Source organism: Lepisosteus oculatus, chromosome 13 (genome assembly GCF_040954835.1).
Source record: "Lepisosteus oculatus isolate fLepOcu1 chromosome 13, fLepOcu1.hap2, whole genome shotgun sequence".
NCBI lineage: Eukaryota > Metazoa > Chordata > Actinopteri > Semionotiformes > Lepisosteidae > Lepisosteus > Lepisosteus oculatus.
In genome coordinates, this window is record NC_090708.1 from 33,807,697 (window position 1) to 34,096,054 (window position 288,358).

Here is a 288,358-nt window from a genome sequence, read left to right on the forward strand (position 1 = left end):
TGTCCAGGGGTACACAATAACCTAGTCACTCCACAAAGGAGACAGAAAATTGAAAATAACATCACAAAGTCTGCCCGATTACGCTAGGAGCTAGTTTAGGAAATGTGCAGGGTCGCTACAATTTAAAAGCCACGGTTAAATGAAAGCATAATTTTTACGTTACCCGATTTCAGATGTAGTGATGAGGTGTGCTTTAGGAGTTCCTGCAAGCTCACAGGAAAACTTTATTGCACTTTGTTTTACAATGGGCATGTTAATCATGAGAGGTATGACCAGGAGAGTGGAGAAAAAGAGAGACAAATTAACAAGAGGGTAAAGAACTCCATTTTATAGTTTGGTGGGCGGGGGGCATCTAAGGAGAAAGTTGAAGAGACACTGCAGCTGGCAATTCCGGTGGAATGGAATGCTTATTAATTTGCGGAATGAGGATAAATATAAATCATATATAAATATATTTTAAAAACATTTTAATGTATTTCCAGAGTCTGTGAATAAATAAAATATTAGTTTATTTATTATCAAATAACAATCGTGTGTAATGGTTAGGTGTATAATAAGAAATAGGTACTGTATACTCTTACAAAAGTACGTATCATGTAACGTAACACTTCGGGGTTCAGGCGGGTGCCCTTGCCGCTGCCGTATCAGGTCAACCCCCCACCGTCGGGGACTCGAACCCGGGCCTCCGTTGTCATTCAGCATAGACGCAGCTTTTTGAGCTAAGGAGAGATCTCTCTGCAGCCCCTCCTATCCACAGGGGAGGGCGGTGACATCACCGCTCTGGTAAACCGGCTCTTACACACTGAATGGTGGCCGTATGCGTTCCAATATACAATCTATACTACATGTATCCTGACTTTACGTCATGGAATAAAGTCTGTCCGAACATACGTTTCGTTTCACAGAAATTCTGTGCTCTGAGCTGTCCCCACAGGTACAGTAGCTTCTTTCGCGTGCATGGGAATTAAATTCAGAGCCTGTTAAACAGCCACTACCGCAGCTAACTACAATAGTTTCACTTCAGACCTATTCGTACTTGAAAGCGCTCATTCGCGGAAACCACAACTAACACTTGAAACGTTAAGGTAGGTAAATTAAAAACATTTTCTGATCTCGCCAGTTTTTTATTTAAACGGTGTTCCTTACATTTTTATTATTCTATACTTCGGATGTTATGAAATTTGTCTTGCGTCTCACAAAATCGAAGTAGATTTAAACAAGAGGTTTTAGAAATGGATCGGGCAAACTGGACCGGGACTTTACGTTTTTTAAATAAGTCGTAATGGAACTACCACTTTCTTCACGATGCATTACGTCTATATTTAAGGGAATTACTTAAAAATAATTTAAATAGGTTTTTCGGAAAAAAACGTATGCAGAAATGATGAATTTATCATACATTGTACTGCGTAGTGATACACATTCGAAATTACTGCTTTGTGTTAATGCTAGACATTTTGGAAAACTTGTTTTATTAATCATCCTATGTAGTTTCCGATTACATAAATGAATAAGTCCTTTTTGGTAAAGAATGAATTTAAATACAGTTTTGCTAGAACCTCTCTACAGTGGTTAAAACTGTCCATTCATATCATTTAATTCTTATGATAAGCCTGGCGTCAACAAATCATTATGTGCATGACATAATAACAAGACTTAGAAACATTTTCGTGTTTTATATATTTTTTAAAAAATTACTCACCTTCCACAGCAAGTTTGTGATATGAAAATGAAGAATGACAGGTATGAACCGATTAAGTAATATGGTAAATGTAGCAGTGTAACTGGCAATAAAGAAATGTAATACGGCTTAAAAACTGTAAGCAAACATAAATTAATTGAATCAATCTTGAGTCTGTTGTAGATGTAAAGCAGAGCAGTGCAGATGAAGATCTGTAGGTTTGAAGCTAGATAAGATGAAGGTGTAATCTCAGGAGATGAGTTTTGAGAGGGGAAATCTAGTCGATATTGTGAGATGCTAAAGGAGAGAGGGCTGACACAAGAAATAAAAGATTGAAGAGAAGGTATAGCATAGCAGAAGAAAGAGTGACAATCAGGAATCCCTTAAAGTGGAACTGCAGTCTCAATTTCTCAGACCGGTAATTAAATCTCAGTAGCAAAATACATTTATTGACATTATAGAACATTTTTATGAATTTCAAATTGTAAACCTTGCGAAAGTATGGTACGTCACCATGTTTGTGGAAACCATGAATTGTGACATGATGCAGCCCTTCCTGTACACTAGTCACTGTATTGACTAATGTAATGCGATATACGAGCGAATAAGTACAGGTTATGCAGCAGAAATTTCACCACAGGAATGTTCCAACGTGATCTGCATGCACAGTTCACAAGTAAATGGTATTTGTCAGCAAAACTCTCAAAATCGAGAGCAATACTTCTATTGGATTAAAAGAAATGTTTTTACAAGCCTGATTGTTTACAATGTAATAAGGCCGCATCACGCCACTGGAAGTTTTGTTGCCTCATTCTGAAATTTTCTGATGTAAATTGAAGGTTTTACAAGTTACTGTGTACATTTTACTTTAATTGTGGTTTGAAATGCACTCATCAATGCTGATTCTTTATAACCTCGAAATATAAAAACAGCATTACAGGTCCCCTTTAAAATAAGTGTTTAAATTTAGAAAAGTTTCCTACATACTGTACAGCTTGATTTACTCTCATTATTTCACTAAATGTACTATATCCTGATAGTTATTAATCTGATTTACATTATACAAGTAATCACCTTTAATTTTGCATATCCTAATATTTTACATGTTTAAGCAAGGACCCTTCCTTTTGATCTATGAAGGCAACAGTGCCCTTAGGGTTTTGCTTTACCATGAATACATACTATAACTGTGTAATTAAATTTGTAGTTCATTTAATTACTCCTTATGATAGATTACTCGATTACTGCATCTTTTTGAAGATGATAGATTAATTTGTCCTATGCGGTTTGCAGTAAATTAATTAATTTTGCTTTGATAATGTTCAGATAGAAAGAAAACTGTTGCACAAACAGATGAACATACAGTACAGACTCCACACAAATAGCACCTGGTCCAGAATTGCAGCCAGGGCCCCACTGCTTCAAGGCAGCAATGCTAATTACTGTTTTGCCCCCTTTTTGTCCAATTTTTAATTTAAATGTTTACTATTGACCTATTATAAACAAAATAAAACTAAAAAATGCAAAAACATCTAGTTATGCTTGATTCTGTGAAGAACCAATCTCTGCAAATGAATATAATCAAGTACAATTGAAAGATACCTCATTCTCTGCCCAGTCTTGCAAAATAAACTTTTTTGGCCATGAACAATTGATATCGAACAGTATAGGTCAGGGATTGGATACTGTCCACCTGGACTGGCTGTGGAGCAGGGCCCCTGGCACATGCACTTACTACAGCTCTAGCACAGAACAGTCCCATAATATGAACTCTAGATAGGTACTACAGTATGTATACTCTGAGTGCATTGTGAGTGAAATAAACCCAAGCTCTGTTTTTATCTTTTTTTAAATGCAAAGCACCGTAGTAAAATTTGTACATTTTTTTTCCAAATAAAGTAAATTGGACGGAACCTGAACATATTAAATAAGATTTCTGACTGCATCACCTGAGCAAAAACAGAGCTAGTAATATACTTGTTAAGCAGGACACTTGGTTGAGAAAGAAATGTATTATTAATGTAAACAGGATCAACCTTTGGCCAAAACAGCAGATTGTATGAAAAGTAGGATGAAACTGAAAATACCTGAAAAGTCCTTTAGCTTTCAGTTTAGAAACTGTCATGCAATATGACGTAGTACTGTAACATTTCTTTGTGAAAGATCTTCTAACCATACTGTTTTATATACTGTACATATTTTGTAGATTAACACAATTTTGTGTTTGCTAACATATATTCTTATAAATATTATTGACATATTTCTCATTTTTTAAGGCATTTGTCACAAAACATGAAGATAATATTCCAGATCTTGATTGTGCTGTTTGCAGCTTTTAAAGGTAACTAAATTCATTTATCTGGTTTGTCATAATTTTATTGTGTTCGAATGTGATTACCAGGACCATTTTGGGGGTGCAGCATCTGTTTTATTGGAGTATCCCAAGGTGACTTTCAGGAGTCTAATTGCCAGTGTCCCAAGCATTTTAAATTAGGTATATCAGCTATCCAATGGAATTAAAGAATTTTTGTTCTTTTGTATTTTTATATTATGAAAATCAATTTTAGATTTCTCCTAAATGTGCAAACTCCTCTTGGATGCATGAATTTGTTTTTTTTTACTATGCCTGACTCCTTCCCACTTACATAGCTCACAGTACTTAGTTTCCTTGATGTCCTTTGCACTTCCATGACTTGTCTGAGTATGTTTATAGCACAATGAAACAGTGAAACAAGGAAAGAAACCCTTGTTTACATTAGAAAAGGCTTCATACATACAGTACATTGGTGCAAAATTGCTGAGTTGCTATGTTTACTGAACATCAGACATGCAATGTTGGTAGACCACAGGCATGAAAGTTGTAGGGAGTAGCAGATCTGAAATAAAGAGATTACACTAGATAGATTGCACTATCACATGGCTTAGTTATTATTGCAGTTAAACCCCATTGAACTGTCCAGAATATTAAGTATTAACATCATTATCATTACTGTAGTTCAAGGCGGAAAGGGCTTTATATTGGCTCCCAGTCACTTGCTGAAGGTGATGTAGTTAGCTGTAGTTAGAAGCTAGTCTAAAGTATTTGTATTCCCACATGTACTGTACAGTTCCTGAAAAAACAGATATGTAAAATGTGTGCAGGAGCACAGATGGGTTGAATTTCCATTGTGGGGAAGCTACAGAGTGAGCCACTGTCACCAACAGTGGAAAACAAGAACCTGAATTTTAACAGGAGATTATGCCCCTGCATTTAAACTTAAAGATTCCACAACAGATTGCAGCCTACTGTATATTAGCAGTGAATCATTTGATTTAATTTGCTGTTTCTTACAGAGAGAGTACATTGTTGTTCCCCCAGCTCCAAGAGTGAAGTGTTTGCTCATGAAGGAGAGCTGGCTGTTCTGAAATGCACTTCCTCTGTGAAATGTGATGACAGTAGTTTGAGATCTGACTGGATTGTCAGCTCCTCAGGAGGCTTTATGAAGCTAACTTCAGGTGTCAGAGATTCATTAATTATAAAGAGGAAGTGGCTCATTATCTTGGGCGTCACATTAAATGACACTGGACTGTATCAATGCACCCAGCGGTATGTATGGTTTATCATTATTTAGTGATCATCAGTGTGTCAGTTTATATATATATTTACATTCTCTGAATCTATATAGTATCAGGACCCTTGTTAGTGTTGTATCAGAGAACAGTTATTGAGGAATTTATTCTAAATCACACAGTTGCATAGAGAATATTTAATTCAATAGTGACTCGTTCATAGATTTAAGGACTGCCATCATCAGTTTGTGAAATGTACTGAGTTTTATATACAATAGAAGAGCACATTGAAGTTGAATACATTCATTGTCCTTTAAGGCACAGGTAAAGGTTTTATTCAATGTTGAAAAGAAAAGAGTCAATGTTTTGGGGAGTCTTCAGGAGTGAGGTAGAGAGGAAAACTTCACTACTTGAGTGTTGATATTCATTCTCCCCCTCCTCTCAACTGCTGTTTTTTGTTCTCACATGCTTTATCACCAGCCAGTTTTACTCTCTCCCTCACACCAGCAAGACAAGGATATCCTTTTAAAGATAAGAAATTATACTTTTGAGAGTACCCACATTCTTCAACATAGTTAAATATACACCTGTGTGAATATACAATTCCTGGCATTGAAATATTAAACCAAGACCAACAGTTTTAATCAGCTCGTGTGGAAACCTGTTTAGCCAACTAAAATCAAACTTGATTTTTATTATTTTGGGATTAATGCAATTAAAAATTTGCAAAAATTATGTTCTTAATGTAAACCAAGATGGCTTCTGCATTGCACCTTTATGCTGAAAATGCAGCATGCCTTTTTAAAAACAGTGTACTGTAGTTAGTAATCTCAAAATTTCATAGGCATCATCAGGCAAATTAGGGTTCACTTTTGCAAACTATCTGTTCCTGCATAACACCTGACTGCATTCAAATTGATTCAAATATGATATAAACTTGAAACTGCTGCCACTGAAAAACTATTTAGTCACCTCCACATTTGGTAGATATAATCACAAGACAGTACATTTAATTTTTTTTATAGCAAATATCAAAATGATTACTTACTATCCATCTTGTTTACTATCTCTTTTTCACAGCATCACTTGCTTATCAGAAAGTTTTGGTTTGCAGTTTTCTCCATAAAGTTAATAGTTTTACCACAAAGTGTTAGATTAAATTCATATGTGTAAACCTTAACCAACTCAGAATTACAACTCTGGGGTCATGTCCCCGTGCTCTGCTGTGAAGCAGCAGCACCACATCTTTTCTTTGGGAAACTGAACACATGTGCCATAAGGTAACACAGTAGTTCAGTTTTGCAAAGGGGTATTTTAATGGAAGAGGGAGGGGGAGCTGTGGAATCCCAAGTTCACTTCTGTGCTCATGGGCTATGCCTGTCTGTAAGGAGTGGGCTTGTTATTTACATGCCTACAAGGGTTTCCTGCCCTATGCCAGAAACATGACTATTAGGTTACTGGTCATTAGTTAATGGGAGAGCATGAGCTTATTTGAAAGACATGACAAAATTACAATCCATTTAATATAACCAAGTGTACTAATTTCACCCAGTAGCAAATTAAAAATTTGCTTACGCATCAGTTGAATGCAGAGACAGTAAATTAAATTTGAAAGCAGAGCTACACTTTTTTTATTTTTGTTAAAATTATAATGGGTTTGCCTGCAAGTATATACTGCCAATCAATTGTCTCATGCACACTCAAAATTCACAGTGCACTTGAAGTCAGGCTGTCCAACATATTTTGTAGTGGTTGTCTTTCTCTAACCAAGGTTTATGTGGGCACCTCCTACCCAACCATAGCCCTGACCTTCCCCTAGTTGAACATGGTGCAATGCAATGTATGGGTGCACTGGCTTTGGTGGAGTCCAAATGCATAAAGGAACAGATAAATCCTCAGTTTTATACCTTTAAAAAAAATACAATTTTAAACATGGCTTCTATTGCACAGTGGAAATATTGTTGTTTCACTTAATCAGTATATTAGGGCTATGAACAGAATTATTACCATGTGTCTTTATTGCCCTCTTGTGGTTTTTTATTATTATTCATTTGAAATCAAATAGGTATTTACACTCTTACATTATGACTAACATTCATAACAGTCTTACCTCATCACTGCTTTACGGTTCATATTTCATTACATTAGAACTTGCTGTAAAGCTGCCAAATGTACTAGTAGCTCATTTACGTACTGTATAACTTTTAAACATACTATTGTAGTATCCTCTCATGAGGCACCAGTAATGTAGGGGTTGTGCATTTACTGGGACAATTCTTAATTGTAGCAGTAAGTCACAAAATGATTCTTTTGATGGTATTAGAATTCAACCTTGTGGGATAACTCAAACAATGCACACACACACGGGTACTAATACACGATAATACATTGCTGGAAGCGGTGTTAGTGGGGCCAGCAGGGGGCGCTCACCCTGTGGTCTATGTGGGTCTTAATGCCCCAGTATAGTGACAGAGACATTACTGTAAGAGGGCACCGTCCTTCTGATGAGATTTAAAACCGAGGTCCTGACTCTCTGTCTCGGTCATAAAAAATCCCAGGGCGTTTCTCAAAAACAGTAGGGATGTAACCCCGGCGTCCTGGCCAAATTTTTCATTGGCCTTTACCAATCATGGACTCGTAATAATCCCCATCTATGAATTGGCTTCATTACTCTGTTCCCCTCCCCACTGATAGCTGATGTGTGGTGAGCGTTCTGGCGCACTATGGCTGTTGTCCCATCATCCATGTGGATGCAGCAAATTGGTGGTGGTGGGGATCCCCATTACCCGTCAAATGCTTTGAATGGAGTGTCCAGAAAAGCGCTATATAAGTGTAAGCAATTATTATTATTAAACACTAAAATTGTGTGCTTATGCATTTACTGTGCTATAATTCACTTTGATAGTAATGGCCTCCAGTGTTGTTTATTTTTAAAAATACTCTAAACGCTGGGCATGTGACAAGAGTAACAGAGACCTTAATCTTAATCTGGGTCTTTAAGAATGTGATACAACCGGACCTATCAAGATGCAATTGTTTGTTTTACTCAACATTAGTGATTTTTTTTAGTCTCAATAACTAAAAAAGATAAAACAAATTGATAATTATTAATTAACTTAAGCCATTTTCTTTTCCTGTCTTTTTCAAAATCAGTCTGCACCTGAATGCAATTTTTCACATGTAAAACATGGTATAATATGTGCTTTCAGCTGCAGCAATGGAACTGATATTATCTCATCCAATAAGTATAACCTCACAGTGTATGGTGGAAAATGCTTCACAGAGGAAGACCTATATCGAATAAAGAAAAATACTGGAAACTCTTTTACACTGTCCTGTGAAGATAAGGACATTCCTCTCTCAATATCTCATATTACATGGCTGAAGGTATTCGAAGTGCTCCTGTTTCTAATATTTTGCTATTATTATAATATTATGATTTTGTTTTTTTTATTAAAACATTTTATTTGTATTTTTGTTTCCCTGACAATTTTAAGATTAAAAGCTGAAAAGAAACAGATTAAGGTTCATTACATGCTGAAAGGAAAAGAAACACTACATTACTACTAATACTTGAAGAAGGTCCCACATTCATATTGTAGAGTTTTTTTTCTTTACCTTAGAGGATGGAATTAACCTTTGTCTGTTTCTTTGCATCCTGCACATTCTTGGTTGACAGTATGGCAACTGCATAATGCAGTAGTATTGTAAAATATGCTGTTTTCCCAAAATTGTAAATCATAATAACAGAGGAGATATAATTAACTGATATAGGAATGAGTAATGGTTAATTCTACACAGAAAAGTTAAAAAGAAATGTAACTCTTACCTCTATCCTTCAGTAATCAACTAATTTATTTCTAAATCTCTTGATTTATTTATATTGTAACGCATACAGCCACCATTGTGAGATGTTAGAGCCGGCTTACCAGAGCGGTGACGTCACCGCCCTTCCTTATGAACAGCAGGGACCGTAGCCACCAGGCTGATGGGAGATTTCCCTTTGGCTCAAGTGGCTGGGTCCCTGTTGAGTGATGCCGAAGACCTGGGTTCAAGTCCCTGATGGTGAGGGGCTGACCTGAGGTGGCAGTGGTGAGGGTGCCTGCCAATGTGAACCCTGTAGTGTTACAATATATTTGTTTTCCAAGTGTCCCCTGGAGTTCATCTATAGATTTCTTATCCACCCAAACCCCCCACCATTCTCATAATGTTTTTCTTTTGCTCTTTAGTCTTTTACCTTTAAATTCTGCATTTACCATCATTCCTCTACATACAGTGCCCAAGGAGAGCTTCACAGCTGAAATGTATTTTTTTCTTTTTAGTCTTCCCCAAATGTACTTGCTCATACATTTATTACATTGTTCATACTCTAATTTAAATATGCACAGAAATATAAAAAAAATGTATTTTTTGAGCTATTGGAGAATCAGTGTCAGTCAAAGGTGCTTTTCAGAATTTCTGTTAGAAGAAGAATGACATTTCATTTCATGACAAAGGAGTTTCTTTCTGTATTGGCTTCAGAAAATACATTTATTTACACAATAAAATAAAGTAAATACTCTGTACACTTCATCGTGTGTGAACATTTTTGGCAGCTTAAGATATATTTAATTTCTTTTTGTTTTTAATTTTCTTCTAGGACTGTAACCAAGTATATAACTCTGAACAAGTGATAAATATCGCCAGTCTTATGAAAAGCCATGCTGGAAAATATACTATTATATATTCATATACATATGGCAATAGACATTACAATTTGTCAGAAACAACAGAGTTGGTTGTAAAAGGTAATGTGCCTTTATTTTACTTTTGAATGGAGAATGGTAGTCTAAGGCATGTACAGTGGACTCCAGAATTATTGGCACCCCTTGATAAATATGAAGAAAAAAATCATAATGAAATAAACCACATAGATAATAACAGATATGTTCCTATGTTAGGGGACCTTTTTATCTAAAACATTTTTTTTTTCATTTTAAGGTTCAATTGTTGTTACGACCCCAAGTGTCTAGGGGAAAAGGGGTGTAACATTTAGGATAATTATTTTGGAAGCAGGGGGGGGTTTTGGTGAGGGACTAGGAAGCGTGATAAGGGTAAGGAACTAGAGTGGTGCCAAAGAAAAGAAAATAACAAACAAAATGGAGCTGGCTAGGACAGTGAGGGAAAGCTAATCTGACTACAAAAGAAAACCCGAAACACGGTCTTCGGCGTCTTCAACACCCTAGCTAACCTGCACTGACTACCCAAAACCATACAAGACAAATGGCACTCACCCGTACTAAACTAGTGTACTAATACAAAATCAACTAAGTGTGTAAGTGTACCCAACAACCTAAGCTAACCTTATATACAAAAGTTCACACAAAAACACAAGTGAACAAGGAATACAAATAAGGGAAAACAAGAGTAATCAACAGGAGCAGGGTACAAAAGAACACAAACGTTGAACATGTAACACTGGGGCAAGGTAATGGCAAAACAAGGATGAACACACAAACAAACGAAAGTACAAAGAAACTAACAAAAAACCAACAAAACTACAAAGCTGAAATTATACGAAAATAAACACACACAAAGCAAAACAAATCAACAAACGAAGCTGAAGCAATAACAAGAAGCGAAGCGAAAACGAAAACCAAACGGGACCAAAGTCAAACGAAAGGCCTCTCCTTGCTGAAAACCTCAGCAATGTTATATGCTGAATAAGATGTGTTCTGATTGGCTGAGGTCTGATTGATGATGACATCATATTGAAACAGTGGTGTGATGGTTGGCCAATGGGGACGGGAGAACAATCAAGGGTCAACAGTGTGGAACATAGAAAAAACACACACAGAACACACACTGGGACGTAACAATTGTAAAAAAGTAATGCTGTTTTACCTGAAAAATATAAGTGCCAAAATTATTGGCACCCTTAGAGATCCCAATCAGACATCTGAAAAAATAATATATTTATACTTGTTTGACTTCAATTTTGTCTTTAGGAACTAATGTGTGTACTTTAGTGACTTCCTCTTTCCCTAGGGTATAAAATGACAAAACATAACCAGAAAAATCTTTTCTCATCCATTAGCATGGGGAAGGTCAAATAATTAACAACAGAAATGAGGCAAACCATTGTTGATCTTCACAAAGCAAATAATGGGTACAAAAAATATTTAAAACCTTAAAAATACCAATATCAACTCTCAGAGCAATAATTTAAAAATTCAACACCACTGGGACAGTAGTTAATTTGCTAGGAAGAGGATGTAAGCTCATCTTGTCCTCACGAACAGTGAGAAGGATGGTGAGGGTGGCAAAGAAAAATCACAAGGTATCAGTTAAAGACATACAAGGATTGGTTGCATCTTGCGGTCATCCCGTCTCAAAAATGACTATTAGACAACGCCTTTATGCCAACAAGCTATTTGGAAGGGTTGCCAGAAGAAAGGCCCTACTGTTGCAGAGGAAAAAATTGAAGTGCCTGGAGTTTGCCAAACGCTATTGGCACTTTGACTGGGAGAGTCTTCACAGGTATGTCTGGCATAAGAAGTGGGATACATATACCAAAAAGAGTACCATACCTACTGTAAAATATGGTGGAAGATCTTTGTTGCTCTGGGGCTGCTTTGCTGCCAGTGGTCCTGGGGCCCTTGTTAAGATCAGTTCTCAAAAGTACCGGGATATTGTGGCGAAAACCTGGATGCCTCTGCCAGGAGGCTGTGACTTGGCCGAAGATAGATCTTTCAACATGACAAAACGCACTTCAGAATCAACAAAGAAATGGTTGACAGAAAATAAAATGTTGTCAAGTCAGCATTTTGTCATGGCCATTTCAGTCCCCTGACTTGAACCCTATTGAAAACCTGTGGTTTGAGCTGATGAGGGCTATCCATAAGCGCACACCTACAAACCCCAAGGATCTGGAAAGGTTCGGCATGAAGGAATGGTCTACAATCCCTCTCAACGTGTTCACCAACTTGATAAAGCATTATAGGAAAAGACTTACTGCCATTATCTTACAAAGGGAGGCTCCACCAAGTACTAAAAATAGGGGAGCCAATAACTGTGTTTCTTTTATTTTGGGGAAAATAATTTATAATGTAATATTTTGTTTTGTCTTGGCTGATTCCATTGAATCAATTCAGGATAATTGATTCCTTATGTTGGAAATATACAGTATTTCAGTGCTTAATGAACTCATTGTTTTATACTTCTTTTTCCTTCATATTTATCAAGGGGTGCCAATAATTCTGCAGTGCAGTAATGGTAATACAAATGTTACAAATTTTATACTATTTGCATATCATATACCCCTTTTTCTTAATTGAGTTAATCAAATTATAAAAACTGTTGTTTATTTAATGCACCTTTGAGTGGTCAGTTAGCATGCAAATGTCTCAACTGTTACCCCATAAAGCAGTCATACCAATTGGCCAGGGTCTCCGATCTCAAAGATCACTTTAAAATAATGTTTGGTTTATGACAAGTCTTCCTTCAACAGCAACAATAATGATAGTACGTTGATAGATTGTTTAAAATATAAATGTCTAATATATATATAAAAGAAGAATACATGTCTTAATTCCAGCCAGTTTCCTTTATTTGATATCTATTTGCCTGCAGGGTTAAATTGTAAGAAATGCAAATGCCTTGCAAAATCACCCTGGCAGTCAGGATCCATGACATCAACCAGTCAGTGCTATCATGAAATATTGTAGTGTAGCAGTAATGATAGGAATTAGCGAAATTGTAAATTATAATTGTATACCAAAATGTACATTTCTCGATCTATTGCAATTTCAGTTACAAACATGAAACAGCTCTTTTAATTTTAGATTCTTCAGACCTCCTAGATCCCAAGATAATTCACCCTGCAGAAAACAAGACAATAGAAGTTGAAATAGGTAAGTGCCAATAACTTGAATAAATCTGTAATACACAGATGAATACACATGTGAATTTTGTTGAAACTGTTTAGATGGAATTGTAGAAATTCTGTCACTTGTCCCAGACTGATCCATTTTTACAGCACAACACAAAAATAAAATAACATAACGGAAATGCCTTCTATTGGTAAAATATGAAAGGTTATGTTATATACATGTTAATGCTTTAAAACCACTCATAAGCCCATAATTAAAATGTTTCATTATTATTAGCAGAAGTAATAATAGGTGAAGTTGTTGCTTAAGTACTGTATAACTTTTTTCCATGTTGAATCCAGTGCTTTGTTCTTATATAAACTCACAAAAAACATGCAAGCACCTAGCACCTAGCTGAGTTCTCTATTGCACCGGGCAGCTACCCTTTGAAAAAGTAAAAACAAATCTCAAACACAAAGGGAAACTTCTCCAGACTCACAAGCTTTATGTCCTCGCCAGGTTTGTGTTCCATTCTGCATCCTTCTCTGGTCCTCAAACTTAATCCAGTCCATATTCAGTTTTGCAGTTTAAGGTTCCTTTTTTCACTCTGTGGATTCCTTATTTAAATTCTTCAATTCTTCTGTTTTTAAACCTTCCTCTTATATTGTTCTCTTCAATGCCTTGCGTCTAGCCAAAGATTATATCATTCACATTCAGCCTCACGTCTTACTATGTTTGTTTTCTTTTGTTTCCAGTCTGCCAATGTCTTACTTACTGATAATTAACATATTCAGATTGTGTGTCAAAACTAATTTCCTCCATGCCGGATATTGTCCAAAGAATCTTCACTGCCCACAAATTATTGATAGGTGGCACTTGTTGTGTGTTAGATGTTAGTGAAAATATTAGCTTTATTTAATCTGTTGTCCTAATAAATCCACTTAATATGTAATATTAATATGGAATCATGTAACTTAAAGGACATTTTTCATTGAATTTTGCAAGCATGAATATATATTTGCAGATTTGCACAATTTAGCTTTAACAACATTTAACCAAGATTGATAGCTCTGTATGGCAGCGTACTGGTGCCACAAGTGCATATGTACTGTAGGACTTTTTTCTTGATTGCAGAACATCTCAAATGATTTTTATAGCAACTATCGACAAGGACATTTGTTTTCTGAATTTTATCAATTAGTACATAGTGTTTCACATAGACGTGATAATCTTCCTTTCAAACATGCTGTTCTGCATGTCCTGCTGAGGCCTTATTATATATTTTGACTCTTAGATATGACATGAGGGGACAAAGACAAACAACAAATATTTACAATACTTCAGGATTTTATGAATTGTATTTATTAATTTTACATTTCTAAAATATTTGTTATTTTTTAAAGGGAACAAGAATTGTATGCCTCACCACGCACCCAATAGTTTTTATTTAGATGCATGAGCCAAATGCATTGACATATGAACTACATTTTTGATACCCCATACATGTAACGTTACTATTTACGACATTATTCAGTTTAATTTAGATCAAGCTAAGTAATGTTAAAATGAGTAAGGAGAGTTACCAAGTTAAAGAAATCCATTAAGTAATATCCATACTCCTGTCCCGGTGACGTTCCAATAGGTCCACCCAGTGCTAGTGGTTTGCTAGTAGCTTGATGTCACCTGTGTCTGTGCAGAAGGAATTCACACAGAACCCCTTTTTAAAATTTTATTTTCTAAAAAAAAATTTAGGAGGTTATCTAGAAGTATTCACAGGTCCGAATTACTGCAAGCCAGCTTATGCATCTCCAGACTCATCAAATCATCATTTGGTTACAAATGCACCTTTTAATATGGGTAAAATTCATTCAAATGACGGCTAATGTTTTTTTAAATATTTTTAATCCGGTGTCTCTTTTGTTTCTTTACGGTAGATGTTCCAAATGGTTGGATTGTGATTTCTATTTAAGGGCATCTTTAAATTCCTTTATTCTCAGGTGGTCACATAATTGGTATAACTAGTTTTAGTTCAATTTCTAGGGGTGCTATCTACATCGAGTTCGCTAGTGTGCCGTCCAGGATGTATCCCACCATTGCTTTCATGGATAGGCTCTGGCTCCACCTTTCTGGATAAAGAAAATGTGTGGGTGGATGTTCAGTATAAGTGTAAAAACATTCCTATTCAAATACAATATGGAAGATATTCCCTTCAAAATTTGTTTAGGTAAAAAAAATATTTTTAAATATTACTAAAGTCTGTGTAATACGGTAGCGTTTCCAATTTTGTTTTGCAGACTTGTTATGAACTACTAATGTCAACTTAGTACATTGTGCTGAAAAGAAACTTTTTTAAAAAATTGAAGGAAATTTAAATATATTAATTAATTCATTTAAGTAGGTAGCTACGTCAGCATGCATAGGCTGCAATGGAAAAGGTAAAGGGTTTATTCCATGCTGAAAAGAAAAGAAAGGAAACACAACATTTCGGCTGTGGAGCATTCTTCAGGTGTGAGAAAGACCGGGTAGACAGCAAAGATTAAATAGCACAGAAGAACAAAAGCTGGAAAATAGGGAGAGGGGAGAGGCAAAGAAGCCACTCAGGAAGTACAATGTGGAGAGGGGTGGAGAAAGGTGTGAAGTCAAAACCTGCACGAGAACAGAGAAGATTACATGAAAATAAGTGTTTAATTGAGAGAAGGGGAAAGGTGTGAACCTAGTTTCAGGATGAGTTTAGTTTCTGTTGTCTTTCTGCTGTGGGAGTTGATAAACCCTTTGAGAACAGAGGCAGAGAGATCAGTGTGATCATGGCTGGCTGAGGTGAAATGAGAAACTATTGGCTTGGAGAAATCTTTAATCTTCACAGCTCTAACATGTTCTCTGAAGCCGTTTCCTAGTCTCCTTCCAGTTTCCCCAACGTAGGGAGGATGGATGAGAGTTGGTGAATTGATGCAGGAAGTGCTCTAGCTGGTCATTAGAGCATGTAGCAGCACCAACACAGTCATCAATGTATTACCTGTAGAGGTCAGGGACAAAGTCCGTATAGGAAGCAAAGAAGCATTCTTCTACCCAGCCGACAAAAATATTGGCATAGCTAGGTCCCATCCTGGTGTCTATGACGACTCCACTAACCTGCTGATAAAAAAGGTTAATAAATGAGAATGCATTGAGTATGAGAACCAATTCCACAAGACGCACTACAGTGTGGGTGGGTGCATCAAGCACTGTGTGTTTTTCTAGCATGTGCTTGAGGGCTGTAAGACTGTTATTGTGGGGAATGATGGTGTAGAGAGACATGATATCCATGGTATAAATTCAGCATTCTGGACCCTGAAATTGGAAATTATTGAAAAGTTGGAGGGCATGGTTAGTATCCTTGATATATGAGGGAAGCATTTCAACCAGCGGTCTTATAAGGCTGTCAAAAAAAGCAGAGATATATATCTTATAATATATATTAATTATAATGTATGAATATGTATTATAATATTTATTCATTATACATTGTTTCTATATATTATATATTAAAAAGTAGCCTATTTATTTAAAGCAATGAATTTAAAACTTTTTAAAGAAAAGTTTATTCTCACATGATTACCCAAAATGAAAGGTGCTATATCTCAAGATAACAGCACAAACTGGAACAAACCTGGCACTAACAAATGAGAGTGGTTCAGTTCTAATACACTTCAAACTAATTGCTTGGAAAAACATTGTACAGTATGATACAGTACAATAATACTTTATTATCTGATATCTCAGATTTTTTTCTTGCATAAAAGCAGCTATAGAAAGCACATAGAAACTTACAAAGCAATACAAGTGGAAATGATATAACATAACATGCATTTACCTGTACCGTACGATTCATTTTACATTACTGCTATAGGAATTTACACAACTACACCAGAACCCTGTACATTTACTCCCCCCACAACTACACTAAGCCCATATAATTATACATTACCACTTCACTGTTGCATATCATCCACTGATGCATTTGCCCATAAACCATTACTATGATTTACACATGCCTAATCTAAAACACACTAAATACTAGCAGAAGCAGATTTTACTTAAATATGATATTCTGAACAAATTGTTATTCTCATTCAGTCACATTTGGAAGTGACCATAATTCCAAGTTTATTTTGACGCTCAGGAAAGTGTTGTTCTTAATAAGTTTAGAAAAAGAACTTTTTAAAACCAATTGTACTACAGTCTTTGGCAGTAGCTATTGTAGTGTAATACTCTAACACTTAGAAAGTAGTGACTTACTGTAAAAAACATAGTCCTTTTAAACATTGTCCGTTGATTTTGATATTGAGATACAGTGTTGGTTGAGATATTGAGATCTGGAATCAAGTGCTAAAAATTTATTTATTTATTTATTTATTATTATTTATTTATTTGATTTAATAAGTCTCACTTGCCTTTTTTTAGGGAAAGAGATTGTAATAAATTGCACAGCTGTCATTTATAGAAAACCTAAGTTGAAAACGTTGTACTGGCTGAAAAATAAAGAGTTTGTTGAAGTCTGTGATGGCAACAAAAGTGTCTGCTGCAAAGAGTCAAGGTAAGAAGGATTTCTAGGTTTCTAATTTAATATATTTTGATTATAACTCCTATCCCTTCTATGTACTGAATATAAAGGTTGAATATTTAGTAATGACCTTAGTAAGATGCATCAGTATAATTTTATATTCAGAATGATATCATTTCAACATTAATTTCTCAACTGAGAATTATGAATATTTTAGTATTTAAAACTGTGAATAATTTTCTTCTTCTGATATTCTATTTGCAGTGAACATAAACCTCATAATAAATATCACATGGTCTCCTCTCTGGTATTTAAAAGTGTTACCAAGGAATGTCTAAATATTCTATACACTTGTAAATTAGATAGTGCACAAAAAAATAGAAAAGTCTTTATAACATTGCAACTGAAAGGTAAGTATCATAATACATTTTTTTATTTTGATTACTAATGTATTAAATATATAAATTCAAGATACACAGTTTCTGAAGAAATCTTAAGAGTTCTTTATCCATTTGTAGTATGTGAGACTGGATTAATCTCAGGTGCATCACAGATCACCCAAGATACAACATACTTAATGTATTACATTTAAGTAGCTTCTTGAGACCAGAACATTTGCAGTTAGTTAAAAAGACTGAAAAAGCAGATACAGATGCAGCCATTCCGATTGTGTGTTAAACTGCCAAAATAATCTTAACTGGCCACATGGCCAGAGAAGAACTCATCATTCATTAATGAAAACATTAGCTTAATTTAATCCATTGTCCTACTTCTTTAAACCCACTTAACATGAAATATCAATATGGAATCTTAACTAAAGTGAAATATTTGTATCTCAAAATAAAAATTTTACACTTAACACTATAAATTTAAGAATAAAAAATAGGATATATTTACTGTTTATACTGTAGCTTGTAGAGGTAGCTGAAAAAATAAGATAAACAACGTTTACAATTCTCTCAGTCATGTGTTGTACTGTAGTTGTTTTGGAAAAGTTTTGACATGATGGTTTTAGCTACATTTTGCTGTCAGTGTTGTAATGGAAAATGAAATGCTTGTGGTTTTTAATTTAGCTTGTCCAAGTAGAGTGATGCTTTGGTTGAGTAGTATGATTCACACCTATCACGTGAATGATCTGGGTTTGATTCCGGGCCAGTGTAGAAGTTTTACTTTTAACAAATAAAGACTTTTTGTTTAAGAATAAAATATAGTAAGTTAAGTTTAGGTAGTTAAATTAAGTCTCTGAAGCTGTTTTACTCAAATTTGTAAAAATCTTTTGTTGGGTAGTATATAGTAACAATGTAATAAAAAAATAAGTATACAATTTATTATATAAATAATAATGAATCCTATCATTTCCTTGTTCCCCCTGCTTAAAATGTAGCCAGAAGTGTCTTTATCATGTAAATCAACCCAGAAACAGGTTATGCTAATGGCCCATTTTCTTTACATCTTTAGAAATATTAATGGCCGTCTGGATTCTCATATTATAGTATCTGCTATCAGGTGGGAATTTACCAAGATTCATAATCAAGAATCAAGTTCTCAATCAAAAATCAAAGCCAATGAATGCATTACAACCATTTTCTTTGTGGGTTTGTACAGAAACAAAAATAAAAAAACAAACAAACCCTAAATGAATACAGCACTTGCTTATTTTTTATTGGGAAAATTCTAATGTGTTTAGTAATTTAGTAAAAATGTTTATATTTAGGAATAATCAGATTCAACAGACTTTGCTAAAATTGGTATCCTTAGTATTTGAACATTAAAGCGAGATTTAATTTTTTGAGTAGGCCTCATCAGAAATCTAGAGATCACTATCCAATACATATATACATTTTACATACTTTAAATCTTACTGTAGCATAGCACTTTATAATCAATACATTTCAAGGATTGTAAAATTATTTATAAATTAAAACTCTCACATAAACTTTTAAAAGGTCACTTTTCAATAATTATAAGAATATTGTTTTTTAGAAGACTAAGCATTGATCTACCTTGTCACCCTCAGGAACCTTTATTAATTTCTGACATTTTAAAAGAGTGGCTTTGACCAGTATTTTCTTTGTCACACATTGATTCAAGTTATGAAGGGAATCGTTCCATAAAAAAATAATAATAAAGGCACACACCAATCATATGGTGCTGCATGTTTCATTTATCACTTTATCAAATATACGTTTTTTTCTTTTTTTACCTGTCTGCACTGATCGACATCTGCTCGAGGCATTTTTTGGAAAGCGCTAATGCAGCCCCAAATTGTTTGAGGGCTGATAGCATTGCAGAGTCATTGTTCAGATTTTTGAACTGCACATTAAGTGCTTTATAATCTGTGACACATATTCAATTACGTAACCCTCCAGGAACCAATACATAGAAGTTATCCCTTCAGTTAAGTTATTTGGGACAGACTGAGAAAGCAAACTGCAGGCATTGTTATTCATTAACAGAGTTTGTTACTAATATTAAAGAACAAAAGGTCAGTCTCAGAAAGAAATGTGTATAAATATTTTACTTTATAATTATGAAAAGTATGTTACACATATTAATAATATGAATAGTATAAAGTAATATAAATGTAAGTGTATTAGATAATGTTGTATTATTAGAGACAGAGTATCCCCAACGGGCCCGCACTGAACCCAGGCATTTCATGGGGAAGCAAGAATTTCTTCAATTGGATCACTAATGCTTCACATTGAAGTGGTTACAGTACACAACCATAAATCATTCAAAAGCTACTGACCTATTATTTTACCTTTTTAATTTAACAGAATGTATTTTCTAATTACTATTTATATACAAATACTAATAATTCTGTATACTGTATGCAATTAAAAAATGAAAACGTCTGTTAGTTACACTGTATAGTATGGTTAGTGCAGGAAAGCATTAATGCATTAATAAACATTTCATTTTTATAATTAAAATAAGAATTGCGTGACAGTCACACGCCCTTGCGGTATATTAAGGATTTATTACACCACTGGGCAGTTTTATAGATTAGTGCAGTCCTGCATCAGATTATTTGAAAAAAAAAAAGCTGTTTCGTGGTACTGTTCACCATCCCACAGCAGTTCTTGTGCTATGCCATATGAAACCTTGTGCACTTTAAATGGCTGCATCTGTATATCATGTAACACTAAACACTCTCTTTTTCCTTCTCACAGCAATTTGCTTGAAAATTCCACAGCCTTTCTTGACAGAAAACATGTTGTGTTTTTACTTTCTGTACAAACTTAAGGGGATTGATGTCCATAAAATTCCTACAACTGTTAAATCCATAAGTACAGACCTTGCATTACACAATCTTAGAACAAGCAAAACCAAAAAAACATCAACAGTGATTCCCGTACAGCTGGCTCATTTCTAAATTTTCATTCTTACAATGAGTAATAAAATTTGAAGTTTCTGGAGTTTTAACAGTTTGCACTGAGTAAATTGTATACATTATTTAACATTTTTCAATTTATTTATGTTTCCCCTCTTTGTTGTTATTATTTGGTGTTAGGTTATATCACCCAGAATAATTTTGTAAAGCTGTTAGATTGTACTTAATGCCTTGAACGTTTTTGTAATACATATTTTTCAGAGACTAATCAACAAGGTGTCAGCACAGTTTATCTCTGGCTTGGAATATTAGGTTGTTTTGCCCTTTCTGCTAGCACTTTCACAGCTATCTATATACAGTTTAAAATTGAAATTGCCCTGCTCTATAGAAATATTACAGGCAAAGATGACACTGTTGGAGGTAAGAGTTTTTACATTTATATTGTGTAATATAAAATGTATATTTTACATTTATATTGTGTATTTATATTGTGTATTTCTTTAGATTATACTGTCCACTTTTAGAGCAGGACTCTAAACATATCTGAGCTTGGTGCATAAAATGTCTGAATGTCCCTTCATCTCACTAGACTGTTTCCACTTGATTACCAACATAATGTCTTCTGTCCTAAACCCTGTCTGTAGTTTGCTATCACTTGTTGTTTATATCATCTGTTGCAGCTGTTGAAATCCTTTTTGGTATTTCTTACCCTGCTTATAGTTATATTTTAGGGAGTTAGGGAATTGAGGCTACACAGTTATCTCTGCATGTCAGTGTTTATATTATAAATGCAGCAAAGTAATATTTGTGCATATTATAAAAAAATATAGTTAGTTTCTGGATCCTTAAACAAAATTAAGCTGAAATAATAACTACAATTCTTTTTTTTATAGATAAAAAGGTAGAGAGCTTTGAGTACTTGAGAGCTGCATACTTGTTTGTGGATCATCAGTACAGCATGGCCATTACATTACAGTTGCCTGTTACTAAACAATGTACAGTAGTTACTGTACAATTATATATGCATTTGAAAACAGTGTAATTCATTACAGTAAGGGCTAACCAATTATATTTATAATCCTGCTCTAAATCCAGCTAAGATTTTTTTTGTGTGAAAAACAAATTGTTAAACTTGTTAAATGCAATAATTAAAAATGCTTTTCCAAGCCTTTGTTGCAGCCATTTTCACTTCCTGCCTATTATTGGGGAGTTCTGACTTTATTAATGGGAAAAGAACTGGATATTAACTTGGCCATCTGTTTTCTTGAATGAATAGAAGTATAGAATTATTTCCGTTTACATAAGCAGAAGAAAAGAGGAAATGTTTTTGTTAACCATAGAATTAACTCTATAGCTGCCATTATTAGTTACAAAACCAATAAAAATGAGTAAGCCAGGTAAATTAAAGCAAATATTACAATACTTTCTTTATTGAGGAAAAATAATTTAAAGTGTTCACTATTATAACTATAGCTCAAGATCCATGGCACATTAATTGTTTATTAATGCTTTGGATATGATGAATGGATACCTTTCAGATGGTAAAACATATGATGCCTATGTCACCTACTACAAGATCAAAAGTTCAAAATCATTTTTTGAAAAAGAAAGGAAGTCCTTATTAGAGGTTCTGGAGGAACACTATGGTTACCAGCTTTGCATATATGAACGTGATGTCCTTCCTGGAGGGGGTAAGTCCCTATATTATGCAACTTTATAAATTAGGTTGTATCATTTTAAATATTAGGCTTGATTTTAACTGTGTGGAAGCTGAAGAAATCAGGAGCTTAAATTTAAAATACTATATTGTACTCTGAAAGTGCTATCAAAGCACAAGTAACCTGTCCAAAACATCCATTAAGCAGCTGAAGAAGGAATTTTCTATTTCTATTTTATAAATTTTATTTATGTATTTATTTATTATTTATTTATTAAATTGATATAACAGTTGAGTATGGTTTGAGAATTAAACAACTACAGCAGTTTAAACTTCAGTAAAAATATAAAGATGTTTTAAAATCCTGTGTACAAACATCTTCCATTTGTTTTTCAGTCATTTATTTTTTCGCCTACTCTAAAAACTGTTAAAATAATCTACATTTTAACTCTTCCACTATGAAGTCAAGGATGTAATTTTGGATGTTCCAGCTTTTGCAGACACATTTCTGGAATATATTGACAATGACATTGAGACATTGAAATTCCCTTAGTCTAAAGAAGTACCTTTTGCTCTTAGTTTTAAATGCACAAATGCATTTGGGAATTACACACCAGTAAATATTCTTACTATTTAGAGAGCATGGTCCAAATGCTAACTTTTTATCACAATTTCACATCCTGGTTTTTCAGCTTTTGCGGACACCATTCTGGAATACATTGACAAGAGCAGAAGGTTGATAATGATACCGAGTGCGGATGACCCAGCACATGAAAGTCAATATGAGTTAGTAACTGGTCTGTATAATGCTCTGGTTGATAAGAAAATACAGATCATCATAATTCAGTGTGAACCAAAGGCAGACCTGGACTCTTTTCCGGAGCCTTTGAGGCTTCTTTTGAAGTCTAATGGAGCAGTTAGATGGAAAGACAGAAAGTCGAAAGAGCTGGACTCAGTGTTCTGGAGGAAACTGCGGTACATGATGCCAGCAAAGAAGCATGCTGTGCCCTTACCAGAACAAATCAAAATGCTGTGAATAAATAGTATTGTACACTGCTAAATGTATGAATGTTAAAATGAAAAATCAGTGTTTTAATATTGAAAAATACCTGTGTGCAAAAGCTGTGTTTTTGTTTTTTGTTCTTTGGGACATTTCAAACAGCCAGCAATGAAATGTGCACACACACAATTCAGAATTATTAATATTAATTAAAACAGTTTAATAGCAAATGAAGATTGCCAAATTCTGGTCCTATGTGTTTTCAGGACTCCCCCAGATTTTAGAACTGAAAATACCATACTGTAGATCCTTTTCTTTATAATGGAAAAAAATTAAAGTCTAACTGAAGTGAAAAATAAATTCATATTAATATCATGGATAATTCCTTATACTCAATTGCAGCAAGCTTAGTTATAAAGTTTAAGGACATTTTGCAGCTAGAAAAGTTCCCAGCTAGACTTAATCTTAGATTGTTCTACAACATTATGCATTATGTCTCGAAAACAGCCACCATCTGAAATATTTATTTGACTAGATCCACATCATCTCTGCCCACATGGACATAATACATACAGTATGTCATTTATTTTTAAAGTTCAACTCATTTTTTAGATGTATAGTAGCTGGTTCTTATGAAAATTATGATGTTTAGGTTTTGATGTTTAGGTTGTGTTTTTATGAGGCTATCACAAACTCACAATTGTTGCTTGTTTTTACAATATATTATTATTATTATTATTATTATTATTATTATTATTATTATTATTTGATGGTGTTGTTGTTGTTTGTTTGTTTGTTTGTTTTTGTTTTACTATCTTATCAACATTGTAAGAATAATTTTACTCATTTCTAATGAAGACAGAGGCCCAAGCCAGTACCAGTAAAACATTCTAAATTAAACTTTGTAATTATACAAAAAGAAAGTTTAATTACTGCAAACTATGAAGTTTCATATGACACAGAATGTGCTAAAAAAACATTTAGCATCTTTTTTAGCAATGATTACAACAGCTCCACCATGAATTCTGATACAAATCTTTCATGTTTAATTATGTACTTATGTTCACAATTACTGGAACTGGTGTGAGGATGTCTTTTGGAAGTAATGTTTTCTTAAAGTTGATGAAGTCTAAGTCTGTTCCTTGGTCCTGGTGGAGTCAACGGATATTCAAATTCATTGGACAAGGTAATGGGATGTGCCACTATAGGCTTTATACAGTTTTGATGTGTGCAATTTTCTATTTTTATACTTCCAGTTTTTCCAACAGTAATAACCTCAATCATTAAGCAAATGTTAGCAATATTGACAAAGTTGCCACTATGAGAAGCATTCTGTGTATTTATAGGATGAGACAAATATAAGTCAAATATAATCACTGTTTCAAATGGTTTAACCAATTGCTTACAAGTAGTATCAGGAACAGGTGTACCACAGATTTTTCCAAACATGCACTGGAAACCTGCTAATGTAAACATGCTTTCACAACAACCAGTCAGGATGAAAGTTTCTCCAGGATACCTACATGTCACTTCTGCATGGTCAGCATCAATAGGGAACCATGTTAAGAGTAGAACGTATAATAAAGGTCTTCAAGGTGATTTACCTAAAGAACAAGAGTAGTAACAGTTACTTAACAATTTTTGTTTCAATTGTATGGAACCATCTATGTACAGTATAGTTTTTCCTTACTCTTGAATTTTAACCTTGTTAATTGCAGTATTCACTTTATCAACAATGGGGAAGCGACTTTGCTAGTTTGTCTATAGTTAATGTTCCTGTTTGCTGTTCCTTTTCCCTAATGTCAGTATTAAAATAATGTTTTAATCTGTCCATGTTTGTGTCCTGATTAGCTACAAAGCATTGCATTTGATTAACATCATTCCTAAAAAAGACTGTGATGTCACCAGGGAGGAAATGTTAGGATAATGCATTGTTCTGAATAATGCCATGCAAAAAACTGTCTAGTTGCATAATTTGTACATTTGTCAGCCTACGAATTTTCAGAATGGCATCCAGAATGGGTTCGTGGCTGGAAGTGGAAGGGGAATAGTTTTTACCTTAGATTTGACAAGTATAACTTCTGTGGAGAAATTAGGTGGCTTAGAGAGAAGCTCACCGATTCCACCTAGGATTAATTTGAAACACATTGCATTTCTAGAAAACAAAAGTCAAGGACCTGATAACATCATTAGGCAGTTATAAAGCTCATGTGCTTAGCACCTCAGTACTACAGTATATTTAGCTATTTTGAAACTGAAATCTCTGAATCAGCAGAAGGTGCCCAAAATTTGAAAACACATGATAACCGTACCAGTTGCAGAACACAAAAAAGACAATAAATTATCTCAGAACAGTGAGATACCAGTTAGATGTCTTTTTATTGTCTTTTTTGGGCATTGTGTTCTGCAACTGGTACGGTTATCATGTGTTTTCAAATTTTGGGCACCTTCTGCTGATTCAGAGATTTCAGTTTCAAAATAGCTAAATATACTGTAGTACTGAGGTGCTAAGCACATGAGCTCTATAACTGCCTAATGATGTTATCAGGTCCTTGACTTTTGTTTTCTAGAAATGCAATGTGTTTCAAATTAATCCTAGGTGGAATCGGTGAGCTTCTCTCTTACATAATTTCTTTAGAAATTATGTAATTTGAGAAAATTGTTAAAAAGCATATGCTTTACCAGGTAGAGCACCTACTAGATCTAATGCAATGTGCCTACAGGGCTAAAAGAGGACTTGAGGATGATACCGTCACATTATTAAATTTCTTATATACATAACTAGATAGTCCCAAGAAACATACCAGGCTTTTATTTATAGATGACTCTTTAAATAAATCAGCTTTTAACATCATTCAACCATACCTCGTGGAGAGAGTTCTCTCAAATTTTAATCTAGTTTTATTGTAGGCTAGATTTATTGTTGGGAAAACGGCTATTATTTCATTTAGAATCATTCAGAGTAAGACAATCAGTCAGAAAAGTGTTAAACATTGCTTATGCTAATAAAAAAGAACTTTGATTTGATAATTAGAAGGATGAAACAAAAACAAACAACAGATTTGAGGTACTTACCCTAATTTAGTATCCTGTTTGTGATGCCAATGTAAAACAATGAATAACACTTCTTGGAAATTTAAAATGGATTGAAGATGTAAAAAACATGATTTTGATAATAATATTTTTTGTGAATTTCTGTAATATTATCATAAGCATATGCTATTCACACAATATCCTTATAAAATGTGAAAGCTATCATAGTCTTTTAAGAACTTTTATTACATACCCACCCAATTTCAGACTACTGTTTTAAAACTTGTTTCTCTGGCAATTACTTCTGAACTTGTTTGGGAGAGAATAAGAAATGTGGACATCCACACCTACAGAGCCATTTAACACGTTTTAAGCTCCACAACACCAGACAGGAGAATAAATATACTGTAGAATTGTGGTGTCTCACTATCTAAAAGCCTCCAAGAACCTAGAAAGTCACAGGAGTGGCTGTATGATGGAGAGATTAGAGAGTCCTGCCTGACTAATACCAAGCTTACTTTGGCAGCCTACGGAGCCATTTTTGGGCCATTGCCTGGGAGAAGCTAGGCAATGTCAGCTAGGCACATGACCAAGAGTAGGCAATAGAGATCAACCAATCAACCACTTTTGTTGGTTAAGCCACCCAGGAATCCCAATGAATCCTTCTCAATATGTTAATTCAAAATGTATTGGTTATGGTAGAAGAGGTGCTAATGGTGAATACCTGAGCAACAGAATTCAGAACATTCCCCAGATGTAGAGCTTATACAAAAGCATCCTGTTCCCAGTACTTTGAATAGTATTTGTTTTCTTTCTGCCACTCTGTTTAGTCAACTTGTGAGTGTACATTACAATTGCATTGCCAAAAGGTGGCGTAATTGTATTTAATCAATGCTTGTAAAGTATTTGCCTTTGTAAAGTGTAAAAAAATGGTATTGCATCATCCTATCATAAAACTTCCTAATTTCAAGTACTGGTCAGCACAAAACTGAAATGTTCTATGTGTCCAATGTGCTGAGCTAGGAGAAAAAGATTAAAAAAATATTTTGGTAGAACATCCTTACTAATCAAAATGCCTTACAAAGCCAACTCATCATAAGGATGTGAGATCAAGAGACATCACAAGTATATTGGCCTCTGCTCTCTAGGTACAGTAGATTTTAACTTGGGGTACCACCTTACCATTCAAATTACTGAGATGTTATAGTCCCAGTGAACCTGGTGTGAAGCCATAAGTGATAGCACAAAAATAACTAAGGAAGCAAGCCTCATTGTTTTTGTGCTCTCACTTATGGCTTCACACCAGCTTCAATGGGGCTGAGGGGTTCGTTCAAAATGAGGCAATGGGTTCGTTCAGACAAAAAGGATAGCAAACCATAGCAAAAGATCATTACCTGCATCCCCAATAAAATGACATATCAAAGTGGTCAGGAGACTCTAGATCACTAGTCTGCTTCCACCTTAGCAAATGTGATTTTTGGTTCTGTAGTTACTGTAGCTAAAGCATTATTCATATACAGTCTCAATGATGATAGCTTTGCACATCCATTTGCATGTATTCCTGTATTTTCTGTAAGTAGTGATTGAGTGTGTTGGGGTGATCTTGATTTGGGGGTTATTGTTTGAAGGTGAAAAGGAATTGCAATTAGTACTTACAAAAGTGTTACAGTAAATGTTTTATTATGTGATTTGGTATTGTAAAAAAGCACTTTTCCATCAAAAAAGGTTTATTTTATAAGTGCTGTTGAAGATGTGTAAAAACATTTTTCTGTGAAGCTGTATTCAGCGTCTTTTTTCTCATGCATGTGCACTAATAGCACGCATGAGCAATTCACAAGGAACACTGTAATTCCACTTCCCCAAGTTCCCACTGCTGAATTTGTGAGTGGGTGTCCAAATCGCACTAAAAAACTAAGAGCCATGCAGAAGATTTTTTAATAATACAGAATTCTTATTCCCTGATTTTACTTTGAACTACGTTAGCAGTGACTTCATTTTTGTAATTTCCAATAATATTTAACATATTTGAAGACCACACAAAGAAAACGAAAGGATGGTTTCCCCTTTTTGTTTTCATTTTTTAACGTTTGTTCTCCACGATTAGAAACTTCAGACGTATTCAGATCAGAACAAGTTCTGAGAACAGAAACGCCAGTTTCACTTGGTACAAGAAAAATATCACTCCGGCATTTTAATTGTCAGCGTATTCTTCTGAGAGTGAAGCGGCGGTGTGGAGGTACAGTATGAATTTAGGACTCTTTATCGAATTTGTTCAGTGTGCTTTTCCTGCCATGTGAAGTCAAGGGACCACACATGGTTTGTTCTTTCGTTCATTTTACATGAAATGTTTTTGGTTGTCATTGTGAGAACAGGTTACACATTCTTTCACTTTATGTTGGTATTTCTGTACATAATGCAGAAAGTTTTGTTTTGTTTTTTTTAATTCGCGGCAGTGCGGTAGTAAATTTAACTTTGAAATGTATCCTTTTCTTTTCGGTCCTACTGTTGTAACTAGAAAGGCTTGATCAAGGTTCACAGAAACGCTACTAATTAAAATAAGTATTTTAAATGTTATGAGAGAGGGAGGATTATGCCTATTTAAAGTAAAACGAATGTGTAAATTACTAATCAGATAACCCTTACCCGGGACCCTCACCATAAAATAATTCTTAAACTTTGTGTGCGTCTTAAGCTTCTTAATTTAGACAGAGTTAGAATCATCATAGGCAGAGCAGAGAAGCTTAAAGGAAGATTTTCCAATTAAGGTGTTTTTAGGTTTTTTAAAACTTAGTTTTTTCAAGCTGGAATTTATAAACAAATAATAATTCTAACATTATACAATTATTTTCTAAAGACCCTTTTGTGAAACAAACTAAATAAAATGAACCCAAGCAGTGTAAACTAAAGGGAAGTCCTTGGAAAATCTTACAAAATGTGTTAATATACAATATTCATAAGGAATATATTCTGTATATAGCGTATATCTTGAATCTGTTGGTATATTTATAGGAATGCCTTTGAAAAGATTCTGAATTCCCAGTTTAATATTTTTGATGTTTTAGTTATTACTGTTTATTGTAATTCATGTTTTTAATTTGACCTGAAATTTAATTTGCAGCATCTACTGTAGAAAGAAAATGTCCAATATAGTCAGATTGATGAGATCTGATGCTTCAAATACAGTCCAGATGTTTCACATTTGGCTGATAGCCTGGTCACTATTACAGTTCAATTTCATTCTAGGAGCAGCTGCAGAAATTTGTGAGAAATTAGATATGGATGCATGGGCAGATGTCCAGGATATTGTATCGTTCTCACCCAATGGCAAAATGGAAAGGAGGTGTAACTAAATAAGCCACTACAATTAAAAAATGTTCCGACACACAGTATTTTACATTTTACTCTATTCAGCCGAACAGTGAACGGGTGCAAGCACTTTAATTAAAGTATTGTAACGCAACGGGGGCTCAGGCGGGCGCCCTTGCCGCATTAGGTCGGCCCCTGCACCGTCCGGGGCTCGAACCCGGGACTTCCGCGTCTCTCTGCAGCGACCCAGCCCCGTGAGCTAAAGAGAGATCTCTCCACAGCCCAGTAGCTGTGGTCCTGCTATCACAGGGAAGGGCGGTGACGTCACCCGCTCTGGTACGCCGGCTCTTACACACAGTGCTTGTCGGCCGTAAGCGTTACAGTATGGTCTCAGAGCTCCCTGGGACTCAGGTCTCCTCTCAGAACTGACCATAAATTCAGGTGGGCTACTTCACATGAAGTGACCTTCTAATATGAACCTAATGACACTTTTGATTGATTTTTCTCTTCCAAGGCATTGACTGCTGAACATGCAGACAAAGGTCCTCTTGTCAATGTTGCTGTTGGCAGTATTGAAAGGTAAAAAAATGTATTTTGCTCATTCTTGGTAAAAATGTATTTTGCTTTGATTGTAAATCACTAAGTAATGTATTAGCCTGCAGTTTATAATTTTATAAAATGAGATCATTATGTTCACCTGACAGCACCAATGGACTTTGCAACTATGGCTAAATTGTGACTTAACTGAAAAGTTTATGCTGTGTTAGTTTACAAGCCATTATTTAAACATTTTATATACAGTATATGCCTGTTTTCTATTCTTTTCACCAAACTACTGTACAGTCATTTTCATCAAACCACTGTAGAGTTGCAATTTGGCAGGTAAGAAAAGCACATGCCACTTAAAGAACAGACTTAATTCATGTCAGCTGACAATTATTAATTTAAGATTTTGTTTCCATCTGTTCATTTTCTGTAAAGTGAATATTCCTGGTAAGGACAAAATAAAGTATCCTGGAAGTACAAGGTCCAAGGCAGGACTGCGTACAGAACTGAAGTTCTCCTTCACACAGAGAAAATCTAGAGATACCAATTAACGCATCAGACAGGACTTCTTGCATTGGAAGGAAAGGAAAACTTGTGTACCCTGAGAACACCTACAGAGAAATGAAGAGATGCAATATCCACATTGAAAGCACCCTAATCTGAATCCACAACAGTAGCAGTTTTGACTACAATGCTACCTGATTCTGTTTTCTTAACAATAATGTCAGTATTTGAACAGCCAATATAGCTAAGTGGTATAAAAATCGAATATCTTTTCATAGTTTCAATATTTCAACTAGTTCTAAAGTACAGTAAGATGTTAACAGTTACATGTATTCGGTACAGAGAACTCTTGCAAATAGCCAAATTCACATACCGTAAGTCCACCCCTGTACCATTGCATGATGTTCTATAGTATATACAGTAGTATGTAGAAAGACATACATACAGTAAGCCTCCCTTATATGGTAATTATGGTGCTAATCCATTGGTTTTAAGTTAATTACAATAACATTGATTAATTAAAATGAGAGTAATCACAAAATTATTGTTAACAACTAAGATAAACAACATTAATTCCTCCTCTATTTCCAGGAGATGCCTGCACTTTCATTCTCTAGCTTCCCAGCTGTTCCCCTGATTCGTGATTAGCATGCCCCAATAATTAAAAGGGCAATAAAATAGTCAGTGTGCCTGTAAAGTTGTCTTCAGCGTGTCATTCCCCATGCTGCTGATACAAAATCAACAGTGTTCTTTATCATACAAAAACAAGACCATGCTGAAATTGCACAGGGGACAAGGAGAGGCTCACTCACTACTAGATACATCTCACAACCCTAGTCTGCTGCACAGATCATTTGAAAAATTGTGCAAAAAAATTAATCCCAGTGCAAATAAGAGAATTTGCTAATGTTAAATTGCAGATGTTGCATGGTAGATTTTCTTGTACCACTATGCAGCAACTAGTTTTTTATATTTTAAATGTTTCACACATTTCACACAAATGTTTCACGGTAATTCATTGAATGTCAAAATAAAAAATTCCAGGTCCAGGATATCCTAAGCAGCAGCGCACAAATGGCTGAGTGCCATTAAGGATAAGGATGGATTAGTCAACCACACTTCTCACCCCTGTAGACTCTTGGATACCTGTATGTACAGTATGTTTTGCTGTTTGAGGGGAAGTGCCTTTCAATAGGCGCTAAATGGGTATAGGCTGTATTTCTATTGTATGTTGCAAGAAATACTTCAAAGGTGGGTGATCAGTCCATCTTGCTGCTTTCGCATTCTCCCTTGTCTGCAGTCATGGTGTTCGTAGCTATGAGCCAAAACTTGATAAATACACAAATGGCTATCCTAAATTGTGTGGCTAGAACTAAATTAATTAGTAATTCTCAATTGAAAAAAAAATGAAAACACTTTTAACTATATATTATGTGTTTTTTTTTTCAGAGAATGTGTGTAGCTACTCTCCCTGTTCCATAAAGAATATGTTTGTTCCTGAAGGTGAACTTGCAATTCTGACATGCAGTTCTACTGTGAAATGGAATGGTAATAGCTCTAAACAAGACTGGAGTCTCAGCTCCTCAAGTGGTTTTATGGAGCTGAAACCAGAGCAGAGAGAATCAATGATCTTTTCTGGGACAAATCTCATATTGTTGGGTGTCATGTTAAACAACAGCGGGATCTACCAATGTACCCTGCGGTATGTAATAAATGGTGATGTTAACAATATCTTGTTCATAATCAGTATTAACCCATATTTATTCACATATTTCACCAAAGCCTTTACCCAAGATTAACTATAGTAAATAATAAAATTACATTTTACAGATTTATTTTTTAGCATTCTGTCTTTGATGTTAATTTTAATTGTCATTTACCAAATTAATTTATGTTTCATGAGCTCAGAAGAGGTATTGCTGAAATATAAGTTGACCAAAAAACATTTATAATTCTTAATAAATAGTTTTGTGCTTGAGTCAGTGTGTGGTGGGAGTGGGGTGGATAATACTTACTTTATGTCTGTAAGTGTCTATAATGGAATGAATTATATCAAATTCTAGATAAGTATAAAATGTTAAGCAGTGTAATTATACATCGGTACAATGATAAGTAGAACAGTCTAATAAACTGTGTATAGCGTATAAACATCACATAGTGAAGCAGAAATTACAAATCCAGATGCTTTAAGCAGAAGCAGAATTAGTTTGTAGTAGAATAATAACTTTGACAAGAGATACTTATCATTGTGTGTGGTTAAGTTAGACAACAAGTACCATTCTGAGCCAGAGAGATGGATGATTGGATTTGTGGTTATAGTCTGAGTAGACTCAAGAGAAGCAAAACACATTGTTGTAGATAAACCATAGGGTTACATATCTATACATAAATTATTATCCCAGGAATTCAAACAGACTAATATTTTTCCAGTTTCAAAGTTCATAACAACAAAATGTCATGTTGAGTATTGAAACAATTACTGACTATACTCAAAATATAGAGTATTGAACTTAAAATAGCTACCATGACACTAGTCACAAAGTGTTTTATGTTCATCTTATATTTAATTGCATTGTAATCTTAAAATAAAAGAATCAAATAAAGACAACAAGATTGTATGTCAAAATCTAGAGATCGGTGCTGGCTAAAAGAACAGGTGAAAAGTTTTAAAATAATTAAGATCCAAATTTGTTCCTTCAAGATCTCAATGCAATAATATTGGCATATAGGTAGCTTTCACATGTTTCTTTTTAATTGTATATGTACAGTATGTGAAAGTATGTTCTCATGTGTGTTTAACACTGCAGAAATGAAACCAGTGTCATCGCATCCAATCAGTATAATCTAACAGTATACAGAGGAAAGTGCTTCATGGAGGAGTACTTAAATCCAGTAAATGGCTTAGTTGAGAATTCAGTCACTCTGCCTTGTAAAAAGAAGAAGGATATTCCTCTCCGTAACCCATGGATTACATGGCTGAAGGTACTGTATTTTAACTGCCACAGGATTAAAATCTCTAGCAAAAGCTTCTGCAATGAAAACTGGTACAGATCTGTAGAATTAGTTTTGGAAGTAATTTAATTACTGAATAAAATGTTTTTAGCAAGTAATCAGTCATTTCACAGTGTAACTAAAACTTAAGTTTAATAACATTCCATATTTTTTCAGACTGTGGTTTATGAAAACAAATAGAAGGAGCAGCTTCTGTGGTTCCTTCTGCTTGCATAGAAGGCTCGCAATGTGTCAGGGGGCCTGTTGCATGAGCATGTCTACTTGTCCTGTTCTCTCCTGAGCATTACAGGAGTGCTTATATATTTTTAACTAATAGTAAAAAACTATCAAATTTTGTACATTAGTATATAAATGAATATGAATGTTGTGTATTAGTACAATTTATCTTATTTTCAAATATACAATATACATATGTTGCTGAGAAGTGTGAAGTAGAAGCCAAATGAATAATTAAGAATCAATTCATGTGGAATAAGTGAACCCCTAGTTTATTTGGCACAATTAACATGGTAATTTGAACCAGATGATCAAATAATTGGATAACAGTAAACAAGGGCTGAGTTTTTCCAACATTTTGAGTTTTGTGTTCACTATACAGGTTAGTGGAAACAAGCCATACCACAATCACATGAGCTTTCAAAGATTTCCTCTGTAAAAGAGTAGTTGAGAGTTCATTGTCAAACAGTCAACAAATGGAAAAGACCATAGTGACGCTACATAGTCATCCTGCCATCCTGCCCAAATTTCATAAAGAGCAAACCTGGAAAATATTCCTGTTCATACCTCAACCATCAGTAATAGACAGAATGGAACTGGTTTTCATGGGAGGATAGCTAGAGATAAATAATTTTGTTCTAAAAAAACATTGTCACATGTCTGAAGTTTGCCAAAGAGTACTCTTAACTAATGGATGAGTGTTCTCTGGTCAAATGAGTCAAAAGCTGAACTTGAACCATGAATCTAGCATTATATCAGCAAATTCTGGAGGAGAAGTTCCAGAATGGCTGGAGAGTAAGAAGTTTGGGTTGTTCATGCAATGAAACCCTCAAATGTCACTAACTTGAAGCAATTCTATGAGGAATAGTTCCTAAAAAATGGAAATTCCTAAAAGCGAGAATGATAAACAGTTACAGGAAACTTCTAAGGGAAGTCATTCTTGCTCAATCAGATGCCATCAGTTGCTGAATGTGAGGTTTCACATATTTATTCACACAAGAATATTTACTGTTGGGTCATTTTGATAATTACATAGTCCAAATGTATAGTATATTTTTTGTTACATTTTAATGGCCTTTTATACATACTTTCATTATGATCGATGCTTAAAGTCTAAAACAGCTTAAAGTCTTAAAACGTCTTCTCGGTACAGTATGCATTCTCTGTAGTAGTATTTTACTCTGAAGGAGTATTTTCTCCTTCAATGATGTATCAAAACATTACTTAATTTAGCACATTATTACATTTATACAAGTATTTTATTGTTCTTTTCTTCTTTCTTAGGATTGTGAGAAGAAAATTATCTCTTCAAATGAGATACATTTTTCCAGTCTAACACAAAGTGATGCAGGAATATACACCTGCATTCAAACTTATGAGTATGGAGGCAAACAATACAATTTCTCAGAATTCACAAAGCTGATTGTAAATGGTAATGTACATTTTAGTATTTGATTTATTTTAGCACTACAGTTCTGTTCTGTAAGTATGGATTTAAACTGTATTATAATGTGATCAATATCTATGAGGAACTAAAAAATCTGTGTATAGACAATGAATCTTCAAACTACTGTACACTTGAAAGAGCAAACACAGTAATTCAACAGTCACTATTACCAATATAACCAATTTGTGATTAATGGGATTTCGGTGCAAAATAGAACTAATAGCAATGTTAAAATCAATGATATCCATACGTGGACCCATCAGTCTGAAGCCTTATTCTGATTCATACTGTATATGAATATTCATACTGTATATTAAGCAAATTGAGAGTGTGTGATTCCCCCGGATAAAATGCTAATCGATCACAGGGTTACTACCAGTATAGCTTCTGCAAATCTATAAACAGTAACTGGCAAAACTAGAACAGTCTACTTTATGGTGCAACTGCTAAACAAGACAAAACTATTTCTGAACTGTCTGTATTCCTCCAGTACTCACATGACAACCAAGACTTAGCCTGCAATCAGGCACTACATTGCATAGAAATTGTATTGTTTAATTCAGCAAAGGTGTAATTCAAATCATAGTGTTTAATTATTTTAAATAAATAATTCTAATTGGTATCATTTTAATTTAGAGATTTCTGACACTCTGGAACCCCAGATTATTTACCCCAGAGAAAATGATGCAATTGAAGTTGAATTGGGTAAGTTGCTAGCAATCAATGTAATTCACACACATGTTCAATATGATATGATAAATTATTTTTTGGTTTTGGTTGTGCCATAATTTAATGACTTGTGAGCAAGATTCACATGGGGATTTCATGATTTAAAGTCATGTGTGGTGTTGATCACATACAGTACAGCACCTGCCACTGGTGTGTACACCATTATCTTGAACTCCAGCATACAAATGTCTGGGCACAGGTTGACAGACATATTCCTTATGGTGCACAACATGTTATTTTAATTAATCTTTTAGCAACCCCAAGATTAATAATGTTTTTAGTTGTGTGTGATGTTAACTAGTACAATATGAATCTACCACACCCGTAAAAACGTTGGTCCCTTAAACAACAGAAAATGTTTCAGCATTTCTCCTGAATTCAATTTTCAGCCAAGAAGGCTGAATATTCTAAACTGCTGTAATTCATGTAAGCACAAAATCCTTTCTGAGACTTGGAAGTGTGATCCACGCAAAAAAAACTGCAGCTTTTTTAAAGCTAGCTCACAGTTCAGGGACTTATTATATGGTGGGATGGTGATGCAGTGCTTAGCATTGCTGCCTCTCAGCATTGGGGCCCTGGGTACAAGTCCAGACCTGTGGTGCTGTCTCTGTGGAATTTCTGTGTTTTTCCCATGTTTGCATGAGATTTGCCAAGAGCTTCAGTTTCCTTCCACAGTCCAAAGACATTCTGGGAGGTAAATTGGCTTCTAGGGAAATTGACCCTGATATGTGTGTCTTTGATTGTGTCTGTGTACAGTATATGCTTTATGCTGGTTGCTTGCCAGGAGAGGCTCTGGCTCCCCTGCGACCTCCAAGTGGATGAAACAGTCCAGAAAATGGGTGGATTATATTGAACACCAAGGGGAAGAAAAACAGGAACAATAAAACAAATGGAATAAGACCTAAGAAACAGGAGGTGTTTCATAATGCTTCATAAGCAATAACAACTCGGCAAGTTTTGGGAGTTGTAATAAGTTGTGCAAAGTGCAAAGGAGGGCTTAACCACCAAAATCAGGCATGTTAAGTGGCTGTGCTCTTAGCTGTGTGGGAAAGTGTGAGAGTGTGGTAAGGGATGTTATCATTCTTAGCTGTAAAAAGTATCCATAAAGCTGTTAAATTAAGTGAAGTAATGTGATAGGCCAGTTAGAACTTGCAGTATATGCAGCAAAGTACTTCTTACATGACTAATGATGTAATGTTCACTCAAACCAAAAATGTATCACCTGGCTCCAGTTTATTTAAAACTACCTTCACAGAGTAGACCTTATCAGCATACTGTGGTGAATGGCAAATACTGGAGAGAGACCATATTATTTAAAGGCCACCAGGTATCAAGACTATGCATTAAGATGCTTCTGAATATCTGTGCCTGATGTTCCATAGTGTCATGGACAGAAATTCACCAAATTCACCTAAAATGGCAATCCTTATTTCAGAAGATAATAAATTCAATGAAAACCATAGCCTGAGAGAATTTTAAAATCAAATACTCAAATGGTGTATATTATGGTATACAGTAGAAATTGATTTTAAATAGAAGATGAGGTCATACAACACAATAAAATCACCTCCATCACCAATTTCCATGGCCAGTGGGGCAATAGATCTTAACCAAAACCCAGGTGGTACAATCTAATTAAATAGTAGACCGTCATTTTGTGATACATTTAAGCTAAATTTCAGTTCAAAACGTTGGCTATTTTCTATCACTGACAAAGTATTTGGGGAGTATTAAACAAGGACAGTTGTTATTTATTCTATAAGGCTATCTAAGCCCCTTGAGTTCGTTTTATTTTCGCGGGGGGAAGCGGTGAATCATATATATACTTGCTTTCCAGGAGACATGCTTTCCAGTTGGCCAGTGTACTGTACATTTCTAAGCAAATGCGACCCTAACAAACCTAGGCCTGTATGGAGTTGCATCCACCATACACAACCTGATGCCAGCCCTGTATGCATGCAGTACATCACAGTTTATTCAGTGAACTAAAAACATTGAAATTATATAAATTTCAGATTCCAAGTCAGTCTCCAAAAACACAATAAAAACATTTTTTTGTCTTTAATATATTGACAATTGATTTCATTTTATTTTTAGGTATATCACAAGTAATCACCTGCAAAGCAGTTTATAAAGATAATGATTTTATCGTTTTGTACTGGTTAAATGACACAGATCCTGTAGAACAGTGCAATAATGGAGTACGTGTCTGTACTAATGGCTCCAGGTAAGAACTTACTCTTTATGTTTTAGTTTCTAAAATCTACAGTTCCCCTTCACTTGAGATTTGATCATGTGCATACAGTTTTATTTAAATTTTCATAGACTGGTTTTCTAATAAGAATGTTAAATGTCTGTTATTGGTTACTAAGTGAAACATGTATGAAAAACAGTGAAACTGTCTACTAGAAACAAGTATGAAAATCGAATACATTGAATTGCTATTCATTATTGATGTTTCATTTTGTAATTTCTTCCATATTATTAAATATTGTAAGGATTTTGTACTGTCTTATTATTATTATTATTATTATTATTATTATTATTATTATTATTACAACTAATTAATTCAGGGATAAACTTTTTTTCCAACCAACTTAAGCTGAAACCCATTCCTACAGCCTTGTATATTACCAAAGTAATGTCAAGAGATCTTGCTTAAAGGGGACACTGGGGATTTGAATCCACTATATCATACCACTGCCTGTTGCTTACTGGTAGCAGTAATGGCTCACCCCATTACTTAAAACACATCCAGGAAGCAAAAGGCGTTTCAAATAACAGGTCATAAATTAAATAGACCAACCAGTAACAGCAAGAGACAAGCAATATCAGGGAATGAAAGATGAAAGAATTTAAGATTATGTATCACAAAAGAGATGGGTGTCATTGATTTTTTATGAAGAGCAAACAATTCTCTCCCCTTCACTTTTTTATATACACACTAGGATTTATACATTTCCTGATTTTCTCTACAGCTAAACTTTGAGAAAATGTAAAAATTCATAAGACATGGTTCTAGTACTGTACAAGAAGAATGAGGACCTGTGTACGTACAGTACCCATGTGTCATAAGCATCTGTCATATGTCATACTTGAGATGGGGTGGCAAATGGTGAAGCTGTATGTAGTAGAGAGAACCAGCTGTTTGAGCATCTCTGCTTGGGTGTTGGCTAATGATATAGGCCAAAGTTGAACTCCAGTCTAAGCAAAGGCCTTTTCTTTTTTACTTGTTGAGTTTCACACTGCTGTTACTGCTGTAACATGTTCATTCTCTGTGCTGGGTGCCACATGAACCTGCCAACTTGAGAGCTCAAGTCTCAGTGCTGCTAATGGCTTGCATCCTGGCCATTTTGCAGAGAACTAACTTAATACTTAAGAAAAATGTAGAGTTAGCACAAAGATAACTAAATTCAAAGGTTCCTGATGTTTCCAAACAAGTTAGAATTATAAAATAAATACACACAAGTGCACAGAACCCTACAGAACAAAGTTCATATCAGGAGGATATGAGAGGTAGAAAAGTGACAATTGATCTAATAAAGATAAAAGATAATCCAGATTGAATAAGAATGTTTAAATTTGGATTTGATAAAGTTGTGGAGGAGGGGCTTACTCAGCTGGTGCTACATGCATATTCACATTAAAAACAACATACCTGTTTTATATTGGCTATTTTAAAGTACTGAATGCTCTGGTACTGTTTGCAGCGAACACATAATTGATGGGAAAACTCAACTGATTTCATCTTTAGTGATTAAATATTTTACTGAAGAGGACATGATGAATAAATATGTCTGCAAACTAGATGGTGGATTAAAAAACAAAAATGTATCTATAACCTTTAAACTAAAAGGTAAGACTTGAATTGTAAACATTTTTTCTTTAAATACAGGTTGGGCTGTACTGTAATATTAAGTTTATGTATAAAATACAGAAGTGGGTTATGGGAGTATGGATTGCGCTATAGGAGTATTTAATAAGCTGTGCATCCATGTAATTGAATTTGATACCCTGGCTTCTTTCAATAAACAGCTGGATGAGATCCTTAAATCAACTAGCTACTATTACGTGGATAAGATGGGCCCATTATTATTAGCTTTTCTGTTATATATGGCACTTTAAACTTATCATACCAATGTCATTATACCTGCCAACAATTCCAAGAGTATATTTTTTGGGAGCCATTGTAAATTAGGTATTATAAAATTATTATTAAAATGTTTATGTGGTGTTTTTATCATAAAGGTAACTGAAAAATAAGGAGGTAAATGAACAAAAAGCTACCTCTTTACATTGTACTTTATGATCTTGAAATTATTGTTTATAACAGTTAATAATTGCTTGCATTTATATAAAACTTTTCATCCTTAGGAATCCTGATGTAGGAGTGTACTTTTATGTAACTCTGAAGTGCATCTACCTGTAACCTTTAGCAGCCTCTATAACCTAGAAACATGAATAAATGACACTTTAGGTGGAGAAATAAGAATATAAGGGTGAAATTTAGCGAGAAAAAAAGTGTCAGCCCATGGTGGACTTTAGGTTAATACTGGAATTAACACCTCTGCACTTATGAACAGTGCCATGGGCTCTTAATGACAAATCAGTGAACACTTGGTGTGAGCAACTTTGATGTCCTGCTCTACAATGCGCCCTGATCACCAACCTGAAGACTTGGTTTGGGCATTTTAGTCCAGAGGGAAGACTGCCACCTACTGGTCTACTAATTTTTCTTACAACAATGACCTTGTTTTCTTTAGAGGTAGAGCTACTGTTGTTTCTATGAGGGGTACTGAAGCAGCAGTCCTCTGTTTAGCAAAGGTGTATTGCTTAGAATTTTGAAGTTATTCACAAACCCATGCTGCATATGGAGTTATCACCCTACCGTTAGTACCTCAAGACAAGCAATAGTCTTAAATAGTCAAATAATCTTTCTTTGTGCTCGTAGTACTTAGTTTATGATTTTGTTACAGTCCTCCCAAAAGCAATCCTCAGTAAATAAAACCACTTTGAAAGTTACAACTGAAGAATGTAAGAAATGTTACAAACAAAAGGAAACCGATTTAAGCCACCTACCTTAATTCACTGTAACATATTCATAAACAGTCACTTCTTCAAGAGGCACAAATTGTGAAGCTTGACTACTAGGCAGGTTATTTCTTGTGTACCCCAGCAATTCAATGTTTGAAGAAGTGCCTCCTGTTTTTATCCTTCTTAATTTTATTTTACTTGCCTTTGTTTCTCTGCTGAATTTCAAGAAATCCCTTGTGTTATCTTTGCCAGTAATTTTGAGGATTTTGAATGCACTTACCCTTACTGTCTAATTTGTTGAAGACTTAGGATTCAGTTCCTTTTTTCATTCACCAATCCTTATCTTAAGAGGCCTGGTCATACAAACAGAACTCTTCAGAAAAGCACCAATTCTATTCTTACCTATGTTTTTTTTTTGTAGAAGAGATTTTTTAAGCAAGATAAATAGTTGGGCACAGGAATAAAACAGTTTTTTATGAATGTATTGGCTGTTATTGATTATCATAATTGTTGATTATCATTAAATATAATCTAGTTTATTATTTTGTCACATTATAGACATCTAAAACAAATTCATGCTTTTATATGTTGTTGTCCTTCATGTTTTCTAGAGAGTAATCTTCAAGGAACACAATCTATTTTTCTGTGGTCTGGAGTATTGGGAGTGTTTTCAGTTACAATAGTTACTGTTACAGTTCTGTATGTCAAGCTTAAGATCTACATTGCCCTGGTCTTCAGAGATTTTACTGGTAAAGATGACACACTTGGAGGTAAGACAGTTCTGTGTTATTTTTTTTCAGTTATGTGGTTTCTTCACATTTTCTGTTCTTCTTTTGTTCTGTTCTGTTTTTCTAGAACTACTGTATGACAGCTGATAATGTAGCCAAATGGAATAAAAATATGATTTTACAGTAAGACTCCCATACTGATCCATTTATACTTTATACCCCTTTATACATTTAGAATGTCTTTTAATTACATTTCGCATACTTTTTAAAATATTGTTTGGTGTTTTTACCAGATGGAACTAGGACTCCTAATTGGCAATTATTGTCTACTATTTTAATTTTTCCAGCATCACTGATGCCCTTGTTGCATATGTAGGCTTCCATACATGCATATGTATATCCATTCACTTAGTTCGGGGAAGCCTTTGTCTTTGGCTTTTGATCTAGCTGAGGATTCTTGTATGTTGATGTCTCTGTTGAGCTTAGCATTGCATTCTCTCAAAATAGTTTCTTGTATCCTGGCTAATGTGTAGTCATCTCATTAATTTAACAATAAGATGTTGATTTGCCTTCCATAGGTTGGGCAACAAGTTCAGTCTGATATGATAGAAAATATATAAGTTTATGAAAGTTTCTGGTTTTCTGAAATCTTCTTCTGTTTCAGATGGCAAGGAATATGATGCCTATATCACATACTATAAGACTAGTAGTTCAAAATCATTTATTCCAAAAGAAAGAAATAATTTATTAGAGATTCTGGAGCATCACTTTGGCTACCGGCTTTGCATTTATGAACGTGATGTTCTTCCTGGAGGAGGTAAGACCCTTTGTAAAACAACTAAATCAGGTAATTTAACATTGTAATGACTAGGCCTGACTTTTCTGGATATGGATAAAAGTTGGTGAATTGCTCATCTGTATCATCTACTCTGGAGTGGTATAGCTTGTTAGAAATTCCCTTAGTGTAGAGAAATGCCTCTTGCTCTTAGTTTTAAATGCACAAATGCATTTGGGAATTGCACACCAGTATATCTTCTTACTATTTAGAGAGCATGGTCCAAGTACTAACTTTTTATCACCATTTCACATCCTGATTTTTCAGCTTTTGCGGACACCATTCTGGAATACATTGACAAGAGCAGAAGGTTGATAATGATACCGAGTGCGGATGACCCAGCACATGAAAGTCAATATGAGTTAGTAACTGGTCTGCATAATGCTCTGGTTGATAAGAAAATACAGATCATCATAATTCAGTGTGAACCAAAGGCAGACCTGGACTCTTTTCCGGAGCCTTTGAGGCTTCTTGTGAAGTCTAATGGAGCAGTTAGATGGAAAGACAGAAAGTCGAAAGAGCTGGAATCAGTGTTTTGGAAGAAATTGCGGTATTTGATGCCAGCAAAGAAGCGGACTGTGTCCAGTCCAGAAGAAGTAAATATGGTGTGAACAAAGCAGGAAAATATAGAACGGTTTGAAAACATTTATTTCCCCCTGGAATTATTGCTCAAATACCATTATGAACTGTACTGTCTTATAGTCTATGAGGTTTATTAATATGCACAATATTATAACACACTTCTGGCTGTATCTTTAAATTTGCTTCAAGTTTAAAGTACTGGAAATAATTATGGAAACAGGGAAACGTGGATTTATAATAAAATCTACACCATATAAAATTATAGCTTTCATGTGAAAATAAAATGTTACCTCATTATGTGTTACAATAACATGCTACATGTTACGAGTTCGGTAATAGGGACCGAACGAGTGAGTGAACCCACTTGCAGGAGCAAACAAAGCCAAGTCGTAATCCGAAAGCAAACCGTAATCGTAGGAACGAGCCGAGAGTCCAGGGGAAGCAAGATATCCTAAGGGAACGTGTACCGAAGCCGAAGAGTAATCCAAAGTCATAGTCCGTAGAGCAATCCGAGAATCCAGAGGTAGCCAGTAATCCAAAACAGAGCGAAAGTACCAATCCAAGCCGAGATCCGAAAAGCCGAAGTCCAAAGGGAAAAACCGTAAGCCGAAATCCAAGACAAACACAGAGTAGAAGAAGCGCAACTAGGAAGCTCGATAGGGAAAACCAATACTGAGCAACGAGGTAGGGAAGGACAGGTGTTTAAGTAGGATGAGACGGGGGTGTGGTGGTGAATGGGAAAACTGATAGGTGAACTGACAGATAGGGGCTACGCCTACTTCTGCCTCCTCCGTTGCCGGGAGGCAGGGTTCGTAACATTACCCCCCCCTCTACGGGCGGCTCCTGACGCCCTAAAGGGACGATCCGGGAAGTTAAGGTGGAAGTCTTGGATGAGGTTGGGGTCCAGAATATCCTTCTCCGAGACCCACGAGCGCTCCTCCGGACCGTAGCCTTCCCAATCGACGAGATATTGTAGGACTCCACGAGACCATCGGGAATCCAGGATTTTATTGACCGTGTAAGCAGGGAGTCCATCAATCACTCGAGGCGGTGGGGTTTTTTTTTGCGGTTTAGACAGGGTGGATCTGTGAAAGGGTTTAAGGAGGGAAACATGGAAAGTAGGGTGGATCCGAAGGGTAGGAGGCAAGGCCAGTCGGTAAGTCACAGGGGTGATCTTGGCGAGGACACGAAAAGGACCAATGTACCTGGGAGCAAGCTTGCCAGAAGGTTGCTTAAGAGGAAGGTTACGAGTAGATAACCAAACAAACTGACCGCGTCGAAGTCTGGGTGGGATACGACGGCGCCGATCAGTCACCTTCTTCCGCTGAGCTGAGGTGCGAAGAAGGGTGGCTTTGGCCTTCCTCCAGAAGGTCTTCAGTTTAGAGATGTAGTCCTGAACCGAAGGTACCTCTGTGTTGGGGTGGGAGTCAGGGATAAGAGGAGGCAGATAACCTAAAGCACACTTAAAGGGAGACATGCCGGTAGCTGTGGTATACAGAGAATTGTGTGCATACTCTGCCCATGGGAGCAAAGACACCCAATTGTCATGGGTAGAGGAGATATAAGTCCGTAAATAGGTCAGCAGTTCCTGATTCATTCGTTCAGTCTGACCGTTGGCCTGAGGGTGATAAGCTGAGGTAAGTGAGACTGAGGCGCCCAGCGACTTACAGAAGGCCCTCCAAAATCGGGAGACAAACTGGGGGCCCCTATCAGAAACAATATCCTTAGGGATACCATGCAGTCGGAAGATATGTTGTACAAACAATTCTGCTAGTTCTCGAGCTGTCGGTAAGGATGGTAGGGGAATAAATGGGCAGACTTGGAAAAACGGTCTACCACCACCATAATAGTTGTGTGTCCATGGCTGGGTGGAAGGTCAGTAATAAAATCTACTGAGAGGTGCGTCCAAGGACGGTCCGGGATGGGTAGGGGTTGAAGAAGGCCCGCTGCCCTCATCCGGGAAGACTTCATTTGGGAGCAGATAGAGCAGGCCTGGACATATTCCTTGACATCCTTGGCCATAGATGGCCACCAGAAGTCTCTGGAGATGAAATCCAAGGTACGGTGGAATCCAGGGTGTCCGGCGAAGCGGGAGTCGTGTCCCCATTGTAAAACTGCCGATCTGACGGAATTAGAGACAAATAACTTGTCCTGAGGGCACTTAGGAGGTACCGTCTGTCCTACCAAGGCTCGTCGAACAATTACCTCAATGTCCCACCTTACAGCTGCCAGGAACTTACCAGACGGGATGATGGGTTCTGGAATCAATTCGGCCTCAGGGGGGTCGTGGATCCGTGAAAGGGCGTCTGCCTTCACGTTCTTGGAACCTGGAGTGTAGGTGATCAAGAAATTAAATCTGGAAAAAAAAAAGGGACCACCTAGCCTGGCGAGGACAAAGACGTTTGGCCGACTGCAGATACTCCAGGTTTTTATGATCAGTGTAAATTAAAAAAGGGTGATGAGCACCCTCTAACCAGTGCCTCCATTCCTCCAATGCCAGCTTAATGGCCAAGAGCTCACGGTTACCGACGTCGTAGTTCATTTGGGCAGGTGATAGCTTCTTAGAGAAGAAGGCACAGGGATGAAGAATCTGTTTTTCTCCATGACGTTGGGAGAGAACAGCACCCACACCATGGCCAGAAGCATCCACTTCGACCACAAAGGGCAAAGTTGGATCAGGGTGTTTTAGGATGGGGGCTGTAGTGAACAGGTGTTTCAGACGCTGAAATGCTTCTTCGGCTTGAGGGGTCCATTTGCCTTGTTTAGGTCCTTTACGGGTCAAAGAGGTTATGGGAGTGACCACCGAGCTGAAATTTCGAATAAACTTCCTGTAAAAGTTAGCAAAGCCGAGAAATCGTTGAATGTGTTTTAGATTCTTGGGAGTGGGCCAATCAGTAATCGCCGAGACTTTACTCGAATCCATTTCCACCCCCTCCGGCGAGATGACGTACCCTAAAAAGTGAATCCTCGAAGCATGGAAGGTACACTTCTCTAGTTTGACATATAGCTTATTCTTAATGAGCCGGGAGAGTACTTCTCTGACATGGAGAACATGATCCTGGAAGGAATCAGAAAAAAATAATATGTCATCTAGATAAACCAATACAAATCTTTGTAGGAGATCCTGAAAGATGTCATTAATAAAAGATTGAAACACTGCTGGAGCATTAACCAAACCAAAGGGCATGACCAAATATTCATAATGTCCATGGGTTGTCATAAATGCCGTCTTCCATTCATCCCCCTCCTGAATGCGGATTAGGTTATAGGCCCCTCGTAAATCCAGTTTAGTAAAGATCTTGGCTCCATGCACCGACTCAAGTGCTGCTGGAATTAAAGGCAAAGGGTACCGATTCTTGATGGTGATCTCATTGAGGCCACGATAGTCGATGCAGGGACGGAGCCCACCATCCTTCTTTTCCACAAAAAAAAAAACTGGCACATGCTGGTGAAGTGGATGGACGTATAAGCCCAGCCTTCAGAGAATCTTGTATATAGACTTTCAGGGCCTCAGACTCAGAATTGGAGAGTGGAAAAATACGACCTTTGGGAGGGATAGTACCAGGCAGAAGGTCAATGGCGCAATCGTATGGTCGATGAGGGAGGAGGGTCAAGGCCTCCTGCTCATTAAAGGCTTCCTGAAGATCAGAGTATTGAGGGGGTATGGTAGGAACCCCTGAAGGGGACGTCGCCATGAGTGCTATCTTCACTGGTAGGTGACAGCATTTTCTAATACATCTGGGTCCCCAAGCTACAATCTCTTTAAGGGACCAAGAAATGTGTGGGTCATGCTGCTGTAGCCAAGGAAATCCTAGTACCAGAGGATGAGGAAATCCTAGTACCAGGAGATAAAACCAGATGTCTTCGACATGGGTGGCGCCTATCTGCAGGCTTATAATTTCCGTTTGCCACCTAATAAGTCCTGGAGATACGGGGGAGCCATCAATAGACTGGACACGAAGAGGGGTGGACACCAGGGTCAAGGGTAATTTCCAAGCTCGAGCGACGGAGGCGTCTATAAAGTTTCCTGCCGCCCCCGAGTCTATAAAAGCAAGAAGAGGTCTCCTTTCATTATCCCAGAATAGGGTAGAACAAATAAAAAATCATGAGGAAAACTGAGGGAATTGAGTACTCTCACTCACCTTAGGATTCCGAGAAGGTGGGCGGCGCCTCAAGGACGAGTATGCAGCAGGGCAGGCCGCTTTAAAGTGTCCAAGTTTCCCACAGTACAGGCAGCGACCCTCTCGTTGGCGCCTCTCACGTTCTTCAGGGGTTAACCGGGTGCGGGCTATTTCCATAGGTTGTTCCGAGTCAGCAGATCTGAAAGGTGATAGCCGAGGAGCCTCTAGTATAGAGGACCGGGATCTCTCAGCACTCCTATGACGAATTCTGAGTTCTAATTGCAAAACATGTGAAATAACTTCCTCCAATTGCTCAATTGAGGCATATTTACCAGATGATTTCTTCACTGAGTCCTTGACGGAAAAGAAAAATAAGGACCTCATCGGCAGGGTCGTAACACTACAATGTCATTGGATGTCAGACCACCTATCAGAAAGTCACATCTCTTCAAGGCCAATATACTGTATATATTAGGCAATATATAGGCAATGATGCCATAGTAGAGATGTAAATATATCATAAACACCATGGCTATGAAAAGGAAATTTCACTTGATAAGAGTATAGTCAGATTAAAGTCTGTGTTTTAGCTAATGAATGCTACTTCCACTGACAACTTGCTGCTCGAATATATGTTTCACTCTGTGCTTTTTGTAAGACTCAGAGGGCTTGTTAAGAATCTGGTACTTAACAACACAATAGAGATCTTGGAAATAAACCCTGCTGCAAGAAAGTGTATTACAATTTCTTCAGAAATGATAAAATTCATATTTGCATTAGATGTTCTCAGCGAGTGTGTTGTTCAGAAACGTTCCTCATCCTGTTTTTGTTATTTCCTGTTCTCAACAAAGTACACATACTGTATACCATCCAGGACCACCAAAATAACAAATTAGCAACATTAACTCTACAGGTTTTAGTTAGACTTTAGTACTTCATGTTTTCATACTCTCATAGCTCATAGATTTGTGGGGTGGTGTGCACCTTTTATTTAGTGTGATTTTAAATTGTTTTTATCTGTCCAACCATTTTGTTACTGCTTTATCCAATACAGGGCTGTGGGGGAGTCAGGGCCTATCCCACAAAGCAATGGATGCAAGGCAGGGTACACAGAGACCCAAACTCACACAGGAGCCAACATTTTTGTCAGAAGGCAATTATCCTACCAATATCTATTTGAGCCGTGGGAGGAAACCAGAACATACAAGAAAATGATACACCACAGACAGGTGGAAAAAAGCCCCATTTTGAGTAATGAAGGGATCCATATTCGTAGTACAGGCTGGTTTATTGAAAAGATGCAATAATACAAGGAGCAAAGGGCTGATGTAGTTGAAAGAATTATGTCTGACGGAAACACCCAAAGCTTCCCACACAAGGGCTGACAGAAGACTGAGGCAGAACAAGACAGGAGCAGCTGAAGGGATGCAGGCAGGTGACCGTGCAGAGATGCAAGACTGGACTAGATAACCAGTAAGCAACACCAGACTGGAAAACAGAAACAGGACTGCACAGGATTACCACAAAGCACTGAAACAGACTGAACTGATTAAAACAGAACTCTCAGGTAAGGACAGAGGCTAACTAAGAGTGACTTGATAACCAAGCCCTGAGCATTAGTGTTGCAGGACTTAAACACTGTGTTAATCATGGTTAATGGGTTGTATGTGGCTGGGACAGCCTGATGAATCTGGTGAGTGTAGCACTGGGCAGGGCTGAGCGCCTCCTGCGAATGTGATCAGCCTCCAAGTAACAGGGAAACCCACTAAAACATGGAGAGATTGTACAAACTCGGGCCCCAGCAATGCAAAGCAGCTACACTAAACACTGACTCAATGTACCACCCTCAATAGTCTTTAGCCAGGGATAAGACATTAGTGCAGTAGTTATCATACTACAAGGTAAGTAACTTGTGCTCATGCCTTATATTATTAATAGATCTAATGAGAGGCAAAGTTACCTCCAAAGCATGAAAAATTAAAAATATCCAACATATCATGACACACGAAAGAACAAGATGTAGTGCCAATAAGCCAGTGCTTTAGTTATATTACCTTTATTAGAACATAATTTGGCATTTTTTATTTGCAGCTGGTCAGACAGTATGAGCTTCTGAAGGTTGCTCAGATCAGAGGTTTTCAGTCGTCTGAAGCATTACCACTTTTAACATGGGAAAGCAGGTTGAACAAATTCATTTTTTGCAGAAGGTCCTACTTAGACAATTTAAGCTTTTGACATATGTTATCACAGACACAACTCTCAGAAGGAGAGGAATGTACAAGTTAATGTACAAGGTTAGTGGGAAGCACAGATGGCAAAAAGGCCTGCTGTTGATAGTACTGTATGTGCAGAGTACCAGTATAGTTACATGTACTACAAATTGAAAAACACTGTCAGGAATGCCTCAAGACTGTAAGTCTGAATACAGTAAGACTGCTGATGCAAGTGATTCTTGAGAGTTCAATTTAGTGCACAATTATTGAAAGAATAGAATAATGACAGCCACTCTATAAACTGACATTAATGTTTTTTTCTAAAAAAAACACTTCTTTGTAAATAATTCAAAACGTGTATGTTGAGCGTAACATTTTTCAAGAAATATAGATAATGAGAACAGAAACGGAGACTTTAATGGAACAGTAATCTATTTTCTTTGTGCAGGCATTTGATCTTTGAGAAAAACTTTTCACTCCTATTTCAAAGAAAATACAATGGGGTGCTCGACTAACAATCCAGTAATATTTTGCAGAATGTATGAAGGTTTTGTGATCGGTGTTACAGCCACACAGTATTCTGAAGAAATAATCACATTTTACAGTACATAGCATTTTATTACATTTTCTTTCAAATATCACCTGTTTCATGGGAAGCACTCACTCGCCTGAAAACCACATTGTGATGAGTCAAAATTCAATGTAAAATTACAGGGTAGGAGTTACCCAATAGTACTTTCAAGTAGTGAACATTTTAAAAATTGCATTACAATAACAAAACCACAGATAAAGAACGTCACACAGAGTCCTTTAAAGATCAAGCATCAAGCACCAAGTACTTCTGAAAGTACAGAAGTTCAAAATTTCCACATTTCTGGTCATAATAAAGTTTTAACTTTATAGAGAAGTCAGAAATAATGAGAAAGAAGGAGAACATGAATGGTGACTTGCAAAAGTATTCAGACCTACTGTATACTCATACAGATATTAGATATTTTTAACATATCTTCCATAAAATGTACCAAATGTTCCAAAAGTTGGTACTAGTTCAAAACCTTGAGATGTTAATCATGTTTAGAGTAAAAGGCCCTCGTACATATTTATGGCCATAATTTTTTTTGCTTAAAAATGTTTTAATACTGCAGTTATATGAGCTCTAACAGGGCCCCCTACAGTGTGTTTTATCATGTTTTAATGTTTGTCATGAACTGTGCATGTCTGCACTGTTCTTTAAATCACAACTGCATCTTTTAAAACTTTTGGAAGAAATTGTGTAATATCGATGATGTCTTGTTGAGACAAGACTTTAACTAAATGAAATATGTGAAATATTTAAACTGGAACAGATACAGTAACTACAGAAATGTGCAGCTCTACAGGACCTGAGTTTTCCAGCTTTATTTTTAGATTAATCAGTTTATAGTTTAAAACAATAAAAAATGTTTTCAACAAGCATTGTTTCACAATGTTTAAATTGCGTTAGTGTTTACTTAGAAAGCATTTTGCTTTCTTATGCCAATACCCATTTCTAAAGTGAATAAAACAAGACCCAAGCTACACATAAATAACATCCTTCATCATCTGCAGACATTTTACAGCATTCTACTTAAGTGTTAATTTTCGCACCTAGATTCATTTTTCCTTAAAAGTAACCTCTATGTGAAGTGAAGCAAAACCAAGCGATTTGCTATCTTGTGTAATGGAAGGTTACTGAGAAAAAGTGTTTTATCCTAAAAACGTTGTTTATGGACAGAGGTGTGCTGCAGAAGCAGCTGGATACTTAGAACAAAGTGTGATAGCACCCAACTTGTCAAGGACACGGGATAATTTAATAAAGTTTATCTCTGCTGTTTGAAGAAGGGAGTATGAGAAACTATTTGAATAACTGCTTTTCTTCGCTTAAAGCAAAAACCTATAAGGAATGGAAAATTACTACTTTGCCTGTCCCTGAAGTGTTGCATCAACTTAAAAAAGATATAAAACAAGGGCTCTCCCTGCTTGCTTTTGAATCAGCTTTCACTTCTCTGCACAGACAGGTGATGACTTTTTCCCAGATTGCAATATGAATAAAGACCTTACTAAGTAATCAAGAATACTTTCTGTGGCTCCTTTATTCTAACCATAAAAGTTTCCATGACACTTGCTATCTTGTTTAAGTGTACATTTCACATACACACATGCTATTATTGGTACCTCTCAAAACATTCAGCTTTCTGGTAAAACCTGCAAAACCATTTCCTGTGGAACATCTAATGGCTTCCTAAATTAGGTCAGCATACTGGGTACTATAAAGCAATAGAAACAGATCACATTTCACAATTTATAACAATTATATATACAGTATATATTAAAAAATTATACAAGACATCTGTTCCACATTGCTGCTCAATGTGTGTGCGTTTATAAGTATGTTTATAAGCACTTATATGGTATTTTTGGATTGCTGCAGGGGGTGGCAGAGGTATACAAAAGCATACAAGTGCAGATCTGTTTTTTGAGTCATTAATTTAGGCACAACTTACTCTTCAGGGGACACACCTTGAGTAACTACTGGGCATCTGGTTTTCAACAGCTATAGAGACATTACTGAAGATGACTGTGGAACGAACAGTTCTTTCCAGACCCTATGCGGACGACACAATCCGAAATAGTGAGGAAACACTGGGGAAAAAGTCATACAAGAATATGGTGATGAAAACGGGGGGGGCGTGTCCATGCAGTGCTGGTGATCCGGGGAGGTGTGGCCGAGGCAAACAATCCAACGAATAAGCCCGGGGGAGAATCCAAAAAACAAGCAAGAGTCCATGGCCGGGTAATCCATCAGAAACAAGGGACTAAAAACAGGTGACGGGTCGGGACCAGCAGGAGCGGGAGCAGGAGCAGGAGCAGGAGGCTAAAACCATAATGGAGCCAGGAGCAACCAGGTCCTGAGCTCGCACGATGTGGAAATCAGATGCAGAGCCATGATTGGCAACTGTGTCTGGCTTTTAAAGGGACAGGAAGGAGACTGGAACAAGGGGCAGGTGCGGGGAATAATACAAAAAAGGAAGAGCCGGAGTGCCCTTAAGGAGGAGGGACTACAATCGTGACAGTCTGTCCTGTTGGAAGATAAAACAAAATAAATTTCATTTCTTTTTCAAGAGACTAGTGTTAATCCAGTCACATTTACCTGAAGGGTAATTTGTTAAAAATGAATTTCTTAAATAATAATATTAAGAGTCTCATAAATGCATTTCAGTTCCTGAATTTCAAAAGATTCCTAATACAGGACTTTGGACTGGAAGTTAAAGGAGTTTCTAGTTCTAGTATTTAGTCCTGTACTACTGGCTCAGAAAGATCTGACACTTTTCTGAAGGTGTTAGATGGGACAGTAAAAGTGAAGCAGTGAAAAAAGCTGTGAAAAAACTGCACCCAGGGTTTCAATAGGATGAACCTAGATTCCCTAGCTGAAGGATTGCTCTCTCTCTCCTGGTTGATCATTTTATTAGGCAAGTGTATTAGTTTATTGGCCTTATGGGTGCACTAGTGAAGATTCACTACAAGACAGAATAATTACAATCTGCCTCCATGATGGTCACTCTTGCATTCAGTTTGGGGATTGATGTACTGTACCAGGGAGGCTGCTGCATGATCCCATTTTTCATAGGAAATTCTGTTTCCTCTTAAACAACCCTTATCTAAGAAAAACACTTAAAATTATCTTAAATTTAAAGTACTTGGGTGCTTAAACACGTTTTGCCTCTTATGAGGATTTAAAACAGTTGAGCCTGTTTTAATCAACCTATTTATCCACCCATATGTACGATGTATATATTCATCTGTTTGTCTTCTATAAAACATTTTATATGAGCATATCTGGTATGGAATTTTTATTTAAAATATTGAATATATGAAGCACATTTTTTGCTTGCTTTGATGCTAAAACTAAATCAGTGGGTTTTTTTTTCTTCACGGGTGATTCAAATTAGAATATGTCACAAAAATCAATGATATGTAAGCATGATGTCAATGATATGTGACATCATGCTTACAAAATCAATGATATGTACTGACACAATAATACATATTGTCTGCTAAGAAAATGTGCTTTCATATAATTCTTTTTAAAAATAAGAAATTTCAGAGGTAAAAAATTAAAATGAGTAATTTGAGCATATGAAGTAATATACTTTTGAAAAAGGGTGACACTGAGGCTGACGGTACTATAAGCTTGAATATTAATCTATATTAGTCACAAGGCTGAGTCATCTCCTCTGTGCTGAATTTACTGTAGCTTTTGACATCAAAATGTGGTAACATGTTAAAGACTACACCAAAATTACTGTGTGTAAAATGTGAGGCCAAACTGGGGAAACCAAGTGGTGTTCTAACAGCTTAAACCTCAGTGTTGTGACAGCATGTACTATGTGTGGTAACAGTGAATACTCAGTTTATTATTACAGGAAGGCTCTAGGAAGCAAAAAGTGCCATAGATAAATTCTCATGGAGACAGGGAGAATTATGTTGACAGTTAAACTTAACAGAAATGTAAGTAATGGTCCATAATTAATTTGAAATAATTTATTTTTCAATATTTAATTGTTTGAAACAAATGGAACATTCCAAGCATTTATTAAAACTGCACTATTGAATATTTAGCTTTTAGATGAAATTACTCTATGTAGGAGATTTTCAGAGCTGTCTCTTGTGGGCTGCTGTCTTTTTTTATCTGTTAGATGACTGAATGTTAATAAATGTAGTTGTCACACTTTCACAACACTTGGAGGCAGAATCATCCAAATTTTTAATTCTTCTTTTGATTAATGCAATTAATGAAATTGCACTTTTAATTATAAAAATTAGTAGCTATGGGCAAGTGTTTCACACTTATCAAGATTCATCAGTGACTCAGGGCTAATTATGACAAGTAAAAAGTGTTTTTATAAACAAAACCAAGCATATGCTATTTATCAATAATCAATAATCACAATTTGTTCAGCTGTCAAACTGGAAAGTAGTACAGCTGTCAGTATATAACAACTGTATTAAGTCATGGACTGGATCTGCATACAACTGCACATTTGAACACAACTGTGATGCCAGGGACTTACACAAAATAATGTATCCTGACTGTCAATAGATATAGATTTCACCATGCTATTCCCCTTATCTCACTGGTTTATTATTGTCATGTTGAGATTAATTTTTCAACATGACAATAATGACATACATGCAACGAACAAAGTGAAAATCTATTTGGAAAAAGAAGCATTGAAAACAAGATGTAAAGCTATATATATATAGCTATATATATCCATATGCTGAACAATCCGGTATATTTATTTGTTTTTGGTTATCTTCTGCACTAATGAATTGTGCTTATGTTTGTGCTCTTAGCTAATATACTTTTCATTACATATCCACTTTCTCCTCAGTTTCCATATTTATTTCAAATGCTGTAACTACATGACTGCAGTGCATTACTTTAGAATCCACTCCAAAAATGTACTTCTCTTATCAGTCATTCATTTATTAGTAAAAATGCTAAAAGTGTTAATTACAACTGATTCATTTTGCAATTGCAGTCATGCAAATGCAAAATTCAAAAACTAAGATAAAATATGTAGAAACTATTGATAAAATGCCTATCTGTAAGGCTACTAAATGAAAATAAAATAACTAATACCTTTACATGAATGAGTAAAGATTATAATGTCTCAGTTTCTGTTCTAACATGCATTTGTGCTCAAAGGACAGTTTCTCAAAAGATGGAAACTGAAATGTTAGAGACCGGAATCTGGTCTGCTGCCAAGTACCACAAAAAAAAGGTAAAAAAAAGTGTAACAGTACAAAATGTAACATTATTTATGTTTTCTGAGTAGGGTCTTGAATAGTGCAATAAGAAATGAAATACAGATGTTATGGATTTTATAGCCGACACCTAGATTGATTGATTGATTGATTTGTTGATTTTTCTTCTTCTTCTTCTTATTATTATTATTAAATGCTGCATTCAAAACAATGAACAGTAAACAAATACTGCCAAAATATGACAATGATAGATTGTATATAAAGAAGTCACAATGATTTAAAAATTAACCAAATACAGTATAATAACACACAAAATGATTAAATTTTATAAATCTAAATTAAACATTCGAATTTATTAAGATGATAGTTGATTTGGTTCTTTGAATGTTGTTGTAAAAGTTGGAGAGGAGATCAAAGCATGCCTACTGTACTGTGCCTATGGCTATCAAACTTCTTGCTCACTTGCTTGTACCTTTCACTATTGCCAGGGCCAGCCCTAATTTTTTGGGGTCCCTAGACAAGATTTCAAAAAAGAGCCCCCCAGACTACGATGTGCACGTATACTCCTATGATATCAGCTCCCACTTCAAACTTATCTTACTATTTAGAACAATTAAATAAATTAATTATATAACTAGAAGACTTTTATTAACCAGTGTTGAAGAACACATAATAACTTATAAACAAGAACATGAAGCACACATTTCATAAAGATAATGTATTTCAACATTGAAAGGTATAAAAGGGAACATTCTTAGCAATACATAAAGATAAACAAAACCTACAGTATGTTACTTCAAAATCAGCGAATAACTAGAGCTCTGAAAAGCTCCTTTGCTCTGCTCGCTAATTCTACCACTGTCACTGGGAGATTGACTGCAAACCGAAGGGCTAAAGGTTGAGTTCACAATACCCCCATTTACTGAGAACATGAATGAGTTAACTTATAGTAAAACACCTCAAATAGCCTACATATCTAGCTTGAAATTGTGTCATTTCTATCATACATGGATCTGACAGACCAATAAAGTCTAAAAAGAAAGTGTTCAAGCAAGACATGTATGTTACACTGCATTCAGTTTTTATGACAACAAGAGGAAACTTAATCTCATTGCCACACCTCAGGAAGCGTGTGTTGTGAAACTGAGACCGAAAACTCTGGTACACTTTTGGACTGCGTTCTCTACACACTGCTCACTAAGAAACTTTGCCAACATTATTATTTTTTATTTTTCAATTTGTGATTTGTTAAGCTTTCAAATTACAAAAAATGGCAGACTTTGTTCTGTAGATTTGAGGGACTCAAGAGACATTGTTAGTATAGAAAATGTCAGACTTTGAAAAATCAGAATGGTACAACTCACAAAGGAGTCTTCAAAAAGTTTTTTATTGTGACTGTATCAGGAAGGCCCTGGAAAGCTTTCTTCCTTCCTATTGTATCATTGTATTCATTCCAACAAAAACACAGGATTTCACGAGATCAACGTACATTCTGAGAATCAAGGATGGAAGAAACAATGACAGATGATCATGTTCTTGAAAGGAAATGGAACAGTTTTTTTTAGGGTTTATTTAAGACTAAATTAGAAGCCCCAAATGACTTAAACTTCCGGATGCCTGGATACATTTTAATTTTTAAATTTTTATTTATATGTATTCATTTTTAATTATACCTGTAGTACCTTGCCTAACATTTGTTTTGCAGAAAACTTTGGTGTACGTACTACAGTATTTGGGGAGGAATTCTCTCAGGTTAATAGAAAACAGCTGCAAACTGAAGAAAATGTGTAAAGGATTGAGCAAGGCCCTGCAAAGCATTTTAATAACGTTACTTATTTTTCAGCAATTTTTTACCTCATTCCAAGGAATTTCATCCCAAGGTAATTTCCTTATTATTTACAGTATATTATTGAGACATACTGGCTTTCTCTGAGTGCATTTGTAAAATGTTCTGTCAGTACAAATTGATTATCAGTGTCTTCCTATCGACAATTAAAAAACGTTAACCCCAAAATGACATTTCTTCAAAAAAACATGTAACCATGGATAGATATAGATTAAATATGTTAGTAAAACTGATTTGTTGGTACTAATCATTAGTGAAATGGGTTTCAGTAAAGTAGAAGTAGAAAGGAAAATGGTTTGGGAACATGTGTATACCAATAAAAGAAGAAATATCTTCGCAAACTGTTGAACACAAGAAAGGCTTAGGCTTTGGTGTTGCTAGGTCACTTGGTAGGTAGGTAATTAGTATGGTATCAAATAAAAAATTACATTTTGTCGTCCATTCAAGGCAAGACTATTGCTAGAAACTTTAATAGAATCTTGAACTGTAGGTCACATATCGCTGTGCACTTAATAACCCAAACCACCTTAAACATTTAGTATTTCATAGTGAATTAACTTTTGAGTTATCATGTCATGTGTCCATTAAAAGAAATACAGTTGGAATAAATTGATAAATTTCATTTATTTCTTTTAGGTTAAACTTTTATTTACATTAATTTATCAATTCATGCTCACAACAGATGGCACAAACACAAATAAGAATGTATAAAAATGTGATATTACTTCAGAGTAAATAAAATATTACACAATATAATGTTAGAATAATAGAACATGTCCTGTCCACATATGAATATGAAATAATATTACAAACAGTAGGAGGCCATTTTGCCCATTTACTATGTTTGGTTACTTAATCAGGATATTGATCAGCCATTTCTTAATGGAAAAAGGCTATCAGCTTCTTCCAGAATCCCACAACCTTTAATGTCAAGAAGTTTTCAGTTTTTAATGCACTTTTCCTTTGTTTCAAAGGTTTCAAAGAAATACACTGGGATACCATTGTCAATACTTTAAAAGATTTTTTTAATGAATACTTCATTTAGTCCTATAGTTATTAAACTGAATATGACTACATTTTAGAACAGTGGCAAATTGGATAGCATTGTTGCCGTGCAACATTGGAGCCCTGGGTTCAATTCCTGGGGTGCTATTTGCATGGAGTTTGTCTGTTCTTCCTTTGTTTGAGTGGGTTTCCTGTGGGTGCTCTGGTTTTCTCCCACAGACAAGTCCAAAAACATAGTGGTAGGATAAATGGGTTCTAGGAAAATTGGCCCTGATGTGAATGAAGTGTGTGTGTTTGTGTGAGCCCTGTAATAGACTGGCGTCCCATCCAGGGTGTATCCTGCTTTACACATGTTGCTTGCCAGGATAGGCTCCAAAATATGTTTGTTGTTCATTAATGAAATAAATAACATTTCAACCTGTTATATTAAACAGTGGTATAAAAGTGCTTTTTTTTAGCCATGGTAGCTCAGACTGCAATGTAGTCTGTCTCCTGACTGGAAGGTCCTAGGTTCAATCCTAGGTAGAGGCAAGTGATGTAGCTAGCTCTAATTCCTTCCAAATGGCTCCCAGGTCCACTCAGCCTGCTTTCAAAATGAGTACCGGAGGTTAATCCTTCCATGGGTAATAGGCTAGCCTACATCACCTCCACTTCCAGTGTTGGATGGTCAAGAAAAATGTTAGTCCTTGCCCCCCATTCCCCCATGGGCCTTTATGGCCTGAAAAGGGGTCCTACCTACCTATGAAAATACTTTTACTATATATACATTACTTGATCTTGCCAAGTATATATTTAATCTAGATTTATCAAACAATTATGGTGCTATTAAAAAGATAGAATTAAAAATTAACACTTGATACATTATATGGCCCTTTCTATAGTGCTAAGTATGTGAAATTGTTATACAAAAGTTGTTTAAATTATTAGAGCATCCCCAAATTTTGGAACAACATATCAGTTGTTCAAATTGTTTAGTTGTTCACATATCAAATTACTGCTTATTATTATAAGGTAATTTTACAGTATATTGATTATGTTGCTAGATTAAAAAAAATCAGGGATTTAAAAATGTTCAAAATATACAATTCAGAATATAAAAATGTTATTAGAGATGTCCATAATTCTGGATTTGTCCACTTTTGTAAAACTTACAGCTATGGTAAATGTCATTGGCAGGTCTTTCTACTGGCTTCAAAGCATATGGATATAAAGCTTTAGCTGGAGAGCCATTTGTAATGCAATGTGATTCACCTTATCAAGGCTTTCTATACAACAATTCGGAAAAAGATGTTCATTGGTTCAAATACCCTCAGAATGGAAGTGATGCTCAGCACATCATCAATGGAAAGAATAACATTATAAAGGAGGGAAATTCCCTGTGGTTTACAGACATAGAAGACAGACATTCTGGCATATATTCTTGTAAATCAAGGTAGGTCACAGAATGCACTTCAAACATTCCATTGTTTAGTTGTGCATTTTTATATCAAAAGATAAATGGTACTTGCACAAAATGACTCTTTTCATTCATAGTAAATAATATACAATATCATAATTAATATTTACTATACAAAAGAGGTTAAATAAAACAAATGACTAAACATCCATTACCTACAGTACATTGTTTCACTTTAATATTTTTACCTTGTGATCTAAAGTAAATAAAAAGTTAGATTTTTAAAAACTAAAAGCAATTCTATAATATATTTGTAAAAGTAAATGCCAGAAAAAATAAAATGTAATGCAAACTAAATATATTTTTGATGCTGAACTACAGAGAGCACAGATTCTTCTTCTTCTTGGAGGTGAAACAGAGAAATGAAACTATCTGCCAAGATTATGGAGAAAACAGAAAGTTTTTGCTGATGGGCAGAGGTGAAGAGATAAAATGCCCTGGAGTGAGCTGTTACATTACACCAACAAATGTGTCTATCAGATGGTATAAGGTAAGCAACAATTGACATATCCTGTAAACTTCATGGAAAACAAATACATAGCCATAGCAATAGGAGGAACAGGATGATTACAATTATTATTATTAGTTTACCTATAGTGAAGAGAACAGGTAAGCACTAATTTCTAGCCATACAACAAACATTAACACATGAACATACATGGTAATAAAAAAGGACTTAATTTAAAAAATATATTATTTAAAAGTTATTTTGTTATTATTATTATTAAGACTGTTTAAGTGTGGCTTGCTTTTAATAATATTTGTATTCTGCATTTTTCAGAATGCAAAATCTGCCATGAATAAAAACAGAGGGATGAGAATTGAACAAGACAAGCTTGTCTTATACACCATCTACATAGAGGACAGTGCCAACTTCACCTGTGACTATGATTATGTTGACAAAATTAATTGGACAGTGCGAAGGGTAGTGAAAACCAAAGTCATCCGTAAGGGCTGTTATTTTTGCAGAATTTCTGTCAACTTTTTCACCCTTCTCTTCTGCTCAGTTTTAAACAGCAAAAACAGTCTTTCAGATCAAGAAAAGTCATTGTTGTCAGGGAACCTATACGTGGAATAGGAGGATCCTTATGCGTGACCGGAATCCCACAGGACACAGAGTAGCAAAGGGACAATCCAAAAGACAAAATCCAAAGGCTGGGTCGATAAGGGAGGCAGAGGGTCCGGTAACAAGAGATATTCAAAAACAATTCAAAAGGCAAAATCCAGAAGGCGAGGTCAAGAGGCGGAAGCAGAAGATTCATAACGGGAGATCAGTCAAAAGGTTTAGAAATGCACACTGGAGAATACTATAAAAGGCTTCTCAATAGTGAGAATGGGAAGGTGTGCGAAGGGGGTTTAAATACTGAAAGGAAAGGGGTGTGATTGGATGATTGGTTAGGGAGTGAGAATTTGAGGAATATAATGCATGTGAGAATGTGATGGGTTCAATGAGGGATGAGATTGGGAAGCAGAGGTTCCGGAAATGTAGCGTCGTTTGTGAGGGAGAGTGTGGGGCGTGACAATTGTAACAGGTTAGGAGGTGGAAAGAAGGTAGAGCCACCATGGGCAGGCAATGAGGTTAAAAAAGGTTAGTGTGGAGGTTAAAACAAGGAGGGTAGAGAAACCTCCGGCAAGATTAAGATATATCCTTCAGGATTTATAAGAAGGAGTGCACAAGAAACAGAATATTGGCATTATGCCTGTGGAAAATAGGGTCACATACTGTATCCATTACTTGTAGTGTTACTCATGCATGGGATCTCACAGCACACCTGGAGGTAGAGGTGCATGTTAACCCAATAACTGCAGTATTTGAGACTACAGCGAAGGTTAATGGTATGGTGATGCAGACTTGTCAACTTGGGTAGTGATTTAACCTTATTTACTTTTGCAGTAATAGATCAAAAACAAATCCCATCTATCTTGAGATAAGGAATCACATGGGTACGCAGAGATGTAAGATATTTTGCCATTGCAACTGCACCTGTGCACATCACCATTCTTATAATGTACTGGCTGTAGTCGTGCACTAGTTAACAAACTCCATGATTAAAGGGAGAGGTTTTCCAGGGTTTTCTGATCTATTGCAAGGGAAAATCCTAAAAAAAATGCAAAGTCAGATGAGGTTGCAGATGTGTATCGTTTTGTGGATGACCAATATGAGCTTTGTGGACAGTCAATAAAAAGAGGGGGATATCATAGCATGAGTACATTTTAGTTATTGTGGACTACACCACTCACTATCCAGTGGTATTAGAAAAGTTATTTATCTCTTGTTGTCTGTGGGACTTACTAAATACAGTATATGGAAAGAAAGGAAATAGGAAGTGCCCGGTACACTAGTGGTTATTTTTTGTATACACAATGAGCAAACTGTAGACCTACATGCAACTCTGTTTAGTGTCCTTCATGATCGGACTTGGTACATAGAAATTAAATTCTTATCATTATTGGTGTAGTAGCCAGAGAAATACTGTATGGAGTCTCCTCGGCCAAGAAGAGAGAGATAATTAAATAATTGAGAAAAGCTGCAGCCCTTGATCTAGTCCCATTGTGTTAATCACAAAACTTGACAGGACATGGCAAATGACTTTCAGAAATTGAATTGCATGTTGAAATTCTACTCATACCCGCTGCCCCATGTGGATGAGCTTATTGAGAAGCAGAGTAAGCAAAATACCTTACCACTTAGATTTAACCAAGGGGTATTGGCAGATATCTTTTGAAGAAATGTCTAAAGAAAAAAAAAAGAGTAAACAGTAGAGTTTATTCCATGCTGAAAAAAAGAAGAAAGAGAACACAACGTTTCGGCCGTGGAGCCTTCTTCAGGTGTGAGAGAGACAAGGCAGTAGGCAAAAGAAATTTAGCGGGAGAACAAAGGCTGGGAGGGAGGAGGAGTGAGAGGCGGGAGCAGGGGACAGAAAGAGAGGCCAATCAAGAGGTGTGAAGTCAGAATGGGTGTAGAGAGGTGTGAAATGAAACTTCCAATGAATAGAGAAAATTTAAAAGAACAGTAGTCTGTCGTAAAGAGAAGGGAGAATGTGTGATCCTAGCTGCAGAATAATTTTGGTTTCGGTAGTCTTTCTGATGTATGAGTTCGGAAAACCGTCTTTGAGAACACAGATGGAGAGATTAGAGTGGTCGTGGCCGTCAGAGGTGAAATGAGAAACAATGGGCTTGGAGAGACCAAAGGAATGCGGTTGTTACGGTGGGAGTTTCGTTTCGGGTTGATGGTCCGGGGGGTGTTTTTGGCTCAGGCAAGGGCCCTGTCAATCACAGTGCTGGGGTATCCTCTGTAGGAGCTCCGCAGCTACCCACCTGAATCATTATACTGTGCTTCCTTTTGGTTTACACGGTATTCCTGCAAACAGAATCCTGAGAGCTCACATTTCATATACCCTGCGTATTTTGATGACGTAATTATTTTTAGCGAGGGCAGGGAATCACATCTGGAGCATTGTAAGCCTGTAATGGACAATATAGGAGACGCAGGATTATTGATAAATCCAAATAAGAGTCACATGGCCTTTACAACCATTAAATACTTGGGGTATCTAGTTGGAGGGGGTCTGGTACAACCCCTTCTGAATAAAATGGCAGCTATAAAGAACTAGCCTAAGCCCCAAAAGAAGGAGCAAGTGTGAACATTTTGGGGGTTGGGTGGGATACTACCATCGCTTCATCCCCAGGGTTGCTGAGAGTTGCTGAGATTTTACTACTACTAGACTATGTCCCTGAAAGAGTCATGACATTAGTCTTATGACTTTCCACCAAAGTATTTTTGGAAGTAAGCTCCCAATGTTTGAATGTACAGTACAGTATAATTTTCAAACCTTTAGTATTATCCAAAATTACAATAATATAATAGAAAATAGACATAAGTTAACAGAATGCATACTGTATACAATGAAACAATTTCTTATATAAATCTTATATAAGACATGGGAAAAAATATACTAACATGGGAAAAAAATATTCAGACAGACAACCAAACACAAATAGATAACATAAATAGAAATGTAGAACAAAAATGGCGGTACTAAAAACACTATAATAAAATAAAGACTAAGTGGCCTTTGGTACATTGGTTACGTTAATCTGACAGGTTCTAGATAGGAGGTTGTTTGGTCAATCATGATGGTGTATCTCAGCAATAGCATGAGTAACATGGGGATAAAGAATGCAGTGGTATGGCAACAATAAATACAGTATATAATAGATGGTCGAATAAGAATCAGTTAAATAATGTTTGTAGTTTTATTTCAACTTAACTGGTCTAACCTGAGGCACAGACAGACATCATGACTTTTTTCAAAACTTGAAGAAAACTAATAAACAGGGATTTTCAGCTACTTCTTCTAGACAGACCTCTTAACAAGGACCCAATGTATTAAACTTGAAAGGTAATAGAAATGATCAAATATTAAAGGCATAGGTGCATGTTCAAAGATTTGCATAGGTTTTGGTACAAAACATCCATTGAAACAGAAAAAGCATCCAAGTACCACCTACAAGTCATCTTCTCATAGGAGCCCCAGAAAATCTCAATGACCAACATGAGTGCACGTGTGGGCACACACACTCACTCACACACATATAATAAATATTATAATAATAAACTTTATTTGATATAACGCCTTCAAATTGGCTTCTCAAAGCGCTTTACAGAAAAAAAACAGGAACAACAACAAATAAAAATAAACAATAAAAAAGCACCATTTCAGTGAGAGGGGTGAGCCTGTTTAGTCGAGCAAAGCAGATGTGAATTCGTGTTTCGAGCCTTAATACATTTCACAACAGAGACTAACAGATTTTAAACCGTCAGGCATTTTCTTGACGGCAAAGGTCTCACGGTGGATGTTGCAATGCGTCCATTCATTTCTGGAGCAACCTCTCTAATTCGTGCAACTACACCGATGTGACGGCTTGTTATTGCTCTAGCACCATCTGTACAAACACTGATGCATTTTATCCAGTCGATGCCATTCTCTTCGATAAATTCATTCAGAAGTTGAAATATGTGCTTTCCTGTAGTTCCTGTTGGTAGCGGTTTACAGAACAGAAAGTCCTCTATACCGTACCCTCAAAGTCGTATCGAACGTACACGAGCAAATTGGCCAAATCGACTACTCATCTAATTGCAGTGAAAAGCATCTGCTCATCTTAACGCTCTCTATCAGCGTACTTTTGATATAATCCGCCATTTCAACAATTCTATAAGTGACTGTGTCTTTCAGAGGTGGCAGCAGTTCGTGCTGTTGAGCAGCTTTTTCTCCACACATAATACGTGTCAGCTCTTTTGCCAATGGTAAATAAGGTTGTTCAAAAATAGCGTGGGGCTTACCTGTTTTAGCAATCCGCAATCTTGCATTTTTCCCCGATTTCGTTTCAGGAGAAATGAAATTTGCTCTTGAAGCTAAACAAGCATATTCATGTGAGGGATAAAATAGAACTGAAATTAATATAAACCTAAAAGACATGAAACGGAAACCAGTTACTTCCTTTGGTATTTATTGTGTGTAAAAGATGAAAATGAAAGAATACATATTAATTTGGAAGAACTGCACCTTGAGTTTATTTGTTGTCATTGTTAATTTTCTAGAATTAAAACACACAAACAGTATACAGAACAGCAACAAAAAACACTTGACCAGCAATTCTTATTTACCTACATTCTTAAATGTGTAGGGGCACTGAATCAGCATGACGTTGCAAAATAATGGCAACTTCACTTGCACAAGCTTCTGCTTTTGTTGTTGCAGCTGCTTGTGCTGTTATTTGGTAATGTTTGTGAGAAACTTCTGCCACATTTCCTCATAATCTGTAATTAACTGGGAAAGTACAACAAAACTGATGGAAGTGATCTTCTATTCTATTCTATTCTTCTATTTATATAACTATTTATTGAGTTAATGTATGTGACTCATTTAAAAAAATACAATAAATACAAAATGTTTTTTTCAGAGAATATCTGTTTCATATTAAGGTATTTTATTTGTTATTGCTGATGTCTTTATCCAAGAATACTTACAAAAGTAACAAGAAAAAAACATGCAATTATTTAGAAGGTACTGTACAAGTAAAATGATCACATTTCATAGGTTTATAGGTTCTATATTGTAGCAAGGGAGTCTACACATTGTTATAAGCAAAACTTAAATACAATCAATTGTGTGAAATGTGCACACAACACAGCATATGAGCAGTGCTGGTGCAAAAGCCAAAATGAAGCCCAAATAATAGCAATAGGTGAAAATTAACTCAGTTCTAATTGTTCAAAAAAACATTAACTGGTGGGTTATTGCAGGGAATTACTACATTGCAGTTTTATTCAGATTATTAAAATGTATTGGAAGAACTTGCATTCAGTAAAATATACTATTCCCAAACTTGTCATGATAATTATGTTGTGACAATAGTTGTGTTCTGGTAAACATTTCATGAAAACCAAATGGTGATGACTAATGCCATGTTTTTATTCATCTGTCATGTAAAATCTCTGGCTTGAGATGTCTTGATGTCTTGCATAATGAAGAAGTGCTACTCTTCCATTACCCTTCTTACATCTTTCATTATTTACAGCTTTGCACCACTAACAATATTCTATTTGCTATTAAAAATAAAGGTCTACATATTCAACTCTCAATGTTAGTTTAAAAAAAAAATGGTGTCAATTTTGCAGAAAAGGATACAGAGAGACCGCCACAGATTCTTAATCCTTACAGAAGCATGACTGTTGAAGTGGAATTAGGTAGGTAGGAATTAGGTTTGTTATCATTGCATATTATTGGTATAACAGTTTTTTTTAAATAACTGCATAATTATTAACTCTCAGTTCAATTCAAGTTGAATCAGTTTGCTTAACAGTATACAGTTAACATTTGTAAAAAGACTTAATACTTAATATTCATAATCTAGTTTTATAACACCATAATTTAAACATAATCTAATGATTCTAAAACAATGTACAGTTTTTAATTTTCCAATAATTGGAGCATGAGAACTATAAATTGTAATCTCAATGTCTGAACAGGTGGGCTAGTTTGGACTTTGTCTACAGGAAGTATTTATTTACAAAGTGAAGACTTTGAACACATTTACATTTACAGAGGTCTTTTGAACACATTTACATTCTGCATCATCTCCTGTAATTGAAAACTCAATGTATAAAAATCCCAGGTGCCGAATGACTTTTCTAAATACTTTTATTCCAAGATTAAATGCTTCAGATGTTTGTCGAATCATGTGAGCTCTTCAGGCTGTGCTTACAGTACTCACTGTGAAATGTGAATGCTTTAATATATTGTGCTTCAGAAAATCTTGTGTGTAATTTCTTCATCTGTTCTTGGGTGGAGAGGTACAGGTGTTGTGGTAGTAAATCAGTCAGGTTGGATAGTTTTTGGTTCTTCTGAATTGTTAGTTAATTGGTAATTCCTAAAATTATTTGAATAAAATAATGTTAAAACTGCCTCCTGAAATGACTTTGTTTATTATTATAACAGGGAAACCATTTACTCTTCATTGCAAAGTGCAATTTGGCTTTGAAAGAAACTTCACTCCAGTGATTAAATGGATGATGCATTACAATGAAAATTCCACAAGTATTTTACTTGAAATGGACAGGCCACGGTAAGTGATGATGCTGCTACAATGAGTTACCATACTTATTTCTCATATACTTTTGGAAGTAATAAAAAATAATTTTATATTACATGTCTGCATACATACACAGAAAATGTTATGCTATTAGTTCAGAAAGTTTATGAAATTCTTTTTTCAATATAATAAACCTCAAACACACCAACAAACCAACTTAAAAAGAGCAAGGTAAAAAATTAGACATAGAATCAATATTCTATTATTTGTCAGAAAAAGTGTCTGAAACACAGAAGACCTCAGTTTTACAATAAATCCAAGAACTTTAATTAATTGGGTATTCAATTAAATCTGTATTCATTTATTTAAACTTTTGTGGCGATTTCACAGAACTGTGGAACAGACCATAGGTGAAGAAATAATTATTCAGAGTGCTCAGCTGAAGGAAGTGACTGAGCAACATCTTGAGGCCACATTCATATGTTTTGCACAGAACTCTAAAGGCAATGAAACCAGCATATTGAAGCTAAAGAAGAAACCAGAAGGTAACCAGAATCACTACAAACTATAAAGGAATAATATTGTCCTGCCTATTGGTGTCATAAACACTTGAGAATTGGAGACAGGTATATGTGTATGAATTATATACTGTACTAGTACCTAACAAGTTATTGATAAACTCCTACATAGAAGATTATTGGGTACATAATTGCTCTCACAACCAATGGTGGCCATATGCGTTACAATAATTTACTAATAAGGCATAGGTATTTACTAGCACCCAATAAATTGTTTAAATTAGTAATGCTTTCCTTAAATATGTAAATTAGTAATGCCTGCCTTAAAGGTGTATCCTATTCTGAAGTCTGATATCTGAAGTGTTAATAGTGCTTTAGGTCCTAATTTGTCAAAATAATTAGAGTACAAAACATATTTTATTTCCATTTCATTTTTTATTTTATTACTGCCTTCAGACTTTTGAAAAATACAAAGTATGCTGCTCACTAAAATGTTCTAAACAAAAAACATCTTATACAGTTTATGTAAGTTAAGAGTATCAATAACTTACTCAAAACCTCTGTTGGTATTTTCAAGCATTAGACAACTTTAATTTTTAATAATATATTTTAATTTATTTTATAAATGAAATATTTCATTAATTCATATTTATTAGGTGCTTCAGAAAAATGTTAGGAATCCCTGGTGGGAAGATACACGGATCCAGAGCAGACGCAGGCACGGGTGATAGATGAGGCAGGCGAACAAACCAAAACGAGAGGCAAGGTCGTAGTCAAAGGCGAAAGGCAAGTCGTAATCCAGGAAGTTCTCCGGTAGCAGATAGTCCGAGGCGAGAGGCGTGGTGCAAAGTCGAAAAGGCAGAAGGGGAATCCAAAATCCAGAATAAACGAGGTACGGGGAAAAACGCCAGGTAGAGCTCTCAAGGAGTAGACTCAGTACCGAGTACCTATAAAAGTTGGCAAAACCTAGAAAACGTTGAATTTGCTTTAAGTTACGAGGGGCTGGCCAGTCATTGATGGCCGCCACCTTAGCAGAGTCCATCTCTACACCAAATGAGGAAATGATGTAACCCAGAAAGTGAATTTTAGAGGTGTGGAAAACGCACTTCTCAAGCTTGGCATAGAGTTTGTTATTAATGAGTCTAGTCAGGACCTCCTGGACGTGGTGGACATGATCCCTAGGGTTGGCAGAAAAGATGAGGATATCATCCAGGTAAACCAAAACAAAATTCCCAATAATGTCCCTAAAGATGTCATTCATGAATGACTGGAAGACAGCCGGGGCATTAACAAGACCAAAAGGCATCACCTGATATTCATAATGTCCATGGGTGGTCATAAAGGCCGTCTTCCACTCATCCCCTTCACGTATCCTGATTAGGTTGTAAACCCCTCGTAGATCTAACTTCGAGAAGATGGAGGCTCCCCGTACGGACTCCAAAGCGGCTGGAATTAAAGGCAGGGGGTAACGATGTTTAACCGTAATGGAGTTCAGTCCTCTGTAATCAATACACGGCCGCAAGGAGCCGTCCTTCTTCCCAATAAAGAAAAAACCCGCACAGGCTGGAGAAGAGGAGGGACGAATGAATCCTGACTCCAGAGCCTCCTTAATATAGTCTTGCAAAGCCTGATTCTCTGCCTGAGTGAGAGTGTAGATCCGTCCTTTGGGTGGAAGGGTTCCCGGGAGCAACTCTATAGCACAGTCACAGGTACGGTGAGGTGGAAGCGAAAGAGCCTTCCGCTTATCAAAGGCTTGTTTCAGATGCCTGTATTGGGGCGGGATGGTAGAGTGCTCCTCCATAGAGGTTACTGCAGCAGCAACCTTAACCGGCTGACAACAACAGTTTACATGACAAGAGTGGCTCCAGGCAATGAGCTCGTTCTTGTCCCAGGAGATGTGGGGATCGTGCTTCTTGAGCCAGGGAAGACCTAGGATTACCGGGTAGGCAGGGGAGTCCAGGAGAAGGAGTGAAATTTCCTCAACATGAGTAGCACCAACTGTTAGAGAGAGGGACGGTCTGCCATGTAATCCGTCCAGGTGCAATGGGGGATCCATCCAGAGCTTGAATACAGATCGGGGGTGAGACCGGAGCCAGGGGAATATCCCACTTCTTAGCAAAAGTGACGTCTATAAAGTTCCCCGCTGCCCCTGAGTCAACAAAAACCAAAAGGGGAAGTTGTGCGTCAGCCCAAGAAATTTCAGCTGGGAATAAAGGGCCTGATGAGTTTTGAGAAAAAACAGTACTACTGACTCTAACAGTAGGCTGCGGAAGGGTTCGAGAGGGATAAGGGGGTCTCAAGGGACAAGCAGGGAGAAGGTGATCAGGTGCAGAGCAATAGAGACACAGTCCCTCCCGACGGCGCCTTTCCTTTTCCTCCGAGGAAAGGGGTGCATGATGCCGAGTGGGCACCGTGGGGGTAGTACCTTCAGGACGGCCAGGACTGCTTCCATCATGACTCTCTGCCCTCCGCAGCCGAATGCGGGTCTCCAGTTCAACCACCTGAGCGATTGCTGATTCGAGAGAGCGGTTGTGAAGTGGCGAGAGCACCAGGTGGTCCTTTAGATCTTCAGAGAGACCCTTATAAAAAAGGCAAATCAGGGCTTCAGGGTTCCAGTCAGACTCTGTGGCGAGGGCTTGGAAGTCAGCCACATAATCATTCAGAGATCCATCACCCTGACAAAGCGAGGCGAGCCGGAGATGAGTCAGGTCCGGGTTGACTGGAGAAAAACGTGCCTGGAGCTGGTCAGCAAAAAGCTGGAAATCAGCAAACTGAAAGTCTCCCCTAGCAAGCAACACAGCTGCCCAGTCCAGAGCCTTGCCAGTGAGCAAGGAAAGGGCGAAACCGATCTGCTCCCGGGGAGAAAAAAAATGCTCAGGATGCAACTGGAAAGTCAAGGAGCATTGCGCAATAAAACCCCTACAGCCCGCGGTGTTGCCGTCATATCTTTCCGGGAGAACAAACGGTGAGGCTACGGGAGAGGTGGGCGGGGTTACAGGGATTGGAGCAGTGGTCTGTGCTGGAGGCGAAGGGACAGGGGAGGGCGGAAGGCTAGCAACGTGATTGGAGAGAATGTGAAGCGAAGCTTGAAGCTGGGTGAGAGCTTGGGAATGGCGATTGAAAAGTGAGCAAAAAGCTTGTGCGTCCGCGGGATCCATCTTTTGGCTCGGTATTCTGTTAGGAATCCCTGGTGGGAAGATACACGGATCCAGAGCAGACGCAGGCACGGGTGATAGATGAGGCAGGCGAACAAACCAAAACGAGAGGCAAGGTCGTAGTCAAAGGCCAAAAGGCAAGTCGTAATCCAGGAAGTTCTCCGGTAGCAGATAGTCCGAGGCGAGAGGCGTGGTGCAAAGTCGAAAAGGCAGCAGGGGAATCCAGAATAAACGAGGTACGGGGAAAAACGCCAGGTAGAGCTCTCAAGGAGTAGACTCAGTACCAAGCAGTGGGAAGCAGGTGAAGATGGTTTAAATAGCAGTGCGCACCGCACAGTGAGTGTGCGCAGGTGGTTTAACTCGTGGGGCGGCGTTTGTTAATAATCACCCGCTGCTGGGGCTGATTAGCTCGCTTACGATTTGGTCTTGACTGCCTGGTGGTCGTGACAGAAAATGACAACAACTGTACTAATGTAAACTATATTGTGTTACCGATTATAGAGTAGTGTTGGTCAGTCTTCACCTACAGCCGGGCAGTACAAGGCTTGGTGTAGTCCACCAAGAGACGTGCAAGGAACCGAATGCTTTTCATGAGGGGGTCTCCTCCAGAGACCAGGCCAAGCACAGGCTGTCAGGGTGGACTAGGGAAACTTGCTAGGGACTGGACCGATCAATGTGCTCAATGAGGACCAGGTCCATTGTGGAGCCCCAGGACAGGGGCAGGACAGGACAAGTGTCAGATTGGCTGGCAGGGTTAAACAGAGTCTAGTGGAAGACTCTGGTCAGGGGCTGTAGACAGGGCTGGAAACAGGGTTTGAGTGCAGGTAGGGGAGGACTACCGGAGCTCGCAGCTCTACAGAGCTTCCAGGTACAGGGCTGAGCTGTCACAGCCCATGTGGACTCCGAGGCCGGTACAGCAACAATCCTCACCACCAAAGCACACACCAAAGATGGAAGTGCCACGTCCACTGCAGGGAAAATGCAGTGTCATGTGGCACCAGGGAACTAAGACCATCTAATGCCCACTGCGGGACAATTCCAGTGAGACGTGAGTGCCAGGACAACAGAAATGTGCGTGCTGACACCAGGAAGCCAGCACACCAAACCCACAGCCACACGTGGTACTGCTAAACTTCCCAAGAATTGGGTGTCTGTAGTTTACAGCAGGCTGGATCAGTGGAGGAAAGCACAGCAAAGTGTGTGTTCCCCAAGAGGAGTCCGTGTGGATCAGGATATTGGCAAGCAACAGGAAAGGCAGGCAGAAAAACAGGAGCAGATGGAAAAGTGGAGGAAAGCAAGCAGAACCCCACTGATAAACCGTTGGCTAGTGATCCGAGAGGGACTGACAACACAATGCCAGATTTCTGTGGAGTAATCGAACTGGGCTTAAATAACCCGCAACACTTGAGAAAGAATTATTTCACATTATTAGGTGCTGCAAGTATTTTGTCTACTCAGCAACCAGTGCTGGGCAGGCAGGAGAGAGGAGGCTCTTGTCCACTACAGCAGCACACGCCGCCACAGCTTCATAGTAGGGCAGAAATAACATACTGTACAGGAGCAGTGAATATGTATTCCATCCATCCAACAATTTCTATTAACCGCTTAGTCCAAAACAAGGTCATGGCAAGCCTGAGCCTAACCTGGCAGAAAATAGATGCAAGGCACAATGCTAATTGGATAAGATGGCCATTCAATTACAATACACACTAGGGTGACATTTCAAAGACATTTCAATTAACCTAGACAGGATATTGTTGGAATGTGGGAGGATGAAAACACAAACCTTGGCCCTTAGAAATAAGAAGCACTTGGTGTCCTTGGAATAACTGTGGTAAATCTCTTGCAATAACAAAATTTAACTTTAAGCAGTCGTATACCATCTCTCTGTGGATCTTGTTTAATCTCCTGGTTTTATCTTTTGGCCCTCTTAAATATCTCTTGGTTTGAAAATTTCAACCAGAATGGTGTTAATAGATTTCCTGAATGCATTCCTTTTTGCATGTTGCCAAAAGGAGGAAGCTATGCTGAAAAGTAGCTTTATTCGTATTCATATAAATAATACCTGTCCATTCATTTTTTAAGTTTTGTAAATATATACATGGTATTTAAACTTCATCTATGGATTTTCTTCTTTACAGTTCCTGGACTTTTGTACATAATAATTGGACCTATTGTGACAGTTGTCACCATCTCTGTGTTCAGTGTTGTGGTGTATTATTATTGGATTGAAATACTTCTTATATACAGAAACTACTTTACATTTAATGAAGCAAGAGGAGGTAAGTGTGTTTTAATGTGCTTTATGTAGGATTGGTGTTGTAGAAATCTAGCATTTGTCATTGTTTTATATACATCTTCACACCAGCAGCATGAAGATGTAAATGTTTATTATTTGAAAAACAAGCAATTTTCAAACAGTACTTGAAACTATGTGTAACTAGTAATATTTCTTAGCAATAGTATTACTGTTCAAGAAATCATTATTGTTTTATGTTTGCCTTAATTATATGTTAAATAACAATCAGAGATCCCAGCATTACAGGCGTGGGATCATCATAGCTATAAAACCATAAGGAGGGGATAATATCAGATTGCATGTGTTCATGTTCCCTCATTTTTTAAAATAAAGGAATGGCTCAGTGATTAGTCCTCTATTCCATTCTCCTGGTGGTCATCTCCTGATGACCCTCATAGTCATTTCAATGTCTTTGGAAACCTGCTGAGCTGCTTGGTAAGGAGAATTAGGGATACCACTGTAAGGCCAATGATGACTTTGATGAGCTACAGAGTTTGGCTGAGAAAATGTATAATCTAAATATAAATTTATTTTTTTAAATATTTTTTTAAATATTATTTTTATAAGAAAGTGTATAAATGGTTTGTAATTCAACAAAATAAGACATAATTGAAAGGGGTGAATACTTTGCAAGTCACTTTATCTTATATATTCACTTGTGCAATGATATTGATTTGATAGCTGTGTGTGGAGAAAACTACATAGGGCATGTACAGTAGTCATGTGATAAAAAATGCATCTATTTTTTTCAGGGCTTTTCCCAGCTTTGTGTAATTTTATCAGTCTAGTTTAAAAAAAAACATGTGCCCCAACTGTACATGAAAGAAATACAATGTAGTACAATTAAACTCTTTTGACCACAACTGGGACAGCCAGTCAAAAACAAGAGCTGTGGTTAAACCTGTAAAACTTACTAAAAAACCTAGCAATGAACTACAGTGGTAACATTTATGGTGGTTTTGCTCTACAAGGGTGATAAGGATTTATTGTGCTTTGGGCTATCTATAACTAAACAGAACTGAAACCAAATAGTCTAACTATTTTTAAAGAGTTCCAATGTAAATTTGTGATTACTTTTTAGAATTCTTAAACCAATACTTAGAGATTCTCATGGCAGTAGCATGATTTTTTTAAAGAGCTGATATGGTACGTAACAGGTTAGGAGGAAATTGGGTTACAATATATGATTATAAATGCATTCATCATCCAGAGTTAAAGTAAAAACAAAATAAATTAGAGGATTTCTTTTAATCCAGTGAAGAAGTTAATAATCTCCAAGATTACTGTATACAAAACAAGCACTATACTTAATTTTCTTAAATTATGGATTCACAACATACTTTTGAATGTTCATTTTTGAACAGTTGTGTCCTAGGAATCTCTAGAAAAACAATACTAGAGTAAAGGAACAAGTAATAGGTTTATTCATTTTTTTTATTTGCATTTTATCTATCTAGTTTGTTTGGTTTCTAGTAGATGAAGGATCATAAAATCCAATCCAGATGTTTTTTTTTTGACTAAATGAATGAATAACTTGTTCAACACTCCTACAACAGTATGTGTAAAGAAATGAATCCAGTTCTTAGTTTAAAATTCACTTTTCCTGAATTTACACCTGAATCTTGTGGTACATGTTTCACTCCTGAACTTATTAAGCCTATTATAGGCTCAAAATATAAACTGTAAAATCCAGACAAGACTATAACCTTGATAGCAATGGTAAATATGTATTAAACTATGAATGTATAAATGTTCACTGTAAACAGTGTGTTAAACTTTTTAAACATTAAACTTGTGCGCGAAATGCATGAGCAAATCATGGATCAGATGTGCTTCTGCATATATTCACATTAGACTTTCACAGTGTCATCTGTTTTCTGCCAAAGCATCAAATTTTTAACTTCTTTACATAATTTTACAGGGCACAAACTGGTGTTATTTCTAAGGAGTTATATACCTGTAATAGAACAGTTAAATTCAACAGGTCAAATTATTTTCAAATAACAACAACTGTTTTGTCAAATTTCCTTGTGCTTGCATTAAGTTTTGAAGAGCTTTTATTTTTAGGAGGCGATCATTGAATAGGTTAAAAAGTGCCACAGGATTAATTATGAGAAGAAACACCTTAAAATTCTGACAGAAAAGTTAACCCACTACAGAAGTTTATTTACTAGCAGGTTATACAGTACATACAGATTGGTAGGAATATGAAAATATAATTGATGTGCCACAACTGATAATACTCCTGATTTTAGAATCATACTTTTAAACACATTAACAATCAACACTTCCATTATGATACTATATTTGTCATTTATCTGTCCCAACAGTACCTTCTGTATACAATATTTACAGCACTACACAAATGTATGGATGGTTTTAATCATAGTTTAGTACTTTGACAATATAGTTTTTGTTTATGTACATATGTTTTAATTATTATCTTGCAACAGGAAAAGAATATGATGCCTTTGTATCATTTGCAAGCAACTCTTCCTCTGAAGAAGCAATTGGTGTGACCGAGGAAACATTTGCCCTCCACCACCTTCCTGAGGTTCTGGAGCAGCAGTGTGGATACAGGCTGTGTCTTCTGGAGAGAGATGTATTACCAGGCGGAGGTGAGAGAGTGTTACATCCGAACAATATGAAGTAAACCATTTGATACAATGTTACCTGAGGTGGTCATAAAGTGATGCTTGCATTAGAAGGCAATGTAAAGAGGACAGAACTCTATGCTTTTTGAACTCCTAAATTAGAGGGCAAATGGGTGGTCACAAATCAGTTTTAAGGGCCTCATGACACCACAGATGAAAAAAGTAGGTAAAAGATCAGAGTGTATTGTTGAGGCTTAAATCCATTTATGGATGCAGTTCTGATAAATGTGCTGCAGATGGTTTTGGGCACCATTGGCTGTGTTTTATTTTTAAAAGCATAATCTTGTAAACTAGCATTTCTCTTGTTTATCTTTTGATTATCTTGTTTATCTTTACTTTCCTGGATAGTAGTGAAAGATTCCTATTCCCCAAAATTATTATGTAGATGTTGTACTGTATATCACTGTAGGAGGTGACAATTCTAGTATAATGACATGTAATCGTACAGGATTGTTTGCTTACACTGTGTATTATTTGAATTCTTTACTCGATTAGACTCTTTTCTAACTAGACAATAGTTAACATTAACTCTGTTAAAAGATTATGAAACATCTTTCAAAAACAAAGTGTTTGAAATTTTAGAAATGGGCACAATTATGAAGGAGGACTATAAGTGTTCATAGATCACATGTAATTTCTACCTATGTCAGCACATCATTATGTGGCAAGAACAGCTGCAGAGGAACAAAAGCCAGAACTATTTTAACTATTTTTTTAAGCCTTACATACCTAAAGCAAGATAGTTTAAAATCCAATGGAATGAGTGCAGATACCATTTCAAAAGAAAAAGAAGAAAAAGGACAAGTAAACATGCAAAAGATAGATAGAGATAGAAACTCTGCTTTAAATGAAGAGAACAACCACTAAATGAAAATCAGAGTGTGGTAAATGAAAAGGAGAAAAAGTTTTATAATTGCCATGACTGAAATGTACTGTACATTTAATCCTTGGAGCAAGTGGTTTTTTTTAACAGTTTATTATATTTTATTTAAAAAAATATATTTTTTCAATGTCCTTTTACAATATGTTTTTATTTTAAACTTTGATATATATATATATTTGAGGTTTGATTTTAACACAAATCAAATTAGTTTTTTTAAAATTAATTCATTATAGTGTATTTGGGCATCATGAACTCTATAGGTGTAACAGTTCAACACAGAAAATTAATTGTTTTTTGGTTTTTTTTTCAGCCTACACCGAAGACATAGTTTCGTGTATCCAGAGAAGTAGAAGAGCAATTTGTATCTTAACTCCATTTTACTTCCTAAGCCCTTGCCTCTTTGAACTGGAGTCAGCACTCAAAACTTTGCTGAAGGACAATCAATTCAAAGTTATTTTTATTAAGTTTAAGTCTCTCCATGAAATAGAGACTCTTCCACCCCTTGTCAGGAAGGCTCTCAAGGTCTTTCCTGCATTAGAATGGAACCCTGTGGAGTCCTTCCATTCCGATTCAAAATTTTGGAGGGATCTTAAGTCAGCCATGTCAGTTAAAAAAATCAGTTTTTCCCATAAAGGTGTCCAGCTCCATGATGCATCACGTACAGTAGGTAAACTGTACTGATCTACAAATTGATGGGTTAGGACGTTTTTGTTTACATGGTGCCGTCTGTATGACAGATGGCACATATTTACAGTATGTTACTCAGGTATAATATGGCTTGCCAAGTGTCTGTTCCACCCCTCCAGTTTCAAAGCTAAAGTAATATCTGACCTCCTGTTTGAAACTAAAACTGTCAGTAATATTAAAGAGAATTTTACCAAGCCTGGTTTTGGCAGCACTAGACATATACAGTTTGAAAAATGAAGGAATTATTTTATATGTACTGTACCTCATCAAACTCAGTATACTCAAAGTTAAATGTGAAGCATCTTCATTTTTTTCACTGATCATTTTTTTTTTATTCAGCCTCTAAGAAAACGTACATTTGGAGTCCCATCTCATATACTGAATACACCCAAAAAAACAACAGCATTTTTTACAAAAATACAGAAAGAAAAAGTGAATATTCTTAGCTTCTAAATTGTCCTCCATATTAACTAGCCTTCAGAAAGATTCAGAAAGATAGTTTAATCTGTTTGTTAAATGAAGTATATTTTATCTATGATATAATGCCATGTTTTATAAAGACCAAATGAAAAGCATAAAAAGACAATGTAAAGCCTGGTACATTTTATTGATCTGAACGTTTTCACAGAAAATAATGAGGTTTGACATTGAGATTTGGTTATCTTTCCTGTAGCCCAAATAATGAATTAAATGTGTCAGCTGACAGCTGACCAAAATAACTGGAATTGATATTTAACTGCTAATTATTAAACACCACGTACTTTGTTATTACTTAGGAACAGAGCATAATATATGAAGGAAAACAGTCAAAATAATAGTCTGTTGCAGAAGCCTTTTGTTTCAGTATAATTTGAACAAAAGTTGTAGAATGGTGAATTCAGACAGGCAATTAGAAACCTGTTTATGTGTAAGCTTCAGTACTGTGTTCCCATTACCTGCTTGTTGCAGTGCTTGTGTTTATTTCAGAAAACATGATGAGACAGAACAGATTCCATTTCCATTCCATTTTGATCCAGCTGAATTCTGTAAACTTCATATATAAAATAAGATAGTTATAATTTAGGTCATTTCTATTTCACCTGTCTTTCTAAACAGATTCAATTATAAGTTAACAAATTTAAAAACATCCCTCAGTGAAACAAAATTAAAGATTGCCATTTGTGACACCAGAAATGAATCAAACGGCTATGGAATTGAGACTTCATCTGTTAGTCTGAAATGAGTATGGGAATATAATTGTATTAAAAATAAAGGGTAGAGTTTAATATTTATTTAATATAGGAAAGGCATCTCTTGGAATTTTTGTGTTGGACTGTTTTTTGTGTTATATATATATACAGTATTATATATATTTTTAAAAATTGCATATAAAAAAATAGAAATGAAAAATGACTTCAAATTTCAGGGAAATACATTGTGAAGGCTGTAAAATTATACATTTACCTCAGTTAATAACAGTACTTTCACTTTGAGCACATATATTTCACTGTTGCTTATGGAAAAAATATAGCTATTTATTATTAGCAGTTTGACCATGTAAGAGTTCATTTCATGCTTAAAGGCAAAAAAAGAAACACAATGTTTTGGCTATGGAGCCTTCTTCAGGTGTGAGTGATTGAGACAAAGTAGCAGCTAAATAAGGCAAAGGAGAACAAACGACAGCATAGGTAAGAAGGGTCAGGGAGCAGTGGGGAAATGTGATATGTGTTTCTTTTCCTTACCTATGGAAGGAACTTTTAGAATTAACTGTTTCTTTTGCTGCTTACACATGCTGATGCAGCTATTTGAATGTCTTATTAGCAATTTATTGTCTATAGTATATACTGTAATTATTTAAATCTTTGTAAAGAAATGTATATGTGAATAAAGGAACAGTGTTAAGACAAAATTGTGACTCACACATGATTGCTGTAAAAAGCAAAATTTGTGATGCAAGTAATCATTTCAGTAGTTTCTCAAGATGTTTCAGGAAGTAGTATCTAGCAAAGCACCATCGCTCTAGACCAGAGTGCACACCCCTGCCTTAAGAAAAATGTCTAGGCCAGGGTGCTTCACTACTACAGTGTTTGTAGTTAAACACTATAACAATTGTGAGGACAACACCTTGTTCAAAGATACAGTACTGTCACACTTAGGATTTAAACCTTCTAATCACAATTCCAGACCAATAACTACTGTTCCACACTTACATCCAGGAACTATAGTAGTTTTATCCCATTTGAGGTCACAGCTACAGACAAATGACTGCAGCAAGTCTGAGGCCAGTCTATTAGATGGCAATGGGTAAAGTTACAATTTATAATTGCCAGTGCATTTCCTGCCCAAAGGCCCAAATTTCCCAAAGGCCCTCTTAACACAGATGCTGGGCAATTACCACACAATTCAGGGGTAACATGGGATTTTAAATATTTGACTGGACCTGTGATTAAGAGGGGCGGTGTGGTGGCTCTGTGGCTAAGGATCTATGCTTATGGCTGGAAGGTCGCCGGCTCGAATCCGGAGGCTGGAAGAGGAATCCTGCTTTGTTGGGCCCCTGAGGAAGGCCCTTAACCCCAGCTGCTCCAGGAGTGCTGTATAAATGGCTGACCCTGTGCTCTGACCCCAAGCTTCTCTCCCTGTCTGTGTGTCTCATGGAGAGGAAGTTGGGGTATGTGAAAAGAAATTGTATATGGCCAATAAAGTGATCTTACTTTATCTTTAAGAAAAGTGAAGAAATTAGAGCACCTAGAGAAAACCACCTGAAAATGCAAACCCACAGTGTCAGGGATGGTACAATGGCATGGTGGTTAGCACTACTGCTTAATAGCAACTCAATTCAACCCTTGGTGTTTTTAAAGGATTTTTGCCTGATAGTGAAGGTCTCTGGTTTCTTCCCATTTCCTAAAGACATACAAGTTATATTTCATTGACAGTTCTAAATTGTCCTGTTCGTGAGTAGTATGTTGTAGAAGGGCAGTTAATGCTTAAGGTTTTTTTCCTAGTACCTGTATGTGTTTCAGATATCTGAAATCAGTATTTAATTTAGAATTACCGTGTAGAACTGTTTTAATGATTATTAAAAACATCTCAGGGGATTCTGTCAAGCAAACACAGAAGTACATATTTAACTTAAAATGAAAAGTTGAATAGGATAAAGAACACTCTAAATAAATGGGCTTAGTGAACTAAGCAAGTCACAGACGTAAAGTCACTCTCCTCAGAGCTCTTGTACAAAAATATGCCACAGTAGAAAATATGGTTTTCTGATATGGTGGAGTTATCAGGGGAGTGGGACTGTGCATGCTTCAAGCCACATACTGTACAACCAGAATTAAATCCTGGCCAGGGTTAGGGTGAGGTGCATTTTTTACTACTGTACTGTATATGACTACTGGCTACAAGTCTTAACCATTATCTGTAAAAATATATACACAGTATTTAATTTCCTTAAAAAAATATAAGCCATATTTAATATTCTTACTCTAGATCAATGAAGAAGTAAAAACTGAAAATACACAATGGTTGAGCATAAGACATCAATAATTCAGACAAAACAGTCTTTGATTATTACCTAAAATGCAAATACAGTAAAATTGTTTATTTTTATAATTAGAATTATTTTTCTTCAATTAATTATTGCTATTTGGCTGAAACTTTTTCAAAGCAACTTATATTCATAACCATTCAGATGGCAATTTTATCAAAGCAAAAGCAAAGTGTTACAAACAGTACCTTATTCAGGATTTGTCCCTACTACCTTCACATTATAAGCACCAACCATTACTCTAAGTTGATATAAAAAATGATCTAATATTTCAAATATCTACTGTTTCATATTAATTGGATTTTGCATGTATAACAAACTAGGATCCTAAACATAAAATGATCTCGAACATTTTTGTGCATTGCTACAGTTACTCTTTATTCATAAACTGCCATCCAAGAGCTTCAGGGGGAAAAAAAAACTTAACAATGGTTCTCTTCATTTGAACAGCAAGCATTCACTCTAATATAACGGTATATACTGTATGTTTAGTTTAAAACCAATAATTGTTAGAAATGAAAGGCGGCAATTCGTCCCCTTTAACTGCTGAGGAAAATACTGCAGACGTTAACTGGCCTTTCCCTAGTCGGTTCCATTTAATTACGTATTCCCATATATCCTTTCCAAAGCCCACCCAAACTAGCTCTAAAGTTTGGTTAGAGCGGCTGTTCTCGCGTATTGTCCAATCCCAGAAATCCATGTGGTGACGAATCATGGCGTTTGTTTTTGTCAGTCTTGCAAGCAGTAATTACATACATTTCAACTAGTTTTGAAATGATAATATGTATGTTTGTAGCATATCAATACATTCGCCATCGACGTTAAAATGTCAGAATTATTTAAAAAATAGAAAAGAAGTTACACGTAACTGTAACAGATGCAGTTTCAAATATACAGAGGACGGACTTTTTTTCCAAGTGTATGGTTTACATCTTTTCCTTCTGGTGCCACATGCTCTAATTCCAGACGAAATACTGAACTGGTACGGTACGGAAATGCTACCTTAAGGAAGTGATTGAATTTGTCTGAAAACATTTTGATAGATTCTCACACTAACCCACGAAATATGGTGATGTGGAAACAGTGTTTTGTGCACATACTTCTTCTACCTATCCTATCAGCGATCTCCAAAGGGACTTCACCCAGTGCTGCAAAAACTTCGGTATGGGGTCCCGGATTGGAGCCAGACGTTGTACTCCCAGCTCGATTCTTCTATATTCAAACTGCAGATAGTACCGGGACAAAGTGAGTATATGTGCAAAGCACGGTTGAAATAGCATTTTTTCTAGATTTTTCGATGCAGCTGCGGATAAGGTAATCATCTGTTAATGTGTGCTTCGGTTGGCTTCATCCTTGATCATGCGTTTATCAGAGTTGCAAGTACACCGGTAATTGCAAATGATGTTCACACCGTGGCTTAGTTCCCGATGAAGCCAAGCAAACCTTTGTGTGAAAACGTTACTTGGCTTTGGTAGTCGTTACCTTGTTAATGTTGTTTCATTTAATCTTACTAGAGGTGCCGAAAAACAAAACATATTTTTCAGTGGATCCTAGTGAGAGTACAATTGCTGTGTAGTTAGCTTTAGATTCTTATACAAATGAATATTGAAAGGTTTTATAGAGTTTGAATAAATTCATGTTGAACAGATTTCTTTAGCATAGTTTGTAAGAGGTATTGGAGTCTTTAAATGAAGAAATAGATCAGACAGCTCTAAAATGGAGCTTTGTCTGTTTCCTTATAAAAAAAAGGAATTGGATTCTGGAGTGGGTAAGCTTTTTTTTCAGTATCATACTGCAGATTTTGTTACAGATTTCATTTTAATACAACTCAATGTTTCATCTGCTCTGTGTGAAACAGAATAAATGTATTAATTACTTTTATTTACATCACATTTTAGTTTTACCTCTTCACCTGGTGAGAGCACATTCCAAGTTAAAATAACAGCACCAGGAGAAATGTTTTCAAGGATCTGGGTACAGGTTTTGGATCGGAAAGATGGCTCCTTTTTGGTTAGGTACAGGATGTATGCAAGCTACTCTGCACTCCAGATTGAAGTTCTCCACAATGGTAGCCATGTGGCAAATTCTCCATACATTCTGAGAGGTAAGACAATGTCATATGTCATACTACTGCAAAAGATATACAGTACAGTATATTCCTTTTTGTTTTCTTTCCTGTTTTGTGTAAGGCATGAAGTTTTGAAGGACATACAGTGATGTGAAAAAGAAAGTACACCCCCTTACGATATTATGGTTTTACATATTAAGATATACCTGACCTTTATCTAGTTCTCACAAAGTGAAAAAGTAAGTGATTTAGTAACACATGGAACCGCTTTTATCAGCAGTAACTTGGAAGTAAACATTTTCTGTAAGATGTTATCAGTCTCTCACATCACCTGGGAGGAATTCTGACCTACTCCTGCTTACAGAACTGCTTCAGCTCAGTGATATTTGGGGACTTTAGTTTATGCACAGGTCTCTTTAGGTCCTGCCACAGCATCAATGGGGTAGGAGTCTGGACTTTGACTTGCCATTCCAAAATCATCATTCTTTTCTTTTTCATCCATTCAGTCATAAATTTACTTGTATGTGTTGGATCATTGTCCTGTTGCATGATTTACTTTCATATAAGTTTCAGCTGTAGGATAGTCTGACATTTTCCTCTAGAAAGAACTGATATTGAGAGGAATTCATGGTGGACTCAATGATTGTTAGGTTTCCAGATCCTGTGGCTGCAAAGCAGGCCAAAATTACCCCCCCCCACTCCCCACCCGCTGGCGTCATGCTTAACGGTTGGTATGAGGTTGTTATGGTAATATGTAGTATTAGGTTTTTTACCAAACAAATTGTTTTGCTTAAAGGCCAAACAGCTCTACTTTGGTCTCATCTGTCCAGAGGACCTTGTTCCAGAAGCCTTGGGGTTTATTCAGGTGCTGTTTTGCAAACCTAACCTGTGTAGCATTATGTTTTGTGGGAGAGAAGACGTTTTGTCCTTGCTGCCATTCCACGAAACCCATCCTTGTTCAGTCTTTTCCTAATGGTAGAATCATGAATGTTTAACGTATTGACAGAGACCCGTAGACTCCTGGATGTAGTTTTGGGGTTATTTGCAATCTCTAGGAGCATCATATGGTCTGATCTTGGTGTGAATTTGCTGGGATATCCACTCCTGGGTAGATTGGCAACCATTTTGAACTTTCTCCATTTGTAAATTATCTTTCTCATTGTGGGCTTACAGACTTCATATTGTTTAGAAATGGCTTTATAACCCTATTGCAGACTGATAAGCCCAAACGATTCTTTCTCTTAGACCATCACAGATATGTTTTGACCTACAACAAACCTGAATTCTCGAGAGGAATCTGACAAAGTTTTCAATTTTATTTATAGGTCAAAGCACTTGATGACAAGCTAATCATGTGCACTTGTTTAGCAGCACCTGATTCTAATTACCTTCTTAATCGATATGGAAACTTCTGAATGTTAGCTTTTATGTTTAGTAAATAATGGCAAAGTAAAAGTTGTGTGTGTTATTTGTCACATGAGGTTAGATTTATCTACTGTCGGTGAAGGGCATATATGTCTTAATATGTAAAACCATCGAATCTTAAGAAGGTGTACTGTCTTTTTCATATTGTTGTAAGTGATATTTTAATTGGTTATTGAAGGAGTATGTTAATAAACACAAAGTATGAGTAAAAGTACACTTTACATGTATTTTAAGGACCCTTATGGAAAGCATTCCCAATCAAATTGAAGGGGCATGAGAGCATACGGTATACAGTGCCTTCAGAAAGTATTCACCCCTTTGAATTTTTTCACATTTTGTTCCTGTTACACCTCCAAATTTTCACACATTTAAATATTTTTCTCCCTTCAATAACACAATAAATTCAACATTTTTCAATGCAAATTTGCTCCAACTCTGTCAAATTAGATGGGGAGCGTCGGTGGACAGCACTTTTCAGGCAAAGATTTTCAGTTGGATTCAAGTCTGGGCTCTGGCTGGGCCATTCCAGAATACTAACCTTCTTTTTTTCAAGTCATTCCTTGATAGTTTTTGCCATTTGCTTTGGGTCATTGTCCTGCTAGAAATGAATCTTTGCCCTAAACGTAGATCTATGGCTGACTGAAACAAGTTCTCCTCAATAATGTGCCTGTATTTGGCTCCATCCATGTTGCCTTTGATGGCAACAAGCTTTCCAGTTCCTCCAACTGAAAAACAACCCCAGAGCATGATGCTGCCACCACCGTGCTTGACGATAGGGATGGTGTTACCTGGGTGTTGGGCTGTATTTGGTTTCCGCCAAACATAGCGCTTTGCTTTCAGGCCAAAGAGCTCAACTTTAGTCTGATGTCACTATGTTTTCTTCCAAAAAGTTTCAGGTTGTGTCATATGGCTATTAGCAAACTCCGGGCATGACTTAATGTTGGCATTTCTCATGAGTGGCTTCCTTCTAGCCACTCTCCCAATTAGGCCAAATCTTTGAAGTGCTGAAGAGATTGTTGATGTCTGGACAGTCTCTCCCATTTCAGCCAAAGAGCAACTCTGTCATTGTTGTTGCTAGCCTCATGGCCACTTCTCCGGAAATTGCCCTTCTTGTCCGGTTGCTCAATTTAATAGGATGACCTAATCTTAGTAGTATCTGACTTGTGCCATGTTTTTTTCCATTTTGTTACCACGGGCTTCACGGTGCTCCTAGGAAGGTTCAAAGCTTTGCCAATCTTTTTATAACCTTCTCCAGGTTTTGTCCTCCTTACAACTTCATCTCGAAGTTTCATGGGTAGCTCCTTGGTCTTCATGACAGCAGGACTGATCTAATCTGCTGCTTAAGTTGTGAGACCTCACAGAGTCAGTGATATTTATTGTGCAATCAAGCAATTGAACACAGGTGGATTCGAAATGAACACAAGTACCTTGTTAATGTATTTAGTGCGATATCTCTCAAGATAACTGAATACCTCACCCAATTTAGGTTGGGGGTGAATATTTATCAATTAAGTAATTTTAAGATTTTTATTTTTAAGACATCTAAATACTTTATTTCATTTTAACATTCTAGAGAATTATTTCTAGAGGAGTGGAAAAAAATCCCATTTAAATATGCTTTAATTTGACTTTGCAACACCAGAACAATAAATAATCAGTGAGGGGTGAATACTTTCTGAAGGCATTGTACTACCCATCCATCCATTTCCTAACTGTTTCTTCCAATTCAGGGTCACGGGGGAACCACAGCCTATCCCGGCAAACAGCAGATGCAAGGCAGCAAAAAACTCTGGATGGGATTCCTATCCATTGCAGGGCAGACACAGACATGCAAACGTTTGCACTAGGGCCCATTTTTCCAGTAGCCAATTAACCTCCCAATATTTTTGACTCTGGGAGGAAACCGCAACATCCGGGAAAAACCCACGCAAATATGGGGAGAACATACAAACTCCTCACAGAAAACCTCCTAGGTCTAGAATTGAGCTGAGGGACCTGAGCTGTGAGGCAGCAATACTAACCACCGTGCTAACCACATATATTACCATTTTCTTTCTATTTCTTCTTACAAGTTGTACATCATCTATAAACCACATATTTATGGCTTACAGGATAATTTGTTGATATTTTGGCTAAGAAGGGTCTTAATTTTCTTTTTAAAACAGGAGAGCTTCCCACAATCTTAGAGTAATTGTACAAGGGAAGAAGCTTTCTGTAAACAGTTCTGCTTCTGTTTTGCAGCATATTTCAGTGACATACGTTTCAATATAGTTTTCCTGAAATAATCTTTCTGGGTACTGTGCACAGAAATGTGCTCAGTTTTTAACTTGGTTTAAATGCACACATCTATTATACACAGCAATAATATATGATTTTTATTAATTAGAATGAAAAATTAAATAGCTGACAGACCGACCTACTGTAATTATGCCTGTGCATTGAATGTTTATTTCATTTGCACCTAGTCATTACTTTGGTATATTGACTAAGCCATTTTGGAACAGCTGTAATCTGAATTTTAATTTTTGTTCACTTATGGTTAATACCTCTTATTCAGCAGAGACTTCAGATGCTAGAATTGGGTTGAAAATAGCATACATAATTTCTAGTGGAGGTAACAATTGTACCTCTTGAAATTTTATAATCACCTTGTGAGGTGTTTGCCTTTCACAGGTACAAATAGCTGAAAATTGAAAAGGGCAAAACTTTGAGCTAGGGAGAAATCTTCAGAGGTTCAAAGCATAGTCTGTTTATGGCACTGATTTTCACATATCATCCTGGAAGGCTGCAGTCCACCATATTTTATAGACCTTATATTTAATGAGTAAAAACTTGGACCCTAGACCAAGATCCTAGTAATATAGTGCAATTGAGTTAAATAAACTGATTAGCTGTCTAGGATTGACTAAAAACTAGAAGCATGGTGACACTGGTGTACCAGATGTAAATATCAGAAGTGTTATTGGTTGAACTGTTATTGTATGGTCTTGTATTGTCACTTTTGTTTATTTTTCTGATATTGGTATTGGTGGATATTGAAGAGATCGTTTCCTTTACAAAGGAAAAATCCAGCTGGAGGTGAAAATGTGTCTCACAAAGAATAAGCTTCTTCAAAAATGGCATTAAAAAAAACTTTCACTACTTGTGCTGCCAAGTTGCCAAGCAGAGTGCCTTTTTAAAGAACTGTTAGGTAAAAAAATAATCTAGCGACTTCTGTAAGCATTTTCCCAAATTCATGCTTCTGGAATAAGGGCAATTGACACTTATTTTATACTGCTTTTGTAATTCTGTCTTGCATAGGGCCAGTGTATCATGAGAACTGTCACTGTCCTGAAGTCAGTGCAGCCAAATGGATGGAGAACATGCATTGCCCAAAGGCAATATTACAGATTCTGCGGGATCTTGCATATTTTCCAACCGTCGATCCTGACAAAAATGCCGAAGAAATTCCGAAGCGGTTTGGGCAGAGGCAAAGCCTGTGTCATTACACCATCAAAAACAACAAGGTAATGTCTTTCTTCTTTTTGTAGTTTTCATTTTTTGACTGTTTTGCTAGACAACTGTGCTTTTTTATGTATTATGTCATTGGTCTTCAATCTCTCTATCCAGCAGAGTAAAGTGCAGCAGTTACAACACATTTAATGCCAATTTAAATATATCATCCCATGTTTACAATTCTACAGTGTTATATACTGTATAGTTTTTCATTTTGATTGCCTTTTTAATTTCTTTCCCACATTGTCTAAAAGATGTAAATGATATGTCAACATAAACACCCAAGTATTCAGAAGTAGTCTTCTCTAGCTCAGTGTTTCCAATTTTGTATTTATATTTGCTACCTGCAAAACCCTGCACGTGTGTTCATTAAATGTCATCTGCCATTTGTTTTGGTATTATCTGCAAACTTGACTAGTTCACTAACAATACCAGAATATAGATCACTGACAAAAAATAAGAAGAGTAGTAGTCCTGGTGGTACTCCACTAATTGCATCACCCTGAATTGAGTATTTAACCCTTACCATAAAATCTTTGTTTTCTAAAGACAATTTCTTAATCCAAACACTTGCATTTCTCTGTCAACCATCCACAATTTGAGAATTTAATTTATGATGGTCTTTATAAGTTGCCTTCTAGCAATTTGCAGGTCTATAATTATTCGGGTCAGTTTTCTAACACTTTATATACATGGATTCTACATTACCAGTTATCCAGTCCCTTGTAACTATCCTTGTCTTAAGCAACTGTTGAAGTTGTTGTGTTTCTGATGTTTAAATAACATTTCCTTGATTACGGTTGGTAAGATACCACCAGGCCTTGGGGATTTATTAATCTTAGAGTACCAGTGACTTCTATACCAAAAACAAAACATTTAGTACAGCAGCCATTTCCCTTTCATTGACTAGACATTTCTAATTTTTGACACAGATGTGTTTTACTTCATCATTCATGGTTCTTATATTGTTATAATACTGACAGAACTTCATTTTAGCCTCCTTTGCAATATTTCTGTACTTGTGCCTGCAGTTCATTTTAAATTTTAACTGAACCCTGCTACTCATAGTCATTTTAGAAAAGTACCTTCTAAATTTTTACATGTTGCCATATCAGTATTGTTTGGCAGTTCAAATATTTTTCTTAACCTGGAAAATAAAGTCACTGATTTTTCACTTTGTGATTCAATGTTTCATCTGGATCCAGACTTCATTGTTTGGAAAGGGTTTAGAAGGTTAAGATTAAAATGTGTTCAAACTAGTAACTCTTAGAAACATTCCAAAGTCACATTTTGAAATAGCAGTGTAATGGTAAAGACTAAGAGCCAAAAATATACTGTATGAAACATATGCACTGCTGATTTTGTATTCAGTTCTTTTTGTTTTTCCCTGTTTCTTGAAGTCATTACTTTAGACAGCATGTTATCAGTTTTATCCACTACTGGCACATAAAAAGAGCATGAAATATAACTTAGGTTTATCTGCTTACAAATATGTATCTGTACATTAAAGAAAGCCTAAGTTTATTTTCTGTTTGCTTAGCAGTGTTACTAGACTGTCTTATTCTTTTGCACTTTACAGTGTCTCTTACTATTTTAATTTCAGGGTGACAAATATCATCTTGGTTGGCAACTATTATATTCTAATTATGGAATTGCACATGTAACCCATACCTGGTTCAGTTTTAAACTGAAGGGCCCCTTCAGTGTAAACCAGAGACCTTTTTAATTTGGCACTAAGCTGGTTCAGTTTCAAATTTCTGATGTAAGCAGACCATTTGTTTCATTAGTTCTAGCAATGGGGACACATTTTATTCTAGAATTTTTATAATATTGCAATGAAATAGAGTACTGGGGACATGAACAAAACACTTTTTTGTTGTGATTCTGTCCTGACCTCTGTGTATGTTGAGATAGGAGCAGGTGGGCGTAGTCACTGTGTAATATTGTTAGAACAAGAAGGCTAAAGATGTGGGCATGCAGGATTCATATAGTACCCACAGAAGGAGCGAAGATATGAATAGAGTGACTTCCGTTGGGCTAATGGACCTGTAAGGAAAGGAAATCTCTCCTACACCTGGCATCCTCTATATCACCGATGGGCAAACTACGGCCCGTGGGCTGCATCCGGCACGCCAGCCAGTTTTAACTGGCCCTTGAGGTAAAAAAATAAATGAGTCAATATTCGCCATATTCCGCTTTGTTTGGTGCTATTTTTTTCTTGCATTTCATTATTCTTGCCGTTAGATGGCGCATGAATGCTTTACCACAGTGGTTCTAAACTGTGCATCGCACCGCCTTGGGGAAGGGCCATTGTCGGTCAGGGGTGTTGCAGGTATCGCCAGTCAAAGAAAAATTTTCTTGCAAGCAAAACCCGCGGTTCATGCACTCAGAATGTACGAGTCGCATGCTACCTAACTAGATTGTGTCACATGACACTAGGCAAGAGAGGCGGCAGTCTATAAGCAGTGTACCAGTTGACTGTGGCTTCTGTGTTTCATGTTTGTATGAGTGGTTATTTTGTGAGTTTTTTGTTACACAATCGAAATGGAGAGGTTTTTAAATATGAATAAAAAACATGAAGGACATGGAGCCTAGTTCTAAAGAGAAACGGAAACCAAATACAGAAAGTATGATGACAGTTTCTTGAATTTCTGTTTCACATGCACAATTGTGGACACTGAAGAATGTCCTCAGTGTGTTGTCTGCCCTAAAGTGTTTTCTGCTTAGAGCATGCTCCCCAATAATTTGAAACGTAATTTGGAAACTGTTCACAGAAGTTCGATTAGTAAGCCTCGTGAGTATTTTTAGCACACGTTGAATGAACAGAAAGCTGCTTTTTCTAACCAAGCTACAGTCCCCAGCAGAGTTCTTCGTTCATAATACAAAGTTGTGTACCGAGTAGCACAATGCAAAAAACCTTATACTATTAGAGTACCATGGAATAAGCAACAGATCCCTGTAAAATTCTTCTGCCGTGCCATTTTTCTCCCAAACATGCTAACCATCTGTCACGCGAGGAGCGGGCTAATAGAGCTTCCAGACTAGCCACTAGTTTACAGGCTCAGCAAAATGTGATTTTCCAACCTTCTGCTATCCAATAGGCCAGCACAAAGACAAGCTACCTGCTTGCATATAGAATTGCCAAACAAAGCAAGCCATTCTCTGAAGGAGAGGTTTTGAAGGAGTGTATTATAGAAACTGCAGGTATTCTTTGTCCAGAGAGCAAGAGGAGATTTGAGAAAATAGGTTTATCATGCAGAACAGTTACCTGTCGGGTCGAGGTAGTCGGTGAAGGCTTGGCTTTTGAGTTGAACGTCAAATTTTATTCTGTTTTTATTTTTTTATATTTCTTTCTCTCAGGTTATCATTAACCTTGAACAAATAAGCCTATGTTGGATTTTAAACTTACTGTATATAGGGCATAGACTATCTGTAACAGCAGCCTGAAGTGGCCCTCTGTACAGTTTCAATCTTGTATGTGGCCCTTGGGCCAAAAAAGTTTGCCCACCCCTGCTCTATGTTTTAAGATACAAGACTATTGGAGGCTGTCAACAACATCCTTAGGAATAACTGGTTTTCATATTGTACCACTTTTAACAAGCTTTTCAATTACTTATCTGTTTTTGTAGTGAAATCATGGTGGACTAAAAGAAAAGTGTGTTCTTGTCTCCTTCTTTTCCCAGTTGTTTTTATTTAGTTTTTGTTCAGTTTTGTTAAATGACAAGTCATATTCATGCAAAATTTTAAAAAATTTTGAATTAGATTGAATTTTGAAATTGAAAAAGAATAAGTGATGGACAGTAAACACAACATTAGTTGGTATGCCCTTTAAGAATATTACTGTGGCTCTGTGAACTTTTAGAAGATTGAAAACTGCACTGTTGTTCAGCAGATGACTATGATGGATTTTTAGAAAATTTAAATGGACCAATTGAGGTTGGCATTTCTTATGGTAATTTGAGTGCCTCCGCAAAACTTTGAAAAGCCTAATTTCCTGTATGTCGCTCCTAAGTAACCCTGTTTACTGTAATCAGAACTGCTCACCAGCAAAAATAAATATGGGGGAATTACCAGAACTTAATAGCTGACAAAAACCATGTGCGCTTAACAGTGGTTGAGGTGATGCAGCTAGCAAGGATATAGGGAGTTGTTCTGCCCACAGATTATCTTTGTGGTCTGCTGTACTTTTGTAACCGCTTTTGTTTAAGAAGTGTGAAAACAAGGGGAAAGATGTTCATATTCACTCCAACTCTTAACTTAAAATTCTTAAAAGTCTTCTCATCCAATTCCCTCATTTTAAGTTAATTTGTTTTGGAATCCATGTTTACTATTAATACTATTTTCAGATTTGTTCTCAAATGCATTTCTATGAAAATAAGTATTAACTTTGAGGTGTATTCAACTCATATACTCAAAATACTTATATAAAAAGTTGTTTAACTGTGTGTGTTGCCACTTACCCATTCCTATAGTCTGTCACAACACCTTTTTTACATCACCACAGCATCTTTCAAAGTTGTATATTATTGGACAGAAGGTGAACAGCTTTGTAATTGATTTTACAACTGTCAGACATATTTGCTTTTGTATTAAGTCATAAAGGTTTTCACAGAGTAGATTTTAATGTTTTGTGTAACTGTAAGTCAACATTTAAACAGTTTATTAAGAGGGGTGTGCTCCTTGCTAAAATTATGTGAGATTGTGGGGTAAATTGTGTGGGGAAAAAACAACCAGATTAAGAAAAATGCAGTATTATAAAGAACACGCGTAACATTGCTTCATCCATTTAAGTTATGTGACATTTTTCTTTTAATTCCAAAAATATTTAATTTCCAAATGCAGTGTCCAAGCCACCTGAATTTCAAGATTCAGTAGAGCAAGTGCTTGTTTTTTAGACTTCTATATGTCTGATTTTACTCTACCTAGCCAATTCATAAATGTGGATTAGGATTAGGAGGCCATGATTGGTAAAGGCCGGTGGGAAATTTGGCCAGAAAACTAGAGTTACTCCCCTACTCTTTTCGAGAAACACCCTGGGAGCAGCAGCAGCCATTAATAACATTTTCCAGTATTTATTTCTCTATGTACATATTACCTTTCCACAGGCTCAAATTGGTATTGCTGTTCACCACACTCATTTGCAATAGGCCTCACTATCCAATTTATTGAAGCTCGCTCTATGTTTGCAATAACTATGCATATATGTTAGGGTCCTAAACATCACCATTATAACCTCTCCCAAAATCCTCAAGAATAATTTTAATATTGAATTATTATTTAATATTGAATATAAAGATTTTCATGGTTTTATTAAAATTTGACATTGCTTTCTTTGACAGGTTTACGTAAAAACTCATGGACAACATGTGGGCTTTCGAATCTTCATGGATGCCATTCTGCTTTCCCTCGCCAGAAAAGTGCGGTCTTTTTTCTTTTTTTGTGAACACAGTGCTTGTATTCAGTCACTTTTTAAGACATGATTTAAGGCATCCTAGGTTTAAGTAGTCTGATCCACTCAAAATTTAAACAATACAAGTTTATACATTAGATAGCTCTAGGTTTGGAATTCTCCAAGCTTGTCACTTTATTTGAAATAACTTTGCATATCCATACAAGAGAAGTAAAAATAATGTGGAGGATTCTTATTGCTACTCCTGAGATTTTAAATACCTCAACCCACAGTCTTTATCTGTTTTAAAAAAAATACTTAAAATATATAAAACAGAATTACTACAACAACAGCAACAATACACTGTGTGACCAAATTTGTCTGATTCATTTGTTCTGAATGGGTATAACTTCAATTTAGGGAACCATCATAGTAAATATACAGTGGCTCAGAAAAGCCAAACAATAGTTCACCTAGTTTGTAAAATCAGCACTGACTCAGTACCATAGAAGCATTACTTATGACTGGAAATCCCATGGTTAAAAAAAAAAAAACTTTAATCTGTTTATCTGCAGTTCTTTTGTTGTTCATATAATAATTATGCATTTTACTACCTGATTTTCCAAAACCTGGTCCTTTTTGCAATTGGCAATTTTGGCAGTAATTGATAGTCCTAAAGGCAGTTGTGAAGCAGTAAGCAACTTTGTTTCTTTTGCACTCAAAAACTAGAGAATCAATCTGGAAAAAGTTTTTTTTTTGGAAGAACATGTCACATTGTGACTGTAGTGACAAATCATGCTACTGTATGTTAGTAGTACTTCATGAAAAGCTTTACTTTGAAAAGCAGTCTTTCATTGAGAATCAAGTTAACGTCATAAAGTTTCTTTCTGAATGATGAATTGTGATGTAAAACAATATACTGTATAGACACAAGATGGCGCTTTCCAATCAGGAATTGTATAATTTTACTGTTCATTGTATTTGAATTATCTTTTGAAGGGTGGTAGTGTGTACATTAGCTGTTTATTTTACTCTATATACAGTACCTTATCTGTCAGTAGTTTTTGCGGTAACAGAAGACAAAGTAATTTTGTAAGGTATGACATTAATAATTTAGAACAACTGAAATAAAAAGTAAAATAAAATTAGAAGTAATTAAATTTTCAGTTGTGTTTGGGAATGTATGTAATTGATAAACTTGGATCCCATGAAAATACCCATCTGTACAATTACTTTTAAATAGGAATTTCTGACTCTTCATGCTTTATAGTTGTACACCATTCAAAACTGCAATTAAATCTTTTGCCATTTGGACATTTGTTCTGCTCTTAAGATGTAAAAAAAGTTGCAAGGGATTATTAATGTGGAGTCGCATTAAGACATTTGAGTATCCACTGCTGGCAGTCTGTTATTCAGAATTTATTGACCGAGCACTGTGACAGTTTACAGTCCTTCACTTTGAAAATAGTGAAATATTAGTACTGAAATGAAGAAAGCAAAAGTAATTTAACATAAATTTACAGCTTCTGCTGTGATTTCATTTGGTCTCCACTTAAAATAGTTTTGTCTTTCATTGTGATGACTTATCCTTGGAATACTGTAAGTCCTACTGTATATCTCATGACCTGGTCATGAGATATACATGACCAGGTCATGTATATTTTTTTTTCATGGTTTCTCATGACCAGGTCATGAAAAAAGTTGTTTTTTTCTGAGTAATTTGTATTTTATGGATCATTCTCTCACAGTAATGTGGCTGTGTATTTAAAAGAGCCTCTTTATTTTGTTACATTGTAATTGTACTGATATATCGTCTTATGTTAGGATTCTTTGCTGAATCCTACACACAAAATAGTACTTACCAGTAGGGCTGGGCGATACGACCTCAAATCAATATCGTGATCATTTCCCACATTTACCTCAATAACGATAAATCAACAATATTTTTTTTTGAAACCCTTGAAATTATATGATTACATGATATGATGAAAGATCATGTTTTAAATATGCGAAACTATTAAACCTAGTTAATGTCAGGCACCACAGTTTGAGAAAAATATTTTCTTGAGGGCACAACGTATCTCTTGTCAAGGGCTTGAATGTGTCTTTTGAAACCACTATGCTCCATTGTAGCTATGGGAACCATTTCCTTCGCTATGTAGTATGTTATGGCGTTAGTTGTCTCATTACATCTGCGTAAGTGTTTTGCATGTTGAGTAGCATTAGTAAATGTTTGTGTTAGCGACAGCTTGGGGGAATCACTTCAGCCATGAGTGCATTTGTCAGTCTCTCTCTTTTTTTTGGCCATACACTCTACATATTCCACGACGTGGTTGTGAAACAAGTTGCTTATGTTACTTTAGGGCGCAGAAATGGTTTTCCGACAGAGTTTAAATCTGACTTCTCTTTGTTTAGTATCTGGTTTGCTGAAGCCAAAATATGACCAAATGATCGACACTGCATCTTTTTTAGATACCAGCTCGTCTTCATTTGTACTTGAGTCATCACTGCCTGACTGTGGTCCAGCATAAGCGCTTGTGTTGTCTCATACCCGGCACGCTTCTTTGTGTTTTGAATGAAGAACGAAGCTTGGACGAGGCAGAAGCATGTGGCTGGGTATGATGACTGGGTGTGTAGTTTTAAGTGGATCGCTCATGAAAACACACAGTGGGGAAAGCTTTTACCGAACATAATGACGTAAGCAAAATAAGGTTTGTGAGAGATTCTTAACATCAGTATCAATCAATTTTTGATATATCGCCCAGCCCTGCTTACCAAACAAGAATTGGTTGTCCAGTTTCACACAAAAGAATGTAATCCAGAACAGAGGCCCAAATATAGCAAAAGTACTGCAGGTAGAATGAGCTACATAATTTTCTTGCTGTATATTGTATTTGCTTTCAGGGAATGGGGTGTACATTTATTCTTCATTTTATGATCTTCTATGTCTTCTATAAATCTTACATTGATTGAAAAGGTATTTTAGTGAGAGTCATGTAGAAACTTTTAATCTTTAATTACATCTTTAAAGAACATTGAACTCAGTCCTGTATCTAATGGCCTTGCTAGACGCGTATATTGTGTATCATTCTCCTTCTGTATTGCTGCTGGTTTCTAACATAACATGCAATACCAAATGTTTTGAGATCACCAAGAATAAAAGGCTTGATAATGACATTGCAGTGGAATGCAAATGAGATCAAGAATAGTTCATCTGACTAAATGAAAAAATAAACTATGGTGTGCTGAATTAATTTATTCTGCCTAAAGTTATTATGCTGTTCTTATGTCAATTTTATATCTATATCTTTTTTATTTGTGATTTAAGTTTTGCTACAGAAGTGAATGGAATGTGAGTCTGCCAGTTAGAACTGACTTAGTGAAGCAGAGTATCTTATGCAATTACAGTATATGCAAATAATCTATATCATATGTTCTAATATAGTTCATCTGAAGATACTAATTGCACTAGTAAAAGGAGTGACTTAACATTCAATTATGTAGTGAATATTTCTTTGTGTAGATTGAAAAAAAGTAATTAAATTATAACTAATTTTACTTCGTGATTTTATTCAGGTCAAATTACCGGATGTGGAGTTCTTTGTCAATCTTGGGGACTGGCCTTTAGAGAAGAGGAAACCAACAGAGAAGATTCATCCGATCTTCTCGTGGTGTGGTTCCAATGATACTAGAGATATTGTCATGCCAACATATGACTTAACAGAGTCTGCCTTGGAGACTATGGGCCGGTAAAGGTTATCTCCATATTTTGGGGACTATTTTATAAGTAAAGGCCCAGTTCTCGGTTTTTAAAGTACAATTTTGGCTGCTAATACTGAATGTCTATTGACACTCCTTTTAGGACAGACTCTCTCTGTATCCTGCACTGTTAAGAAAATTTGGGCCATTCTAAGTTTTTTTTTTACTTTGAATGATGCACATTTGAAAGGTAGAAGAGGTGCTTTAGACACATTAATTGTAGAAAATGTTTTAATCAAAGTCCTCATTGCAGTGCAAGATAATCTAAAAGAAAAGTTTGGAGAGACAGTCTTTTGTACATATACACATCAAAATTGTACCTCGGGGCATAAACAATGGCAAATTAAAAGGTTCTTCAAATTCGAGAATTTGTATGCAAATAGAAAATAGGAAACCTGTGAGAGAAGGTTCAGAATAAGAACATTTATATTTTGAGAGATGAATATAATTTCATTAATTGATTTGTAAGTTATATTAAGACAAGATATATAATATTAGAAAGGGTCGATTCTTCAATTAAATTATCTTTATTTCACATCTAAACACTAAATAAATGTTTACTTCTTGGATCTATAGTGATGCATCACATTTGTGTTACTGTTTGTGTACATCGGGAACTCTTTCCTTGTCCAGGGTGAGTCTGGATATTATGTCGGTCCAAGCCAACACAGGCCCTGCTTGGGAAGACAAGAACAAAACAGCCTTCTGGAGGGGGAGAGACAGTCGAAAAGAGAGGCTGGAGCTTGTCAAACTGGGACGCAAACATCCAACTCTCATTGATGCTGCTTTTACAAACTTTTTCTTCTTCACCCACAACGAGAGTCTCTATGGCCCCCTGGTGAAACACGTTTCCTTTTTTGACTTCTTTAAGGTAGGTAATCATGTCTCATCTTGTTTGTCCCTGTTTCAATGTGACAGATTTTACATTAAGCCAGTCATCTTTTGAAACTGAAAGCTCTGCAGCAAAACCAATAAACTGCACTTTTACTTGTTGAAGTGGCACTTTAAATGAGGAGAACAGCTGCCATGTATTTACAGGAGCAATAACTTGAAAAAAAAAGTTCCCCAGTACAGAGCAAACCCATCATAATGAAGGTCAGGTTCATAAGAGATATTACCTGAATTGAGTTGTAATGACATTTATATTTTTGTTCCTTATGGTTTACAATGCTCACAAGCCATGTTAATAGACCCTATGCAGCAGAATTTATATTCGAAGAGTTTTGATTTTTTCAATTAAATTCTACATTTTTAGAATAAATGCTAGAAACAACATGCAGTGCAATCAGGGGAGGTATATAGCAGGTGCCAATATTAGTTTAAACAAAAAGGAATTTTACTTTACATTTATGTATCGAAATGCATTCAACATAAACTACAACATATGGCACTTGTAAAGCCCCTGCACAAATGGTCAGAAAACCTCTCAGTGTAAAAATAACTAATATATTTTTATTGCATTACTCATAAATGTAATGCTTTACATTTTAATTTAGTCAAAGCGGCATAGGCTTCTTTGGGAAATGGAGAGGGTGAGGAGATTGAAAACTCACATTTTCTAAAAATATGTAATTTGTATTATATTATATTGTTTATTTGAAAACATGAATGTTTTAAATTGCTTAAAAAACCCTTTAGACTAAGAAGTGAGTTTGTTGCTAAAATATGGTGTGTCCTGAAAAAACATGTGTGTCCAAATGGGAGAAAGCCTCTTTATAACACTTTGTAATTTGTAACACCAGTTTATTCATGACGTAAAGTGCATTAAATTTATCCAGGTACTAATTTTAACTGTTTTTGCATGTACAATACAACATAAAGTACCTTTTTAAAAAGGTATCTGCAAACAATTCTTAATTTTCATGAACAGTGGATTTACTTCCACTTACTGCATAGAGAAATCCACTAAATGCTTCTTCTGAAAGTGTTATAGCTATTCTTAAAGCTACATTTTGGATCAGCTCCAAAATGTATTAAAATTTTCTACAAAGCAGGATTTTGAATAACAGGATACTACATTTTTATATATTCAGCCATTTCTTTCTTATCAAATGAGAGCATTAATGTTAACTTAACATATCAATTCAACTTTGTAATCAGTGTATTACATTTGAATTTGCCACATAAGTCATTGATCACATTAGGTCAAAAGGATATTTCAGTTGCTACCAGAGAAACTGGATCGTCAAAATGATATTCCAGCATGAAGTTTGCTTGTCAGAGGTCGAGACCTACAGGTCGGAGCACGTGTTTGATGGTATTCTTCAGAGACCTCTGGTTGGAATGTGAGCCAAGATTCTAAAAGGGGTGAGGCACTCTAAATGGAAAGAACAGCTGCCCTGTTTTTACAGGAGCAATATCTGTTTGTCTTGGGTTTGGGTAGGTTCAGTGTCATCCAGGATTTCTGTGATCCATCAGACTGACTGGAAGCAAACAGCATTACCAATATGAATTGCTTCAGTTGTCTGCAGTTTGCATTTGGTGCTTCTACTGTAAGAAGACGGTTCTTCTTCACATGTATCCGAGAACACGTACATGTTCTTTTCTAACTTATGCTGATTCAAAGGTTGATGTAGAGAATGTAGTTTATTAACAAATTTGGGCCAATAATAAAACTGGTTTTCCTAGGACTTTAACCGATATACCAAGATGTTAGTGGCTGTGAAATTAAAATATTTATACAGTCTCACTTTAAATGCAAGTGCAACTTCTTTTTAAATCAAACAACACACTTTTATAGTTACATGAGGGTAAAGGTAAATTAAAAATATATGTACTGTTGAAAGGCAATGTTAAGCAGTATATGTATCTTTCTTCCTTGATCTTTTTTATTATTTGAATAGGGGTTTGACACTTTTACCTAAGCATAGTCATAAGAACTGTGAAATGTGATCAACAGTGACAAATAAAATGTGGTAAATATGTCATGGTATTAGCACGCATTAAGCTGAACCTAAAGTGTAAACTTGAAAAGTAAAAGCTTTGTATTTTTGTATGGTTATTGACCTGCATGGATAAATTTAGTTTTATGAGCATTACACTTGAGAAAGTAATAAAATGAGGGTCATTTCTCCTGGTAATAAAATGTTTTGCGTGTAATTTCTCATTTCTACAATGAAAATCTGACCTTGCTAAGATAACGCTCACATAAAATTATAAGTGTAGCTGTAAATCAGTTCATTAGATTTGTGCTTATCTATGTGATAATCTGTGTAATCTTAAATAAATTATTTGGTTTAGTAGACATTCTCATATTTTTATGACAATATTTTTTTTCTAATTTTGTAGACATAGTAGACATTCTCATATTTTTAGTTATTCTAGGAGCTATTATTGATTTTTTAATTAAAGTAATAAACCACTTGTACTGAGTATATAGAGCCTTGCAATTACTTAAAGATTATTTTTTAAAAAGTATTAATCTTTTCTTTTCTGGAAATTTACTGGAAGTTACTTAACCCTTAGAACTCTTCGGTTTCAGCATTCAGGTTTAGAATAAAATAAAGTTTACAAATCTGCATACATCTTGTTATTTCACATAATGAAACACCATGGGAAGTGTCTGAATTCTTTTGTAAGGCACTGTATGTGTAGTCACTCCAAATAGCATATCACCCTGGAACTCACAACTGGCAGCCCACTGAAGCTAAGCAGGTGTGAGCCTGGTCAGTACCTGGATGGGAGACCTCCTGGGAAAAACTAAGGTTGCTGCTGGAAGAGGTGTTAGTGGTGTTAGCTCACCCTGCGGTCTATGTGGGTCATAATGCCTCAGTATAGTGACGGGGACACTATACTGTAAATAGGCGCCGTCCTTCGAATGAGATGTAAAACCGAGGTCCTGACTCTTTGTGGTCATTAAAAATCCAAGGGCGTTTCTCGAAAAGAGTAGGTGTTACCCTGGTGTCCTGGCCAAATTTCCCATTGGCTCTTACCTGTTATGGCGTCCTAATAATCCCCCTCTATGAATTGGCTTCATTACTCTGCTCTCCTCCCCACTAATAGCTGATGTGTGGTAAGTGTCTGCACTATGGCTGCCGTCGCATCATCCAGGTGGATGCTGCATATTGGTGGTGGAGGAGGGCTTAGAGTGGAGTTTCCAGAAAAGCGTTATATAAGTGTAAGCAATATTAGTTATATGTTTCTGAACCAGAACATACCATGTGGGTGGAAGGTTTTATTCTCATATTCCACCAATATGTGGGAATGTGGGCCCAACCTATCTACTATTTGAGATTGTTTTAATGTATACCTTTTAATGTTGAAACATACAAACAGATTATGTATGATTTCTGACAATTTAATAAAATATTCAATATAGAAGTTAAATAGAGTTCTACACTTTTTTATAAGCTTGCTTTTTAATTTTTTTTTACAAACATGATTTTCTGTGTGCTTGAAGTGCGGGTATGTGCGTCCAATATAAATCTACGCAACTGGATAAATTCCACATAAGGAATTTGATTAAACTCAGCTTATACAATTTTGTAGTGGGAAGCTTACAATTCTTTGATTTTCAAATAGTAAATCTTAAATTACAAGCATTTATTAAATACTTTGACCTCATGGGGTTCATAAATTAATTTTTTCTATTAAAAACTGAAATAATGATTAAGGTTTTTATGCTGTTTTTTGCAGTACAAATATCAAATAAACATTGATGGCACAGTTGCAGCATACCGACTGCCTTATCTGCTTGCGGGAAACAGTGTTGTGCTGAAACAAGACTCTATCTACTATGAACACTTCTACAATGATCTGAAACCATGGAAGCACTACATTCCTTTTAAGAGTGACCTTAGTGACCTTCTAAAAAAAATTAAGTGGGCAAAAGATCATGATGAAGAGGTATGTTGATGAGGTTTGTCATTTGTTTTTGTCATTGTTGTAGAATATTAGTTCTTTTATGTTAACCATACAGATGCAGCCATTCAAAATGGGTGAGGTATTTCGCGGCATACCCCGGTGGGCGTGTTGCGGTATCACGCAGTGTCACGTGGTTAATCGCGCGTCATTTGACGCTCTGCCGGAAACTATCCGGCGTCGCCTTGTAAAACCGCCAGGGGGAGCTTAACCTCTCATGTACAGCATTTGAGCCTTTAATTTTGAACTGTGTATTACAGCATGTTAATCATCAGTCATTAAAATGTTGGTATATTTTATGAAAGCAAGATTGCTCAGTTGGACAAAAGTACACAACCTACCTTTATCAGAAATATTTATGCATCAAAGCCTTTACTGAAGATATTACTAATAGTATTAATAATGGATGACTTTGGACAAGCTGTATACTCAAAGTATAATTTCTTTAGCACATTTGTACAAGCACTTGGAATCTGTCCAAGCCATACTTTGTCAGGCATTTTGTTTTACTTCAACGGGCATAAAAACTTCCTTGCTTTGAACAGGGCGTTTCATAATTTCTAACTATGAAAGTGATTTAAAATGCGACACTTATCATTCAACTAGAGCTTAAAATATCACAAGGATCCTCAAGAGCACAGCAAAGAGTGTATTAAAAGACACTTGTATTTATCAACGCTTTCTTTTCCGTATACCAGATTTTATGGAACCACTTCAGAGGGGTGTCAGCCAGTCAGATTCCAGGAATCGGCACTTTAAAGGAAAAATACACACCGGTATTCCATTTATCCTTAACGATTTTAAGCATCGAAGTATTTAACTAGCATGTGAAACAGCGTGTGAAAAAGTGGTAGTTTTAAGCTTTTCTGCTAATATAATATGGAATCGTGTATCTAAAGAATTTAATAACGGTATGATTATATTCGTGTTCTGCGACAGGGCTGTGTAGGGCTGTTTCGCCTGCCTGTTCATGCGAGCTGTCTTGTAGCCTACTGGTCTACGTGTGTGACTTACAACTGGCAGGTTGTGTGTTCGAATCCAGCTGGTGCTGCACTTTTCTTTTAACAAACATTTCTTCGAAAAAATAGAATAGCGATATTATGGACAATCAATTGACTTTTATATTTCAAAATATCGCAACATGATCGAGTCATTCTAAGTCATTTTTGATAACAATGAATAGTCACCTTCTTCCCTTTAAAAGCTAGCAAGACAGGTTTCGATTCACATTAGCTGGCAAGCCTTGTTAAAAAAACTAATGATAATGTAACATTCATGAACAAAGTTATACTGAGATTTCCTTAGATACGCGATTAAAAAATAAATAAATCAAAATTTGAATCTCCTGCGGAATACTTTCAATAAGAATCGACGGTTTTACAGTATATATCGCCTTTAAATGTGGCTTCTCAAAACGCTTTACGGGATAAAAACAACCAGAACAGCAGCAACAACAATATTGTATTTCATTGCACTTTAAAAACCAAGTAATAACTTAACTATACAGTACGTGCAAACGTTTCGTATGTTGCTGTCGTGAATGCCTGCGTACCCATAAGTATCTTATTTGCCTTGAGTCCTGTCTACAGTACATCTGTCCCCCTACACCCCTCTCTCCCTCAATTCAATTCAATTCAAGGTGTTTTATTTGCATGACAGATGGGTACAATTCTTGTTGGGAATGTGTACTTTGATATTTACACCCGGCGAAAGTTTCGGCTTTGTGTAAGGATGGTGAGAAAGCTGTGCTCAATGTATTTAAGGGACTTAAAAGTAAAAGGAGATGCTTCATATTGCTTGACTAATTTTAAAAACTAAGTTATAAATGCAGACGCTCCCTCGGTGCGCTGCTCTGGTATGCCGGCTCTTACACAGTGCCTGTCAGCAGTAAACGTTACAATATACATACCCAACACTGCTTGTACCCATCTGTCATGCAAATAAAACACCTTGAATTGAATTGAATTCACACGCGTTGCAGTATGCTCCTATTCTTTTTATGCTCAGCTACTAAGATTTCCCTTCAGTGGTAAAATTAGATATGAATATTCAATACTTAAACGGGCACAGTTAAGACATTAAATATACATATACATACTGTATACAGTACAGTTTGCATACGGTAATATGTTTATGTTCCTAAATAAATCTCTTTTATGAGCATGTGAAAGGCATGGTGAATCACTGTACTTTGCATGATTGGAAACAAATGCATGATTGCGAAATGCTGTGGTGTTACTTTTACAAAGACGGTGAATGAAAAAAAGAATGTTGACCAGGGCAATACTTTGAGTTTACACTTACAGCTTGTCCAAGGTCATTCATTATTAATACTATTAGTAATATGAAGACAGTACGTACAGTTATAATTCAAACGGAATTAAAAACTACACATCCCAGTTACCACGGTGGTGCTTGTGATCATTGCGTTTAACCAACGAAACAGGGCGAAAAATCAGTCACATGACTTTGGGGCAGAGTTTCGAAAGCTTAACCTATCAGCAACAAAGCGAAATTTACACGATAGGCTACCTCAAACTGTCAGTTACACGACTTTTAAGTCCCTTAAATACATTGAGCACAGCTTTCTCACCACTTAAGATTGCTTTTGATACCATCCTTACAAGGGAAACACACTCCATAGGAATCAGCGCTTTTATACAGTATATCGCCTTTAAACACATATATTTAAACACGCGTTTACGATTTAAATCAAAACGCGATTCAAATCAATATAAATGTATATTTTGTAACGCATAGGTGACTATTCATTGTTATTAAAAAGACTTAAATTCGATCATGTCGTGATATTTAGAAATATACATTTGTTTGGTGCGAGTGAGGTTTTATTTAATCTCTGACCAAGGGAAACGTTTCATTTTTTCAAAGAAATGTTTGTTAAAAAATAAAGTCATAGTTCCATGGGATTCAATCACAGACCATGTGACATGGGAGTCAGGAAACTAACACACAGCGCCACCGGATTTAATAACGCAATAAAAACGCTATAAAATAATGTGACTAGGCACAGAAAAAGTTTACAGCACAGTACAATAATAAATGCTGACCATGACTTTAGAAGCATAAATTACCTTACACTCAATTTAAACACCTCTAAGCTGGTTCATACAGAAAATGTAGAAATGCATTAGCCTGATTATGATTAAAAAACACATAATTAAACACGTGTTTGCGATTTAAATCAGAACACGATTTAAATCAATATAAATGTTTATAGTGTAACGCATACTGTCCAGCCTCCATTTCTCTATAAATGCACACACACACACACAATAGAAGCAGGAACCGCTGTCAGTAAGGAAGAAGGTGACTATTCATTGTTATCAAAAATGACTTAGAATCGATCATGTTGCGATATTTTGAAATATAAAAGTCAATTGATTGTCCATAATATCGCTATTCTATTTTTTTGAAGAAATGTTTGTTAAAAGAAAAGTCCAGCACCAGCTGGATTCGAACACACAACCTGTGCGTTGTTAGTCACGCACCTAGACCAGTAGGCTACAAGACAACTCGCATTCACAGGGAGGCGAAACAGCCCTACACAGCCCTGTCGCAGTACACGAATATAATCATACCGTTAATAAAAACTTTAGATACGCGATTCCATATTATATTCCCTTTTAATCAAATTCTAAAAGTATGCTTGTTGACTCCGGTATCACGTTAGTTAAAGACTTCGAAGCTTAAAATGTTTAGGGAGAAATGGAATACTGGTGTGTATTTTTTTCTTTAAAGTACCAAGACCAGCTATATACTGTATGTTCCAAAATTAATATCGTTTATGGCCTTCACACACGTTACTGTATGCTCCTATTCTTTTTATGCTCAGCTACCAAGATTTTCCTTCAGTGGTAAAATTCAATATCTACAACGGGCACAGTAAAGACGTTTACAGTAAGTCTTTCTACGACAGACCAACGGACCACGAGTGCCCCTGTCGGTCAACCAATCACGAACTGCGTCATAATGCGTCATGATACGCGATACCGCAGCCAATTACCTGCGGTACGTGTCTGTACCGCGCACTTTGAATGGCTGCATCTGTAGGTAATCATTTTACAGAAAGGAATGGCAATCTCATATTTTTGGACATACAGATGCAGCCACTCATAACTCAGAATTGCTGCATTAAAGTGGTTGCAACATACCACAGTGCATTTCAAGTGTGTGATTCACTGGCCAAAGATGATCAATGGGTGGCACTTCTAGTCTGTTTGATGTTAGTAAATAAATAATGCTTCATTCGATCTGTTTTCCTTACTGTATTTCTTTAAATCCAAATTAAATGGAATATTAATATGAAATTATGTAACTAAATATATACTTTGGTAGCTGAAAATAAAAATCAAAGTATATTAACGTCTCTTAAAGTCATTAAAAATATTCATTCATTAATATATTATACATGTTGTATACACAGTGGATATAAAAAATATTCACCCCCTTGGATTTTTTTTACATTTTATTGTGTTACAAAATGGAATCAAATTGTAGTTTTTGCTATTGACTGACAGGAAACAATTTTGTTGACATTGTCAAAACAATGTCAAAGTGAAAACAAAATTCTACAGATCCTCCTAAATTTTAAATGGAAGTATTCACCTCCTTTCAAACAATATGTGGTAGAGGCACCTTTGGCGGAAATTACAGCCATACAGTATAATTAATAATAATAATTGCTTACACTTATATAGCGCTTTTCTGGACACTCCCCTCAAAGCGCTTTAAAGGTAATGGGGACTCCCTGCCTCCACCACCATTGTGCAGCATCCACCTGGATGATCCACAGTAGGTCTTCTTCAATAAGTTTTTACCAGATTCTCACATTTGGACTCTGTGATTTTTGCCCCTTCTTGTTTGCAAACTTGTTCAAAATGTCTCAGGTTAGCCGCACACCTTTTTTCAAGTTCAAGTTCAAGTTTCAAGTTTATTGTTATTACACTCATATACATGGTATATGGTATAACGGAATGCTATTTAGCTAGCTCTTGGGCATAAGTAGTACAAAGAGAAAAAAAAACAACAACAACAATACAATTGTGTAGCAAAAGAAAGACAGAGACAACAGGCAGTGTGCAAAACAACAAAAAGGTAACAGGTTATGTGCAAAAATATGCATCAGCAGAATAAAATAAAGGGATAGAAATTATGGGGAGTGAGCTTTTGACATGTATGGTAGAGGTAGATTTTCAATGTGTGTTTGGGTTTTTGGTAAGAAAGAAAGGAAGAAGGCACTGTGAGGTTCAGATCATAGGTGAGAGGTGAGGTGAGAGTGAGGGAGGCTGGGAATTTAACAGTTTGATAGTGCAGGGGTAAAAACTGTCTTTGAGTCTGGTAGTCCAGGCCTGAATGCTCCGGTACCGTTTTCCAGATGGTAGCAGATCATAAAGTCTGTAGCTGGGGTGTGTGGGGTCTTTGATTATGCTTAGAGCTTTCCTCAAGCACCGTCTGTCATAAATGTCCTTGATAGATGGGAGGGTAACCCCAGTGATGGACTGGGCAGTTTTCACCACCCGCTGTAGGGCTTTGCGGTCAGCAGCACTGCAGTTGCCATACCACACTGTGATGCAGCCTATCAGTGTGCTTTCTGTAGTGCATCTGTAAAAGTTAGTGAGGATCTTGGGACATATCTTAGCCTTCTTCAACCGTCTTAGGAAGTACAGGAACTGTTGCGCTTTCTTGATCAGACAGGTGGTGTTGAGAGACCATGTGAGGTCCTCAGTGATATGGACACCAAGGAATTTAAAGTTACTGACCCTTTCCACTTCAGTCCCGTTGATGTGGATAGGGGCATGTCCGGTTTGCAGTTTCCTGAAATCAATGATCAGCTCCTTGGTTTTGCTTACATTGAGGGTGAGGTTGTTGTCATCACACCATGTTGTAAGGAGATTGACCTCCTCCCTGTAGGCCCTCTCATCATTGTCTGTGATCAGACCTACAACTGTGGTGTCATCGGCAAACTTGATGATGGAGTTGGTGTTGTGTTTGGCCTTACAGTCGTGGGTATAGAGGGAGTAGAGCTGTGGACTAAGCACACACCCCTGGGGGACCCCAGTGTTCAGAGTTAGTGTGCTGAAGGTGTGGTTTCCAAGCCTGACAGCCTGAGGTCTGCCTGTCAGAAAGTCCCGAATCCAGTTGCAGAGGGTGGTGTTGATTTATTGCCTGATTTGAATGCTGCATCCCTTGATTTGATTAGGGTCCGAACCTCACTGTTCATCCATGGTTTCTGGTTAGGAAAGGTTCTTATTTCTTTTGTGAGTGTGACATCGTCAGCACATTTCCTGATGTAGCTAGTGACTGATGATGCATATTCCTGTATGTCGGTGTATGATCCCTGTGTGGCTGCCTCTTTAAACACATTCCAGTCAGTGCATTCAAAACAGTCCTGCAGGACCGATTCAGCTCCTTCAGGCCACACTTTCACTGTCCGGAGCGCTGATTTCACGTGCCTGTGCAGCTGTCTGTATGCCGGGAGGAGAGGAAGAGTGATGTGGTCTGAGTTTCCACAGTAGGCGAGGGGTACTACCGTTCTGAATCTTGGTGTAAACATGGTCCAGAGTGTTTTCTCCTCTCGTTGGGAAGGAGACATGCTGATGGTATTTTGGGAAAACGGATTTGAGATTTGTTTGATTGAAGTCACCTGCTATGATAAAGGTTGCGTTGGGATGTACGGATTCCTGTTTGTTTATTGCAGTTTGCAGTACCTCTAGCGCCTCTTTGCCATTAGCATCAGGGGGGATGTAGACGGCGGTGATAATAACAGTTGTAAATTCCCTCGGCAGATAGAAGGGGCGGCACTTGATCATTAAAAATTCCAGAGCAGGTGAGCAGTGTTTCGTGATGGTAGATACATTGTTGCACCACACGTTGTTAATAAAAATGCACACGCCCCCACCCTTGGTTTTACCGGATTCTGTAGTTCTGTCCACGCGGAAGGCAGAAAATCCGTCTGGGTGTATTGCCGTGTCCGTAATACTGTCTGTTAGCCATGTTTCAGTAAATATAAAAGCGCAGCATTCTTTAATTTTTTGTTGTGTGGAGAGTATCAGTCTGAGATCATCGAGTTTGTTGTCGAGGAATCGGACATTGGCGAGTAAAATGGTTGGTAAAGGATGTTTGTTCTGTTCGGTCTTTAGTCTTGTTTGTAGCCCAGCTCGCTTACCGCGTTTCCGTTTTCGTTCACATCGTTTGCGACACTTCCTGGCTTGGTGACCTTGTTCAGGTGATATCGTGGGTTCCAGGCCTTGTCGGAGACGTCCGTGTGAGCTGATGCAGTCCAGATCTTCCAAACTAAGTGATAGTCCTGCGGATCTTGTTCCAATGTCTAAAAGTGTTTGTGGATCATAAGTTATGTACGTGAACATTGTGGAGAGAGAAACTGAAGACTAAGAACAGTAACAAAAGAAAGAACGAAGAAAAAAAAACAATGATAAAGATCCATTTAAGAGAGCTAGCTGGGCTGCTGCCTGCGTGGGCGGCGCCATTTTAAAAAAAAAATGTAAATTGCCGCACAGCAAACAGAATTTGTTGGTGCAGAAAAAGTGACTGTGACTGTGAATTTTCCTGTTAATGTTGACCTGTGTATTTAAGGTTGTGGTTCTAGACTTACTTATTTACTGTCTTTGACATAAGTTAACACACTATATTATGGTTTTGTCATTTCCTGTTTATAATGTGTATCGTTATTGTGAGGCGTTGCGTAGAGAGACAATTGTATAATATTTGAACTGCCACCTTTCTTGCATCAAGCACAGATTGCGAACGCGGATTCAGTCTGATGAACATTATAAAAACAAAGTCTCGAAACCAGCTGGAAGAGTTATATTTAGACATGCTAATGAGAATTAAATTGTACCAAAACAATGAACAGAATATTAATCTCGACAAGTTGTACATGCGATGGTTGTCATTGAAAGATAGCCAGAAATGATATCTGAACAATATGGTTGTGTACAGCACGAGTTAGATTTAAACTTCTGTTGGTAGGATTGAAGTGAAGACTTCTATAATTTTCAGTGACATACAGTAGTAACTTGATATTTTTTATAGTGATTAGTGAACTGTTAAACTTGACTGTCGAAGTTAAAGATATGCAATGCATGATTTGCATTATAGTTGCAATGTCGTGAATAAAAAAAGTCCATGGTAAAACTGTTTGCATTAGCGTGCACAATACTAAGTACGTAAGTAAGCGGTTTATTGCAATTCACATCAATCAACTGTTGAACAAACATCAAACAGAATATCAGAAAATAAACATTTGTATGTTGTAAATGGAAGTTTCATAAAAGTTTTTCAGGAGGTGCGATTCATGCATAATTTATGACATTACTGAACAGCAAACAATCAGTCAAAAATTCAGATAATGTGGCAAAACAAATAGGCCTTCATGGGTGTCATTAAATAACAAAATGTTGCAATTAAATATGGTCAACTCAATAGGTAGTACTTGAAAACGTCTCTTAAAACTACATATTGTAGGTTCTTCTTTTAGTTTAGGTGGCAAAAGTTTTACAAAATCATCAGCAGCAATACATGTCATTATGCCCCTTGAGCCTTGCTTTTGGTCTTTTCGGTCAATCACTGAGTTCTAACATAGGACCGTTTGAAGCCCTGTTCATCCTGCACTACAGCTTTTTTACGCCACTCCGATTATTAGGTCATCTGCTCAGCAGAAAAAAAAATTAGACAGAACATTGGTGGGAACCGTTGGTGAACAGCAATTTTCAGTTCCTGCCACAGATTGGATTGAAGTCCGTGCTTTGACTGTGCACACTCACAAACATTGACATTTTTGTCTTTTTAAACTACTCCAATGTTGCTTTGGCTATACGTTTTGGGTCATTGTCCTACTGGAAGATTAATCTTGCAGACTGCTGCAGGTTTTCTTCCAGGATTTCTTTGTACTTTGCCGCATCCGTTTTTCCTTCTATCTTCACACCTCTTCTAGGCCCTGATGCAGCGAAGCATCCCCATAGCATGCTACTGCCACCACCATGCTTCATAGTAGGGATAGTGTTCTTAGGATGATGTTCACTGTTAACTGCGCCAAATATAGTGCTTACTGTTGATGCCAAAAGGGTCAATTTTAGCCTCATTTGCGACAGCTTTAAATTCTGTCGCAAATGAAGTCTAGCAGTCATACCCTAAGTTACAGTCCCCAGAACTGGAAGAGGTCCAAAATTGAAGGGGCAGTAGACCAAACAGTTCCTTATCTCAGGGTTGTGAAGCTGGATATAATGTTCCTTGGGAGAATGACCATGGGGTTCTGGTGTTTGTGTGCCAACCATCCCATACAGAAAGGCAGTTTCTGGGGACAAATGTAATCATAGCCAGTTAGGAACCTGGATAAGGAAGTGGGGTTAAGAGTTTAGGAGCAGACTACAAGAGTAGCCACTGGCTTGGCTTGAGGCGAATCAGTGTCAGTCTCCAGCCAAGACCCCTTGTCTGCTGGGGTTTGCCCACTACGTGGTACATAAAGAAGTGGTCATTGGGCCACACCAACAAGTGGGTGTGCCAATTATAGGGCTTTGGCCCAAAGGAGCAGGTAGTCCCACAGGAGTAGGTCAATTCTGAAGCAGGTAGTGTAAGTGAAAGTCCCCGGGCCAGATGCTACGTGAGGATGCAGCAATCCTGAAAGTAACATTTCAGAGATAGCATTGCAATATAAGCAGCAGAAGAGAATGTTGGAAGAGCTGCTTGGATCTTGAGTACACTTCCACCATTCAACATGAAAAACTGCTTATTTACACTAAGCCACCGAATACCACCAGCTGAAGATTGTACAGTACATCTGCATGGAAGTGGCTGAAGCCAGTTGACCGGCAAAAGTCCATAGGCCTCCCCAGTGGTCCTAATACAGAAGAAAGATGGGTCTCTCCATCAATGCATCAACTACTGACAGTTGAATACCATAAGGATTCCTTTCCACTTCTCACATATTGAGGTGGTTCTGGATGCTTTGGATGGAGCCACATTTCTTACCACCTTAGACTTGACTGTCAGCTAGTGCTAGGTCAAGGAAGGAGGTCTATGGCCTCTTTGAATATAAAAAGGTGCCATTTGGTTAAAGGAGACCCCAGCCTTCCAAAGTCGAATGACAAGCTGATTCAGAGATGAAAAGTTTCTCTAACCCCCTGCTGTATCTGGATGACTATTGTTTTCAGCTACACATCGACATTTAAGCCCAAGAAATGCAGTTTCCCAAAGACCCATGTTAGTTACCTTGGCCACCTAGCATCAGAAGAGAGGACGGTGATGGAGATAACATACCTTGCCCACAAGGGTGAATTCCTTGCTCTCAAATGGGCAATGGTAGAGTTACGATTTCATTGGTACCAGTTCAACCACCAGTTCAAAGTCTTGAGACGTCGTGACTGCTCTATATGGCCAGCACAGCAATATATATATAAATATTTTTATTATGCATAAATATTTTATGTATCAAAGTCTTTAACTTGGTAATTTACATGGGTTCTAGCTTTAACGTGCTTGTTCTAACATTATTAAGCTTATATTCTGTACATCTTAACGTTTTATCCTTTTCTAAGAATACATAATAAGTACACCACTTGCTGTTATTGTAAAAAGATAAATGGTGTAGTGATTTAACATCACTCAATAGTTATATGAATATGGAATTGTGTAACTAAGCAGCTAAAATATCACAGGCGGACATTTTGGAAACATTTTGATATCCGTTTCTTTTTTAAAATAATGTATTGTCCTTGTAGTGGTAATGGACCAAGTGCTGCACCCAATGGTTCAAAGCGCGATCAGAGTATTAGTTTCGGTTTGTTTATGTATGTGAATACATAAAAATGGTCCACTATTATAACTTGTTGTTGGATCTGGTGTGAATTTATGTATCTTGCTAAATTAAGTGATAGTTTTGTGATTAAGGATTTCTTCGCAAAAATCTTTTAAGTTAAACAAAGGAGGGAAGAAGGGTCATTTTTACAATTGACACTCCGAGATTCTGACTGATTTAGTTTCCCTCATTTAGCTGAAACAGATAACGAAATCATGCAGTAGCTATATGTATTGGAAGGCGCTCTGTTATATTAACAGACACTCCGACTCAAACCTGTGTTATATAGTGATATAGACGTGGGTAATGTCATCTCCATTAAACAATGTGCTTATCCCACAAATCCTGCTAAACTAGAAGCATTGTAGAAGCTGATAAACTGTACATATTTACTGAAGCACAGTTGCGTTCAAAGAAGGATGTCTGTGAAGACCTGGATAAAGTTAGCTTGAAGTTCAAAAATGATTTTGGCATGCCTGTAGAGTTTTCAAGAAACTTCCTAAAGTTACGAAAACACTTGCTGTGTGTACAAAGTGAATGTTTTCATAGGCTTCACTATGTTGTTTTTACGCCATTTTTTTACCACGCAAAAATATTCTTATGTCTATATCTTTGCAAGGGAAATACAGAAAGCCTTCAAACCAAACACATTTTAAAGATCTCTACTTGTGAAAATTTTCACAGCCTCTACACAAAACTATCAGTGAGCTAATTTTCTTTTTGTAAACCTCCGGTTTTTCATCGAACCCTGGGGACCGATGTGTGCACAAGTTCACAATGCGAGAAATACTGCTCAATTCGGTTTCGTGTGGAAAAACCCGTATATCACCACAGGAAGAAGAACAGCGCAGTCTCCAATTACCAAGACTGTAAGCACGGGAATAAAGCTTGATTTCTGAAACCCTTTCTTTATGTCCTGTTTTCATTCACGTAAAGGTTAACTATATACACAATACTGCTGATAGCAGGAAAATTCCTATTTTTTACTCAGTAGCTTATTAAAAACAGCACCCATGATGTTCAAACCAATTTTTTACACAGAAGACTGACACAGCTTTGCGTTGTGAATCTCTTTTTCTCGTGCTTTTATTCAATGTGGCACTATGCACTGGGATGGGGTATGCTGTTCACAAGCCAATAGCATTTAAACCACAGCACCCACAATCAAAATCAAAATCAAATCAAAGTTTATTTATCAAATGCACAACAATACGGCGTGCAGCAGTAGTTGCTGGCAATGAAATGTCTTTTTCTGTGAGTTCACAAAAATCACAAAATTCAGAAAAACACAAAAATGACAAGATTGATGTTACATTTTTTAAAATTGAATAAAACTCAATATGAGTAGAGCTGTTATGTGTCCATGGTGTATGCAATATATACATGTAGTGCAGTTATGCTGAATACAGTGAAAACTTTGTGTCCATGTAGCCATTACAGGTGATTTGCTAAAGGAGCTGCAGGTTGGCTATTTAGCAGTCTTATTGCCTTGAGGTAGAAGCTGTTCCCTAGTCATTTGGACTTGGACTGAATGTTTTGGTACCATTTACCGAATGGTAGGAGGAAAACAGTTTGTGAGTGGGATGACTGGGGTCCTTGAGAATGGACCTGGCCTTCTTCAGACATCTAGCTGAGTAGATCTCCTGGATGCTTGGTAGCTCACAGCTGGTTATAAGCTGCGCTGACTTCACCACACTCTGCAATACTTTGTGATCCCGGGCGAAGCAGTTCCCATACCAGGCAGTGATGCAACCAGTCAGGATGCTCTCCATAGTGCACCTGTAGAAGTTGGCCTGGATATGTGACAGCATGCTGTACTTCTTAAGCCTGCGGAGAAAGAACAGGCGCTGCGTGCTGTCTTGACCATGATGTTGGTGTGGTGGGTCCAGGTTAAGTCCTCTGAAATGTTAACTCCCAGGAACTTAAAACTGCTGACCCTCTCCACTGCAGTCCCGTTGATGTAAATAGGTATGTGGTCTCCTCCCTGATGTTTCCTATAGTCCACAATCATCACCTTAGTCTTACTGATGTTCAGAGAGAGGTTGTTCTCCTGGCACCATGCTGCCAGGGTTTCAACCTCCTCCCTGTATGCAGACTCCTCACCATCTGTGATCAGGCCAATTACTGTTGTTTCGTCCGCAAACTTAATGCTGGAGTTTGAGTTATGCCTGGTGACATAGTCATGGGTAAATAAGGAGTAGAGGACAGGACTAAGCACACAGCCCTGGGGGGCTCCAGTGTTTAGAGTCAGCGAAGAGGATATGTTGGTGCCCACCTTCACCACCTACTGACGTTCCGTCAAGAAGTCCAGGATCCAATTACAGAGGGAGGTGTTCAATCCCAGGTCCTGGAGCTTGATGACAAGCTTTGAGGGCACTATGGTATTGAATGCTGAGCTGTAATCAACAAACAGCATTCTCACATATGTTCCTTTCTTATCCAGGTGTGAGAGGGCAGTATGGAAGGCAGTGGCAATAGCATCTTCTGTTGACCTGTTCTGGTGATACGCAAATTGCGGTGGGTCTAGGGTGTCAGGCAGTGAGGAGGTGATGTATGCTTTGACCAACCACTCGAAGCACTTCATGATAACTGATCTGAGTGCAACAGGGTGGTAGTCATTTAGGCAGATGACTCTGGGTTTTTTAGGAACAGGAACGATGGTGGTTTTCTTAAAGCAGGAAGGAACTATAGACTAAGCTAGAGAGAGATTGAAAATGTCAGAGAAGACATCTGCCAGCTGGTCTGCACATGCCTTCAGATCATGGCCAGGGATAGCATCAGGGCCAGGAGCCTTGCGTGGATTGGTCTTTTTAAAAACTTTACACACATCCGCTCTGAATATGATCAGTGGGTTTCCATCTTGGATTTCTGGAATCTTCCTGACTGGATCTGCGTTGCTGACCTCAAACTGAGCATAGAATGAATTTAGCTCATCAGGAAGAGAGGCAGACTGTTGTGCGATATAGCTGGGTTGCGTTTTGTAGTCTGTAATGGTGCGTATACCACTCCATATGGTCCGTGTGTTGCAGCCGTGATAATATGACTAATTTAACTCTGTAGTTGTATTTAGCTATTTTAGCTTTCCTGAGGTCATATCTGGATTTTTTGTATTTATCCATATCGCCCAAATTGAAAGCAGCTGTCCTATCTTTCAGTTTGGCGCGTACAGTATCTCACCATTTATCCACAGTTTCTGATTTGGATATGTGCGAACACTAATCATGGGAACCACGTCTTTAATACATTTACTGATGTAGCCAGTAACATAGTCCGTATACAGATTGATATTATTTTCGACAGCTTCGCGGAAGATCTGCCAGTCAGTGATAGCAAAACAGTTATTTAGTATAAAATCCGATTCATCCGACCAACGTTGAATGGTTCTTAACGCTGGCCTCTCCCGTTTAAGCTTCTGCTTGTAAACGGGAAGTAGCAGAATGGAGGCGTGATCGGATTTGCCGAAAGGTGGTCGGGGGAGGGCTTTGTAACCATCCCGGAAGAGAGTGTAAACATTGTCCAGCATGTTTGTTCCGTGCGTTGGGCAGTCAATACTGCAAGTGTGAGTGAGGACCTTATCCTGCTTTTTTTAAAGAAGCCCAAGTAAAATGATCAAAAACACAGTTGTACAGTTGTTGAAGTTGACCCACAACTGGCTAAAGAACTGCCCCTTGCTGTCTGTATTAAACCTAGTTCACTCAGTAGTTTAAACTAAGTGTAAAGTGCTATGAGAAGGAATGCATGAAGTTACACTCACATTGTATTGAAAGCCAAAGTTTTTTTAAATCCTTTAAATAATGGGTGCTCCTACAGTTGAGAGGTCTGCATAAAGGACCCAAAGAATCTAAAAGCTTCACAGCTCAAGGGCAAAGTATCCATAGATTTTGCCAAAGCTGTCTCTATAACAGACGTTTAATGAAGGTTGTGAAAACAGTGATAATGACAACAGAGCATGCTACTGAAAATTCCCCCAGAACTGTCTATTCTACATAACATTACACAGCGGGGTGTTAACACTCCTAGCCTTTGTGAGAAGTATGGAGCTGCATTACATAAAGTAAAAGTTAATTCTAAGCTGGAAAGAAAATGTTAAGTTTACAGACCATCCAATGTCATTTATTATCAATAATATCTTCCGTATCGCATTAAAATTGGAACGTTTTTTACAAGTGTAAATCTATCTATTTTCTAACCGCTTTATCCAGGACAGGTAACAGTTCCACCGCCCAACCCCCCCGTTCCCTCTGCCTGCCTGCCTGACCTGTTCCATTTGTAACCATTCTGCGAATCACAGAGGGTGAGATAAACTAGGGAGAAACCCTGTTTTTTTGATAGTCAAATGTAACATATGTTTGAACACATCTGGAACACTTTACAAGATCTGGAAGTGTAACAATTTATCACAGTGTGAATTTTAATACTAATTATTGATTAAAATTACAAATTAAACAAAACATGTTTACAAAGAAAGAGGATTACAGTAATACTACCAGCTATATAAATACATATATTTAGATCCTTAAATTAATATCGTTATTAATTTCTTTAGATAATCGATTCCATATTATATTCTCTATTTAGCAGATTCTAAAAATTATTTCTGTGTTTCTGCGAATACCCTTTTAGAGCATACTTTGAACTGGTGTTTTTTAAAAGTATACTTTTAGAATTTGATTAACAGGGAATATAATATGGAATCGCGTATCTAAAGAGCATGCTTGCCGGCACGGTGACGTCACTGCCTTTCCCTCTGGATTGCTAGCAGGGACCTCAGCCTCAAATAATAGGCAGTGAAAACATTTGTCTGTCTGTCCGTTGGGGTAAGGGGGACTGTCTTTCGTTGGGAGGTTCGCCTATTCTACTCTGAGAATGTAGGGGGGAGGAACAGTGCCCACGGTCTTTTTTTCACTGACTGACAAAGTTGTGTTCACAAAAACTACACTATGCTTTAGAGCTGTTAAACCGGTTCTATTTAATGTTCTATTTATTTTTCGGCACAGCCAGCTGGCCCGAACCACACAGACACCAGCTAGCCTGCTAGAGCACACCACTCACACTCAACCACATCAGAGATCAGCCCCAGTGTGTGAGATATTACTGTTTGATCTGTGTTTGATCTTTGATCTGAGCTTTAATAGAGAGCTTATCTCTATTAATATAACTATCAAGTTGTATTAAATAAATACAACATTTTTGTATAGATGACACTTTTCTAAAATGTATTTAAAAAATAAAAACAATTACAATCTAATCTTTCCACGTTTGATCCCACAAGGAAGTACAATGCGTTCCTGCTTTGTTTAACGATGGTATGAAAAATAAATCTAAATGGTGAGAAAGCTATGCTTATTAATTAAAGGACTTAGAAGACAAAGATAACAATTTACATTGCATTGTCAGATTGTGAATCAATAAAGGCATTTAATTAAACATGCGTTTGAGATTTTAATCAAAATGGGGGTAATGGGGTTAGACCATTAGACATGCAATACACTTCCCCGTGATCATCTTAGAATCTTTGTGTAAGCTGTAAGTTTTTTTTTTACATTTTAATTCTACATTTTAAATACTTTAATTTTGTAAAGGCAACACACATTCCGCACAGATACAGTGCAATCACATTCTCCTGTCTTCCCGTGGTGTAAAATGAATTAGCAGGTGATTGAGATAGCAATCCATTGCCCACTGAGTGGAATGTTTTTTTTACAAGTGTAAAAAGAGGTGATGCGTGTCTCCTCTATAACTCTTCAGTTAACAGAGAAATTCCGCCAGACCCTGACAATATTGTCCAATAATAATCTTCTTGTGTCTAATTTTTAGTTTAGCAGGATTTGCACAATAAGCACATTGTTTAATGGGGATGACATTACCCACGTCTATTATAGCTGTACAACACTACTTAATGTGGGTATCCATGTCAGCTTGTGTAGTCTGCAAAGGAATAAGTAGTAGGTTTATTCCATGCTGAAGAGAGAACAGAGAAAACACAACGTTTTGGCTTTGAAGCCATCTTCAGGTGTGAGAGTCTTCAACTCAAAATGAAACGCTTGGAGTTTGTAATGTAGGGCATTCTGAACTAACTTTGATGCAGGAAAAATGTATTTCCCAGAAACTATACTGACTCTGATGCAGTGCATCCGCTGGTCAGGTGACTGAGGGCTTGTCAGCGCGGTGACGTCACTGCCTTTCATATGGAAAGAAGGGACCTGGTCCATCAGGGTTAAAGGCACATCTCACTGTAGCTCGACTGCCTGCTTCCCTGTTGGGTGACTCTGGAGCTGGTAGGGCACATTCCCACGTGAGCCTGAAAGTGCTATATTATTAATACTATCTTCCATGTCGCATTAACTACTTCTTTAGTTTATTCCGCCAGACAGTATATGAATTTAATTATATAGTTATTATTTCTTTACATATGCCCTTGAAATTATTCGTTGTTATTAATAAATGACTTAGCTCCGAACACATTGTGATATTTAGAAATATAAAAAATGTCAATATGGTGTCCATAATATTTGCTAATTTAGTTTTTCAAAGAAATATTTATTTCTTAAAAGAAAACTCATGGCGACAGCTGGGCTGAAACCTCTGACCTCAGGCATATAAAGCACATGCTTAAGCCGTCACACCACAGATGTAATCACGTGTAAAGGAGTGAAACTCGATAGATATGAAATAGACATATCCAAAGACAGTGTACTACTGTGATCATTTGAGCTACTGTACATGAATATAATTATATCGTTATTAATTTCTTTAGATACGCAATTCCATTTTATATTCCCTATTAATCAAATTCTAAAAGTATGTTTTTGTTTACTGTGATAACAAGCATATTTGCAGAAAAGATTAAAACATTATAACTTTTTACAAAGTATATAAACTTAATATAGGTGGGTAGCTGCGTCAGCATGCGTAGGCTGCAAAGGAACAAGTAATAGGTTTATTCCATGCTGAAAAAAAGAAGAAAGAGAACACAACGTGTCGGCCGTGGAGCCTTCATCAGGTGTGAGGTTTAAACGTAATATAGTCAGAAGAAGCACGTAAAAATGTTTCCAAAATAACCACATATAAGACTTTGATGCCTAAAATATTTAGGAAAAAAGTGGAATACTGGTATTTTTTTATTTAAACTACCGATACCAGCCATAGACAGTTTACATAATATGTTTATGCTCCTAAATTAATATTGTTTATGATCATCAGACGCGTTATGCTCCTCTTCTTTTTGTGCTCAGCTACTATAATTTCACTTTAGTTGTAAAATTCCATATAAATATTCAATACTAAGCGGATTAAAACATTCACAGTAAAGATTAAATTATTAAATATTTTCACTACTGACTAATGCACCACGAGTCAGTCATTTTGGCCAGCCAATCACGTACCGCGGTATGACGTAGGTGGTTACATGTGGTACGGGTTTGTACCATGCAATTTGAATGGCTGCATCTGTATGAAAGTTTTTAAATGGAAAAATATAACATGTACAAGGCTGGGAGTTTGTTCCCTGTTACAAGCTGTCGTTTGCTATCTTGGCATGGTAATTGGTAACCTGCCATGGTAATTTCTCATTTTATAAAAAATAAATCTTCACATAAGAGATGCAGCAAGTTAATGTAAATGTTAATGTACACAGTGTAGAGAACCCATGTATACTGACTTTTCTCCTGAGCTAATCTGTCATCTAATGAGGCTTGTAGCAGTGATCAGAGTTGTATAAAACACAGTTACATTCCAATGACTGTTCAGATGCCAATTAAAAACATTAATAAGTGTTTCTTAAACTGCTTTTATACTGAAATTTACTTACAAAATAAGAGAGACAAAAAAGCACAAGCACAGAATACTGCAAGACGTACTGGTAATAATCTGAAGTCGCGTTCCTCCCCATGTGTGTGATAGGAATTGGTTTAAATTGGTTTAAATAAATTGGTAGTTACCTGTGGGGTTTCTTAACTGTGAGGACATATTTGTAAATGTATAAGTCATTGATGTTTTCCAGCACTCAGCAGCAGTATAATGTGAACAAACACAATACAGACCTCTTTATTCATATAAGTACTAGGTGTGCGTTTAGTAGGTATAAATCTCAATAAACCTTGTCTGCACATAAATTAATGCCTTTTTTCTCTTCCCAATTAGGCAAAGAAAATTGCAAAAACTGGCCAGGACTTTGCCCGGACAAATCTGATGGGGGATAATATATTTTGTTATTATTTCAAACTCTTCATGGTAAACTTAAATTTTTAATGTGAAATAGATTTCCAAACATTTTTATTTAATAATGGGTATTTCTTTTCTAAGTCAACTTTAGCCTAAAAACAATTATTCTACACCGTGGAGTGTTAAATCTTAGTTTCTAAGATAACACATTTCAAAGCCTGGATAGAAGAAGAAGTTTTATTTTTTCCACTTAAATAATTAAACCTTAGAGGTGGGTGGTGTCTTGGAACAAATGTTTGAAGACCTTATAAACCCCCCAGTAATTGAGTTCACAACACACATCTGTGCAAACCTTGCAAAAGAGATGTCAAATGCAAGTAAAAATGAAACCCTTATTTTTTTTCTGAAGTTTCAATTAAGCTGTCTCTCTAAATCAAACATTTGAATATATAAGAAATATACAAACATTGGGATTTTCTCTTTCTCTAAATATATTTATTTGTGTATACAGTATATCAATATATGTATGGATCTGTTTAAGTGCTTAAATATTTATATGCCTATCTATGTACATAACCTCAACCATTTATCAATCCAACCGTGAGTATATTTGTCTTTCTATGAGTTTGACCAAGTGCTACCATTCAACGATTTCTAGAATCTTGAAGCAGTCACTTTGTACAAAAGAGACAGTGATTTTGTAATATAATTGTGCAAAAAGCATAAACCCCAGATTATCTCATTTGTGTTTAACTAATGTCTTTTTTTTCTCTTGCAAAAAAAAACAAAACCATTGAAGGAGAGACCTCTTTCAGGATACTAGTTTGAGATTTATTTTTTAAATTATTTTTACTTTCAAAAAGTGAGTTTTCTGTCTCCAAAATGAATGCTGTGTAATAGTTCTATGAATACGGCTGCAAGCAACTTTTTATTCTTAGCAGAAGTTTGCCCTTGTCCTCAGTTTTATAAATCTGGCCTTGAAAAGAGTCATTTTCCTTTATTAGTGCACTGTCTTGTGCTGGGTGAACTGCTGTATTGCTGTAAAACAGTCTTTCAATGCCCTTCACATAATCTGATGACAACAGCAAGGAAGAACCTCTGCCTTTGGAATAGTTGTAAATGGTTTCTTTTTCGTGAGATCAGACACTGAATTACTTTTCTTTTCCTTCTATTTTTTTTTCAAAGCAGTTCAGCAACTCCTTTGTCCTGAACTTTATTAAAACAAGTGTTATTACACTGGAACCACACATAAGCAGCATACATAATGAGATTCCTGCATATGTTGATTTACAGAAACAGGCAATTTTCATATTTCTGAAGTTGATTTGCACATTACTGTACACGTTTGCATTGTGTGCCTTCATGTAGTTATAATATTATTGCATCGTGTTGAAGTAATCTTTCCCTTGAAATTGATCTGCATGTTACAGATGCAGTCCAAAATAAATTGACTTGGGTGGGATCATACCTGTGTCATTAAAAATGATCCAAAAGCAAATCCCTTGCAGAAATAATGCTCATATTCATAATTCCATACTGAATATCACTTAGAAATATAATCTTTCTTACAAAGTAAATATCCACAATCTTATTGGTGTGCATAACTGATGTCAGAAGTAATTCTGCTCTCTTTAGAATCTACTCTCTGACTTGATTATTATTTTTTAACTTATAGTTTAAAAAATACATTTAAAAATTCTGTATTTCAGTTTGATATTATCATTCTGTGCTATAAATGTATATGGCTATTTCTAAGAAGCCTTTTAAACCTGGTATTATTCTTCTAAAAAAACTTACAGTACCTCATGAAAGCACAAAGCAAACATACACAAACCTATTGTATCTCCAGCCTCTCCAATAAGATAAAATTACTTTATGACCTAATTTTTTCAATCTTTTCTGTTTATTGGGCTAGATTGTAACTTTCTGTGAGATCAAAAATATTAGTAAAATAATAGTAAAATGCTACTTTAATATATTGCCACGTTTTGCAGATGTCAAGTGTTTTGCAGTAATGTAAAAAAGAAAATTATCTCTGCATAAACCAACCACTGCTAGGTGGTTTAAATCATGGGGTGGAATGCAAATATTTATGAAGTATGTAGCTGTTTGTTTATTAAAATCATCCAACTTTTGTTTTCTTTAAGTTTGCCTTTTCATACAGTTTCTATGGTTTATTTTTTATGTATTTATATTTTTTTCTTTGCTGTTTACCAATTTGGAAATGCAAGTCTTTGTCAACTAAAATCATTATTTGTAAATGTGCACAGAATTTAAAAAGATAATATACACAGTTGTCACTAAGGGGATATTAAATTGATAAATTCTAGAACTTCTCAAACAAGTATATGAACGATGTTGTTTGCAAGAGTTGAGAGCTTTGTTGCTGATGTCACAAGTATTGCAGCACATTTTTTTTTGCAGAGGTCCAGAAATACCTACTAAAATTACAGATTTTTAAAATTTTAATGTAATGACAACTTTTTTTTACCACTTTGTATCCTGATCTCGTAAGATTTCAGGATTTAATTACATAAACATTATAAACAAGGTTACTGCTGTTAGTGGTGTTGGTAGAGCAGTATGTGGCAATCTGGAATGTAATTTGATTAAGAACACTGTGCTGTAAGAAGTGCCATCCTTAAATTGAGACATTAAAAAGAGGTTGCACAATGTGGATATCCTGACATTACCATTTAATTCTATTGGTAAATTAATTTTTCCACTTCTTCACCTGAACTTCTTTATAATGTGTTTGGAGGATGAAGTGGGCTCTCCTATACAGTATAGTTATTATAGTCCAGACGGCGGTAGAGGTTACCATGTAATAATGTAATTAACCAACTAACCAACTAAAGAGACTGAAACAGTTACATTTTGCTTGTGATTTAGGAATATGCCAGCCTGCAAATAAACGAACCAAAAGTTAGAGATGGAATGGAACTAGTGGGCCAACCAAAGGATGACCTCTTTCCATGTACCTGTCATAGGAAAAAGGTAAAATGAGAACTTGTAAAATTCTGCAGAACTATATCCAGATATTTCTTCTTGACATATTAATTACAACATTAATATGTTAGTCAACAATACAAGCTGCTGCTGTAAAACATGTTGTATTTTTCATCACATAGATCCTGTTCCTTTTCTAAAACAAATTATGATTAATCAAGTTGTCTTTCTGGGCTGCTGCTGATATATTGAACAGAAGCTGTCACATGGTCAATTTCTCAAATTGTACTGTTACAGTTTCATGGCTTCTCAGATGTAAAGCCATGTAACTGTAATGATTTTAGATGTAGAACCTTACAATCCTTAGTTTTTTAATAGGATTGCACCTCCACATGTCCTCCAAAATTTAAATTGGCCAACTCCTAGATAGGATATTCTGCATTTCTGAGCCACTGGGGAATTTAAACTGTACAATGGGGAACTAAGGGAGTTTTCAAACGTCATGATAATTGTTTTTCTTCTAAATAGGAGATGGTTTAATATCAATAGATCTTATCATAATTTTTAGATCCATTAAGCTGTTCTGTAAACCCAAATTGAACTAGAAATACATTTTCATCGCCAGCTGCTGGTTCTCTGAGATTGTACAGTCACATATAGCCACATCAAATACATAAAAATATAACCTTAACCATAATTATGAATGAACATGTGCTCTCTCTTTTCTGAAATACAGGAATACTAACTTTAACTCTTTGCAAGGAAACGTGGGCCAATTCCTCCCAGGTGATGTGACAGACTGATTACAGGAAATTTAATTAAGTTATTGCTGCTAAAGCGGGTGCCAAAAGTTACTGAATCACTTACTTTTTCACACAGAGATATTGAATGCAGGGTGATTTTTAAAAATACATAATGAAATTAATTTTAGGACTCGGTAAGGACTGGACGAACATAAATTATGTCTAAATATGTTAAAGTATAAAATCTTAAAGGGATTTGCTTACTTTTTCACCACACTGTATAGGAAGGACAGACTTTAAAATAATAATCTTCTGTAGAGGAAGAATATGCCTCCATTTGCATAAATGATGTTCAGCTAAAATAGTTACTGTATTGCAAAATTGGAGGAAGGTTGCACAACATGCAGGTCTTAAATAAAGGTTGCATTTAAGGCTTGTTTTAGGTGGAGCTCTTTTACAATGACTCATTAAAACAGGAGAATAATATGATAGCGATATTGTAAAAGATAATGGCCTTGGTTTTTCAACGTAGACAGAAAATGGGAAATTACCTGTTCTTTCACATTTATAGGCAGTTTGAGGTTAATTTTTAAATGTTTTTTATCTTAGTGACTATCTGTAAATGGTAATCATAGCCAAGTAGTATACCTTTGTTAATTTTTGTGAGCTCATAAAGTTGGTACATGCAAGAACATTTTCCTGAATCATAAACCTGTGGCCTTGGGAAAACCTTGAGATTATAGTTTCTCAAGAATGGCACTTGATTTTCTGTACTGCTCACATTTTAATTTAATATTTTCTGTACTTTTGTCCTTTTTGTATCAAAATGTTCTTATAGGTGTTCTCAGTCCCTTATTCATTGTGATCTATAGAGATTGAAAAGCAAAGTCTAACATACCAATACCCATGTTTGCTTTATACAGTTTATTCTTTTGAAGACTAATCTTTGTTTTCCTCTGTCTTTCATTTTGCAGGAAAAGGATGAACTTTGAAAGTCAGATATGGCTGGATTGGAACATTAAATGGTGTTCTTAGCTTTTTTTTAATAACTATTGAGACCCATGAACACAATATTTGGTGAAAGCGCCTTTGGAAGCAATTAGCCAGTGCAGTTTTGGCTTTGTGCTTAGGCCCATTTTCCGGCTGAAAGGTGAATTTTTGTCCCAGTTTTAGTTCTGAAACAGTTTTCTTTCTAAGACTTTGCATTACTTTACTCCATCTATATAGTAGGGTATTGACTAGGGCAGGGTTCTTAACCCCCCCCACACACACACAGATTTAAAAGTCGTCATATTGTATAAATTGTAACCCTACTCACTACTCACTTTATATAGGACCTTTCATACAATATTTGCAACTCAAAGTGCTTTTTACAAAAAATAAAGTTAGAAAAAACTTTAAGCAACTTAAAATAATTATAGCTTATTAAAAAATAGGTTTTGAGCTGCCGTTTAAAAATATCCACAGAGCCAGCCTTTCTAATATTTTTAGGAATATTATTCCACTGTTTGGGTGTGTAGTAACAAAAGGCTGCCTCTCCAGTCATCCTATGCTTAATTTTTGGAATAATCTTTAAAAGTTGTGCGCCTGTTGCACTGGCCTTGATCGATTTTACAGTATGAACAGCTTCATCCGTTACTTGTTTGAGTTCGGGGGGCATTTTCTTAGCCAGGAGGGCTTGTCTATGATCATACAATGCGTCCAAAAAGCAAACAGAGCAATGGCCTATAATTTCGTGACTAACCCACTGTGTTTGCCAGTCATAGCTCGTGCACCGTCTGAGCAGATTCCCATACACTTGTTCCAGTTGATTTCATGCTCACATACATATGTGTCCAGCAAAACGAAAAGTTGATGTCCAGTGGCACGATCGGGGAGAGGTACACAGAACAAAAAATCCTCATTGATTTCTCCCTCTTTAACAAATCTGGCGTTAAGGTGCATTTGTGAATTGCCGGAGATCAGTGGTCTTGTTAAGTTTTAAAGAAAAATACGCACTAGATTTTATCTTAGCGATCACCTACTCTTCCACATCTCTTGCCATAGCCCAGTGCAGTTAGACACAGTATCATTTGATACTGGTATCAATGCTAGTTGCTCTGCAGTGCTTTTCCCACACATGATTGAAACCGTTTCCTTAGCGCACTGTAAGAAAAAAGTCTCACCTAACGTGTGTGCCTTCTCAGTTTTGGCAATCCAGTTAGCTATGACGAAAGATGCCTGAAGTGCCTCCTGGTTCACAGTGGTGGCTTAATTTTGGCCTCTTAGCTCCTGTAGCTTTCCTTAAAAAAATGAGTCGTATTTTCTTCTTTTTTTTCTGTTCGGAGTTTTCTGCTATGTGTTTCTCCACATTATTTTTAGCTCTCACTCTACAAGTGCCACCTATTACAAATGTTCCATTGCTAGACTAATCACGACTACCTTGTGCGAAGAAAAAAAGTGCTACAAATATAAATGCAGTCATGGCCCATCCAATAGGAATTAATGTAGCACCCTCGCCGGACGCACCACAGAGCAGGCTGGGAGTTGTAGCCGGGGAATGATCTTTGGGCTCGCAGAGTGACCACTAAGTCACCCTGCTAATGTAAATACTGTAGTGTTAACCATGCAGGTGTAACCACCCTGAATCTGTGTATGTGTCCTGTTTACCACCTGTTTTGGTTGATTCTGTCTCTGTTACCTACTGAGCGACCCCCCTGGGAATACGGGGTCATGACCCCCAGGTGAAGAACCCCAGGACTAGGGTATTGGTATTGAGTGGTATAAGACGGGGCAAGGGAGATGCACTGGAAGGAGTGACAAGAGTGTTCGAAAAAAAGAGTAAAGACAGTTATGGCTGGGCTCGAAGAAAATGTGTTCCGGCAGTTGCGAGCTGCACAGGGACATGACATGGGACATGAGAGTGTGACCACGAGATCAGAGAGGTAGTGTGGTGTTCATGACAGTATTGAGTCTCAGTGTGTGACTGAAGCACTGGAGCCTTAGATGAGTGTTGTGTGTGTGAACCCAGCCTGGTGGTCAGGTGGTAACGTCAGCAGTTGGAAGTGGACTTACAGTAGAAGTTCAAGGATTCAAGGGAAATAACCCATACCCTTTGTGGAGTTTGTGACAGCTGAGGAGCTGGAGTTCCAGATTTCGAGTGAAGAAGCAGGAGGCTCCAAATTTCAAGTGAGGGAGTAGGAGATTCCGTGTGTGTGAGCAGGATTGTCTTTTGTATTTGTATTTTCCAAGACTGTTTCTGACATTAAAATTGACTCTTAAATTACAATAAATAAATAAATTGACATAGATCAGATTTTATTGTTTTTTAAGCACAGTAAACATCACATTTAATTTCTTCATAAAAATAATAATTTTCATAAATATCCTCCTGGGGCAGCACGGTGGCGCAGTGATTAATATTGCTGCCGCACAATGCTGGAGCTCTGGGTTGAATTCTAGGCATGTGTACATAGTTTGTATATTCTTTCCGTGTTCACGTGGGTTTCTTCTGGGTGCTCCAGTTTCCTCCCTGTTACAACTCCAAGTGTCTAGGGGTAAAGGGGTGTAACATTTAGGATGGGTTTGGATGCAGGGGGGTTTCTCGTGAGGGACTTAGGAAGCGTGACAACAGGTTTGGTGCAAAAGGGATTTGTTTTAATGTGAATAAGTGACTGGTACGTATAAGGACACAAAAACAGACAGGGAAAGGCAACTAGAGCGGTGCCAAAGAAAAGAAAATAACAAACAAAAAAGAGCTGTCTAATAAAGTGAGGGAAAGCTGACCTATCTACCAAAACAAACCCGAAACACTCGGTATTAGGCATCTTCTAACGCCCTGGCTAATCTTTACTAACTACCCAAAACCATACAAGACAAAAGGCACTCACCCATCCTAAACTAGTGTTTCTAATACGCAGACCAACTACATGTGCAGAATGTACCCGTAAACCTAAACTAACCCTTTACACAAAAGTTCACACAAATACACAAGTGAACTACGAATACAAACAAGGGAAAATGAGAGTAGACTAGGAATAGGGTACAAAAGAACACAGAGGTTGATATAATATGTTTGGGCAAGGTAATGGCGAAGTAAAGATAATACAAACAAACAAAGGTACATGGAAACTAACACAAACCAACAAAGCCGAAGCTATACGGAAACACACACGAAGCAGAATGAACTAAAATGGAGAGAAACAAAGCCATAGCAAAACAAAGCTGAGCTGAGCAGAACTGAAGTCAAGCGAAAGGCCCCTTCGTTCTGAAAACCTACAAGTTAAATACTAAATATGCTGAGTTCTGATAGGTTGAGAAGCTGATTACGTATGATGGCAAAGTGGATAAATTAACGGACCAATGGGGAAGGAGAACAACCAAAATCAGGAACTGTGGAAGATGGCATCAAAACAAAAAAACATGGACCACACCGGGACATACTGTAACACTCCCACACTCCAAAGACATACTGGTGGGTTTCTGGGAAAACTGGCCCTGGTGTGAGTGGGTGTATGTTTCTGTCTGTATGTGCCCTGAAATAGACTGGTGTCCCATCTAGGGCATATCCTGCCTTGCACCCGTTGCATTCCAGGATAGTCCGTGGCTCCCCCATGACCAGGTACATGATAAAGCGAATAGAAAATAGAAAATAGATGGATCCTATATAGATATCCTCTCAATGGTGTCCTTTGCAAATTGTACCTTATAGTCATGAATTACGGACTGTGGCTGGATTTGTCCTTAACCTTGTCCAATGTTTAAAGGTAGTAGTAATGATAGTAGTAGTAGTAGTAATAACTGATGATACTTTTGTATAACTCTTTTCATTCCCTGCAATCCCAAAGCACTTTACATATAGGCAATAAACATGTTGTTCATGCACAGCTCCCCCAATACACTTTGGTGAAGAAGTGAGCAGTTGTTTAACCGGTTGAATTAAATGGATGGTGTAAGAAGAAATACTGTAAATGTGCAAAAAGGAACTGGAATTCAGGTTTTGGGGAGAATAAAACAAGCTTCTTATCTGGCAATGTTATGATTACATGCACTCAAGATAGGTTATAAACAGCCCATATGATGTGTTACAGTAGCTAATCCATCACATTTACCAGTACAATCTCATTGATTCCTTGTTAGGTGTTTCTCATCTTAAACAATCATTCCTCTCTGTATATCCATACAAAGCTAAATGATACTTTTTGAAAAGCGTTTTGGACATTGTCTCCAAAACTGTAAATTTGTCTGTCACTATTGTATTCACATGGGCAGCAGTGTGCTTTTTAAGATGCATTAATCAGTTCTTAATCCTTATTTCCTTTAAAGCCTCCAACAATCTGAAAATTCATTTTTAATCATAGATAATGTTACAAGAAAATCATAATTTATTTTTATTTGTGTTAAGTATGTATGTGTCTTGAGCAAAATAAATTGTGTAAAATTAGTACTGTACATTTTGAATTGCAATTTTCAAATGCATACTAAGCAATTGGAAAAGTTAATATCAAGACTATCATTGAATCTTACCACAACTGCTCCAGGGGCGCCGTACAATGGCAGACCCTGCGCTCTGACCCCAGGCTCTTTCCCTATCTGTGTGTCTGTGTGTCTCATGGAGAGCAAGCTGGGGTATGCGAAAAGATCATTCCTAATGCAAGAAATTGTTAAGGGTTAATAAAGTGATATATTAAAAACAGCTTTATAGGTGTTGACTCTGTAGACAAGGTTAAGATTCACACATAACCCAGAAGCAAAGTACCATTGGAAGTCAGAGAAGTTGCCAGGTCAACCAGATAATGAAAGTTCATGTCTCCTCCAGCACCATAGATGATGATATCTCTTGTCAATTGACAGTAATCCTCTGCAGCGGTTGTCAAAATCCCATGTATATTTTTAGCTAGAAAAAAGTAAAACCTTATTATGCATATTTGTTTTCTAAAAATGTACAGACAGAAAACATTTTTTCAATGGATTGTTTGGATGCCATATTACAGAACTTAACATTTCTACTGTATTTTCACATCACCACATATTTCTTCATGTGACAGAAATATTACTGCAATAACAAATGGACATATCTCTTTTGTAATGATGCTAAGGAATGTTGGAGCTAATAAATACTGGAATGGACGTTTTAAGGTTGCTGTTGTAAAAGTTTCTTGATGGACCAGAGGCACTTTTTCTTCTGAACCAGCATCTAAACATAATGGTTTTAAGGAACAAATAATAGGTTTATTCCATGCTGAAAATGGAAGAAAGAAAACACAAATTATCGGCCATGGAGCCTTCTTCAGGTGTGAGACAGACAGATCAGTAAGCATAGGAGAACAAAAGCTCAGAGGAAGGGCTGGAGGTGGGAGCGGGGGATAGAAAGAGTGGCCAGTCAGGTAGTGTGAAGTCAGGATAGGTGTGAAGAAAGGTGTGAAATGAAACCTACAATGAAATGACGCAGCTACCCACCTGAACTACTATAATGGTTTTAAACTGTATTGGTTAAATTTCACTCTTGGCTTAATAAATCTTGCCAACATGAAGTTTCCCCTCAGTTTAACTGGTGAAGCAATTTATTGCTTCTTTCTTGGATCTGCTGTATTGTAGGGCTGCAACTGCATCATGGCTATCATTCTAGTGTGTGCTTTGTTGTGGATGAAGTGCATCACCAGCTTTAAGTGGATAAGAGTGTCTTCTAAGCAAATAAAATGTATTCACTATGGTATTACTTTATATACAGTATACTTGTATGCTAAACCTCTCTAAACTTGTGTCTTTGATCTTCAAAGATTTGTTGAAGATTAAGTGACTACCCCAAATATCACTGCCATCCCTGCTTACAGGGTCTCAGGTGATCTCAGTAGTTTGCAGAAATAAGTGAAGTGCTCATTATGGTATTAAAAGTTCGAGTGAAGTCAACGATGTTGTAACAAAATAAAATCAAGCTCCATGTGTTTATCACATTAATACAAAAAACATTAACAATGTATAGATACGTTTTTTTAACGAATCAGAGTAAAGGTTCATGTACTTTTTGTATGTTCTATGTGTGTACATATAGTATGTGCTTATGAAAGTCTTTTCACTAACATTAAATAAAGTTACGGTCGTTTGTACACTTCAAATCGAAGTTATCTGTTTAAATACATGCAGCGAGAATGTCGGTTCTATACAGTCTATACAGAAAAAAAAATGTAAAAAACGGTTCTTGTAAATTCTGACCACACAATACAGCCGCTTTAAAAATGCAAGAGAGTAGTCAGATGTTTAATCAGTTTCACCAAACGTGAGACAACAGCCAGCTATAGACCTTTAGTAATCCGTAATAAGAACAATACCACTCCTTGACGCGAGAGGGACCTTTGGTAAAATTTAAATCCAAAGTACAGAGAAACGTTTCCTGGAAAACAAATGACGAAGTGGAATGGCTGAATGCACTGTGCATACTGTGCAAATGAAAGTAAAGGCTGATATGACGTTTTACGAGGTAAGATTTAATGTCTTTCAAAAAGAAGATCTTGAGTTTTCTTTGCTTTCAGTCCTTTATAAATAAGACAAATTTAACATCGTTAATATTCAGAAAAATAATACTGTGCATGCATTTTTCTATTCTTTTGAAGTCACAATGTTAATATTTAGTAAATTACTCAAACTGTTAATTGTGAAATCATGCAGCATGATTAGCTTTAGTAAAATGGTATTTTATAGGGTACGAATACTTGTTTCAGGTATTAAAAATCATATAATTAGCAACGCGATTTCTAATGCATTTCATGCAAAATAATGCGCAATAAAAAGCAATTTTCTACTGCTAGTTTAATATAATGGATATATGCTTCTAAAATAATTTGTAAATCGTAACCGGGATGTGTTTTTAGAAATGGGTGTAAGTAAGCCTGTGTATTATTTTCTTCGGTTTTAAAATATTAGATCTTGTTTCTTTGTGGAACATATAGGTCCTCTTCATAAAAGTTGTTTTAGTCTACACTTTACACCGGGGTAGTTAGCTTGAAGTTCTTGAATACATTGTGAATGCTTTCTCAGCCTTCACTTTTTCATTTTTATGACATTTGTTTTGACCAAGCACTTATATTCTTTTGTCCATATCTTCGCAATGGAAGCACAGAACGCCTTCAAACCAAATGCATTTTAAAGACCACGACTTGTGGATATTTCCACAGCCTCTACATCAAACTATCAGTGAGCTAATTATCTTTTTTATCGTTTTTCATCAATGCGTTATTACACACTGGAACACGGGGGACCGCTGTATACACAAGTTCACAACGCGAGAAATACTGTTCAATACGGCTTCGTGCGAAAAACCCGTATATGACCATAGGCAACAGAATAGCGCAGTCTCCAATTACTCAGACTGTAAGCACTGGAATAAAGCTTTGTTTGGTTTCTGAAACCCTTCCCTTACGTCCTGTTTTCATTCAGGTAAGGGTCAACTATATTCACAATACTACTGGTAGCAGGAAGATTAAAATATTCTTTACTCGGCAGCTTATTAAAAACAGCTCCCATGACGTTCAAACCGACTTTTTACACAGAACACTGACACAGCTTTGTGTTCTGAATCTCTTTTTCTCCTGCTTTTATTGAATGTGGCACAATGCACTGGGATAGGGGTATTCTGTTCACAAACCAATAGCATTTAAACCACAGCACCCACAATGCTGCAAGTAAGTGTTTTGCACACTAAGCAGGTCCTCTGACTTTTCCCAGCTTTGTTTTGGGTTTTGGAACCTTTATTTTTTGAAGATAACACTACAGGTGTCACGTAGCAGTTCCTTCCGGGCCCTATGCATACGACGCGATCCAGAATAGTGAAGATACACTAGGGAAAAAGTCATGCGGGAGAGGGTCTGGAGACGGTGGGTCATGTCCATGCAGTGCTGGTGTCCAGGGGGGAGTGAATCCGGGGCGAACAAACAAGGCGAAATCCAAAAGATTAATCCGAGACAAAGGGTAGAGACCAAGGCCAGGGGATCCATCCACGGAGTTAAAACATGAACCGGGTCGGGACTGGTGAAGGAAGGGGAATCGGGAACAGAAGATTAAAACCATAACGGTGCCAGACGCAGCAGGACCCCGAGCTCTCATGATGCAGAAATCAATGAGGAACCAGGAGTGAGGTCCGAGTCTGGCTTTTAAGGGGGAGTGGGAATAGGGAACAGGTGCAGACAAGGGAAGGGAACAAGGCAGGGCTAGAGTACCCTTAAGAGGAGGGGTTAGCGATCGTGACAACAGGTAATACACTGGGATAGGTGGGTCTTCTTCATGACTCAATAGCATTTCAAGTACAACAGACACACTGCTGAAACCAACTGTTTTACACACCAGACCTAACCTTATACAACCTTACTGTGGCTGTGGCCCCTTTATTTATTTATTTTTTATGATTTTTTAAGATAACACTACAGGTAACACACTGGGATAGGTGGGTCTTCTTCATGGCTCAGTAGCATTTCAAATACAACAGCCGCACTGCTGAAACCAAGTTTTTACATTCTGGTTTTGGTAAGCTAAAGGACAATGAGCTTCACGATACCAGGGGGACAGTGGGTCGTCAAATCTCCCCTAAACAATGTCTCTTGTCAGATTATGATGTCAGTGCACTAATAATGTTGTTGAACTCTCTTTAGCCCAAATACAGAGGAGCCCAGACCCAGAATGTTACACATACTGACAGAGAGTGATCTCATTATGTGTGTTTGGATTTTAACAACTATTATTATTGTTTGCTAGAACCAAAACAATCTATTTTAGACATTTTCATCTTCAGCCAAAAAATACAAACTTGTGTATGTAGTGTGGTGCAGGTTCTCGTCCCATCCTGCTCTTTGTCCAGGTTGGAGGGTTGCACCGATTCTGAGTCTTGTTAGCTGGTATGGATGGGTTTGGGGGTGTTGATACCAGAGTGGTCCAGGAGGGGGTGCAGGTGTCTCGGTGGCATTCTTGTTTTTCTATGAGTCCAGATTGATTCTGTTGGTTCTGTCACGAATTTCCCTCAGGCAGGCAAGCGCTCCCACATTCCCACGAGCTCTCCCCATACCAAACGTGCACGCGTCAATCAGTCCTCTACTTAAACCCTCATCTGTCCCCCGGTCATTGCTCACGATAGAGATTCTCTCCCGGAGCTTACCTTCTAACTACGCCTTTGCCGTACTGTGACTTCTCCCCTGGACCTCGACCCCGCTTTTCCAACTACTGCTTTAGCCACTCGATTTTGTACCTTGGCCTGTTTTACGCTTTCTCAGATCCTGACCCCAGCCTGTCTCTTCGTTTACTGCCTTCTGAATCCACACCGACGCAACTACGCCTTCCCGGACTCCGACCCTTGCCAGTCCCTCGACTACGCCTTCGCCTGTCGATTCTGTGCCTACGCCTGTACTATGCCTTCCCAGACTCGAACCCCTGCCTGTTTACTCTGACTTGGATCCCTATCCTCAGCAGTCAGCCCCTGCGTGACAGGTTCTGAGTGTCTTGGTTACATCCGTTTGTGTGTATAGATGAAAAAGCTATTGAAGAGCACCCCCACACCCCACACCCATCTCGGTGGAAGTTGCCATGTTCAAAAAATCCTAAAAAAAGAATTAAAGTTTCACACAACAAAGCATGACTGTGAAAGGTCAGGAGGCCTGCCTAGTGAGCACAACACTTGATTACAGTAAAAAAATCATAAAAAAATAAAGAAATGTTCCACAACTCAAAGCAAGGTTGTATAAGGTTAGGGGAGCTGTCTGGTGTGTAAAACACCTGGTTGCAGCACTGTGGTTGGTGTGCTTGAAGAGCTATTGACTCGTGAATAGCACCCCCCTATCCCCATGTACCGCCTGTCTGATGGTGCCATATTGAAAAAATCATTAAAAAATAAATAAAGGGGCCACAGCCACAGCAAGGTTGTATAAGGTCAGGGGGCCTGTCTGGTGTGTAAAACAGTTGGTTATAGCAGTGTGGCTGATGTGCCTGAAATGCTATTGAGCCATGAAGAAGACCCACCTATCCCACTGTGTTACCTGTAGTGTTATCTTAAAAAAATCATGAAAATAAATAAAGGGGCCACAGCCACAGCAAGGTTGTATAAAGTTAGGGGGACAGTCTGGTGTGTAAAACACTTGGTTTCAGCAGTGTGGCTGTTGTATTTGAAATGCTATTAAGCCATGAAGACAACCCACCTATCCCAGTGTATAACCTGTAGTGTTATCTTCAAAAAATCATAAAAAAATAAAGGTTCCACAACCCAAAACAAAGCTGGGAAAAGTCAGAGGACCTGCTTAGAGTGCAAAACACTTACTTGCAGCATTGTGGGTGCTGTGGTTTAAATGCTATTGGTTTGTGAACAGAATACCCCTATCCCAGTGCATTGTGCCACATTAAATAAAAGCACATAAAAAGAGATTCAGAACACAAAGTTTGAACATCATGGGAGCTGTTTTTAATAAGCTGCTGAGTAAAGAATATTTTAATCTTCCTGCTGTCAGTAGTATTGTCAGTATAGTTGACCCTTACCTGAATGAAAACAGGATGTACAGGAAGGGTTTCAGAAATGAAACAAAGCTTTAATCCCGTGCTTACAGTCTGGGTAATTGGAGACTGCGCTGTTCTGCTTCCTATGGTCATATACGGGTTTTTCGCACGAAGCTGTATTGAACAGTATTTCTCACGTTGTGAACGTGTGCACATAGTGGTCCCTCGGGTTCCAGTTAGTGCGTAATTACGCATCGATGAAAAACCGGAGGTTTAAAAAAAGATAATTAGCTCACTGATAGTTTGATATAGAGGCTGTGGAAATATCCACAAGTCGTGGTCTTTACAATGCATTTGGTTTGAAGGCGTTCTGTGCTTCCATTGCGAAGATATGGACAAAAGAATATTCGTGCTTGGTCAAAACAAATGTCATAAAAATGAAAAAGTGAAGGCTGAGAAAGCATTCACAATGTATTTTATACACAAAGCAAGTGTTTTTGTAACTAAGAGATTTCGCGAAAGCGGTACAGGCGTGCCAAAATCGTTTTCGAACTTCAAGCTAACTTTACCCCAGTCACTTTACACGGACGTTCAGTCAATGAATACCAGTAGAGAGGTATATTACCAGTTGGTGCATTAACTCTTTTAATTGATTTGAAATATTTAATGCTTCATTTTCTTAAAAGATGGTGAATCTGTTCACTGCTAGACGACTGCTAGACGTAGTTTAGTAAAAGTTAACTAAATGAATCAATTAATTACAGGAATTTTTCCAATATTTTCTGGAAATGTGTACAGTACCATTTGTAATTGCAGTAATATTTCAGTCACAGTGAAGAAATATGTGGTTATGTGAAAATAAATGAGAAATATACGTAATATTACTTATTATATATTAATATTAAGTAATATGTATTATGTAATATGAAAAATGTTTCTGTGTTTAATTTATTTAGAAAACATCTAATATTTTAATATGCATCACTAGGGTTGACTTTTTTTCTAGGAAAAAGTTAAAATCCCATTTGGTGCTAAACATCTTGATGGTATATTGCCAGCCCCTGCAGAGGACTGCTATCAATTGACAGGAGTTCTCCTCACCAATGGTGCTGGAGGAAACATGAACTTTCACCATCTTGTTTCCCTGGCAACTTCTCTGACTTCCAATGGTTTTCTTTGCCTCCGGTTTACCTGTAAAAGTCTTAATCTTGTCTACATAGTCAAGGCTTATAAAGCTGTTGTGGTAAGACATTCAAATACAAACTTTTCCAATTGCTTAGTATGCATTTGCAAATTCAATTCAATATGTACAGTATTAATCTTACACAATTTCTTTTACTCAAGACATATGCATACTTTACACAACTGAAAAGTTATGATGATTTTCTTGTAACATTATGATTAAAAATGAATTCTCAGATTGCAAATTAAAGGCTTTCAATGAAATAAGGAATAAGAATGGTTAATGCATCAGATGTAGCACAGATAAGGGGTGATGTACTGTAATTAGCAGAGTTCTACCAAGATCTATTAGGATCACTGCTGTTCCTTATATACTGTATATCAATCATCTAGATACGGGCATACTTACTAAAATAGTCACATTTGCAGACATTCTCACTTTAGGTGCTGCAAAGGAAATACAGAAATATTTAAATCATTGGTAGACATTCCTGTTTTAGGAGGGCCAATGTGTTGGCAGGTTTTAATGTCAACTCATGTCACAATCTAAATTAGCTCATTATTAGCTTAATGGGGCCAATTTAACATCTTCTCCAACTATTATGGTGCTACTGTATTGATAACCTATAGAACGTCTGTAGAATCAGGAATACCCACCACCGGGTTAGATAAAATCCTGGTTTAGATAGAATTCAAGACTGGAGAAACACAGATGACATTTAACATACCCCATAGAGAGTAATACATGCATACAGTATAGCAAAAACAAGCTGTCAGCTACTGTAAACATGAAATGCTTGAATAAACGTCCTGTGAAAAGACAGGCATTTATAATGACACATTTTCATCTTATAGACCAGTGGTTCTTGGTCGTGGTCCTGGAGTACACCTGTATCTGATGGTATTTGTTGCACCAGTGATAATTGTTACTATCAACTGATCTGCTTGATTGTTAAGATTTTTATTCTGCACTCGGGCCTTGATTAGAAAAATACTTTGTACAATAGTACAAAGGTACTTCCGAGTTCCGAGTATCCCCTTTGTCCTCTGGTTTATGATCCAGTTGAGTTCTCAATTACAGGCTAATTCTTTTCAGTTTTCTGTTTGAGGGCGATATAAAAATTGCTTTCACCTATGAGTGCTAAATAGTGTGTTTCAGATTGGCCCTCATTCAGGTGTGCAAATTGCAATATAACCTTCTAGAATTAAGCAGAAGGAGAAAAAAAACGCTGACTTGCTGTGAGACTTCATTACTTATGATCAGCATTGTAATCAAAAACAAACAAAAACCAATAAATTCTTAATTACCAAGTTGAGAAGACTGCATAAAGTTGTGTATGCTGAAGCTGTTAGAAATAATGCACTGTAGGGTACTTGCAATGAAAATCTGTGTATAGAAAAAAGTCTAAACAAGCAAGCAGATCAGATACAGGCATCAGTTAGCAGTGTTAACCAAGGGGGTTATGTACAAGCAAATGTGTACTTCAGGACCAGATTTAAAACCAGTTTTACACATTGCAGGTAAGCAATAAAAAAGAAATAATTTTAGGATACATTTCTCTTATTCCAAAGAACAGCTGAACTGTGTCAGTAGTTGCAATACTTTTATTTCAGAGGCCTGTGGACTGAAATGGAAATCTAAGTAAATTGATTCTTAAAATGCAAAAAATATATTGGTGCTTTTAGAAAATATATTTTTAGGATGTAATTGCTGTGTACAGTACATGCAGAATTTTAGAAAACAGTGTGTCAACAAAGTACACTGTTTAGGTTACTTTAGAAGACAATGTACCAAAACAATATACATATGCTATCTAGGTCATTAGATTAGCTGAAAGTAACAAATAAGCTTTGAATAACAAATCTAGTGGTGCTTCTTCTCTTGTTTTTTGATGTAATCTGTTTGTCTTAGGGAAAGGGGAAGTTTTAGAAGGGACAAAGTGCTGAGCTTTTTTACAGCGCAACGTCTTATAAAAACCCTGTACTGCTTGTAACAAGTTGAGTCTCTGGTTGCACTTTGCAAAGTGGCAACAGGGCTCCCAATATTACAATATTGAAATAAAGACCTTTCTCAGGTGAGAACTCTCTCTTGTGGCTTCCTTAATAGGTACATTTCCACGACAGGAGATACAGACCAAGTCATCAAAACAGTGAGACACAAAGCTTTTCTACCTACATTCTTATCACAACCCTGATTCAGCCAGCTAATTACCAGCCTCTCTTTATATAAATTTACCTTATTGATATTCTTCCTACAAGCTAAAATATGAATTCTGAAGGTTGTTCCTAGAGAGAATACAACATTTAATGATTCCAGTAAACTCTGAATGTTATCTGAATGAAATAACATGATAAATCTGGTTTAACAAGTGATTGTTCCACCAATGCCATATCACTCATCAAAAATATTTAACTCTTTGCATTCATTCCTAAGATGGCTAATACAAATACAAATACAGATACATGGTTAGAAGTGTGAACTTCAGTTAGGACTTTCAGATATTACAGTATGTTAAAACTGTACAATGCACTAATAAGATTTAATTTAGAATGGTTTCTATAATTACAGTAACCATGATACAAAAAAACACTTTGAAATCACCCCTGAGAAGATCACTTAGGTGTTTTTCAGGCTCAAACAAATGTCCATGAATAATGTGTATTGAAAGGAGTAATTGAGATATTTTTGACCACACAGTGTTGTAGAAGTTTGGAACAAGCTACCCAGCCATATTGTCAAAGCTGGTACCCTGGCTTCTTTCAAGAAATGACAGAATGAAAGCCTTGGATTAATTAGCTGACTATCCTGGTCTAGCAACCAAACCGCCTACTGTAGAAGGGCCAATAGTTTGCAGTTATTTTCTTATAATTGTGGTATAATTCAGTAATGTATATTCTGTTTCTTCCTGAAAGGTAAATCCTGCCAAATGTACAGTGGCTATTATATTTAACCTCCTTGGACTTTTTCACATTTTATTGTGTTACAATTTGGAATTATAATATATTAAATTTAATTTAATTGTAACATTTTGCCGTGATGCAGTGAAGTATTCCCATACCATGATTCTGCCATCACCATGTTTCACAGTTGGGATAGTGTTCTCTGGAAAGATGTGCAGCGTTACACTTGCTCCAAACATATTGAGCACTTAGCATTGGGGCTAAAAAGGTCAATTATGGTCTCATCAGACTATAAAATATCTTTCACTTGGTTTAGGAATCCCCCTCATGCCTTCTGCCAAAGTGTAGTCAAGAGTTTTTTCAACAATTTATTTTGTTTTGCCATTCTACCATGAAGCCCAGATTTGTGAACCACCCAAGCAATTGCTGTATTCACAGTTTCTCCCATCTCAGATGTGGAAGACTGTAATTCCTTTAGAGTTGTGATACGCCCTCATGGTGGGCTACCTGATTAATGTCCTTCTCACCGGAATACTCATTTTTGTAGGACATTCTGATCTACACAGATTCATAGTTGTGCCATATTTTCTTCATTTCTTCATAATGGACTTTGGATGATATTCAGTGCCTTGGAAACTTTCTTATATCCTTCCCCTGATTGGAAAGCGCAAATAACTATCCTATATTTGCTTTATGATGTACTTTATGCTGGGAGTTGTACTAATCGACTATGGGATCTCCCAGAGATAGGAGTATTTAATATTTAATAACATATGCAAAACATCATAATTGCCCACAGGTTGACTCCTCAACTAATTGTGTGATTTCTAAAGACAGTTGGCTGCACTAAAGCCAGTCAGTAATTTTCTGTTTATATTTATAATTAATTTGGGGAGACATGTATAAGTTTGTTTTCACTTTGACATTACAGGGTGTTTTGTGTTACGCAATGGCAAAAAAACCCAATACATTATGATTCCATATTGTAACAATAGAATGTTGCAGTGCTTAGCATACTGTTCAGTGCTGTCCTTTGCATTCACTTGGATTAATCTTCTTATAAACTACTTTTACAGTTTCCTTTGAAAGTTTGTGAAGAAAATATATTTGCAAAATATAATAATGTAAGCTTTACTCATTGATACGATTGTTTTAAAGATTTGATATGTGATTAATTTTGTACTGTAGGAATACCTGAAGAATTTGAAGAAATACACAGTAAGTGTTTTTTTTTTTTTGTTGGAGGTAAGCAAGCAGTTTATGATTTAAAATATGATTCCTCCATATCTTTAGTTCTATAACCACATGCATTTTGTTAATTAGAATACTTTTTTTGTTTTCCAGTGCATAAACAGTAGTTCAGTAGAACCTAACACACTGTTCTACCTAGATTTCTGAATGACATGAGTTTTTCATGTGGAGATTACAGGTTTTCATTGGTAGCAGTTAAACTTGACTACGAATACATTACTACTCCATTGAATTTCAGTTTCAGGGTATTGATCAATTCCTAATTTTAACAGAGGTATAATGCATCAATAGACCACCGTGGCAAAAAAAAAACTCTGAATAATTTACATACATTTATCTGTATCTTCACTGAGCTATAGTGTGTAACACTGTTACTATAATGGATTACTACAGGAATTCATAGATAAAGGTGTAATGCACTATAACCCAGACCCAACCTGTTTTTGGTCTAGTCAGTCAATGGTTGTTTATTTTTTAATACACCCTAATTAATTGCATTAGGTGGCACTGTGGTGCAGTGCATAGCATTGCTGCCACAGAGCACTAGGGCCCTGGGTTCAATTCTGTACCTGGGGTTCTATTGTATGTTGTCCCATTTTCTAATGGGCTTCTTCTGGACGCTCAGTTTTCCTCCCACGGTCCAAACACATACTGGTAGGTTAACTAGCTTTTCAGAAAATTAGCTCTTGGTGTGAGTGTGTGCGTGTCTGTGTCTATGTGCCTGCCTTATGATGGACTAGCATCCCGTCTATGGTATTGCTTGCCAGGGTAGGCTCCAGCTCCCCCATGACCATGAATTGGAAGAAGCCGTTAGAACGTGGATGCAAATACATTGTGTATAAAACAACAAAAAGAAATTATTAAGTTTGTCCAGAATTAAAATATATAGTGCATTATACACAACATAAAAGAACATGGAGCAATGATGATATATGGTACTGGCTGAGCATAGTGGTTTCTGATAATGCTTAGTACTAATGCTTAATGCTTACTGATGCTTAGTACTTTGACTCAGGATTAGTTTTGCATTTCTTAAATGATTACACTTTATTGTGAAGATCTTTGAGTTGGGAAGTTTAAAAGAAGCAACATGATTTACTGTTCTGTGGTTATCTTCTTACACTAGGATTGGTCCAGACGGCATGGCTCTGAGATTTTCTCCATAGTTTGGTGGATCTGCAAATAGTCATCTAACTATTCCAGTAATGTTAAAAATAATTAATATTGAAAATATGTCCACCCAGAATATATTTTCCTGTAGTTTTTCCTTCATAACATTGAATCCAGATAATCAAAACAACCTTATTTTTTTCTAGGGCTTGCTTGAGAGTGTAGTAAGAAAAATGAAAGCACCAGCCTACATTCACTGGATTGATGGAGCTAACCATGGCTTAGTGGTAAAAGGATGACGTGAGGAAGAAGTGCAGGATGAAATGAACACTCAGGTTCTGATGTGGGTTCAAAAGCATGTGTAAATTCCATAGTTCATACTTCTGTGATGTTGTACTGTTACGTATTTTACTAGAAAAATCAAAATAGAGTGATAGCCTATGCAAGCTACAGATAGATCTCCACCTGGATTTTTGAAAATATATGGGTCCCTTTAAATTACCTTTGCATGGCTCCCCCTGTATCACGATCACTACTCCTCCTCTTAAGGGTGCTCCAGCCCTTTCTCATTCTGCCTCATTCCCCACACCTGTTCCTTATTCCAGCCCCTTTTCAGTTCCCCCTTTATAAGCCAGACAATTACTTCATTCGGGGCTCTACATTGAATCCCATTTCATGTGAGCCCGGGTCCTGCTGCATCTGGCTCCGTCATGTTTTTAACTTTCTGTTCCTGTTCCCCCGGCCGGTCCCGACCCGGTTCCTGTTTTTATTCTACTGGATGGATCGCCTGGCCCTGGACTTATGCTTGTGTTTTGGATTCCCTGTTTGGACTTCCTCTTGGATTGTTCGCCCCGGACTCACTCCCCCTGGACACCTGCACACCAAGGACACGCCCCCTGTCTCCATTCCCATCTCCTGCATGACTTTTCCCCCCTTGTTTCCTCACTATTCCAGATTGTGTCATCTGCATAGGGCCCGGAAAGAACTGTTTGTGAAAGAATGTAGAGCCAATACCCAGGCCCCGCACATGGCACACTGGCAGCCTGGACTTCATCCTTTTTTATTTTTTGTTTTTGTTTAGGGCTTCAGAGCCACCCTGGAAAGGAGGGGGGTCCTGTCACGATCGCTACTCCACTTCTTAAGGGCGCTCGAGTTCATCCCCATTCAGCCTCATTCCCCGCACCTGTTCCTTATTCTAACCCCCTTTCAGTCCGCCTTAAAAGCCAGGCGCTCACGTCATTCGAGGCTCTACATTGAATCCCGTTTCATGTGTGCCTGGGTCCTGCTGCGTCTGGCTCCGTTATGTTTTTAACTTTCAGCTCCTGTTCCCCTGGCTGGTCCCAACCCGGTTCCCATTTTTAATCTTCTGGATGGATCGCCTGGCCATGGACTTATGCCTGTGTTTTTGATTCCCCCTTTGGATTTCTTCTTGGATTGTTCGCCCCGGACTCACTCCCCATGGACACCTGCACACCAAGGACACGCCCCCGTCTCCATTCCCGTCTCCTGCATGACTTTTCCCCCAGTGTTTCCTCACTATTCCGGATTGTGTTGTCTGCATAGGGCCCGGAAAGAACTGTTCGTAACAGAATGTAGAGCCAATACCCAGGCCCCGCAGATGGCACACTGGCAGCCTGGACTTCATCCTTTTTTATTTATTTTTTTTTGTTTAGAGCTTTGGAGCCTCCCTGGAAAGGAGGGGGGTACTGTCACGATCGCTACTCCTCCTCTTAAGGGCACTCCAGCCCTTTCTCATTCTGCCTCATTCCCCACACCTGTTCCTTATTCCAGCCCCTTTTCAGTTCCCTCTTTATAAGCCAGACGCTGACTTCATTCAGGGCTCTACATTGAATCCCGTTTCATGTGAGCTCGGGTCCTGCTGCGTCTGGCTCCGTCATGTTTTTAACTTCCTGTTCCTGTTTCCCCCCTGCCGGTCCCGACCCGGTTCCTGTTTTTATTCTACTGGATGGATCACCTGGCCCTGGACTTATGCTTGTGTTTTGGATTCCCCGTTTGGACTTCCTCGTGGATTGTTCGCCCCGGACTCACTCCCCCTGGATACCTGCACACCAAGGACACACCCCTGTCTCCATTCCCATCTCCTGCATGACTTTTGCCCCTGTCTTTCCTTACTATTCCAGATTGTGTCATCTGCATAGGGCCCGGAAAGAGCTGTTCATGACACCGTGGGCCCAACCACTAAAAAGCACTTACTTCAAAGCTCTGCAAGAGTGCTATAATACAGACATTGCCATTTCTTGCCTTTGCATTTTGCATGCTGTGAAAGGAATTCTCCAAGTTGACCAAGTTGGCTAACTGTTAACTAAGATTTACCAGAGATCAGTGGACTTTAACTTGATAGTGTTTACTGTCTTTGCCACACAAAAGCACCACTTGGGGCTTTGCCAGGAGCCATTAGTGACAGCCTAATTGACAGCTGAAGGGGAATGGTCCTGTGATTATGAGGGCTCACTTGGGACTTCCTGGTTTGGAATTTTCAGTCAAGTCTTTTGTGTCCGATTGTCCAAAAAGTATTAACACTTATTTTATCACCCTGAAGGTGGAGGGTTTATCGCACAAGATGGTGTACTAAACATGTCTCTCTCTCATCCTAGCATTAATCCCACATCAGCAGGGTTCGCTTATCGGCACGCCCGTCTCCCTTTGGTGGTTTGAACCAAATCTTTGAGCTGACGTTGCCATTAAATGCGACCGAGAATACTCCGACCGGCGCGTCGCCTGCCATCAGAGGTGGGGGAGAACAAAATAAAGTAGCTAATTCAATTCATAGAGGGGGATTATTAGGAGGCATGGGAAATTTGGCCTGGACCCTGGTGTTACACCCCTGCTCTTTTTGAGAAACACCCTGAGATTTTTAATGACCACAGAGAGTCAGGACCTCGGTTTTACATCTCATCCGAAAGACGGCGCTTGTTTACAGTATAGTGTCCCCCTCACTATACTGCGGCATTAGGACCCACATGGACTGCAGGGTGAGCACCCCTGCTGGCCTCACTAACACCTCTTCTGTATAAGAAAGTAAAGTTTGGTTGTACAGAACATTACACTACCGATCCAATATCTTACTCTCACGCTAGCTTTCTTCAGCTGTCTTCAAGCTCCCCAGTTCTTCACGGTTTTCTCCCTCGCCTTCTGGCACCAAAACTATAACAGCCTAGTGTGACTCCTACAACTTAGGAAAATGGGGGAGAGACATCTATTACTTGTAATTCCAAATAATATACATTTATTAATGTACAGTATATATCACTTTACCACACAGTTATTTAGTGTTGATCCAGTTTCGTGCCCTGTCCTCTGCATTTCCTGCCTTCCTCAAAGGCCCTCTTAACATAGATGCTGGGTAACTACCACACAATTCAGTGGGATTTTTAACAGATTTGACTGGACCTGTGATTAAGAGGGGGTGCGGCAGCTCTGTGGATAAGAATCTGTGCCTGTGGCTGGAAGTTTGCCAGTTTGTATCCCATGGCTGGCAGAGGAATCCTACTCTGTTGGGCCCCTAAGCAAGGCCTTTAAGCTCAACTGCTCCAGGAGGGCCATTTAAATGGCTGATCCTGCGCTCTGACCCCAAGTCAAGTTTGGGTATGGGAAAAGACAAATTCCTTATACAAGAAATGTTATATAACCAATAAAGTGATATTATCTTATCTTAAGAGGAAGGACAGGGTGCTATGGAACAAAGCATCATTACACTAGGCCATCTGTGTATAGCCCTCCTGAACAAGCCCTGCAGAAAGAGTCAAAAGCATTTGTTTAGAAGCCTTGAAAAGCACCAGTCAGGACAAAACAAAATCCCCTATGGAAGTAGAAAGGTTTGCGGGAGAGATTACAGCATTGGACCCAGGAGAGGACTATGATACCAGGGACACTACAAGGAGCAGCTGAGGAATATTCCAGCTTAATCTCCTTCCCCACTATCTCACATTCAATACAGAGGAATCAAGGTAATTGAGGAAACATGTTGCTGAAGACAGTCAGGACCAGAGAAGATACCTAAGAATCACTGAAGGACTGCACAGAGTTTCATCACTTTCCTTTGATGTGATGGTAAAAGGAACACCAGGTTACTGATTTTTTTAGAGAAAAATGCTGCTGGAGTGTGACTCCTACAACTTAGGAAAATGGGGGAGAGCCATCTATTACTTGTAATTCCAAATAATATACATTTATTAATGTACAGTATATATCACTTTACCACACAGTTATTTAGTGTTGATCCAGTTTCGTGCCCTGTCCTCTGCATTTCCTGCCTTCCTCAAAGGCCCTCTTAACATAGATGCTGGGTACCTAAGAATCACTGAAGGACTGCACAGAGTTTCATCACTTTCCTTTGATGTGATGGTAAAAGGAACACCAGGTTACTGATTTTTTTTAGAGAAAAATGCTGCTGGACTTGCCCTTTGGGACATTAGTTTTGGTAACTGGGGCCCATGGAGTTTTTTTGTACTGTTCTGTCATTTAAGAAGTACCTCTGGTGGATGAGTTGTATTACGTGTTTTGTGTGTTGGGTAGACAGTTATAGAAATTATTGTGTTATAGGGATACTTTTGTGTGTAGTAGAATAGAGAATTGTTCTGAATTGTTCCCCAATTTAATTCAAACACCCCATAAGAATCCACAAGAATGTGTTTTCTTTGCAAACAGAAATTTTATTACAGCTCTATATTCAGTACAGTACAAGATTACATGCAATACATGTTACATGCACTCTCATTTCTATACTTCTGTCTTTCAGAATGTACAATTATTTACATTTCAACCATTGACATGGATGGGGGAACCCCTGTTGTGTGTCCATTTTCCTCCTGCCTGCCTCTTAAACTGTTACTATCCAAACATTAACAAGAGCCATTTCAGGCAGGGTGTTATGTCCTCAGCCTTTGTAAAAGGCCCATTGCAAGCAACAATAGGAGTCACAATATACTGTATCACAAGAATGTATAACATATTTTCACCAAACAGTGCATGTGATGTGCCTAACCTGATTCAAATGTGAATCAATAATGAGGATTAATAATAATAATAATAAAATTATTTACAAATACATAGCACACAAGTATAATTCAATTGGGCATTCCAAACCTCAAACCACTTCGCAGACAATGGGGACTCCCCTCCACCACAACCAATATTGGGATTATTAAGAGGCAATGACTGGTAAAGGCCAATGGGGAAATGTGGCTAGGACACTGGTGTTAACACCCCTTCTCTTTTCAAGAAAGGACTTTTTAATAACCACAGAGAGTCAGGACTTATCCGAAAGACGGCGTGTTTATTTTTGGTATAATGTCCCTGTTAATATACCGGGACAGAATGAGTGCACCCTACTGGTTCCACTAACTACAAAAAGCAACCTTAACTTTCCCGGGAGATTTCTCGTCCAGGTACTGACCGAGCTCACACCTTCTTAGCTGCCGTGGGCTGCCAGTTGTGGAAAATAGACTGATATAACATCTGGACTTATTAAAGACATTGTCTGTATAGGTTCATGAAACTGAAACCAAAATGTACACATAGGTTGTGCTCAGAGAACGTATTTTCTGACACCTATTTTATTTAAAAGTGTAGTTTAAAAATCTTAAGGTTTTAAGTATTGCAGGTTTATATTTCCCTTTTGTTTAGCAATTATCACCGGACACTGTATTTTAAATTTAAATTACTTGCTTGATCTTTTACTGCTGATAGGAGGAAACTAACGTCAAAAACGCCCTTTTCTTGAGGTCTTTCTTTCATTGGTTTATCAGACAGCTCAAGGATTCGTGACGCCGAGGCGTATGTTTGGTTAATTTTACAGCATAGCACGGTTTCCTGAAAAATTGCTATGGAGCCGTGGAATAAACTGGATATTGCTTTTCCCAGCGTAATATCTACAGTGGAAATTCGTTCTGATGGTTGTATGGGTAAGTGGAAAATGAATTTATAATTAAAAACTACCGGGTTTACGAAAAGGTAACTGCTACTCACTCCGCAGCATAAAAACTGTATATCTTGGTGCACCCACGTGGATGGACGTGGTGTTCAGTACCATGCTTCTAATTTTGCACGAGCATTCATTTAATCCACTTTTTTTAGAAGTTTTAGAATATAATTTAGAACAAACCTAATACACGAATATGTGGAGTCTCCGGGATCACCTTCTGGCGTTCATTTTACTTTTTTGTTTAGTAAAAACCGTATCACGCCATCGTATTTGTAGGTACTGCACAGGACACGAAGGACATGTTTAGTCCATGGGAATATAAAGTAAATAACGTTTAGTGAATTAGGTACAAATCGAAACATTTGTTTTAGATGAGGTCAATAAAACGTAGTAAATTCTCGTATTTACCTGTAAGATTTTACAACATTGGTTTTCAATCGTGGTTCTGGTCTGTAATCAAAAGCTGATTTATTAGAATTTTGTGTTTGAGGCTTGATTGTTTTCATCTCTTAAATATTGTGGATGGATTTTATCATTTGTATATGCCGTTTTCCAAATAGTGAGTTTCAGTGCTGCCCCCCATTCCAGTGTTAGCCGAAATGTAAAGCAAAGGTTAAGCAGGAGTGGGAGTGTTTGTTAATATTATCTGTCCCATCTGTCTGTCCTTGACAAAGCAACGAATCGGTGCTTTTTAGACTAAAACAATGGAGAAACTTCTTAATTTGCAAGTTGAAGAGAAACTGGATAGTGTCCAGTGTGCTGATGTTGTTATAAATAAAGTATTTTAGTTATGGTATTGTTTACATCAAGACCTGAGAGTTTAAGGGCCGAGATGTAATGCCAATCAGGAGTTGCAGGGGTCCAATAGGACCAGAGCCTCCTTTTAGATCAATAATAAATAAAAACATTATTTTTATGTATGGTGTTGCACATCTCTTGTTCACAGAATTTAAGATGAGTTAAAAGTTATGTCTCAAAGCGTTTGTGGATGACACTACTTTTGGTACATGGTTTAGTATAACAGATAAAAGATCCCAGAATATGTATGCAATATGAAATTTGAAAAGTTGGTGAGAAGTTATATTATATCACGATTACTTTTTACAGTCCAACTCTTTCAACATAAATGCAGTACAATGTTGGTAGTGAATATTAAAAAGTTTACAGTAAGTTTTCATTTTGTGATTTACAGAACTCCATCTGAGGTGCTTTCTCGAAGAATGTGAAAAGGTATTGATATTGTTGAAGAGTAAAGTCCTGCAGACGGAAATTCGAATTATGAATGCACTTCTATATGTCTTCCACCACAGACTGCGTCAGCACAAACCTTACCGGGCCTTTAAACAGGTGAGAAGTGTTTTTCCTTTTGTGTGGCGGGGTCAAGTTGTATAAAAAAGGTTTTGCCCAGGCTGAACTATGTATGTTTTCATAAGTATAAACTAGCAATATCTATGTTTCATTATTTATAAAGAGTTAATATAGGTTTAATAAATATTTCTTATTTAATTTTTTCATAAGGTTTTTATAAAGTTTTTGAAGCATAACTTATTAACAGATGTATTTAGTATGTCTAAAAGCTTTTCAATAAATGGTCCCATAGATTTAGCCTAAGTCTATCAAGGTAGCCAGTTTTCTGTTGGTATGTAGGAATTCTATCCAAAAGTTTAGTTCTTTGTTTTTTGCTTCAGGTTGAACAATGTGTAAACCGCCTGCAAAACATGAGACTGGAAGCTGCTTTCCAAGATATAAAGGAGATGTGTCCGAAGAAGTTTGAAAAGTAACTTTATTCTTTGTTATTCTGATAGCTAGTGAAAGCAAAAAGTTAAAAATTACACTGTTTTTGTTCTTTGTTAACTTCTTTATTTCTTTTGTCAAAAGGCCTATTATTAATAATACAAATTCTGCTGCCTTTTCTTAGGATGATTCAAAGGGAAAATGAGATCTGAATTTGAAGGTTTCAGTATTTTAGAATTTATAGATTAAGACATTAAAATATGACTATGGCCATAGTGTTTATTACTACTAGATACATAACATTGTAATAATTTATTTTTCTTATAACTTTTTTGTCTTAAGTCATTTAAATGCAAAATCTCCATTGGCTTAGCCACTAATGGTACCCATTTAAAATGTGGGTTGATGCTTGTAGTCCAGACATCTCCTTTTTGGGGAATACAATATACTATGCCAGGTCAAACTGGGATCCCGCAGGTTGCAATGCTGAACTATCTGGAAATGAATGGACTTGCCTGTGCAAGATTTTCCTATGCTTCTTAAACAGTGCATTTTTTGAGACATGCTGCATTTTTGCAAACCATGCTCAAAATGAAAACTTCTAAGGGGTAAGATAGGTAAAGTGTCAGCAGAAACTTAAGAAAAATAAAGAATTATGTTAATTATATAAAATAGCATTACAGATCCGTGAATCTGTTTTTTTTTCCTCAAATGATGAGAACCACAATTATTACACACAGAGGCCCCTTATCTTAATTAATTGTAAGACTTGTTAATTTTATGTAGGTTTGCCACAGCAGGGGGTGTGAATACGCATGCAGTCATAACTTTTTTTTCTTTCTTATCTGTTTACTTCCTTTTTTGCTTTGAGTGTGTGCAGTACCCATTTTACAGATCCATCCATTCAGAATGCAAGGTGGATAATGCTAGTTTACTGCACGTTTTTAAAAATATACAGTTGTAGGACTGCTCTACATTGTAAAACTGCCGAATGGAGCAGTGAAAGTTTTAACGTGGCGTGAGGAAGCATTTGGGCTGTTTCAAGAAAACACTGTCACCTGGTTTTGATCCCAGTCAGTGCTGAGGGACAAACATTTTCCAATTATAGAGTTTAAGTTGTATGCTGATTAGACACCAATTAATTTTAAACTGTGTATAACTGTATTTTAAATATTAAATTAAAAAAGAGAGTAGGCCTTGTTTACAAAACCCACATTATGGTGGTTGGCTGACACCATCTGACACCCCTCTGATTGGAGAAAAAAGACGTGCTGGTTTGCTATACATAATGTACCAGGAAGAGGATTTCTTTCTATTCGAAATGTGTATTTTAAAAGTTTAAGAAGTAAAAACCTTACAGCATACACAGATTTCTAAACTGATCAGGATCGTTATCTTTGTCTTATGCATAATAATGTTCACCACTCTGTCCAGCAAATTAATAATAAACTTTATTTTATATAGCGTTTTAAACGAATAAGTAATTAGATTGCTCATAAACCTAATCACTTATTCTACATAAACACAGCGTAATTGCTCTCTGAAAATGCTTTTTCTTTTTATTTAGGCTCAGATTTCAACTATAGATCGTATTATTAATAACGACCAACCAAGAAAAACAACCATATAAACATAATACCAACCAAAAACATAGATATCAACCACAATACAAAATCAAATATATCAAACCATTAAACTCTCTCAAATTCCTCTGATTATCATAATCCCGCCCCTTATCCAAAACCAAACCCTCCTTCCATCCCAGTTTATCCTCTTTATTATAAACAAAATCCACCTCAATTTTCAACATAAAGCGTTACACAAAATCAATACCTCAACACTCCATACCCAACAACGATAATTCACAAACAGCCAGAACATGTAACTCCACATTTCCAAAAATACCTCATTTCCATAGCCCCTTAATGCAAAACCAACATCCTTCCCCTGTTCTCTCTCTCCGCTGGCGTTTGTACTCGTTTTTTATTTTTAAATAAATTTTAGCAAAGTCATGTATTTTAAAAAATCTTAAGATTTATATATTTGTCTTTGTTTAGTGGTTTCATTAGTGACAAAGGCTAAACTTTCTTGGAAAAATTTCTTTTATGTAAACCATGTTTACTATTTATTCATTTAGGGCTAGAATATGTTCATTGTCTTCCAATGAAAGAAGGGTTCCTTTCGCCGTAGTCGAGTTGACATTAGAAGCTTGCCACGCCCGGACTGTTACACCAACGCATTAGCATTGAGGAGCCTAGCTTTCTTAACTAGTAAGTACTGTACTTACTGGGTTTTTGAGGGGGGGAGGTGTCTTTCGCTGGAAATCTAGCCCCCTTCTTCTTTGAAAATACCTGGAAACCGGTTTAATTCGTCACAGCCAGCACTCCCTCAGAGAGGGGGGTTGTACTTGCAGTGTATACAGTACACGTGTAATGCTCTTCGTTAATGTCTAAGTCGGAACACATCATTATATCTCATTTTGTATTTCTTAAAAAAAAATAGTTTGCCCACCCTAACAGTATTGTTGTTATTGTTTTTAACCTGTAAAGCGCTTTGAGGAGCCACCTTTAAAGGCGTCATATACAATAAAGTTCATTATTATTACTATTGTTAATTTGCTGGACAGAGAGGTGAACGTTATTACACAGAAGACAAAGATAGCGATTTACGTTGCATTGTGCATTGTGCTGCTGTAATACAGTTTTAAATAATTAAAAGTCTAAACAGTATCAGCTTTATTTATGGGTTTTAAATAAAGGTGATTTAAACGCGATTTAAATCAATATAAATGTTTATATTGTAACGCATAGGTGACTATTCATTGTTATTAAAATGACTTAAATTCAATCATGTAGTGATATTTAGAAATATACATTTGTTTGATGCGAGTGAAGTTTTATTTAATCTCTGAGCCATACTGATTCTTATGGAAGCCAGTTTCCGCCAGGGAGTAAAAAAAAAAACACACTATGGTATTCTCTCTGATGCAGTGCAGTTAAAAACATATCTCTGATGCCGTTCCTAAATGAATATGTTTATGACCATCAGACGCTTTATGCTCCTTTTCTTTTTTCCAGTGGATTGAACAGGGAGAGGCATTTCATGATGTACTTTTCACTGATGAAACGACAGTGGCTCTGGAACAGTTTTCAACCATGTCGTTTTATAAAAAGGAGAGATATGTATGCGTTACTGAAGCTAAAAGTTTAGCCTTTGTCACTAATGTTACAGACTCTATATGGCTGTTATTGGTAGTATAAAGAAAAAATACACACCAGTATTCCACTTTCTCCCTAAACATTTTAAGCATCAGAGTCTTACATGTGGTTATTTCGGAAACGTTTGTACGTGCTCCTTCTGACCATGTTACTGTTTACTGTTACTGACCATATTAAGTTTAAGTGCCTGTGGGCACTTTTCCTGTCCGTGGGGATGGACTGTCTTTCATTAGAAGGTTAGTCTGTTCTACTCTGAGAATGTAGAGGGGGTGGAAAGTGCCCGTGGTCATTTAATTAGTATTAAAATTCACACTGATTCCCTTGCGAAGATACGGACAAAGGAATATTCGTGTGTGGTCAAATAAATGGCATAAAAACGACAAAGTAAAGGCTGTGAAAACATTCACAATGTACTTTATACACAAAGCTAGTGTTCTCGCAACTCTAGGAGGTTTCATGAAAATGCTACAGGCGTGCCAAAATCGTTTTTTTAAATTCAAGGTGACTTTACCGTGGTTATCATTTTCAGATTGTGAATCAAAAAAGGCATTTAATTAAACACACGATTGCGATTTTAATCAGTTACTCTATTGATTGAAACACACATTCTGTACAGATACAGTACAGTCACATTCTCCTGTCGTCCAGTGGTGTAAAACGAATTAGCAGGTGATTGAGATAACAATGCACCGCCCACTGAGTGGAATGTTCTCATTTGTTCTCAAGTGTAAAAAGAGGTGATAATTCTTAATAATTCCGTGTCGCATTAACTAACCTCTTCAGTTTATTCCCCCAGACAGTACGTGAATATAATTATATCGTTATTAATTTGTTTAGATACGCAATTCCAGATTATATTCCCTGTTAATCAAATTCTAAAAGTATGCATTTGTGAGATAACAAGCAAATTCACAGAAAAGGTTAAAAGACTATCACTTTTCACAAAGTATATAATCCTAATATGGTCAGAAGGAGCATGTAAAAACGTTTCCCAAATAACAACATGTAAGACTTTGATGCTTAAAATGTTTAGGGAGAAATGGAATACTGGTGTGTATTTTTTCTTTAAACTACCAAGACCAGCAATATACAGTACAGTTTACATACAGTAATATGTTTATGTTCCTAAATTAATATCGTTTATGAGCATGTGAAAGGCATGGTGAATCAGAGATTCTCAAGAATTACTTTGTATGATTGGAAACGAATGTGTGATCAGATCAACTAAATGCTGTGGTGTTACTTTTTGTCAATGAGAAAATAAACTCTTTTCATTTACAAAGATGGTTACAAAGAATGTGGACCAGGGTAATACTTTGAGTTTACAGCTTGTCCAAGGTCATTCATTATTAATACTATTAGTAATATCTTCGGTAAAGACTTTGATGCATAAAATATTTCTGCATAATTAAAATATTTATGATAAAGGTGGTAGGTTGTGCACTTTTGTCCAACAGAACAATCTTGCTTTTATAAAATATACCGCCTTTTTAATGTTTAATGATTAACATGCTGTAATACACTGTTTAAATTTAAAAGTCTAAAGAGTATACAACTTAAATTCTTAATTGAATAAAGATTGTCCCTCAGCAGTGATCGGGATTCCAAACCGACGTTTTCTGGTGACAGCTCAAATGCTGTACAGGAGAGGTTAACCTTTATTAGCTTTTACAAGGTGATTCCGGATACTATTAACATAATCTAATTTGCATACGGTATACTGCGACACGCCCAGCGTGTTATACTCCAGCATACCCCGCTTGTTTTGAATGGCTGCATCTGTAGTCTTAAGTTTGTGCTTGTGGACTGCCCTCTTCAATTCAGACCACAGGTTTTCAATAGGATTCAAGTCCAGAGACTGAGATGACCATTGCAAAACATTGTTTTTGTTTTCCTGCAACCATTTCTGTGTTGATTTTGATGTATGTTTGGGGTCATTGCCTTGTTAAAAGGTCCATCTATGGCCAATTCCAACCTCCTGGCAGAGGCAACCAGGTTTTGGAATTCATTATGCCATCAAACTTAACAAAAGCCTCTGGACCACTAGAAGCAAAACAGCCCCAAAGCATCAATGATTCACTACCATATTTTACTGTGGGTATAAGATGCTTTTCTGTGTATGCAGTCCTCTTTTGTCGCAAAACAAGCCAATAATGTGCATGGCCAAAAAGTTCAATTTTTGTTTGATCTAACCACAACTTACAATTCCAATTGTAGTTCAGTAAGGGCTACTTTCTTGCAACCCTTCCAAAGAGCTTGTTGACATGGAGGTGGCGTCTAATAGTTGATTTTGAAACTTGATAACCCAAAAATCCCACTAAACTGTGCAGTTCTGAATTTGTGATCCTTGGATTCTTCTTTGCTTACCTCACCGTCTTCCTCACTGTGCTGGGGGGCAATATGCACATGTGTCTTCTTCTTGGCAAATTTGCAACTGTTCCAGACTTCTGAAACTTTTTGATTAATGCCCTGACTGTGCTTAGTGGTATTTTCAACTAGGGCTGGGCAATAATTCAATAACAATAATTATCGTGATATAATTTTCCTTGATATAATTTTAACAAAAGTTCGATAAATGTTCGATATATATATATGTTTATGCTTTGCGCATGATATGTGTGTGCGTTTTGCAGACGGGGCAGCTAACATGGTGGTGTTTACCCACATGGTGGTGGCTAACAGGATTGTAGTTAGAGTGAAGAAATGAGCGACGCTGAAGCAAATGTAGTGCTGCCAATGACCAGCTCTAAGCACGATGACATCGTCGACAGAAAAGGTCACTCAACTTCGGTAATTTGGAGATATTTTGGCTTTTTATGATCAGACATCAAATAGAGCAGCGTGCACTGCAAACTCTGTCGCAGATCCGTGCCAGCAAAGACAGGCACAACCACGAACCTATTTCACCATTTAAAATAACATCACCCGTTAGAACATGCTGAAAGTAAAAAATTACAGATACAAACTAGTGTTGTTAGTGGAAGAGGACCATCTATAAGCACAAGGCCAGTATTCAGTGCGACTACACAGCAGCAAACCATAGTAGCATCATTCAAACACCGTGCCTTATGACAAAAAACAAAAAGACAAGACATCACAAATGCAGTTGCATATTGTATTGCAAAAGACATGCTTCCCATTAGCACTGTCGAAAATGAGGGATTCAAGAAGCTTATTAGAGTCCTTGACCCCAGATACGAGCTACCTGGTCGGAAACATTTTGCACTGACTGCACTTCCTCGGCTGTATGCAGAGTGTAGGGAGATGGTAGAGCGGCAGCTGCAAACGGTGCCATTCTTCGCCACTACTTCTGATATGATCCTTTAAAGCACTTTAAACTTTGCAGTCTGTCTGAGCCATCTTCTATGTGTGTTTTATCACACTGCAGTATTTAATTTTTCTATTAAGATTTTTATTTTGTAAATTTTACTCATGCAAATTGTGACATAAAAAAGACTTGAATACTCTCTACCTCAGATTTGTTTAATGTTTCTGCTGTTTGGCAAGTGTTTGTTGTGTTCTTAAAATAAAGAGTTGTTTAATTTACCAATTAACTTTCTGGTTTCTTCAACTTTCACTCAGGAGAAAAAATCTGCCTTTAAACTTGAAAGAAATAATGATTTGACATTTATCGTGATAATTATCGATATCGACTGATGTGAAAATTTTTTTGGCCATATTGCCCAGCCCTATTTTCAACTGTTTATGTATTTTTTATATCTGTTACCTGATCTGTGTAGGTCAACAACCGTCTGTCTCTTTTCAGCTGAAAGCTCTTTGGTTTTACCCATGGTTAGTTATGATGGGGATTTTACATGCATGCAGCCTCATATTTATACCCCAGGAAAACAGGAACTAGTGAAAGGCAGTAATACAGTTCTTGGATACTGAGACCAACTGAAAAGCATAGATTTTCATAACCGACGCCACTTTGTTTGGTTTTATTTCAAATATTCTTTAGGGATGCCCTAAGTTGACGCATAAGTTGAAGAGTGACTGCACTGTCTCTATTTTTACCATACATTTTATTTTTTAGTGTTTGTAACAATTTAATTGAGTGCAACAATACTAATAAGTATGTCCAGAATGAAGTAAAAGTACTTTAACTTAAGTAACCTGAATTTCATACTCAGTGTTTGTCACTTTAGGTTACAGGGTTCTGAATTTGCCCTTTATGAAGTTCCAAGCCAGCCTGCACTGGAGTGGTTCTCTCTCAAAGTACTAGGAGCCAGCAAACTGATGTTGAGTTTAATGCAATATTGTTCTAAAGCTTTTCTGTATCCTTTCAAATTTGTCATCTTCCAGTTGGTGGCTGTCACACCGGGTCAGTGAATGTATCAATCTGTTTTTTGTGAAGTTACTAACCAGTAGCTGATATTCATTGTATTTACTTTATAAAATGTATATGCACATAAAATATGTTATAGGAGAAATCATCTCTAATTGTCAGAAGTAATTTGTAGAGAATGATAACTCACTGGACCAGCTTTACATTTGTTTAAATAGAAAGTTAGTTAAATCAAAGGCAGTGGATTTTTATCTGAGAAAACAGAAAAGTCTTTATTGACAACGTCAAAAATAGTTGATAGTGACTTGATTGAAATTAAAAGTAATAAAAAATGTATTTTCATTTACTTTATATTGCAGTGTTTACAGTAACTTGTCTGATTTTTTTTTCTTCATATGCCAGTATATCAATTAAAATTAATATTTTCTTTTACATATGAAGTAGGGGGCTGGGGGATGGGGTTTGACACTTATGTTTTTCAGTGTCTTAACTCTGAAGTGTTCAGATTGGCTTTACAGCACCTAAACTGGAAAGAATTCATTATTCTAAATGTGGTCCTATCTGGAGTGCTCAGCAGATTGTGGTAAGTACTCATAAGGTGATGTGTTATTCAGCGTGACACACTCAAAATCTGACGTTTTGATGGCTGAACAATATTTGTAGTTTGTAACTACCATAAGAGTTTGTCAAGTGGGTATTTTTAAAATACACATCAATACACATCCAACATGAAATTGGTCAAATGTCAGTCATTCATGGGTTTACAAACTACATTACATAACAAACTATTAAAACAATAAAGCCCATCATTAATAATGTTTTTTTACCAGATGCCCTTATTCTGAATGATTTTACTTTCAAACAGTCCATAATTGGATTGTTGTATTGTTTGAATAAATGTGTTATTGTTAAATGTACATTTTAAGATTGATGTTACTTTAACTGTAGGAAATAATGTTTAATAGGGAGAGTCAGTGACCTAAGAACTTTCATTCACTTTCTCCATAATACCTATCTAAATATAGTACTTGATTCATCAGTGCTGGTCTCATACAGGAAAGGAAACTAACTTTGTATACAGTCAGCGGTGTTCTTTGCTTTATACAGTTGTATGCAAATGTTTGGGCACCCCTGGCCAAATTACATGTTTTGTTGATTTTCTAAGTGAAAAGAAGTTAATGTAACCTCTGCTGCGAACAAACTTAAACTTGACATATTTCTGCAAATGTTAATGCACAGTTACTATTTATTTGCTGAATTTAACAAATTGAAACAAATAAATGAGTAAATAAGCCCTGTGCAAAAGTCTGGGCACTCTATCATTCAGTACTTAGTAACACCCCCTTTGGTAGAAATCGTAGCCTCCGAATGTTTCTTGTAGCCAGCTAACAGTCTTGCATGCACTGCATGTTTGAGATCTACTCAAAGATTTTCAATAATATTCAAGTCTGAGGACTGTAAAGGCCATTCCAAAACCTTAATCTTTCGTTTCTTGAAGTAGTTCATGGTTTATTTTTTAAGTATGTTTTGGATCATTTTCAGCTTCAGTTTTCTCACTGACTGTTGGACATTAGTTTCCAGGATTTGTTGGTACTTAGTAGAATCCATTTTTACCTCTACCCACACAATATTTCCAGTGCCACACAACCCCAAAGCATAATGGATCCAACCCCAGTTGGCAAGGTGTTCTTTTTTTCAAATGCTTCTCCTTTTTTTTCCCCTAAACGTACCTTTGGTGATTTTTGCCAACAAGTTCAATTTTTACTTCATCAGACTACAGCACTTGGTTCCAAAACATCTCTGGCTTGTCTTTGTGTTTTTGCATACTTCAGATGTTGATGTTTGTGATGAGATTGCAGGTAAAGTTTCCTTCTGATGATTGATAATTCCATACAGATCATGTGGTGCAAGCAACGCTGCACAGTAGAATGGTGCACCTAAACTGCTAGCTAAACCTTCCTGCAGGTCCTTTGCAGTAATTTGGAGGTTTTGTTTTGCATTCCTGACCGGCCTACGAGCAGTTCTTTCTGAGATTTGTCTTGGTTTTCCAGATCTTGTCTTGACTTAAACAGTTCCCCTCAACTTCCATTTCTTAATGACATTTCAGACAGTGGAAATTGCAAGCAGGAAGCGTTTAGATATCTTTTTATAGCCTTCCCCTGCTTTGTAAGAGTGAATCATCTTTATTTTCTGATCCTCAGTCAGAAAGCTTAGAGGAGCCCATGGTTGTTGTGTGTAAGCACAACACCCTGAAAGGTTTGAAAATTCAGAGAATTTATGAAGCTCAGGAATTGTCATTACCTGACTTAGATTAAGGCCTAACGAATCAAGTTCTGAGACCTTACAAAAAAATAACACTAGTGGATCAAACTTTTGCACATGCCACATTTAATGTTTTATTTTTCAATCTGTTAAATTTAGCAAATTAACAGTAATTGTCTATTTGTATTTGCAGAAATATGTCAAGTTTAAGTTTGTTCGCTGTAGAGGTTGTGGTAACTTCTTTTCACTTAGAAAATCAACAAAACATGCAATTTGGCCAGGGGTGCCCAAACGTTTGCATAAAACTATGCTTTTGAAAAAAGGAATGCAGATGCAATGGATAGCTTCAAGATTGTATATACAGTATTTGACATGGAAGCAGTTCTTTAAATATTCATGGGAGTAGTTTTATTTTAACTGTTGGAATTATTACTATGTATTTACTACAGATTTTTATTTGTAATTTCCATTTTATCTGTTTCATTATATTATCTCTTTATTGTGGGTTTGTTCAAGGAACAGAAACTGTGTCCCAGAAACACTCTTTATAGAGTTGAAAGAGGAAATTGTGTTGTTAGTTATGCTGTAAGCCTTATTTTTCCTTGTATTTGAAGACTTTCTTAACCTGTCTGCTGTATATCAGCTTAGGGATCTGTATTCAGAAGCTTCACATTTAAAACACTAAGAAATAAATACCCACTAAGACGCAGAAATAAATTAAGCAAAGCAAAATTACGGGGGATATGAATTTATTTTAGGCCATATTTTGTAGTTTTGTGTTTGTGGGATTATCCTTTTATACTTTTTTTAAATTTTGATTAATACCATGTTTGATTAATGTCAATGGTACAGTTCTCAAAAATGACATTTTATTTTTTTCAGGGTGTTTTCCAGAGGCATATTGAAAACCTTGGTGTGTCTTTATGAGAAGATGTTTCCTTTTCTGCAAGATGTGTCAAAGGTGCAAAACCTGACTTTCTTGAAGGACTTTGCACTTCCTGCTGACATTAAAAACTTTTTGGGCCCTAGCTATTTTGAAATGCTCCAGAAGGAGCTGCCTAAAGTACCACTTGTCAAGGGGGTGCAAGTCCCTGCCAGGTCTGCTCTTTTGAACAGATTTTCTTCTGGATTTGAACAGAAAAAAGAGAGGACTGAGCCCCCAAAAGTGGAATCAATAAACCAAAAGAGCACTTCAGAACAAGAGAAAAGTTTTGATTTGGGCATCCCTGTGTCAGAAAAACGATCTGAGGGTTTGGGTGAGTTTTAAGTTTTTTTATCTGGGAGGGAATTCGTGACACTGAGATCACAATGCTCAGAATTGGAGAAGCTACATTTGCTTTGACTTATTAGAAGGGTTTGGGAAGCAATGAAAGAAATTCTGGGAATAGAGGAATAAACGTTTTCAAGTATGTCTTCAGTTGTAACTTAATTTTAATTGACCCAAGTTCTAAGCAATTGTAAATATTTTTTAATTAAAGTAGAGTTTTCATGAACTACACAAATAAACACTATATACTCATCACCACTAATGATTTCCTCTCATCTTGTGAATTAAAAATTGTATAGTAATTTCATCTACCTATAATAATATGACCCAACTACTTTGTAGAAATTTGATCTTTCTGTAATGGTTGAATTGTAGACATCAGGCTTTCTTATTAAATCCTTTGAAACCAGATTGATGATTATGGTAGAATAACCTGATAATGGGGAAAGGTAATTTAATTGTAAATTAAGTGGAAGCCTTTATGTCTGTTATGGATTTCAACATCGTTCTATTCTGCTCACCCTTATACAATACACATTAGAGTTTACATATCCATCAGGTAATGTGCAGTGTATTTCTACCTCTGAGGTTCCCACCCCTGATCCTGGAGAGTCTCAATCTAGCAGGGTTTATGGTTCATCATTAAATTTCTAAAGACTTGCAATTATTTTGTTGTGATCAGTAAAGCAAATTTGTTGCATTACATAGTTGGAAATCATCTGGAACCAAACTCTTGATTACCCTTCAGCAGCTCAAGGGCCAGAGTTGTCTTAACTGAACAGATGACTTGATTAAATCATCAGTAATGTGCAAGTGTTCCCAGTCTTCATATACACGTAACCCCTTGTTCTGCAGTATAATCATGATAGTTCTAGCACACTTGTTAATGTAGTGCTAACAAATATGTTGGCTAATTAACACCATAAGCATCTTGTACTTACTCTATGTGTTTTATCTGATAAAGGTAACCTTCCTGGATTGGATGTGAAGGCTTTGTTTAAAAGACCTTGTGGTGCCACTAAGGTTTGTAGTGAAATTCCATTCAAGACTGACAGACCTGTTTTACAGTTTTCTTTTCCAATTTTCTGTTGGAATTGTCCCACTTTTGTTGTTGTATCTTGTTCAGCTATAGATGCATGCATACTAGCTCTCATCAGGTCCCAAATAAACTCACTTTGAAAATCAGAGCTGCTTAGGGATTTGGTAGGGGGATGGGTAGTTCTGCCATGGTATCAAAATTATATTTTCCAATTGCAGAACCATTCTGAACCGATTTTACAAATTTTGAAATTTCAATATCCTTGATGAGATTGAAACTATTGTAGAACATTAGTAGCACTTAATTGTAATTCTGGTGCATCTCTATTGTGGTTTAAACACCATTAAGTGTCTGTAACACTGATATTCACTTCTGGCCCTGGAAGGCTGACATCTTTTCTGGTTTTCATTCCACTGGACACTTAATGACTTGGTTTGAATCAGTTGTTCACTCCATAGGTCTGTATAATCACTGTGTCTAAGCATTCATTGAAAATTATATTTTCTATAAATCCTGTGGTCTTCCAGCCACATGTGTGAATATTACTGGCCTGCAACATATTTGAAATTAGATGGAATAAGTACCTTATGCTCCTATAATTATAAACAGAATTAACTAAATTTGTTTATATGTGTTTACCTGTACTTTAAACAAAAGTTAATAATCCACTAGTGCATTTTATTAACTGAAATACTTTTAAAAGGTATTACATTCACTAATATTTACAGAAACAATTTGAATTACTAAATTTAGTTTAATTTGGAGAAATAGGTCTATTAGCTGCTAGCTGCTATGGAAGATTCCCCACTTTTGGTAGACTGGTCCAGGGTACAGTTGCATATAAAAGGCTCTAAATACAACCGTATTTAAAAGTCCTATATTTTGGCTTTTTTAAAGTTAACAATACATAAGAGTTCTTAAAAATACAAAATGTCTTAAATAGACTAAGTGAATAATTGCTTTAAAGTTTTGCTTCCACCACCCCTTTACTGCTACTTACTCTTCAGACCTACTCCCTACACCCTAATTAAACTCATATTACAGTCTGCACCTTCCAAATAATTATTCAATAATACAGTTGACTTGTACACACCTGGTGCTACTGTTAAAAATATTTTTAGTGTCCCCTAGTGGAAAGTCTGTTGTTGCAGTCCTTCTAAGGGACAGCCTGTCCAGTTTTGCATCCTTGGCCGCTGTGAACAGGCCTTTTCATTTTCACTGCTCTTTTTTTTTTTAAATTACAGCTGCATGAATTTTTTGGTGGCAATTTCAAACAGTCATGTATTCATAAATCCATTCTCAATAACCATCCAATACAGGGTGGTGCTTCCCTGACTGTGGGTATAGAAACAACCCAGAAATACTTTTTGTTTTTCAACAAAGGTGACTGAAGGTGATTGCCATGTGCTTCCCAAATGTTTGATGAAGTGTCAAAGGGCTTCCCTGCTGGAAGAATCTTTGTTTTGTAAGAAGGAATCCTTTGTCTGCCATATAAAAGGGGTGGCCTCCTTCAGTGATCTGACTGCAAGTATTAAGGAAGTACTTGAGTGGTGCAAAGGACAGAGACTGCAGTGGGAATCCAGATGGCTGAGCTACCAGCATCTGAAGTGCCAAAGACTAAAACACATGGAAGCAAAGGGTTACCGGTAAAGTTAATTTCAAATAAACATTATGTGTTTATTAATAATGATTGAGTAAACTGTATATGAACACTTTTTGTGGTACTTTTTATTTTTTAAAGAAACCAATTCTCCAAAATCATAATGCTTTTACTGCAGTCTGTATCAGCTGCCTGGCTAGAGCAGTTGGCTCTTGTGTAAGGTAGTAATAGCTTGATATTTTTGTCAAATATGTTCAGATATTGTTTGCTGCAAAGTTATGCAATATCAGTGGTGCTTATAAACCATCTATTTTCTAACTGCAATGCAATTTTTGCAAGGGAGCTAGAGTCTACTCCGGAAAGCAGTAGGTGCAAGGCTGGATGAACTCTACTTGAAGCCAGTCCATTGCAGGGCTTACACAGAAACAAACATGCACACACTCACACCAGGGCCAATTTTTTACAGAAGCCGGTTCACCTACCAGTATGTTTTTGGACTGTGTAAGGAAACCAGAGCACCCATAGGAAACCCACACAAACATGGGGAAAACATACAAACCTCCTTTTCGATAGCATTGTAGGAATTGAACCCGGGCAGCAGTGTTAAACACTGCACTACTGTGTCTTGATATTTCCGATAGTTGCCTATAACTGAAAGAAATTACATATCGAAGACTGTGTTATGGTGCCAGAGAAGTAAGAGCTTGTTTTTTAAAGTTTACAATTACAAGTGTTAACATTTACAGATGTTAATTGTGGCATGTGTGACTCAGTGTTTAGATGACAAAGGGTTGTATTATTAATTCCTTGATTAATTGTTTAATGTTTGGAATCATCCAAAAAAATCATCCAATTCAAAAATTTCCATACGTGGTGTGATATGTTCGTGATGTTTGTATGGTCTCCCTATGTTTTCATGGGTTTCCTCCTATGATCCAAAATCATACTAGTAGGTTAATTGGCTTCTGGGAAAATTGGCCCTGTTGTGACTGCATGTGTGTCCTGTTATTAACTGACATCCCATCCTGAGTGTACCCTAACTTCTGCCCATTGCTTGTGGGGCTACGCTCGGACTCTCTTGCAAACCTGAATTGTAAGAAGGGGTTAGAAAATGGATGGGTATGTTCACATAATTCTGTGGGAGTCTTTTAAACATTGTTAGTTTATTGCAGGATTTTTTCCCTAAATGCCAACATGAGCTCCTTTATAATGAGGTTGTGGGTAGTAACACCGTAATAGTATACCTTACTACAGTATTTCTCCCTCCTATCAGTGAGTATATCGTATTAGTCTTGCCCAGTTAGAGTAAGATAAACTAGGTTATTTCTCAATACATTTTTGCTACATAAATTTGTCCATTTGTTTTTGTTTGGTTATTGCACAATTTTGTTTTGTTCCTATTATGTTCAACCTAAAATACCTTGTTTTAGGTGATTAAAGGCGATATCGTGAATTGGGCACCATTTTTTCATTAAGCTAACAAGAACCTCAATGGGGAAAGAGGGGAGATAAAAAGTAAATTGTTGATGGGATTAATGAAGTTAATTTCTGGTGTAGTTTTCACCAACTAACCCTTAGCTCTTTAAGTAAAATATTTGTTTTTTTTTTTGTCTCCTGTTAGTTTCAGCCGCAAGCTTAATTGCTACAGAAAACAGACCTGCAGAATCCTAATCCCAGGAGAGAGTGCTATGAGGAAGTATTCTACTTCAAATACAAAATGGAGTGTTCGAAGTCTGCAGTCTAAGTTCCAGATGAAGTGGAAATCATCCAGGCAACATTCCAAAACTAAAATGGACTTAACTCTTGTAAACCCAAAGGACACGACAAAAAATACAGTTTCAAATAGCAGCACGGAACAGGAAGATATTGATAGCATTTTTGCATCCATAGGCTTATAGCTGTACAGATATTCTAAAGATGAAATATTTAGGGATTCATTTTATATTCAAATACTGAACTAAATATTTTAGATCTAACAAATGGAATGATATGGAAAAACCGTAGTCTCTTAAATTGTGTAGTATGTGAGCACATTGTGGGGGAAAAAGAGGTGTCAAGCACTGTTTTTTATTTGGAGATTGATTTTCAGAGTTTTCAGAGAACAGAGCTACTCACCAGCTGCCAGTGGACACACTACAACATGTAGAATATAAGTTGAAGCCTTTCTGTTTCAGTTTAGTAGCGGAAAGACTGAAGGAGACATTGTGAATAGTTTTCTGTTACTTTTTCTAAATACAAATATTTCAGTAGGATTGTGTTCCTCTTTCGGTAATTACAAAGTTATACTTGCACCAAAATGATATTGGGAAAATATAAATAAGCTTTTTTTCTTAATCTATACACTCAAACGCTCCAGTATGCTTCCATCTCTGTAGAAAGTGTACAAATTAGTTAAAAGCTGGTATTGTAATCCCTACAAAACCATGATTTGGACAGTACTTTAAAAACTAGACTTGATGACAGTGTCTTCTATCTCATAGGTTTGGAATTGTGTAGCATTATGGAGAAATATTAAAGCTACATTAATTTTAACCTCAGCAGAAGGTTAGAAAGCAAGAAATTGTAGCACATTGTTGCAGCTAGATTTTTAGTATTCTATTTTGATGTGTTATGGGATATAAGATCTTCCAAAACCACTAACAATAAAGAGGACTTGCTGAAGAGTTTTTATTGCTTTGACCATAAATGATTTCTGGGGATATTACAGTCATATAAATTTAAATTAAACTGCTTTTATCCTTCAAAGAACTGAAGGGAAACATGAAATTACAGAAGGTGTTACAGTAGGCTTGGTCACTTTTGTTGTAACAGAAAGAGTAAGGTTCTGGATCCCGAGATGAAGTTTAGATGAGTTTAGAAGGAACAATAAAGCCGAAGTCTTGTTTCCAGCAAGAAACAATAAAACCGAAATATTGTTCCATGTGCCGATACAAACTTTTAGTTTATATAGTATTTTCGTTTCCGCTTCTGACATCACTCGGTCTTATGGTAAAGAGGTGGGGCATGGTATTTGGCCAGTTTAGAGATCCTGGCCAAATGGTCAGTTTAAGATGACACCCCCAGGGGGTTCCTAGCTTGCACCTTGAATCCTTATCAGTTAACCCCCTTTCCTGCCATAAACTCCAGCTTGTTGTTTAGAAGTCTAAACCTCATACAGAAGAGGATTTAATTTAAACCTGTCTTCACATCTTACTTCATTCCCCCCCTTATAAAATATGGCATACCTCAGTACTGCCTATTTTTGACACATACAATGTCAGGGCAGATTTTTCCGTGCGTTCCACGGTTACAACAAGATGTGATTGATGTTTTCGTACAAGTGATAGTTACATTTATACACATAAAACAATCCTAATCCTACAAATAAATAAAGTCCTACCCCAGGACCCAAACGCAAACCTCAGCCATGTGGAGATCTGTCGTCAGGATCTTGGAATAGCAATATTGACCCAACTCTGATAATCATTTTTGGCTGATATGCCAACACCCGGAATGTATTGCTACCATATCCCCAGTAATAATCCTCAAGCATGGTAACAACATCCTTCTTTCTGTTCACTCAGTCTCTGGTGCCCTGGCTCGGTGAAAGTGCGATGCGTGTATCCAGCGATTTCATCCTGTCGCTCAGATGGTACAGTCAGTAGTTAGTGGCACTTGATATGGTCCCTCCCAGCAGGATTGCAACGTCTGGCAGGGTATCTCTTCTTCACCTACACCCACTCGCCAGGTATCCGGTCGTGTCTCCCCTCTACTAGAGGTCCCTAAGCATCCAGCATCTGTTCACGAGCCCTGTGCTCCACTTCAGTTAACAAACCTACAATACTATAATAGAGAGTAAATTCAACAGTCTGTTAGCCAAACTTGCCCTCCAGGGAGTTTCTTTGGCTGCCCGTGATGATCTCAAATGGGCTCAGTCTCACAGTTCCATTTGGTCCAGCCCGCAAACTGCACAGGATCGCAGGTAAAGCATCTACCCACGGTGTTCCTTTGGTTTCCTTAGTTTGATTTCCTTATTTGGTCTTTCAGACTGTGGGTGATGGGGGCAATGTAACTTCCACCTCACCCCTAGTGAGGCGATTACAGCCTGGCACACCTTCCCAGTGTAGTATGCCCCTAGATCAGTATCCAAGGGGCAGGGCAGACCACATCACGGGATCATCTTTGCCATACTCCTGTGTATCCGCTAGCATGAATTTCTGGCTACAAGATGTCATTGGGCTGTGAGAACATTGAGGTCATCTGGTGTGCTGACGGGCCCACCCCATCATCATACAACACCACATTCTTTTCAAATTTTTTCCTAACCACATCTATCAGAGGCTTCAACCTAAATTCTCCCTTTTCCCCAATAGAGGTTTCACAGGGGTCTCAGACTCCTGCTCTCCCAGTGCCGCTCGTCTGGCATCTGCATCTGCTCAGTTGTTACCTTGAGTTACCAGAATTGTTTATTTATTGTGTTATTTGCACCTTACTGCAGCTACTTCAGTTGGCAGAGACCAGAGACCAGCCTAGTATTCTTAACTGTAGTCCCTGCCGTTGTGAGAGAATCCTATTTCTCCATAGCCATCCAGAATTGTGGCCTACCTGCAACAAATACATTATATACATATACAGTAACCCTTTAACATCTTTCTTTTTACAATCTACCATCAGGGCTCTAAACTGGCTTGCTGCGCTGAGGCAGAGGAGGGGCATTTTTCAGATCATTAGCACCTCGAATTCTGTTGTAACAGCTCAGCCTGTTCTCTGTTCTCCCTCATGCATCAGAGGACCCATCAGTAAACAGTATTACATTTTCTTAAATTTTTACAGTCCCCCACCTTTTGGCAACAGCATCTAATGGTATAATAGTGCCTACCTCCATGCTCCTGCAACAGCACAGCTGCCCAGAACCCCTTTTCCACACTTACATACAAAGGAATGGTTGATCCATCTGAGGAAACCCCAGTCTCAGCACCTGTAAGAGAGCTTGTTTCAAATTATTACAGGCGGCTTTTGCTGCTGGAACCAAGGCGATCTTGTCCTTGGGCTGCACTCTCCCCTTAAGCAGATCTGTTAAAAGTTGTGCTCAACCCGTAAAAACATTGCACCCAGGCCCTGTTAAAATTACATACTGCTAAACACAAAAGGGCCTTATCATAACTGCTTAATATTAGACACTCTAAACCTGAAGCAACTCAGACTTGTGGGTTTCCTCGTCAGGGGAAGCACTCAGAATACCATCAAAATACTGAGTGATCACAGTCAGTTGAAGCCACATGATGCCCTGTTCTGGATAGTTATTCCTTGTAATGCATAACATCTCAATCCAATAGATCTGGGATAAAACGACCCACATATGGGTGATAAGTGCACGTGAATGTTAAAATCTGGTACTTTGTAAGTAAAACTTGCTGCCCCAATACTCCTGTGGCCTCGTGCCGTCTCCCCATATACATTACTCTTTAGCACGCTGTGAAGTGAGACAAGCATGACAGTAGTGCTCCAGTATCACAAAAAGGAGAAACCGATACCCCATTTACAGTACATTTTAGGTTTAACTCCTTTTATGCACTGGACTGGGACAGACTGGGATTTACAGGATCTAATCGTTAGGTAAACAGATCTCTCACAAAACTGTTTATTCTCCCCAGACAGAGTTCTTAGAAGGGTGATACATTTTTCACTGTTCTTCTCTGACAGCCTATTTTGTTTCTAAGATTTATCCAATTTCTGTGGAATATACCCTATGTAAACTGCTCACACCTTTGTGTATATATTTCTCCCTATCTGTTGGTGGAGATTATTCAGTTCTGCAAATCTCACAGTGGTGTTATCCCCAGACATGATTCTAAACCTACAGCATTTCAGCATGTCTGGTTTGAGACATTCAAATAAATCCAACTTTTGGTTCACCTATTAAAACTAATTGTATATGAATACAAAAACTTTAACTCCTTTTTAACTCCACCTGTACTGGACTTATACTGTACGTTTCAGATGCTCTCATATTTTCCAATCTCTTTAAGTTGATTTTCTTCAAGTCTCTTTAGTTACGTCTCTAGCCAGTCCGGCTGGCTAAACACACTCGCACCACCATTCAGTATACCAAAACTCACAGTTACACACATACATGCCGGCACACAAATTCATAAAACACACATACACATCGAGAATATATTTTTTCTCTTCGTACCACAATGCGCTGTATTTTGTTTCACTTCTACATTAATCATTTTCATTTTAACAGCGTAACTTCTCATAAAACTCGACATCGCTTATTATCCGTCTGTTTTTTACCACTGCGTCAGACGAGAGAGTCGGGACTTTTTTTAAAAAAAGAGGAGTCCTTACCTCTTAGTAATGTGCACGCTGATCTCCTGCCGATGGGAAGTTCTGTGCTTTCTGGAGCATCCGCAGACTATGCCAAAATTGTTGTAACAGAAAGAATAAGGTTCTGGATCCTGAGATGAAGTTAAACAGATGAGTTTATTGCATGCAAGGAACAATAAAGCCGAAGTCTTGTTTCCTGCAAGAAACAACAAAACCGAAATATTGTTCCATGCGCCGGTACAAATGTTTAGTTTATATAGAATTTTCTTCTCCTCTTCTGACGTCACTCGGTCTTATGGTAAAGAGGGGCGTCATGGTATTTGGCCAGTTTAGAGATTCTGGCCAAATGGTCAGTTTACACTGACCCAGGGGGTTCCTAGCTTGCATCTGGAATCCTTATCAGTTAACCCCCTTTCCTGCTATAAACTCCAGCTTGTTGTTTAGAAGTCTAAACCTCATACAGGATTTAATTTAAACCCGTCTTCACATCTTTCTTGACTTTTTAAATATTACTATTATAATAGACAATGTCAGCAATGCTGAGAAGACCCCAAGTGTGCAGGGCGAGTTTGTTCTGAAACTCTCAGAGCAGGACGTGCAGAAGACTCTGAGCAGGGTGAAAATCCGTAAGGCTGCAGGGCCTGATGGGATACCACCTCGCGTCCTGAGGACATGTGCAGCCCAGCTGACCACAGTGTTTAAGACATCTTTAACTCCTCCCTGTCACAGTCCATGGTCCCCACCTGCTTTAAAAAAAAACACTATTGTTCCACTCCCCAAAAAGGCAAAAGTGACATGCCTGAATGATTACCGCCCAGTGACATTAACATCTGTGGTGATGAAATGCCTGGAGAAGCTGGTGTTGTCACACATCAACTCCTCCATCACAGAGTCCCTGGACCCCTTGCAGTTCGCCTACCAAAATAACAGATCTGTGGATGATGCTGCCTCCCTTGTTCTCCATACAGCCTTGGAACACCTGGACACTAAGAACTCTTATGTGAGAATGCTGTTTGTGAACTACAGTTCAGCATTCAATTTTATCATGCCCAGTCAACTGGTGACAAAGCTCAGGGGATTAGGTCTGTGCAACTCTGTCTGCAACTGGCTGCTGGACTTTCTTATCGAGAGACCACAGGTGGTGCGGATAGGCAATAAAACATCAACACCACTCACCCTGAGCACTGGAACCCCACAAGGCTGCTGTCTGAGTCCAAGGTTGTACTCCCTGCTCACTCTCGACTGCACAGCAAGACACAGCAACAACCGCATCATTAAGTTTGCAAATGACACCACTATAATAGGACTGATCAGTGATGATGACGAGTCCACTTACAGGGATGAAGTCTTACAGCTGCTTAGGTGGTGTCATAGCAATAACCTGGACTTGAACGTAAAGAAAACGAAAGAGCTAATAGTGGACTTTCAGAGACACAGGCCACACACTCACAGCCCACTCAGTATGGACCAGCTTTAGGTTTTTGGGAATTCACATCTCTAAAAATCTAACCTGGACTGTGAACACACTGACTCTATCATGAAGAAGGCTCAGCAGCGCCTTTATTTCTTGAGGTGCCTCAAGCGATGGGGGATGCCAATATATGTGTTGGTGAACTTCTACCACTGCACCATCGAAAGCATCCTCACCAACGGAATCACGGTGTGGTATGGCAACACCTCTTCGCGAGAAAGTAAGGCACTGCAGAGAATGGTCAATATGGTCCAGAAGATCATCGGCTGCGGTCTCACCGAGATTAAACAGCTCTATGAGGACCGCTGCCGTAGTAGAATTCTGGCCATCACAGAGGACTGTCACCACCCTGGGCATGAGCTCTTCACCCCACTGCCCTCAGGCAAGAGATATAAGACCATACGGACACTTACCACTAGATTCTTCAATAGCTTCTATCCACAAGCAGTGAGGTTGGCGAACACATTTAGCCATCCCCCTCGGACCACACCTACACCAACACCATCTACCTCATTACCTCAGTGTTTTTTACACTTGTTTTACAATCAAGAGACTTTCTGTAAGTAAGAATTCCATTGTACCAGTACCGGTTACATATGGCAATAAAGTTCAAGTTCAAGTCTGTGAGCCATGTAGCTTTAAACTGGATAAAATACGATTTCCAATTATGTTGGCCAATAACGTTTTCCAGTGAAGTTCTTCACTTGTAACCTAGGAACGAACATGCTGGAAAGAATAGCACAATGCAACAATATAAAATAATAATATAATATAATGTTTCTTTATTAGCCCTATACAATTTCTTGCATTAGGAATTCGTCTTTTCGCATACCCCAGCTTTTCTCCATGGAGACACAGACACACAGACAGGGAGAAGCTTGGGGTCAGAGTGCAGGGTCTGCCATTGTATCAATCCCAGGGAAGGAGTTCCTAATTAACCACGACATTTGAATCAGTTAACAGATCTTGTTTACTTTCCACTCATTAAATTGTTGTAGACCCTTATAGGACTAGAGCATTGCCCTGGTGCGAAAGCTGCGCTCTAGGGTGTGTGATGAAAATCTGTGAAGGCCGAGTAACTAAAGAATTAAAAACTGATGCTCCACACAAAATGGAACAGGTTCTGGATCTGCTTCTGGGTTGTTGACAGTTCTTACAGGTAGTTTATTGTTGAAGAAGACTGCTTTTGTCACAATGATTGTTCCAAATAAACTATATCAACAATATAAACTAATGCAGTTCCAAGACTGGCATCAGACCAGGCAATGATGCATTAAAGGTGTCTTACCTTGTTAGCTGGAGTGGCTACAAAGGAATGCTACACATAGTCACAGAAAATCTGTTTACCAGTTGGGAAAGACATGACAAATGATATGATTGGCAAAAAGCATGTCTGAGAATAGTCAATTTGTTTACTGCATTAAAAGAATGCATTTTACCACAAATTGACTCACCCATAAAAAGGGGGAACATTTTAAATTTAATTGACAATTTCACAAAAGCTAACGGAATTCACTGGGCAGGCTATGTGGAAATTTGTACTGATAGGGTTATGTCAGTGATGGAAACATAAAGGAGTTGTTGCTCACATCATGAAGGGTGGTTCCTCCACACAAAGCTTGCTCCACTGCATTTCTTAGTACATTGTAGCATTCATTAAGAGGCCCTTTCCTCTACAAATTTGCATGAAAGTAATTAATGTTTACTTGCTGAATTCAAATGTTTTCACCACACTGCAACTAAATGGGCAGCAAACATGAGACACTTCTGCACACACAAGTGTGATGGTTGTAACACAGCAATGTTTTGACTATTTTTTTAACTGAGATATGAAGTTCAGCAATTTTGGGGGACAACACCAAAACACTCTAGTTGCCATGTTTTAGTTGCTATTTTTCTATCTTAAAAAAGCGTATTTTAAAGTCTCCACATTATCCATCACCGTATTCAACATGCAAGACAAAGTTGTAGCAATTAAAAAAAAATGAAATTCTGGGCTAGTTGTGTCCAACACAGTTCTCTTCTGTGCTTTTCAACTCTTGAATGAATTCACTGCAACTAACAAAATTATTTAATAAGCACCTGAATGGTAATTGAACATCTCAATCAAAAGCTATGAAAATACATTTCTACAATGGGTGCATCTCTGAGTTGGATCCAAAATCCTTTTTTGAATTTATATCTGAACTAAAATGAACTATCAGTTCTCAGACAAGCTTGGGTAGAGAAAAACAACTCCTTGTTAGGATTTTTGTTATTGCTTACATTCGCAAAACAAGACATTCGTCTTCCCTTTTTACTACAGTACATTTAAGGCATGAGCTGTATTTTTCCACTGACCTATAGATTCCCCCTGGTATGTTTCCACTTGCCAGTGTTATAAGCAGTTAGGAAGCTAAAAGATAAGCAGTTTGTTAGCTTTTATACAATTTATAACATTCCTACACATACAAATATATAGAGAAATGGAGCATTATTGAGAGACAGGCTCACTGTTCCTCAGGCTGTGACAGGAGATCACATCCTGGGCTACCAGTTCAACAGAGATCCCTCCTCCCTCTCCCAGTAGGGGAAGAATGTTGGTCTAATCCCAAAATATGTGTTACAGTGCAGTAGGAAGTGCATTTCTGTCTCTATTTCTCCCCATTGGCAGTGGGAGCACAGCTTGTCCTCTCTGGGCAGCCAGATCTGCCTGTGTTGCCCAGTTTCTATGGCCAGGCTGTAGTTAGGGTCTGTTCATTTTTGCTGTTATTTATCTTGTTCAAATATTCGGCTAGCGTGTATTGTCTGTTTAGGTTTCTGTAGCATTCCAATTTATTATAATAATAATTGCTTACACTTATATAGTGCTTTTCTGGACACTCCACTCAAAGCGCTTTAGAGATAATGAGGACTCCCCTCCAACACCACCAATAAGCAGCATCTACCTGGCTCATGTGACGGCAGCCATAGTGCGCCAGAACGCTCACCACACATCAGCTATCAGTGGGAAGGAGGACAGAGTGATGAAAACAATTCATAGATAGGGATTATTAGGAGGCCATGATTGGTAAAGGCCAATGGGAAATTTGGCCAGGATGCTGGGATTTACCCCTACTCTTTTCGAGAAATGCCCTGGGATTTTTAATGACCACAGAAAGTCAGGACCTCGGTTTTACGTCTCATCCAAACGACGGTACCTGACCAGGCTCACACCTGCTTAGCTTCAGTGGGTTGCCAGTTGTGAGTTGCAGAGTAATGTGGCTGCTGGCAATGTTGGTTATGGCAATGGTTATGTTGTGTTTGTGTGTGTTTGTTCCAGTATGTGAGCTACTGCTATTTGATCTGTGCTGTGATGTCGCTGATTCTGATTTGTGGTGCTCTAGCAGTGCTGTCCTGAGGCTGGCCGGTGTCGGTGAGGCTCGGGTCAGTGAACGTCAGGACCAGCTGGCTCAGTGGGGTCTTTGTTGGGCTTGGCTCTTGGCTCAGCATGGCCTTGTTGTGGTAGGAGTTTTGGTCGTTGCTTTTTAGGTGTAGCCAATACTTTATTACTCTCTTCTGTATATTGATTAGTAAAGGGTATTGGCCTAACTCACCCCTGCACATCCTGTTATGCGTTTCTCTCATCAAATGGAGGAAGTTTCTACAGAATTCCATGAGCAGAGTTTCTATGGGTTGTTTGTCCCATTTAGTATAATGCTGTTCTGTGAGGGAACCCCACACTTCACTGCCGAATAGTGCAACAGGTTGAATTACACTTTCAAATATTTGAAGCCAGATTCTTGTCAGTGGGCTGATGTTGAAAAGCCTCCTTCTTATTGTGTAGAAAGCCCTGTTTTCACTTCCAGGTCAAAACTCCCAGATGAGCTGATAGTCAGACCAAGGTATGTATAGCTTGATTTGTCTCTGGTCTTGTCCAGATTAGCTGTCACCCTGGCCTGACAGTACTGCTCCAGCAATGTCAGGTTCTGCTGGAGCCCCTATTCTGTGGGTGACAGCAGGACTGTCATCCACATAGGGCAGGAACTTGATCTCTGTGTCATGAAGTGTGAGACCAGGCACTGCAAAGTGTTCCAACATTCCTGCTATCTCATTGATATTGATATTGAACAGTGTTGGGCTCAGGCTGCAGCCCTGCCTCACCCCACACATTGGGTAGAGAATTCTGTCCTTTTGTTTCCAATTTTCATTGTACATTTGTTCTCTGAGTACATTGATTTAATTATGTTGTACACCTTACCCCCTATGCCACAAGTATCTTGAATTTTCTGTTTCACGAGTACAATTGAGGACACTGAAGAATGTCCTCAGTGTGTTGTCTGCCTTAAAGTGTTGGCTTTGGAGAGCATGCTCCCTAATACATTGAAATGTCATTTGGTTTGATAAGTCTCATGAGTATTTTTCGTGCAAGCTTAATGAATGAACAGAAAGCTGCTTTTTCTAACCAAACTTCTGTCCCCAGTAAAGTTCTTTTTTTTGTCATATAAATTAGCATACCTAGAAGCACTATGCAAAATAGCTCGTACTATTGGAGTACCAAGGAATAAGCAACAGCTCTGTGAATTCTGCTTCCCTTTGCGAAATCCTGACTTTGTGAAGCTAGGTTTTCAGCACTTGCGGTTATCAAATCCAAGTTCAGATCAAGAGTCAATGTTGAGAAGGAGATGCACATTGCCATTTAAAAAATACTACCTAGTATTTTTGGTGAATTATGTTAATATAATATTTTAAACAAGTCTACCTACCCATTATGAGGCACAAACAAAAATACATTGTATTTCTCCCCCTTTCAAAAAAATGTTGAGTGTTGTTTAATTTTTTTCAAATTGTTTGCACATTCAAATAATTTCAATAAAATGTGTTGTCAAGTATTTTTACTATTTTCATCAAGCCTATTGGTTTTGAAAATAATACAAAATTGGATCAAATTGGTTTTTATTTTGACCCATCATTTCCTTTTCAAATTTATAATCTTTTGTTAAATATTGCACTGCCATAGAACTTATTTTTGATAAAGGGAAGGCATGTGGAAAATTTGACAGGTCAAAGGAAGCATGGACCAAAATATTTGGGAACCCCTGCTTTACCAATTTGATTCACCGGTTAAAGTGAGTCCATCATACTGTGAGTGAACCTGCACCAAATGAGCATATTGAAGAAGCAGAAAGTTGACAGTGAATGCAGTGTTCAACAAAGAATGGACTGCAAAATACTTTTTCACAGAGGTTGGAACAAAGTTAAATGTTTAATTTGTAAGGAAAGTGTCGCAGTATTTATAGAATACAATCTCAGTTGGCATTTCTCTACCAAACATGCTAACTGCTAGCAATCTGTCATGTGAGGAGCGGACTAACAGAGCTTCCAAACTAGCCGCTAGTTTACAGGCTCAGTAAAACGTATTTTTCCACCCTTCTACTATCCAAGAAGCCAAAGGCAAGCTACCTGCCTGCATATAAAATACCTAAACAAAGTAAGCTGATCCCTCTGAAGGGGAGCTTTTGAAGGAGTATATGATAGAAATTCAGAAATTCTTTATCCAGAGAGCAAGAACAAATTTGAGAAAATACGTTTATCATGTAGAACAGTTACCTGTCAGGTCGAGGAAAGCCAAAGACGGCTTGTGAGTTGAAAGTCAAGCTTTATTCAATTTTTATTTTTTTTCTCTCAAGTTATCGTTAACCTTGAACTAATAAGCCTATGTTGGATTCTAAACTTATACAGTGCCTTGCGAAAGTATTCGGCCCCCTTGAACTTTTCAACCTTTTGCCACATTTCAGGCTTCAAACATAAAGATATAAATTTTTTATTTTATGTGAAGAATCACCAAGTGGGACACAATTGTGAAGTGGAACGAAATCTATTGGATTTTTGAAACTTTTTTAACTAATAAAAAAATGAAAAGTGGGGCGTGCAAAAGTATTCGGCCCCTTTACTTTCAGTGCAGCAAACTCACTCCAGAAGTTCAGCGAGGATCTCTGAATGATCCAATGTTGTCCTAAATGACTGATGGTGATAAATAGAATCCACCTGTGTGTAATCAAGTCTCTGTATAAATGCACCTGCTCTGTGATAGTCTCAAGGTTCTGTTGAAAGCGCAGAGAGCATCATGAAGACCAAGGAACACACCAGGCAGGTCCGTAATACTGTTGTGGAGAAGTTTAAAGCCGGATTTGGATACAAAAAGATTTCCCAAGCTTCAAACATCCCAAGGAGCACTGTGCAAGCGATCATCTTGAAATGGAAGGAGTATCAGACCACTGCAAATCTACCAAGACCTGGCCGTCCCTCTAAACTTTCAGCTCAGACAAGGAGAAGACTGATCAGAGATGCAGCCAAGAGGCCCATGATCACTCTGGATGAACTGCAGAGAACTACAGCTGAGGTGGGAGAGTCTGTCCAAAGGACAACAATCAGTCTTACACTGCACAAATCTGGCCTTTATGGAAGAGTGGCAAGAAGAAAGCCATTTCTCAAAGATATCCATAAAAAGTCTCGTCTAAAGTTTGCCACAAGCCACCTGGGAGACACCCCAAACATGTGGAAGAAGGTGCTCTGGTCAGATGAAACCAAAATCGAACTTTTTGGCCACAATGCAAAACGATATGTTTGGCGTAAAAGCAACACAGCTCATCACCCTCAACACACCATCCCCACTGTCAAACATGGTGGTGGCAGCATCATGGTTTGGGCCTGCTTTTCTTCAGCAGGGACAGGGAAGATGGTTAAAATTGAGGGGAAGATGGATGCAGCCAAATACAGGACCATTCTGGATGAAAACCTGTTGGAGTCTGCAAAAGACCTGAAACTGGGACGGAGATTTATCTTCCAACAAGACAATGATCCCAAACATACAGCAAAATCTACAAAGGAATGGTTCACAAATAAACGTATCCAGGTGTTTGAATGGCCAAGTCAAAGTCCAGACCTGAATCCAATCGAGAATCTGTGGAAAGAGCTGAAAACTGCTGTTCACAAACGCTCTCCATCCAACCTCACTGAGCTCGAGCTGTTTTGCAAGGAAGAATGGGCAAGAATTTCAGTCTCTCGATGTGCAAAACTGATAGAGACATACCCCAAGCGACTTGCAGCTGTAATCGCAGCAAAAGGTGGCTCTACAAAGTATTAACGCAAGGGGGCCGAATAATTTTGCACGCCCCACTTTTCATTTTTTTATTAGTTAAAAAAGTTTCAAAAATCCAATAGATTTCGTTCCACTTCACAATTGTGTCCCACTTGTTGGTGATTCTTCACATAAAATAAAAAATTTATATCTTTATGTTTGAAGCCTGAAATATGGCAAAAGGTTGAAAAGTTCAAGGGGGCTGAATACTTTCGCAAGGCACTGTATAGGGCATAGGCTATCTGTAACAGCAGCCTGAAGTGGCCCGCTATACAGTTTCAAAATTTTATGTGGCCCTTGGGACAAAAACGTTTGCCCACTCCTGTCCTAGGCACTTTCACTCCGAAATCTGCAAAAAGAGGGGTAAACGCCAATTGAATTACTGTACATCGATTGACATGATGCACCTTAAACTATTGTAATGACAGGGGGATTTGCATAGAATGAAGCTCGCACACCTATGATGTGCCGACAACAAAACGTTTATTTACCTCCACCCCTCGGACTTTGACAGACAGAGATTGAAACTCCTTGAAAGGGTTACACACACAGGGTAAGGATTAAGTCATGGGCTAGTCATGGGGCACATTAAGTCCAGACTCCCCTCCTCTCTGGACCCCCTCCAGAGTGTGTATCTTCCCAACTGGTCTTCCAATGCTGTATTCCTCGCCCTTCATCTTGGCTTGAGGGACACTTATGTAAGAATACTGTTCATCGACTTCAGTTCAACACTCAGCACAATCATCCCTCAGAAACTGATAGAAAAACTGAGCTTGCTGAATCTCAAAGCCTTCCTCTACAACTGGATTCTGGACTTTCTGATGAAGAGACCTCAGTCAGTCTGAATTGGAAACATCTCTAGTATCGCAATACTTAACACCACAACCCCCCAGGGCTATGTACTCAGCCCACTCCTGTCCACCCTGATGACTCATGACTGCACTGCTAAGCACAGTGCAAATTACATCAAATTTACAGATGACATGACAGTGGTGGGCCTCATTAGTAACAAAAATGAGGCACCATACAGAGAGGAAGTGGAGCAACTAGCGGACTGGGGCTTAAACAACAATCTGTCTCTGAATGTAGATAAAACAAAAGAGATAATAATAATATTATATAGCACTTTTTCTGGACACTCCACTCAAAGCATGGCATTAGGCATTAGGACCCACATGATGAGAGCCCCCTGCAGGCCCCACTAACACCTCTTCCAGCAGCAACCTTAGTTTTTCCCAGGAGGTCTCCCATCCAGGTACTGACCAGGCTCACACCTGCTTAGCTTCAGTGGGTTGCCAGTTGTGAGTTGCAGGGTGATATGGCTGCTGGTGATAATTGACTTCAGGAGGGCCCGCACTGATCACTCCTCACTGCACATCAAAAGCTCCCCTGTGGAGACAGCTAGAAGTACTAAGTTTCTTGGTATGCATATCACAGCTGACTTCACTTGGACCATCAACACCACCTCCCTGGCTAAAAAAGCACAACTATCACTTTGATACTTCTAGTTTCTAGAACAGCTGCTAGATAGCGTTTGATTATTGATTTGGAGCACCTAGAGTCGATTGCAAGCATGTGTCAGCTCGTTTTTCGTTAGTCACTAGTGTTCCCCTTCTTAATAGGCCCTAAAAATGTCATAGGCCTTAGGCAATGTGCCTTCAATGTCTAATGGGAAATCCGGCACTGCTAATATCATCATGCTAGCATTATGCTAACAAAGTAATATGCCTGTGCTTCCGTTTTTTTTCAGTGCTTTCACACTACATACAGTAATCTTGAAATTATGAAAAGGAATGCCTTCATGCATTATAGAATGTTGTCACTATAAAAAAATATTTGCCCAGCTAAATATTCATCCAGATATTAACATTCAATATTCAAAACAGCTAAATGCAGTATAGGAACATTCTATTCTAATTATTGCATGTTTTGAGACATACTGTAAAGCACACAAATTGTATTATACACAATAAAAATCTTTAAAATATATATTTTTTTATAAGTGCTTGTGTGAAGATGGGGAATGAAAATGAACCATGCATGTAAGAAGCATTATATTTATTCACAGGTGCGCAGTGTACAAGCTTAGGGTTTGTGCTCCTCCTGAACTTTTGTTTGAAACAACAAAAGGCAGACAAAAGAGAGCTACTATGTCAAATGTCAAACTATTGCTTTGTCACTAAAAAGATTAATCAAAGCAGTATATAATAACTACTGTAGGTTCTATTAATGTCAATACATTTTGATTAAACACAAATCAGTATAGTTAAATACAATATAAATAATGTTAAAACAACAGATCACACAAATACAGTATCTGACATTTAAAGTTTTTATGTTCAAAATTATCTCCAGAAAAAAAGGTTTAATGCAGTAGAAATATAGCTATTGTAGTAAAAAGGGTAATAACTGTGTATTTTTTTTATTTTATATACCCCAGTTTATATTTCTTCTTAGTTAATTTGACTTACCTTCACAAATCTCATACTATAACAGGAGATATGAAACCAAAATAGACAAATCCCCAGAAGCATTGTTTGGCTGGATGTCCTCTTTATATAAACTATGTTAGCTCAGTTCTCCAAAGGCAGCACTAACACATTTGGGGAAGGACAGAAGCACTTCTCACTGATACAGTGCCTTGCGAAAGTATTCGGCCCCCTTGAACTTTTCAACCTTTTGCCACATTTCAGGCTTCAAACATAAAGATATAAATTTTTTATTTTATGTGAAGAATCACCAACAAGTGGGACACAATTGTGAAGTGGAACGAAATCTATTGGATTTTTGAAACTTTTTTAACTAATAAAAAAATGAAAAGTGGGGCGTGCAAAATTATTCGGCCCCTTTACTTTCAGTGCAGCAAACTCACTCCAGAAGTTCAGCGAGGATCTCTGAATGATCCAATGTTGTCCTAAATGACTGATGGTGATAAATAGAATCCACCTGTGTGTAATCAAGTCTCTGTATAAATGCACCTGCTCTGTGATAGTCTCAAGGTTCTGTTGAAAGCGCAGAGAGCATCATGAAGACCAAGGAACACACCAGGCAGGTCCGTAATACTGTTGTGGAGAAGTTTAAAGCCGGATTTGGATACAAAAAGATTTCCCAAGCTTCAAACATCCCAAGGAGCACTGTGCAAGCGATCATCTTGAAATGGAAGGAGTATCAGACCACTGCAAATCTACCAAGACCTGGCCGTCCCTCTAAACTTTCAGCTCAGACAAGGAGAAGACTGATCAGAGATGCAGCCAAGAGGCCCATGATCACTCTGGATGAACTGCAGAGAACTACAGCTGAGGTGGGAGAGTCTGTCCATAGGACACAATCAGTCTTACACTGCACAAATCTGGCCTTTATGGAAGAGTGGCAAGAAGAAAGCCATTTCTCAAAGATATCCATAAAAAGTCTCGTCTAAAGTTTGCCACAAGCCAGCTGGGAGACACCCCAAACATGTGGAAGAAGGTGCTCTGGTCAGATGAAACCAAAATCGAACTTTTTGGCCACAATGCAAAACGATATGTTTGGCGTAAAAGCGACACAGCTCATCACCCTCAACACACCATCCCCACTGTCAAACATGGTGGTGGCAGCATCATGGTTTGGGCCTGCTTTTCTTCAGCAGGGACAGGGAAGATGGTTAAAATTGAGGGGAAGATGGATGCAGCCAAATACAGGACCATTCTGGATGAAAACCTGTTGGAGTCTGCAAAAGACCTGAAACTGGGACGGAGATTTATCTTCCAACAAGACAATGATCCCAAACATACAGCAAAATCTACAAAGGAATGGTTCACAAATAAACGTATCCAGGTGTTTGAATGGCCAAGTCAAAGTCCAGACCTGAATCCAATCGAGAATCTGTGGAAAGAGCTGAAAACTGCTGTTCACAAACGCTCTCCATCCAACCTCACTGAGCTCGAGCTGTTTTGCAAGGAAGAATGGGCAAGAATTTCAGTCTCTCGATGTGCAAAACTGATAGAGACATACCCCAAGCGACTTGCAGCTGTAATCGCAGCAAAAGGTGGCTCTACAAAGTATTAACGCAAGGGGGCCGAATAATTTTGCACGCCCCACTTTTCATTTTTTTATTAGTTAAAAAAGTTTCAAAAATCCAATAGATTTCGTTCCACTTCACAAATGTGTCCCACTTGTTGGTGATTCTTCACATAAAATAAAAAAATTTATATCTTTATGTTTGAAGCCTGAAATGTGGCAAAAGGTTGAAAAGTTCAAGGGGGCCGAATACTTTCGCAAGGCACTGTATCACTATGATCCATTCACTTACACACTGCAAGATTCCTGACAATCCATAAATTTGCTGCTCCAGTTCAGGATAAAGGGACTGACTATGATCCCTCTAAAACCCATCCCTCAGTCCAATGCATAGTATTATTTGCCGAAGCCCAGCAAAAGTAATCCATTGATATAACTTGGTAGCCCAACACCCCGAATTAAAACAAAATACATGCCTTGTGTTCCATGATAGACGCACAATGACAGCTATTTCCCTTTTATTCACATGGCACATGGTGAAAAGCTTCTGTCAGGATGTTCACATGCCTCTGTTTACTCCATTTATTTGATGCCAGCATCACCATAAAGTGTTTCAACACTAAATTTCAGTAAGATCCGAGTCAAATTTGAAAAATAGAAGGCTGTCATGACTTCAGTGCCTGATCAGTTTCATTTAAAGATGGGTAATTTTTCCATTTGATGTGTTTTCATCAGTGTGAAATCCACCATTTGTGAAAGTGTGTGGCAGTTCCATCTTGCGTTGAGACAATTCTTTCTCACACTCATCCCCTTGATCCTTGCAGAATTTTCTCTTGTATAACTGATAACCTAATGGAAATGAAATAAATATTGTAAATCATTGTTAGACTGGCTGTATCAGACTTGTGGTACACAAAATTGTTGTCTTTTTGCAATATGTCTCCTGGTCATATCCAATACGAAGCATGAGATGTAATTCAAAATTAAAATATCTACGTTTATGATGTATATATTGCAGAAATGTAAAGATGTAAAGATGTAAAGTGCAGAAATCCAGATCGCAGGCCAGATCTTTTAGTATGCTAAAAGTGCAGAAATCGTAATAACATGATAAAAAATGGTGTTATCAGTTTTAATTAAGTCACTATGCTAGGTCGCATACAGGTGAGTATACAATTGTGTTTTGTGTCCTGACATACAGTATGAGTTTTATAAGCATCCTATTGACTGCATTATTTTTCTCAACAAATGGTTATGAAAGTTTTTAGAACAAAACAAGAATTAAATTAATTTATATCTATGAGATTTCGCTTTTGGTCATGTTCCCTTTACCCACAAATGTATTCATAAACAAACAGTGAAACTTCTCACCTTATTTCCCACAATGCCTTCAAATCCTCTTTTCCAGAATGAGCATGAAATACTGAGTTCTAGCTCTATACCTAATTTGTGGTAATGCTGTGAATACACTGAGGCACAATGTAATTAACCTCACAACTGTGAATCAATCTAATCTTACAATTAATTTTTCTTTCCGTTTTCTTTTCCGTTTCTATGACTTCTTGTTCCTTGGATCAGTAGGTGATAATCTACAATTTGCACTATAATTTCCAAACCAACGCCACAATATAATGACTGGATCCTGAATACTTGGTGTATGTGATGTGAACTCTGATGTGCTGACTAAGTTATACTCTAGGTTTGCACAATCTTTAACACTTACATTTCTCCCTTAATTCACTTGTGCAATTGTGCATGTCCCTTTCAGATCTGCCATTGAGTGAGACTGCCGGCTCAATGGCTATTGTACACTACCCTGGTAGGTGTCGTGTTTCAAAGGTGAATGAAGTGGGCTCCCTTCTATGTGGAAAGAGATTTAAGATCTTTTGGGATGAAAAGCTCTGTATAATTGTAAGGGATAATTATTATTAATAGGTCTTGTTTGCAAAACCTGCAGACACTGAAGAAGCTTGTGAATAAATATATGTAGGGAGACTTCTAAGACAAACATCCTTCTATTAATTTATAGTATAGGAAATATACAATATGTGTGTTATCTTAATACAGTTCTATAGGTTACATTTGTAATCCAATCAATTTCTTCCTCTTAGAACAAGTGCATTGCATGATACAACAGCCTCATCATGATGGGGCTTTACACAAAATTAGTCTACTAATTAGTATTGTCTACTAACTTGAAAAAAAAACATGAAACAATAGCTGAAATAGTTATTTTTGTCAAGTTCTTTCTTTTTACCATGTGAAAGAAATGGTATTCGAAAATGAAGTCATCATGCATCTTTTAATAAATGCACATGATGCAAAAAGAGATATGTATTTGAAAATTATGTTACTCCTGTACATTGTTGCTGTTCTTTTTTGGTCAAATTCACAGCCATCATTACAGCTGTGTATTTGGCTACACTTTCATACTAAAATATAAATACAGCTCATTCATGTAGTGGATGTTTTTTTTTTTCTTGTATGTGGTCATGGGAGTAGAACAAACAAAGAAATAAGGAATATTTAAAAAAATAATTGTGACTCACTTCCAACAATAGAGAGCGCGAAGACCAGCTGAAAAATACTGTAGATTAGTGGAAAACTGAACATCACTTCTAGCTCTTCAGGAGTAAAGGACAGTTGAACAATTGTGCTGCACAACTGTGAATTCTGGAATCCAGTCTCTAAGGCTATTGTCCGACACCTGTAGAAAGATAAAAAAATAGAATGTTCATTTTTTGCTTCCAGCTAGCATTCAAGCATTTACAGTTTTGGGGTGTGTTTTATACAGTAAATAAGCACCACATTGCACACATGCCATGTGTACAGGTTCCAAAGGAATGATTTTCTTTCAATGTAATTGAACTTCAAATAAGGTTTATGGTGATACTGTTGTTTAAATTAAAAGTCCAAAGACCTCCCTAAATTTATGTCTATGTCTAGCCCCTCATATTGTCTGAAATTTTAAATTCTTATATTCTGAAAACTTTTTTTGACAAAATGAAAAAGAGAGCCAAATATTTTTTTCTCTAATTCCATCTCTATTACCTTTAGTATATATTAAATATTTATTTTGTTTTTTTCCTCAGTAAACATATATGCTATATGTGAAAGTCATGTTATGTTAAAAGTATGTCAAGTTATCTACTCATACTAATAGTTAAAGTATTAAGTATTTTTTTTAAATGGTCAAATAAGGAGAAAGAAAAATGTTTTATACCTATAGTAGGGCTGCCCAACTACTCGAGCCAGAAGAAATCCAAGAGCAAAGCCAATAAATGGATATATAGTTCCAATAATCCACAGAGCAGGGGAAATTACCCAGGAGGACTGATACAGAACACCTCCAACTACAGCAATAATTACAATCAATAGTGTACCCATGATGGAACCAACCTGTAGAAAAAAATGAAATACAATGGTAATCAGAAGCAATTGCATCAGGCTTTCCTACCAATGCATTGAATATTAATGATTAAACACGGAATGATCCTTTTAACAGGGGATTTACAGTGTATACTTATTTTACTTTAAATGGGGAAGGCAATCCCTATCTCTAAGAACCAAAATAAGGAAATTGATGAGGGACTGAAGGGAAACATAATAACACTTTAGTCAATGTATTATTCATGTTTAACTTGGATGTTACCTGCACATTTACATCTTATATTGTACTGTATCTTGCTGCTTTGTTAACTACAAAGACAAGTCAACTGCACTACAAAACCTGACTACAGCTACAATAAAAGAAGGTCCCAAACACCGTTAAACTAGTCTTTTATCACACATTCATTGCTCAAAAAACTATTTTTGTCTTGTATTCTCATGCATGTATTCTCTTTAATTTATTTAAAATATAATGTTGTTAGTCCTTGGGGCTTACAATATATTACACATTTTTTGTAAGGATAAAAAATAACATGAAAAAGATTGTGTATCTGTGACAACCAGGCCCCAACTACCCCAGGCGAGTATTTTCTGGACCTGCATCACAAAAATGATACTAACTAAACTCGAATAAACAGCATTCAATAATCACTTTTTATTACCACTACAATAAGAACCAAGCTATATACTTCTCATTACAATTTTCAGTTTTATATGACAACAGTGATGTTATAGTTTGGAATCTGAGAACCATACATAACTTATTTTTATTTTTACCCTATTTCTAAAAATATAAATCTCATCATCCCAGTTCCAGTAATCTCAAAAGCTATACCATACCTGTTACTACATGTAATATACACTGTAGAGATCTTTTTTCATCCCAAAACTCCAGTAGTCACTGCTAGAGGGCCCATGAAGACAAGAAAAGCAGCTTTGCTCTCAACTTCCTGACAGCCGTGAGGGCAGGCGATAATTGTCACGCCCTCTTCAGCCAGAGGGCGCTCCTTCTCTGTCCTGTCTCTTGTTTCCGGTGCTTTGCTGTCCTTCCGGTGTTTCTCTCTCTCTGGGGCTATATATTTCTGGGTCTTTCATTTGCTTTCGCTCTGCATTGCCTAGCACCAGGTCGCCCCACGTCCGCTACTTGAGGGCATTGGTTTCTATACGGCATTTCCTGAACAGCTGAGCCCAGGGCCAATCCCCGTCTCGCTGCTACGCATAGGGTCTTTTACGCTCTCCTGCCATTCCACGGTTCGTCCTTTCCAACATCTATGACAGTAATAACATCATTGTTGGTTGACTGTTTTGGAATCTGTTTGTACGATGGTCTGTCACACTTCAGGGGGCAGATGTCAAAGGTAGGTCTTGGCTAAGTAGATTAGATCTTACATTTGGAAGTGAGTGGAGATGTTCAGATTATAGAGTCACTCCTGAAAGCACAGCACCAGGACTCGGGTCATGACTCCTTCACGGGTAAGAATTTCAGCTTTTAGAAGCTTAAAGTCTGATGCAGTGGTTCTGTCAAGGTTGTAGTAAGCCTTCTGTGCTTCACCACAGATGGAGGCAGCCATAATACTCACCCGGAGTATAGAATGCCAGTTGAGGTGATCAGCCGCCTTCTCAAAAGCCCTCAGGTATGCTTCAATGTTATCTTCTGCAAGACGTGAGCAGGCTGGACTAGAACCTGAGCTGCGGCGGCAAATTCAGGTGGAGGGGATGTTGTTTTTTCCACAAAGTAATGGATTTGTGCCAATGCTGCCTCTTGGAATGTTATGAGCTGAGCCTGAGGAATATCCTGGGACTGTTGCTGTAATCCATTAGCCTCATCTTGAGCAGCTACCAATAGGGTGAGGGCTCAGACCACGCCTTCTATCATAGCAATTCTGTGAGCCACAGTGATTCCCTTTTAGAATGTAGCCCCACATTGGGTACCACAATGTGATAGTGTGTGGAACTTCTTCTCTACTGTTATCGCCAGTTTTATACTCAATATCTCAGGATGAGATAAAACTGGTCGGAAATCACTCCTTAAGTACTTTAATTTTAAGGTCAAGCATTAATGTGTGTGATGGTAAGTTTTCTGTTTTTGAGGAGAACATTTTGGCTTAGCTGAACTATGCCGAACGGAGACATGCATGTGAGCATCTGATATAGCTGCTTCTATTTAGAGCAACAGCTATAGGCAATGATGTTATTATTACATGCCCATGAAGCTTTTAGGGAGGTTAGTCGGACCCCTATGTCTTCTTGTGGTGACTAGTGGATTTTTGTGACAAAAAAAGATCACCTCTGTGTCACACATATGTATACAAGACCTCATCTATTACTATTACTAAGTTCCATATAAAACTCACCATCTCTGTGCAGTGTCACTGCAGTTATAATGTCTTACCTTAAGAATCATCTTTGCTTTTTTGGGCCATCTGTACTTAACATAGATTCCCAGTCCAACAGGTATAAGAAGTGCTACCAAAGTGATTCCTAGATAGAGAACAGTTAAAAGTTAGAAATATAATTAAATATGGTTGGACATAAACAAACAAATGTTACATTAAAATGTTTGTATGCAAGAATATATATAGTATACATTACCATCTGCATTATTATACTGTCTTAATTCAATGTTTTCCCATCTGTATGCCTTCTTTATGCAATAAGCAAGAATAGAATAATAATTCTATGGAGGTATTCTACTTTATATTTTGCCAATTTAATGTCAGCTAGTAGTTTATCCTGCGTCTGTATATTGTTTTTCAGCTATATGAATGTGTAGAGAGGAAAGAATTGTAAATGCTAGGAAAAATCTGGCAATGGTCACCTGATGTGGCATTATCAATTACAATGGAAATTGTAAAAAAATGTTGCTAGAGCTAAAAAAGGAGCTAGGGTTTAGATCATTTCAAGAGAGGCTTGTGTTTTAACTTCTGTGTCTGTTTCCCAAAACCCATGTATTAAGGTATACATACTACCACACCTTGTCCCTGGCAATGACACATTATATATACTGTAAGAACATAATAATTGTTACGAATAACAGAAACTATCGTTTGATGTTAAGTGATCCAAGAATCACATCCAGGTGTATCTTGAAGAATCCAAGGTATTGGCTTCAACAACATGGCTGGGTTGCTAGTTCCATATTCCCACAACCCTTTTGATAAAGAGGTGGCTCCTGTTTCAGTTTTAAATGTATTACCATATAGTTTCCTCTTGTGCCCTTTGGTTTATGTTTCTCAAGAAATCTGCTGTGTTGGTTTAATCTAAATATATCACATTATACTGTATGTCTGTGCATCCATTACTTTTTTTGATGATTGTTGAAAGATCTGCACCAAGCTGGTTAGGCACCAGCTAACTTGCCTAATTTCTAGAATATGCTTTACAAAAACAATCAAAAATGTAAGTGCTGGGGCAGTGAAATTAAATTTGTCATTGTTGCTGTATACTATTGAAATTTGTACACCAGATTAAAAATAAACCCATCAATCTATTTTCTTACCACTTGATCCAATTTAGGGCTGTGGGGGAGCCTAGCAAACAATAGGTACAAGGCAGGGTACATCCTGGACGAGATGCCAGTCCATAGCAGGGCAGACATTAATACATGCACACTCTCACACCCAAGGCCAGTAGCCAATTAACCTACCAGTATGTTTTCGGACTGTGAGAACATACTGGAGAATCTAATAAAAACGAAAAGAACATACAAACAGATAGCACCCCAAGTCCAGAATTGAACCCAGAGTCCCAGTGGTGTGAAGCAGCAATGTTAACCACCTTGCCACCCTCAAAAGATAAGGCAATAACACAGAATGTCAGCTTTAGAGCCCTATTAGAACAAACATGTTTATGTGTTCAGCCCCGTTCAATTTCAGGTCAGCATAAGTATTACTCACATACCCCTTACATGTAATGACTGCTTTAAGTCTGCAACCCATCAACATCACCAGACTCTTAATATGTTCCTTTTCAATACTTTGCCAAGCCTTAATTGCAGCCACTTTCAATTTTTTACATTGTTGTAGAGTTTTCTGACTTTAGTTTCCCCTTCATCAAGTAAAATGCATGTTCAAACAGAATTCAAATCAAGAGATTGACTTGATCAGTTAAAAAGTGTCTACTTCTTCTTTGTGATGAACTCCTTGGTTAAGTGTGTAGTGTAGCGCCCTCGTTCGGTAGTGAGGAGGAAGCGGACCTAGGCACTCATGGTACCGCAAAACAGGCTGGGAGTTGTAGCCGGGGGGTTAGCACTGACCCTGCGTATGTAAATAGTTTTATATTAGTTTTAGTGTCCTGTGTAGCTTTGTAAGTGTATAGTCTGTTGTTAACGAGTTACCACCCTAACCGTGTGTACGTGTTCCATCTGTCTTCTTATGTGTGTGTATATCTTGTGTTCGGTTTTTGTGTGGTTTTGATAGGAGAATAAAAGCAGTCATGAAAATGCTATAGTAGTATGTTTTTGATCATTGTCTTGTTTCAGGGTGAATCCCTTCCCATAAGTTTGGAGGTATTTCTTTGGACACGGGCAGACACAATGTGTCTGAACATTTCAGAATTTATTCTACTGTTGCCATCATCAGTTACATCATCAATGAAGAAAAATTAGCCTGTTTCAGATACGGTTATGCATGACCAATCAATGCCAGTATCTTCACTATAGTTAACAGATGAGTGATGTGCTTATTATCATTTGCAGTTACTCTCTTTCTCCACACTTTTGTCTGTCCAACTTTGATACAGAACATCTTTGAATCACCCTTTTATTTATTGTCAAAATCAATGAAGTCTGGAATTTAAAACGGTCAGTCAATATAATTTATCTTAATTTATCTAATTTATCTAAAAACTATTTTTTGTGAATTTGAATGAATGATTTGGACCGTTGTCTTGTTGAAATGTTCTTGTGTCCACGCTTGAGACAGAATTAGGCATTTTCTCAACTTTGGCTTCATTATTTTTATGCTGTATATACTGCTGATGAGCAAAAGCTCAATTTTAGTTTAATCTAACTATACAATTTAAAATGTCATTTAGATGCAGTTTGTTAAATGTGATTTTCCACTTTTGCAAATAGACAAACAAGACAAAGAGTAAGAAGACAATGAAGAAGAAGACAAATAAGATGAAGAAGAAGACATAGATTTAATCTCTAGTTCTTTAATGACTGAGGAAAACAGAAAATCTTCTGCAGAGGCCTCTATATAGTTCTATTGCTCTGTGGTTCCATTGCACTTCCAATGAGCAAAATGTATTTAGGAACTACTTACATGTGTGAAGAAATATAACCTTCATGTTTTTTGGAATCCATTAATTTATGACAATTATGACTACGGTGAGTGAAATTTTATTGCTATATTATTATTATTTATTATTATTATCAAAACACATTACCCAGTCTGTAAGAAACTTGTTGTGTTACATTGTTATTTTCCTGTTTCATCATGGTTGTGAATAAATCTGCAGAGGACTGCAAATGGGTGGCACATTGAATATTCATTATATGGTGAATCCACTTGGGTTCTGGGTTTGATCAAGAAAGTTTCAGTCTTCTATGTGGAGTTTGGATGTTTCTTTTGTACTCCTGTGAACTCTACTATATCTCCATCATCCAAAGATATGCTATCTTGATTAATTTACGTCTCTCTCAAAATCTCAAATACCCCTGTGTGACAAGTGATGGTTTAGACAGTTTCACCTTAATCAGCATTGTTAAATAGCAAAATGTTAAAAATTAAGATTCGTTCTCTTAATTCTTAATGAATGCATGTGCTCAAAACACACCAATAAACCACTAAAAGTACAAGAGCTGTATAGCTTTAAATTTGAATTCCAGTATGATTACTTATTACTTATTACTAACATTACTTATTAATTAATTACTTATTACTTATTAGCCTCATAATTAGGTATAAAGAAATGGAGCAGCATTATACCCAGCTCACACCTTACTAAATCTTCCAGTTTTCACTTAAACAGTCATTAGCCATTCAAAAGTAAAAGGTCTTTTGTTGGGTGCATTTTTGCAAAGTTAGTTACCTAATAGGTCATTAGTTGGTTTTTCTCAACAATTAACAACAATTAAAACAAAAACCCAGTATCCAGATGTGAAATATCAGTCTTGTCTGTCATGTTAACTAAATGTAAAAAGCATACTATTGTTGATGTTACTATAATTTACTATAAAATGATCATTTCCAGTACACCAACAATATTTTTTTCATTTTTCAGTTACTCTATTGTACAGAATTAAAAGAGAACCGTGAATTTAAAATAAAAATATTTTATTTATTTTTAATGTATTGTAATGAGAGCAGTAGATGAATGAATTCTTTAATTCTTACCTATGCTGTCATAAGGTATCTGAATTGTGTCAGATGATGTCCACATTTTGGTGTAGATCAAAAGACAGAGAGGCATCATCCCCATTGCCAGGATTGACGAACAGGCTGTCATACTTATGCTACAACAAACAAATTATTAATAATCACACAAATTTGTAAATAACTTAAAATACATTAAATTATTAATACCTCCACTCACAAAATTAAAACACATTTCATAACTAACTAAGAAGGATATAGCACTTATTGTTCAAACCTTAATACATATAGCGCTGTTAGTGACAACCTCCATTATCTGTACTGCATAAAAGTATTACTATACATGCAATAAGACATAATAAAGTACAAACATATGAAACAATCACGTGCCTTCTATTCAAAATATTATTTGGAAAATATCCACTCTCCCTTTCTTGTAAAGTTCCATAAGTTACATGTCACCAGAAAAGTTAGCTGTTTTGGAATGCAATTTGGACCACTGAGTTGAACCACATCAGAAGTTACTCCTGTTGTGTGTACATTTTATCTTACATCAACACTCTTCTAAAATTTAAAATTTAAACATTTAAATTGATATAGAATGCTAATCAAATCTGAGACAAAATCTAGAAATCTTAATCCCTATATTTTTTTAAATATGACATTTTTGTCATGATTCTTTATACTTTTTTTCATTCTGTGAATATTATATCCTACAGTACTTGACGTACTAGCTCAATAAAAAAGAGTTGTTACCTGAGATCCATGTCTCCATCCAGCCAATAGGCTAAAATATTTGACCCAGATCCCCCTGGACAGCATCCCATGATCAGGATTGCTACTGCTTGAACTGGCAACACATTGAAAGCAAGAGACAGCAGAAAGGCTGTGAGGGGCATGATTCCAAACTGACAAAGGAAGCCCACAAAGATTCCCCAAGGTCTCTTGATGTGCCCCCATAGCTTCTTTGCTTCCACCGTACAGCCCATAGCAAACATCACCATTGCCAACATGATTGTTAAGACTGTGCTCAGAACAAGGCTTAGGACCTCATTAAAATTGCTAGGAGGTACAAGGCAGGATGTACCGTCACATACTGTGGCATGTGTGGAGCAGTTTGGAGAAGTCATGTTCATGACTATAGAAAGCATATGTCTTGTCAGTTACCAGCTACAGGCAGAGAGATTCCAAGTGTCACTATACATGTGAAAGTCAGAATGTCTGTTCCCCTTCTAATTCTATCCTTTTAAGTCATGAGAAAGCAATTAAAAGAAGTCATTAACTTGAGTTTATTTTATGAGTTCAGTGTTCAAATAATAAGAAGAAATGAGTAGCATTGTTCCAACTAAAGAAAAACCACTAGGTTCAATGAACATAATCATCACTTTATTTTTTTATCACCTTTGGTCTTAACTTTTATTGTCCCTTTCCAGGCACGGCTAAGCACCTCATATTAAAATTCTTTTTACAATGCCACACCAAGAGTAAGACACCACCATGTGCGTCATACTAAATTTCTTCATAAAAAGTCAGCAAAAAACATTATGATACTAAAGCAATCTGAATTACTGTAGAAAGGTCATTTGCTAACCTTATGTAATATATAGCTGGGCTGTGGCCCTTTGCGATTCCTATAAGAAACTAGAGGTTAAGCTTTAAAAATCCAAATTGGATGATTGTTTCACATGTTCCAATAAAAGTTTAAAGCACACTTACAGACAAACCATCCAAACCAGTGATTTTATATAGCTTTCTATACTTTAAACTATTTTTCTAATCTTCTAGCAACTTGTATAATCTATGTTTTTATTTATTCAGTTAATTTATATTATGTGTTGTAGCTGGTAGGGTGAGACTGCAGTTTAAAGGAATTTATAAGTCCTCTTAAGAATATTAAAGATATCAACAGTAAGGGGCAAGAATTATGCACTTATTGAATGCTGAGAGGATGAGTCTGAGGGGATGAAAGGATAACCGAGAGGATGATTTGTTTCCATTTATTTTTTGTAGAATACATTGTTTTCTGTATCAAGTACTGAGTATTTATAAACTGTCTAGGCATTCTAAGGAAATTGACATTAGCAAATTCTGCACTGTTGCAGTATTATCTAATTGACTTTCTGGTATTAGAATTTATGAATGAAGAAAACATACTGTATGTAAATAACACATTCATACATAAAATGCTTACAGGAGGCCTGTATTTCAAATTCACATGAGTACATTAAAGGTCAATGACAACTTCACAAAGTTTTAAATAGCTCAACACATCAGTTTGTCAAATGTCTGCTTCCATTTTCTTCGGTTCGGTTGCACTGTTACTGAAACGTGTATAGTTAATATGTAATGTTTTAAATAGCTGTTAGTTTAGTCATAATTTTACATGCCCTTTCACATCCACAAATTCAAGAAATTACCAATTACATTTACTAAAAGTAAACAAAGACATTGATCTATGTGATCAGGATAGGACTAGGATTAATCATTTCTTTTTATAACCAGGAACAACCTTCAAACTTCTTTGAATTTGATACCTTAAAATGCAGAGACATTTCTATGTCAGATATTTAGTAAATCCTTTATTGAAGACTGGTGTTGAAAATGGGCCAGATAAAACTGAATGTAAAAATTGTCAACTGGTATTTCTTGGCACCCTCCATCCTTTAAAAAATAACTGAGGACTCTATTGGAACATATTTAAGTCATATGTAAAAGTCAATATACAGTATGGTATCCCTTTAAACACTGGCAGAATTATAGAACAATGCAGCCCCCTCCCCTCTAAGTATGTGCCAACTTTTAACTTGTGATATGACTCATAGTTAGAGATTGTCAAATGTAACAAACTGAAATCAGAGTACAAACTGAGGGTGAGACCATGGTTAGTTCACAACTCTATAATAAACTTGTATGCTACGTAATTACAAATTGCAATAAACATGGCTGCTGAGATTAGTCCTTTTGTACTACAAATGTTCTTAATTGCAGCAAACCTAGTAACAGCTTATGCCCTCTAGAGCAGTTGTTCTCAAAGTTTGGTCCACGGACCACCAGTGGTCTGGGAGCGTGCACCAGGTAGTCCATGGGCATGCCCTAATCATCTCTCTTAAAGCAAGTCTGCGCTGTTTAAGTCAGAGAAAAGAATATTGTACTGTTCGCTATGAAGGGGCTCCCCCTAGGAGCACTGTTAAGAACTGCAAGTTGTACATAGTGGGAGGAGGGAGTTGTGTGTTGGTTCTAGGTACCGAGGTTTCACTAGCCCATTAAGGGGACTATGTGTGTCAGTAATGGGGCAAGCACCAGCCTAGTTGTAGTCTTGGCTGGCTTGAGGGTCTGCCGAAAGGGCAACGTTTCTGTTCATTCTCCTTGGTTGTACCCTTCTGTTACCTTCGTGCTTTAATGCAGCTTGGGTTATGGCAGACCATCTCGCCTCTTCATTCTCCCCATCAGCACTTATCGCTTCAGTGTTTTAGTTTTATGCACCATGAATGAAATGATGTCACACATTGAAAACGAGAAAGTAAGTTTGGCAGCGACGTCCTTGCCGCCATGGAGCAGTCTATTGTTGTTATTGAGGCATGGGTCGCCTTTTTTTTTTACCTGCACCCACCTGACCACATTTAAAATGATAAAAGTGCTGACCCGAAGCCGGTCCAAAATTGCTCCATTAGAAATTACATCGAACAATATTCGAATATATCCTTTCTCTTTTGGGATGTTTTGACCTTACTCAGTTTGTTTGTACTTGTTTGTACCACATAACAAAGGACACACCTTAGATCTAATTATTGCAAATGACTCCTTTGTCTCCAACTGCTCTCCCCTTGATCTAGGCCTCTCTGACCACTTAGCCATTCTCTTCAATCTGGAATTACCTGTTTCTAACACGTCCCCCTCACGCTCTGTAAATTTCCGCAACTGGCGATCAGTTTATCACTCAAGGTTTGCAAATTCTGTTCTGTCCTCCTTATCCTGTTTCTCTTCCTCTGACCTTCTACAGGACAAAATACAGTTACTTGAAAATGCTCTTTTATCTACCCTCGACACCTTTGCTCCTTTAAAAACACGAACCATCTCCTTCTCTCGCCCTGCCCCTTGGTACAATGACCATCTGTGATTCATGAAGGCAGCCTCTCGCAAACTTGAGCGTAGGTGGCGTCTTTCCGGCCTAAATGTACATTATCAGGCCTGGAGAGATTACTTATCTGATTATAAGGTTCCTATACAGTCTGCTAGATCCACCTACTTCTCTCACATCATTGAAAATCACCAAAACAACCCCAGACATCTTTTCTCCACCATCAACAGATTGCTCAAGCCAAACTGCCCTACCACATTACCTGTCTCATCGCAACTTTGCAACACATTCTTAGATTTCTTTAGTTCTAAGATTGACAACATCCGGCATCACATTCTCTCCACTACGGATATAATTTCCATACCTCCTTCCTCCTCATCCAACTTCTCTGGTTCCCATCTCTCCAGCTTCTCTCTTCTTGACTCAGCATCCCTAAACAAACTAGTTACGCGCATGAAACCCACCACATCTATTTTAGATCCCATTCCCACCACTTTATTCCAGTCCTGTTTCTCTTCTCTCTGTCCCATTGTCCTCAATATTATACATGAATCCTTGAGCATTGTACCAACGGTCCTCAAAACTGCTGCTATTACCGTGCCAAAGAAGCCAAATTGGCTCTTGACAATCTTAACAACTTTCGCCCCATCTCCAACTAACCCTTTCTCTCTAAAATTCTAGAACGTGCTGTCACACTTCAGTTACATAACCACCTCATGACAAACAACCTTTTCGAACCCCTCCAATCTGGCTTCCGTCAACTTCACAGCACAGAAACCGCCCTTGTCAAAGTCACCAACGATCTCCTAATAGCTTCTGATTCTGGTTCTCTTTCCATATTCATCCTTCTTGATCTCAGTGCTGCCTTTGACACTGTTGACCATAACATCTTACTTTCTCGTCTCGAGACTGTGTTTGGAGTCTCTGACACTGCCCTCAAATGGTTTAAATCTTACCTCACTGATCGGTGTCACTTTGTCTCTCTCAATGGGTACAGGTCTGAAATTGGTCTTGTCAAGTCTGGTGTCCCCCAGGGCTCAATACTGGGCCCCTTGCTCTTCAGCATTTACATGTTCCCATTTGGTCAGCTTTTAAGATTACATGGCCTCAGCTTTCATTTTTACGCTGACAGTTCTCAAATATACATCCATACCAAACCCGACACTGATGTGCCTGTCTCTATTCTAATTGCATGTCTGACATAAAAATTTGGATGACTCAAACTTCCTTCATCTTAACTGTGACAAGACTGAAGTCATGCTTATTGGTACCCCCCATCAACTTCGTAAAGCCAGTCCTGTAACCCTATCTGTAGATGGCTCTGTACTTGAGCTTCAATCAAAATTGAAAAACCTTGGGGTCATATTCAATTCTGGCTTAACATTCGACCCACATGTACACCATACTGTCAAAACATCTTTTTTTCACCTTAGAAATATCGCAAGACTACGCCCTATGCTATCATTAACTGTAGCTGAAAAGCTGATCAACATATTTGTATTCTCTCGAATTGACTACTGCAATGCTCTACTCCCTGGGGTATCTAAATCTACTCTGAACAAACTGCAGTATGTCCAAAATTCAGCAGCCAGAATCCTGACCAGGTCTAGTGCAAGTGTTCACATTACTCCTATCCTGGAGTCCTTGCAATGGCTTCCTGTCAAATTCTGCGTAGACTTTAAAATCCTCCTGCTCACCTATAAGGCTTTACATGGCTTGGAACCTCAATACCTCTCTGAACTTTTATCGCCCTACTCCCCACCTCGCAACCTCCGCTCTTCAAATTCTGCCCTCCTTACTGTCCCCCAAGCCCCTCTACATTGTATGGGCGACAGGGCCTTCTCCTGCTATGCCCCCAAGCTCTGGAACTCTTTGCCCAAGGATATCCGAGAGTCACCTTCTCTAAACTCCTTCAAATCCAGACTCAAAACCTTCTTCTTCAGAAAAGCCTTTACTTAACTGGTTCCATTCTTCACCCCACTGCTCTTCTTAGTACCACTTCCACGGTCTCCTCTATTGTTATTGTTGTAATTGCAATTGTGTCTTATCTTGTGAAATCTTCTTATTTATTGTTGTAGTCTTCTTATTTATTGTTATTGTCATCCTGTAAAGCGCTTTGAGAAGCCACCTTTAAAGGGACTATATAAAATAAAGTTTTTTATCATTATTATTATTATTATATATATATATCAGATCAACATTTATTGAAACAGCATATCCAAATTCCTTGTTTTAAGCAGACTAAAGTAGCCTTGTCTTGTGACTGTCACTTTTGTAGTGCCTCACAATCGATGCAGATATTGTAACCTGTGCTTTTTTCTTCTATTGTGCTGACAAGCTCACCAAACTTCTCCCACCTGGCTCTTTTGTCCCTTTCTCTTCTTTATTTTTATGTCACTGTTCTGGAGTTGTGTCCTGATCTGCTCTAACAAGGTTGCCATTATGTTTTTTTCTCACACTGTTGTCTGCTTACGTTTTCTTACACTTTGCCTTGTGATACAACCAATTGGGGCTTAAATATGGTAAACGTCAGTTTTAAACCTTAAAATCACTTTAATTTAAGATACAAATGATCGGTTTTCTGCATATTTTGCTTTCGGTCATATATCAACCCACACCCGCCCATCCTGATCTAAAATCTTTTATTTGAACCCGAGTCAACCCATGTTACCTGGTTTATGTTTTGATATGTGAGTGTGGTTCGACCATTGAACTTATTATTGTTCGTACCGTTTTGTTCTTTTGAATATCTCACTTTGAGTTTGAAAGTTCAAAGTGTAATTTAGAGAAGCAGTCAAAGCAGAAGGGTTATTATGGATCACTGGCTTAAATCTGGGACTCTGAAATGCAAATATAGCTAGGATAGTGACAGCGCAAGTGCGAGTAAGATGCAGAATAGAAGTAAAAATGCAAGTGAGGTAATTTGCGAACCAAACCAGCAGTGGTGTAATTCTAATTCCAACAGCTTGATGTGATATGTGATATGCAAGGAAGCAGAAGGTGTGTTTGATGTGATGTCTTTGTCTGCTGACATAAGACTAACGCTGTCCAGCTTGGATCCTGATATCACTTCTCTGATTACTCAACAAAAGCAGCTCCATTATTCACATTAACTTTTTAAGTAATAAAAACATTTGCAAAATATGCAGCTTTGTTTGTAAAAATATTAGTGGTCCCAAACCATAGAACCACTGCTCTAGAGAATACTAAATTCTGATACTAAGTATGTTACTCTGCATCATTTGTCAGAAAAAGCTGCAGCACAGTTATAAGGGTGCTATTTTGGTTAAACAGACCATGATGGTGTTATGGTAGAGAAGTGGTGGAAGCAGGCAGATTGCATGGCATTGAAAGTTTCAGTGACAAAAGTCTGCCTGAAATCTGTAGCAAGGAGGGATGAAGCCCTAAGCAGGGAAAAAAATGGGAAGAAAATTGAGTGTGGTGAAATTCCCAGCAAGAAAAAGAATGGAGAGAACCCATGCTAGGGTTGGGATTGCTAAATGCATGGTGTTTCCAGCATGACAAGGTACAACTCTTTCTATAGACTAAGCAACCTAGTACCGTACTGTTGTAACAGACAAATAAGTTCTGGACCCCAAGATGAGCTAAACAACAGAGTTTTTTGCATGCAAGAAACAATAAGTTCAAAGAATTGTTCAGAGATATAGATACAAAGCTCCAGTTTATATAACAAATTTCAGCTGTTTCTAATGCAAATCGTTACCATGGTAATGGGGAGAGGTCACCTGTGTTCAGACATTCTCTAAACCTTGAACACTTTAAATGGCTCGTCTCTTCTTCCCATGGATAGGGAGTCTCTAGCTTGCACTTGGAATCTCTTATCAGTTAACTCCCATCCCTGCCATAACTCAAAAGTGCTTAAGCATGGAATGTCTTGTCCCAGAAGAAGTCTTTGTGCAGCAGTTCCAAATATAGTGGCAGGCTATTACTAAAATAATAATGTCCTTATGTAAAGATTTAATTTTTCTTCATTCCCCCCTTATAAAATATGGCATACATCAGTGCTGCCTATTTTCTACACAAACACTGTGAGGGCAGATCTTGCCTTTTTAGGAGTACAAGCAAGCATTACCTTGACTTTGTGAGTTACACGATTACAGCAAGATGTGATTAAAGTCTTAGCGCAAATGACAATTACAATTACATATATAAGCAATACTAATTCTACAAATAGATACTGTAACAAAGTTCTACCCCAGGACCCAAACACAGACGTCAACCATGTGGAGATTAATCAGCAGGATCTCCGTATAGCAATACAGAGCCAACATGAACTCTGATTATTAGAGTATTTGTGACTGATAGATATGACAATACCAGGAATGTATTGATACCATTTTCCCCAATATCAGAGTGATGTTCCTCAGGCTTAACAAGCACACTATTGGTCCCTCTTAGGAAGCTTGCCAGACACAGAAAGAATAGCAACAGCATTATTTCTGTTCACTCTATCTCTGGTGCAGTGGCGCGGTGACAGTGTGACGCATGGATCCAGCAATCTCATTCTGTCACTCGGACGGCAGAGATGGTGGTCTATAGCACATGATATGTCACAGAGGCAGTGGCCTCAACCCACCAGGAAAACAGATCCACCATCATTAAGAGTCCAGTTTTCCCTTTACATATCTGCAAGCTACAATACTCAATTTGCCAGTGCATGAAAGGTCCCTCAGGGGCAGGCCTTTTGAGCTGTAGCACCCGCACCAGAGTTGTAGTTGAGTTCTTTTGACAAGCATCACATCGAGATACCATATCAGTGGCTACTGCTTCAAACTTGGTCTCCTCCTAGTTTTTGGGAAAACCTGCGCACCATTTGACTTACACCTGGGTGTCCGACAGAATGCATTGGTTGGGAAACGAAGGGCATTAGGCTGTGAGGGCTTGCAGGGTGTCCGGTGTGCTGGCAGCACCACACCCCATCATCATGTAGCCCCACATTCTTTCTTAACCATGTCCAGTTCTCTGTTTTGGAGGCCTCCGCTTGAATGTCCTGTAGCTGTCCCTTTTTCACCAACAGAGGTCTCACAAAGGTCTCAGACCCCTACTTTCCCAGGGCCGCTTGCCTGGCAGCTGCATATGCAAAGTTGTTATCTCGAGTTACTCAAGATTTTTCACAGCTACTTCAGTTGGCAGGTGCAAAGCTTCTAATAGTTCAGAGACCAAGCCAGCATTCTTAACTGGAGTCCCTGCTGTGGTGAGGAAATCTCTATTCCTCACCAGCCATCCAAAATCGTGGCATACACCAAATACATATATAGGTTTAAATTGTATCAGTTTTTCTATTAGCATCTTTACAAGCTTCAATCAGTGCTTTCAACATGGGGTGGCTGCGCTGAGGCAGTGAGGAGGGGCATCTTTCTAGTCATTAGCACATCAAATTCTCACGTAACAACCCAGCCTGCTCTCCGCTCTCCCTCATGCACCAGAGAGGACCCATCGATAAAAAGTATTAAATCTTCATTAATCTTATTAAATCTTCAAGGCCCCCCACCCTTTGGCTACAGCATTTAATGGTCCCTAATAGTATCCCACAGGGCGGTGCCTATGTCAGCACAGCTACCCAGAACCCTTTTTCCACACTTACATTCAAGAATGGTTATTCCATCTGAGGAAACCACAATCCCAGCACCTGTAAAAGAGCTTGTTTCAAATTATTAAAGGTGCCTTTTGCTGACGGAGGCAAGGCAAACTTGTCCTTGGACTGCACTCCCCCCTTAGGCATATCTGTTTATTCTCACTCTGAAAAAGAGTCCACCCAGGCCCTGTTAAAATTACACAATCCTAGACACACTTGGGCCTTATCATAACTAGAATTATAGAAGACTAGACTAGAAGCAGCTCAGACTTGTGGGTTTCCTTGTCAGAGGAAGCAATCCCAATATAATTGACATACTGAATGATCACACAGGTCAGTTGAGGTAGTTCACGTAAGTGCTGTCTCAGCGCCATGTGATTCACTGTTTTGTATAAAGTAAAGCCTTGTAAATGCTGCACGACATCCCACCCCAATAGATCTGGGATGGAACCCATCCACCAAGTGCACGTCTCCTCCTAAATCAATGTTACAATCTTGTACTCAGCAAGTACAACTCGCTGTCCCCCTACTCCTGTGGCCTCCTGCCATCTCCATACAGTATATACTCTATACCACACCATTGAGCAGTGAAATAAGACAAGCATGACAGGTGTGCTCCAGTATCCCATAACAGAGAAACAGAAACCCCATTAATGGTACATTTTAGTTTAAACTAATTTTGCTCAATGGATTGGGATAAACTTCGAGAGGCTAAAAGGGAGGTCTCTAGTTAAAACAGATCTCTCAAAAGACCATTTATCCTCCTCAGACAAATCTCTTAGCTGGGAGATAAATCTTTTCCTCTGTTCTTCCCTATCAGCTGAACTACAGGGCAGGTCCCCGCTTTCTTCATCCTGCATGTGCTTTCTACAGTTTCTCTTAAAATGACCTGTATACTTTATTTTACAATAATTGCAAACCAGAGATCTCCCCCGGTCACCCTGTCTATTTACACACCTTAGCATACACATTTCTCTCAATCTGTCGGCAGAGTTTAGCCAGTTCTGCAAATTTCACAGTGGTGTTATCCACCAGTCATGATTTTAAATCGACAGCGTTTTAGCAATATCTGGTTTCTAGCTACTCAAATAAATCTGCTTAATTACTGATGAGCAAACTCACCTTTAATTGTACCTAAGGCTAAGAAGTACAAAACACAAATGCTAACCACTGCGTGTCGCGGAGGGGCTGCCTATAGAGGATTGGGATCCTATGCGGTGCTCTTCGGTAGGATAAGCAATAAACGAAGGCGTAGTCAAGGAAACAGGCAGGGGTCAGGATCTGGGAAGGCGTTGTAGAAGCATCAGTGTTGAATCAGAAGGCGAAGGCATAGTTGAGGAAGCAGGCAGGGTTCAGAATCTGGGAAGGTGTGGTAGAAGCATTGGTATAGAATCAGGAGGCGAAGGCGTAGTCGAGGAAGAAAAGCAGGGTCCAATATCCAAGAAAGCGTAGTAGGGGTGTAGGTACGAAGTCGGGAGGCAAAGGCGTAGTCGAAGAACAGCAGGGTCAAGATCCAGGAGTCACAAAGTAGAATCGCAGAATGAGAAAGTAGAAACGAAGCTCCAGGAGAAAATCTCAATCATGAGCATTGAAAGGGGGTCTGGTGATGGTTTAAATAGATGAGAGATTGGTGCGTGCAAGTTTTGTACGGGATGAGGTCGTGGGAATGCAGGAGTGCTTGCCTGCGTGAGAGCGATTCATGACACTGCGGGACTGTACCGCCCGATATATTTCAACTTTTGTTTCAACTAATTTTGTACAAATACAGAAACTATGTTTATCTCACTCATTAAGGTCCACCTGTATTGTGCTGGTATTTGTACTTATACGTTTTAGACGCTCTTATATTTTCTAGTCACTTAAGTTGCTTTTTGATTTACTTTAGTCAAGTCTCTTCAGTTAAGTCTCTAGCCAGTCCAGCTGGATACACACACTTGCACCGTCATTTACTGTACCGAAACTCATATTTATGCACTGAGGTCTTCTACACACACACACATGCCGGCACACAAATCCATAAAACACACATAAATGTCTAGAATATTTATTTTCCGTATTACACCCTTAAATTATTAGATCATGTGTTATGCTTCATGAACATTATAGTTTCGGTCTTAGAGTAAATGTGTATTTTGTTTCACCTCTACATGTATCTCTATTAACAGTGTAACTTCTCATAAAAACAACATCACTTATTCCAATACCCGTTTGTTTATCCTAACACCACTGCTCAGACACTTTCTAACAGCCCTGCTCAGACCAAACACCATCTGAAAGTCTGTACTTTTTTCAGGTTTTCCTCACATCCTTTAACTTGCATTTGTCTGATATATAATCAGACAGCCAGTTAGCACACAGTAGTGTGAGGTAACAGCTCATAGGCAGGTGCTTTTCACTAATGCAACTAGGGGTGTCTGTTATCTCCAGATCTAAATACCTTTTTTAGAGAGAACTTACAATTCACTATTCACAGGTAAGGAGGAGGGAGAACACGAGCAACCTTCCTCCTGGATCAGTAATTTACCATCCCCAGAATGCCAGCATTCCTGCTTTTGCCCCAGGGTGGACTTATGCAGTGGGCTCCAGTCAGAGCTATTCTCAGCTCCCAGTGTCCTTTAAATTTTGCTACTTAGTGATTTGCTCTTTTATTATGAAGTGTGTTTATATTTTAGTGTTGTGTATATGTGTATATGTTCACAAACGAAAAGAACATAAAAAGTGTATGCATATTATTTACTTTCCACCCTTTTCTTTTTAAACAAAACTACTCCTAGCACAACAAAGGCACATCCAGTCCGAACTCTGCGTGCAACGCAGGCACATCCAGTCCATCTCCACGTGCAATGAAGGCACATCCAGTCCGAACTCCGAGTGCACTACTGTGGTTTCTTTGCATGCCAGACTATATTCTTGGCTTACAGCCAACCACCCATTACATACACTGGCATCTGCTCCAGGCCAGGGGAAAAACAGAAAATCACATTCACTCCATCATCTAGGGCGATCCTCGCAGGAACTGGAGACTTCCATATCGGTCAGATAAGAGAGTCGGGACTTTTAATAAAAGAGGAGTCCTTACCTCTTTGTAGTGTGCATGCTGACCTACCTATGGGAAATCCCTACACCTTCTGGAGGACCCTGCTCACAATGTCAAAATTGTTGTAACAGACAAATAAATTCTGGACCCTAAGATGAGCTGAACAACTGAGTTTATTGCATGCAAGGAACAAATCAAAGAATTGCTCAGTGATAAAGATACAAAGCTCCAGTTAATATAAAAAACTTCAGCCGTTTCTGACGCAAATTGTTACCATGGGAATGGGGGGAGGTCACCTGTGTTCAGACATTCTCTAGACCTTGAACACTTTGAATGGCTGGTCTCTTCTTCCCATGGATAGGGAGTCTCTAGCTTGCACTTGGAATCTCTTATCAGTTAACTCCCATCCCTGCCATAACTCAAAAGTGCTTAAGCACGGAATGTCTTGTCCCAGAAGAAGTTATGCATTCCACATGCGTCTCTGTCCAGTCTTGCATTCCCACGCGCGCCGTGTTTAACAAATGCTCATGCCGCAAGTAATACACCTATCGCCGTTTACTGCCATCACTATTTTTAGTTCCCCTCATTCTTCACTTCCCCGCTCACTAGAGCTCCCTAGTGCATGTTATTGTCTTACTAGCTTTCATTTCGGTATTTGATCTCTAGTCTGCCCCTCGTTTTTCCACTTTGCCTTTCATCTTTCTCATGTTCAGACCTACTTGCTTGCTTCCTGGTTTTGTTTTGCTTAGTGATTTGGATTGGTGATCTCTTCCTCCTGAGTCCTGCACAGGATCCATACACCTTACCTGCCTGTCCTCACAGGTCTCTTATTCACATGGTTAGGGAGTCTCTAGCTTGCACTTGGAATCTCTTATCAGTTAATTCCCATCCCTGCCATAACTCAGAAGTGCTTAAGCATGAAATGTCTTGTACCAAAGGAAGTCTTTGTGCGGAAAGAAATCAGTTTACCCTTTTTTCACATCTTATATCTTTCTTCAGTACTAAGCAGAACATTGGAATGCACAAGTTCCAAACATAGTGGCAGGCTATTACTAAAATAATACTGTCCTTATGTAATGACTTAATCTCTGGAAAATGTAATTTAACATTCAACTAAAATTACATTTCATGGGTAACACAATAGGCCTTTGTTTCATGTACTAATCATTGGTCATGTACAATCAATGAGTAATCAGTAGTAGCTAATAAAGCACATAGAGCCTGTAGTATGTGATAGTTTTGAGATATATAAATGCAGCCACTAAGAATGTTCATAATGACTTACTGAGTCTCACAAAGGATACGCCGCCAGACACCTTATTTTTTTCAAATAATCTGATGCAGGACTGTACTTCTCTGTAAAATTGCCAGGTGGTGCAATGAATCCTTAATGTTCCATGTCTAACATACATTCAATCTTATTTTAATAATAACAAATGTGTATTAATTCATAAGTGCTTTCCTGCACTAGAATACTACCCAATAAAAGGCAATGAATCCCCAAAGAGAACAGTTTTAAAAAACAGTTGGCAAGATGGAAGGGATGTGTGGACACCTTCTTAATATTTCTGTTTGATGTGGCTGTTGTAATTAGAGGCAACAGACATGACAACAGACAACATGATCTTGGATGTTGTGCATATGACACTTTCCATCTGTTTCCTCTCTATACCACACTGTTATAGAGAAGGTGACCACACTCTCAGTCTTAGTTCTACAGTTCTAAATTACAGATTATTATTAAATAAATAGGCAATTCAAATGATGTTTAAAGATTTGACCCATCTTTTGAGCTATGTATTGAAGAAATGTTATAAATTTTATTAAAGCTAACAAACTGCTTGTCTTTTAGCTTCCTAACTGCTTATAACCCTGGCAAGTGGAAACATACCAGGGGGCATCTATACTGTATGTCAGTGGAAAAGTACAGCTCATGTCTTAAATGTAGTAAAAAGAGAAGTCGAATATCTTGTTTTGCGTATGTAAGCAGTAACGAAAGTCTTAATAAGGAGTTGTTTTTCTCTACCCAAGTTTGACTGAAAACTAATGATTCATTTTAGGGATGAGGTAATCATACCAAAAGTAGGAAGCTTGTCTTTTACTATCTATAAAAAGCGCTGAGCTACATCTTTCGGGGAGACTAGATTTTGCAAGCTTCTCTACCGTGTGCACACGAATAAGCAGCTCTTCTTTCACCAACATCCAAATTCTGTCAATTTAATGTTTCTTTAGTATTTAAAAAGTTAGAATGAACAACTTCCTGCATTAAAAGACCATCGCTGTATTATTTTATGCAAAGCAAATGCCTAAACAATAAAAAGTACAAGGAAGTTGGATTATACAGTGTGTTTTGCTCTGCTTGGAACCTGAAAGGTGGCCCTTGGGAAAAAAAGAAAAAAGAAAAGAGAAAGAGAATGTGAAACAGTGAAAAAGAAATTAAGGGGAAGAGCAACCCTGGTACAGAACTGAGCTAAGCCCCAGGGTGCAATGTAAGGTGTAGGGGTTCCAGCGGTTCATTCATGCTTGGAAAATCTGAGGGAGGAAAGTCAATACCAAACTGTACGGAATGTGCGAGTCCAAGCTGGTACATGCCATTAGCATGCCACGAGGCCTGAGCCAGGAGTGTCAACCAGTAAGACACAGGGCAGCCTGAGATGAGTCCTGGGAATCAGAAAGATAGCTCGGTAGCGGCAAGAGCGAGACAGCAGGGCAGAGGTCAGAAATTCCGGTTCCAGAAACAGCCATAGGGTGGGGTGGAAGGGTGTATTGGCAGTATTGTCAATGAACTGTAATGATGAAGTGCTGCAACAGAGGAACTTCAAAACTATATAGGGGAAGGAATAATGGCATAATTGGAATCCTAAATAATATATATTAGAAGAACAAGTGAAAGAAACTCCAGTCACAGTGGTATGCAATGGAAATTATAAGCCCTCATGAGAATGCTCTGGTTTTGGACCCCGCAGGACAGCAGTTACTGTATAACAAAAACCAAAAGAAGTAGTTTTTCCTTTTTCTACAATAGTTTTAATGAAACTACAAGCATTTCATTTTCCATTACAACAATGACAACAGAAAAATGTAGTTAAAATGAGCACTTCAAAACTTTTCCAAAATAACCACAAGTGACAGAGTTAAAACTTTTGATGAAGCTGTTTGTAAAAAATGTGGAATACACTATCACTACCAGCTTTATAAATGTATTATATTTATAAGAATAATTTAGTAATGTTAATGACATTCAGAAGTGACTCTTGTGTTTATTCACATCTGGGTGTCACAAAGTGGGGCATAGGAGATATGGCATGGAGATTCAAACTGATACAACCAATTGATAAGTCGCTGTTTTAAAATTTCAAGACCTCACCTCTTCCCTTGGATCACATTAAAGGTTTAAGTAGTTTAATCTGCAGTATGTCTGGGTCATCCTACCCCAAAAAGTCAAGATTGACATACTTAAATGAGAAAACATTGTCAGAGTGCAAAATACAGTAGGTAGCATGTGAAAGTGCATAATGCTTACTTTTATTGGATTGTGTAGAGATGCAAGAAATCTCAGCACAGTTCAGTGAATGTTTGACAAGAGTTTTAATTTGTGCTGAAAAAGGACATTTGCGGAGAACACTAAAGAAGACACATACAAGATGTATCTCCCATTGTGCTCTGAATTCAGGCAGTGTTACAGGTGTTTCAGGAGTTTTATAGTCCGAGTGCAGCTCTGGTCACCCTATGTTATTATCATTAACAGATTTAATTTGTACTACACATGGCACAATGGCTATTTCTGATAATGTTGTCCCTGCATTTCCGTTATTTCTGAAATGTCACATACAACAGCTGTCTTTTTAAAATGCAGTCAGGACGAGTCAGGAAAATTCATATGTCAGGTTTTTACAACTTTATACATTTTACTGTAGCCTATCATAAATAAAATGACAGTGTCTTTTTTGCATACTTAAATTGTTTCCATATGTCTCTGTCTAATTTATCAATGAAAAGTAAAGTCACTTTGATATGATTATTCAAACCCATAGCAGCATAGGTAGGTCTATGCCCTTATCTGAAGTATTTTAGCATAAATACTGTGCATTAAATTATAACAAGCTTTCAGCTTTTTTAAAAAAGTTCAGGTGTCTGTGAAGCAGAAGTCTCTTTATTTCATATGCATATGGAAGTATGGCTTGCAACCACCAGACTTAAAAATAAGTAAAGGAAAAAGTAATAGGTTTATTCCATGCTGAAAAAAAGAAGAAAGAGAACACAATGTTTCGGCCGTGGAGCCTTCTTCAGGTGTCACCTTCACCTGAAGTAGTCTCCACAGCCGAAACGTTGTGTTTTTTTAGCATGGAATAAGCCTATTACTTGTTCCTTTGCAGCCTACGCATGCTGAGTCAGCTACCCACCTTAAAAATAAGTAGCTGAAGATGGTCCTTTATACGTTAAAACAAACTAGTTACTATGACACATTCTAAACAAATGATAAGGCAGCAATTTATAATTAATTAATTATATCTAAGTTGCAGACTAGACAACAGTTAGTGCTTTTCATGTTCTGGGTGTACAGCCAGCTTACCAAATACATGCCCTTTATCTTACTGACCAAGGACAGGCAGCATCTTTATATATTTGGGCACAAAGCTTACTTCAAGCCACTAGACTGCATAGTTCACAAAAATACAAAAACAAGAAATTATATTATTATCTCACTTCTCTCTTATCTCTTCATTCCCCCGTTAGAACCATATTGTTCTACCAATCAGGTTCTGACACTAGATAAGAGATGTAGAAACCTCTCCCATGAAATCATTTTTTCGACCTCCGTAATCCTTTCATGTCGTACAATTAGTACAGAAGCACCAGCTTTAGTACACACGTTTTTTCAAGCAGGATATTAATAATATGATCATAATGAATAATACCAGACCCACAAATATGTATTGAAACAGAGACCCTCCCCATGTTCCTAGCACAGACTGTAGCCACGCACCAATGCCCCAGTCATCTGGATTATAATTATGATATCTTTATTGTTCTTCATCATAGATGTGCTGTGCTAAGTCATTAATGTGCTCAGATTTGTCTGGAATACAAGTACTGCATAGTTTTCTCTCACTAAAACAGCTGTTTATCACCCTAATAGAGAATGGCTTAGAACTGTGATTATAGCGGGAAGCATACAGATAGTTCCATTCTAATACATTTGAGTTACACTCAGACTAAAAGCAGAACTATTCACCCATGCCAATAAACCTAAATAATCACCTCTTTCAAAGGTGATTACTCCCATGAGCATCTTGTATAGCGATATAAACCCAACATGAGCTCTGATTATTATTTTTGGATGATTGATATGACAACACCTAGAAAGTGATTCCATATCCCCATTTATCAAAGTAAAACTCCTTACACCTAACAGGCACACTGTTAGGCCCCCCTCAGGAAGCTCGACAAACACAGAAATAGTAACAACATAATAATTAATGTTCACTCAGTCTCTGGTGAAGTGGCTCAGTGGCAGTGTGACGCGTAGATCCAGTGATCTTATCCTGTCACTCAGATGGCAGAGTCAGTAGTCAGTTGCACTTGATATGGTCCCTCCCCAGTGGGGTTGCAACACCTGGCAGGGTATATCTTCCTTACCCACACCCACTTGGCAGGTATCAGGTCATGTCTTCCCACTACTAGAGGTCCCCAAGCGTCCAGCACCTGTTCACCAGCCCCATGCACCACTTCAATTAACAACCTACAATACTGCAATAGAGAATTAGATAGCAAATTCAACAATCCATAAGCCAGATTTGTCCCTCCAGAAAGTTTGTTTGGCCTGTGATGATATCAAACAGGCTCTGTTACACAGTTCTGTTTGATCCAGCTCGCAGGCTACACAGAACCGCAGGCAGAGCATCTACCCATGGCGTTCCTTCAGTCTGATGTTAAGTCGATCTTACAGAGTTCTGTTCCTTCGTTCCACTGTTCCAGTAGACTCTCAGTCCATCTCACCCTGAACAATGCAGCCACAGCCTGACACACCTTCCCTGTGAAGTGTGTCCCTTGATCATAATACAAGCGGCAGGGCAGTGCCCACCGGGGGATTATCTCCATCACCAAGTGTTTGGCAGACACAAGCAGTGGCAGCAACCGACTGGGAAAACAGAGTATAAGAGCCCAGGTTTCCCTTTACAATAGTCAATTTTCTAGTGCATGAAAGGTTCCTTAGGAGCAGGCCTTTAGAGCTGTAGCACCTGCACCTGAACTGTAGTTGAGTTCCTTTGACAAGCATCACATCAAGATACCACATAATTGGCTACTGTTTCAAACCCGGTCCCCACCCAGTTTTGGGTAACCGGCACACTATTTGACTCACACCCGGGTGTCCAACAGAATACATTTGTCGGGCTACAAAGGGCATTAGGCTGTGAGGGCATGCAGGGCGTCCGGTGTACTGGCAGCACCACACCCCATCATCATGCAGCCCCACATTCTTTTCTAACCATGTCCATTTCTCTGCTTTAGAGGCCTCAGCCTGAATGTCCTGTAGCTGTCCCCTTTTTACCAACAGAGGTCTCACAGAGGTCTCAGACTCCTGCTCTACTAGGGCCGATCGCCTGGCAGCTGCATCTACAAAGTTGTTCCCTCTAGTAACTGGAAACATTTCTTAATTATATGACTTACACTTAACCACAGCTACTTCAGTCAGTAGCTGCAAAGCTTCTAACAGTTCAGAGACAAACCCAGCATTCTTAACTGGAGTCTCTGCCGTGTTGAGGAAATCCCTATTCCTCCACTGTCATCCAAAATTGTGACATACACCAAATGCATATACATAGAATCTGTATAAATCGCTACAGTTTTCCATTTAGCATATTAACAAGTTTCAATTAAATCTTTTAATTCGGTCTGCTGTTTCTACACCAGATTATTCACAGTTTATATAGCCAGGCAGGTAGCCTGCACAACACATAAACACGGCCCCTTGGCCACCGCATCGAGGGGTCCCGAATAATAACCCACCGGGCGATGCCTACCTTCATGCTCCTGCGCCAGCACAGCAGCTCACAACCCATTTCTTTCACTTTCATAGAGATTACATACAGATGGTCCGTCTGAGGGAATCCAGCCCAGGGCCAGTGCCAGCAAGAAAGCTTGTTTCAAATCATTAAAAATGGTTTCTGCTGCAGGGGTCAAGGCAATTTTATCATTAGACTGCACTACCCCCCTTAAGTCAGTTCGTCACCAGGCGAGCTTGTTCTGAGAAGGAATTCACCCTGGCTTTATTATGTACAGTGCCTTGCGAAAGTATTCGGCCCCCTTGAACTTTTCAACCTTTTGCCACATTTCAGGCTTCAAACATAAAGATATAATTTTTTTATTTTATGTGAAGAATCACCAACAAGTGGGACACAATTGTGAAGTGGAACGAAATCTATTGGATTTTACATTTCAGGCTTCAAACATAAAGATATACATTTTTTATTTTATGTGAAGAATCACCAACAAGTGGGACACAATTGTGAAGTGGAACGAAATCTATTGGATTTTTGAAACTTTTTTAACTAATAAAAAAATGAAAAGTGCGGCGTGCAAAATTATTCGGCCCCCTTGCGTTAATACTTTGTAGAGCCACCTTTTGCTGCGATTACAGCTGCAAGTCGCTTGGGGTATGTCTCTATCAGTTTTGCACATCGAGAGACTGAAATTCTTGCCCATTCTTCCTTGCAAAACAGCTCGAGCTCAGTGAGGTTGGATGGAGAGCGTTTGTGAACAGCAGTTTTCAGCTCTTTCCACAGATTCTCGATTGGATTCAGGTCTGGACTTTGACTTGGCCATTTAAACACCTGGATACGTTTATTTGTGAACCATTCCTTTGTAGATTTTGCTGTATGTTTGGGATCATTGTCTTGTTGGAAGATAAATCTCCGTCCCAGTTTCAGGTCTTTTGCAGACTCCAACAGGTTTTCATCCAGAATGGTCCTGTATTTGGCTGCATCCATCTTCCCCTCAATTTTAACCATCTTCCCTGTCCCTGCTGAAGAAAAGCAGGCCCAAACCATGATGCTGCCACCACCATGTTTGACAGTGGGGATGGTGTGTTGAGGGTGATGAGCTGTGTTGCTTTTACGCCAAACATATCGTTTTGCATTGTGGCCAAAAAGTTCGATTTTGGTTTCATCTGACCAGAGCACCTTCTTCCACATGTTTGGGGTGTCTCCCAGGTGGCTTGTGGCAAACTTTAGATGAGACTTTTTATGGATATCTTTGAGAAATGGCTTTCTTCTTGCCACTCTTCCATAAAGGCCAGATTTGTGCAGTGTAAGACTGATTGTTGTCCTATGGACAGACTCTCCCACCTCAGCTGTAGTTCTCTGCAGTTCATCCAGAGTGATCATGGGCCTCTTGGCTGCATCTCTGATCAGTCTTCTCCTTGTCTGAGCTGAAAGTTTAGAGGGACGGCCAGGTCTTGGTAGATTTGCAGTGGTCTGATACTCCTTCCATTTCAAGATGATCGCTTGCACAGTGCTCCTTGGGATGTTTGAAGCTTGGGAAATCTTTTTGTATCCAAATCCGGCTTTAAACTTCTCCACAACAGTATTACGGACCTGCCTGGTGTGTTCCTTGGTCTTCATGATGCTCTCTGCGCTTTCAACAGAACCTTGAGACTATCACAGAGCAGGTGCATTTATACAGAGACTTGATTACACACAGGTGGATTCTATTTATCACCATCAGTCATTTAGGACAACATTGGATCATTCAGAGATCCTCGCTGAACTTCTGGAGTGAGTTTGCTGCACTGAAAGTAAAGGGGCCGAATAATTTTGCACGCCCCACTTTTCATTTTTTTATTAGTTAAAAAAGTTTCAAAAATCCAATAGATTTCGTTCCACTTCACAATTGTGTCCCACTTGTTGGTGATTCTTCACATAAAATAAAAAATTTATATCTTTATGTTTGAAGCCTGAAATGTGGCAAAAGGTTGAAAAGTTCAAGGGGGCCGAATACTTTCCCAAGGCACTGTAGTTGGTTATACACCTTTTTTCCATCATAAGATCTAATACTTGGAGTAGCCCAGCTTTATGGATTTCCTCATCAGGTAAAACAATCACAATACCTCAGAGCTGTATTGAGGTAGTTCACATAAATGCTGTCTCAAACAGTAATTCCTTATAAATGCTGCAGGGCAACCCAGCCCAATAGGTCTGGTGTGTCCCCCACCCACATCTGTAGTTGAAACTATACATCTTTTCCCAAGCATATTGTGACAGCTTGTATCTCCTTTAAACACAACCCTTGCCCCTTTTTTCCTATAGCCTCCTGCCACCTGTTAGAAAACTTTATATCACATCATTTTGCTGTTTTAGTCGATAAACAGGACAACTGTGCTCCTGTGTCCCCCAATAGGCGAACCTTGACACCATTTACTGTAAACTGTAAGATTATTTCTCTTTTTTTTAATCCTGAGATAAATTTAGGGAGGCTACAAAGGGGTTTCCTAGTTTAAATCTATTATTTCACACAAGGCTCTCGTTTCAGCTTCTGACATATTCTTTAACTGTGAAATCAAGCCTCTTTCTTATTATTTCTACAAAAAATGCCCTGTTTTTTTTTAGGTAGTTCACATAAATGCTGTTTCATACAGTAATTCCTTATAAATACTGCAGTGCATTCCAGTCCAATAGGTCTGTGGCGTCCTCTGCCTGTATCTTTCAACTGGGAGACTACATTCAGTATATTTCAACTGGGAAAACACACTCAGTGTATTTCAACTGGGAAAACACATCCAGTAAATTACAACTGGGAAAACAGCCAGCACACTTATCAGACATCTACCACCACATACACCATAAACTCATTATTCTTTTGTACTCGCTTCAGCTTCAGAAAAATCCTCGACAGCAACACGGAGAGGATAAGGGACTTAAGAGGAGTCCTTATCTCTTTTGAGAAGTGGCCGCCTAGCTTTTCCCCTCTACCTCTCTGTCAGAGTTCCCTCAGCTGGGCTCGCAGCGCCAAAATTGTTGTGCCGTACAAATGACAAAGTTCAGGCTTGCAACCACCAGACTTAAAAATAAGTAGCTGAAGATGGTCCTTTATACGTTAAAACAAACTAGTTACTATGACACATTCTAAACAAATGATAAGGCAGCAATCTATAATTAATTAATTATATCTAAGTTGCAGACTAGACAACAGTTAGTGCTTTTCATGTTCTGAGTGTACAGCCAGCTTACCAAATACATGCCCTTTATCTTACTGACCAAGGACAGGCAGCATCTTTATATATTTGGGCACAAAGCTTACTTCAAGCCACTAGACTGCATAGTTCGCAAAAATCCAAAAACAAGAAATTATATTATTATCTCACTTCTCTCTTATCTCTTCACTCCCATTTGTAACAATATTGTAAAGCCTTGAGGTGTGGGAATGCTGAGGGGCGAAGCAGGGCGGAGGTTCTCTTTGGGAGAAGTGTGTGTTGCTATGTGATCACAGGTGAAGGAATTGAGATTTAACAAAATACAGCTGTCAGTGGTTGTATAAGAGTATGTTGAACAGTTCTCTGAAAGCTTGAGAGTCTCCTTTTTATGCACTTTACTGAGAAGTAGACTCTGCACAGTGAGGTGGGGCTGAGACAGCTGAGCCATAGCATATATAGTGCCAGCATGCAGGCATACACTTCTGTCTAACTCATGCTGAGATATGGCAGGGAGAGGAGCCAGGCTGAAGGTGAGAGGGAGAGACAACCCTAGGGGAAACAAGCTGCTGTTTGTATGGTAGCAATAGGCTTGAGACACTGCTACAGCCTGTACTGAGAATACAGGCTCAGCAAGGCAAGCAAGCAAACTGAAAGAAACTGAACACAACGGCTACATCTACATCAGCTGGCTGAAGTCTGCATATTACAAATTAACTGATCAATGGTGAAAGCAGACAGCTGTGTGCTGTAAGCATGCAGAGTTGATGTTTCAGAAGAAGCTGCTTACAATAAGTTATACAGAAGGCTACCAAATGTGTGTGTGAGCTAAGAAATATGTGTGGATAATCCTCCTTGGTTGAATAACAATGTTTAATAGGTTCAAGGTTTCCAATTTATTCCACTAGTTTTATTTATTGCAATTCAGCGTGCAGATGAGGATGATCTTGAATAGTAATGTGCTAGCTAGTATGCAACGTAGCACATGGCTCTGTACTAAATCTGCAAGTCTGTTGAAATTCACAGTGTATATTTTAGAAAGACTATCAGTCATGCCAGCAGCTATATCACCCTGCAGCTCTCAACTGGCTACCCACTGAAGCTAAGCAACATTGAGCCTGGTCAATACTTGGATAGTAGACCTCCTGGGAAGCTATGGTTGCTGCTGGAAGTGGTGTTAGTGGGATCAGTGGGGGGCACCCACCCTGCAGTCTGTGTGGGTCCTAATGTCGCAGTATAGTGGCAGGGACACTGTACTGTAGTGGGAGCTGTCTTTCAGATGAGATGTTAATCATTTCCCTCTTCAGGGGCACTACACTACCAGTGTGAAGAATTCTACAGGACAGGCTTGGCACCTTTCTTTTATTAAAAAGTAAACTAACCCACACCTCGTATTTGAGAATGCTGTTTGTGAACTACAGTTCAGCATTCAATTCCATCATACCCAGTCAACTGGTGACAAAGCGCAGGGGATTAGGTCTGTGCAACTCTGTCTGCAACTAGCTGCTGGACCTTCTTATCGAGAGACCACAGGTGGTGCAGATAGGCAATAAAACATCAACACCACTCACCCTGAGCACTGGAACCCCACAAGGCCGCTGTCTGAGTCCAAGGTTGTACCCCCTGTTCTCTCACGACTGCATAGCAAGACACAGCAAAAACCGCATAATTAAGTTTGCGGATGACACCACTATAAGAGGACTGAGCAGTGATGATGACGAGTCCACTTACAGGGATGAAGTTGTACAGCTCCTTAGCTGGTGTCATAACAATAACCTGGATTTGAACGTAAATAAAACGAGCTAATAGTGGACTTTCAGAGACACAGGCCACACACTCACAGCCCACTCAGTATTGATGGAACAGAAGTGGAAACAGTCTCCAGCTTTAGGTTTTTGGGAATTCATATCTCTAAAGATCTAACCTGGACTGTAAACACTGACTCTATCATGAAGAAGGCTCAGCAGTGCCTTTATTTCTTGAGGTGCCTCAAGCGATGGGGGATGCCAGTACCTGTGTTGGTGAACTTCTATTGCTGCACCATCGAGAGCATCCTCACCAACGGGATCACCATGTGGTATGACAACACCTCTTCTCGAGAGAGAAAGGCACTGCAGAGAATGGTCAATATGGCCCAGAAGTTCATTGGCTGTGGTCTCACCGAGATTAAATAGCTCTATGCGGACTGCTGCCGTGGTAGAATTCTGGCCATCACAGAGGACAGTCACCACCACCAGTCATGAGCTCTTCACCCCACTGCCCTCAGGCAGTGGGGATATAAGAGATATAAGAGCATATGGACACTTACCACTAGACTCCTCAATAGCATCTATCCACAAGCAGTGAGATTGGCGAACACATTTAGCCATGCCCCTCGGACCACACCTACACCATCTACTTCATTATGATTTCTTAATTATTGCACACCTCCAGTCATTGTTTACATGTCTGTATTGTTTACAATCAAACTGTTTACTTGTTTACGTGTACATTGTCTACTGTTTGTTTGTATATTGTCTTGATGCACTGTCTGCACTTTTTGTTTTTACACTTGTTTTACAACTGAGAGACTTTCTGTAAATAAGAATTCCATTGTACCAGTACATGTACTGGTTATATATGGCAATAAAGTTCAAGTTCAAGTTCACCTGGCCAAAACTACAGTCTGAGGCGTTGATCGTCTGGTCGTAAACCAGAACATTGATAGGGACATCTATGTGAAAGAAACACAATACAACCAATTAACAGTCAATTGTAACAGTCATCCTTAACTCTCCTTTTGCAGGACAGAATGTCATACTATAACAAAGATTGTATCCCACCTCTTTCAGGATAACTGGATTGATCAACAGCGATAAAAGGAATTCAACAGATAACACTCTTTATATGGCAGAATAGAACTGTATCTATAAGATTGTCTGCAAACACATAGCAATAACAATGGTATCAAAACAAATGCATTCAGATTTAGAGTTCCTGGACTTTCAAAAGACATAATCATTATGTTGACTGGCAATGCAAAAAATAATAGTCCGTCATCCAACAGTATTTCTTAAAAACGAAGAAATGTAAAGGTCCACAAAACAAAGGGTTGAATACAGCAATATTGGAAGTCAACTCTGTTAAAAGGTTTCAGTAAGACAAATCCACAACCACTATCAAAGAGGAGCTTTGAACCTGCTTGAAGTCACTGAGAAAAAAATTGAATACGAACCAGCCAAAAGTTAACAGTTCTGTTTCACAACCTGTTATCTATACCTTCATTTCGTCTTACATGATTCTGGTACTTCTTGGAGTATCAAACAACACTTCCACCAGAACACACATGCTTCGCTCTCCTCAATCAGGAATTGACCAAGTAAATTAAATAACCATTACTCCCAAATTAAAAAAGATATGCCAAGAATATACCCGAGCATCCAAGTTCTTTATTTTTTTGGCACAGCTTTGGTGAAAAGAGTAATAGGTCAGCCACACTGGGTTAAACAATTATTTATTAATTATGACTCAACTCAAACTAAATATCACACAAAATAAACATACAAGTTACCCTATTTAAAAATGTGTCCCAGAGGCCTATGTCCTGACCAAGCAGAAAAACCCCAGGCTGCTCTCAAATATATAAACCTATATAATACCTACACAGGACAACTAGAGAGAGATCTGTCTTCTAAACTAAACAGAATACTACTGTAGCGGCAATGCTTGTTAATAAGACAGAATTAAGCGTTGGTATGCTCCTAAAAGAGGCCCCATCTCACCCTCCATCTCTGTGGTGCAGCCACAGAGAAAGAATTCATGCAAGCTGATTTAAGATGTTTTCTTGTGATAAGAAACCAGCTCCCAAAGGGGGATGCACTTAGCTAAGCCTGGCTATCATGATCAATGGTCAGCCATTGGCGCCTATCTGTCTAGGGAGTGCGAGTTGGACATCTGGATTGCATTCCTAAGTGTCAGGACTAAGTGACTCATATCTCACCTTGACCAACCAATCAGGGACTGGCAGGGCGTGGTAATACCACGTGGGTCTACAATGCCCGCCAAACTCTCAACCAATCAGCACACATCTGGGTCTTGATCAAAAAGGGAGCGCAAGCTCAGTTCTGGGCTCTCCTTGGCCATTTTCGCGCATCCTCAGAGACAATCACGTGACAACTGCTGTTGTCTGCAAAAGGACTTGGACTTTGTTCAAAGCGCGAGGCCGAGGAACCCGTACGTACTCAGAATTCTACCAACGTGAATGCTCCGCTTGATCAACGGCAGCCTACAGTTGGACCCTCGTCGACAACCTGAATAGCTTATTCAGAAGCAGCGCTGGACCGGGAACGAACCAGTTTCTTCCCAGGCAAAAGAGTGACTTGTGAGGACTCGCGGTCACACTCTGTGCATAGAGACTTTCTACTAGCCAGCCGGACTGCTGGTAGATCCCCTCGGAGCAACGACTGCCCTGCGCGCCGCAGTTAGATTCCTTCGCCCGTCCTACTCCGAGCTGCACCTCGACTGGTTGGCCGGTAGCCAGAGGACGCCGTCACAACGCCCATTGGACAACCGCTGCAACAGAGGCTGCAACAGAGCCTGTCAGCTGGTTTGGTGTTCGTGCCGGGAAACTCCAAATCCAAACACAGTGGATAAGTAAACCCCATGTTCTACATTGCGTCTCGAGAATTCAATTGTACCTCAACACAAGTTGTTATCAATTTAATTCATGAGTAATGTATTTACTTCCGAGTTTAGAGTAACAGTGGGTAGTAACACTGATTAGCGATTTGGTAACCGAACGATATATATTGACATATATTCTCTGTTGTGTATCTCTTTGTGTTTGCATCTCTTCGAGATTATATACCTTGTATATTGATAACCCTCACCGTAAGGTCTGCCGCTCGTATCCAGGCAGACTAGTATATGTTTGTTGCACAGTTATATTAATAAATGTATCCCGTGTATTGAACCCGTGTGTGTGCGTTGTTAGTTGTTCTGACGATTGATTTTCTAAAAGCCCCGACGAACAACCTCGTGATTACTGCTACAATTAATAATTGTCTCAGTAAACCCATCAAAACCACTACACTACCTATAGTTGAATCTCTATATACAAATCTAAATGCTACAAAGTGAATGGGAAATCTGTCTCCCTATTAAAATGCATCCACTTACCAGGAGAGGCTGTTTTTAACTTAGGAATTCTTTATACAGGAAATCAGAATTTCCTAAAAACAACAGAATGGGAATTTCTCAAAAACCTATAGAAAGTCTACAACCCCTTTGGACGTTTTCACATTTTATTGTGTTACAGCATGGAACCATGATGTGTTAAACTGAGAATTTTTGCCACTCATCAACACAAAGTACTCTATAATGTCAAAGTGAAAAAAAATCCAGACATTTTACTCAATTAAAAAAAAACAGAAAATAACTGAATGCATGAGTATTCAGCCCCCCCCCCCCCGAGTTAATACTTGGTAGGACCACCTTTGGCAGCAGTTACAGCTGTGAGTCTCTTTAAGTAAGTCCCTATCAGTTTTGAGCTTCTTGATACTGCAATTTTTGCTCATTCTTCTTGGCAAAATTGCTCAAGTTATCAGGATACAGTATGCCAGCAGCCATATCATCCTGCAACTCACAACTGGCAACCCACTAAAGCTAAGCAGGTGTGAGCCTGGTCAGTACCTGGATGTGAGACCTCCTGGGAAAAATTAAGGTTGCTGCTGGAAGACGTGTTAGTGGGCCCAGCAGGGAGCGCTTGCCATGTGGTCCATGTGGATTCCAATGGATGGGGACACTATACTGTAAATAGGCGCTGTCCTTCGGATTAGATGGAATGGTCATTAAAAATCCCAGGGCCTTTCTCAAAAATAGTAGGGGTGTAACCCCGGCGTCCTGGCCAAATTTCCCATTGGCCCTTACCAATTATGGCCTCCTAATAATCCCCATCTCTGAATTGGCTGCATTACTCCCCACTAATAGCTGATTGAGTTAAATATATAACAGACTTTGCTGAATAATAACTGAATTGCTTAGAGTTGTATAATGGCTTGTTAAAATTGCATATTTTCATAAACTGTATATATATATAAACTATTTTTTGCAATCTTTCTACTCTTAGAGTAAATGTTAATATCAATCTTTGTTGGCCAAACTCTCTTGTATTTCAGGCAATTCAGTATGGAAATAGAATCTGAAATGTTGTTGTCTATATTATGCATCAGGCTATTTGACAATCATTTTGGATGACATATGCTTGCTTTGTACAGTGGAAAGTGTAAGTAATGGGACAGTGAAACGAAGTTTGTCATTTGTGTACTATTGCTCTGTACAATTGAAATTTGCACTTCAGATCAAAAAATAAATATGAGACAAAAATACAGAATATCAGCTTTTATTTCTGGATATTTTGTTTGTTTGACGTGTGGTGAGCGTTCTGGCGCACTATGGCTGTCATCGCATCATCCAGGTGGATGCTGCACATTGGTGGTGGTGGAGGGGAGTCCCCATTACCTGTAAAGTGCTTTGAGTGGAGTTTCCAAAAAGCGCTATATAAGTGTAAGGAATTATTAATGGAATTAATTATTAAAGGAATTATAATTATTAATTAAGTTACGCAGCTACCCACGGGAATTATTTATTATTACTCAAGACCTGTCTTGAGTTGGCTGCAGACCTGGCAGATCTTCCGCGAAGCTGCCAAAAATAATATCAATCTGTATACGGACTATGTTACTGGCTACATCAGTAAATGTATTGAAGACGTGGTTCCCAGGATTACTGTTCGCACATATCCAAATCAGAAACTGTGGATAAATGGTGAGATACGCGCCAAACTGAAAGCTAGGACAGCTGCTTTCAATTCTGGCGATATGGGTAAATACAAAAAATCCAGATACGACCTCAGGAAAGCCATGAAAAGAGCTAAATACAACTACAGAGTAAAACTAGAGTCATATTATCACGGCTGCAACACACGGACCATGTGGAGTGGTATACGCACCATTACAGACTACAAAACGCAACCCAGCTATATCGCACAACAGTCCGCCTCTCTTCCTGATGAGCTGAATTCATGCTATGCTTGGTTTGAGGTCAGCAACGCAGATCCAGTCAGGAAGATTCCAGAAATCCAAGGGGGAAACCCACTGATCATATCCAGAGCGGATGTGTGTAAAGTTTTTAAAAAGACCAATCCACGCAAGGCTCCTGGCCCTGATGCCATCCCTGGCCGCGTTCTGAAGGCATGTGCAGACCAGCTGGCAGATGTCTTCTCAGACATATTCAATCTCTCCCTAGCTCAGTCTATAGTTCCTTCCTGCTTTAAGAAAACCACCACTGTCCCTGTTCCTAAAAAATCCAGAGTCAGCTGCCTAAATGACTACCGCCCTGTTGCACTCACATCAGTTATCATGAAGTGCTTCGAGTGGGTGGTCAAAGCATACATCACCTCCTCACTGCCTGACACCATAAACCCACTGCAATTTGCATACCGCCAGAACAGGTCAACAGAAGATGCTATTGCCACTGCCCTCCATACTGCCCTCTCACACCTGGATAAGAAAGGAACATATGTGAGAATGCTGTTTGTTGATAACAGCTCAGCATTCAATACCATAGTGCCCTCAAAGCTCGTAATCAAGCTCCAGGACCTGGGATTGAACACCTCCCTCTGTAATTGGATCCTGGACTTCTTGACGGAATGTCCGCAGGTGGTGAAGGTGGGCACCAACCCTGGGCACCTCTACCTTGACTGTAAACACTGGAGCCCCCCAAGGCTGCGTGCTTAGTCCTGTCCTCTACTTCTTATTTACCCATGACTGTGTCACCAGGCATAACTCAAACTCCATCATCAAGTTTGCGGATGATACAACAGTCATTGGCCTGATCACAGATGGTGAGGAGTCTGCATACAGGGAGGAGGTTGAAACCCTGGCAGTATGGTGCCAGGAAAACAACCTCTCTCTGAACATCAGTAAGACTAAGGAGATGATTGTGGACTATAGGAAACATCAGGGTGGAGACCACACACCTATTCACATCAATAGGACTGCAGTGGAGAGGGTCAGCAGCTTTAAGTTCCTGGGAGTTAACATCTCAGAGGATTTAACCTGGACCCACCACACCAACACCGTGGTCAAGACAGCACGGCAGCACCTGTTCTTTCTCCGCAGGCTAAAGAAGTTTGGCATGCCATCACATATCCAGGCCAACTTCTACAGATGCACTATTGAGAGCATCCTGACTGGTTGCATCACTGCCTGGTATGGGAGTTGCTCCGCACGGGATCACAAAGTATTGCAGAGGGTGGTGAAGTCAGAGCAGCTTATCACCAGCTGTGAGCATCCAGGAGATCTACTCAGCTAGATGTCTGAAGAAGGCCAGGTCCATTCTCAAGGACCCCAGTCATCCCAGTCACAAACTGTTTTCCCTCCTACAGTCTGGAAAACGGTACCAAAGCATTCGGTCCAAATCCAACAGACTACGGAACAGCTTCTACCTCCAGGCAATAAGACTGCTAAATAGCCAACCTGTAGCTCCTTAGCAAATCAACTGCAATGGCCACATGGACACATAATTCTCACTATATTCGGCATAATGCACTACATGTATATATTGCATTCACCATGGACACATAACAGCTCTACTCACATTGAGTTCAATTTCAAAAATGTAACTTCAATTTTGTGATTTTTGTGTTTTTGTGATTTTTGTGAGCTCTCAGAAAAAAGACATTTCATTGCCAGCAACTACTGCTGCACGCCGAATTGTTGTGCATTTGATAAATAAACTTTGACTCGATTTGATTTGAGACCTGAAAGGATGTGGTTGATTAGGTCTCCCATACGCAGAGGCTTGGCAGTGAGAGAGCCTGGCTGAAGTAACACAGTAGCTGCTGTGAGACGCTGCTGCTGCGGTTAGGAGACCGCTTCTGCCTTACAGGTGCTACAACCCCGGTGGGGGGGTGAAGGGGAGCAACAATCCCAAAGAGGATTGTATAGGAAAACGCGGAAGGGACCAGGAAGAATGTTACTCTTGGAGAAGACTGATGAAATAAACCGAGCCGCAGAAACAAACAAGATTTAAATGGACAGAAACCTGATATTATAGAAGAGCAGGGCTATCTGTGTGTCAGCTGTATGAAAGTGTACAAGTCTGTTAGAAGCTAGTGTTTGAGTTCCTGGGTGTTGGGTGCAGTAGAGGGATCCCCCCCCTGGCAGTAAGGAATATTGGGAGAAAGAGTAGGGTCTGTCTAGCTGCAGACCTTTGTTGGTTGAGAAGACAGTAGGGTCTGGGTGTCTGAAGAAAGGTCTGTCGGACTACTGGCCTCTGGCAGTGAATGGTCCAGAGAGCAGGGGAGTAGTAGGGGGACCTTCCACTCTTCAAATGCATGGCATGAAGTGGAGTGATGCGGCAGATTGAACTGTGTATGTTTGGTAAGCAGTGGTGGCTGGGCATGGGATTGAGGTGCACCAGCAGCTGCATAAGTGTAGAGTGATGCAGTGGTGGTCGGGCACAGGTACGATGTAGTCCGACAGCTGCAAGTACACAGCCTAAGGCATGAGAGTGAGTGTCGGGAGTGCTGGAAAACAGAACCAGAAGACACTCTGAGACACTGGTTGCGAGAGAGCCAGTAGCCTTGTGGAGTGGGAGCAGGATGTGCAAGATGTACATGTGCAAGATGGCAACCTCTACCCCTGGATTGTCACAAAGCCAATTAATTAGATCAGTTATGAATTAGCTTACTCTGTAGTATAGTTCTTTTTTAATCTTAGCAAAGCACATTTTCTGTTAATATCTTTTCACTATTCTAAATGCAGCACAACTGTACTGTAATATTACAGCACAGTTATAGCAGACAGGACAGTAAATTAATTGAACAGCATTGAACATGCTGTAAATATGGACAGCCTTTCTGTAAATTACTCTAGGACAGTGGTTCTCAAACTTTTTGGACCAAGTACCACCCCTGATCAAACCAAAGCATCCAAGTACCACTTACAAGTCATCTTCTCATAGGAGCCCCAGAAAATCTCAATGACCAACATGAGCATGCGCACACATATAATAAATATAATAATAATAATAAACTTTATTTGATATAGCGCCTTTAAAGGTGGCTTCTCAAAGCGCTTTACAGAATGACAACAGGAACAACAAAAATTAAAAATAAACAATAAAAAAGCACCATTTCATTGAGAGGGGTGAGCCTGTTTAGTCGAGCACAGCAGATGTCAATTCATTGGTCGAGCCTTGATACAATTCACAACAGAGTCTAAAAGATTTTAAATCCAAGGCCTCACGGTGGATGCCGCAGTGTGTCCACTTCATATCTTGAGCAACCTCTTATTCTTGCAACTACACCGCTGTCTGTACAAACTCTGATGAATTTTATCCAGTCGATTCCATTCTCTTCGATAAATTCATTCAGAAGCTGGAATACAGTATGTGCTCCCCAGTAGTTCTTGTTGGTAGCGGCTTACAGAACAGAAAATCCTCATGGAACATACCCTCAAACTCGTATCTAACGTAAACGAGCAAATTGGTCAAATCAAAGGCATCTATAGACTCATCTAATTGCAGTTAAAAGCATCTGTTCATCTTAACATGCTCTATCAGCGTATTTTTGACATAATCTACCATATCAATAATTCTATGAGTGACTGTGTCTTTTGAAGGGGGCAGCAGGTCGAGCTGTTTAGCAGCTTTTTCTCCACACATAATACGTCAGCTCTTTAGCCAATGGTAAACAAAGTTCTTCACAAATAGTGTGGGGCTACCTGGTGTAGCAATCCGCAAGCTTTCATTTTTTCCCGTTTCTGTTTCAGGAGTCAATCTCATAAGTTAAAAGTTTTTATTTAATGCGCATGGAAGCGAAACAGAGACGCTCATTGTATTTTTCTCAAATTAACCTAGAACAGTCCTTAAATATTTTTCCATTATCTATCATGCTTTCCTGTGCTCACAAGATTGCCAGTGTTCCAAAACCATGCACATTCTCCTACCTCCCTATTTGCTGAAGAACTTTTTAAAAAAATACAATTAGTCACTTACGTTTGTAGCATGTATTTCTATTCTTTCCTGTGCTTACAAGATTGGCATTGTTCCAAAATCAGACACATTCTCTTACCTCCCTATTTGCTGGAGATAACTTTTTCTAAATACAATTGGTCACTCAGGATAGTACGTAGGCTGCCTGTTTGACACATAAACTAATTTTATTAAAGTAGAAAATATGAAAACCCATCCCAATTTTTCAGTGCACACAACAAATTTCCAGGGTCATCTGGCTTACCATCTGGGGTACTTAGGGGACAATTCTGTTTGCTGAATTTCATTGTAGCTGAGCTCTTAAATCACTGGTGATAATCTTTTTGTTTGCTTAACTATTTCTGTACTCTTTCCTTAGTTTAAAGTTAATGTACTCTCTCCTCACCTTGTTTTTATGTTTGTAGTCCTAATTACAACCAAACAGCTCCTGATGGATAGCCAAATCTTGATGAACACAAATAGGAGCAAAAGTGTGTGAAACACTCCATCTGTGTTTATTTTTTATCCCAGAAGTTAGTTACATTTCAGGAAGCACCTTTTAAATAGGGGAATTATGAACCTCATAAATTGGCTACAATTGTTAATCGCAAATCCCAATCAGCTTTTTGGGAGCTGAGAGTACTTTTATAGATCAGCATCAAATAGCTTAACCACAAAAAAAATAAGAAGACATGGTGGTTGTCTAGGGCCAGGATTAAAATGATAGACCTACACAAATCGTATTTAGAAATAAATGCCAGTTTATTTATTATTGTGTTTATGATTGTATGCAACACAGTTTTTTATCACCTTTGATACATTTTCATCATATCAGAATTTTGAACAATTATCGAAGGATATTCAACTCTTACAAGTATGGATAATCCCAGAATAAACTCTTGGAACTCTGATGCTTTTTATCAGTAAAATAGTTTGGTCTAGTAAACTATCAAAAGTAAGATAGGGGCTCCTGATATTTTCTTTGCTAAAGCCTTTTCATCATGTGTAGAACTATATTCAATAGGAGTATCCAATTTGAGGCCAATACAAGAGTTTCTCTGGTAAAAAAAGAATGACTAGTATCTCATATCCAAAAAGCGCATTTTCTAGTAAAATCTGAGAGGGTTGAGAAACAAAATTCCCATTTTCTGGTTAGGCAGATGTGGAAATACCCAGATGGGATACTTCACAGGGGCTGGCTGTATCAACTAGGTTAAATGTTATACTGTATACAGTATGTCACATCTTTTCTCTTGATTATGAAATTTATTTCAATTTTTTAACCTGGGTTTGACAGTACACCTAAACTTGAGAGTGACTAAAGGTGAAATCTTAGGGAAATTCTAACTTTTATATAACCGTTTACAGAGACATAAATTAAGATGCGACATCAAAACATTTGAATACTGAATATTTTATTATAAATATACTAAAGTTGTGGTTAGCATATAGATTTTTGATAAATTTAAGAATAAATTATACAAACAACAGATAGGATTTATGTACATTCAGCACATACTTCTACCATTTTATCTGTGAATCAGACTTCAGGTGAAGGTTTCCTGTCACATGGGCAATGAAGCATCGCAGAAGGTATATTCCCTTGAACTGGGTTGAACTGTGAAACACAAAATAACACTGGTTCATCAAAAAAAATGGTTTTCTCTGTGTAAAAAAAATATTTAAACTGCAGAAGAAAAATAAATTTATGCTTTACTTTGGTGTGTATTTCTAAAGATACTACCCTGTTGGAAATATACAGTATACAGTATGTGATCTGCTCAAGGGTCAGGTTCAAGTCAATTGATAGCATTAAGTTTATTTTTGTTTTCCATTATTTTGTCCTCATTAATTTGAATCACATGGGGCTGGTATGCCAAAATATTTCAAATAATATGTTTGCCAATGTCAGAAATGTAAGCATGAGAAATGACCTCAGACATCCAGGCCATGGGAAATCAGGTGACATTTAAAGAGTTACTCTAATATCCTTACCTACCTCCCTGCTTCCTCTTTTTTCTTCTTGACTCATTTTCTTTTTATTCTACCCATAAAAACATTTCTTCCCTGTGGCTTCATACCATCTGTGACCAACTGGCATGTCTTGCTTTGTGTACTGTGTAACTTATTATACTATGGCGACTTTTCATCTTTTTGTTAAACTTGTTACATTTATCATTTTTTGGTTTCATTTTTAGTATGTAATTTTTCCAGGTGTTTTTTATGTACCAGCTAAAAAAATATTATGCAAACTTAATCAGAAGTAACATTTAATTATCCCACTAGCACATCTACCTTGAATGAATATTTCTAAGAAGTGACTTTTATATTTTTATTCAGGAAAAATGTATTTTTTGTAGAACTACAAAATCCACACATTTTTCAGTAGTGCAAATGTTATATTAAAAAAAACCAACCAATGTAGCTCCACTTGTAATGTGCTTCATGAAACCAAGTGATTCCGTTAAATGGACTTCTATCAATTCCCTACTGAAGTTGTTGACAATTTGTTGTAAAACAGCCAATATGAATCTTGTTAACATAATGATTCTCCCATATACTTTCATCTTTCAATTTATCCTTGCAGTCCACAGAGTTTTTTTACTTTAGTCAACCAACAAGACTTATATATTATGTTTATGATAGATGTAGCAGGTATTTTATTCAACTAAAACAGTAATTCCCTCCACCTGTAAGTAAGGCCACAGTATGACCATTCCAACTGATTTATAAAACCGTTTCATGAAATGCATGACTGGTTCTTCCAGGTACTCAAATATGACCATTTTAAGAGTGCATACAATGCATGCTACTCTGTGACTCCCCAAGCCTAGAATCACCACTTTTATATACAGATTTGTATTTATATACAGATCCAGCCATTCATAATCCATGGCAGATACTGCAGCACTTTGCAGTGTGTATGCTCCAATGCGCCATAATGCAACCCATTTTTTAAAATCTGTTTTTGGACTGCACTATTCTGTTCAATCACCAGGTAGAGCAGTGAATGCCTAACATGGTGTATGGAAGCATTAGTGTTTTAGCCAGAAACTGTCTGGTTTCGAACCTGTGACAATGCTGAGTCCCCTGAGACAATCTTTTTCCAATTAGAGAATTTAAGTTGTATACTGTTGAGCCTATTAGAGAATTTAAGTTGCATACTGTTTAGACTTTTATTCATTTTAAACTGTGTATTACAGTATGTTAAATATTAAATTAATTAAAAAGCAGGTCTATTTTATAAAAACAAACTCACTCAGCTGGGTATATAAAAATACTTTTATACTATTATACTGTAGCTTGTTGTGAACATTATGTGCCTCTTTCAGGTTTACATCCGCATTATGAAAATCTATAGGTAAACTTTGGCAGCGGAAAATTAAAACTGAAGTATAATGTAATACATACGTACACACAGCAGATGGTAGTGGTAGCTAAATATAAAAAAAGTACACAACAGTATTCCACTATTTATTCCTTAAATATTTTATGCAGTCTTTAAGTTGGTGAAGTTTTAATGTGCTTTTTCTAACATTATAAAGTTTATATACTATACTTCATAAAAAGCTATTATGTTTTACCCTTTTCTAAGAACACGTAGTAAGACCACTACTTGTAACTGTAAAAAAAAAATCAAGTTGGTTCCTCCAAATTTCAGGAACCAGTAATCAGCAATACAATTAAACTTTAAATTTTAAAACTTTTAACTATATATTGTACCGTACAGTATTACGCAGTCCAAAGGCTTACTGGGATGTTGTTTCTGGCAAAATTGACTCAAGCGTGAGTGTGTGTATCTGGATGAATTATTATAAGTGATATCAGCTTCACACCACACCACTTGTTGCATTTACAAAATTAAAGTGTTAAAACATTAAGTGTTTTTAGACATTTAATTAAAAAGTAAAAAAAAAAACTTACAGCATACACAAAGATTCTAAACTGATCACGAAGAAGAAAAATCACCTGTTTTTATAGCATTTAAAGTCACGCATTGTCTAATTTAGGAAGGGACATGTTATTTTCTTATTTTTTATTTTCTTTTAAAAAAATTAAAAGAATCAGCTGCTAAAAGTTACACTTTTTAAGTTTTTGAGAAACTTCAGAACACTTCAACTGATGCATAAAAAATGTAGCTGTGCTGTGTGTGCTGTGGTCTTAAAGCTATTAAACACAGAACATTTTTCCCCCTGTACATTTAATTTAATATTTAGTTTATTCTTATCTGAGTAAAAACAGAAATTACAAAAGAGTTTCACAAATTAAAGAGAGGCTGAACCCAACAAGTTTGTGTTATTCTGTTCTATAGTGTCAGCTGTTTCGCATACAGTACAGCAGCTTATGAATTGCACTGTAATTCTCACGTTCTAAACTCTCTTACACCTCGGATCCGCTATATTCAAACTAAGGTTACTAAAAATGCAACCAGGTACTAGATTAATAAATAAAACCTGGAAAAGTTTCACAAATCATGATCTTTAAAATGCCTGTGATTTGAAGACTCTGTGTCAATTGTTCGCAAATTTATTGACATCTGAAACATCGTGTCTCATTAAAAGGCAATTGAATAAGAAAGTTAATTGAATTAAACCGTTTGAACTGGTATTTACTCCCACTGTTGACAGTATTTACATTTGCTCATTCATGTTTTTAAACAATATCATTTAACATTAAACATGTTGTGATATATAAAAAATAATTAAAAAGTCAACATAGTGTACATAATATTTACTATTTTATTTTTTAAAAAAGGAATCTTTGTAAGAAGAAAAACTTGTGTCCAAAGCGGGAATCAAACATGCCACTACAAAATGTAGCTGAAACGGACAGGTCAGAATGTTTCCAAAGTAATCACGAGTGAATGAGTCAAAGAAACTGATGCAGATGTTTACAAAGAAAGTGGAATACAGTAATACTACCAGCCATATATATTATATTTAGATCCTTAAATTAATATAATTATTAATTTCTTTAGTTACACGGTTCTATATTATATTCCCTATTAAGCAGATTCTAAAAAGTCTGTTTTTTTTACTGCACTAACGACAGCAAGTATTCACAAAAATTATTGTATGTTAAAACATTATAGCTTTTTATAAAGTATAGAAACTTAATAGTTAGAATGAGCACATCAAAACTTTTCCAAAATAACCACAGTAAGTGACCGAGTTAGAAAAGTTAGACTTTGATGCACAAAAATGTTTATGAAGTGGAATACTGCTATATATTTTTTTTATTTTAGCTACTTTTACCAGCCATATACAGTATGCATAACATATTTATATTCCTAAATTAATATAATTTATGATGTTCAGATATATTAAGTTCCGATTATTTTTATGCTCAACATTTCCTTTTAGTTGTAAAATTCCATATTAATATTCCATGTTAAGTGGATTTAAATATGCACAGTAGAGAGATTAAATGAAGCAATCGCTTCACTAACATCTAATTCACCACAAGTGCCACCTATTGATCATCTTTGGCCAGTGAATTACATACTGCAATGCACTGCACGACTTGTACCATATTTGGAAGATTAGTTCTTTCAGGCGTACAAGAGCTTGGTTAGAGGAAAACTACATAGGCCAGTTAAATACAACTAAGCATAAATGTGGACTACAACTTACAGAATAACAAATATAGTGTATCATATGAGTGTTTCCCTTATGATTTCTTAGGAAATATGTACAAAAAACAACAACAATTAAAACAATAAATAAAAGTGTCTACAGTTGCTATAGATTTTTCAGATACAAAACTTTCATTTGAAATACATTCTTGCATGGCATTACTTTTCTTTAACCTGAACAGCGTGTTTACTCCTAGAACATTAGCAACATTTCTAATCAGTAAGCCCACATAGGCTAGGAAAATATATGGCCTTTTTCATTCCTGAAATGCTTCACTGCGTAAACACAAACCGTTTTCTGTCTGAATAACTTCGAGTACCTCAAAATCTTGACAAACTGAACATAGTTCGTGCAATATTAATACTGAAAGGTGTCATTTGTGAATCAGACCCATCTCAATGGATATTTTACTCCACCCTCTAAGAGCGTGTTGTGCTTTTTCTCCGTAATGTACCGACAGTTGCATGCCCCATAAACTCCAAGCGTAAGTACCTTTTTTTCACTTCTCCACCATCCCAAATCCTCATATGTAAATCCATTTGCATGAGTTGCAGTGCGTGATTAAGAATCTCATCAAAATGCAGGGCATATCCTGCTTGTCATGACACTTCTCTTATAAGCAGTGATTTAAAACAGGGAGCAATTCTGAAAATGGTCAAATATGCAGATTTTGTTTCACCACTAGACAATTTAGCTACAATTTCGCTGTCATGGAACAACTGCAAATAATGTGAATCAATTACTTTCAGCACCAACAAAACTTGCAGAAATCAGAAAGTACATAAGTGTTAGACACTGATATCCATATCTGTAGCTGCAGAAGAGTTGAAAAAGGTGCCAATTCCAATTGTTTCTCTTGCAGCCTTATCATTGTCAATGCGTTTTTACCGCATGACTTGCTAGCTCAGTTATACCCATATTCTTCACATCAAATGTTTTCCCACATAATTTACATCTTGCACTTCCTGGGTCTTAATCTTTTTGAAGCCATAGCTTGTATTTTTCATTTGCTAACCAGAGGTCACTGAAAACACATTTACCTGGCATTTTGACACGGCTCACTATAAAATTCCCGCAAGAGGGACTGATGTGACAATATAATGTGTAATGTTAGCAACGGTAACGCCGCAGCCTCTTTTTAAAAGTTTGCTAACTTATGAACAAAATTACATGATAGAGCCTTGATAATTTTGGGCCAACTAAAAAAAATCCATGACTTTTCCCAAACTTAATGGACATTGGATCATTTTTCTAAACTTTTCCAGGAAAATAAATTGTCATTTTCCAGAACTTTTGCAGGATTTCCATGACCGTGGGAACCCTGTATACATAATGGCCACTCTGAACAATGAAACAAATTGATTTTTGGAAATGCATCTAATAATATCACAGTAGTTTTAAAATCCTTAAGTACTACAAACAAAATTTAAGAGTTTAATATCGTATTGACTGGCTTTACTGTAAAGAAAAGAACAAAACAAACAACTCACTGTTTAACATACCTTACTAGAAATGGCTGGGGAAAGCATCCCAAAGTGTGCATCTTTATAGTGTCTTCCACCTCTACTATGTGCCTTAACAGCTCTCCCCTGCTTGCCTTGTCAATCTTGGTCACCACAATCTATACAAGAGCAAATTACATTAATAGGATAACATTCACCTGGAGAAAGGACTACTTATTTCTGACATTGGTACTTCAAAATGCATTACAAAGGCCTCTTAGTGGAATTCTGTGCATTACATTCATTGTGTACAGATGTAGCCATTCAAAGTGCGCGGTATAGACACATACCAGAGGTAATTGGCTACGGCCTCGCGCGTCACAATAACGCAAAATACCGCGGTATGTGATTGGTTGACCAACAGGGGCACTTGTGGTCCGTTGGTCGGTCATAGAAAGATTTAAAGTAAATGTCTTTACTGTGCCCGTTTTAGCATTGAATATTTATATGGAATTTTACCACTGAAGGGAAATCTTAGTAGCTGAGCATAAAAAGAATAGGAGCATACTGTAACGCATGTGAAGGCCATAAACTATATTAATTTTGGAACTTAAACAAACAGTATATGGCTGGTCTCGGTACTTTAAATAAAAAATACACACCAGTTTTCCATTTCTCCCTAAACATTTTAAGCTTCAAAGTCTTTAACTAATGTGATACTGGAGTCAACAAGCATACTTGATTAAATTTGATTAATTTGATTAAAAGGGAATATAATATGGAATCACGTATCTAAAGAGATTAATAACGATATAATTATATTCATGTACCACAAGACAAGAATAGTACACGCTGTACATTGTCTGTTGATAATGTTTCTGTAGTGCTTTTTCAGCACTCTGCATGTGACTTTGCCGGTGGCGCTGTGGGTTAGGTTCCTGACTCCCACGTCACATGCTGTGTGTTCGAATCCCGCTGTAGCCATGACTTTTTTTTAACAAACATTTCTTTGAAAAAATACGTTTCCCTGGCTCAGAGATCAAATAAAACTTCACTCGCACCAAACAAATTTATATTTCTAAATATCACAACATGATCGAATTTAAGTCATTTTAATAACAATGAATAGTCACCTATGCGTTACAATATAAACATTTATATTGATTTAAATCGGATAATAATACGGATAGGACAGACACAAGAACTCAGACTTGCGGAGTTAAAGCAAGTTAAAGCCTTGATTTTATATATCACCTTTAAAAGTGGCATCTCAAAGCAAAGTAAATACCCAACACTGATTGTACCCATCTGACATGCTAATAAAGCACCTTGAATTGAATTGAATTGAGAGAGAGAGAGAGACAGAGACAGAGAGAGACATACTTGTTTTTCAGGAAGTTAAAAAAACACTTGAATTACTTATCCAGTCTCTCGAAATAAAATTATTTTTCAAGCATAACGTCGGGCAACGTGTGTTTTTTAATCCAACATTGACAGCCACATCTTAAATCTTGTCAGTCAGCTCTTTTTTCTCTATTTGAATTGTGGCGATTCAAACAACCTGGGATAACAAGTGGTCTCAAAGTCACCAACCTCACAGAGCTTCAACAACAGATGATAATTCCCTTAGTCCTTCCTTAGTCTTCCTGAAATTGTCAGATTATGAGCGAATAAAAGCATTTTATTAAAAACACGTTTGCGTTTGTTTGGGAGCTATATTATGTATTTTCATATGTAAGATATAATGATGTGTTTCTGCATCGCACGACTTTAAAAGCTAGAAAAACAGGTTTCGATTCACATTATCTGGCGAGCCTAGTTTTGTCAAAGGACAGCACAAAAAAACAGACAATACATAGGGGGGGAGGGCAAGTGAGAGAGTTTTTTGCCCTCTGTCAAAAAACCCTAAATCACCCGGGGCAGAGACTGTGGGGTGATCATTGTGTGGTACAGAGCGGAGCTCAGTCACTCCAAACAAGTAGTAAAGAGAGAAGAGTCAACAACTGATTTAAGGACGATCTATCAAAGTGCAATGAAATACAATATAGTTGTTGTTGTCGTTATTGTTGTTTTTATCCTGTAAAGCGTTTTGAGAAGCCACCTTTAAAGGCAATATATAAAAGCGCTGATTCTTATGGAATGTGTTTTCTTTCTTCTTTTTTTCAGCATGGAATAAACCTATTACTTGATTCTTATGGATGCCCGGTTCCGCCGGGGATTAAAAAAAATAAATATTTTTTTTAATTGCGTATCTAAGGAAATAGCAGTATAACCTTGTTCATGCACAAACAGTGGCATGTTACATTATTAATTTGGGTGTCTCCTCTTGCCAGAAAGCTCTAAATTGCATTTTGAGTGAGGTTTTTTTACTTTTTTTAAATTGAAACCCATAAATAAAGCTGATTCTGTTTACACTTTTAATTATTTTAAACTGTATTACAGCAGCACAATGCACAATGCAACGTAAAATGCAAAAATGCACTTGGAATCTGTCCAAGCCCTACTTTGTCAGGCATTTTCTTTTACTGTAACGGACATAAAAACTCCCTTGCTTTTAACAGAGTGTTTCATAATTTCTAACTAACGAAAATTATTTAAACTGCGACACTTCAACCAGAGCTCGAAATATCACAAGGATCTACAAGGATTTACTTTGTAATCTGTGGTTTACATCTATTGTATTGCTTTGAGATGCCACTTTTAAAGGCGATATGTAAAATAACGTTTTTATTATTGTTATAGAGAAACATGATCAGATCTTCCCTGGTTCAGAAAAAAAGATCTAAAGTGCTTGCAACTAACTTTTTTAATTAGATGTATTTAAAACAGTGAACTACTGTAGGTGTAACATAACATTCAGAAATACAATTGAAAATAGTTTTGTGGTGTTTGTATAGATGAAGCGTTCCTAAAATGTATAACGTAACAAAATTAAAGACGATTAAAATCTGTAATCTTTCCACTTGTATGTCATCTGAAATTACAAGAAGTTTCTGCTTTGTGTAAGGATGGTATCAAAAAGTAATCTAAGCTGTGCTCAATGATAATTAAGGGACTTAAAAGTAAAAGGAGATGCTTCATATTGCTTGACTAATTTTAAAAACTAAGTTATAAATACAGACGCTCTCTCGGTGCCGCGCCGGGTCTAAATATCTAAATATACATTCGCCCTGGGTAGAGGCCGAAGAGCGCCCGGCTGGGGTGCGCGGGGAAGAGCAGGACAGGAAGGCCGCCGACCAGTGCTGCTGTCCCACAGTGAAGCGGGCGTAGTCTGGGGAGGTATCCGTTTTCCTTGTAAATAGTTCCCTGCTTCTGCACTCTTGGGTCTTACTCTCTCTTTCAGGCGCGCGGGCGGTGTGTTGGCTCTCGCTGTTGGCGGGCGGGGGTGCGGAAGAGCCGGGCTAGCAGGTGGTGACGGAGAAGAAAAATAAAGGCTTTAACTGGCTTTAACTCTGCAAGTCTGAGTTCTTGTGACCGTCCTATCCAAACCCGAAAGTATTACAATATGTATCTGTATAGCAGGTGGTGTAAAGCTTTTTAGTATAGATTACACTTTTCTAAAACGTATTTAAAAAATAAAAACGATTACAATCTAATCCTTCCACGTTTGATCCCAAAATCACAAGAAAAATAAATCTAAACGGGGAGAAAGCTATGCTGAAAGTTTATTAAGATACTTAGAAGAAAAAGATAATGTATCAATTTATGTTGCAATTGTCTGATTACAATTAAAAAAACACATATAATTAAACACGCGTTTGCGATTTAAATCAAAAATGTTATAATAAAATAGTGTAAACACCAGGCCGCAGCAGGGTGATGGTCGAACCAGTGTCGACGAGGGCCTGGCAGGGTCTGCCCTCGGTGAGGCAGGGAAGGAATAAGCCAACTCTTCCCACAGCAGACAGGGTGAAGCGCTCCTTGCTTAGAATAGCAATATTATGGACAATCAATTGACAATAAATATAGAAAAGCACATATTAAATTTGGGAAATTTGGTTTCAAAAGTCCTCATATCAACGATGCCTATACTGTGTTCCTCTACAGTATGCTAATCTATTGTAATGCATTCACCCCCCTCTTAGGCTGCGCAAACGATCTTTTAGATTTTTATAGAGAAATGGAGGCTGTACAGTATGCATTACAATATAAACATTTACTGTCAACCTTTAAATCAACAATTGATTTAAAGACTATCTGTCAAAGCGCAATGAAACCTATTACTCGATTCTTATGGACTCCAGTCCCGCCAGGGATTAAAAAATAACATGGAATCGCGTATCTAAAGAAATAACAGTATACAGTAACTATGTTCATGCACAAACAATAGCATGTTACATTATTAATTTGGGGGTCTCCTCTTGCCAGAAAGCGCTAAATTGCATTTTGCCTAAATACTCCATACTCAACAACGATAATTCACAAACAGCCAGAACATGTAACTCCACATTCCCAAATAGACCTTATTTCCATAGCCAATAACAAATTTATATTTCCGCCTATTATGCAAAACCAACACCCCTCCCCTGTTCTCTCTCTCCGCTGGCGTTTTTAATCGTTTTTATTTTTAAATAAATTTTAGCAAGGTCATGTATTTAAAAAATCTTAAGATTTCTTTATATATGTCTTTATTTAGTGGTTTCATCAGTGACAAAGGCTAAACTTTCTTGGAAAAATGTATTTTATGTAAACCATGTTTGCTATTAATTCATTTAGGGCTAGAATACGTTCATTGTCTTCCAAGACAATGAACGTATTCGGGTTGACATTAGAAGCTTGCCACGCCCGGACTTTACACCAATGCATTAGCATGTTAAAGCGATTTCATTGAGAAGCCTAGCTTTCTTAACTAGTAAGTACTGTACTTCCTTGGTTTTGGAGGGGGGGAGGTGTCTTTCGCTGGAAATCTCGCCCCCTTCTACTTTGAAAATACCTGTGAAACCGGTTTAATTCGTCACAGCCAGCACTCCCGCTGGCCACCCACGTGTTATGCTCTTCGTTAATGTCTAAGCCGGAACACATCATTATATATCATTTTGTATTTCTTTAAAAAAAAATCATTTGCCAGCCTAACAGTATTGTTGTTATTGATTTTATCCTGTAAAGTGCTTTAAAGGCGCCATATACAATAAAGTTCATAATTATTACTAGTGTTAATTTGCTGGACAGAGAGGTGAACATTATTACGCCGAAGACAAAGATAGCGATTTACGTTGCATTGTGCATTGTGCTGCTGTAATACAGTTTTAAATAATTAAAAGTCTAAACAGTATCATCTTTATTTATGGGTTTTAAATAAAGGCGATTTAAACGCGATTTAAATCAATATAAATGTTTAGATTGTAACGCCTAGGTGACTATTCATTGTTATTAAAATGACTTAAATTCGATCATGTTGTGATATTTAGAAATATAAATTTGTTTGGTGCGAGTGAAGTTTTATTTGATCTCTGAGCCAGGGAAACGTATTTTTTCAAAGAAATGTTTGTTAAAAAAAAAGTCACGGCTACAGCGGGATTCGAACACACAGCATGTGACGTGGGAGTCAGGAACCTACCCCACAAACCCAAAATGCGTGTTTGCAAAATGCTGTGGTGTTACTTTTACAAAGACAGTCAATGAAAAAAGGAATGTGGACCAGGGCAATACTTTGAGTTTACACTTAAAGCTTGTCCAAGGTCATTCATTATTAATACTATTAGTAATATCTTCGTTAAAGACTTTGATGGCGACAGCTCAAACATGAGAGGTTGAGCTTTATTAGCTCCACCTTGCGGAAATTCTGGAAACTATTATTTTACTTGCGGTATTATAGGAGAATTTCCGGTAACTCGCGGTAGACTGCGTAAAGCGCACCGCAAAATAATGCGGTATCACCCGCTTATTTTGAATGGCTGCATCTGTACGACTAATTTAGATCAATTCCATTGCTAAACAAGCACTATACTTGTGTATACAGTCAAAACAGTTTAATTTATAATTAATTCAAAACAAAATCATTTTTAAAGTTTAGTTATTTCTTCTAATGCAATATATTGTATTTCTGCATTTCAAATTCATCATCTTTCAGGTATGGTATAATTTGCACTTCCTTCATACTGGCAAATTCCAAACTGAAAATAGCTTTCGTGTATATGTATTATGGGATATAAGAATCTGCTAAAAGGAAAGACCATGTTACGAAAGTAACTGTTTTACATATTTTAAGTCAAAGGAAGGAGCCAATGAGGAAGCAGGTCTTTTCTCTTGTGCATGTCTACAAAGTGTATATTTGTATAATAACTTGGCAGATATTTGTATGATAATAGTAATGTTTTATGGAGGTTTCAAAACTGAAAAGAACATTTAAAAAAAGTTTATAAATATGAATATCCTAATAGGATAGGCAAATAGAACACAACATGTTTTTTAAACGTCAACAACTTAAGACATTTCTCTGCCCAGTAATCTAGTGCTTTAATGCTACCTTCTGGACAGTTGCAAAATCAGATACTGAAGCAACTATCCTCATATCTGAAACCTTTCACACACAGTTTGAGGGCATGCTAACTTACAATTCTTCTCCCATAATCTCAGCTATATTTAAAGTGCTTAATAATTGAATGCCATTAAATATTTTAAAAATACATGAAACAACGCATTTCATAATTATTTCAATAGTCATATTTCATCTGAGTTGGAAGCTTTAAAGAACAAGTTCAATATTGCTCCAGAAAGCAGAATGTATTCTGTCTTGCCTATATTAAGGGATATTGAGGTCACAGATGCCTCTGTTTAGCAGCAACCTTAAGTGATACTTAAAATACTGAATAAAAAGAATACTGATTTGGATGGCTACTCTATAATTTCACCTTCTAGCTAGAGGCTGTTTTAACTAGAGTTAGGGCAAGGCCTTGTTCCCAATAGGACCAGCAGTTAAAATACAGACATAGTTTTTACTTCGGTTAGAACACAGACTATCAGTAAAAAACTGACAGACATAATGGCTTCAACAAATTGTAAATGTAGAAAATGTAATTAAATTCAATAGTATTGAATTAAAGGTATTCAGATCCTTCCTATAAGTTTTCCACAAACTATTACACAAACGTTTCTAAACACATTTTACTAAAAACTTGAATACTTTAACAGCAGACATCTAAGAAACAATGTAAGATATGTCACCGTTAAAGTGCAAAATAAATGAAAAAACTGAAATATGTTGAAGTATTCAGATTCTTGAACTCAATATTTGGTGTGAGCGCCTTGGGCAACAATTACAGCTGCAAGTCTTTTTGGGTAAATACCAACTTTGCACAAGAGCTTGGTAAAATATTTGCCCATTCTTTTTGGCAGATTTGCTCATTTTTTATCATGTTGCTTGTAGATCATTTATGGACAGCATCTTTCGACAGATTCTCAATAGGATTAAAGTCAGGATTCTAACTGGGCCAATTTATTATTCTTAAGACAGTCCAGTGCAGTTTTTTTGTTTCAGATTACTTGGCTTCTGAAAGTTTTAAAATAGGTATGAAGCAGACGTGGGGAGCTGTGTCAGCATGCATTGTATGGAAAGAAGCAAGTAAAAGTTTATTCCACGTTGAAAAGTAGAAAGAAGAAACATATTTTAGCTGTTGACCTCTTTTTAGATGTGAAGGTGGGAAAGGAAGTTATCAGACTTAAAACAAAGAAGAACCAATGATAAGAACAAATCAGAATGGAAAGCAGAAGACCAAGGACCACAGGACCAATGTAAAGCTAAAAATCTAGCATAATTCATACTCCATGTATGCACTATGTGGGATTTGCATCAGATGTAACACTGCATTTAGACCACAAATTTCAAGTTTTGTTTAGTCTTGCACAGAACATTTTGCCACATGTTTGCAGTATCGATTATGTGATTTGTTGCAAACTCCATGAAGTTTTTTTTTTTTCATTTCCTCACGATACTCCTTTGTTCAGTGGCCTGGATATTATGTACCCACTAACTTTCTTCCATCACAGCCATTCATCTAGTAACTTAGAACTCTTTCAAATGTAACCAGTTTTCCCCTTGCTCAGCTGCTCAGTTTTTGAGTGATATGCAAAGAAACAAGTAAAGGTTACTAGTGTGCTTTCCACATATATTTTTTAGAAACAACGGAAGGGTCTGAATACTTTTTACCACAATCTGAGAAATTAAGGAACTTTGAAATGGTTTTAAATCCTTCTGTTAATCTGTGCTTTATACATCTTTACCCTTGAATTGATTTGAAAGCTTCTTAGTTTCCATAGCTTCTTTAAATTTGCTAGAATTTCACTACATGAGACAGGGACCTTACAGTGATAGGTTAATTCATTCTGAAATCATATAAACCACTATTATTGCATACAGAGACCACTCAACTAATTGTGTGGTTCATTATTTTAGGTACACAAAATTACATTAATTAAGGTTAATGTTAGGACGCACAGCACATAACTGCAGAGTGTCATAACTGCAAGCTTTAAAGCAACAATTTTTTTAAAACTGTGCAAATGTCTAAATATAGTACTTTTGCAAAGCACTGTAAAAGGGTGCTAAACTGAAGAATGTAACACACTTTAGAAATTTCAAAAAGAAGACAATAGCTTACACAACTGTTTCCAAATGTTTTTATCAACCTAGTGTGTAATTAATCTTTCTGGATACTATTCAAATCGTTGATCATATAATGTACTGTATTACTTTACTTACAACATAGGGAAGGCCAAACTCCTCACACATGCCAATGGCTATTCTGTCTGCCTCTTGAAGTCCCACTGAACCGTCAATAAGCAAGAATGTTCTCTTCAAGCTTACAAAGGGAAACAATGAAGAATGCAATGAAGAAATATGTACAAGCCTATAGTTCATATCTGGATTTGGAGTGTGACATAAGTTTGAAACAACCTAAGGATAAAATACTGTACAATGATCAACAACTAAAATCCTTTTAATGCCCCATTAATTAAGCTTTATATATGACATTTACATATTTCTCCTCAGTGAGGTTTTCTAAATGATAAAAGTTGTCAGTCCAAATGCTGCTTTATGATTTGGAAAAACAATGTATTATTAATATACTACAAATCGGGTAGTGTTTAAATCCAAAAAGCAATCTAGAAAGAAAAAAAATGATTAACACTGACAAAAGGCTATTATATGTTACAAATGTAGTAATGAAGTCCCAGTCATTCCATACCATTAACCCAAAAAGAGTTTTTTTATTGTAAGGTTATACACATGCTATTTTAAATCTTCTTTTAACTTAAGGTCATAACTAATTTAATATAGTTTGACAGGAAGATATCCTTGCAGATTAAAAGCAGTAGCACAAAATATAAAAAAAGAAGTTTGCAACATCCAACAGTGACTCTTATCTTTAAGGTAAGAAAATTGTTGGAAATTCCTGTGGCATTCTTTGACTTTGGGAGTTTTGTAGACAACTTTGTAGGTCACAGTTGTTGTTATCTTGGAAACAGATCAGGTGGCTAGGCAATTTTAGGAATATTTAACTCATTGCCATGCACTGTGAGCAAGTTCCTGCTTTAGCAGTCCAGACTACAGAAATATTCCTGATTATACAACCATTGGCTTGCATAAAACTAATTTTACAGTTTATAAAAGTTAATAGTTATAAAAGTCTAATAGTTGTGTCTATAATTAGAGATTTCTTGAGGCACTAAATCTCTTTCATTTTGATGTACTATTTGGAAAAGGAAGAAAGGTCCTGATTTGTTTAAAATCCATTTAGGATATATTCAATCCTGCATAGGGTATTTTCTTTTATAAGAAACAGGTTTTTTTTTTAAATGGCATTTGTGACTCATTGGGTTGAGATCTGTTTCTTGATCCTGAAAAAGCCTGGGCCCAGGTACTCAGTTTTTGTTAATAAGTTTTTAATGTTTTGTTGTTTCTGTAAATATCTTTTCATCTTTAAAATTTACTGTCTTGTTAATTACATTGTTATATTACTATGCAAGTAACAAAGAAATACATGCACACAATACATGCTTGGTATTCCCTTACTATAGGGGTTGTGTAATTAACATTTACAATTTGCATTTAAGAGAATATCGGTCAGGAATTGATTTTGTATTTAAAATTTCAGCCTTATTCATTGAATTTTTCTTCATCTCAGGTTTTTACAATATCTATATTTTTTATATCAAAGTGTACATTTTCTATATAGTGCAAGAAGTGCTAAATATTTTTAATGCTCAGTTATGCACTCCTAATATACATAATATGCATTATTACTACAGTGAAAATACCTGATTGATATGCAGTTTGAATTTAAACATTTTACATTTTGGGAAATGCATTCAAATCTGATTTTAATACAGAAGGTTCATCTGCAAACTTTTAACAGTCACAAAAAGCAAATTAGCGATTTGGTTTGGCTGACGGGGTCTTGTATGGAAGAAATGGAGAGCATGGTGAAACCAAGCTGAAGGTTCTCCCAGTTTAACTATTGTTTCTCCTTGTCCAAGAACCCACTATCCAGCATTTGACTTTACAGGCACACTAACCCATACTGAATGAGTTTACCATTTCATTTCATTTTTCCATTTCATGGTCATTTTATTAGTTGGGTGTTACAATTATGGTGGGAGTGAAAGTACAAGCTGGACTAGGATTCATGTTTATTTTAGCTCTTTACTACAAGTTTGTGATTACTGTTGTTTCTTTTAATTGATCAATGCTACTTTAATTAAATTAAAGCCAATGCATTAATACTTTAATTATCATATAATGAAGGGCTGCTTATGTCTCTTAACCATACATACTATACAGTACTTTAGCACATTCTGGGACGGTAAAGAGGTGGGCCTGGTTATACACCAATTTAGCACATTCGCGACGGTTTTCTATACCAGTGGTTCTCAAACTGTGGTACGCAGAACAGAAAGTCTTCATGGGACATGCCCTCAAACTCGTATCTAACGTAAACGAGCAAATTGGCCAAATCGACTACAGACTCATCTAATTGCAGTGAAAAACATCTGCTCATCTTAAAGCGCTCTATCAGTGTACTTTTGATATAATCCTTCATTTCAATAATTCTATGAATGACTGTGTCTTTCAGGGGGAGGGGGGCAGCAGGTCGAGCTGTTTAGCAGCTTTTTCTCTACACACAATATGTGTCAGCTCTTTTGCCAAAGGTAAATAAGGTTCTTCAAAAATAGTGTAGCTTACCTGCTTTAGCAATCCGCAAGATTGCATTTTTCTGCGTTTCCGTTTTTATTTCCGTATTTATTTAAAGTTTTTATTTCATGCGCATGGGAGCGAAACACAGAGACGCTCGGTGTATTTTTCTCAAATTAGAACTGTTCTTAAATATTTTTGTTATCACGCTTTTGTGTGCTCACAAGATGACCTGCGTTCGTAGCACGTATTTCTATGCATTCCTGTGTTTACAACGTTGGCATTGTTCCAAAATCATGCACATTCTCCTTTCTCCCTATTTGCTGGAGATACAGTAGCTTTTTTTAAATACAATTGGTCACTTGCGTCCATAGCACGCATTCCTATCGAGTGGTATAGAATCACAGCGTATCTCGTGTCCACTGAAGTATTAGTGCGCACTGTATCGTAGTACGTAGGCTGCATATTCAACACGTATTAAAAAATAAAATATGAAAACCCGTCCCGATTTTTCAGCGCACACGACACAGTTCCAGGGTCATTTGGCGTACCACCTGGCGGCACTCCACGTACCACTGCTGGTACGCGTACCACAGTTTGAGAACCACTGCTTTAGACATTTGGAGTTAGACTGCTTGATAAGTCATAGCAGGGCACACACAGACACATACATGCATACACTCACAACAGGGACAATTTTCCAGATGCCAATTAGTCTACCACTATGTCTTTGAGCCATGGGAGTAAACTGGAGCCCCCGGAATAAACCCATGGTAACATCCCCAGATATATGATCATATTACACAAAGAACTTTGAACTACAAAAGTTTACATTTTTTAAAGGAACCACACATCACCAAAATCCAGCTAGCACTGCTCATATGATTGTCCACATGTTTTGTTCTCAATGTATAGCTCCTCTGTGTATAGCTATGTATTTTATGTTCAAAGCACATTTCAACCAAAGAAGTAAACAAAAACTTAAATTCATACTTAGTCCTGGTTTCAAGATAGGCTTCAACCATTTCAACAAAATCCTTTGGTGCTTTATGTCCATAACCTGGCATGTCAACTAAAGTGAAGGCCTTACCAACGGTGAAGAAATTCATTTTTTTTGTGTGTCCCTGAAATAAAAAAAAAACATCTGTGAACTTGCGTCAGTGAATATAGTACTGAATTGTAAATTCGCTGTTATCAAAGTTATATGCATTTGTCATTATAGGATAGTGCAAAATTCAGCAGAACAATAGGGAACGAAATTTTATGTTTTTTTATGGCAGAGTGTTCAAATAAAGTACATTTTAAATTGTTTTAACATTCTATATTTGATATAAAGAACAAAGCTGTCCTTGTTATTCTGTAATTCTTCTTCATATTGATGAGGTACAGGCCATTCTTTGCATTGAATGCATGAGCAGGAGCAAGATTAAATCAACTGATATAATCTTTCCCAAGCATTCAACTGCTTTTGGAAAACTTCTTATTTGAAAAAAGGTTTTGTTTAAAAAATAGTTATCGGCTCATTCCTTGTTATAGTGTATGTTCTGATGAGGTTTACCCACTGCTTAAAGTCTAGTTCATATTTCTCAGTCTGTCCTAAATTAAGTTCCACCACTAGTATGAATGGCTGTAGAGTTCCCTATTTAACCACCTCATGTATTGTGCAGTCAAGTTTTTATCTTGTTCAGAATAGCTGCTGCATAAGTGGTCATTGAAGAAAGTTCCATACTACCTGTATGTCACACAGGCAACTTCAGTCAATGAGAAGTTAACAGCTGTTACTAACTTGTTGCATTGACTGCTGTAATTAATACATCAGCTGTAAGACAACGTTCTGTTTTTCGAGCAACACAAGGGCAACTTAAAATTTCAGTTAAAAATATATGTATATATATTGTAATACTACCACCAGAGATATGTTATTAATTTATTCGTCAACATCTGATCTGACGAAAATATGGAACATTTAATGTCCTTGCATTACAGATTTCATGGGACAGATACCTCAGAAAGTGAACAACAGCAGAAAAACCCGGACCGGTAGCAACCCTAATGCTATTACTAGAATAACAAGATCATTTTTTGTTTGCCTTCACATTAATTATTTCACAAGAAGGCATCTTCCTAACAGGATTCTCATGACCTCTTGTGGTGAGTTAAGATATGTACCAATTCTTGATGCCCATTTTCAATATAAATTCTATACACCTATAACATGGTGTAGAAATATATTTCGGATTTTTTTTTTTACTCACCGGCGTTTTAGAAACTCTAACTTCAACCTCTGGGACCAAAGAAAACAATGCTTTAATAAGAGAGGATTTTCCAACATTACTTCTGCCAATAAAGCACACCTGATGACAGGAAGAATGAGTTAGACAAAGGATGCGTATGCACAGAGCAGGGTCATCACGATTAGTGACAGAAAGAATCTAGATGTCACCCTTTCCCTTAAATTATATCTGCTTTATTTAATCAGAACAAGAAAAACTGCCCAAGGACACCCTCTACAAATAAGATACATGAGGACATTTGCTTTCCAAAAATTACTCAGTTCTACTGGTATACAATATTTTCAGAAAATTCTATTTCGCTTTTCATTTGTATTTGACTGTTGGCTAAACATTTTGTTATGAATTTATAACTTCAGTGAAGGAAAAAATAAAGCAACCCCCCTCTACCAGCAATACAAAAAATAATGTTTTAAACAAAGAATCAAATTCAAATTTTTCATGAAATTATCTTTTCTAAACAAAGCATCTCTAGAGGTCTCATTGGAAATTGTCATAAAGAATTATAATTTGCTTAAAATTCTAGAGGAGAAGTAGAATAGTACTAAAACTGTTGTCAAATGTCTGTAACATTATTGCTCATGCTTCCTCCTTCAGAAAGTGAAAGCAACCCATATGGTGATACTGGAATCACTAAAGGCAAAAATTATCAACAAAACAACTTGAGGTAAAGTAAAAAAAAAAGATATATTTACATTATAATATTATAATATTGTAACGCATACAGCCACCGGTGAGTGTGTAAGAGCCGGCTTTCCAGAGCGGTGACGTCACCACCCTTCCCTGTAATAGGGCCACAGCCGCTGGGCTGGTGGGAGATCTCTCTTTAGCTCAACAGCCTGGGTCCCTGTTGAGTGACGCTGGAGGCCTGGGTTTGAGTCCCCGATGGTGGGGGGCTGACTTGATGCGGCAGCAGGCAAGGGCGCCCACGTTAACCTCGTAGCGTTACAATATTAAAAGTTAGTCTTATAAAACCTTTTCATTTGCATTTGGAGAATCAAAAGACAGTGCTATAAATTTAAACAGGTGATTAATTTATTAAAACACATTAGCCAAATGAATTAATTGCCAATTCTTCAACATAACACTCCAGATAAAGTATGAATCATTATTCAAGTTTTAAATCACACCCTGTCCACTGACCTCTGGTTGGGTTATTACTGGAGCATGATCCATTCTTACAGCTGATGTAAAATAATCAATCTTGTGTTTCTTGGAAGGGGAAAAGAGTGCCTCTGCCCTTTCTATGTCCTCAAAACTAGGCTGGAATAACTGGAAGTTGGTCTTGCTTACTCGACTGGAGAGGTGACTCTCAAGCTCACTGAAAGGAAAAACAAGGCCCTGGAGCTTCTTCTCAGGCATCTGTGCTGCTTGACGAAATGAAGACAGGCTGTGGGCACCTTGCCGTGAGAAAATTACGGATATAGTTTTGGGCAGCACTGTCCATGTTCTCAAGTGAATTATTCTGTTAAGAAGCATGGTGTTCTGTCTAGGACATATAAAGGCACAAAACAAAGACTTTCGTAAGACATAGAACACATTTTTTTTCTTTAATGTATTATTCTGCAATGATGCTTAGTAATGTGTATTCACTGCGTAATCTACAATTTTCAAGTATTTCATTCAAATGCAGTTAGTCAAAAAATTAAGTTGAGATCATACAATGTCACCCATTACACAATTAGAAATGTTTATAAAATTATTTTCTTCAGATTTCTTAAAAAAATATTTTTAAGTGTTCAAAAATAAAATCTTACATTTCTCTAAAAATTTAAAACGGAAAACGGCTAAAAAATAAACAGCAAGTACCGAATACCCCTCAACGCGTACAGATTCACTGGTTTTAAACAGTGTTAACTATTCGTTTAATCGTGCATTAAAGTATTATTATTATTATTATTATTATTAACTTTATGATATTCGGTTGCCCTTAATGATTTAGCATCGTAATGATACGCTTGCGTGAAACATGTATTTCTACCCACATGGCAAATTACATTACATAATTATGTTTACGTACCTATGCAAAAATCAAATAGTCAACATAAAATTACTTCCATAAAATATTGTTATCGTCTCCTTTTGTGCATAAACCCATACAAAAAAAATGAAAATAATCTCGTAGTTTGATTCGTAGCGTGAAGCAAACTACATTAAGCGACGGTAGCTTGGCAGCACCTTTCAAAATAAAAGTTCCTAAATCCTGTTTCAGGAAAAAAAATCTGAACCAGGCAACGTCACATTTATCGCCTATTTATATACACTTCCGGATCATTCGCGTCTCTTAATGCTATTAGCTTCACTCTACTCGCTTCAAGTGTGTTTCAATTTAGCTTGTCCCCCCGGAAGCTCAAGAGGCGACAAAGTGTACCGCACTGACAGGTTAAAAAAAAATAAATTTCCTTTTTAAAATGTTGACAAGTAACACAACTGCTTTTAAACTCTTTTAAATAATTGTGCACGCCCTTCGGACTTTCCGTACTTTAGGACAAAAGAAGTTACGTTGTGTGTACAATAGTTTGGCACAATAAAAGCAAGCTGCGTTTGCACTCGCCTCCTGTTCATTTCTTTTTATCAGGTATTATTATTATTATTATTATTATTATTATTATTATTATTATTATTATTTCAGATATCCCTGGGAGCAAAGAGAACTGAAATTAAGGAAATACATATTTTAAAGGGTTCATTGCTTGTTTAGTTCATGAGCATTTCATTTCTTTCTCCTGAGAACCACAAGTGGAGAGTCCTATCACAATACAAAATACAACAGATCTTTTAAATTCACACCCAGTTATGAATGAACATATTTAAGTCTTACATCCAATTTATTTATGTATCTGTGTAATTCCTCTTTACTCCCTAGGATATCTGAACCTTCAGATAGCTTACTAAAGGCTCGGAATGCATTAGCTTTAATACATTTACTAATAACATTAGACATTAAAGTTAATTCTTAATAAATGGCACTTTTATTAATAAATGTGGTGTGACTGGAAGGCAATGTTTGTTAAATAGTACAACAATTTTCCAAGAGACAGATGCATAAATCCATACACAGTGGTGATAATGTTTTCGCAGAATTTAGAAACATTCTAATCTGATCCAGTGTCCCACTTAGAACGATCCTTGAAGTTGCTTGCGCAACTTAAGTTATCTCTAGAGGGCAGCAGCTGTTACTTGGGTTTGTTGCAGATGAGAACAGGTTTAGTATTGTACTGTGGGCTAATTTCAGTGGCCAAGTTTGTTGCGATTTATCGTTAGTTAATGCACTAGTTTACCATGGAGGTGTGTGCTAGGCATGTGCTGAACTCCAGTTAGTACACTGCTTTAAGTTTGTTGCAATAAACCCAATGTGTTTGTTTAGCTACAACACTGGAGTTTACACTCTTCCCTTACAGTGGACCCTGTTAAAGTGCCCAGTTTAATGTCTTGTCTTAGGGACATTTGGGGCATTTCTAGTGCTTCACATCATGTGTCATATTGAGGAATTGGTTTGAAATTTTTGTTCTACAGGGAAGAGCGCCATCAACACCACATCTCAGATTACCACCATAAATGGGGCTAGCCCTGGGCGTAGGTGAACTAGTCAGCTGCCCAGGGCCCCGAGGCCACCAGTGTGCTCCCTCAATGTACATCAGAACATATTTTTTAATTGGTGGCACATTCATGGGAAATATAATCAGAATCATAATATCAGGTGGGTAGCTGCGTCAGCATGTGTAGGCTGCAAAGGAACAAGTAATAGGTTTATTTAATGCTGAAAAGAGAAGAAAGAAAACACATTGTTTCAGCTGTGGAGCCTTCTTCAGGGTGAAGGCTCCAAAGCCAAAACATTGTGTTTTTTTTTCTTCTCTTTTTAGCATGGAATAAACCTATTACTTGTTCCAAGTCAGGTTTGTGATAAGACAGGTTGTGTCTAAGGGATGCCAGCCCTCATCATTGTCCTTTCTAGTATTCGGTCAATTGGGTCATAGCAGTGTCCTTACGTAACTGTAATGAAAATGTAGTTGAAAAAAATAGGAGCTAACTCAATAATTTTGTGCTAATCTAGGATGTTAGAGATTGTTATTATCATATTATATTAAGAATACCTCAATCCCATTGCTGAGGTGTGATCTGGAGCAGGCTGTTCAAACAAGTAGACCGCTGTGCAGGTCTACTTCTTCTTTAGATTTATCTACTTTATCATTAGATTTATTTAGAACATCTAAGCGAAATACTCATTTAGTACATTTGACCATGGTCATGTCAGATATATTTCACTTCATATTTAATGCTATTAACTACTATTTTGATGTAGTAGAAATAACTTTTTATTATTAATTTTAGCTTTTATTGCAATATCACAGTTATATTGCTACAGTATATATATTTGCAATACAGATGAATTGATTGAACAGTGATCCAAATGAAATCATTAAGGTGGAATAGGACCAGGAGTGAATGTTTTTGTTATAAAGCATTAAATATTTCTGTTTTTTTTAAGAACTTGTCAAAAATGGTAAATGTGCATGAATAGAATGCATGACTTCATCTTCCTAGTCTCAGTGATGCGTTCATTTAAAAACTGATTTAACATGTTTTGAGTGAACCCGTGGGCCTACCATACAAAACTGTCAATAGGAGAAGATATTCCAGTCTTACCTAGGTAAAATTTTGCTGTGCATAAAAAAGAATACTGAAAAAGATTAAACTATGTGGTTCTCTTTAATATATTTTTCATGATTTTAACAATAATGTACTTGGGTTTGTTGCAATAATATATAAAAATAATACCAAAGAGTCATACTCAATAAATACACTATCACTCTTTGTCTGTCTTTTGAAGGTTTACAAGTAGAAGTAGTCAGCACTACTTAGCTTTCATAGTGCACTGCATCTTTTTCAGCACATACAAAGAGTGGTTATGGTCTGTGGCAATTACTTTGATGATAGGTGTATGTGCAAATAAGCAGATTTCTGGAGAAACACTTCAATATCTGTTATTAGAACACTAGGCAAAATCTTTAGAATTTATGGAAAATAAATGTAAATATACAGCACGTGTGTCCAAATTACTAAACCATAGCCTCAGACTTTTTCCATGGAGGCAGTCTTACTGATCTTCATATTTCATTATACTGTACAGTAATCCAAACCACACCTCTCATAGTATGCACCATTAAACTTGCTAAACATTTTACAAGGGCATAAATGGGGTGGAGGCTCTGTGGCTAAGGATCTGCGCCTGTGGCTGGAAGGTTGCTGGTTCAAATCCTGCAGTTGGCAGAGGAATCCTACTCCGTTGGTCCTGAGCAGGGCCCTTAACACCAACTGCTCCAGGGGCGCCGTACAATGGCAGACCCTGCGCTCTGACCCCAGGCTCTCTCCCTATCTGTGTGTCAGGGGTATGCAAAAAGACAATTCCTAATGCAAGAAATTGTAAAGGGTTAATGAAGTGATGTTAAATGATACAATTATAAATATAGTTAAAATTATAAATATAAATATTAAAATTATAAATATATCAACATCCTTTTACCTTATATAACCATGCATTATCATACAGATGCAGCCATTCAAAATGCGCGGTACAAACCCGCGGTACAGTAAACTACCCACAAGCCACCGCGGGGCACCGCGGTAAGTGATTGTCTGGCCAAAATGACCGACAGGGGCACTCATGGTGCATTGGTTGGTAGTCAAAAGATTGAATCATTTATTGAATATCTTTACTGTGCACATTTTAATCCACTTAGTTTTGAATATTTATATGGAATTTTACCACTAAAGGGAAATTTTAGTAGCTGAGCATAAAAAGAAGAGGAGCATAATGCATCTGAAGGTCATAAACGATATTAATTTAGGAACATAAACATTACTGTATGTACGTAAACTGTACTGTGTATGGCTGGTCTTGGTAAAAAAAATACACACCAGTCTTCCATTTCTCCCAAAACATTTTAAGCATGAAAGATTTATGAAACGGTACCCAAATATGCGATTGCTGTATAGAATGAATTGTAATTTTTAAAAATTATTTAACACGAAAATTAAGCTGTTTACATCTTCCGCCTGAGAACAGTCACCCGTTGCTACCCAACGCAGAAACACAGCCACTAACTAGCAAAGAGAAGACATTAGCTAGCCAATATGATAAAGAAATAAATGATTATTTTGTTTATTTCTTTTGCACATTTGTTTGAATATTTCCATCGATTGTACAAGCACTTGGAAACTGTCCAATCCCTAGTTCATCAGGCATTTTCTTTTACGCTGCGGGCATTCTCCCGGTCTGGCGCCAGTCTGTGTCTTCTAGGATATAATGCCAGCGAACTCTTGTTTTTATGTCCACTATAACAGACAATCTCCTTTGGTTTTAACTGAGCGTTTAATAATTTCCTAAAATGAAAATGATTTATTTTATTTCCCTCACGGGATCAATAAAAGTATCTATCATCTATCTTAAAAATGGGACAGAATTCTGGGGTCTCCCCATACCAGACCAACGCTTAAATCTGTCTTATTAACAAGCATTGCCGCTACAGCAATAATAAAAAACTTTATTTTACATATCGCCTTTAAAAGTGGCATCTAAAAGCAATACAGTAGATGTAAACCACAGATTACAAAGTAAATACCCAGACAAACGCAAACGCGTTTTTAATAAAATGCTTTTATTCATTCAGCAGAGAGAGAGCGTAAAACCTGGGTGTAACAGCTGTTCCTTTTTCTGATCACTCGCTCTCTGGATAAACGTCTCTCCTGTCCTGTTCTTTGTTTTCCTAATTTGCTGATTATGCCTTCTGCGATCCACTCCTGCCCTCACACCTAAAGAAGACTATTTTAAATTTCTTTACACGGTCCATTGTGCAATTAACCCTTGTATGTGCTGTCCTTAAGGTGATATCACATAAAGGTGATATTTAAAATAATGTTTTTTATTATTGTTATAGAGAAACATAATCAGATTTTCCCCGGTTCAGAAAAAAAGATCTAAAGTATACTAGTTTGTCACTAGTATACTTTTAATACAGTCTTTGCTGTGCTCTTGAGGATATTTTGAGCTCTGGTTGAATGATAAGTGTCGCAGTTTAAATAATTTTCATAGTTAGAAATTATGAAACGCTCTGTTAAAAGCAAGGGAGTTTTTAAATTAAACAAATAATTTAAAAAATAATTTTTATTAAGTTTTTAATAAAATGCTTTTATTCCCTCATAATTTGACAATTTCAGGAAGACTAAGGAAGGACTAGGGGAATTGTCATCTGTTGTTGAACCTCTGTGAGCTCGGTGACTTTGAGACCACTTGTTATCCCAGGTTGTTTGAATCGCCACAATTCAAATAGAGAAAAAAGAGCTGACTGACAAGATTTAAGATGTGGCTGTCAATGTTGGATTAAAAAAAACACGTTGCCCGACCTTAGTTGCATTGCTTGAAAAATAATTTTATTTCGAGAGACTGGATAAGTAATTCAAGTGTTTTTTTAACTTCCTGAAAAACAAATAATAATTTAACTATATGTGCAAATGTTTTATGACATGTCGTTGTTGTGAATGTCTGTGGAGTGTATCTTATTTGCCTGTCTGTCCTGGCTGTGCTCTCTCGCTCGCTCGCTCCCCCTCCCCCCTTTCTCTCTCAATTCAATTCAAGGTGCTTTATTAGCATGACAGATGGGTACAATCAGTGTTGGGTATTTACTTTGCTTTGAGATGCCACTTTTAAAGGTGATATATAAAATCAAGGCTTTAACTTGCTTTAACTCCACAAGTCTGAGTTCTTGTGTCTGTCATATCCGAACCCATAAGTATTACAATATGTATCTTTACAGCAGGTGGTGTACAGCTTTTTAGTATAGATTACACTTTTCTAAAATGTATTTAAAAAATAAAAACGATTACAATCTAATCTTTCCACGTTTGATCCCAAGATCCCAAGAAGAATAAATCTAAACGGGGAGAAAGCTATGCTGAAAGTTTATTAAAATACTTAGAAGACAAAGATATCAATTTATTTTGCATTTGTCTGATTGTGAATCAAAAAACACATATATTTAGACCCGCGTTTGCGATTTAAATCAAAACGCGATTTAAATCAATATAAATGTTTATATTGTAACACCTTGGTGACTATTCATTGTTATTAAAATGACTTAAATTTGATCATGTTGTGATATTTAGAAATATAAATTTGTTTGGTGCGAGTGAGGTTTTATTTAATCTCTGACTCAGGGAAATGTTTCATTTTTTCAAAGAAATGTTTGTTAAAAAAGTCATGGCTCCAGCGGGATTCAATCACAGACCATGTTATGTGGTAGTCAGGAACCTAACCCACAGCGCCACCAGCAAGGTCACATGCAGCGTGCTGAAAAAGCACTACAGAAACATTATCAACAGACTATGTACAGCGTGTACAATTCTTGTGTTGCGGTACATGAATATAATTATATCGTTATTAATTTCTTTAAATCCGTGATTCCATATTATATTCCCTTTTAATCAAATTCTAAAAGTATGCTTGTTGACTCCGGTATCACGTTAGTTAAAGACTTCGATGCTTTAAATGTTTAGGGAGAAATGGAATACCGGTGTGTATGTTTTCTTTAAAGTACCGAGACCAGCCATATACTGTATGTTTAAGTTCCAAAATTAATATTGTTTATGGCCTTCACACGCGTTACAGTATGCTCCTATTCTTTTTATGCTCAGTTTGGGGGAGGTGTGGTGAAGGCAAACAGTCCGAGAGATTGCGAGGCAGAGCCGAGTGTGTAGCAAATGTCCAAGACCGGGTAATCCATTCTGACAGACAAACAGAGTTAAAACCGGGGCTGGATCCGGCGGAGGGTCGGGGGAATAAGAAAGGAGGTAACGGGACCAGAGGCTCTCTGATCCTGGACCCAGATGGTCAGGACGCCGTTATGAAGCCTATGCCGTCGAGTCGCTCCTGGATTTGCGGGTTGGCGGGCTTCCAGGCGTCCATGTTCCAAAGCTGAGCCCCGATAGGGAAGAACGTCTGGTTTATATAACACGGGGGGCTGGAACCGGAGGCAGGTGCGGGAGATGAGTATAAACAAAGTAGGGCTGGAGCGTCCTTAAGAGAAGGGGTTTACGATCTTGACAAGGAGGACTTACAGTAACTGGGCTTAGCAAGTCAGGTAATATTTAGATAGAATGTCAGCAATGTCATATTATTCAATCCTTGTCATTCAATGAACTACTGTTCTTCTGTTCATACAGGAATATACCATCGGTGCTAAATGAAAGGAAGTAAATGAAAAGACTGGAAATGCCATTTATATATCTGATCATATAGAGAGTCTGGGCTTTATAATTTGGAATGCAAAAAGGTGAAGAGTAAAGTTTATCTGCATATTTGAAAAAATAACATCCTGTCCCAGTCTAATTGCTCGAAAAAAATATTAATCCTCTTATTCTATTCTGCTCATGAAATTTGCTTCAGTGAGATGGCTTTGTGTAAAGATTAGCCTCCTTTTCTCATTTTAATTGTGCTTCCCTTTAGTTCCCACTTCTATCACTTAGTTGTATTTCATTTTTAGATGTCTGTATCTGAATGATTTATTTCAATCTTTTTTTCATCTTACTCTCCTGTAGTTAGTATTTTGTGCACAGCAAGTGCTAGTTTAATTTCTAGCTCAGAAATCTTACAGAAAGGTATGACATATGAAACATTTTCATTTTATAAAAATAAGATAGAGGGATTATTAACTATCACCAATGTTTCATCCCACCACAGTGACCAAATCACAGTATGAGGGTTATGAAAACCCTTTCTTACTGAACTGCTTGTCATGAAACATTGACTTCCTTTTAAAACTTATCTGAACACTTAAAAAAATTATTCAGTTTTAAGTTTCTGAATAATGCTTGCATTATACTGATTCATTGCTACTACATGTAACTTTTATTGTTTTTATTCAATGTGACTTCAGTTAATGATTGTGCAGTTGCAAGGAAAAGTGCTGTAAATTTCACAAATTGACTTATGAATTCAATAATATGTTACATTGCGATGATAATAGTTTGTTGCATGAAATAAAATAAATCAATTATTGTAAGTGTCACTACATTTTGCAGTGTCTTAAAAGTACCAACTACTTTGTGCTGCAGATACGAAGTTGTGTATCATGCGGTGGTTTGCCTGGTAGAATAAAAAACAAGCACTGTAATGACCCCAAATGCCACCACTAGATGGCACCAAAGTATCAGTTCAAAGACTTACATATTTAAACTGCAATAACCACAAAATGACACAACTAGAGGGCACCAATACATCAGTTCAAAGGCTGTTTCATATTTAAATACCTCACCTTTGACAATTGTTGATCAATGTGATTATAATGAAAATCAGAGGTTTTTACATTGGTTGTTGTGTACATAAGAATGTGGCAGTCTCACAAAGAGGGGTAGGCAAGATACTGTAAAGGTGGTAATAAAAGTTAAGGTATGAGCAAAAGGTGGGGGAATGGTGTAGAATTTAATCTGAAGGAGTATATTGTTATTATTGTGTTGCTTCCTAATAAAGTTAAGAACTGCTCCCTCTATTTTAGAGTTGTTTACTGTGTAAAAATCTTAAATTACATCCTGTTAAAAGGACAACAGCCATGTAATTTCTAGTTTGTAGGTCTATTTTTATTATACCAAAGAATTTTTGAGGTTTTGTTGTAGGGATTTATTGTTTTATCCCATTCTGGAATTAGTACACTTGTTTGTGTTAAACTGAAATATAGTAGTCTAATAGAAATTTTGTATAAATTCAGTTCTAAAACCTCTCAAAAATAAAACATTTCTTTTTTCAGTTCTTCACACACCTTTTTTCTGGACTTCATATTTTAAACTGTTTAAACTTTTTTTGCTGAGCTGAATTAAAATTAGAGTGAAGTGAAGGAGATAAATTAAATTTATTCTTTTTGACATTCCTAATGTTCCTATAGATTAAAAGCATTAGAACCAAGAGTATGGTTACAAATGGAGGGGGGGGGGGGGGGGGGGGCAGAAACTGGTAGAATATAACAGGATTTGCAGCTTAATCAATAACTAAAATAATAATAACCCCCAACTTCTACAAGAATATACCTGAGCAGTTGGTATAGTTAGAGTCATGTGAATTCTTCATTCACTGGCAGAGTTTTGGAGAAAAGACCAATAATTCAGACACACCTGATTAAAGAGTGACAATATAAACACTACACACACCACATAAACATAAAACACACAAGTTTTCCTATGTATAGTACCTTACAAGTTTATAGACAAGGCATTTCAAAGACATATGTCTAGACCACCCAGAAAACTCCAGACTGTTACTAAGTATGTGACTCTTAAATAATGCCTACAGAGGTCAAACGAAGAGATAAGATGCATTTTAAACTAAATAGAATACAATCTGCGGTTAAATATCTCTTTCTAGAGCAGTTTTAAACCAATTCTTCACTCAGTAACTCCAAGTTCCCTAAAAGCTACAGAATAGCAAGCTCTCTTAGAAAGGTTCAAATACTTATAATAATAATAATAATAATAATAATTGCTTACACTTATATAGCGCTTTTCTGGGCACTCCACTCAAAGCGGTTTACAGGTAATGGGGACTCCCCTCCACCACCACCAATGTGCAGCATCCACCTGGATGATGCGATGACAGCCATAGTGCGCCAGAACGCTCACCACACATCAGCTATCAGTGGGTAGGAGAATAGAGTAATGAAGCAAATTTATAGATGGGGATTATTAGGATGAGAGGTGATATCAACAGGTATGGTAGTAGTAGTAGTAGTATGGTAGTATGGTAGCATTCTAGTCTAGTCTGCAATCATTCAAAAGACCTTAGATGGCATCTGGCAAGACATCTTTACCCTCTGCTAAAGTTAATTTATTGCAATACTTATGCTGACCTAAATTTGGGTTGACTGATCACAAAAACATTTTTAATCTAAAATGGTTAAACAAAAATATCCAGAAATAAAAGCTGATATTCTGTATTTTTGTCTCATATTTACCTTTTGATCTGAAGTGCAAATTTCAATTGTACAGAGCAATAGTACACAAATGACAAACTTCGTTTCACTGTTCCATTACTTACACTTTCCACTGTACAAAGCAAGCATATGTCACCCAAAATGATTGTCAAATAGCCTGATATAGAGATAAAGCATAATATAGACAACAACATTTCGGATTCTATTACCATACAGAATTGCCTGAAATTCAAGATAGTTTGGCCAACAAAGATTGACATTAACATTTACTCTAAGAGTAGAAAGATTGCAAAAAATAGTTAATTTATATATACAGTTTATGAAAATATGCAATTTAAACAAGCCATTATACAACTCTAAGCAAGACAATTATCATTCAGCAAAGTCTGTTATATTTTTTGCTCATTTGCAAAATCTAGCTAGTCCTGCATGTTCACTTAGAAGCTTTCCACTTGCAGATGTTGTCTTTATGCTGAGACTGTTAATGTTTTCATGATATTCAGTGCCACTGTTGGCATCTCAAATCAGCATACACAACTTGTGTATCCATCTCTCTTCTTTCCTCTCCAATTAAGTTGTTTTTTGAATAAACTTCAAGGCAGCATAATTCAACGTATCTGTGTCCTGATTCTGAAATAAATACATATGATAGATTAGTATAAAGTAATTTTGGTATGTGTAACTAGTAGACATTTCAGAAGTTTTCTTTTTTATTTGCAAGCTTTAAATACTCTGAATCTGGCCTATATCATTCAAAGATTATGGAATTTTATATTAATAATAGTTGCTTCCAAGAGTTTTTCTGGACATTCCACTCAAAGCACTTTACAGGGAAGGGGGACTCCCTTCCATGTGCAGCATCCACCTGCATAATGCAACAGCAGCCATAGTGTGCCAGAACACTCACCACACATCAGTTATTAGTGGGGAGGAGAACAGAGTAATGAAGCCAATTTATAGATGGGGATTATTACAAGACCATGACTGGTAAGGGCCAATGGGAAACATGGTCAAGACACCAGGGTTACACCCCTACTCTTTGCAAGAAACACCCCGGGATTTTTAATAATGAGTCAGGACCTTGATTTTACGTCCCATCCAAAGGCGCCTGTTTTACAGTATAGTGTCCCCGTCAGGAGGTCTCCCATCCAGATACTGACCAGGCTCACGCCTGCTTAGCTTCAGTGGGTTGCCAGTTGTGCATTGCAGGGTGATATGCTGCTGGCAGCATGGGTTACTGTTTTGAATACACAACAGTTATACACATATACAATAGCAATGACAACAACTATTAAAATTCAATATATTTGTCAATAATAATAGCAGTAATTGTATAGGTCCATACCAGAGTACACAGTGATTCATCAGGCCAGAGCTCAACAATAAAAATATTAAATACATGTAATTTTCCTTTTATGTGTTCCTAGGATTCTGAATAATGGTGAACCCTGTGCAGATACCAACAGACTAGAAACTGTAAGTAAGAAACAGAAGACCAAGATGAAGTTGAAGAGCAGGCAGAATTCAAAAAACAGGAAGGCAATCTGAGGGGAAAATAACACAAAAAGTGGGGTTTCAGGTTATGTCGCACTCCGGGGTGACATGAAAATCGTACAGTACCTCCACCAGAGTACAGAAGGACAGAGTTTGGGACAAACAGGCTGTCAGGAAGACACTGTGGGGGTACAATCTGTCCAGTGAAGGCAGCTCTTACAGTCTCTATAATATCCCACCTTATAGCAGCCAGGAACTTGCTTAGGGCTAGGATGGATTCAGGGAGATCTTCTCTTGTAGGAGGGAGATTGTATAAGCTGTGGTATTCTTTGAACCTGGGGTGTAAGTAATGAGTAAATGAAAATGAGAAAATAAGACACACCATCTGGCTGACGAGGATTAAGATGTTTAGCAGACTGCAAGTAGGGGAGATTGTTATGGTCAGTGTAAACAAGGAAAGAGTGCTGGGCACCTTCCAACCAGTGATAGCAAGAAGCTCCCAGTTTCCAACATTGTAGTTAATCTCAGCAGTAGATATTTGCCGAAAGAAGAAGGCACAAGGGTGAAGATTACCCTTTACGCCATGATGTTGGCTAAGCACCTTGGACCTTTGTTCCAAGGTGCAGTACACGCCTGAGGAGTCTGCCACTGGGGTCAGGCAGGAAACTCATTGTCTGGGCAGTTATCCTTAAGTGGGCCAATGCCAGGTTGAATGTGTTGCGCGGTCTTGGGCGACATGGCACAGACTGAGCTGAGAGAGTCATCTGCTGAGTCCAGGTCCAAAGCGGGCTTATGACCTCTAGTCTATACTCAGCAACCTGGAGGAGCCGTGGACTGCAAAGCCACTGACTAATGAGGTTAACATTGCTGTCTTGCAACACTGGGACCCTGCGTTCAATTCATGCAGTTGCTATCTAAACATACAACATAAACATAAACATACAAACAAATGTAATCAGCAAAATTTTATATTGTTTATGTTCTTGATAATCACTGAATGTTACATCTGATCTCACCAATAGGGTAAAATGTATTATATGACACTTCAAATTTGAAAATTCCTGCCTCTGGTGCATTACATTTTCAAACACAGTTACAGTGTGCATTGAAAGATAAGAAATGCACTTTGTTTGATTTCACTATATAATTGTATGCAAGAAAAAAAAAGTGAAAAAAAAGAGATGGCTGTATTGTATTATGTTTGACTATAGCAAGAAGTGAGTATTTTTTGTATTATGACTATAATAATTCCACTATATTTATCAAATGAAATTAAAATGAAAGCCAGTTCAATTACATGTATTTCTTTTTTTCATTTAATAACACTTTAAACAGTTTTATAATACATTGCATTTTCTATATTGTCTCTTTTACAATCTGGTGCATTCAGTACATTTCTAATATATTAATAGTAGCTGTGTGCTGTGTAGACTTTTTTTAAGATTCTCCATGGTGACAATATTTATTCCAGCTATTCATTAATGTGTCGAGGTTTGAAACATTGCATGACTTATGATCAGAAGCTGGCTCTGAAAAAAAAAGCAAATAAGTCTTGTTAGAATTAAAATTAATTGATGATTGTATGGAAGTGATATTAAGTTATTTTAAAGATTATGTAAAGGGATTTGTCACAGGTGGAAACTGACCCTATAAAATCTAATGTTCTACCTCATTCCCCACACCTGTTCCTTATTCCAGCCCCTTTTTAGTTCCACCTTAAAAGCCAGACGTAGTCGTTACTTGAGGTTCCTCATTGAATCCCGTTTCGTGAGAGCCCGGATCCTGCAGCGTCTGGCTCCGTTATGATTTTAACTTTCCATTCCTGATTCCCCTGCTGGTTCCGACCCGGTTCCTGTTCCTTATTCCCCCTGGATGGATCACCTGGCCATGTATTTTTGCCTCTGTTTTTGATTACCCATTTGGATTTGCTATATGGATTGTTTGCCCCGGACTCACTTCCCCTGGACACCTGCACTCCTTGGACAAACCCCCTGTCTCCATACCCTCTCCTGCATGACTTTTTCCCCAGTGTTTCCTCACAAATCCGGATTGTGTCGTCTGCACAGGGCACCAGAAATAACTGTTCGTGACAGAATGAGGAACCAACACCCGGGCCCCGAAAAGAAAGAACAGACCACGAGAGAGAAGACAGAAGGAGAAGGAACTTAAAGTGTGTGCCAGGCGGGAGATCTTTGTTTGAGATTATCTGAAAAGACCCAATTGGCCAGCAGCCATATCACTCTGCAACTCACAACTGATAGCCCACTGAAACTAAGCAGGTGTGAGCCTGGTCAGTACCTGGATGGGAGACCTCCTGGGAAAAACTAAGGTTGCTGCTGGAAGAGGTGTTAGTGGGGCCAGCAGGGGGTGCTCACCCTGTGGTCTGTGTGGGTCCTAATGCCCCAGTATAGTGACGGGGACACTATACTGTAAACAGGCGTCGTCCTCCGGATGAGACGTAAAACCGAGGTCCTGACTCTCTGTGGTCATTAAAAATCCCAGGATGTTTTTCGAAAAGAGTAGGGGTGTAACCCCGGCGTTCTGGCCAAATTTCCCATTGGCCCTTACCAATCATGGCCTCCTAATAATCCCCCTCTATGAATTGTCTACATTACTATGCTCTCCTTCCCACTAATAGCTGATGTGTGGTGAGTGTTCTGGCGCACTATGGCTGCTGTCGCATCATCCAGGTGGATGCTGCACATTGGTGGTGGTGGAGGGGAGTCCCCATTACCTGTAAAGCGCTTTGAGTGGAGTGTCCAGAAAAGCACTATATAAGTGTAAGCAATTATTTATATTATCTGTTTTGGCATTTTGTATTGGTTTGTAAAGTCCTTTCTCACCTCTTTTTTAAATAGTCTTACATGTCCCAGGGATAGAGCTTACAGCATTTGAGCTTTTAAATTGAAACTGTGTATTACAGCATGTTAATCATTAGTCACAACCCACCTTTATCATAAATATTTTAATTATGCAGAAATATTGAATGGATCAAAGCCTTTACTGAAGATATTACTAATAGTATTAATAATGAATGACCTTGGACAAGCATTACACTTTTCCATATTATCTGTAACCGTCATTTTAAATGAAAATACTTTATTTTTTCATCGACAAAAAGTAACACCACAGCATTTCGTTGATCTAACTAACAAGGATGGGACATTAGCTAGCCAATAGGATAAAGGAATAAATTACTTTTTTGGTTTATTTCTTTAGCACATTTTTTTAACATTTCCATCGATTGTACAAGCACTGAAAAACTGTTCAATCCCTAGTTCGTTGGGCATTTTCTTAGTATAACAGACATAAAAACTCCCTTGCTTTTAACAGAGCTTTTCATAATTTCTAACAGCGAAAATTATTTAAACTGCGACACTTATCATTCAACCAGAGCTCAAAACATCACAAGGATCCTCAAGAGCACAACAAAGAATGTATTAAAAGATACTTGTATCAGATACATTAGAATCCAAGCTCTTTTATCTACGTTTTCTTATCTATGCTAAGAATTAGTCTTTAAAATTTATCACACAGTAAAAAGTCAAATTTTTACTGTGTAAAATTAATAATCTCTTTACTGTGCGCATTTTAATCCGTTTAGTATTGAATATTTAGATAGAATTTTACCACTTAAGGGAAACTTTAGTAGTTAAGCATAAAACGCAGAGGAGCATAACGAAGGTCATAAAGGTCATAAACAATATTAATTTAGGAACATTAACATATTATGTAAATTGTATGTTGCTGTTATTGGTATTTTAAAGAAAAAATACACACCAATACTCAATTTCTCCTACAGTATATTGACATTTTTTATATTTCAAAATAACACGTTCGTACTGTACGTACAGTACACAGCGGTACCGCAGGTTGAACTGTAGGGCGCAAATCCACCCCAACCCAAAAGCCCAACATATTAATGTGCATTCGCCTGGCGCTGCGCGGTTTTCATCACTCTCTGGGGGAGTGCTGGCTGTGACGAATTAAACCAGTTTCACAGGTATTTTCAAAGTAGAAGGCGGCGAGTCTTCCAGCGAAAGACACCTCCCCCCCTCCAAAACCCCCTTTTTTTGCTTACACTAGTAGTTCTTAATTTTTTTTAAGTCAATTGTGTGTCCATAATATTGCTATTTTGATATTGCTAATTGCTATTGTTACTGAGTCTCTGTGTAATGTAAATACATTTTGTCTCCAAATCCACCACCAATTGTATGAATCATAGCCCTGCTAAACGATGCAAATTCCGCTGCAATGGTTGTGTGCATGAATTATTCAGTATGGCATCTCCATATTCAAGTAAACACTGCTCTATATGCAAATGCAAATGCATTTTAAAAAAGTTTTTTTTAAAAAAAAGCCACCTTTAAAGGCGCTATATAAAATAAAGTTTATTATTATTATTAATATTGATTATATTCTTCCTCCCAGGACTTGTAAAATTGTTGTTGTTATTGTTGATATCCCGTAAAGCACTTAGAGAAGCATACTGTTGTAATCATAGCCGGCTCAGGGACGCCAAATATGTAACGTTGCCATAGCCAAAATGTAAATGTAGTGGCTCTCTGAAGGCACCAGTTCTGTAGGGTTTGGGCATTTACTGAGACAATTATTAATTGTAGCAGTAAATCACAAGGTTGATTCTTTTGATGGCTTTAGAGTCCAACCATGCGATATAACTCAAACAACGCACACACACAGGTACTAATACACGAGGATACATTTATTAATACATAGAATATGCATGTAAACCTAACAGATCTTATCGAGAGGGTTATCAGAATACAAAAGGTATATATTCAGTCAGTTACAAAGAGTTACATATATCAAGAGGACATACGTTCAGTATATCATTCATTAAGACCGTTTCGTAAATGAACTTGGTTATAACTTCTACATTAGATACTCAAAACAAGTACATTACTCTTAGGAATTAAATTGATATCAACTGGTTTGGATAACAATTGAATTATTGAGCTGTAATGCATTGAAGTTGAATACTCATCCAATCTCTGGGGATTCAGATCTCCTTCGGGCACAAAGAAACAGTTGCAGGCTGTTGCTGTCCAATCCGCGCTCTCTGGCTCGGTGCCAGGCTGTGCTGTGCGGCTTGCGACGGTGCGCTGCTGATGCTCACTGACCGGCTAGTTAGTGTCGGCTTTAACTAGCAAAGTTTGCGCACAGGAGAAAAGATGACTGTGGGTCCCAGCAAGTCAGGAAGAGGACCGGTTCGTTCCTGATGAAGAGCTAGTTCTGAATAGTGATTGAGCTGTCCACAGTTCTGACCTGTTCACGAGGCCTGCTGCTGGTGCTAACCTCGGGTGGATCCTCTGGTTATTCTCTGGCAACCTCCACTCTAGACTCTTCGAACAAAGGAAAGTTCTGGCACTCGGACATGCTGGCCGTTCCGTGGTTGTCCGGGCTGAGTCTCAGGATGGTCAGGAGGCGCGCTGCGAGAATGTCCTGCCCTTGGGAGCCTTCTGCTCCTGGGCCGTCCTGCCCTGGAATTCTCCTTTGAATTCCCTTTAGAAAAGTCCACAGAATTCTCTTGAATCTTACTGAATCTCTCTGAATCTCTGTGTTGCCTGTTTTTACTTGGAGGAACTTCAGCTCGTTGATTGGCTGAAAGTTCCATGGGCATCAGAATCCCACGTGGGTTACTCGGCCCTACCAGTCCCTGATTGGTTGATCAAGGTGAGATATGAGTCACTTACTCCTGACACTTAGGAATGCAGTCCAGATGTCCATCTGGCACTCCCTAGACAGATAGGCACCAATGGATGACCATTGATCATGATAGCCAGGCTTAGCTAAGTGCATCCCCCTTTGGGAGCTGTCCTTATCAAAAGAAAACATCTTGCATGAATGGACAGAGAAGTGGGGCCTCATTTGGGAAGGCTCAGAACACTTAATTCTTTCTTATTATTAAGCCTCGCCGCTACAAAGATATAATGATGTTTAGGAAGAATTGGAAGACTGATAATGGAATGGAATGGAATGAATGATAAGTGTCGCAGTTTAAATAATTTTCATAGTTAGAAATTATATCCTGAAATAATATATATATATATTATATATAGAAAGATATAATGATGTGTTCCCGCTTACACAACTTTAAAAGCTAGAAAAACAGGTTTCGATTCACATTATGTGGTGAGCCTTGTTTTGTCAAAAAAAAAACAGACATTGTGTGGTACAGCACAGAGCTCAGTCAATTCAAACAAGTTCAGTTTCAAAAAAACTGCAACGAACATAAATACTCCCTTGCTTTTAACAGAGCGTTTCATAATTGCCAACTACGAAATTTATTTAAACTGCGACACTTATCATTCAACTTTAAATAAACTTTATTTTATATAGCGTTTTAAACGAATAAGTAATTAAATTGCTCATAAACCTGATCGCTTTTTCTACATAAACACAGCGTGATTGCTCTCTGAAAATGCCTTTTCTTTATATTTAGGCTCATATTTCAACTATAGATCGTATTATTCTAAACTTTCTTGGAAAAATGTATTTTATGTAAACCATGTTTGCTATTAATTCATTTAGGGCTAGAATATGTTCATTGTCTTCCAATCGAGTCGAGTTGACATTAGAAGCTTGCGACGCCCAGACTGTTACACCAACGCATTAGCATGTTAAAGCGATTTCATTGAGGAGCCTAGCTTTCTTAACTAATAAGTACTGTACAGATGTAGCCATTCAAAATGAGCGGTAAAAACCCGCGGTACAGTAATCTACCCGCAGGGCACCGGAGGGCACCGCGGTAAGTGATTGGCTGGCAAAAATGACCGACAGGGGCACTCGTGGTGCATTGGTTGGTAGTGAAAAGATTTAATCATTTAATGTCTTTACTGTGCACATTTTAATCCGCTTAGTTTTGAATATTTATATGGAATTTTACCACTAAAGGGAAATTTTTTGTAGCTGAGCATAAAAAGAAGAGGAGCATAACGCATCTGAAGGTCATAAACGATATTAATTTAGGAACATAAACATTACTGTATGTACATAAACTGTACTGTGTATGGCTGGTCTTGATAGTTTAAAGAAAAAATACACACCAGTCTTCCATTTCTCCCTAAACATTTTAAGCATGACATTTTTATGAAACGGTACCCAAATATGTGATTGGTGTATAGAATGAATTTTAATTTTAAAAAATTATTTAACACGAAAATTAAGCTGTTTACATCTTCCGCCTGAGAACAGTCACCCGTTGCTACCCAACGCAGAAACACAGCCACTAACTAGCAAAGAGAGGACATTAGCTAGCCTAATATGATAAATGATTATTTTGTTTATTTCTTTTGCACATTTATTTGAACATTTCCATCGATTGTACAAGCACTTGGAAACTGTCCAATCCCTAGTTCATCAGGCATTTTACCGGTCTGGCGCCGGTCTGTGTCTTCTAGGATATAATGCCAGCGAACTCTTGTTTTTATGTCCACTATAACTACGCTGGGCAAACGTTCCGAGGTCAAATTCTTCCAGCACGGGGGTACCTTTAAAGCAGAGACGATGGCACCGAAATTTTTTGGCGCACCTTCTCTTTTAAAGCCCTGGCCAAATATGAAGACAGTACGTACAGTTATAATTCAAACAGAATTAAAAACTACACATCCCAGTTACCATGGTGGTGCTTGTGATCATTGCGTTTAACCAACGAAACAGGGCGAAAAATCAGTCACATGACTTTGGGGCAGATTTTCGAAAGCTTAACCTATCAGCAACAAAGCGAAATTTACACGATAGGCTAACTCAAACTGTCAGTTACACGACTGTGTATGTCGTTTAAGCCACTCCTATTTGGCATTTTAGTTATGGAGGCGAGAAGACGCCCCCCCCCTCCCTCTGGGTGTCTGATTTGCCGCCATCTTTAACTGTTCGGTGTCTGAATCGGAGTAGCTACACATACGAAATAAAGTTAATCCCAACTACAAAACATATATTTTTGTGGTAAGAAGGCGCAAAACATCAGTATTTACTGCTATTAATTACTGTACGATTTATAGTTGAAATCTGAGCCTAGATATAAAGTTAGATATAAAGTTAAAATCTCGACAAAGCAATGTAGGAAATACAGATAAAATAAATCCTTTCTGACATCTAAAATCAGTTTCGATCAAGGTCTCTAAAACGAACAAGAAAAAGAGGATTTTCGGAGGGCAATTACGTTGTGTTTATATAGAATAACTGATTTATGAGCAATCTAATTTCTTGTTCGTTTAAAACAGTGAAATGTCAGCTGCAAAAGATCGCACCAGAAACAGCACTCTCTCTGCCTGTCATAGACATTCAGGAAAGGCTGAATGAAGTCATGTCAAGTACAATAATTCGGTGATCAATAATAACAGTTGTAGGACAGTATATAAGGAGGATAAGGATTTTGAAATTGACTCGAAATCTGATAGGTAACCAGTGCAAGGACTTGAAAACAGGTGTAATGCATCCCTGATAGGATTCTTGCTGTCATATTCTGAAGTTATTGAAGATTGCTCAGTGTGGATTTAATTTCCCCAGTGAACAGGATGTGCATTTATTAATTCTAAAAAAAAACCTTTCTTGATTTCTCTAGTTCTTAGTTTCTCTAGTTCCCTTTAAAATAAACTATTATTCCACAATGCAGAGTATTACATGGCTAGTATTTACACATGATATTTGTGATTTAAAGAAATTAACACAAGCAGCTTTTGGAGATTTAAGTGTTGGCTGAGTTATTGCAGGATAAAAGACTAGAGATGTTCGTAAGAAGAAGATAATTTGGGGAAAGCTGAGGAATACACTTATAACAAGAACACTTCCTAATGGGGTTAGGCATACTTTTGATGAAGATGATGAAGTTAACAGACTATATGTTTACGTAGAAATAATAAAATAAGGATTTTATTTTAGATTATGTGTAGTTGCTGGCATTGAACTGTGTGTTGGATGCACATGAATTGAAGGAATGGGCAAACATAGCTGCGGATCCACAGAGCCACAGAGCCAGCATTTTAAGATATCTATAATTAGAGGCAATTTGTTTAATAACTAGGTATGGATACTGATGTGCAAGAGAGGTGGAAAGGCTGTTTCCTTAAGCCAGCACTATAAAATATTTTATTCTCAGTGAGATGCTGCCATTTCATAGTGGGTTTCTAACACTGTGTAGAGTTCCATCCACACAGTGCCTTTACTTCCATCCATTTCTAATCTCTTTATCCAGTACAGAGGATTTGGAGCCTATCCCAGTAAGCAACGGACACAAGGCAGAATACACCCTGGACATAGCGCCAGTCCATCACAGGACAGACAGACACAAACATACACACACCAGGGCCAGTTTTCCCATAAACCAATTAACTTACCAGTATGTTTTGGAGTGCGAGAGGGAGTCATATCACACATATGGAGAAAAACCATGTAACCCAGAGAGAACATGTAAACCCCACACACACAGGATGGCAGGAATCTAACCTAGGACCCCAGTGCTGTAAGATAGCAATGCTAACCACTTTGCCACCATAATAAATGGATGGATATCTTAGTTATCTTTCTAGTTCACAGGTTTGCATGCATAATTTAATTTTGAAAGCCACTGAGACATCAGGTACTACTGTTGTATTTATGAAAAAGAAACAAAACAAAAAACATACTAACAACTGTGCTATCCTACTCCTTAGTTAATACATTTTATTATTCATAAACAGTTAACATTGTTAGCAAAATATTTGGAATTATATTTAACCCTATTTTTTCTTTAGTTTTGTATTTAACTTATTATATGATAGTCAGACTTAATGTATAGTCTTATATATATAGAAAATATGTATATAGTCTTATATATATAGAAAATATATTTTCATTGAACAATGAAAATATATTTTTACAAGATGCGGGGGAAAGTGCAACAACTTATTACAGTGCTAAATTTAATATTATTGATTGCTAATAGTTTATGCTAATACCTAACTTTCTTAATTAGATGTATTTAAAACAGTGAACTAAGTGTAACATACTATTCAGAAATACAATCGAAAATAGTTTTGTGGTGTTTGTATGGATGAAACGTTTCTAAAATGTATAATGTAACAAAATTAAAGACGATTAAAATCTGTAATCTTTCCACTTGTAATGTCATTAGACAGAACAACACGTTTCTGGTTTGACTATGGATGGTATCAAAAAGTAGTCTAAGTGGTGAGAAAGCTGTGCTTAATGATAATTAAGTGACTTAAAAGTAAAAAGAGATGTTTCATATTGCTTGATTAATTTTAAAAACTAAGTTATAAATGCAGACGCGATTGTTGCCATAAGCGCTCCAGGCAGCAGAATGTTCGTTCTGTACTGCAGAGCTCCGCGCCTCCTCCCTCTCTGTAAAATCCTGGGTTCGGTAAAATGTTTCAGCCATTGATGTGAAGGACAACAGAGCTTTCACTGGCCGATTATCATTATTATCATTATAATCATTATTATTAATAATGATATTAATTTAAGGGTCTAAATATCTAAACATATGTATCTGTATAGCAGGTAGTATCACTGTATTCCACTTTCTTTGTAAACACGGAAAAACAGAGTCACAACGCAAAGCTGTATTGCTGTGTAAAAAAAAACGGTTTGAACACCCTATATTGTAATGAGCAAGAATAGGATTGATTCCCTTGCGAAGATATGGACTTAAGAATACTCGTGCCTGGTCAAAAAATGGCATTAAGCACTTAAAATTAATATGGTTAATAATAGTAAACTGTAACATGCTGTAACAAGATCGGCTAAACTGCGAAGAAAATGCTTTCAGAGAAAATGTTTCAGGTGTGAAGAACATAGATCTCCAATGCAATTTCAACCAAACCTGTTCCCACACACCCTGCCCCCACTACCATTAGAATATACACAAAGCACTGAAATCTTTCGAGCTAATGGTCAGGTGACCCGAGAGAGAGCGAGAGAAACACCAAGGGGTGCGGAACCAGGGAACTATTTACATGGAAAATGGGCGATCTCCCCAGACTGTCCTCCCGTTTCACTGTTACCTGGATACCTCTTTATTTAGAACTCACTAACACTGATTTTTAGTTTAGAAGGATTTAAATAGGGTTTTAGATGAAAGGCAGCGACCTTAATCAAGCCCAAATCATAATTGAACCCATTCAGAGCCTACATTACATTTTAGCGTTTCATTCTGAGCAGAAGACCCTCACACCTGAAGAAGGCTTGCGTTTTCTCTCTTCTCTTTTAAGCATTTGTACAATGTGTAATACAATTACAATGTGTAATTACAATGCTGTAATACAATTTGAATAGTATGGGGGGGGGGGGGGTGTCTTTCGCTGGAAATCTCGCCTGCTTCTACTTTACGAGTACAACCCCCTCTCTGCCGGAGTGCTGGCTGTGACGAATTAAACCGGTTTCACAGGTATTTTCAAAGTAGGAAGTACAGTGTTAAGTGCTAGCTGGGCTCCTCAATGGAATCGCTTTAACATGCTAATGCGTTGGTTTAACAGTCCGGGAGGATTTTAGCCCTAAGTGAATTAATAGCAAACATGGTTTACATAAAAAACATTTTTCCAAGAAAGTTTATAATAATATGATCTATAGTTGAAATCTGAGCCTAAATATAAAGGAAAAGCATTTTCAGAGAGCAATCACGCTGTGTTTATGTAGAAAAAGCGATTATGAGCAATCTAATTACCTATTCGCTTAAAACGCTATATAAAATAAAGTTTATTTAGAGATGAATGATCAGTGTTGCAGTTTAAATAATTTTCGTAGGAGGGCTTGGACAGATTCCAAGTGCATTTTTGCAATTTATGTTGCATTGTCCAATGTGCTGTTGTAACACAGTTTAGAATACAGTTAGTCTAAGCTTTATCAGCTTTATTTATGGGTTGCAATTTAGAAAAAGTCAAAAACCACACTCAAAATGCAATTTAGAGCTTTCTGGCAAGAGGAGGCACCCAAATTATAATGTAACATGCCACTGTTTGTGCATGAACAAAGTTATACTGCAATTTTCCTTAGGTACGCGATTAAAAAAACAAACATTTTTTGAATCCCCGGCGGAACACACTCCATAAGAATCAGCCCTTTTATACAGTATATCGCCTTTAAACACATATATTTAAACACGCGTTTACAATTTAAATCAAAACGCGATTCAAATCAATATAAATGTTTATTTTGTAACACATAGGTGACTATTCATTGTTATTTAAAAGACTGAAATTCGATCATGTTGTGATATTTAGAAATATAAATTTGTTTGGTGCGAGTGAGGTTTTATTTAATCTCTGACCAAGGGAAACGTTTCATTTTTTCAAAGAAATGTTTGTTAAAAAATAAAGTCATAGTTCCATGGGATTCAATCACAGACCATGTGACATGGGAGTCAGGAAACTAACACACAGCGCCACCAGTGCGGTCACATGCTGAGGGCTGAAAAAGCACTACAGAAACATTATCGACAGACAATGTACAGATTTGATAACGCTATAAAAACTCTATAAAATAATGTGACTAGGCACAGAACAAGTTTACAGCACAGTACAATAATAAATGCTGACCATGACTTTAGAAGCATAAATTGCCTTACACTCACTTTAAACACAAGCTGTCTTTAGCCCTCTAAGCTGGTTCATACAGAAATGTAGAGATCCAGGCTCAGAACACACAGCTTCATTAGCGAATACATATGCAGGACAACTAGAGAAGACGTTTTACAGAGGATGGATTTTTAGAAACATCCCATCAGTGACATCACTGAAGTCAACTCCTAGGTACTGTAACTGTCGTGTGGATAGTTTCACAAGAATCAGACAAAGGTTTAAGCATCGCTTGTTCTAGATAAAACTGCAAAAAAAAAACAACAACCCATAATGTACTTCTTTGCGGCTCTGTTTGCCCAAATCATATATTCACAACGTGAAATCTAGAAAATAATATTACGTAACCAAAATCTGCAATATGGAAACAGAACCTGTGTAATTGTTGATAGATGATGTACTCGTAACATTTTTACAAGACGAACTACAACATTTAAAAAATGACTTGTATGTACTTGATATCTCTAATCAATCCACGGCGACATTGTTAAAAGCAGAGTCCCAGCACAAAACGAAACTAAAATGCATACCGTTTCGCGCTTCTTCAACGCGTGGGGTATTTCGCGGTACACCGCGGTGGGCGTGTCGCATCAAAATGCAGTTTCAAGCAGTATCACGCAGTATCACGCAGTAGACTTTAATTTTTTTCATTGACAAACACCACAGCATTTCGTTGATCTAACTAACGAGGACAGGATATTAGCTAGCCAATATGATAAAGGAATAAATGACTTTTTTTGTTCATTTCTTTACCATATTTGTACAAGCACTTGGAAACTGCCCAAGCCCTACTTTGTTAGGCATTTTCTTTTACTATAATGGACATAAAAACTTCTAACAACGAAAATTATTTCTAATTAGAAACATATACGTGAGCAGTATTTATGCACTGTAGTATCCGTGTTAAGACATACCTCTCAAATACTGTAAATCAAGTTAAAAATATCTCAAGACCGATTCTGGTCATAATGAAACCATGTTTCGCGTATGTTTTCTTTAAAGTACCGAGACCAGCCATATACTGTATGTTAATGTTCCAAAATTAATATCGTTTATGGCCTTCACATGCGTTGCAGTATGCTCCTATTCTTTTTATGCTCAGCTACTAAGATTTCCCTTCAGTGGTAAAATTAGATATGAATATTCAATACTTAAACGGGCACAGTTAAGACATTAAATATACATATACATACTGTATACAGTACAGTTTTCATACGGTAATATGTTTATGTTCCTAAATCAATCTAATTTATGAGCATGTGAAAGGCATGGTGAATCGATTCTCAAAAATTACTGTACTTTGCATGATTGGAAACAAATGCGTGATTGCAATATGCTGTGGTGTTACTTTTACAAAGACGGTCAATGAAAAAAAGAATGCTGACCAGGGCAATACTTTGAGTTTACACTTACAACTTGTCCAAGGTCATTCATTATTAATACTATTAGTAATATCTTCGTTAAAGACTTTGATGGCCACAGCTCATACATGAAATTCCGGATACTATTATTTTGCTTGTCGTATTATAGGAGAATTTACGGTAACTAGCGGTATTTACCGGTAACTCGCGGTATTTATCGGTAGCTTGCGGTAGACTGCGTACAGCGTACCGGAAAATAATGCGGTATCGCCCGTGCATTTTGAATGGCTGCATCTGTACTTCCTACTTTGAAAATACCTGTGAAACCGGTTTAATTCGTCACAGCCAGCACTCCCACAGAGAGGGGGGTTGTACTTGTTAATGTCTTAGCACAAAGCAGAAACTCTTGCCAAAAAGCTCTAAATTGCATTTTGAGTGTGGTTTTTGACTTTTTCTAAATTGCAACCCATAAATAAACTGCAACACTTATCATTCAACCAGAGCTCGAAATATCACAAGGACCCTCAAGAGCACAGCAAAGACTGTATTAAAAGAATTGCGTATCTAAAGAATATAATAAGATATAATTATATTGTATGTTACACCTAAGCAAGAGCCGACCGCTACGCCGCCCTCGTGTTTCGAAATCTTGTGACTTTTGTCAATTTCTGTAAATTTCGATGGGTCCAGAGGCAAAAGTGCCTTGCCTTGCAATCTCCGGGAAACCATTAGTAGCATGGTGAATCGGAAATTCTCAACCCTGACTTCGTGCGACTGAAAAAGAATTTGTGATCGATCAACGAAATGCTTTGTAGAAGGAGGCGCTCTTTTCCTCTAGTCTAACATCTGTCCACAAACAAAACATTCCTGTTAGACAAGAGGAATTGAAAAAAACAATTACTTTTGTCAATGGAAACCGGTGTGTGTGTCTGTCTCTGCTGGATGTCCCTCTCACTCTCTGCTGAATGAATAAAAGAATTTTATTAAAAACGCGTTTGCGTTTGTCTGGTATTTACTTTGGTCCCTTTTAAATGTTTTTCCATCTACTGTATTGCTTTGAGATGGCACTTTTAAAGGTGATATGTAAAATAAAGTTTTTTATTATTGTTATAGAGAAACATGATCAGATTTTCCCTGGTTCAGAAAAAAAGATCTAAAGTGCTACACCTAACTTTCTTAATTCAATGTATTTAAAGCAGTGAACTACTGTAGGTGTAACATAACATTCAGAAATACAATCGAGAATAGTTTTGTGGTGTTTGTTTGGATGAAACGTTCCTAAAACGTATAACGTAACAAAATTAAAGATGATTAAAATCTGTAATCTTTCCACTTGTACTGTATGTCATCGGAAAGTTTCTGCTTTGTGTAAGGATGGTATCAAAAAGTAATCTTAAGTGGTGAGAAAGCTGTGCTCAATGTATTTAAGGGACTTAAAAGTAAAAGGAGATGGTTCATATTGCTTGACTAATTTTAAAAACTAAGTTATAAATGCAGACGCTCCCTCGGTGCCGCGCCGGGTGTAAATATCAAAATATACATTCGTCCTGGGCAGAGGCCGAAGAGCGCCCAGCTGGAGTGTGCGGGGAAGAGCAGGACATGAGTGAAAGTGGTCAGGGCGGGGTTGAGGAAGGCGTACAGTCTGGGCAGGTGTAGATTACACTTTTCTAAAACGTATTTGAAAAATAAAAACGATTACGATCTAATCCTTTCACGTTTGATCCCAAAATCCCAAGAAAAATAAATCTAAATGGGTAGAAAGGTGTGCTGAAAGTTTATTAAGATACTTAGAAGACAAAGATACTGTATCAATTTATGTTGCATTAGTCTGATTATGATTAAAAAAACACATATAATTAAACACACGTTTGCGATTTAAATCAAAACACGATTTAAATCAATATAAATGTTTATATTGTAACACATACTGTCCAGCCTCCATTTCTCTATAAAAATTTACTCTATTACACACACACACAATAGAAGCAGGAAGCAGAAGCAGGGACCGTTGTCAGAAGGGAAGAAGGTGACTATTCATTGTTATCAAAAATGACTTAGAATCGATCATGTTGTGATATTTTGAAATATGAAAGTCAATTGATTGTCCATAATATTGCTATTCTATATTTTCGAAGAAATGTTTGTTAAAAGAAAAGTCCAGCACCAGCTGGATTTGAACACACAACCTGTGAGTTGGTAATCGGGCACGTAGACCAGTGGGCTACAAGGGAAGTCGCATGAAGAGAGGTAAAACAGCCCTACACAGCCCTGTCGCAGTACACGAATATAATCATATCGTAATTAAATTCTTTAGATACATGATTCCATTTTATATTTGCAGAAAAGCTTAAAACTACCACTTTTTCACACGCTATTTCACATGTTAGTTAAATACTTCAATGCTTAAAATGTTTAGGGAGAAATGGAATACCGGTGTGTATTTTTCCTTTAAAGTACCGATTCCTGGAATCTGACTGGCTGACACCCTTCTGAAGTGGTTCCATTATATCTGGTATACGGAAAAGAAAGTGTTGATAAAAAAGCCTGGATTCTCATGTATCTCATACAAGTATCTTTTAATACAGTCTTTGCTGTGCTCTTGAGGATCCTTGTGATATTTTGAGCTCTACTTGAATGATAAGTGTCGCATTTTAAATCATTTTCGTAGTTAGAAATTTGAAACGTCCTGTTAAAAGCAAGGGAGTTTTTATGCCCGTTGAAGTAAAACAAAATGCCTGACAAAGTAGGGCTTGGACAGATTCCAAGTACTTGTACAAATGTGCTTAAGAAATTATACTTTGAGTATACAGCTTGTCCAAAGTCATTCAGTATTAATACTATTAGTAATATCTCCGGTAAAGGCTTTGATGCATAAATATTTCTGATAAAGGTAGGCTTTTGTCTAACTGAGCAATCTTGCTTTCATAAAATATACCAACATTTTAATGACTGATGATTAACATGCTGTAATAAACAGTTCAAATTTAAAAGCTCAAATGCTGTACATGAGAGGTTAAGCTCCCCCTGGCGGTTTTTAAAGGTGATGCCAGATACTTTCCGGCATGACGTCAAATGACGCGATTAACCCCGTGATACTGCGTGATACCGCGACACGCCCACCGGGGTATGCCGCAAAATACCCCACCCATTTTGAATGGCTGCATCTGTTGGTTGTTGGTTCGGCACCAGTCTGCAAGTTGTTTTATCTCCTCCCTGTAGGCAGTATTATCATTGTCAGTGATCAGGCCCACGACTGGTATCGTCAGCATACTTGATGATGGTGTTTGTGCTGAACTTGGCAGTACAGTCGTGGGTGAACAGGGAGTAAAGCAGTGGGCTGAGCACACAGCCTTGAGGGGCACCGGTGTTAAGGGTGAGTATGTTGGAGGTGAGGTTGCCAATCCTGACAGTCTGGGGTCTGCTGGTGAGGAAGTCTAGGATCCAGCTGCAGAGGGTTGTATCTAAACCTAGAGCCCTGAGTTTGGTAGAAAGGTTTATGGGTATGATGGTGTTAAATGCTGAGCTAAAGCCAATGAACAGCATTCTTGTATAGGTGTTCCTTTTATCCAGGTGGGTTAGTGTGGTGTGTAAAGCTATAGAGATAGCATCCTCTGTGGAGCAGTTTGTGTGATAGGCAAACTGGAGAGGATCCAGTGTTTTTGGAATGCTAGCTTTAATGTGTGGAATAAGTAGTTTTTCAAAGCACTTCATTATGATGGGGGTGAGTGCAATAGGGCGGTAGTCGTTCAGGCATGTTGGGGGTGATTTTTTCGGTACTGGCACGATGGTGATCATCTTGAAGCAGCTAGGTACAGTGGCCTGGGCCAAGGATAGGTTGAAGATTTCTGTACAAACATCAGCTATCTGCCAGGCACATGTTCTGAGTACCAGGCCAGGGATTATGCAGCTTTATCTGTGTTCACTCTACTTAGTGATTTCCACACATCTAGCTTGGATAGTGTGGGGTGTGGGGTGGCATGGGAGTCAGTGGTCCAGGTGGTTGGTTCAGGGTTTTGAGCTTCGAAGCGTGTGTAGAAGGTGTTAAGCTTGTTTGGAAGAGAGGTGTCAGTAGCGCTTACAGGGCTTGTTTTGCTCTTGTAGCTTGCGATTGTATTTATGTCTTGCCACATGCGTCGTGGGTTAGCGTTGGTGTTGTAGTGGTGTTCTAGCTTGGATTTGTACTGTTTCTTGGCAGATTTTATGCCAGCTCTTATTTTTTTCCTAGCCCCTCTCAGTTCTTCCTCATTACCAGATTTGAAGGCTGCATCACGGGCTTTGAGCAGGGAGCTGATCTCAGTGTTCATCCAAGGTTTTTGATTCGTGAGTTTGCGTATCTTTTTAACGCTCACCACATCATCAGCACATTTGCTGATGTAGCTAGTGACTGCTGATGAACACATGTCAATATCAGTGTGGGATCCATGGGAGGCTGCATCTTTGAACACACTCCAGTCTGTGCACTCAAAACAGTCCTGCAGCATTGATTCTGCCTCTTTGGTCCATGTTTTTACAGTTATAACTGGAGGCTTAGTGCGTTCGAGAAGTCATCTGTAGGCTGGAAGTAGGAACAGGGAGATGTGGTCAGATTGTCCAAGAGGGGGGTAAGGTACTGCTTTGTAAGCACCGGGTACATTAGTATAAACAAGGTCAAGTGTGTTGTTTCCCCTGGTGGGGCAGTCAACGTGTTGGTTGTAGCTAGGCAGAACTGATTTCAGATTTCCCTGATTAAAATCACCTGCAATAATAAAAACACCGTCAGGGTGTCCTGATTCTTGATTACTAATAGCTTTGGATAGCGTTTTGACTGCTTCCTTAGCATAATCATTGGGAGATATGTATATAGCGGTAATAATGACCAACGTGAATTCCCTAGGTAGGTAGAAGGGTGGGGATTTTACTATTAAATATTCTAAGTCGGCTGAACAGTGGATCGCAATTTCTGTAGTATCTCTGTTGACATAAATACACAGACCTCCACCTTTATTTTTACCAGAGGCGGCTGTTCTGTCCGATCGGAGAGTTAAAAAATCATCCAGCTGAATGGTGGAGTCTGGTATGTTGTTGTGAAGCAATGTTTCCATAAACAGTGCAGCAGTCTTTTATTTCCTGGCGAGTAGTGAGCCTGAGTTTTATTTCATCCAGTTTGTTGTCTAGAGACCGTACGTTAGCGAGGAACAGGCTGGGTATAGGTGGTCTGTTCCCCTGTTCTTTTAGTCTTATTTGCAGTCCGGCTCTCTTTCCGCGTTTCTGTTTGCGCTTACACCGCTTGCGCCGTCTCCTCTCCCGGCGGTCACGGTCAGGTGGCTTTGCGACTTCAGGGTCTGCAGTGTAGAGGATGGATGAGCTGATGTAATCCAGGTTGAGCGAACTAAAGGAGAAATCCCTGCAGTTGTTTCTGATGTCCAGTAATGTTTCCTGGTCGTAGGAGAAGTAAGCTTCAGTGTTTTGAGTAAATAACGTGACAAAAAACATAAGAATAATGAACAAAAAGCACCATTGTTTGAGAGCTAATGAAGCCGCTGCGTCCATGCGCGCCGCCATCTTGTAGCCATCACAGAGTTTGCACACAGAGCAGTGTTTACTTGAACATGGAGATGCCATACTGAATAATTCCTGCACACAACCATTGCAGCGGAATTTGCATCATTTGGCAGGGCTATGATTCATACAAGTGGTGGTGGATTAGGAGACAAAATGTATTTACATTGGGTTGCTGTAAGTGGAGCACTAATAAACCCAAAGCTCTACTTATTAAGAGAATGCTCCTGACAAGCTGTACATTATGCTTCTCAAAGCACTTTACAGGGTAACAACAACAATAACAACAACAATTTACAAGTTCGGGGAGGTAAAATATGATCAATATTAATAATTATAAATAATAATATAATAATAATAATCAACTTTATTTTATATAGCGCCTTTAAAGGTGGCTCCTCAAAGCACTTTGCAGGATAACAACAACAATAACAACAACAATTTACAAGTTCAGGGAGGAAAAATATGATCAATATTAATAATAATAATAATAATAATAATAATAATAATAATAAACTTTATTTTATATAGCGCCTTTAAAGGTGGCTCCTCAAAGCGCTTAACAGGATAACAACCTATGAAACAACAGTGGCTGGGGGTTGAAAATACCTGTGAAACTGGTTTGTTTACAATGTACTGTAGACACAGAGTGTTACACCAATGAATTAGCATGTTAAAGCGATTCCATTGATGAGCCGGGCGCGATAATTGTTTTGTTCCTTGATATCTGATCTGCAAGGCCATTTGGCTGCAGCGAATATGAATTTTGTCTGAAAAAATAAAAGTATTTTAATCAAGATTCCCTTATAAAATTAACGTGAAACAAAACAAAAACTAAAAATAAGATACAGTCTACAGACATTCACAACATAAACATATCTTAAAACATTTACATATATTGTTAAATTATTACTTTAAATATATACTTTAAGTTACTGAAACAGCCAGTTAATAAAATTGTTGCAATTTTGTTCTTGTTTGGAGGCGGGGATATTCTGACAACAATTGATTTAAAGACAATCTGTCAAAGTGCAATGAAATACAATATTATGGTGGTACCTTTAAAGCGGAGACGACGGAAATAAAGTTTATTATTAATTTGCTGGACAGAGGTGAACATTATTATGCAGAAGACAAAGATAACCATTTACGTTGCATTTCCAGATTGTGAATCAATAAAAATATTAAATTAAACACGGGTTTGCAATTTAAATGGAAATGGGGGTGACGGGAATTCTTAATCTAAATAAAAATAAAATAAATAAAACAGGTTTCAATAGTTAACAACCACTTTTTATGTGCGAAACAAGGGTGATTTTTGTTCCTCCTGATCAGTGTAGAAATCTGTGTACGCTGTAAGGTTTTTACTTCCTAATTAAACTTTTAAAATACGCGTTTCAGTATAGTAGCAGCATATGCTCATGTCTTCCTGCTATGTAGAACAGATCAGCAAGTTTTTTTTTCTCCAATCAGAGGGGTGTCAGATGGTGTCAGCCAATCACCATTCTGAAGCCGTACCGTAATCTCTAGTATAGGGGTAGCCCAGAATTCTGTCGCATTTTCATTTTAGGAAATTATGAAACGCTCGGATAAAAGCAAGGGAGATTGTCCATTATAGTGGATATAAAAGCGATAGTTTGCTGCGGTGTTATTGGAAACCCAATTTTAAACACAAATCGCCGGCGTTATATCCTAGAAGACACAGGCTGGCGCCAGTGGGAGTGTAAAAGAAAATGCAGATGAACTAGGGATTGGAAAGATCTTGTGCAATCGATGGAAATGTTCAAATAAATGTGCAAAAGAAATAAAAAAAATCATTTATTCCTTTATCATATTGGCTAGCTAATGTCCTCTCTTTGCTAGTTACCTGTGGCTGTGTTTCTGCATTGCGTAGCAACGAGTGACTATATTGTATTACTGTGTTGCAGTATATGAATATAATTATATCGTTATTAATTTCTTTAGATACGCCATTCCATATTATATTAGCAGAAAAGCTTAAAACTACCACTTTTATACATGCTATTTCACATGTTAGTTAAAGACTTCGATGCTTAAAATGTTTAGGGAGAAATGGAATGTGTATTTCATGGTGTGTATTTTTTCTTTAAAGTACCGAGACCAGCCATATACTGTAATACTGTATGTTTATTTTCCAAAATTAATATCGTCTATGGCCTTCACACGCGTTATGCTCCTATTCTTTTTATGCTCAGCAACTAAGATTTCCCTTCAGTGGTAAAATTCCACATAAATATTCAATACTAAAACGGGCACAGTAAAGACATTTAAATCTTTCTACGACCGATCAACACACCACAGGTGCCCCTGTCGGTCAACCAATCACGTACCGCGGTATTGCGCATCATCACACGTCAAGATGCACGATGACGAAGCCAATTACCCGCGGTACGTGTCTGTGCCGCGCACTTTGAATGGCTGCATCTGTATATACTGTTATGTTGTACATGCAGTAATACATAATATGAAATAAACTGTAATACTCTAATACCATGACCTCCATGATATGTCTCTTGCATTTTTCTGTCTTGCTGTCTGTACTGCTAACTCTTGCTGTGAACTCCTTAGTAATAGTGTGTGTGAGGAGTTGAGGTTTGACCAGCCTGTTCAGCCCCCGATATTCTGCAATCCCTTTAAGCTAAGCGAACCTTACTAAATACTTTATACGTATTTGTTTCTCTTTCTTTCATTCATTAAGATATTACCAGATTTCTGAACTTACCTGTTACTCTTCAGGGACATTTGACTGATAATGTGTAAATAGGGGCACATTTATGTTATTTGCAATGAGGTTACATTGTATTCCAACAGCACTTTCTAAAATTTTCACTAAATGTTCCTTGAGTAGTAATGTCTGAGGATTGTTCATACTTGTGGTTGTCTTCACTCTCTACCATGTTTAAGCTTCTTCACCAAGTCTAATGTGGCAAAGCTTTATATTTCTATGGGGTATCTTTGCAGTGCATCATATTTTGAAAAAAAAAAAGTAATGACTGCACATTGCTTAAACTTTGAAAATCCCTTTTTTGAGATGATAGAAATTATATTTATTCATGTTTCAAATTATACTGTACATATATTCAAGCTCTAATTCGTTAAGGGATATGTACTGTACGCCATTTCTCAGCCTATCACCAGTTTTGGACAGCAGAAAACAAAATATATTTTCTTTGGCTAGAAAAACTCAAATAAGTCATTGATTCTTATCATCACTAAGAATGAGAAATGATAATTATTTCAACCAGTAGTTATTATACATAAGGCTTATGCGTATTATACAAAGTACTGTATAAGGCTTCACAAATGGTTAAACAGTATTATACTGTATAAAATAATAGGGTCAGCATACAAAAATTGCTGCTTATGTATAATACTGTTTATACCTATATATTAATTATATCTTTACACAAAGTGTGTAGGGAATAACTTATATTTTAAATGGGATATCTTTTTAAAGTGTATGGTACTGCATGCTGAGTATGGTACTGCATCCTGAGTTTCTATCTCATTTTTGCACTGGATAATAACAGCCTAGGTTTCTTGCTCCTGAATAACTGAAAACTGAATAAACCACAGTGGTTTCCCCTCAGAACATGAAACTTGTCATGATCCTTCACAAACATTATACTTCTTGTGTTGTCATTAATCTCATGTACAAAATTATTTTACCTGTAGTATTTTAAGTGCAATATTATTATGAAAAGAATGAAATAATAATGAATACATATAAAGCTGATTTTTAATCAATCCATTTTAAAAGACCCTTGTGTGAAAATCTAACAATGTTATAAAATTCTGAAAACCATTGATCCAAAGTCATTTTTCACATTAGTACAAGTTTAAGTGGTAGACCAATCAATCTTTAAAGCAGACATCTTTTTGACAACCTATGATGACATTTTCCACCACAGGGTACATATCAATAAAAATCTAATAAATAAAAAATATTGCCTCTTCAGTCTTTCCAATTTCTTTCTTAAAGTTCTCATGCTTTTGACCCATGAACTTTTATTTCTGTATCACTCAGCAAGATTTATAGTAGAGCATTATGTCGATGTATACAGTTAATTTTTTTGTCAGTGTGATTTTGTAACATAACATACAGCCAGCTGCAATCAGGGAGCAGGGAGATCACCGGCATTATGCTTCACAGATCACAGGATTATTAATTTCAGCACAAAGCTGTTGCTAAATAAGTTGCCATCTGCCCCTACTCCATAACCAGATTAATTTGCATGTTAACGATCAGTGTCTTTTTGACTTCTCATCCATTACAATACATGATTATCACCGTGTGCACCCCCCTGTTCATTGTGAAGGGAAAAATAGGCAGACACATAATCACAAGAACCAAAAAATGTCGGGAGGTCACAGATTCTTCAACCCCCAACGCCTTTTATTCCATGAGAAATATCGCAGGAGAACCCACCCACATGGATTTTAACACAAATGTTTTTTTTTTTTATGATTGCTACCTCTTTAGTATTTAAATAAACCATAACTAAATGTCTCTTCATCTGACATTCCCTCACTGTTTCATCTAAATTCCTGTTTTGGTATGATAAAGACCTCTTAATCACAGTATTTTTCCTTAATTATAGAATCTGTAAGATATACCAAATATTACTAAAACAGCTAGAGGAATTGACATGAATTTTCCTACATGAAATATTGGCAGATGCACAGTCTTTAATCTTAACACTACTAAAAGAAAAAAAAACAATCTATAAAAGAAGTTAGGGCTTCTTTTATAACTTGCACATTTCTTTAAAAATGCATTAGAGAATCAATGGATCAGGAGACAATGACAATACTGAAAAAGCAGAGGAAAATCTTTTCTAAACTGAGAAACTGAGCTGAGCTTCTAACAGGGCTAACTGAGCTTAGATTGAAAAGCATAGTAATAAAGTTTATGCCTTTTGTTTACCTATTATTAGCTGGGTCTGACTACAAGGATTTGGCGGGTACCTTAAAGACAAATTAGCAAGTTATTGAAAAATACATCTTAATACTTCCACATGTAATGCTGCACATAATGTCTGTTTAATTAACATATATTTTACACCTAGGACTTTGACTAGGGTATATAAATTAAGCCTTAAACCATATTTTTTACCATGAAACCATTCCTTAAGGACACAACTTGAAAATAAATCATTGTACATTCAGAACTGAATATAGGACTTTGGAACAGAGATTTAAGGTGTAAAACCTACCATATTATTTAAGCAGAATCTCTGTAATCTTCCTAGACATATCTTGAATGAGATTATTAAGAACAATACAACAATAAGGCACATGATCAGGTTAAAGACAGTCTTTACTAATAATTCTGTATTATTTTCAAGTTAATTATGGTTCATTCTGCAATCTCACTCCAAGCTTATCTCTCACGTGCACTCAGCCAAATACACCTATTCCTTGAGGCAATCCTACATGGGATTGAAGGCATTCCAAAAAGAAATGTAAATTGCTAAATTACCTTTGCTCTGCACATGGTATGGGGGAGATAGAAACTAAATAAAGTCATTTAATAATATTAACTGGAGAATTATTAAATGCACACATGTACTTGTTTATTATGTGAATAGGTGAGATAGTAATAAAGCGAATGAAGACAGATAGGTAGGGAGTACTATAAAATCCAAACAAAATCTGTCTTTATGTTCTTTACTGCTGAGTTTTTAGTTCAGGAATCTAAGGGGTGCTAATAACCCAAATAACTTTACTTTCAACTGATGGAAAAAGTAAAAAGTACCTCAGGGGTACAATCCACATAGTAAAACAGCACCTTTATGACATTTTAATAGGTTTATGGGTATTCAATTATACTCAATTCAATTCAACTTTATTGTCATTATACTTACACAGGTGCATAGTATAACGAAAAGTGTTTCTCATTACTCAGGTCACCACTCAGGTGCAGTATATAAATAGGACAGAAAATAAGACAATAGACAGTAACACAATAGCAATAAAAGTAATGTGTAATAACATAACATAAATAACATGTAATCAAGTAATCAAAACTGTGCAAAATTCCGCAAACAGAGAAAATATAACAGGACAAAAACAGTGCAAGGTAATTCTTGGAACAGTGCAAAAACAGTATGGTTAAAAATAGTATGGTTAATTAATAAAAATTAGGACCGGTACAGTTTTACTGGGCTATTGAGGGGACAGTATAATTTTGGCTTACATGTGTGTGTAGTGGTGTAGGAGTACAGTCATTGTGGGTATAGGAAGACGTTAGGAGAGATCATAATATGATGGGAGGGAGTGGGGGCGTTACCAACTTGACAGCTCTGGGGAAGAAGCTATTTTGGAGTCTAGTTGTGTGTGACTGGAGTGACCGCAACCTTCTGCCAGATGGTAGGGGAACAAACAAGTTATGACTGGGGTGAGTGGGGTCAGACATAATTTTGGTGGCTTTTTTCAAACTCCTGGTGTTGTATATTTTCTGGATGGATTGTAATGCACTGCCGATGATGTGTTGGGCAGTTTTGACCACCCGCTGTAATGCCTTACGGTCGGATGTGGTGCAGTTGCTGTACCAGACTGTGATGCAGCTGGTCAGTATGCTCTCCACCGTACATCTGTAGAAGCTGGTGAAGATCTGTGGATGTAGATGTATTTTCTTCAGCCTTCTCAAGAAGTACTACCGCTGTTGTGCCTTCCTGATGAGACTGGAGGTGTTCAGTGTCCATGTAAGGTCCTTAGAGATGTGAACACCTAGGAATTTGAAGTTATTCACCATCTCCACCGCAGACCCTTCAATGTAGATGGGGGAGTCAACAATCAGCTCTTTGGTTTTGCTGATGTTGAGACATAGGTTGTTGGTTCGGCACCAGTCTGCAAGTTGTTTTATCTCCTCCCTGTAGGCAGTCTCATCATTGTCAGTGATCAGGCCCATGACTGTGGTATCATCAGCATTCTTGATGATGGTATTTGTGCTGAACTTGGCAGTACAGTCGTGGGTGAATAGGGATTAAAGCAGTGGGCTGAGCACACAGCCTTGAGGGGCACTGGTGTTAAGGGTGAGTGTGTTGGAGGTGAGGTTGCCAATCCTGACAGTCTGGGGTCTGCTGGTGAGGAAGTCTAGGATCCAGCTGCAGAGGGTTGTTTCTAAACCTAGATCCCTGAGTTTGGTAGAAAGTTTTATGGGTATGATGGTGTTAAATGCTGAGCTAAAGTTAATGAACAGCATTCTTGTATAGGTGTTCCTTTTATCCAGGTGGGTTAGTGTGGTGTGTAAAGCTATAGAGATAGCATCCTCTGTGGAGCAGTTTGTGTGATAGGCAAACTGGAGAGGATCCAGTGTTTTTGGAATGCTGGCTTTAATGTGTGGAATAAGTAGTTTTTCAAAGCACTTCATTATGATGGGGGTGAGTGCAATAGGCGGTAGTTGTTCAGGCATGTTGGGGGTGATTTTTTCGGTACTGGCACGATGGTGATCATCTTGAAGCAGCTAGGTACAGTGGCCTGGGCCAAGGATAGGTTGAAGATTTCTGTACAAACATCAGCTATCTGCCAGGCACATGTTCTGAGTACCAGGCCAGGGATTATGTAGCTTTATCTGTGTTCACTCTACTTAGTGATTTCCACACATCTAGCTTGGATAGTGTGGGGTGTGGGGTGGCATGGGAGTCAGTGGTCCAGGTGGTTGGTTCAGGGTTTTGAGCTTCGAAGCGTGTGTAGAAGGTGTTAAGCTTGTTTGGAAGAGAGGGGTCAGTAGCGCTTACAGGGCTTGTTTTGCTCTTGTAGCTTGCGATTGTATTTATGTCTTGCCACATGCGTCGTGGGTTAGCGTTGGTGTTGTAGTGGTGTTCTAGCTTGGATTTGTACTGTTTCTTGGCAGATTTTATGCCAGCTCTTAATTTTTTCCTAGCCCCTCTCAGTTCTTCCTCATTACCAGATTTGAAGGCTGCATCACGGGCTTTGAGCAGGGAGCTGATCTCAGTGTTCATCCAAGGTTTTTGATTCGTGAGTTTGCGTATCTTTTTAACGCTCACCACATCATCAGCACATTTGCTGATGTAGCTAGTGACTGCTGATGCATACATGTCAATATCAGTGTGGGATCCATGGGAGGCTGCATCTTTGAACACACTCCA

General features: G+C 37.5%; 7 protein-coding genes and 1 long non-coding RNA gene across 23 annotated transcripts; 5 read left to right on the top strand and 3 right to left on the bottom strand.

The window, feature by feature from the left end:
• Positions 1-762: 762 nt before the first annotated feature.
• Positions 763-23,722, top strand: LOC107075913 (interleukin-18 receptor 1-like). 4 transcript variants are annotated; one of them, XM_015339032.2, is made up of 11 exons: positions 763-1,085; positions 3,958-4,022; positions 5,015-5,267; positions 8,440-8,617; positions 9,870-10,017; positions 13,054-13,122; positions 17,521-17,653; positions 17,885-18,030; positions 21,219-21,377; positions 22,496-22,648; positions 23,307-23,722. In XM_015339032.2, the coding sequence occupies exons 2-11, from the start codon at positions 3,974-3,976 to the stop codon at positions 23,648-23,650; spliced, it is 1,632 nt and encodes a 543-aa protein (XP_015194518.1). In that variant the 5' UTR covers positions 763-1,085; positions 3,958-3,973; the 3' UTR covers positions 23,651-23,722. The 4 variants fall into 4 exon arrangements, with proteins under 4 accessions (XP_015194518.1, XP_015194517.2, XP_015194519.1 ...); XM_015339031.2 differs by having other exon boundaries at positions 763-934; XM_015339033.2 differs by having other exon boundaries at positions 764-1,085; positions 5,040-5,267.
• Positions 23,723-27,550: 3,828 nt separating this feature from the next.
• Positions 27,551-43,649, top strand: LOC102695309 (interleukin-18 receptor 1-like). Its single transcript, XM_015339006.2, has 11 exons — positions 27,551-28,883; positions 30,468-30,532; positions 32,453-32,705; positions 33,811-33,985; positions 35,516-35,663; positions 36,315-36,383; positions 38,505-38,634; positions 40,118-40,263; positions 42,053-42,211; positions 42,834-42,986; positions 43,272-43,649. Exons 2-11 carry the CDS (start codon positions 30,484-30,486, stop codon positions 43,613-43,615), a joined length of 1,626 nt encoding a protein of 541 aa, XP_015194492.1. The 5' UTR covers positions 27,551-28,883; positions 30,468-30,483; the 3' UTR covers positions 43,616-43,649.
• An 8,364-nt stretch (positions 43,650-52,013) lies between these two features.
• On the bottom strand, positions 52,014-65,505 carry LOC138242133 (uncharacterized). Its single transcript, XR_011191382.1, has 2 exons — positions 65,362-65,505; positions 52,014-53,018 (listed from the first exon to the last, which is right to left on the bottom strand). It is a non-coding gene; the product is annotated as an uncharacterized lncRNA (long non-coding RNA).
• LOC102695113 (interleukin-18 receptor accessory protein) lies at positions 56,844-79,697 on the top strand. 2 transcript variants are annotated; one of them, XM_006642916.3, is made up of 10 exons: positions 56,844-57,590; positions 59,738-59,993; positions 60,339-60,507; positions 60,799-60,964; positions 66,700-66,768; positions 67,520-67,646; positions 68,004-68,158; positions 73,428-73,568; positions 76,039-76,203; positions 77,433-79,697. In XM_006642916.3, exons 1-10 carry the CDS (start codon positions 57,362-57,364, stop codon positions 77,801-77,803), a joined length of 1,848 nt encoding a protein of 615 aa, XP_006642979.2. In that variant the 5' UTR covers positions 56,844-57,361; the 3' UTR covers positions 77,804-79,697. The 2 variants fall into 2 exon arrangements, with proteins under 2 accessions (XP_006642979.2, XP_015194515.1); XM_015339029.2 differs by having other exon boundaries at positions 59,822-59,993.
• A 2,313-nt stretch (positions 79,698-82,010) lies between these two features.
• Positions 82,011-130,691, top strand: poglut2 (protein O-glucosyltransferase 2). 5 transcript variants are annotated; one of them, XM_015339015.2, is made up of 11 exons: positions 82,011-82,577; positions 83,231-83,436; positions 88,126-88,331; positions 93,660-93,737; positions 97,286-97,458; positions 98,102-98,339; positions 102,104-102,313; positions 121,305-121,394; positions 124,218-124,322; positions 125,011-125,060; positions 125,992-130,691. In XM_015339015.2, exons 1-10 carry the CDS (start codon positions 82,399-82,401, stop codon positions 125,017-125,019), a joined length of 1,494 nt encoding a protein of 497 aa, XP_015194501.1. In that variant the 5' UTR covers positions 82,011-82,398; the 3' UTR covers positions 125,020-125,060; positions 125,992-130,691. The 5 variants fall into 5 exon arrangements, with proteins under 5 accessions (XP_015194501.1, XP_015194500.1, XP_015194497.1 ...); XM_015339014.2 differs by having other exon boundaries at positions 125,011-130,691; XM_015339011.2 differs by lacking the exon at positions 125,011-125,060.
• A 1,479-nt stretch (positions 130,692-132,170) lies between these two features.
• Positions 132,171-166,924, top strand: nepro (nucleolus and neural progenitor protein). Of its 7 annotated transcripts, XM_069197528.1 has the most exons (12): positions 132,189-132,473; positions 143,113-145,657; positions 148,675-148,830; positions 150,043-150,197; positions 150,539-150,627; positions 157,951-158,079; positions 158,596-158,673; positions 161,235-161,313; positions 161,491-161,608; positions 162,584-162,642; positions 164,042-164,304; positions 165,880-166,924. In XM_069197528.1, the coding sequence occupies exons 3-12, from the start codon at positions 148,752-148,754 to the stop codon at positions 166,154-166,156; spliced, it is 1,326 nt and encodes a 441-aa protein (XP_069053629.1). In that variant the 5' UTR covers positions 132,189-132,473; positions 143,113-145,657; positions 148,675-148,751; the 3' UTR covers positions 166,157-166,924. The 7 variants fall into 7 exon arrangements, with proteins under 7 accessions (XP_069053631.1, XP_069053629.1, XP_069053627.1 ...); XM_069197526.1 differs by having other exon boundaries at positions 132,192-132,473; positions 148,725-148,830; positions 161,235-161,608; XM_069197530.1 differs by lacking the exon at positions 164,042-164,304 and having other exon boundaries at positions 132,171-132,473; positions 161,235-161,608; positions 165,880-165,998.
• Positions 166,925-183,374: 16,450 nt separating this feature from the next.
• slc10a2 (solute carrier family 10 member 2) lies at positions 183,375-194,580 on the bottom strand. Its single transcript, XM_015339018.2, has 6 exons — positions 193,603-194,580; positions 192,868-192,986; positions 188,919-189,007; positions 186,360-186,535; positions 185,686-185,843; positions 183,375-183,985 (listed from the first exon to the last, which is right to left on the bottom strand). Exons 1-6 carry the CDS (start codon positions 193,995-193,997, stop codon positions 183,831-183,833), a joined length of 1,092 nt encoding a protein of 363 aa, XP_015194504.1. The 5' UTR covers positions 193,998-194,580; the 3' UTR covers positions 183,375-183,830.
• Positions 194,581-227,505: 32,925 nt separating this feature from the next.
• Positions 227,506-249,502, bottom strand: gtpbp8 (GTP binding protein 8). Of its 2 annotated transcripts, XM_015339022.2 has the most exons (7): positions 249,283-249,502; positions 248,406-248,751; positions 247,227-247,325; positions 245,965-246,095; positions 242,539-242,638; positions 233,901-234,019; positions 227,506-228,380 (listed from the first exon to the last, which is right to left on the bottom strand). In XM_015339022.2, exons 2-7 carry the CDS (start codon positions 248,739-248,741, stop codon positions 228,284-228,286), a joined length of 882 nt encoding a protein of 293 aa, XP_015194508.1. In that variant the 5' UTR covers positions 248,742-248,751; positions 249,283-249,502; the 3' UTR covers positions 227,506-228,283. The 2 variants fall into 2 exon arrangements, with proteins under 2 accessions (XP_015194508.1, XP_015194510.1); XM_015339024.2 differs by lacking the exon at positions 233,901-234,019.
• Positions 249,503-288,358: the final 38,856 nt, after the last annotated feature.

Bases quoted from the DNA above. Each gene is read 5' to 3' on its own strand.
- LOC107075913 (XM_015339031.2), top strand. From the start codon at position 807: ATGGTGGCCGTATGCGTTCCAATATACAATCTATACTACATGTATCCT. The intron at 935-3,957 runs GTACAGTAGCTT...TCATTTTTTAAG, and splicing joins GCTCTGAGCTGTCCCCACAG to GCATTTGTCACAAAACATGA. The intron at 17,654-17,884 runs GTAAGAAGGATT...TTCTATTTGCAG, and splicing joins GTCTGCTGCAAAGAGTCAAG to TGAACATAAACCTCATAATA.
- LOC102695309 (XM_015339006.2), top strand. From the start codon at position 30,484: ATGCAGACAAAGGTCCTCTTGTCAATGTTGCTGTTGGCAGTATTGAAA. The intron at 35,664-36,314 runs GTAATGTACATT...ATTTTAATTTAG, and splicing joins CACAAAGCTGATTGTAAATG to AGATTTCTGACACTCTGGAA. The intron at 40,264-42,052 runs GTAAGACTTGAA...CATGTTTTCTAG, and splicing joins TATAACCTTTAAACTAAAAG to AGAGTAATCTTCAAGGAACA.
- LOC102695113 (XM_006642916.3), top strand. From the start codon at position 57,362: ATGTATTCATTTTTAATTATACCTGTAGTACCTTGCCTAACATTTGTT. The intron at 59,994-60,338 runs GTAGGTCACAGA...GCTGAACTACAG, and splicing joins ATATATTCTTGTAAATCAAG to AGAGCACAGATTCTTCTTCT. The intron at 76,204-77,432 runs GTGAGAGAGTGT...TTTTTTTTTCAG, and splicing joins AGATGTATTACCAGGCGGAG to CCTACACCGAAGACATAGTT.
- poglut2 (XM_015339011.2), top strand. From the start codon at position 82,399: ATGGTGATGTGGAAACAGTGTTTTGTGCACATACTTCTTCTACCTATC. The intron at 82,578-83,230 runs GTGAGTATATGT...ATCACATTTTAG, and splicing joins GCAGATAGTACCGGGACAAA to TTTTACCTCTTCACCTGGTG. The intron at 93,738-97,285 runs GTGCGGTCTTTT...GATTTTATTCAG, and splicing joins TGCTTTCCCTCGCCAGAAAA to GTCAAATTACCGGATGTGGA.
- nepro (XM_069197526.1), top strand. From the start codon at position 148,752: ATGGAGCCGTGGAATAAACTGGATATTGCTTTTCCCAGCGTAATATCT. The intron at 148,831-150,042 runs GTAAGTGGAAAA...TGTGATTTACAG, and splicing joins TCGTTCTGATGGTTGTATGG to AACTCCATCTGAGGTGCTTT. The intron at 158,674-161,234 runs GTAAGTACTCAT...TATTTTTTTCAG, and splicing joins GGAGTGCTCAGCAGATTGTG to GGTGTTTTCCAGAGGCATAT.
- slc10a2 (XM_015339018.2), bottom strand. From the start codon at position 193,997: ATGCTTTCTATAGTCATGAACATGACTTCTCCAAACTGCTCCACACAT. The intron at 189,008-192,867 runs GTAAGAATTAAA...TTCTCTATCTAG, and splicing joins GATACCTTATGACAGCATAG to GAATCACTTTGGTAGCACTT. The intron at 185,844-186,359 runs GTATAAAACATT...ATCTTTCTACAG, and splicing joins GTTGGGCAGCCCTACTATAG to GTGTCGGACAATAGCCTTAG.
- gtpbp8 (XM_015339022.2), bottom strand. From the start codon at position 248,741: ATGCTTCTTAACAGAATAATTCACTTGAGAACATGGACAGTGCTGCCC. The intron at 246,096-247,226 runs GTGAGTAAAAAA...TTTTTATTTCAG, and splicing joins TTAGAGTTTCTAAAACGCCG to GGACACACAAAAAAAATGAA. The intron at 234,020-242,538 runs GTAAGTAAAGTA...GCTCTTGTATAG, and splicing joins AGTTTGGCCTTCCCTATGTT to ATTGTGGTGACCAAGATTGA.